Source organism: Haemaphysalis longicornis, unplaced genomic scaffold, assembly GCF_048455015.1.
Source record: "Haemaphysalis longicornis isolate Haplotype H1 unplaced genomic scaffold, Haemaphysalis longicornis Haplotype H1 scaffold_2, whole genome shotgun sequence".
Classification (NCBI taxonomy): Eukaryota; Metazoa; Arthropoda; class Arachnida; order Ixodida; family Ixodidae; genus Haemaphysalis; species Haemaphysalis longicornis.
The window spans coordinates 241,088,108-241,371,139 of NW_027526295.1; the positions used below are offsets into that span (position 1 = coordinate 241,088,108).

Consider the following 283,032-nt stretch of genomic DNA (forward strand, 5'->3'; position numbering starts at 1 on the left):
TCTTTGGGGAGACAGTGAAAAATGGGAAGAGCTTGAGGGGGTTCCAGGCCAGCTTGATACCACCGGCATGCTTGCTGAGAATCGGTGATGATGGTCAGGTAGGGCTGTTTTTGGTGGGTGGTGGTCGCATGAGCGACGGCGAGTGCCTCTGCTGTGGGAACTGGTAGCTGCTTGTAGGTGGCTGCAGTGGCGAGATGGCCGGTAGAGTTCAGGGTGACGAGGGTGGTGTGTGAACCGTTGGGAGTATGGGCGATATCCGTGTAGCGCGGTTGGGCGTCGGTTTCATATCGCCTTGTGAGCGTTCTGACACGAGCTTCTCACCTTCCCCTATTGAACGTTGGATGCATATGTTTTGTGATTGGGGCGACCCTAAGCCGCTGGCAAATGTGAAAAGGGATGCGTTGAAGTTCGTGAGTTGCAGACGGGGTGGACCGGCCAATGGTGCGAAGCACGTTCCCGCCAGTGGGAGTAAGGGCCAACCGTTGTAGCTGTGAGGTGCGTTGGGCTTCCAGAATTTCACTGAGGGTATTATGCAGCCCAAGTTGGAGTAGACAGTCATTAGAGGTAAATGTAGGGAGGACCAAGGCAGCTTTGTAAGTTTTGCGGATTAGGGCGTCCAGCTTGCTGGTTTCTTGGGGTCTGAGATTCACAAACAGGGTTTCGTAGGTGAGACGGCTGACCATGAGGACTTGGACAAGACGGCAAGTGTCTGGCTCTTTTAGACCGTATGCCGATCCCCGGATTCGGCGTATAAGGTGGATGAGCTGGGAGACTGTTCGGTGCAGTTGGGGGAGTAGGGCAGAGCGTGAACCATTCCAGTGGAAAGGAACGCCTAATATCCTGAGCGTAGTAACTTGGGGTTAAAAGAGCCACTTATGGTGACCTGTGGGTCAGGGGTGGGCGCAGCTGGGCGGCCTCTTGTGCGGGCGCGGAGGACCAGTAGGGCGGACTTAGATGGCTCGCAGGTCAATCCCCTGGGCTGAAGGTAAGCAGTAGTGGTGTCGACTGCTTGCTGAAGGATGTCCTGTTGTTCACCGCTAGAGCCTTGGGTGGTCCAGAGAGTCAGATCATCAGCGTAGAATGTATGGCGTAGGCCGGGAATGGCTAGCAGTTTGTCAGGGAGGTAAAGCAGAGCTATATTAAAGAGAAGAGGCGAAATAACCGATCCTCGTGGTGTGCCCTTTGCCGGGGTGTGAAAAGTAGGCAAGAGTAGAGGGCCGAGTCGGAGTGTAGCTGTTCTTTTCTCAAGGAAGGCTTTTACAAAGCGAAAGGTATTTACGCCGCAGATCGTGGTACTGAGGTTTTCCAGTATGGCTTCGTGGGTGACGTTGTCAAATGCACCCTTGACGTCGAGCGTTAAGATTGTTTTGGGAGAGGTGCGGCTCAGGTGGTCGACCACCTGTTCCTTGAGCTGCAGGAGGACGTCTTGAGTAGATAGGTGTTGCCGAAAACCAAACATTGTGAAAGGGTCCCCCTGCAGTCATTGACTTCGGGACCTCCTCCTGTATATACTCATTGTATGTTGTTCCTTTGTGTTAAATAAACCACCATAGAATCGGGTAGAGGTTGTGGTCTTCCAGGTATGCGGTGAGGCGCTGATGCACTAGGTGTCCGAAGAGTTTACCGATGCATGAGGTCAAGGAGATTGGTCGAAGAGTAGTTGGCGTCAGTGGCTTGTTGGGTTTTGGGATCAGTATGATGTCCGAGTGTCGCCACTGCTCAGGTAGAGTTCCCCCCTGCCAGTGATAATTGTAAAGTTCGAGGAGGTCTTGGAGTGTGTCCTCGTCGAGATTGCGGAGAGTGCGGTAGGTAATATGGTCCTTTCTTTGGGTGGTGTTGTGGGTGAGGCCGGCCAGGACAGCTTGAAGTTCAGTGAAGGTAAAGGGGGCGTCTAGTGCTTTGTTAGCTAGGCCCGTATAGCATGTGTCGGGGATGGGTGGGTAGGTAGTAGGGTCACCAAAAGATGGTCACGGATCGAATTGAGGAGTTCTTGAGAGGGGAGAGTGCTGTTCCGGATTAGTTGATGGATTCTATGGTTTGTGTATCTCTTAGTATTGGTGTTGTCGAGAAGGGAACGGAGCTAGGAGATGCCACGTTTTCTTCTTTGTGTGGAGAGTGCCTTGGAGCTGATTGCAGAAAGAGTGCCAATTTTGTCTCTGGAGATCGGCGGCATATGCTTGCACCTGCTGGGTTAGGAGGGCTATGCGCTTTTTAAGTTTACGGTTATGCTTCCGCCGTTTCCAGCATTTAGTAAGACTACGACGCGCGTCCCAAATGTGCATAAGGTGGGGGTCGACTGCCGGAGTGCTGTCAGTGCGATTTCTTGGGTGTGCTTTTTAACCCGGTATTCAAGGGCCTGGGTCCAGTCACTTAAATTTTGGCTGCAGGGAGAGGGGTTGGATCTTCACGGAAGGCGGACCAGTTAGTCAGGCGTGCGGTGCCCGTCCGGGTTGTTTTCTTTTTGGTTGGGAAGCGAAGAGAGAGGAGGTGATGGTCGCTGCCGAGTGTTTTGTCGAGTCGGGACCATTGGATCCTGGAGATGTTTTTAGTGAATGATAAATCAGGTGTGATGTCTCTGGTAACACTGTTGCCGGTGCGGGTTGGAAAGGTGAGGTCGTTTTGGAGGATCAACTGGTGGTTCTGGGTGGCGCGTGGGAGGGCCGTGCCTCTCTTGGAGGCAAAATGGTAGCCCCATGCGGGATGTGGGGCGTTGAAATCTTCGAGGAGAAGTAAAAGGGCGTCCTTGGACAGGGATGCGGCTTCGTAAATAAGTGCCTCAATTTTGTGGAGGTTATCAGATGGGGGACTGTAGATATTCAGGATGAAGTGCTGGAACCAGTCGGCCTTGTGGAGATGAGCTCTACAAAGGTATGAGGTACGGTTTGATTAAGACAATGTACATGTGATTGGGCCGGATGGGAGTTATGTACGAAAGTGGCGGTGCGATGCTGGGGGTCTTGCGTGAAGGCGGTATAGGAAGGAAGGAAGGATAAGACAGTGCTTGAAAGGCAGGGAGGTTAACCAAGTTACAGTCCGGTTGGCTACCCTACACATGGGAAGTGGGGAAGGAGGGATTTAAAGAGAAAGAAAGAGTATTGAAAAGACAGGAATAGAGCTTGAGAAGCAAGAAGAGAAAAATTAAAGATAACTACAAAAACAAAACAATAGGCGCTAATAAAGCCTAAACTGAAACGGTAAACTAACCAAATAACAAATGAACAATGGTGCACAGTGTCTCTACAATCGTTCAGACAGGCCTGTGTCCTTTAAGAACCGAAGTAGTGCTTTTGTGGCCTTTTCGGATTGTGATGGGCTACGTCTGTGACACAGAACAGTTTGCGCAGTTAATGGCTGGTTGTCGAGTTTCCGGAAAGCGGTTGCTTTCACTAAAGCTTACTCATTCACTATCGGCATGACTGACAGCCCTGCATGTGACGTGTGCGCCACGGACGAGACAATAGAACACCTCTTGTGTCACTGTGTCCGGTTTGCAACGCAGAGACTGCACCTGTCAAGGCGGTATAATGCGGTAGGTGGGGGGTAGGAGTGTTGGTCTCTTGCAGGGCAATGACATCCGGAGGATCTTGTTTGGTAAACAAGTCTAGCTAGTTTCGGTTTTTGTTGAGGGAACGGCAGTTCCACTGGAGTACAACGAGGTCGGTAGCCAGGGGATTAGTCAAGGTAAGGGTGATGTTTGAGTTTCGTGGGTTGGTGAGTCGAAGCCAGGGAGTTCTGTATGCCTTGGATGGTCTGCTCTAATTTGTTTTGCCGTTCAGTGCCTGGATGCCACTACATATGGGGGCCAGAGTCTCAGTTTGTGATGCTATCTTTTATGGCTTCCGCTATTTTCGTGTCAATGAGTGCATGACTCTGTTCAGGAGGGGTGCTAGTGGGGGCGGCGGGGCTGGGGGGAAGGGGGGGAGGCTGATAGGGTGTCAATTTTGGCAGTTAGAGAGGCGAGTTGTGCCTGGAAACGTTGTTGCTGCTGTTTAAGTTCAGCAATAGCAGCGGAGCAGGAAGGGTGGATTAGTGGTTTGGGTTTTGGGGGGTGGAGGGGGAGGGAGGGTGAAGAGAAATAAAAAAATGAAAAAAGGACGCGGTGGCGACTTTTTACTTTTTTACTCCATGCGCGGCTTTGAGGTATGAGGCTATGATGCGCGCGGACAACTCGTGTCACGTGACCAACTTCTCCATTCTCGGCTTTTAAGTGCGAATGCACTTCTTAAAGGAGTACTGACACGAAATTTTTATGTTTTTTTCGCTGCTATGCGTGCCTACCAGCCCACTAATCATAGAATGAAAGATTAGGCGGTCGAGCGCAGCGTAAACATTCATTTACGGCGTCGTTTATTCGTGCCAGTTTCGGTTTCGACAAAAAAACGCCGAGCGGCCGCCATGACAGCATGTATCACATGGCGTCACCATTCTTGCCGTATCGCTGCCTCTCTGGAAGCGCGCGCGAGCGAGCGCACGCGCGCGCCCAGACCAGCCGAGGTCTTCGCCGTCCCCACAGGCCCTGGCAGCATGACGTCAGTCCCAAAACCATGACGTGTACACACGCCCGAGCAGCGCGCGCCAACCACAGCCAGCGCGTCGGCTTCGTCACGGGAGCCCCGACGTCGACAGTTTGGGGCACGTAGCAGATGATGTCACGTCGACCCGCTCTGGCCTTTCTCGTGCGGGCGAAGATTAAAATGGATTTTAAATATGTTTCGCTGAACGGTTGCTGTTGAAACTTGCTGGGAGATATCTCCTGATAAAAAGGAAGCGTTTTACATAGTTATCTCAGCTTTGAAATTTCGTGTCAGTACTCCTTTAAGCGAGCCTGAAGCGTCCGCCGCCGTCCGCATTCCGCCGCCGTCCACATAGCAACAGCTGCGGGTGCGCGCGCTCCTCGTCTTCCTTGGCAACGGGGGGAGATGGGCGCGCGCTGCCTGGCCGCTGACATGGCACATACCCACGTGGGGGATTGGCCAGGAAGGCCAGGAATCTCCTCGTCTTCCTTGGCAACGGGGGGAGATGGGCGCGCGCTGCCTGGCCGCTGACATGGCACATACCCACGCGGGGGATTGGCCAGGAATCGGGCGTGAGAAGGGCTAATGCACCCGCTTAAAGGAGTACTGACACGAAATTTCAAAGCTGAGATCCGCTCTAGCAATCAAGTACAACGACAACACAAATAGGTGTCTGTGAATAAATGCATCTTTCTTTCTTTGTAGTTGTGTGTGTGTGTGTGTGTGATCTCTCTTTCGCGAACATTACCGAACCGCGCAAATTCAACTCCTGCATTCGCACTTTCACATTCTTCCCCTCGGGGAAATGCGGGGAATTTTTTTAAGCCAAGGTTTCCAATAGTAAAATACTTCATAATTTCTTTGCATTTATTGCAGTTTATTCCTGCACATTTGACAAGAATAAATGGGACGCTGCGTGATTAATCCCGAAAGTCCCTCATGTCCTATAGCCCCAACCACATGGAGCGATTTTGCGAGCGACTTGGGGCGCGACGCGACTAGCGACGAACTACTTTTCGCCGCGCACCAAGTCGCTCATCGAATCGCTCGGTTCTGGGCCGCCAGAAACAGTCGCTCGCCTCCCGGAAGTGGCCCCAGCGACTAGCCAATAGGAGAGCCCCTACGTAAGCACGCAACCTCCGGTTTTGAAAGAGAACGGGGGGAAGATTGTGCAAATCCACGCAGACGACGTTTGCGGTGCAGCGGCAAAGATAGCTTTGCGTGGCAAATTCTTGTGTACACGCTGAAGCAGAAGCAAGAACTCCCGCTCACACTGGGTGAGACCCGTGTGAGAAAAACGACGTTGAGAAAGCGAATTCTTCACGGCGTTCATGTTGGAGCCGAGAAACGAGGCGCAGAAGGAAAAGCGTGCACTATCGCTAACCCAAACCAGTTTTAGAGATGCAACGAAGTGCAAAAAGCAAGGTAGAAAGGCGTAATACTTTTTAGTCATGCTTTTTATGACAAATGAACAAAAAAAATGTTTGCAAACATCCAGCGTACCAAGCGCGTTATTATGCGCAGTGCGGAAACATTGAAATCGCCATCCTCAGTCGCATGCTCAGTCGCTCGAGCCGTCGCTGTCATGTGGTTGCCTCGGCGAGCGACTTCGGTTCGGCGACTGCGGATCCTAGTCGCGTCGCTCGTCGCGTCGCTGGAAAAATCGCTCCATGTGGTTACCGCTTATCGTTTTCGCGGCTTTCTACTGGCTTACTGTGGCTTGCTGGCTTGCGGCCCGCATTGTCATCAAACGAAACTCTCTATGCGAAACGCACCGCGGGCTCTATGCCGTACGTTCGAATCGTCTCTGTCCGAGTTGGTCGTGCTCTCGCGTCAGGTCTGCTGTAAGCTGCCAGATGCTGAAAAATTAATTGAGCGGTCTACCACAAGCTGGCTTTGTTTCTTGAGGTAATTTTTTAGCATGACATTTCTGTAGTGATATGACATGGAGCTCGTTCTAAACGCGCTAAGACACGTGCTCCCCATTACAGCTCGTTTCGCCTGTGCGCCATCCGCGTTCTTGGACGCTTCGCCAACCGAGTGGAAAGCGGTCTTATCAAGAATACGTACAGGCTTCAAGGGCGAGGCTTTGTAACTTGTGAAGTGCTGCGTGATATGACCTTTTTGTTTGAATTCATTGCGGGGAATTCGCCTGAGACGGCAGTGTTATGACACTAAGCTCATGGTTCCATTACTGCGCGTCTGCGTACTACGTCGTGAATTTACGTTGTTGTGGCTTTTACTGACGGCACTGGGAAATATTTTTGGTGATTAGCGTTTTCCCGAAGGCTTGAAAGAACTTCCCGGTACTGCGGGAAGGCTCAGCTATTGTTTTCATCTCAACGTGTGCGATAAAGCCTCACTCCGCAAGCTAAATTGTACAAAGATTGAAGATCAGATTAATACTGTGAATCTGCAGCAAAAAATGTGGCAACCTCCCTGCTATTTAAACTCTAAAGAGGTCCGCCTTCTTTAACCTTGAGTAGACGACGGTGTCTCGTCGTCAGCAGTCGATTGCTTCGGCGTCTGCGTATTGCGTCGTGCACTTACCTTGTTACTGTAACTAGGTTGCTAGTGATGAGCAAGTGCTTGAAGACCTTGAAGAACTTCCTGATATTGCGGGAAGCCTCGTACTGTAGCGTTTACCGCAGCGCGTTCGCTAAAGCGTCACTTCGCAGTCCGCATTGCACAAATATTGATGAATATTAATGCTGACATTCTTCAGCTAACGCACTCTAACCTACCTGCTGTGCAAATTTTAAAATCAGAAGGTCCGCTCTTCCTTTAACGGGGCCATGAAGACAAAACGCAACCTCGTTCAGTTAAAGAAATAAAAACCGGCCACGTACACTGTGGTGCTCTCAGTGCGAGCTACCAATCCGGTTCTTAAAGGGACATTGAAAGCATGAAAGCAACGAGTTGGTTTCACACGAAAATCGTACCTTCACATTGCCATTTCAGCGTTGATTTAGTGCCGTAATATGCCTTAATTGCTGAGAAATCGCTAATCAAATGTGACACAAACAGCACAAGCAATTGAACGCAACGCTACTGCGTACCAAGTGGTTTTGGTCAAAGCGGTCGTGCTTTCCCGAACTCCCACATCCTTTGCACCTCCGGACCATTAAGCAAAATGTTCCTTCGTGGGACCCGTGATCAGTATTGACGCTTTCTTGAACAAAACAAAAATGTCTTTGTGAGGCCCTGCAAATGTTGGCACCGACCCAACCGCTTGTGCGTAGCTTGCACACTTCCTTGAAAAGCAGAAAGACGTTGCAACTGCCAGACAATTTAACCACTTCCGGTGCAAGTCGCACGGTATAGGAAGTGGCACCGGTCTTCATGTTTTTGCTGTTTTCTACCTTTAAAAAAAGCTACGCGTGAGTGGTATAGTCATGTTCTCAGTGAGCTAATCTCTTGATTTACAGCAACTTGCATTTTGACTTCAGTGTCCCTTTAATGCCGGAAGCATTACTGGTGGATCTTGTCAGTCATAGGTGCGGAGCCAGATCAGGGTTATGATGCTTGCACGAGCATATATGCCACTGTTCCTTGGGAGGAGCTGGATTGAATGCTTGCTACTGCTTGTCACGCGCTGTCATGCTAAGAGGGAGCGGGATGAAACGACGCTGCTTGCCCCTGCACTGGACATCGTTCCTTCTTTACGTAATGAAGTCTCCGTAATGCTTCCAGCGTTGCAGCCCAATAGTGTGCAGAGGGATGTAAGGTCCTGCCATCTACTTTTTGCTGCGCCCGACTAGTTCTACCTTCTGTTTTTCTGTTTTCAAGGTCCGTCATGTCGCATGATTTAGGCGAGGCCACTGACTGGGACCCAAGGGCTGAAGTGTACCGCTCTGCGGCTTTCAACAGCTACACCACCGGCCCTGGAGTCCATCTGCCGCTAGAGTGCTTGCCAGCATTTTCAGAGTACTGTCAACTTTCCTTTTGTTGCTTGAGTGCGTGGCTCTTGAAGTGCATCAATGTTATCACAAGAAATTGTGGACAAAACAACCTAACAGTGCCCAGTATCCTATTTATTTTATTTATCATATATTGCGAGGTACAGCATGTTCAAAGGTAAAACAAAGGAACAACAAAGTTACAACATAATTGTTACTAGAATACATCAAAGGTAAGAAAAACATATCATTCACCATCAAATTTCACGCGTTTTCACAGGGCAGGGTACACACACTGCAACACAACCCAAAATTAAAGCACCGCACTCTTGGGCAAACATGTTGTTAAATGAAAGAAATATTGTGAAACTCAGGAAACAAAGCACATTTCACATTGGAACAGGAAGTATCAGTTTCAGGGCAACAAATTCTAGTCAGTTATTGATTTCGGAAAAAAAGTGTTTGTAAGTATTACTTTTTGCGAAGATTGGCTTGATGCTGCAGCTGTGTTTGTGACAGGAAACCCTGGAAGAATCTTTTACTATGTAATTATCCGGCTTTATTTCCAGTTAAGAAAAATATATTAGATGGAGTAAGTTTACTCTTTCGCGACCATGCCTATTCAAAATCGTTCAATTTGCACGATACCTTGGGAGCCTGTTTTCATAGCGTTCCAGGCATTGATGGAACAAGTAAAGCTATTTAAAGTTAGCTGAGAAAATGCCCTTTCAAAATCAGCTTTGTTTTCATTTTTGAAACAAAAACGTGATTTTTGACATGCGTTTCGCGCATCACTGGTACCTACGAAGAATACATGCAACTCATAATTACGCTGCATCAGCGTTTGGTTTTTGTTATCAGGGCACGAGTGGTTGAATCACCAAACGATTTTCAATCGTCAGGTTTTCACTCTGACAGTAATAATCCCTGAAATCGGCTGAAAATGTCAAGCAGTGCCTGTTTGCAAAGCTACTTTATGATTTTAGGCAGTTTCATTGGCTTTGCGCACGTTGCGATAAGTTGTGCTGTAGTTCCACTTACCACAGGACCATTCGCGAACAGTTTACAACAGTTTCGGTTTCGTTTCTGCATCGCGAAATTTATATTGGGCGCTACTACGCAGTTACTCAACTTCAAGCCTATATGCCATGGCGCCTTGAGTGTCTGCGACTGATCCTCAAAAAAAGCATGCCGCTCCTGATCTCACCCAACCCTAACCTGATTTCTGCGATAAGAACTTCCGATGCAAGTCAGAAGATAACACCTAGTCGCCAGATATCTGTTCCATGAGGAGAGTACTTCACACCGGCCTTACACACCGACAGCTGTTCGCCTGTCAGTTTCGTACACTGTAGTTTCGTTTCCATACGAAAGTATCTCCCGGGGTCGAGTGTTTCTTCTTAGTTGAACTGTCTATTCGGACAGAGTCTTGAATAGGTTTTGTACTGTTTCATTTCAAAAGCGTTAGGCGGCGCTACAATGGAGAAGGCTCGTAGTGCTGATCTTTATTGCGCAACCGCTACTTGGCCAAAGTTTGCAGGGCACGGTTCTAGCGTATCGCACCTCATTCCTGCAAGCAAGGCTACAGTAGTGAGTCAGACGATGATAATAAAGCTTAACTCTATGTTTTGAGAGATAACTGACAGTGAACGTCAGCAAGCATCAACCACGGAGTTCCGTTTTCAACTTCATGCATGTTTTTCCGCATCACGTGCTTGTCCCAAATACTGTGCTGGCCATAAATACCAATTCAGTCATTGACAAGATGTTTTTACGTTACGTGGGGGCAAATTGGTGCCTCTGATAATGTCAAACCGCCTGATTTCTTCCAGGGAACCACCCGAGATTGCACATTTTGAAATGGAGGTTGGGTTTCACTGCATGGCACGAGCACCACACATGCTAACATTTTTTTTTATATCTGGCAAACTGTTCCGTGCAAGTCGACATTTTTTTCTAGGGCGTGTTTCTGAAATGTTTCCCTACAAAATGTGTATTCTAATTTTTTTTCTACTACCACTGGTTTGCTTTACACAGCTCCTTTTAGATGCGACGCATCTCTTGCTCTGGGGCATGTCCCTCCGCCGTCGGTGTCCACACACCACTTGCGCATGCGCAACTCTCCCCCGTTCTTCTCTCCGACAGCTGTGCACAACGCTCTCACTCCGTCGCATTAGCATAACAGCTGCGCTCGCGCTTCGCTTTGCTCGCGTCTGCTCCGGTGCGCAAGTGCACGCATGCGCGCCTCTCCTCCGCTGTCTCCTGTCCTTCAGGCGCTGTGAATATAAAGCGGGTAGCGCGCTGCGGCAGTTCAGTCAGCGCTCGCTCTTCTTCGACTCCGTGTGACTTGCTTGACGACTTCCTGCTTGGCTTGATTCTTCCGATGAAGACGTGATGGAAGCAACGGTCCCCTCAGCGAGTGGACTGACACACTCCAATACCAGCGTCAGCGCAAACGCTCAAGGCAACGTCACGACCACCGAATTACGCCCATCTTCCCGCGTATGAGAACACCCGCATGTGATGGAAATGCATCATATGCGTTCACAACACGTTTCACCCGATTTAGAGAATCAACCCAATGGAAACGCCAATTGAACCCCCCGATGGGAAGATGGGCGTAATTTTTTTTATTATTATTTTCTTCAACAACTTGACAAAAATTTTGATATTGATATTTTTTCCGCAGCTATTATGTATGAAAACATTTTAAAAACTGATGTTATTGGAAAGGCTGTTAAATATTCTGCATTTTGTATTCCTGTAATTAGTGCCTAACCAATTTTTTTAGCAGAAAAAAAAATGTTTTCTTGGACCCCTAAAAATCTGTCAATTTTCCGGTGGTCGCGAAAGAGTAAAGTCTAGCAGCTTGTCGTCTGTCCTATTGTTCACTTGAAACCTTAGCTTTGTGGGCATACAGTGCAGCTTTGACCTGTCTTAACGTGTTGGAAAAGGGCGTTTTGTAGGGTGTGGGCGTACTAGATATTATTTGTAGCTCTTGGTTTTGTATATTACAAATGTTTTGTTTTGGTGTGGTTTCCTTGAATACGCTATACATCTTCCATGCAGACAGTTGGCATTTTTAGAGTGGCACTGGTGCTGGCTTTTATGGGCTCTTTCACGTAACCACATTGTGTACGCATTATGAATGCTGTTGCCCCTTTCTGGCCAGCTTTTGTTTGGTGGTACAGTGGGGATGTATCTTAATTAAACCAGCACAATGTAGACAGAGTCCAGTAGTGCTGTTTCATTTACGGGTGGAAACAGTAGAAAAGCTCTTGTATGCACGAGTGGAAACGTTGAAAGATGGAAACTGCTTTTTAAATGTTTGAGACAAAATTCACGAATAACACTAAGAGCCATGCTGAACCCAAAGATTGCAAATGTTGTGTCGCACTACTGCAGCCTTTCTTAGTGGGCCCCCCTATGCCTTTGTGGTGCTGTCTAACAGAGGGCAGAGGAACTGCTACGTGGTAGGCTAGTGTAACTAATGAGCAGCAAAACAGTTGCATAGTTCGGGGTCACCTAGTCTCGGTCATGGACTTTTTTTTTTTTCTGGCTGTTGTAGAGGATGCCAGTGGAGGTGAGAAGTGACGGTTGCTGGTGCAGCCACCCTTGTAAATCTTTTAAATTGTGCTTTTACGCAATCAAAATGGTGGAGCTAATATTGAATGCACAAATTGGTGATCGTCGGGGCTACTTGAACAGGGTAGCATGTTCGTTAAGGTTTACAAGACAGTCTGTGTCTTTTGTAAACAGGCTGCGTCACCTTTTTCACATTCACAATTCGTCACGGAGTCATAGTGGGGGAGAATGTATTGGGCGGGTAATTGTTTTCATGGCTTCTGCATTTTCGGCTCGTGAAATACTGGCACTGCCAGAGCACTTTGTATTTTCAGCACCAACCCATCAATGAGTGCCAGTTTGTTTTTGCTCTTTAGGGACCCTTTAATGACCAAAGTAGAATTACGATTTTCACAGAGCTTATTAGCCCGCTGCATCAGCCAGTGCCGAGTGCTAAAGGGGCTCAGAATCCCTAAATGTTTACAGACCAGGGAGCAATAAAATTGCTCAACTGGATAACAGGGCTAGGTCTCTCCCTCCCTAAATCTCCCCGCACTTGCAGGGAGTCTCAGATTGCGAGGTCGAGGTCACTGGTTGTCAAGAACCTTCCTGCGGGCCTGTCTGAGGTAAGTGTTGTCTTTTTACTGCCCTTCGCTATTCAACTAGTCAATGTGGAGACGAGTAAAGGTGTTTTAAGTAGAGTTAAAAGTTGTTGTACCGGAGGGGCCTCTTCTTCCTTTCCTTGACAGCTGCAAAATATCCTTCTGCTCACAGTTAGGTATGTTGCAACCCAAAATGAAACTTGCACATTTGGTTCATGAGATTTTATTTTGCCAACGAGTCTCAATCTACCGACTGTGTTTTTTGCCCCGAATTGCCAGTTCCTATGTTTTGGATGTGCCAATGCTGAACTTGAGCCCCTGGCTTTTCATTTTGTTGTTGTTATTGCTGCTGAAACAGGTGGGGTTGTCGGAAAAACTTCGCAGTTCTTTTTTCTTTTTTTCTTTTCTTTTTTTCCCCTGTGATAGTAAAAAAAAATTTAGATCGTGCATGTTAAGAATGCGTGTGTATTGGGTTTTGCTCAATACTTTCCTTCTTATTTTGGTTCATTGTGGTCATTAGTCGTGCCCCAGCCCACATCAGAGAGAGAGAGAGAGAGAGAGAAGCTCTTTATTAGAAAACAGAGTGTTTAGCCGGCGTACAAAATCGCCTTCATGCTACTCTGTTAGGGGAGGGGGAAAAGGAAGAAAGGCCCAAGAGAGAGGAGGGCAGAAAAGACATGCAAGCTGAGAGAGGGACCAACGAAATCAAGTAAAAGGGCAAGAGCGAAAGTCTTAGAGTGAAGAGATTTAAAGTTTTTGAATTAAGCCAGTGTCGCTGAGGTACGAAAACAGAAATTTTAGGGCTAGGCGTTGCTCAGAAGAAGACGGCCAGGGCCCTAAAATAGTTTTTAAGGTCACTGGACCTTGCGTATAACCTATGCGTGCAATGTTCTGTAGCAAAGTTGATCTAGAGTCCTTGTAGGCAGGACAGTGGAGTAAAAGATGCTCAATAGTGTCTTCCGATGCACAGTTGTTGCACCTGGGGGTGGTAGATAGTCCAATGCGGAAACGGTAGCTGTTGGTGTAAGCTGCATTAAGTCGGAGCCGATGAAATAATGTTTCTAGATGACGGGGGAGCTGGTGAGGAAGTCTTGACGACAGCTGAGGGTCAAGGGAGTAGAGAAACTTGCGGTGGTGGGTAGGATCTGACCACATTCTGTTTCTCTCTGAAAGGGCGTAACGTGTGGCCATGGTGGAAGCGTCGTGTTTGGTAAAAAATGTTCTTCGTATATTTCGGCAGGTGTGGCCTGCAGAGGCAGCGTCATCAGCTTTTTGGTTTCCCGTTATCCCACAGTGACCAGGCACCCACTGAAAAACAATATTGTGCCCAGCGCCTACTGCAAGGTGATGTAGGTAGAGAATATCTTGAACGGCAAGTTCATATGTGAAGTGCTTGCCGCTCTTAAGGAGGCACTGAAGGGCAGGTTTAGAGTCAGTGAATATGGTCCATTCGTTGGGCTCTTGACGTAGGATGTAGCGGATTGCCTCTTTGAGGGAGTGTAGTTCAGCTGATGTCGAGGACGTTGGTCTGTCTAAACGGTAGGAAAAGAGTTTACCAGTCGACGGGACGAATAGTCCAGAGGAGGAACTTTGCGGCAGCGAAGACCCATCAGTGAAAAGATGAACCCTGGTGGAATGCAACCTGTGCATGTAGTCCAACGCCAGTTGGAGCAGTTCAGCCTGAGGCGTTATCTTCTTAGATGTCATCCCTGGGATGCCTAAACCTATACGAGTAGACGCTAATGTCCAGGGCGGAAACTGAGATGGCATTGCTCGCGGTGGTTGCGTCGTTTTGGGAAGGCACAAAGCTCTAATAGCATCTCCGAACCCAGAACTCTGGGCCGCAGTGATCCTGCTCAGACAGTGGGGTGTAGGTTGAAGTAGATGCCGGTAGTGGACACGGAGTGACTCCTGTAACATGAGTGTGTCCAGAGGCAAGCAACGAGCTTCAGCGATGGTCCCGGCACCCGAAGAACCTCTGGGTAGTCCAAGACAAATGCGCAGGCTGTTCCGTCGAGCCGCTTCTAGCTTCATTTTGTTAGTAGGCGCTGCATGGTGTAGTAAGGGAAGGCTATAGCGTATGAGGCCATCGACGTAAGCTTTGTGAAGCTGTAGCATCGACCCGCAGTTGCTGCCCCAGCGGGAACCGGCAAGGTATCTCAGAACCTGAGACGTCGCAGAGACGTCCCAGCCCACATCAGAAATGTGCAGTTTCCCTTACTGGCTGTATGGGAGGGTCTAAGTGGTCTGCTGCAGTGTAGTTGGGTCCTTTGTATCACTGCAAAGCATGGCAATGTTTTGGGTGTGCTTTTGTTATGGCCATGATTCTCAAACGCTGAGGGAAGCAGCAAAAGCTATGCCCTATGCAGCCACAAAAAACAAAAGAAAGCAGAATAATCGTGTCTCGAAGTTTAAACAAAATCCAATTTTGCCCAGAGTCAGAAGTGTTAGCAGGCCACCATTCTCTGTCAAAGTAAGTTTCATTGAGGGACTTGCGCAGAAGCACAGTGTTCATATTTGAGCACAAGAGATTCCTGTTGTGGCGTCAATAACTTCAAATGTTTTCATTTCCGTCCTGTCATAATGTGTGTAAAAGGTTTCTAACAACAAAGAGTTACTTAAGTAGCATGTGAGAAGTGCAACAGCTGTGCAAACTTGTGATTTAGAAAAAAAAAGACTTTCTTCTCCCAGTGGTGCTTTGAAAGTGCAGTTGGGGCCACCTTTGTCAGGATGGTAGAATGTCGGTGTTGATTCTTACAATGATCAGTTTGTAATAGATTATTGTGAGGGACCTATTAAAAAATGACAATCTCCAAATAGCACTAAACGATGAAGCAGCCCTGGAGCCTTCGTGGTCACACACGTGCCTTATCGTTGCTGTGCAGGCTGGACTGAAGAGTATGTTCTCTAGGTGCGGATTGGTGCTCAACTGCCAGAAGCTTCAGCCGAAGCCAGAATTCCCGGACAAGACAATCGGGTAACGGCTTGTTCTCTCCGGCTTAAAGGCCAACTGCACTCAAATTTCACCTCGGCCAAATTTATTTTTAATGCGTAGTAAGTACCCCCAAATAAGCTGGGACACAAGTGGTAGCCCCGTGAAACGCCTCATTAATCAGTCAGAAGCGTTTAAAAAAGCTCCGCCGCAGACCACTCTGCACCTGCCGGCGGATCGCGTAAACAGGCATGACGCGCCTCTGACATTCCAGCCGACGGTGGCTTTTTCCTCTGGCCAGCCACGCAGCGGGAGAACCGGTCGAGCTCTGCTGCCCCGTGCGCGCGTAGAGCTTGCGCGCAGACATTCTCCCGGACTGGTGACCGTCATAGTCCGGCCGCTCGCTGGACGGCTGCAACGTCACTGCAATGGCCGCGCTCTCCTCGGTTTCGGTTTCAAAATCGCCGATTTTTGCTGGCCGCTTGCGGCGTCCACATGCGTATTTCAGCTGTTGTATTTTGCATGTTGCTTTCTTTTTAAGCAGACTGTACGGAAATAGGGTTTTCAAAAAGTCAAAATTTTGAGTGTAGTTGGCCTTTAAGGAGGAGCAGTGTGTGTTTTCAAGTGCTAAAAACTAGTAACATTGATGGCTGCAGGTTATGCCAGCTTACATTCTTGCGCATTCGCTCGTTGCTGAGGGAAACGGCGTGGATGAAGTTGCGATGCAACGCATGCGATGTTGCAGGTTCATTGACTACCGTACGACCAAAGAGGCCCTTGCCGCGATTGCTGCGCTCCACAACAAGCCTCCTTTCTATCTGAAAGTGAACCTGAACACCATGTCGCTCTCCGAGAGGTGGAAGTTTGACGCCAGGAAAAAGGTAAGAACGGGGACCCAGCAGGGCTGCTCATCTGGTCCACCAGTTTCAGTATATAAAGGTGTCAGTGACATGTTGAAAAAATTTCCAGAGACTCTCAACTGAAATAGTAGTGTAACAAATGCTTACTAAGCCACTCTCTGTACACACGAGCCTCTTTGGAGTCGGCTTCACTACTGTTCAAAAATGTATTGCTGTGAAGAGGAGGAGGAGGAATAAACTTTATTTCAATATTAGTTTCAGATGCGATGCATCTTATTCACCCGCCTTGTTCATGCATGCATGCATCCCTCCATCCATCTGGCGTCGGCGGCGTCCGCGCCAGCTGCGCATGCGCTCTCCGCCGCTCTCACCGCAGCGTTATCTACGGGTTAGCGCTCGCTCCTCGCAATGCCAGCTGTGCGTCGGCGCGCGCTAGCGCTCAGTTAACGCATGCGCTGCTCTCTCTCATTCCCCTCACCATTATGCGGCGGTATACAACGCGGTACCTGCGCCGCTCCGCTCCGTCGTTCCAGCGCGGGTGCTCCGATGTCCAACGCTGCTTTGAATGGAGACTAACTAGCCTGCTATCGCGATGGTCGGCGCAACCGCAACAAGCACCGGCCAGCCCAATAACAGAACTGCTAGCACCACCGACGATGAGGCTGCAAAGCGACGTGCACGGGATGCGGGAACCCCGTAGTAGACGGAAATGCATCGTACGCGTTCATGGCACGTTTCACGCGATGGGAGAATCAACCCAACGGAAACGCCGAGGGAAACCCACGATGCGTCGCATTTACACAGGGTTCCCGCGAGGGGAGGTGGGCGTAATTTTTGTAGTAGTGGCAATGGGGGGGGGGGGGGGGGGTCTTCTCAGTCCAGAAGTCCCTGGGCGGTCGCTGCCAGGCGGGCCCTTTCAACCAGCCGAAGCTGATCACCGGGGTCCGGGCTGGCTAGCATGCCTTCCCACTGCTCATGGTTGGGGGAAGGAGTAGTGGGGAGGGATGGTGTGTGGGAGCACGCCCAAATCATATGGTAGAGTGTGCAGGGTTGGGGACAGTACTTGCAGGTGGCGGAGTAGGAGGTGGGATGAATGGCGTGGAGGAGGGTGCCGTGTGGGTAGGTGTTGGTTTGAAGGCGGCGGTACGTGGTGGCTTCGTCCTTAGTCAACTTGTCGTGGGGTGGGGGAAAGATGCGGCGTTCGAGGCGGTAATGTTCGAGGATGTCTTTGAATTTTTGAGGCACAGATAGGTGGACTTCCGACGGTGATGCTGGAGTGTTGGAGGGGAACGCCCGGTAGATATGCCGCGCGGGTGGCAGCATGAGCCGCCTCGTTCCCCTCCAGAGACTCATGTCCCGGGGTCCAGAGAATGTAGAGGTAAGGAGGGTTAGGGATGGACTGTAGGATGTGGAGGGCTAAGGGAGCTATGTGACCGGCGGCGTAATGGCGACAGGCAGCTTGCGAATCTGTGACGATGGTGATGTCTTGAGATGTAGTGGCTGCGAGGGCTATTGCGATTTCTTCTGCAGTTGTGGAGTCGTTGCCAATTACTGTTGCGGAAGTCAGTTCAATTCCTCGATTGTCTACTGTTGAAATAGCGAAGGCTGGTTTATCGGCATATTTGGCGGCATCAACGTAGCGGGTGTCTCGTGGCTTGACTTGAAGCATCTTGCGAAGCATTCTAATCCTGGCTTGTCGGCAGCCCTGGTTGTGAAGGGGGTGCATATTCTTGGGTATTGGGGCGACGGAGATGCAATCACGTAGTTCCAGAGGGATGCGTTGGCGGGGGTGATGGGTGGCAGGTAGTTGGTAGCCGAGGCGATGGAGGAGGTGACAGCCAGTGTGTGAAAGCTTGAGCCGTTTTATCTGGTTGACATGATGTGCCTCTCGAAGTTCGTCCCAGGTGCTATGAAGTCCCATCTGTAGTAATTTGACAGTGGAAGTTGTCGGCGGTAGCCCTAGTGCTAATGTATAGGCTTGCCGGATGATTATATCGAGTTTTTGTATTTCACTATTTTTGAGAGCCAAATGTGGAGTTCCGTATGTGATATGCGGCTAATTAGACGGGCTTGAATTAGGCGCATGAGGTCATTTTCTTTCAGTCCTTGTCGACGATTAGCAATGCGTTTGATGAGGTGCGTGATTTGTAATAGCGTTTCTTGTAATTTATGAATAGTAGAAATTCCTGCACCGTCTGATTGGATAGTAAGTCCCAGAACACGAATTGTAGGGATGGTTAGGATGGGAGCGCCATGTAGGCTTAATTTGTGGGTCTGGAAGGGGTTGTCGTTTACGGCCTTGCGTGCGTTTTTGGAGGACGAGAAGGGCAGATTTTTCTGGGGCACAATTGAGGCCGCGGGCTGTAAGGTAGTTGTCGGTGGTGTTAATGGCTTCTTGGAGGGCGTCTTGCTGTTCCCCAATCGAACCCCCTGTGGTCCAAATAGTCAGATCGTCTGCATAAAGTGCGTGTTGTGTGTGTGGAATTTGTTGTAGAAGTGGCGGGAGTTGTAGCAGGGCAAGATTAAAGAGGAGCGGGGAAATGACTGACCCCTGGGGGGTACCACGCGGTCGGGCACGAAAGGAGACGGATCGGGTGGGGCCGAGGTTTAGGTTGGCTGTGCGATCGGTAAGAAAATTTTGTATGTAATTGTATGTACGTGTGCCGCAGTTAGTTAATTGGAGTCCTTTGAGTATAGCCTGAAGTGATACATTGTCAAAGGCTCCTTTAATGTCCAGAGCTAGGATAGCGCGTTTGGTTTGTGAGCTCAGCGGTGTAAGGACTTCGTCTTTTAGCTGTAACAGGATGTCTTGTGAGGATAGGTGTGCGCGGAAGCCAAACATGGTATGAGGAAGTAAGCTGTTTTCTTTGAGGTACGCTGTGAGCCAATTATTAACTATGTGTTCATATAACTTGCCTACACAAGATGTTAAAGATATGGGACGAAGATTTTCTTGGGTGACTGGCTTCCCGGGCTTCGGAATGAGTGTGATTTCGGCATGTTTCCATTGAGGGGGCAGATAGTTGGTTGTCCAGCAATGATTAAAATAGTCAAGAAGTGCGGCTGTGCATTCGGGGTTGAGGTTACGGAGTAGTTTGTTGTGTATTCGGTCTTTGCCTGGTGTGGTGTTACGAGTGAGGTTGCTGATGGCGAAGGTGAGTTCAATGAGAGTGAAGGGGGCGTTAAGGTCGGGATTTTTTTTTCCTTGGTAATTGCGAGGTGGAATGTTCGGTGGTTGTGTTGCGTGGTCTGCGTATTGTGTGAGGAGTTGCGTGTGGAGCTGAGTTTCATTGAGGTGGTGATTGTGGATCAGGCGACGGATCCGGTGTCTGCTTTGCTAGGCTTAGTACCCAGCATGGAGCGGAGGATGTTCCATGTAGACTTAATGCTGAGAGTTCCTTGAAGGCGGTTGCAAAATTGTGTCCAGTTTTGTTTGTGTAAGGTGCGAGCATAGTCGGCTGGCTGTTGTGTGATGTGGGCGATGCGTGTTTTGAGTTTTTTTGTTGTGTTTTTGTTTTTTCCAGCGGCGGATAAGCCCTCGGCGGGCATCCCACAGATGTAGGAGATGCATGTGTACCGAAGGGTGATCTTCTGTTATAGCTAGGGTGCAGGTGTGGGCTTGGACAGTTTTGAGGATATCTTGGGTCCCTGTTTCAATGTCTTCAATTGTAGTGGGGAGAGGGGAGTCACGAAAGGATTTCCAGTCTGTGAGTTTAGCATGGCCGATTTTTTGAGAAATGCGGGTGTGATTTATGGTGAATTCAATGATATAATGATCACTGCCTAAGGTTTCGTCGAGGCGTGTCCAAGTGGCTCGTGGTATGTTGTGAGTGTATGTGAGGTCGGGGGTGGAATCTCGTGCCACGCTGTTGCCTATGCGGGTTGGGTATGAGGGGTCGGTCCAGAGCGTGAGGTGAGCTTGTTGGGCGGCATCGTGCATTTGCGCTTCTTTTTTACTTGTTTTGGGATAACCCCGTGCAGTATGAGGGGCGTTGAAGTCGCCGAGAAGGACTAGGCGATGATGTTTCGTCGTAGCTTTAACTTTCGGAAGGGTGGAATTTATAGAAGCTAGGGAGTGCTGTGGGGGACTGTAGATGTGCTCGAGGTTGGTGAGGCGGGCATCCAGGTGTTCAATGAGGCGGGCAGTGGCTTCGGTAATGGTTGTCACGATGGTGGATTGAATGGTGGCCATAAAGGACGCTTGTGTTTGGGTCAGTTTTTCTTCGAGGTGGCGGTACTTTTTGTCGCAGTCGGTATGGCAAGGAGTTGACGCTGACGGTAAAGGGTCTGGTTCCGGGAGGGCGGTTGGCGGTGTGGAGGGGGTGTAAGGGAGGTGGGAAAGGTTTGGTGGGGACGGTAGCAGATTTGGGCGCGGGGGGTTGGTAGATATCGTGGAGGAGGGGTGAGGCAGTTGAGTAAAGGGCGTGGGAGGGCGTACATTTGTTTTAACAGTTCGTGGACGGTTTTTTAAGGGACAGGATGCTTTCTTTTAAGTCTGCGTTTTCCTTGAGAAGAGCAAGTTCTGCGGGGGGGGGGGGGAGGAGGTAAAAACCCAACGTCTGGCGTTGGCGTTCATCATATGAAACGGCCCTTTCACGAGGCCTTCCACAGTGCGAGCTTAAACTCGGCACAAGTTGCTAGCGAGGAGTGGTCACCCCGCCAGTAAACAGCAGATGAAGGTAGGGGAAGAACAACCACCGAAATTCACCATCGTCGTCAGCTTCATCATTACACGGTGGCATAAACGAGAAGCAGCGCATCGGGTTGCCATTCGAAAGCAAAACGCTCCTCCAGCAGCAAGATGCCAGCGCTGTTCGACAAAATATGCGAGGCGAAACAAGGCGTCACACGCATTCGACTGGGCATTATGATGTCCGATTAACAACCCACAACCTGCACGGTGGGGCTAATGCTCACTTGTAAATTGACAGCACGAGGACATAGTCCTACCAAACCTGAGCAAAAAGTTTCAAAACGGGAGCCTAATAAAGCCATGTGGTTGATAAAAACCATGCAGTCAATTTGACGCGAATCACGTAAACTAACTGCGACTGTTTAAATGAGCGGTTCCGCTCACGAAACGGCTCCAGAGCATGACATGCATCTATGGAAACTGCTTAAAGCAGCACTGACACCAATTTTCGGCGTTAATATTATTGCACAGTTCGCTTCCTTCACTCAACAGAATACCCTGGGTGAAATATATGAGCGGCCTGCGACGTGAAGAACATAGTTTAATTGGATCTCATTTATCACGCCGACGGAGCAGCACGCAGAGCGGCACTCAGCAAATGAACATCAGCGTGACATCATCAAGGGAGAGCTAAAAGAAGTGACGCGGCAGCGCTCGTCAAAAGCTCGTGACGTCACTTCATGCGCGCGGACCCACGAGCAGCGAGCGGGCGCAACACCCTCTCAAGCGGGCGCCAGTGACGTCTGCACAAAGCGGTGAGGTCAGGGAGGGAGTCTGTCATATGCGCCGTTCGGGATGAAAGCGCGGGAATTGGAAACAAACGATTTTCAGGCCGTTCAATGTAATTAACCATCGCGCGCTGAAGTATTTGAAGTGCTGTTTCAGGTTCGCCAGGCCATTAAAAGCATCGATAAAAGCAATAAAAGTGTAGCATAAAATTTTCGTGTCAGTGCTCCTTTAAGACCGGAAATGAGCGACTTCGGTGCGCGTAGTGCATGCATTGTGAGCAGACCCCACCGCTTCCCCTAAAACAATTTGAATGAAGCAAGCGGAACGAAGCAGCTACGCTTTGCCAGGCCGCGCATTTGTAAACAAAAATAAAATAACTGCTCCAATCAACAGGTGCCGTAGAAACAGAGCAACTGTGGCCGCGCTTCCCACCGAGACCTAACCCCCTCGTTTTTCCCTTTTCACCGCGACCCCTTAGCGAGCGACCGCCGAAAAACGCTAACAGCGCCAAACAAGGACAGGCAATGGAGGAAAGTGCAGTTTTCGTTGCCTGATTTTACCATCCTTGAGAGTTAAACAGCACAGCGCCACCGCTAAATGTCTGAAACTCGTACACGTGCGTCCAGACTTGAGTTTGTGATAGAACTTGTTTGCACTGCTGTACTCACGAGTGCATGTACTCACGAGTGCATGTACTCACAAGTGCAAGCACTCGAAAATACAGTATTCATGAGTATTGTAATCATGAGTACCATACCCACTAGTACTCATACTCATGAGTATTGTACTCATGAGCACTCATACTCATGAGTAGTGTACTCATGAGTTCTGTACTCTCGAGTAGTGGACTTACCCCCTGTACTCAATCGTCATCATACTCACTTTTTAATCTGGGTGTGTACTCACTCATCATCGTACTCACTCGTGAGTTTGAGTACAAATGAGTGTACTCACGAGTGAGTGCACCGATCTATGCTCCCGACAAAATGTCGCTTTGCTGGCGTGCTGCTAAAGCCAAGATTTGGTGGCTAGAAGGGCCACCCTTCTAGCCACCATAGCCAAGCGCAGCGCTACATTGTTGTCAACAATCCGCACACTGAGCACGTCTAACTCACCATGAAGAAAAGCGACACGGCCCTGCGTTTCCCCCTGCTTGTCGGGAGAACGGAACTGTCTTTCAAGATCCCAACCCCTATTGTAAACAATAGTTGGCAGACAGGACGGCCAACAGTCCGATGTCGACGGGCGCAGAGTCGAGCCAAGCCCTTAAAAAAAATCCTCAGCCGGGGCCGGAGGGGGCTCTGCCCCCCCGTAAAGCCATCCGGGGGGGGGCACGAGCCCCACTGCCCCCCCGTAGTTGGCGCTTCTGCATTCAGTTGCTGGTCTGATGACTGTCAGGCCAGAAGCACACTACTGGCAAGAAATTTTACCACATAACTTTCTCGTTACATATCCTGCACGTTCGGTAACCGCTTCACCCAGGCAAAAAAAAACCATAATTCGCGCTTTCGACGCCATCAGTGCACGCAACGTTACCTATTACATCGCACATGAATTGCACAATATCACGCACTGCACACCTCTGGCACAGTGGCACATGAGCTACGCTTCCGAGCTTCGACGTGACGGCGGGTGCGCCAGCGGGCGCGCCGGCGAGCACACCAGCGGTGTTTCAGCGCCCCTAGCGGTTGCGGAAAATTTCATCGCACATCGCGCCTCTCCTTTCCACGGCGCGGATACGTCGCCCGTCACACTTCCCCCCTCTAGCCACCATACCATGGCTGTCCGAGTAGCTGTCACTGGTCAACTTCACAGCTTATTTCTCGCATTTCCTGTGACGATTCGCCATCGTCGGCACTGTGTACGTACCTCTTCTACGCCTGAACCTGTACGCACAGTTTTGACGTTTCTTTTGTGTTTTGAGTGCGAGCGGAGTTTGAGTGATGAGCTCAATACTTCCCTTTCAACCAGACCACTCGACAACGAACGTTTATTGCTTCAAAAACGCCCTACCAGCCGGAGCGCGCGCTTGCGAGCAGGCACCCATGACTGCTTCTTTGTGGCACCAGACCGGAAATAGACCCCTCCACGTTGTGGAAAAACGGAGAAAACTGCTCGGCCTGTGACATATCGATGGCCGCGGAAGAGAACGCCGCGAGCCGCCCCCCTCTCCGGGAGAGAGCAAGCAGCTTTCGTCACGTTGTCCGTAGTCGAGTTGAGAGGGAACGATTATGCGCGATTTCTCATCGCGCGTAGTTTCGGTGACAGTGAACAGATTTTCATAATTCTTGCGGGAGGAGATTGCTGGGACAATAGACTTTACCCCACAATACATTCCTAGTAGTCGATGGTACGTGTTGCAGGGTCCCTTTAAGCACAAACCAGTGGGCTATAGGGAGCCAGTTCTGCCCTGTGGCTGCACTGGCACGGGTCTGATAAAAGCAGGAAAATTGTTTCTCCCCTCACTGGGCACAACTGCTCAACTTGGGAATATTCGATGTACAAACTGATCATTTTTGTGCGCTGTTTTTATTTTTTAGGAGTTGCTTTTGCAGGGCTTTAAAGTGAGCTTAGCAGGAGGTATCGGGTTAAAAAAGAGCCGACGTTCAGTTTTATGGCTTGCAACACAATTTTTTATTAATTGGATATAATTTGTAGTGCACCCAGCTACATAGGATCAATTTCATTGTTGTAGAGAGCTTCGTCTCAATTAAAACTTGGGCAGCATGTTTTTGTGCACTGATCACACCAGTGCCTTCATTGTGACCCCACCAACTTCCATTGAAAAACGGATTAGTCCTGGAACTTCAGTCCACATTCAGTTACTTTTCACGTGCCTATTAAAACTGGTACGATTAGCATAGCCTATCGAACAGTTATTAGATGTCTTAGTGTTTCCCCTACAGAAAATGAAGATGCACAGCAGATGTTCTTAGCCCACCTCTCAGGTTATCAAGTGACTTGAAATGTAGAAATATCCCATAGCATGTTGTCTGAAAGTAAAACGAGTCTACAAGTTCTGGTGTGGGACTTTGAGAAAGCCCACTGAGTGGAAGTTCTTGTTCAAGTGAGGCTTGTTCAAGCAAGGTTGCACTGCACTTAGATGGCGAATTTTGGTCTAAATTTTCATTTCAATTGAAGTGAAATTTCTTAGGGAAGCTTTCGTCGCGTTGCAAAAGTAATCACATGCTGAAGTGCGATTTGCAATTTTTACACTGTCCCACAGGAAGAGCTGGAGGAAATACGGCGCAAGATCGAAGAACGGCACGGCCTGCCCGCCTACAATGTTCCTTCCCAGCCAGGGGCTAGCCGAGGTGAGAGGCAGGGATGGTGGTGTGCTTTTGTGGCGTGACTCTGCTTCGGTTTCGTTTCCCCTGGTGAACCGTGTTTCTAGGCCCCTCTTAAACTTCTCTCAGTGCCACACTACTAGTGTTCCATCATTGTGACCGGTTTTGCACCATCCTGCTCTAAGGGTGGAATCGTAGTACCCTGGTTGCTTTCCTGTGTTTTGTGTGGGCTTTTTTCCTGGGCCCCTGGCTGGTGTTTGCCTGCTTATGCTGTGGTATTTGGTTTTTGCAGGAAGGGGCTTGCTCGCTTCCTATACTGCTGAAGACGTAAGTGTCCTTCACTTGTTTGGGCTGAGCTGTCGCTGGGTTACTTTTATGGGCCATGTTTTCGCCATCTTTTATTCGCCCGTAGTCGTCGTTGCTTTGGGTAGTAACAATTGTATAGCTTTTATGGAGGGTGCTTGGTACTTGGTAAAAAATCTAGGAAGGCTGCCTGTGTGGGATAGATGCAAGTTGCATTGTAGCATTCAGCATTTTGGCTTACACGCTGCAATTTACTGCTGCACTTTCGCATCATCGAGGACACATAACTGTTTATTCTAAGTAGTGGTAAGCGATTAATTGCACTTTGAGTGCTCTTGCTTCCATGCTTTGCTTTTTGAGTACCACAAACTTGTGTGGCTTTGGCTGGCGTGCGCATGTGTACACTTCAAAGTAAATTTTAGTAGAAATTCAAGTGTCGACTGATTGCGACCTTGAAGGTCTGGATGACCTAAGCATGGTAGTTGGCGACATGGAGAATTGTAATGTAGATAAAAAAAAAAGGCAAACTCTGCTTGAACTTGTGTTGGCAGTACAGGCATCGGTGACTGTGCCGGAATCACAAGTGGGGTTGCCGATTTATCACTTAGAGATCTGGTAGTTCCTGAGGGAAAAGCCTTGCACTTCTACTGTTGTGTGGTGTGTGCGATCGCTTTGTGTCTCGCCTAGCCTACATCAGCACCGTTCCTTCCGTTTAACCCTTTGCTCCTCTCGTGCTCCCTCCCCAGTTGAAGTCGATCCACGTGGAAGTGGGTCGCAAGCCCGGTGACCAGCGCGTCTTCAGCAGCCCCGACGGCAGCGGCAGCAGCGGCCGGTCTGGCCCACCAGCGTCGCACGGGTCTGGCTCGTCGGACGAAGAGTCTCAAGTGGACGACCGTCTGCGGGTGATGATCTCGGATGATGGGAGCGGAGTGCAGAAGCGCGAGGTCTGGTACACTGACGACCCCATGCCTTTCATACAGGAGTGCCTCGTCTGCTCAAACTTCTGTGAGTGCTGGCTCTACTCGCTCATGGGCTGAGCTCAGCTTTGGAACAGTGCACGACTGGAACACGACTTTGGAACAGTGCAAGACTGCTCTCAACCATTCACAGGAGTGCACAGGAGTTGTTCATTTTACGAAAATTTTAGTATTTCTAACCTGATATGTAATGTGGTTATAGCCTTTGCAGTAACAAGTTTCATTCACGGACAAACTATTTCTGCAGTACTGTTGCACTTCCTGGCCCTTCTAGAACACAAAAGGATATAAAGCGTTCTAGTATTTGGTAGGTGCGTAGATTATAAAAATTTAGGGAGAAAGTAATGGTATTGTGCTGTACAAATTCAAACTTAGGCCAGACACACTGACTGCATATTTGAGCTCCTCAGGGTTTCAAAAACACAGATGCTAAAAAAAACTAACAAAACAGTTCTCAAGAACAGTGGCCCCCCTTCAACCATTAAGAAATACTGCAATGACTCTTCACTGCCTCCCCCCCTTACCCCATTGATATAAACGGGTTCACTGCTGCCTATGCATGTACCATGCTCCAGGTTCCCCTCTCAGGAGTTGGAACCGTTCGAGATAGCTTTGTGCGGCCTCGACTTGATGGATTTTGTGTGTTTAAGATGTGAAGAACTGAGCACCTGTAAAGGTGTTCCAGATCTTCTAGAAGTACACACTTCTTGCCCATGCTTAGCCACCTTGTCCTCGTTTAGTCTTGTCTCTCGTGTTCTGAGAGGCCAAACCGTAGTGTTGCACGTCCCGATGCTTCGATGCTTGCCTTTCTTTCAGCCGAATACGTTTGTAACGTGTGCAAGGCCTACTATTGCTCTGAGGACTGCCAGCTTGAAGACTGGCCAAAGCACAAGTTAGTCTGCCGTCCAGCAAAGACCGGGTAAGTCTGTTTTGTTTTGCTTGTTGTTCGATACCGACATTTACAGGGTTCTGCGCATCTGGGGTCTGGGCACGTCTGTGAACAGATTCAGTGTGCACTTCTGTGAATACTGGAATGTTCGAATACAGATCGAATCGTACCTGTGCGAATACTTCGATTCGGGAATGGGATGTCAGCTATTCGGTTTTTCGATTATTCGAGTAGATTTGCTGAATGGGCTTGACTCTGCAAAAGCGAGAGATGTTAATGCGTTCTTACGAACTGCTGCTGCACTTTCTGCTCATTTTCTGTCTACTCGGCAAGCTTTATCCAAAAAGCACTTTTCACAAGCATGCGTTGTCAAATTTATCTGCAGCACGAAGTAATTTGCGGTTGCATTGATTAGGCCACAGTTGATTCTGGCTGTCATTTTGAATTCTGCAATCGGTTGTTTACATGTTGGTGCAGCTTTTAGTAAAGCAGTCAGCTGTGCCAACATTGCTGCCGCTTTTGTCGTGTTTGTGAGAGCGCCTGTGTTAAGTTAAAAACAAGAGGTTCTGACTTTTTGCATGCATTCGCCCGAGTCCCCTGCCCTCGAGAGCAGATTTCTGACACAAACAAGACCACTTTAAAATCCATCTCGGGGCCACTTTAAATGGCCGGCATTTCATGTTGTGGGCTACTTGTGCAGATCTAAGGATGATTTTTTTACAATCTGTGCACCTTCACTCTAAATCAGGCCTGTACCCATTATTATTTCTGAATGATGCATCTTGCTCCTGTTTTCTTTCCCCCCCCTCCCCCCCCCCCCCCCCGGCCTTTCCTTTCTCCCCCAGTTTGCTTGAAACACCACGAGTGAAGCCAGGGGAGAATGACAAAGCTGCTGTGGCCCCACCAGGACCAGGCGCACATAAGGGCAATGTACCTATGTCCAAGTTTTTGTCAGGATTGTTCTGCGTGTCATTTATGTTGCCTTTTTTTTATATATTTAAGCGTGCAATCTTCTTTTTTTTTTTTTTTTCGTGACTGCTGGCACCAAGTCCTTATTCGGTTCAGCTAGAGAGAAGTCATTTATTTTCTGGTTAATCGCCAGTTGGGCAGATGTTCAAAAAAAATTTTTTTGCTCTACCTGTCAAAGGTAGGCACAAAATTATGATGTACATCCACACCAGCTGTGTTTCGAGGGCAAGCTGAAGGGACAGAACAGGCTTGATATCAATCCGCTAACCCCCAAAATAGCTGTCAATCGCTTCAAAAACGCGGCTGTGCATGACCACACCTTGAAGGAGAACAGCTGGGAATAGAGCACTGCACGGGCCCGGGCCGGCCCAAAAGCCCGGGCCCGACCCGGCCCGTGGGCCGGGCCGCCCGAAGTCGATTATCGGCGGGCCTGGGCCGGGCCCGGGCTCAGTGTCGCGGGCCTGGGCTGGGCTCGGGCTCAGTACCGCTGGCCCGGGCCGGGCTCGGGCTCGACGCCACGGGCGCGGGCCGGGCTCGGGCATAAATTCATAGGCCCGGCCGTTAATAGTTCCGACGTGAAGTGCAGAAAAGAGCATAAAATTGAATATTCTGAGTATACTTTTACGGGCTTTTTGATGTTAGTTGTACACACTGTTTTAAAAACGTGTTTTGCTAGGTCTGATAGTCACTATACTGTAACTTTAATGACATTTCATCTACTGCATCAAGATTTTATATTTTGGTGTATAAGATATCAAAGGTACGCCTGTTACAAGGAATGCCCTAGCGGGGAAGGAATTAATTAAGCCACCCTGGAGCTGTGCACCTATGTCTATGTACGTGTATTTTAGATGTCAAACCAATCTAAATGCGGCTGCCGTGGCTGGAAATCAAACTCGCGTGCTAGAGAAGCGCCACCGCTTAACAACCACTCCAGGGAAAATATTTCAATGCACGCACATATTCATGGATTCAAATGGAGAGCAGAAAATTTCATTAATACAAACTTGGGACCGAAACAACCACATGAAGTTGCCAAGAGTCTGGTCATCAAAGGTGATGGTGTCTCTCGCGTAAGAATACGAGCTATTATTACGCCCATGTGGCGTGAACTGCAGGCGGTGTGAGCTAAGCTACGTGTACTTTTAAACCCTTATTTTTTGCGTTGCAATTCAGGGCGTGCTTGTACAGACTAGATGCTCCGTCTGATTTCCCGCTACGAAGACACTCGACCAAATATAATAAACAAATTTTCTTCGACGTTAAGACCAGGCCTGGTCACACACTAGCGGGCCCTCCCTAGACTCAAAAAAAAAAAAAAAAAAAAAAAAGACCGTGCCCGGGCTGGGCGTGGGCTTGAGACGACGGGCTTGGGCCGGGCCTGGGATTGAGACGACGGGCCCGGGCCGGGCCTGGGCTTGAGACGACGGGCCCGGGCCGGGCCCGGGCTAGGCTCACTTAAGAATGCCCGGGCCCGGGCCGGGCCCGGGCTCGGTGTTACGGGCCCGGGTCGGGCTCGGGCTTCACAAAGCGGGCTCGGGCCGGGCTCGGGCCTTAAAATCAGGCCCGTGCAGTGCTCTAGCTGGGAATGTGCAAATAATCGAGTCAAATTTAAATAAAAGGAGGTTCTCATGTGGCCTACTCTGAAGCCATAGAAAAGTGGGAGTGTCTGCAGTAGCTTCCTTCTCTCTCCTGCCCCGCGCCAGAAAATATCCTCCTCTCTCAGTTTAGGATCTTATCGGTGTGAAGGTACTGCATAAAATAAAGGAAGGGGGTGAAGTCGGCCAGGCGAAGAGGGTGGATAAGCGTGCTCACAACATCACATCTTTTACATTCGCAATGATTGGTGTATGGTGCCAGGGTCCATTTCTTACTTATTGGTGTAAATCGACAACCCATCTGAGCATATTCAAATATTGGGGAAGGTCGTGAGTGAGTGAAACTATTAAACGAGAGGCCATGAGGCCCTGGGGGGAGCAAGGATGAGGGGAAAAGGGGAAGGCCACAGCTCGTACAATGAACACAGTTGCAGTCTTGGGGTCCCAGTCACAAAATGTGAACACATTAGAGTCATCAGTGGCACCAAAATGGGTTCACACTGGAGATGGTGCACGCTGCAGACAGTTCACATTGTAGACAGAACGGGGAAGTTGACCAGGCCGTTACACCAATTTGTAGAGACCGTTTTCAAGAGTGTACTCAGTGATTGCATCTAGTGTGGTGAGAAGGTAGTGTGGTTCTTTTAACATTTGTTTGTAGATGTTGCAATGCGTGTTTGCTCATTAAGGCTGCACACTAGCTTACTGGATGTTTGGTGTGAGCCAGACAAGTGAAAATTATCTATAGTTCATCTCGCAGGCTGCGTGCAGCACTGTGTATGTTGCACGGCTCTCAATCAATCCACCCAATTAGAGCATCTAACTCATCAGGACATCCGGCTGGGATAAGTTTGTAAGGCGGCGGTGAGAGGGACCGTGGAATGCAATTGTAAAGGCACAGGGCCATTAGTGGCCTGAACAACGGGCACAGTGTGAAAGCGTTCTTGCCTGCGTTTATTTCTTTTTGTGTGTGTGTTCCTGCTGTTGAGTATAATGGGGCAGCATTGAGTACACCTTTGTTCTTTTCCTCTCTCTGGAGGCGGTGTCTCCCCAAAAACCAAAGGACAAGGCCGCCGGGGACAGAACTGGACCACAGGCTGGGCTGCCTAAAAAGCCACAGGGGCCTGCCGGTTCTCCCATCAAGCCCAACAAACCAAGCTCGCAGCCGCGCACCCCACCTGCGCAGGTGGGCATTTTGGGTCACTCTAGGCTTGCTGCATTATATTCTCCTTCGGGGTCAGCTTTCTGTGGTGTAGTACAAGCAGTGGGGAATTTGCATTAGTTTAAAATTTACGACTACGTATCGCACCTTTGAAGTGGCTAACCTGCTGCAAAGGGACGCTCAGGCGCTTTTGAATCTGCTAGCCTGTTATAAGGGGACACTGAAGTTAGTTATAAACATTTGCCAGCTACTTGATTTATTAGTATAGACTGTGTGGGCCCTGTCCTGTCTTTTTGGGCCAATTTTCATAGCTTTCTTTATGCAAGAAACATTCTTTTTGTATCATGCACCTCTCCGGTTTGACTACATGGGCTCTTGAACAACATCTGACTGTGCCTCACTGTCACAACTGGGGGCATGCGTGGCGTTTTTTGTAACCCACGGCCAGCTTTTATTCCACTATTCTTTTTTTTTTAATCAGTTCTATCAAGAAAGGGGCGTGGCTTTAAGTTGATATGAGCATATGACTGTGCCAAATGTTCAGCTGACATTCAGTCAAGAACAGCTTGTGCAGCCTACTGGGAGCTTTGTTGAGTTGATTATTCGCGTTTTCTGCAGCCTGAACCACGGCCCCCGGCAAGTAAACCACTGCTGTCTTCAGACAAGCTGGAGCCAGCCACACTGCCTCAGGGAGGACCTGCAGAAGTGAGTCTTTTTGCGTTGGGCTATTTGCATTTCTTGGAGTCATTAGAGTTTTAGCTGACCATTTTTGATGATCTGCTCTACTCCGATAACATTGTGCATGCATGGCGCGCTCCGGCGCAAGCGGTGTTACTGGAGCGGCGCCCCGCTCCGGTCGGCGGCTTTGCTGAGTGGTCTGTCACAGCAGTTTTCCGTGCGAAATTTCAATATGGCGCCCCTAGCGAGGCGAGCGCGCTACTGTGAATTTTGTTTCTGCAGTTAAAACATGAGCGATGAAATTGTAAATACTGCTTCCCGGTAGGCAAAGATATCGCACAACTCAACGAGGTTTAGAAAGGAAGCGAAAAACGTCCACTGAAGTGCGAGCCTATGTCTATGCAGATCCCAGAAGACCGCCTTTTCTTGGCAGAAAGTTGAATGGCTTCTTTTAAATTATTTGGGACCATGTCAGTGACTAAATTGTATAAAAAAGGTCGAATAAGGCAATGAACATGGTACTCTGTTTTATTAGGGTGACCAAAGTATGCGTTGGGCTATTTGCATTTCTTGGAGTCATTAGAGTTTTAGCTGACCATTTTTGATGATCTGCTCTACTCCGATAACATTGTGCATGCATGGCGCGCTCCGGCGCAAGCGGTGTTACTGGAGCGGCGCCCCGCTCCGGTCGGCGGCTTTGCTGAGTGGTCTGTCACAGCAGTTTTCCGTGCGAAATTTCAATATGGCGCCCCTAGCGAGGCGAGCGCGCTACTGTGAATTTTGTTTCTGCAGTTAAAACATGAGCGATGAAATTGTAAATACTGCTTCCCGGTAGGCAAAGATATCGCACAACTCAACGAGGTTTAGAAAGGAAGCGAAAAACGTCCACTGAAGTGCGAGCCTATGTCTATGCAGATCCCAGAAGACCGCCTTTTCTTGGCAGAAAGTTGAATGGCTTCTTTTAAATTATTTGGGACCATGTCAGTGACTAAATTGTATAAAAAAGGTCGAATAAGGCAATGAACATGGTACTCTGTTTTATTAGGGTGACCAAAGTATCATTTCTTATATTTCCTTTTGGATAAAGTGTTGTTTTACACATGCTTAGGGCACGAACGGTGACACGAGTGATAACCCGTCAAGGGAGATACGGCCTGCACTGAGCAGGCCGTTGGGAGCAGAGCAGACCGTCAAAAACGGTCAGCTAAAACTCTCTATTGATAGGGGTCACTTTAAACAGGTCTTCATGGCCCTTGTCGGTTACAGATAGCCTTGGTTTGGCTAATGTGCGCCTCCAGCTCAGTTCTGCAAGCCCTTTCGAGATTTTTTTCAGTTTTGGTTGGACGTTTGACTCTGGAATCCATCGTGCGTGCTGTGGTTTGTCATTGCCCCAGGCAGCGTTGGAATTCATCGTGCAAGCTGTGGTTTGTCATTGCGCTTTCACTAATGGGGCATTTAGAATTGGAGACTGCTTGGAGTGAAAATTCAAGGTTTCTGTGTTAACTCCGAAATTGTTCTTCACTGTCCATTTTAAATATCCAGGTTTTCTTCCTTCCGTACTCATTTAAGGGAGGATGCAGCTTTCAACTTCGGAAAAATGACCAAAACATTGGTTTTCTTTTTTTTTTTTTAAGCCACATAATTGACTTCTGTGTTTTCTATTATGTGCGTTTGCTAAATTTTCCGCCGAAAACCGTTGCAAAGTGGCGTAAGAAAATACCTTTCCCAGCTGCAGTGACAGAATATCAGCGCAAAAGGGTGAAAAAAAACTGCAATTTTCGGAGCGCAGTATCTTCACAACGGTGCCACCGGGTGCGGCCATTTTGGTACCATTAGATCGGCCAAGCGATCCTCTTCCTGGTTCCAGTCGTCTCGTTTATCTTTGTTCATTTACAAAAGCACTGACGGCAGAAAAAGAAAGACACACAAACGAAGCCAGAAATAGATGCAGAAGTGCGATTGGCCCTCTGGTCGGCGCGCGTTGGAACGGCCCTCCTGATTGGGCGTCGCTGTGGCAACGCAAGATAGGGGCTGCCTGAACTACGCAGTGCGCGTTTCTGGGTTCATTTTTGCTGCTTCACCCGGCCAAGTTTCTGTTCAGTCATTTTTTCTGCTGTGGTATTGAACAAAGACGTTATCGGGATGGGAATGCCGGAGATCACGAGCCAGATTAGGGGAAGTTGCGTGCTCGAAAGGCGGAGGTCGTCAAACGCTTCGTGGTGCTCTTGACTCTACCCTGGAGGGTCAAACACGGTGTGCATGCTTGTGATAGCGGTTGTAGTGAACTTTTAGTCTGATCTGCGATGTTTACACGCTTAGTTATTGCGGTGTTTGACAGTAGGCTAGGCTCACTTGCCTTGGCACAAGCACTATTGAGGTGTCAGAAGCTGCAACACCCTTGGTGCGTTAACCGTCAATCGTAACCGGTTCTGCAGTCAGGTGATGCTCATCACCTGACTGCAGAACCGGTTACGATTGAATGCCAGTAGTACGTTTGATTTAATCTTAAAAGCGACCTGACGAGCCGTGTCAGGGATAATCAAAGTACCGTATGTTGCTGTAAATGTGCACCATGATGCGCGTGAGCCATATCACCTTTCTTGTGCAACGTTCCTTGTGCACTTCTAGTAATCGTGCTAACATGTCTGATTCAGGAATAAAAACGTGTTCATGGCGTTAAAGGAGTACTGACACCAAATTTTGACACCTAAAAAATGATATAATTGGCTTCATTAATTTCTACAGATGCCTCACAGAAATTTTTGCAGTGATCCGAGGCCGGAATCACATCTAAAATCGATTTTGATTGTCCCGGCCGCGAGCTTCCACAAATCGGCAGCACTAGCGAAATCGCTTTAGGCATGACGAAACATCGGCCGGCGTGTCTGGCCGGTTCATGGTGACGTCATATAGCCATTTTCGGAACCGGAAACAATATCCTGCGCTGCTGTTGTCGGTGGTATTCGTTTGGGCAGGAGACGTACGGGTTTAGCTGTGTGAGCAATGCTTGTAAACTTTGCGCACTTTGCGTGTTCGACGTCTTTGCTCTTCAGTTCGTGGCCGGCGGGCCGGCGCATGGTGTTCCCTTGCACTGGTGCCGAAAACTGCGCGGTGCCGGCACCGTGCTGTGCACGATGTCGACGCGCACCACGGCGACGCGGCGGTGCGCGTCGCCGAGCTCGCCCAAGTTGTGCTATGGCAAGCTCGCGGAATGCGAAGTACTGCTTGTAGAAGCCTGTCCGAGCAAATCGACGACGACGCCAAGATGCATTATTTTCCACGCGACGACATGCAGCGCTAAACGTGGACTGAGTTGGTGCGCGGCGGTGGCCGCAAGAACTGTCGCCCAAGCCAGCGGGCTCAGCGTTGCTCGGGTCAGCTTGGGTGTTGGGAACTTCAGGCTTAGTATCGTGGCGAATATTTGATCACCGGTATCTGTACAACTGCGAATGACCATCCCTTACACAACTTTTCACCACACTATCATCCCCTTTTTCGCACATCGAGCTTTATTATTTTGGCGATAATTTCCGTTTCAGCGATCGGTGACCAAGACATCTGCCGTGGCCTGTTTTGATTCTAGCGCCCAGGTGGCGCCATCTTTCGGCCGCTCGCCGCACCACGGTGCCGGCAGTGCTGGGTCGGAGCGCCGAACCTCCGCTGCCGGTCAGCGTAGGCTTACCATCGCGGCAAATATCTAAACACCGCTTTTAAATTCAGCGCTGATAACAACCCCTAGCTCAATTTGCCACCACACTAACACCTACTTTCTCGCATGTGGAACTTCTTTTTCGCGATCAGATTGATTATAATTAGAGTGGCGACAAGCTGTTGCTATCACGGTCTGCGCCGGTTCGAGCCGCAGTGATATTAAAAAACGGACGACGGCGAAGCCATCGCCGGCCTAATCGCCTGGCCAAATAAAGTTGCTCTGTCTGTCGGGTGGCAGCGACTCATCCGAGTCTGACGATTCAGACGACGTGTCGACTGCTCGGGCGAGTGCAGACCATGTGCAATCGTAGCAGACGATGTGGCGGACGTCCCTGACGTCACGGGTGACACCGGGACGTAAGGCTGGCCCGCTTGCAGACTGGCCTTCGAACGGCCATTTTCCCGCGCTGCGACCAAATTTGAAACTGGTTGCAATAAACGTGCTATAATTAATTCTGTTTTGGCGGCTGACGGCTTTCGGTTCGATTTTCGTAATTACTTGGCCAATAGGTATTCTTTTCAGCATAAAAACTGAAAGCGAGAAATTTAGTGTCAGTACTCCTTTAAAAGCCATGCAGACAAAATACAAGTTTTATTCGAAAGATTTAGTCTTTTATAGCGCCCTCAGCATTTGTCCGGCAGCTAATGATGCTTAATTCGCTGAGAAATTAAACCTTTTAAGACAAAATCTCAATTCTCCCGCTAAATCATGGGTTTTCGTGGCATCAACAATGACGTTATCATAGCAGGGCCTTAAAGCTATCGCCTGCTGACCAGGCCTGCTACCATCTCACAGACAGCGGTTAGGTTATGTTGTTTATCACCTTTCTTTACAGGTGGTGCTGCAATACCTCTGAAGTGCCGGTGTTCGCACTGTGTTTCTGACCGGACTTCTATACCTGCCATATTTTTATTAGGGTTCATACTAATTGTTTCCTAAAACATAAGCTATGACTCGATAAACATGGTCATGTAAGTGACCGTGCCGCTTATGTCAGTTGGTGAGAGTTGCGTCAGGCAAGTCCAGCGCGTCCGACGGGTGTGTTAGGCAGTGGCTGCCGGCCAAGTGCCGCACTGACTGCTTTGGTGTTGACCTCACAGTTATTACTGCTGTAAAAAGAATGTGCTCTAAATTTAAGCGCATATAGCGCATTCGGCAATTTGCGTTTGCTGGCCTCAGCCGATCGCACAGCTGGGCATATGACATCATAGGTTCTGTTGTGGGACATGAGCTAGTGGGTTGCATGGCCATTCCCTTTTTTCCTAATTATGTAGCTTATTTTGAGCGAAGTTTACGTTAAAAGTGGTGTCAGTATGATTTCAATAGGGCAATCTTTCGAATGAACCAAACTTGTGTTCTGTCTGCATGGCCCGTTTAAAAATGTCCCTTACTGTCGTAGCATTTAACAAACTGGATTTCTCCGGGAAAAAAATTGATACCAATGCATACATCTATAGTTTAGTGCATATTGGCTGTGCTGCAAGAAATATTAGATGCCCTAAATGTACTAAAAAATGTACATGCATTTGAAGCTGGAGTTATGCAGAATATTACGCCAAGCTTCAAGGTAGCTCATTTGTATCCCTGTTGTGGCAATGAACACCTTGTGGCAATGAACACCTGCACATACAAGTACTAAGTTGCTGTTCCAGGCAAGGTTATAAAGCATAAAAAAAAACGATAAGTCAGTTTCAAGTTTAAGTAACAAAAAAGAGGGCTTCACTTGTTTCCATGGTGGCAACACAACATAGGGAAGTAGTCCAGTCCAATAACCCTAGCAACACCCTAGCGACTTTTGGTGAATGAAATCCACGTTGCAACTTCGGAAGCCGTTTTTCTCTTCTTCTTCTCGTCGTCGTAGTCCTCCTCCTCCTTCTCCTCCTCCTCCTCCTTCTGTTACCTGTGTTGCTTGTTCCAGTGATTTCTTCGTGACCACTAAGTCCATTTTTTTTTCTGTTTTTTGCATTACATTCTTGATGAACAGTTTAGTTTGTGATAATCCTGGTTTTGCAGGTTTACTTTTTGTGAATTTTTTATTCAAGTAGTTGCTCACAATCTACACGCCTGTTGCACAGTCACCTCTCTGTCACGACCTTGTCCATTCATTTGGAAATGCAAAGCAGTTAGAACCAGTTTTCTATCATTTTTGGAGAGAGAGAGAGAGAGAAATCGACTTTATTGGATCCAAAATCCTACGGAGGCTAGCCGCTCAAGCTTGATGAAAGGTGTGCAGGAAGAAAATTTTGTGCCAATTTTTTTCAAATCCACAAGGAAATAAAATTAAATGAGCCAGGCTCATCATTGACTGGTGACGAATGGATGGTGGAAGACATGCTTGTTTCTGCTGCTACCTTTGGCAGCCTGTACATGTTATCACCATCTTGAAGCATGGTTTCAGTGTCTGGGAATCGACTTATTGTCATAGAAGCTGCAGCTGTGTACTGCTTAGGCTGTACTTTAAATGCAATTATTTTGAGTTGCCAAGCCAGCATTCCCACACCCATCGAGGTCACTCGAGCAGTGTTGTTGTGTGGGTAACATTGTTCACGCGTCTGTCACCCTTTCAGCCAATGCAGTGCAATGTGTTTGTGCTGTGGTGCTGCTTCCAGCTGTAGTGGCGGGACGAGCATGTGCCATGCTGCTGGTTGGTGATGCGTGCATGCTCGAGCGCCATGTCTCAGCGCTCGATTGTCTGGCCGCAGGCTGCACAAGCGGTGGCAGGAGGCGGCTCCAAGCAGCAGCCCCTGGTGACGGTGGAGGAGTGTCCGCTGGACACCTCTGCGGGGGGCTCGTTCTCCGGGGTCGTGTCGGCCGTGGAGGGCAACCTGGTGTTTGTGCAGCCCATGGACCGCTGCAGCAAACTGCTGGGCATCACCCAGGCCCTGGGGGACCCGGCTGTGCGGGCCGCCCAGGGCACGCTGAGCGGCCTGCCCCCCGTTGGCCAGGGCGTGCTGGCCCTGTACTCGGAGGGCAACATGTGGTACCGCGCCAGGGTGGTCTCGGTGGATGGGGCCCGCTCCAAGGTGTGTTCTTTCACAACCTGCTCTCTGGCCAGGCAACCGAGCGAGAGTGACCAAAAAAATTACAAAAAAAAAAAGGTTTTCTGTAAATGGCATTGTTGAAATCTGCAGTTTTCACAGAACGTTTGAAATTATCGGAACTCCGTCTCCGATGGCCTATGGCGTAAGGAAAGAGTTAATCTGGAAAAATATGTTCGCTGTACCTGAAGTATACAGTATCCGAATGGAAAGGGGGGTGTATGAGCATAAAGTAGGAAATTCGACCAATATTGAATATAAATGCTACAGACAATTTATTCTTTCGACACGCCCGCATCGTCTCTGCAGAGCATTTTAGAGCCTAACACTGTTTTTGAAGCTCAGCACTGGCACTTGGTAAAGGCCTAACATACATGCAGTCGTCTGCGTAGAGACGCATGCTAAGCTGAGCAAATAAAGCAAGAATAATTAAGAGCAATTACTTACGAGCTATAAAAATTTCAAAACCAGCAGAATTAGCCAGGCTATTTCCAAGCCCTTTGTGACGAGGCAGGTTAACCTAAAACCGTTTGTCAAACAATTTGGATCGCTGCCTGACATTCCCCCAAGGCAGCCTCCGCATTTTTAATTATCTGAGTCTGGTCAGTAAAACAGCTGATACTAAATAATCTGATTGACTGCTGTGAAATGGCCAGTTGGTCTGTGCACGGCCAGAGGCAGATTGCGCACAATGCATTTAAACCATCCCCCTGCTTTAGGCTTTTTTTACCTTTTTCATCGAATGGAACGGGAACGATGCATGCATGGAAACAATAAATGGTGAATGAACTTCACTGAACCTGCGTTCTTTATTACATAAAAAACTGTGACGAAGGCAGACTCGACCTCCGGTTGCGTCACTTTGCGTATTCGAAAACGCTGTTCTTCAGTCTCACCCAAGTCTTTTTTTAGCAGCAGCGTTGTTCTTGACGATTGAGCAAATCCTCTGCTTAGACAGGCCGTTCTTCTGGCGATGTCGGCGTGTTTCTCATCATATTCGACAGCGTTAATTATGCTTAGTTTATCCGACAGTGAAATCAGTTACCCTGCCACTGGTTGCGCACACACACAAAAAACAGATTGGCCACCGACACTGGCATGGCTTGGCTGCGCCAACGGCCGTTCTTTGCCAACTTTGTTGCCAGACATAGTAGTTTCCTTGCCAAAATAAAGAAAAAGCATATCGGGTGCCGGCACCGCATAATCGCTATAAACATTTAGTCAAAATAATGTTCGCCTAAAATTTAGTTTGCTGTAGTCGATAGTCTGCAATGGGACCAGGCGGCCGTTGTATGGCACTCTTGTCGCTTCAGCAAACAGTGCCGCCCGTGGCGAACCACTCATCAGTGGAATGCTGGTGGCGGTCGGTGCAGCATTGTTGCGCATGGCTTTCCGCCATTCTGCTGCAGTGCGGCTTGCAAAGCGTAGATATCCACAAGGACTTTGTTAGATAAGTAAATCTTGAGCGTGGAGGTGACCTTGAGGAGGTGTGCCATGTGTGCAAGAATTCTACCCATACTCAGTAATTTCAAATAGCAGACGACGATGAATACACCAAGCTGGAAGACAAGCTGGAAGTGCAGGGCCGTTCCTTCATGCAAATTTTAATGCATAGCATTCTTTGCCATTTCCACAAAAATGCAGATATCGCGGAAGTTTCATCAGTAATCGCCATAACAGCATAAATGTAGATAAGTGGTCGCACAAAATTTTGAAAAACTAAAATGTAAGAAAAATACATCAAATTTCTGAAAACGGCATATGGTGTAACGCCCTTCATTTCCACAATAATGCAGATTTCGCCAATGTTCCACATCTAATCGTTATAATAGCGGAAATGGTCGTAAATAATAGATGTTCCGTAACTGAACTCAAATTACCTCAATTTCCCAACATGTCTTGTTATTTTTCGTACGAGCAGTTTTAACTTGGAACATTGGCATGGAAAGTGAGCCTGCTGTTTGGTTCAAAATATGAAATGCTGCTGCGTGGAAGATGTAGTAGAATTTTTTTTTTTTACGCTGAAACTCTGTTTCTGTGAACGACGCCTGTGCCTGGAAGGTTACATAAAGCAGACGCAGGGGGCACTGGCTAACACCCAAAACCAAACAGGAAACCATGTGAAGACCTATCAGCTGCCTAAAGAAAACGCAGGGAACTTTGCAGGAAATTCTAGACCAACCCACGGGGCAAAAGTGCTAAGAATAGGGAATTTCTGAACCTACAAATGGGAAATTTTTTTCTCAGTGCGGAACGTCGCTGTTCTTTCGGCCTTGGCCTGGTGCTAGTCCATCTCTGCACCTCCTGCCTGTCTGGTGCGGTTGATGCCGAAAAGAAAGTTGTACGGTAAAGGACGTCCCGTTGGGCTGTTGTGCAGGGCCTGGAGAGGGCACTGTCGCCCTCATCCATAGCTGAAGCAGGGGCAGTGAGCATCCTCGGCTGGCACTTGGCGGGCCTTATTTGTGCGAGCCCGGTGTGCCCTCTAACCCTGGGTGCAGGCGCGGGTGGCGTTTGTGGACTATGGCAACGAGGAGGACGTGGCTGCCAAGGACCTGCTGCCCATGACGGCCGAGCTGGCCCAGGAGGCGTCCTGCTGCCTGCCTGTGGTGCTGGACGGGGTGCCGCTGCTGGCGCCCCGCGCGGTGGACCTCCTGCCCAAGGAGGTGCTTACGGTGGAGCTCGTCGATAGCGGCAAGCCTCCCCTCGCCCGGCTGCTCGTCGACGGCAAGTGCATCAACGCTCTTGCCGCCCGGAAGGACGCCTCGGCGGTGAGTGGCCTGCGTCTCGCTCTCGGCTCTTTGCCGCTTGTGCTCCCCACTGTGTGGCAAGGAGGAGAAGTTTAGCGGACAGCACGACGTCGCCCATCCGGCCTATGCTAGCCAATCTTCATTGGAGCAGCTTCTCTTTACTCTTTCCCTTTCGGGGGTCCTAGGTTGGCCCAACTTGTGGCTTGCAATACTTTTTTCTTTCATGTACAGTGGAACCTCGATCATATACGTCTCGGGTTTTACGGCAACCCGCTTCTTGCGACGGATCACCGCAGTCCCACAAGATCCCCATAGCAGCAACCCATTAAAAACCCTGGTTATACAACGCTGAGGTGCACGCGATCTGCTTCACACGACGGACACTGGCGGGGATAAGCCAGCGTTTTTCCCTGTCGGCCCTCCCAGTTTATCTTGCGCATGCAAGGTGCAGGGCTGGCGGGCTAGCACAGGCACCATGGGAGGGGGAGGGCACAAAGTATTCATATATATATATATATATATATATATATATATATATATATATATATATATATATATATATATATATATATATATATATATATATATACAGTAGAATCTCGATGATACGATTCTGGGTGATACGAATTTTGGGATGATACGAATTTCTGAAAAGTCCCGGCAAAATTGCATTGTTTGCAATGGGAAAAATTTCGGCTGTTACGAACGGACCTGCGCGGCTCGGCGGATGATACGAACGAGCCGGCGAGGCGCCCAAGTGCCGAACAAGCAAGTGACGGCTCTCTCTCCCCATTTGTCACTCTTCTTTCTCCAGAAACGGCCGGGCTGTTGTTTTCTGCTCGCGAAAACGCGCCCCGCACGCCCCATGCGCGCCGCGAAACCTCTCGCACGCCCCATGCGCGCCGCGAAACCTCTCGCACGCTGCACGCGCCGCGGCCGGCGGCGGCAACAAGGCGGCGGCTTCAGCCGCGAAGTGGCACGGCCGCTTGAGCAACTGCTTCTAGCCGCTCTTTAAAATGCCGCTCAAGGCAGACACGAAGTTTCTTGTGCGGTAAAGGAGCTGATAACGTTGGCGAAAACGGTACTATACGCCTCGAGCGCGGCCTGTAGGGGCGCCACTGAAATCCCCTAGCGGCCCGTTTCGAAAGCAGGCGCGGGAGTCCCCGGCCCGCTCCCCCCTGTCGCCGTTGCTTTTGGGGCTCGTTCAAGACAGTGATTTACCGTTTGACCGCGTTCGAAATACCTAATAACGTGGAGCAGGCACTCTGTTTGCAAGCGTGGTATGTTCACGAGAGTATAAACGTTTATGACGCGATCTTAATGAGATCTATATGAGCGTCGGGCGTGTGTCACAGGCCGGAGTCCCGAAGCCAGCATTTGCATGCAGCTGATTGCAATTCCGCTGCCCTGAAATTTAGTGGCAGCGTCTCTGTAAGCAGTGTTTCCTCCGATGGTCATGTTGCGGTCATACACACTATAGTGTAAATCGACTTTGTGCACTTACAAAATCCAGCGGAGCACTCATACCTGACAGCACGCAAGTTACGCCTGACAATATCACATATCAGATATTGATCAGTACCATGAACAAGCCAATGCGGCATAAATTTCACAAACATTCTACCAAAGAAGTATGATGGATAATGCAAAATTACACTCCGGAGTCAGCACACGACGACAAATTTAATGCTGGGTCGTCTTGTCCCGAGGTGAGCGCTCGCAAAGATTTATCTGTTACATTTATCCTCCACGAGAAGCGCGAAGATGGGCTTATAGAGTAATCCGCGTCCGTGACCAAACTCTTCTTCGAAACATCGTCATATGACACAGGGAGACTGCAGAATCTAGCATAAACCGAAATCAGAGACCCTTATCAGATACAACACTCTTCCAACGAGCCCGTGTGTACGAGATTTCAGCGCACGTTAAGGATCTCCAGGTGGTCAAAATTAATCCGGAGCCCTCCACTACGGCGTGCCTCATCGTCTCCGTTGCGTCGGCGCGTTAAACCCTGCAATCAATCAATCGACTCTTCCAACGACACCTCGTATATCGCTTATGAACTGCCTACCCTGTATTCCTCAAAAAATGCGTCCGCCGAGTGATCAGCCGTTCGTTGAAGGCGAAAAACAAACGAAAAGTGAACACGCAGTGTGTGTGTGCGATTAATAAAACGTTCATTCGTTTCATTCGTTGATTTTGCTCCGCATTTGTAAACAACGATAGTTGAGCGTCCTTCTTCTCCTCCCCCCCCCCCCTTCCCATGTCTAGCGAAATATCAGTGCATTTCGCATATAGTTGGTCTGGTGAATACTACCTTGCCCAAACAAACGTCTTTAGCATTTCAGAAGCTTCACTCGTTTTTTTTTTTTTTTTTTTTTTTTTTCATGCATTCCCGTACGACTGCAGACCATTCATTTTCCCGTGGTTTCATTAACATATACCTTGGTTCTTACTATAAGGCATGAGTGGGCACATATCTGACAATGCACAGCCTTTTTGAGTGTACTTAACATTTTCGCGTGGCTTCTATTCCCATAAAAGGCAGACGTTTTTGTAAGCTATTGGGTTATCACATCCCCGAAACATTTTTCTACGACGTACATATTCGAAGCATAGCCGCATTTGTTGTCTGCGCTGCAAAACGAACCAACCTCTTACAGTGCCAATATCAGGTCTAAATGAGGCAACAATAAATAGAATTCCCTTGTGCTGACGTGTTCAAAGGTGACGGCGGTGATATGCTGCTGCCGCCGCCGACGCCCGCAAGAGCGGCCAAAAAGCGCGCAGAACCGCCTCCCCGGGTAGCTCTCTACCAAGACGCAACTGTTTTTTTAAGTGCCCTAAACGTGCAGTTATCTTACAGACGTCACCATAACAAGTTGTTTAGTGCGCGGAAAGGCAAAGAGAAGCAAAAGAGAACCTGCACCTATCAGCCACGCAGCGCTAATCCCGCAAACGCCGCGGAGAAGCGGTGGCAGGCGGTGCCGCGATCGCGAATCTCGAGGCGTATAAAACACCATCCGCGCCGCTAGTGAAAGCGCTCATAAAATATCTGCCGGAGTGCTAAGCCTAAACATCTCGGGCGGGGCCAGCGGGCTGTCTCGATCGTTTCACAAGTCGTCAGCGTCTTTGTCTGACCGAGGTAGGAGATACCGCGGGCGCGAAATTGTCAATGCGGCCGTGAAAATACAGCGCGCGCAGAGCCGAGGCGTGCGAATCGTGTGCAAAAACGCACCATGCGGTTCACGCTTGACTGTTGCGGCGTGTAGCGAGCTTGGACACCGGGAGTGAGGAGACAAGCGCGAAGCTAGGCGAAGCATTACGCGCTCCTGAAAGGACTGCTTTGTGACGTGGGGGTTTAAAAAAAGCAGAAAAAATCACGGATTTGTTCACGCGAAAGTAAGAAAAGAAATAAACGAAAACTTTTTTCAGCGCTCAATTTTTTGGTCTGTGTTGGTTCATACGAATTTCGGATGATACGACCCGCGAGATTCGTATCATCGAGATTCTACTGTATATATATATATATATATGTCAAACCGAAAAAAGTACCGGTTCGGTTATGGTTCTGGTTCAGGCGAAATAATTTCATTGTGGTTCAGTTTTGGTTCGACAAAATCTCGTACGGAACCAGTTCCGGAGCTTGAACCGGTTCGATGAGTTGAAGTATTACTGAAATAAAAAAAACATTTAGTAGTTTAAAACGACAGTCAAATCAAAATACAAACAAAAATTCAAAATGCTACTGTTCCCCAAGGGCAGTGGCGCAATTGCAAAGAAAACTTTAAACAATTACGAGATACCCGCCGCGGTGGCTCAGTGGCTAAGGCGTTGCGCTGCTGAGCACGAGGTCGCGGGTTCGATTCCCGGCCGCGGCGGCCGCTTTTCTGATGGAGGCGAAAAGCAAAAACGCCCGTGTGTACGAGATTTCGGCGCACGATAAAGATCCCCAGGTGGTCAAAATTAATCCGGAGCCCTCCACTATGGCGCGCCTCATCGCCTGCGTTGCGTTGGCGCGTTAAACCCCACAATCAATCAAAATCAAACAATTACGAGATATTAGAAAAACAGATGTCGTCGCGAAAATTTACCACCTACTTTATCGCCCAGACCTTATGTTGTCCTAGCGACTATTCATAAAGCCACCGCCAAGAGATATGACGGTGGGATATATTTTCTGCCCTTTCCTTTCTTGTTGAAGTCGCAGTCATCGCTATGGAATCTCCCATCGCGCTAACCTCGAAGCCTTAAATCTAGGCCTGCGTACTGGCGCGTTCAAATACCAGCGCTCAATACCAATGGCACACACTTTTTATATTTGTAACAAAACAGAAAAATCCTACAACAGGCACATAAATACTACCAATGAATTAGATTATTTGGTCACCCTGAATAATTTGTTAGCTGTCACCTTATTGAATGTGTTAGCCACACTTTTGTTAAAAGTAAGCTTTAGTTTACACTCAGTCACTGCACTATTGCTCTGGCCACTGCAATTTTTTTTGCTGTAGCTATACCGAATGTGGGCATTACAATCAGTATTTCATCGTACCGCCTGACCCCTGGCCATCGTTTTGTGTGCTACATTGTGGAATTTTATAACAGATTAAGGCTGTAACAAAATGAAAGGGAAATTTGACGCGTGGAGTATGAGATGGGACTTTTTTGTGTAGACTCTTTTAAATTCGTCCAAAGCAGTATTCCCCTCCGGAAAGAGTAGCAGTAGAAGTAATGTAACAAGTTGGGCAGTCAGTACAAGTGCACCTTCGAAAAAAAAAGCAGATCTGAAAGAGACAAAACTGCATCAGCAGCAAACGGCTTAGCCAATGAGCAGCTCCTGCGGTCGCACTTATCAAGTATTAACAATTTGCAGGTGTCAGACCTTTTAAACAAATTATGAAATGCAAAAAGTTCGCACACATCAGGTGTGGGCTTTCACTGTTGCGCAGTGGAGCACTCCTGCAGCCCGATTGCTCCAATAAAGTCGCAGCTAGGGAAGGGCAAAGCCGTTTTATATCCCCTGCAAGCTGCCGAGAATGACATTTCGTATGGTCAGCTTGCACTACGCTCGTGCTTCCACAGCAACAGACCATTGCTACATTGGTGCTTGTTCATTTACCCTGTCGTTACATAGAGCGTGATAGTGTTCAATTGGCTGGAGGGGAAAGTGCGCTTTATGCATGCTTTAAAGGATTTTTTAGAGCCACTTGATCACTGCTAGATTAGTTTTGGCATTCAGTGGGATGCGGGTCGAGCGAGAACTGCAAATTTCAGGTCGGACGTATGTTGTGCCAGAGTGCCCCCCGCGCAAGCGCCAACCGCTCGAGGCAGTTGCGCAGATTCAGAAACTATCACAACAAAAAACCGCACTTAAATGAACAATGAATAAACGTAGGAAAGTACAAAAATAAAGAAATTATGCACCTTTAAAATAAAGTTTAACGTTAAATTGTCAGATTGACTAATTACTGTGTTTTTTGGATGGTGTGTGCAGTGGCTGCGGTGGCGCCACCGTACGCACGATCCAAAGCAGGGGGGGTCCAGGTGGGGGCCGTTTTTTGAGGCGGAGTTTCGCAACTGCCTACATCGAAGAGCTCTGGTAGTAGTTACAGCAGTCACATGGAAATCTAAATGTAAAGGCCTGAAGGTATTTGACTTCAGTTGGCACAATTTTCAGCGTAATGCAATCGGAGTTTAGATTAACAACGTTGAGTTTACAAGAGGGGCAAGGTTTCCTTTAAATCTGGGTAAGCTCTCTCTTCAAAAACTCGCCTGCACTTTCCAAACATCAAGAAAGAAAAGGTATTCGCGGAGGCATTGTGATGTGGCCGGCCATCAAAAGCTTGAGTGTGTGCAAGCCCACATTGGGGGGTGTCTCTCGCTGCAGGCCCCCAAGCAGACGTTTGTGGAGCGCCCCCTGCCCAGTGGCCGCTGCAAGGTGACCATCTCGCACATTGACTCCGAAGGCTGCTGCTACGTGCAGCAGCTGAGCCTGGCGGCCACCCTGCGGAGCATGATGGCTGAGCTGAACAGCGGCGTGCTCACGGAGCCCCTGCCGTCGCCCGCACCGGGTCATGCCGCAGGTGCCCGCTATGCCGCCGATGGGCTCTGGTACCGGGTGCGTGTGCTGGCGGCCCCAGAGGCTGGCCAGTGCCGGGTGGTCTTTGTGGACTTTGGCAACGACGAGGTGGTGCCCCTGTCCGACATGCGGGTCTTGCCGGAGAAGATGAAGGCGGTGCACCTGTTTACCAACCGGGTGGCCCTGCACGGGGTCAAGTCGGTCGGCTCGGAGTACGCAGCCCACTTGCTTAAAGTCGAGCTCGAGCTGGAGGTGGCCGACGCCACGAGCCAGCCATGCAAGGTCAAGCTGTACGTGGATGACCAGTGCCTCAACAACCTCATCGAGTGAGGCTGTAGTCGACTGCAGGCTCGTTTGACAAGAGCGATTCATGTGTTCCTTCCACCAGCAGGGTTTTGGTGGCGTGACGTTGTTTCAAAGTACAAATAATTTTTTTTTTTTTTTTTGTCGACGATCCAATTTATTCTTGTTTCGGAATAAAAATAAATATTGAGCGGTGTTTCAGCAGGTTTGTTCACTGCTCCTGCCAATGTGATTGCCTTTTCTGATGAATTTGTGTTGCACAAATGCTTTGTGTGCATGTGCATGTGACACCAAGTTATACCGCTACTCTTGGTGTGCAGTACAGTGTTAGGGTGCGCAAACTCTGGCTGTAGTAAGGGGCTGAGCCTTTATTCACAGCTGCATCCCTGCAGAAAAAGGTTCTCGCTCCACCCCTGATTTGCTAGAGGTATATACAGTTGAACCCCGTTGATTTGATACGTTCCCAGTTCACACGATTAACCGGTTGCTACGCTCTCAATTGTGAACACTAAAAATGCCCCATAGCGTTAGTGTTTTTTTCCTGGTTACTACTTTCCTGGATAGCACTATTTCCCGGTAAGTACATTCAAAATTTTAAAAATTTCTATCCAACTACGGCTGGATGATACGTATGGTGAACAGAAAGCATGCCGACGTGCCTGCGGACAGAGCCTCGGCGCACGCTGTGCAATAAGCAGGCGCGTGAGCGGCGGTTGGGCCGCCTGCGTCACCGTGGCAGCTTTCCTGCAGTGCTGGGCTTGCCGGAGTCTCTTGGTAGCGCGGCTGCCATTAGCCAATGTCGCATGTATAACAATGTCCCAACGTGCGAAACGCTAACCTTTGGAGAAATCGAGGCGGAATTGCGCGATGAAGCAGTGCCGGCGCTGGACGAGACCCCCCCCCAAGAAAGATGGCGGCGACGACGGGGAGGAAGAGGTGGTATCTCCGGCGGCCACGTATGCTCAGGCTGTAGTTGGATTGGCCTTTGCGGGAAAGTAACTGTGCATTATTACTGTGCAATTTAATATTTCCTCGACCTCGTTCGAGCACTGTTGACAGCTCTATGAAGCCTGTAGACCAGGGGTCCCTAACGCGTGGTCCCAAATACGGCCAGGGGTCTCGCACAATGGTCGCAAGCAAGTGCGACTTGTGAATCGAACATTCTAGAGTGCGCTTAGGGCTGGACGAGCGCGAGGCCGCCGAGAGACTCCCCGCGGCTTTTTATGACCCTGCGAACGGGGCTGCACGTCGCTAATGAGAAAGAGACGCCCTGACCGGAGTTTTCCAGGCTTCCGCGAAAGTGCAGAGGTTTCAGTGCGTTGAGCGGCGTTTGTGGGTGTTTGTTTTCCTGTTTGCCTTTGTATTCCGGTTCGCCTTTGTTTTCCTGTTCACTGCACTCCAGATGCGGCGAAAATGGTGCAGCCGCGCATCGGACTATAGGTTCTGGCGCGTCAACATGCATCCACGTGCGCTTAGGCGCGTATCGCAGCCAGTCGCAGCTAGCGTATGGGTGAGAGCGATGTCGCGCTGCTGAGGAAAATACTGCAGCTTAGAAACTTCGAGCCATTAGTGGACCGCGTGGAACACCACGCACACATGCACGCCTAAACATCTTTTTCTCCCATGCAAAGGGAGTGAGCTGGCATAGATGAAGTACACTAAGGTTCTGTGGAGGAAAGGCCGAAAAAGTGAAACGCGCAAGCTGTGCAACGGTCGTTAATGAGTGTTGCTGTTGGATAATCTTTTTTATAGAAATGAAGTAACTGTAACAATATTTATCGTTACAGTTACTCCACAAAAAAGTAACAGTGCTACGTACAGTTAAGTTCCTCTAACCTTAAAGTAACTAGTTACAGTTACAACTTAATGAAAAAAGTAACTAGTTACCGGTAACGCGTTACTAGTAACTAGTTACTGCCCAAGACTGCAAATAACACTATTGAGGGATGAAATACGGAAATTCAGGGGTAAACTGTGGACTGTAGAAGCGCAGGACAGGAGCGGTTGGAGGTCAATGGGAGAGGCCTTCGTCCTGCAGTGGGCATGAGTAGGTTGATGGTGGTGATTTTTTGTTGTGTTCCCTACTCTCAGCAGGGGCCGTAAGATAGATCTAATAGTTTTAGTTAGCAGAGATTTTTTGATTAGCATTTCAAGTACTTCCCTTGGCCTGTCTTCCTTGACTGAGAGAAGAAAGCTCGCCATGCCAAATATTTTCAGCTTTCGCAGTTCAAGGAAATGGCACTGAATTCTCCCGCTTCAGGAAGCATGGCCCACATGAAGCACAAATGAACATTATCAATGGAAGAATGTGCAAACATGATTGTCCTTCCATTATCAGTCGTGTTTGGTGGTGCTCTCGTTGTGGGACTCTTCAAATACAAGTTTTAGACCATGTTTTAGACCCACTGTTGATGGCGCGACTCTAGCTGCGCGTTCACCTCGTTATCTTTGCATGGAAAGAGTGACGAGTAACTTTCCTATCAAAATTTTCGCGATGAACAGAAAGCGTTCCATGCATGGTGTCATGAAGCGTCTGAACAGTCTGAATTGCGGAGTTCCGAGGTTTCGGACCAGGTGCTAGTCACCTCCCGAGGCCTCCAGGTCGCTGCGGCCCTATGGGCAGCCGCCTACGCCCCATAAGGGGGAGCTCTTTCAATAAATGTTATTTCCCTCTATTTGATGTTGAACCGCGGTGGCGACTGCGACTTTTCGCGTTGCTCGTGTTAAGCCACCTTACCGGCGCCGCTGTTGCTCCGGCAGCTGCAGCGACCCTTACCCTGCTGTCGCGCATGCGCACCTAAACTCGCGCCGGGAAGAGGTAGAGTGGAAAAAACAGTGAGAGAAGGAGTGTTTTGCTTGCCCCGCGCCGCTGCGACTTGGAGCGCGTAAATCAAAGAGGAACTAGCAAAAAGACCTTACTCGTGTCCATGCTCGTGTCAGCTCGTATCACGTGACCAACTTCTCAATTCTCGGCTTTTTAAGCCAAGGTTTCCAATAATAAAATATTCTATAAAATTCTTTGCATTTATTGCTGCATATTTGACATGGATAAATGGGACGCTGCGTAATTAATCTCGACAGTCCCTCATGTCCTATCGTTTTCGCGGCTTTCTACTGGCTTGCTCTGGCTTGCTGGCTTGCGCGCATTGTCATTAAACGAAACGCACCGCACTGAATGTACGCTCGTTCGAATCGTCTCTGTTCGAGCTTGTGCGCTCGCTTCAGGTCTGCTGTAAGCTTCCAGGTGCTGGAAAGTTGATTGAGCGCTCTACTGCAAGCTGGCTGTGTTTCTTGAGGTAATTTTTCAGCATGGCATTTCTGTTATGATATGACATGGAGCTCGTTCTAAACGCGCTAAGACACGTGCTTCCCATGACAGCTCGTTTCGCCTGTGCGCCATCCGTGTTCTTGGACGCTTCGGCAACCGAGTGGGAAGCGGTCTTTTCAAGAATACGTACAGGCTTCAAGGGCGAGGCTTTGTAACTTGCGAAGTGCTGCGTGATACGCCCTTTTTGTTTGAATTCATTGCGGGAATTCACCTGAGACGGCAGTGTTATGACTAAGCTCATGGTTCATTGCTTGCTCGTCCATTACTGCGCGTCTGCATACTGCACCTTAAATGTACGTTGTTGCTTTTAGTGACGGCACTCTGGAATATTTTTAGTGATTAGCGTGTGCCCGAAGGCTTGAAAGAACTTTCCGATATTGCTGGAAGCCTTGGCCATTGTTTTCATCATAACGTGTGCGATAAAGCCTTTGTACAAAGATTGAAGACCAAATTAATACTGTAAATCCGCAGAAAAAAATATGGCAACCTCCTTGCTGCGTAAACTTCAAGGAGGTCCGCTTTCTTTAACCTGGAGTAGACGCCGGTGTCTCGTCGTCGGCAGTCGATTGCTTCGGCGTCTGCGTATTGCGTCGTGCACTTGTATTGCGTCGTGCACTTACCTTGTTACTTTCGGTAACTACACTCAAAAAGGTTGCTAGTGATGTGCAAGTGCTTGAAGACCTTGAAGAACTTCCTGGTATTCCGGGAAGCCTCGTACTGTAGCGTCCAACGCAGCGCGTTCGATAGAGAGACTCCGTAAGCCGCATTGCACAAATATTGATGACCAAATTAATTCTGAAATTCTTCAGCTAACGCACTGCAAGCTGCCTGCTGTGCAAATTTTAAAACCAGAAGGTCCGCTCTTCCTTTAACGGGGCCACGAAGACAACACAACTTCGTTCAGTTAAAAAAAAAATAAAAACTGGCCACGAACACCGTCGTACTGTCTTTGCATGCTACTAATAAGGATTCATAAAGGGAAAACCAACGAGCAAGTTGCTTTCACACAAAAGTCGGACCTCCTCATATCCATTTGAGCATTGATTTGGCACCGAAATATGCCTTAATTGTTAAAAAATCGCTAATCAAACGTGACACAAACAGCACAAGTGGGACAGTGGTGATGTATAGAAGCATCCGAGCACAACGCTACTACGTACCAAGTGGTTTCGGTCAAAGCAGTCGTGCTTTCCCGAACTCCCACGTAAGCAAATTGTTCCTTCACGGGACCTGTCATCAGTATTAATGCTTTTTTGAAAAAAAGCTAAAATGCTTTGCGAGGCCCCGCGAATGTTGGCACCGACCCAACCGCTTGTGCGTAGCTCACACGCTTCCTTGAAAAGTGGAAAGACGTTGCAAATGCCAGACAATTTAAACACTTCCATTGCAAGTTGTGCAGTATAGGCAGTAGCACCGGCCTTCATGTTTTTGCGATTTTCTCCCTTTAAAAAAAGGTACGCATGAGTGATATAGTCGTGTTCTCAGTGAGCTAATCTATTGAGTTACAGCACCTTGTATTTTGACTTCAGTGTCTCTTTAATGCTGGAAGCATTACTGGTGGATCTTCTCAGTCCTAGGTGCGGAGCCAGATCAGGGTTATGATGCTTGCCCGAGAATATATGCCACTGTTCCTTGGGAGGAGCTGGATTGAATGCTTGCTACTGCTTGTCACGCGCAGTCATGCTAACAGGGAGCGGGATGAAACGACGCTACTTGTCCCTGCACTGGACATCATTCCTTCTTTACGTAATGAAGTCTCCGTAATGCTTCCAGCGTTGCAGCCCAATAGTGCGCAGAGGGATGTAAGGTCCTGCCATCTACTTTTTTTGTGCGGCCGACAAGTTCTGCCTTCTGTTTTTCTGTTTTCAAGGTCCGTTATGTCCCATGATTTAGGCGAGGCCAGTGACTGGGACCCATTGGCTGAAGAGTACCGCTCTCCGGCTTTCAACAGCTACACCACTGGCCCTGGAGTCCATCTGCCGCTAGAGTGCTTGCCAGCATTTTCAGAGTACTGTCAACTTTCCTTTTGTTGCTTGAGTGCGTGGCTCTTGAAGTGCATCATTGTTATCACAAGAAATTGTGGACAAAACAACCTAACGGTGCCCAGTATCCTATTTATTTTATTTATCATATACTGCGATGTTCAGCATGTTCAAAGGTAAAGCAATGGTACAACAAAGTTGAACTGAGATTTAATTAGGCTCCAACCAATACAATGCAAAAAGGCAAAAAACCCGACGTTTCGAAGCCGGCTCGGCTTCTTCTTCAGGGGTGACAGTGGCCACGCTGCAGCTCCATCTTATAGTCTCACATTTGCTGGCCTCGCACAAAGCCCCTCGCTGCGGCACGTAATGCGTGTGTGTACACCGAGGGGAGAGTGCCAAGCGAGCGATTAACATTCCCAGGTGTGCGTTGAATGTGCCACGATTCGAGGAAAAGCCGCTTCCTCCAGTTCGTTTCCCTTTCGAGGATGGCCGTTCCGGAGAAGTCAATTTTGTGGTCGGCCATTTCACAGTGTTCGGCGACTGCGCTGCGAACTCCATTCTGCTTCCGGACGTCGTTCTTGTGTTGCCTAATCCTCTCCGGCAGGTTTTTGGTTTCACCGATGAACGAGGCGTTGCACCCCGCGCACGGAATGCGGTAGACGACCCCGGGTGCCTTCTCTATTGTCGTCCGGTCTTTGGGGCGGGGGATTAAGCGGCCTATAGTTGTCGAAGGCTTGTGCGCTATGTGTACTCCTACCCCTTTGAAAATGCGGGCCAAGGCCTCGCTTGTTCCGGGGATATACGGCACCGGCACGCGTTTCAGGGGTCCGGCGGTTGAAGTTCTTGAAGAGTTCGTCACCCTCTTCTGCTCTTTGCGGCGGGTTACGGAGTGAATGAACTTTTTCGGGTAGCCGTTTTTTTTGAGGTCCGCAAATACATGGCTTACTTCTTTCTTACGTTCTGATTCCGACGAGCAAATTGCATCAGCTTTGTTAATTAAAGACGACACAACTGAGGCTTTGTGGTTAGCGGGGTGGGCCGAATTAAAATGAAGGTAGTGGCCGGTGTGCGTCGGCTTCCTGTGAACGGAGAACACCAGGCCCCTGCCTCCTCTTGTCACTTGGGCGTCAAGAAAGGGAATGGAGCCGTCTCGTTCACATTCAACCGTGAACTGGATGGCGGGGTGAACGGAATTTAGGCGTTTTTTCAGGCTGTCAACTGCGGAGGTCTTCACTATGCAGAAGCAGTCGTCTACATACCGAACCCCTGATGATATTCAGACCCCCGAAGGCCTGAATATCATCACTAAAGCCGAACAGCGACTCGTCAATTCCCGCCTCCACGAATGCAACGCCGCCATCAGGAAGAAAGAACTGGACCTGTTCTTTGCCAAGCGCCAACTGGAGCACCGCATCCCCGCACTGATGGCCTCCGTCGACGAGTTTGCTGACAGCGTGGCGGCATCGACTGCGGACAAGCACCGGATCACGCAAGATAAGAAACTTTCTTGTTTGTTGATAAGGCCCTCGTCCCAAATTGCCCAAGATCAAGGTTTTGTGACCAACCTGTCATCCCGCACTCTCACTCAAGGGCAAACTTCGGTTCTGGCCAAAGGACACAGCTACAATGTGGCTACGAGCCCCCCCCCCCTTGCAAAGGTCGTTGCCGCGGTGGAGGAAGCCGTTCAACAAGTACAGCCGCACGCCCGAGATGAAATAAGACTTAAATCGATTGGCCTCCTATCGAAATTGCCGCTTAAAATGGGAAAAAATTTGACCGCAGAGGAAAACCGAGCATTCCAGGAACTTCGAAAAGACGAAAGTATTGTCATACTACCTGCCGACAAGGGCAACTCGACGGTGGTGTTAGACCGCCAGGACTACGACCGGAAGGTTTCGGCTCTCTTGGATGGAAACGCGTATACGAAGTTAAAGAGGGATCCTACAGACCAAACGCAGACGCAGGTGAACAAGTTACTCGCGGCGATTTTCAAGAACCACCCGGAACAAAAAAATTCTATACCTTCGCTTGATCTGTCGAAACGGCTCCACACCAAGTTTCTACGGATTACCGAAGATCCACAAACCTGGCATCCCCCTTCGCCCGATCGTAGACTTCACATCATCCCCGTGCCGAGCGCTTTCAAATTTCCTGCACCGCATCCTCGCCCCCCTCGCCGGGAAGACGGCGACTCATGTACGCAACTCCAGCCACTTCGTGCAACTTACGTCACAGGTGTGCATTGACGAAGACGAGAGCCTGGTCTCGTTCGACGTCGTGTCATTGTTCACTAGTGTTCCTGTACCGCTGGCTGTATCCGCGGCCCGAACTGCCCTCGAAAATGACGCAACCCTAGAAGAAAAGACGCCGCTCACTGCTGATGAGATATGCCGCCTACTGGAGTTCTGCTTGGCCAGCACATATTTTTCGCATAATGGACAAATTTTCAAACAACAAACTGGAACCGCAATGGGGGCCGCCATCTCTGTAACAATGGCTAACTTGACGATGGAACACGTGGAAGGGAAGGCTCTGAGCTCCTTCCGGCCGCAACCTAAACTTTTTCTTTGGTATGTAGACGACTGCTTCTGCATAGTGAAGACCTCCGCAGTTGACAGCCTGAAAAAACGCCTAAATTCCGTTCACCCCGCCATCCAGTTCACGGTTGAATGTGAACGAGACGGCTCCATTCCCTTTCTTGACGCCCAAGTGACAAGAGGAGGCAGGGGCCTGGTGTTCTCCGTTCACAGGAAGCCGACGCACACGGGCCGCTACCTTCATTTTAATTCGGCCCACCCCGCTAACCACAAAGCCTCAGTTGTGTCGTCTTTAATTAACAGAGCTGATGCAATTTGCTCGTCGGAATCAGAACGTAAAAAAGAAGTAAGCCGTGTATTTGCGGACCTCAAGAAAAACGGCTACCCGAAAAAGTTCATTCACTCCGTAACCCGCCGCAAAGAGCAGAAGAGGGTGACAAACTCTTCAAGAACTTCAACCGCCGTACCCCTGAAACGCGTGCCGGTGCCGTATATCCCCGGAACAAGCGAGGCCTTGGCCCGCATTTTCAAAGGGGTAGGAGTACACATAGCGCACAAGCCTTCGACAACTATAGGCCGCTTAATCCCTCGCCCCAAAGACCGGACGACAATAGAGAAGGCACCCGGGGTCGTCTACCGCATTCCGTGCGTGGGGTGCAACGCCTCGTTCATCGGTGAAACCAAAAACCTGCCGGAGAGGATTAGGCAACACAAGAACGACGTCCGGAAGCAGAATGGAGTTCGCAGCGCAGTCGCCGAACACTGTGAAATGGCCGACCACAAAATTGACTTCTCCGGAACGGCCATCCTCGAAAGGGAAACGAACTGGAGGAAGCAGCTTTTCCTCGAATCGTGGCATATTCAACGCACACCTGGGAATGTTAATCGCTCGCTTGGCACTCTCCCCTCGGTGTACACACACGGATTACGTGCCGCAGCGAGGGGCTTTGTGCGAGGCCAGCAAATGTGAGACTATAAGATGGAGCTGCAGCGTGGCCACTGTCACCCCTGAAGAAGAAGCCGAGCCGGCTTCGAAACGTCGGGTTTTTTGCCTTTTTGCATTGTATTGGTTGGAGCCTAATTAAATCTCAGTTCAGTAACTTCCCAACCAGACAGAAGTCTGTCGAAATGTTCACTTTCAAGTACAACAAAGTTACAACAAAATTGTTACTAGAATACATCAAAGGTAAGAAAAACATATCAATCACCATCAAATTTTACGCGTTTTCAGAGGGCAGGGTACACACACTGCAACACAACCCAAAATTAAAGCACCGCACTCTCGGGCAAACATGTTTTTAAATGAAAGAAGTATTGTGAAACTCGGGAAACAAAGCACATTTCACATTGGAACAGGAAGTATCAATTTCAGGGCAACAAATTCTAGTCAGTTATTGATTTCGGAAAAAAAAAGTGTTTGTAAATATTAGTTCTTGCGAAGATTGGCTTGATGCTGCAGCTGTGTTTGTGACGGGAAAGCCTGGTAGAATCTTTTACTATGTAATTATCAGGCTTTGTTTCCAGTTAAGAAAAATATATTGACAGAGTAAGTTTACTCTTTGGCAACCGCGCCTATTCAAAATCGTTCAATTTGAACGATACCTTGGGAGCCCGTTTTCATAGCGTTCCAGGCATTCCTGGAACAAGTAAAGCTAATTAAAGTTAGCTGAGAAAATGCCCTTTCAACATCAGCTTTGTTTTTATTTTTGAAACAAAAACGTGAATTTTGACATGCATTTGCATCACCTGGGTGTGGAAAAGGGCATGGTCATCGCGCATCATTGCTACCTACGAAGAATACCTGCCACTCATAATTACTCTGCATCAGCGTTTGGTTTTTGTTATCAGGGCACAAGTGGTGAATCAGCAAACGATTTTCAATCAGGTTTTCACTTTGACAGTAATAATCCCAGAAATCGGCTGAAAATGTCAAGCAGTGCCTGTTTGCAAAGCTACTTTATGATTTTAGGCAGTTTCATTGGCTTTGCGCACGTTGCGATAAGTTGTGCTGTAGTTCCACTTACCACAGGACCATTCGCGAACAGTTTACAATTCATATTGGGCGCTACTATGCAGTTACTCAACTTTAAGCCTATCTGCCATAGCGCCTTGAGCGTCCGCGACTGATCCTCAAAAAAAGCATGCCGCTCCTGATCTCACCCAACCCTAACCCGATTTCTGCGATAAGAACTTCCGATGCAAGTCAAAAAATAACACCCAGTCGCCAGGTATCTGTTCGACGAGGAGAACGCTTCACACCAGCCTTACACACCGCCAGCTGTTCGCCTGTTTGTTTTGTACACTGTAGTTTCGTTTCCATACGAGGGTATCAACGTGGGTCAAGTGTTTCTTGTTCGTTGAACTGTCTATTCGGGCAGAGTCTCGAATAGGTTTTGTGCTGTTTCATTTCAAAAGCGTTAAGTGGCGCTGCAATGGAGGAGGCTCGTAGTGCTGATCTTCATCGCGCAACCGCTACTTGGCCAAAGTTTGCAGGGCACGATTCTAGCGTATCACACCTCATTCCTGCAAGCAAGGCTACAGTAGTGAGTCAGACGATTATAATGAAGCTCAACTTTATGTTTTGAGAGATAACTGACAATGGACGTCAATAAGCATCAACCATGGAGTTCCGCTTTCAACTTCATGCATGTTTTTCTGCATCGCGTGCTTGTCCCAAATACTGTGCTGGCCATAAATACCAAGTCAGTCATTGGTGAGATGTTTTTACGTTACGTGGGGGCAAATTGGTGCCTCTGATAATGTCAAACCACCAGATTTCTTCCGGGGAACCACCCGAAATTGCACAGTTTGAAATGGAGGTTGGGCTTCACTGCATGGCACGAGCACCACACATGCTAACATTTTTTTTTATAGCTGACAAACTGTTCCGCTCAAGTCATGTTTTCTAGGGCGTGTTTTTGAAATGTTGCCCTACAAAATGTATATTCTGATTTTTTCCTACTACCAGTGGTTTGCTATACACAACTCCTTTTTTTATTATTATTATTTTCTTCGACAACTTGAAAAAAATTTTGATTTTGATGTTTTTTTTTTCGCAGCTATGATGTATGAAAACATTTTAAAAACTGGTGTTATTGGAAAGGCTGTTAAATATTCTGCATTTTGTATTCCTGTAATTAGTGCCTAACCAATTTTTTGAGAAGAAAAAAAAAATGTTTTCTTGGACCCCTAAAAATCGGTCAATTTTCCGGCGGTCGTGAAAGAGTAAAGTCTAGCAGCTTATCGTCTGGCCTATTGTTCACTTGAAACCTTAGTTTTGCGGGCAAACAATGCAGCTTTGACCTGTCTTAACGTGTTGAAAAGGGCGTTTTGTAGGGTGCGGACATACTGGTTTTAAATTATTTGTAGCTCTTGGTTTTGTATATTATAAATGTTTTGTTTTGGTGTGGTTTCCTTGAATACGCTATACATCTTCCATGCAGACAGTTGGCATGTTTAGAGTGGCACTGGTGCTAGCTTTTATGGGCTCTTTCACGTAACCACTTTGTGTACTTTTATTAAACCACCACAATGTAGACAGTCCAGTAGTGCTGTTTCATTTACGGGTGGAAATTAGAAAAGCTTTTGTGTGCAGGAGTGGAATCGTTAAAAGATGGAAACTGGTTTTTAAATGTTTGAGACAATTCACGAATAACACTAAGAGCCATGCTGAACCCAAAGATTGCGAATGTTGTGTGGCACTACTGCAGCCTTCGTTAGTGGGCCCCCCTATGCCTTTGTGGTGCTGTCTAACAGAGGGCAGAGGAACTGCTACGTGGTAGGGTAGTGTAATTAATGAGCAGCAAAACAGCTGCATAGTTTGGGGTCAACTAGTTTCGGTCGTGGCCTTTTTTTTTTTTTTTTTTTTTCCCTTGGTATTTGTAGAGGATGCCAGTGGAGGTGAGAAGCGACGGTTGCTGGTGCAGCCACCCTTGTAAATCTTTTAAATTGTGCTTTTACGCAATCAAAATGGCAGAGCTAATATTGAATGCACAAATTGGTGATCGTCGGGGCTACTTGAACAGGGTAGCATGTTCGTTAAGGTTTACAAGACTCGCAGTCTGTGTCTTTTGTAAACAGGCTGTGTCACCTCTTTTTCACATTCACAATTCATCACGGAGTCATAGTGAGGGAGAATGTATTGGGCGGGTAATTGTTTTCATAGCTTCTGCATTTTCGGCTCGTGAAATGACTGGCACTGCCAGAGCACTTTGTATTTTCAGCACCAACCCATCAATGAGTGCCAGTTTTTTTTTTTTTTTTTGCTCTTTAGGGAACGAAGTACGATTACAATATTCACAGAGCTTATTAGCCCGCTGCATAAGCCAGTGCCGAGTGCTAAAGGGGCACAGAATCGCTAGATGTTTACAGACCAGGGAGCAATAAAATTGCCCAACTAGATAGCAGGGCTAGGTCTCTCCCTCCCTAAATCTCCCCTCACTTGCAGGGAGTCTCAGATTGCGAGGTCGAGGTCACTGGTTGTCAAGAATCTTCCTGTGGGCCTGTCTGAGGTAAGTGTTATCTTTTTACTGCCCTTTGCTATTCAACTAGTCAATGTGGAGCCGAGTAAAGGTGTTTTAAGTAGAGTTAAAAGTTGTCGTACCGGAGGGGCCTTGTCTTCTTTTCCTTGACAGCTGCAAAATATCCTTCTGCTCACAGTTATGTATGTTGCAACCCAAAATGAAATTTGCACATTTGGTTCATGAGATTTTATTTTGCCCGTGAGTCTCATCTACCGAGTTTTTTTGCCTTGAATTGCCAGTTCCTATGTTTTTGATGTGCCAAATGCTGAACTTGCTGAACTTTTCTTCTTCTTTTGATTCGTTGTGGTCATTAGTCGTGCCCCTGCCCACATCAGAAATGTGCACTTTCCCTTATTGGCTGTATGGGAGGGCTTAAGTGGCCTGCTGCAGTGTATTTATCTGGGTCCTGTGTATCATTGCAAAGCATGGCAATGTTTTGGGTGTGCTTTTGTTATGGCCATGATTCTCAAACGCTGAGGGAAGCAGCAAAAGCTGTGCCCTATGAAGCCACTAAAAACAAACGAAAGCAGAATAATCATGTTTCGAAGTTTAAACAAAATCCAATTTTGCCCAGAGGCAGCAGTGTTAGCGGGCTACCATTCTCTGTCAAAGTAAGTTTCATTGAGGGACTCGTACAGAAGCACAGTGTTCATATTTGAACACAAGAGATTCCTGTTACGGCGTCTATAACTTCAAATGTTTTCATTTCCGTCCTGTCATAATGCGTGTAAAAGGTTTCTAGCAACAAAGAGTTACTGAGCTAGCATGTGAGAAGTGCAACAGCTGTGCAAACTTGTGATTTAGTAAAAAAGTGACTTTCTCCTCCCAGTGGTGCTTTGAAAGGACAGTTGGGGCCACCTTTGTCAGGATGGTAGAATGTCGGCGTTGATTCTTACAATGATCAGTTTGTAGTAGATTATTGTGAGGGACCTATTAATAAATGACAATCTCCAAATAGCACGACACAATGAAGCCAAATAGCACTAAAAGATGAAGCAGCCTTGGAGCCTTTGTGGTCACACGTGCCTTATCATTGCTATGCAGGCTGGACTGAAGAGTTTGTTCTCTAGGTGCGGATTGGTGCTCAACTGCCAGAAGCTTCAGCCGAAGCCAGAATTCCCGGACAAGACAATCGGGTAACGGCTTGTTCTCTCCGGCTTAAGGAGGGTCAGTGTGTGTTTTGAAGTGCTAAAAATGAGTAGCATTGATGTCTGCAGGTTATGCCAGCTTACATTCTTGCGCATTCGCTCAATGCTGAAGGAAACGGCGTGGATGAAGTTGCGATGCAACGCATGCGATGTTGCAGGTTCATTGACTACCGTACGACCCAAGAGGCCCTTGCCGCCATTGCTGGGCTCCACAACAAGCCTCCTTTCTATCTGAAAGTGAACCTGAGCACCATGTCGCTCTCCGAGAGGTGGAAGTTTGACGCCAGGAAAAAGGTGAGAACGGGGACCCAGCAGGGCTGCTCATCTAGTATATAAAGGTGTCAGCAACATGTTGAAAAAATTTGCAGAGACTCTCAACTGAAACAGTAGTGTAACAAAGTTTTTAAGAGGCAGTATTAGAAGCCTTACGGCAAAGTAAGCAGGCCGTAGGAATATAAATACATATAGCCATAAAACTGCTTTCATCCCAAGGAGCACCCCTTTTAAGGTGTGAGGCCGAGTCAAAATCGCAAAATTTTTTTTCAAAATGTCAATTTTTTGTTTTCCCCCTCGTTAGATGTGGAATTTATCGGGCATCGTTTTGCTGAAAAAAGTTTCTTTGTACAGAGTTTCTTTCAAAATATACATGAAAATGTAAGTAGGCGTCTACGAAACCGAAACTGAAACTGCCGGTTTTGTGTGCAGCACAAAAAAGCCCTGGTTCGGGGTTCTTAGCTTGTTCTTTAACAATCGTATTACGTACAAATATGTGACAAAGCCTTAATAGTGTTTTCAACACCTTATTTATCAATTAAAATCAAAGTTCTCACCAGTGTTGCGACCGAGTGGGGGCACCCGATCCGAGCTCCGTGGCCTCTGACATACGAGTGGTAGCGTGTATGATGCGAGCGGCCAGCCGCTGTTGCAGCCGTGAAGAAGTCCAGAAGCCGTAGGCTAACGTAACTGTTTACTTCATAGCGAGAGGTGAGCCGAAGCCAAATAACAATGCGCCGACGGGCAAGGTTACAATACAGGACTTGAGCAGAGCGACAGCATCGATTCGCTGCTCTAACAGGAATGGTTTACAACGCTTGCGGGGGTCTATTTATACCCAAAAGCAGTAACGGTCAAAACTCCAACAAGCTGGAACATGCCACGAATGTCACAGACACACACAAAGCTTTTTCCAGTGTTCGTTAGTCGTCGGTAGCCTCCGCGCACGTTGAGTCCGAGAGATGGGAGAGAGGAGGACTCCGTTGCGATCGACGGGGCCTCTGTGTCCTTGAAGAGCGTGGAGACGAGCCTCGCCGCCAGCCGCCGAAGTTTTGAAATGCGCCGAGAGCAAAGCGTCTTGACGCGGCTTGTCGCAACTTGTCACTGACATGGTGGCGCCTGACGGCAGAGAGGCGCACGAGTGGCTTCGCCGCACAGCCGAGGAGTGATGCGGGGAAGTACTGCGGCGCTGGCCGATTCGTAACAGCTTCTCCGCCGGGGGTCCGAGATCCCGATGGATAAGGGTCTTCAACCGTTGTCCGGAGGGATGCTGTCGAAGTGAAGTGCTCGGCAGATGCTCGACTCCAGGCCTGGGCTGTACGACACTGTGCTGGAGCTTCACCGGGCCGCTCACGGGACGAGTAGTGGCTCCCCAAGAACATCTCTGGCTTGGTCAGGCAAGCAACAGAACAACACAGAAAGACACAACCGCATCGCCGGGAAGTGCGAAGACAAATCCACACTGAAGCTGTACCAGGCTTTTAGTTGCGATAAAATACGCTAATAACTAACTACTCTAGTTATATTTTTGCCCAGCAGTACTTTAGACAAGTGAACAAACTAGAAAGGTGACATTTCCTGTGATTGGAAATGTCCCACACAAAAAGAAATGTAATCGTAAAGGGCGAAACCTGCGTCAGGAAAAACAATGAACTTGAGAAAGTCAGGCATCTACAGGCCATTTCTTGCCTTAAGGACTCCGACTTAAGCCATCAGCATTGCCATTCAGTTTCCCCTTTTTGTACCGCACTTTAGGTGCACCCGTTCTCTGAAAGCGACTGCTGCGACCGCGGGAAAGGACACCGGTCGTCTTGTTCGACATAGGTCGAGCGCGCGGATGAGCGAGCGACATTTTCCAACGTTCAAACGAGAGGCGCGCACTCCTTTTTGGAGGCGGCATTCCCCTGGCGCGATGCGAGCTGACGGCTTTGCCCCTTCGCGTGCCCGCACTGAAATGCGCGCCACAAGAACATCGCGGAAGTTTTTGCTATCTCCTCGTTGCTCGCCTTTTTACGAACGCGTTCGGCAAGCAAACGCCGGAACGCGTTTGCGTTCTCTCCTCTAGGCTGGTCGGTTTCCGACTTCGGCTCAGCCACAGGTGACACCGGAACCTCAACCAGCTCAGCCGATGTTGGCCTAACATCGGGAGCATCAGCTGGGAGTGAAAAGGGCACGACGTGCTCATTAGACACCTGGTAACTTCGAACAGTCACTACCTCGATGCCCCTCGCGCTTTCGGCGACAGCCTCAGCAAGCGAACACCAAAGGGTGTTTTCGTTATCCTTCGCGTTTTCAGCAACAGCCTCGGCACGCGAAGGCCGAAATGTGTTGCCGTTCTCCTTTCTCACAGCCAGAACTACACTACAACCAGGCTGCTCTGTCTTAAAAGACGGCTCAGCCACCCCAGACACCTGAATCTCTACGAGCTCGGCTGGCCGTCGCTCGAGGTCAGCTACCTGAGCTGGTGTCATAACGGAATCGGCTTGCTCAGTGGCGAGATTGTCATGACTCCCAACTGAGCTTTGCAAACTGCTCGCTGCTTCGACTGCAGGCTTTGCCACCACCTCGCTCGTTTCCGCACTACCGTCTGAAGGAACAACCTCCGTTTCAGCGGACTCGTGCGGCCTTTCGGTAACCTCATCGTTTACGCAATCCTGCGAAACGTCACTATCTCGCGAAATGTTCACGTTCAAGACGGTAGCCGTTCCCAAGGCCACCCGCGAATTTGAACCGTCCGAACACTCCGCCGAGATCTGTGAAACAAACGCCGACACATTATCGCACTCAGTGGACACGCACTGCCCTCTGCCGCCTCTGCCGACAGTCTGAGCTAATGCGCCGTCGTTATCTCTCTCAGCAACCTTGCCGCGCTGCTGGGCCGCAACCGTCGCCTCCGACTCGCGCTCCCGAGCGTCTGCTACTGGCACCGCTGGCACAGTGCTTTCCTCGACAACGAGGTCTTTTTCGAGCAACAAGTCTAACTCAGGCTTCGCTTCTTCCTGCTCGAGTTGAATTTTGTGCTCTAGGTTCTTGTTCTCCCGTTGGAGTCTCTCTCCCTCGAGCTCCCTTCTTTCCTGTTCAAGGCGCTCGAGCTCGAGGTCGTACCATCGCAACTTTTCCTTGTGTTTGAGTTCCAGATCGCATATTCTTTCCTTGCGTTCCTGTTCTTGTTTCTGCCTTTCGAGCTCCCGTACTCGCTTTCTTTCCTCGCGTTCCTGCTCTCGTTTCTGCCTCTCGAACTCCTCACGCTGGCGCTCAGCCTCTGCCTCCGCACCCTGACGTTTAGCCTCTGCCTCGGTGGCCTGACGTTTCGCGGTCTCCCTGCCATTGATCAGCTCAATGCATTCCGACAGCTCCTCATCGTCAGCCCCAACAGCGAGTATAGCCTGTATCAGCTCTGGCTTTCTCAGCGCATCCGTAACATCCAAGCACAACTCTTTTGCAAGCTCCAACAACTGCGGTTTTTTCAACGCTTTCAAATTCATGGCCGGTCTAGAGTACTGCTTTCCCACTGCTCCAAAAATGTTTTGCGCGAATAACCCACGCGACAAAAACACACGCCCTACCAGCTATCCTTAGAAGCCTGGTAAAACTCAGTGAAGAAAAGTCCCGCACTCACCCTTGACCGCCGTGAATTCTGCGAAGTCCGAAGCCGCCTTGACGTCCGTGGTGTTGGGTCTCGCACCGCTGGCTTCAGGTGTTACGAAGTTGCCATCCCACCGCTGCCAACCAGTTGTTGCGACCGTGAAGGCCGACTGCAGCCGGGAAGACGTCCAGAAGCCGTAGGCTAATGTAACTGTTTACTTCATAGCGAGAGGTGAGCCGAAGCCAAAGAACAATGCCCCGACGGGCGAGGTTACAATACAGGACTCGAGCAGAGCGACAACATCGATTCGCTGCTCTAACAGGAATGGTTTACAACGCTTGCGGGGGTCTATTTATACCCAAAAGCGGTAACGATCAAAACGCCAACAAGCTGGAACACGCCACGAACGTCACAGACACACACAACGCTCTTTCCAGTGTTCGTTAGTCGTCGGTAGCCTCCGCGCACGTTGAGTCCGAGAGAGGGGAGAGAGGAGGACTCCGTTGCGATCGACGGGGCCTCTGTGTCCTTGAAGAGCGTGGAGACGAGCCTCGCCGCCAGCCGCCGAAGTTTTGAAATGCGCCGAGAGCAAAGCGTCTTGACGCGGCTTGTCGCAACTTGTCACTGACATGGTGGCGCCTGACGGCAGAGAGGCGCACGAGTGGCTTTGCCGCACAGCCGAGGGGTGATGCGGGGAAGTACTGCGGCGCTGGCTGATTCGTAACACCAGGCAGATGCACAATGTTTTACACGTGTTGTTTACATTCTGGAGACTTCGTGCATGCGTCAAAGGAGCTTTGAATTGCTTGGTGGATCTGCTTAATCTCTGTCGCTTACTTTTTTTTACTGGCAGCCAAAGTATAGGGAAGTTTAGAGTGAAAAGGCTCGCAAAACGAAAAACCAAATACCGAAATTGAATGATCAGCCGCGCAACGCAAAGGCATCACGTCAGAGCACTGATACTGCAAAGCAAGCTACAAAAAAAGGCAGAATGCCACAGGAGCAAGATCCAAGAAGGAAATAGCTACAAACATGGGAAACTTTAGCTCTCTTTGGGGATTCATGCGATCTCATTACTTTTGATTCATTGCACAGGCCAAAGCCTCCCCTCTACCACTACCAAGAATCGTGTGTTTTCATGGAGTTAAATTGAAGTTAAAAGTGTCGGGGTGACACCCACATTTATTACAATTTTCAAATAAAAATAAACAAACAAAGGACATACTTTATAAGGTTCCCATGGGCCTAAAAAAGTGTGCTTTATGATGTCCACCAAAAATTGCATTGTTGATCTTTTTTTAAAAAAAAATTTCCCTGCGCTTGGCCTAATACCTTAAACTAGGCTTAACTACTATACTCAATGGATTGCTGAAATTTTATAGGGCAGTATGGAGAGTCCTGTATCAAAGTATGATTCTTTTTTTTCTTAAGCAGCAAAAGTGGCACACAGCAAGGGTTTCTTCGTTGAGTTCACATGGGAATGTGTAATAGGCATGTAAAAAGGTCATGAAGCAAGGCATACCCATCCATCAAAATCAAACAAGTTGCAAAAGTAATAAGGTGCACAAGCGGTGACCCTTATGCTCATGAAAAAATGAAAGTTGGGATCCCTGGCATGGATGTCGGCAGGATTTTGTCTTGGGAGGGGCAAACCCTTTGTATTGAGGGGGAATAGGGAGAGGGGGCTGGGGTGGCTTAAGGGGGGGGGGGTGGCCTTTTGCACCCTCCTGCCGATGCCCATGACCCCTGGGCAAGGGGAGTGTTGGGCGAGGGTAGGATGAGTGCAGGTTCCCCTCACTCCCAGGAGAAAACGTGCGGGCTTTAAGGGGGCCCTGCAACACTCTTTGAGGAGTGCAACTAAGCCTCGGCGACGTTTAGATCACACTGCCAGGAATACCTGAGCCAAATATCACACAGGCACGTGAAGCGGTGAGCGCGCAAATCGCTGTGAAAGATGCGGAAAAACGAACCGCGCTCTCTTCAGTTCTCCTCATTATGCACCCCTGGCATGGCCTAACGACGTCATTGAGGCCATGGCTGTCCAATCAGCTGTCACTGGTCAACATCGCGTCTAATTTCTCGCATTTCCTGTGATGATTCGCCATCGTCGGCACTGTGTACGTACCTCTTCTACGCCTGAACCTGTACGCACAGTTTTGACGTTTCTTTTGTGTTTTGAGTGCGAGCCGAGTTTGAGTGATGAGCTCAATACTTCCCTTTTAACCAGACCACTCGACAACGAACGTTTATTGCTTCAAAAACACCCTACCAGCCGGAGCGTGCGCTTGCGAGCAGGCACCCATGACTGCTTCTTTGTGGCACCAGACCGGAAATAGATCCCTCCACGTTGTGGAGAAACGGGGAAAACTCCCCAGCCTGTGACATATCGATGGCCGCGGAAGAGAACGCCGCGAGCCGCCCCCTTCTCCGGGAGAAAGCAAGCAGCTTTCGTCGCGTTGTCCGTAGTCGAGTTGAAAGGGAACGATTATGCGCGATTTCTCATCGCGCGTAGTTTCGGTGACAGTGAACAGATTTTCATAATTCTTGCGGGAGGAGATTGCTGGGACAATAGACTTTACCCCACAATACATTCCTAGTAGTCGATGGTACGTGTTGCAGGGTCCCTTTAAGCACAAACCAGTGGGCTATAGGGAGCCAGTTCTGCCCTGTGGCTGCACTGGCACGGGTCTGATAAAAGCAGGAAAATTGTTGTTTCTCCCCTCACTGGGCACAACTGCTCAACTTGGGAATATTTGATGCACAAACTGATAATTTTTGTGCGCTGTTTTTATTTTTTAGGAGTTGCTTTTGCAGGGCTTTAAAGTGAGCTTAGCAGGAGGTATCGGGTTAAAAAAGAGCCGACGTTCAGTTTTATGGCTTGCAACACAATTTTTTATTAATTGGACATAATTTGTAGTGCACCCAGCTACATAGGATCAATTTCATTGTTGTAGAGAGCTTCGTCTCAAAACTTGGGCAGCATGTTTTTGTGCACTGATCACACCCGTGCCTTCATTGTGCCCCCACTAACTCCCATTGAAAAACGGATTAGTCCTGGAACTTCAGTCCACATTCAGTTACTTTTCACGTGCCTATTAAAACTGGTACGATTAGCATAGCCTATCGAACAGTTATTAGATGTCTTAGTGTTTCCCCTACAGAAAATGAAGATGCACAGCAGATGTTCTTAGCCCACCTCTCAGGTTATCAAGTGACTTGAAATGTAGAAATATCCCATAGCATGTTGTCTGAAAGTAAAACGAGTCTACAAGTTCTGGCGTGGGACTTTGAGAAAGCCCACTGAGTGGAAGTTCTTGTTCAAGTGAGGCTTGTTCAAGTGAGGCTTGTTCAAGCAAGGTTGCACTGCACTTAGATGGCGAATTTTGGTCTAAATTTTCATTTTAATTCAAGTGAAATTGCTCATGGAAGCTTTCGTACTGTTGCGAAAGTAATCACATGCTGAAGTGCGATTTGCAATTTCGTTACTGTCCCACAGGAAGAGCTGGAGGAAATACGGCGCAAGATCGAAGAACGGCACGGCCTGCCCGCCTACAATGTTCCTTCCCAGCCAGGGGCTGGCCGAGGTGAGAGGTGGAGATGGTGGTGTGCTTTTGTGATGTGACTCTTCCTCGGTTTCGTTTCCCTTGGTGAACGGTGTTTGTGGGCCCCTCTTAAACTTCTCTCAGTGCCACACTACTAGTGTTCCATCATTGTGACCGGTTTTGCACCATCCTGCTCTAAGGGTGGAATTGTGGTAGCCTGGTTGCTTTCCTGTGTTTTGTCTAGGCTTTTTTCCTGGGCCCCTGGCTGGTGTTTGCCTGCTTATGCTGTGGTGTTTGGTTTTTGCAGGAAGGGGCTTGCTCGCTTCCTATACTGCTGAAGACGTAAGTGTCCTTCACTTGTTTGGGCTGAGCTGTCGCTGGGTTACTTTTATGGGTGATGTTTTCGCCATCTTTTATTCGCCCGTAGTCGTCGTTGCTTTGGGTAGTAACAATTGTATAGCTTTTATGGAGGGTGCTTGGTACTTGGTAAAAAATCTAGGAAGGCTGCCTGTGTGGGATAGATGCAAGTTGCATTGTAGCATTCAGCATTTTGGCTTGCATGCTGCAATTTACTGCTGCACTTTCACATCATCGAGGACACTTAACTGTTTATTCTAAGTAATGGTAAGGGATTAATTGCACTTTGAGTGCTCTTGCTTCCATACTTTGCTTTTTGAGTACCACAAACTTGTGTGGCTTTGGCTGGCATGCGCGTGTGTACACATCAAAGTAAATTTTAGTAGAAATTGAAGTGTCGACTGATGGCATCCTTGAAAGTCGGCATCCTTGAAGGTCTGGATGACCTAAGCATGGTAGTTGGCGACATGGAGAATTGTAATGTAGATTAAAAAAAAAAGGCAAACTCTGCTTGAACTTGTGTTGGCAGTACAGGCATCGGTGACTGTGCCGGAATCACAAGTGGGGTTGCCGATTTATCACTTAGAGATCTGGTAGTTCCTGAGGGAAAAGCCTTGCACTTCTACTGTTGTGTGGTGTGTGCGATCGCTTTGTGTCTCGCCTAGCCTACATCAGCACCGTTCCTTCCGTTTAACCCTTTGCTCCTCTCGTGCTCCCTCCCCAGTTGAAGTCGATCCAGGTGGAAGTGGGTCACAAGCCCGGTGACCGGCGCGTCTTCAGCAGCCCCGACGGCAGCGGCGGCCGGACAGGCCCACCAGCATCGCACGGGTCCAGCTCGTCGGCCGAAGAGTCTCAAGTGGACGAGCGTCTGCGGGTGATGATCTCGGATGACGGGAGCGGAGTGCAGAAACGCGAGGTCTGGTACACCGACGACCCCATGCCTTTCATACAGGAGTGCCTCGTCTGCTCAAGCTTCTGTGAGTGCTGGCTCTACTCGCTCGTGGGCTGGGCTCAGCTTTGGAACAGTGCACAAGACTGCTCTCAACCGTTCACAGGAGTGCACAGGAGTTGTTCATTTTACGAAAATTTTAGTATTTCTAACCTGATATGTAATGTGGTAATAGCCTTTGCAGTAACAAGTTTCATTCACGGACAAACTATTTCTGCAGTACTGTTGCACTTCCTGGCCCTTCTAGAACACAAAAGGATATATAGCGTTCTAGTATTTGGTAGGTGCGTAGATTATAAAAATTTAGGGAGAAAGTAATGGTATTGTGTTGTACAAATCCAAACTTAGGCCAGACACACTGACTGCATATTTGAGCTCCTCAGGGTTTCAAAAACACACAATAAAAAAAACTAACAAAACAGTTCTCAAGAACAGTGGCCCCCCTTCAACCATTAAGAAATACTGCGATGACTCTTCACTGCCTCCTCCCCTTACCCCACTGATATATACGGGTTCACTGCTGCCTATTCATGTACCATGCTCCAGGTTCCCCCCTCAGGAGTTGGAACCGTTCGAGATAGCTTTGTGCGGCCTTGACTTGATGGATTTTGTGCGTTTAAGATGTGAAAAACTGAGCACCTGTAAAGGTGTTCCAGATCTTCTAGTATACCGTATTTACTCGCGTAATCCTCGCACTCGCGTAATCCTCGCACCCCTAATGTGAGCCACCAAAACTTGAATTTTTTGGTTCCTCGCATAATCCTCGCACCCCCAACTTTGCAGCGGCGAAAGTTGCCTGCTCGCGAAACCCGCATGGTGCACGCACTCTCCAACGCGCGCCCTCCCCCGCCGCCTCTCCGGCGGAGAGCGGCGGAGAGCGCTGTGTATCCAAGGCCATCCAGGCGCCCTAACAACCTGCGTGGCTACTCCCTAACAGGCGCCCTAACACGCTACTCACACTGTCCTTTAGCCGGTTTCGCGCATGTTTCGCGTGCGCGCAACTAGTCGGTGTTCGCGCAGCCCGCTGTCGTGTCGTCGTGTCGCCGTCGTGGTCCCGCCGTTGTGGTCCCGCCGTTGAGCGGCAGCAATCAGTGAGTCACTCGCGTCAGTGGTGGATAGCTCGCTGCCGTTTTGAGAACTTTTTGATCTAATTGTTTTGTGCTTGGTGCCGCTTCGCCATGGGGAGGAACGCCAGCTACACTGCCGCTTTCGAACTGAAAGCGAAAGAGTACGCGATCGAACACGGCAAACGTGCCGCAGGCAGGCACTTCGGCGTCACCGATTTCAACGTGCGTTACTGGAGTAGGGCACGCACATACGACGACGAGATAAGGCGCGCGCCAGAAAGCAAAGGCGGCAATTTCATGATCGCTGATCGAGGGGAGAATGTTTGCGTTGTAAATAATAAAATAAAAAGAAATAGCTGCTGTTGGCAACACTGAGCTTACCTATACAAAAAACGACCGCTACATTTAGCGGGATTGGCATAAGGCAAATTGGCAACACTGTGTACCATTTTTTTTTTTTTTTTTTTCCCCGCATAATTCTCGCACCCCTAACTTTGCATTGACTTTTCCGGAAAAAAAGTGCGGGGATTATGCGAGTAAATACGGTACACTTCTTGCCCATGCTTAGCCATATTGTCCTCGTTTAGGCTTGTCTCTCATGTTCCGAGAGGCCAAAGCGTACTGTTGCACGTCCCGATGCTTCGATGCTTGCCTTTCTTTCAGCCGAATACGTTTGTAACGTGTGCAAGGCCTACTATTGCTCTGAGGCCTGCCAGCTTGAAGACTGGCCAAAGCACAAGTTAGTCTGCCGTCCAGCAAAGACCGGGTAAGTCTGTTTTGGTTTGCTTGTCATTCGATACCGACATTTACAGGGTTCTGCGCATCTGGAGTCTGGGCACGTCTGTGAACAGATTCAGTGTGCACTTCTGTGAATACTGGATTGTACCTGTGCGAATACTTCGATTCGGGAATTGGATGTCAGCTATTCGATTTTTGGATTATTCAAGTAGATTTGCTGAATGGGCTTGACTCTGCAAAAGCGAGAGATGTTAATGCGCTCTTACGAACTGCTGCTGCACTTTCTGCTCATTTTCTGGCTACACGGCAAGCTTTATCCAAATAGCACTTTTCACAAGCATGCCTTGTCAAATTTATCTGCAGCACGAAGTAATTTGCGGTTGCATTGATTAAGTCACAGTCGATTCTGGCTGTCATTTTGAATTCTGCAATCAGTTGTTTACATGTTGGTGCAGCTTTTAGTAAAGCAGTCAGCTGTGCCAACATTGCTGCCGCTTTTGTCGTGTTTGTGAGAGTGCCTGTGTTAAGTTAAAAACAAGAGGTTCTGACTTTTTGCATGCATTCACCCGAGTCCCCTGCCCTCGAGAGCAGATTTCTGACACAAACAAGACCACTTTAAAATCCATCTCGGGGCCACTTTAAATGGCCGGCGTTTCTTGTTGGGCTACTTGTGCGGATCTAAAGATGACTTTTTTATAGTCTGTGCAACTTAACTCTAAATCAGGCCTGTACCCATTATTATTTCTGAATGATGCATCTTGCTCCTGTTTTCTTCCCCCCCCCCCCCCCTCCCCCCGGCCTTTCCTTTCACCCCCAGTTTGCTTGAAACACCACGAGTGAAGCCAGTGGAGAATGACAAAGCTGCTGTGGCCCCACCAGGACCAGGCGCACACAAGGGCAATGTACCTATGTCCAAGTTTTTGTCAGGATTGTTCTCCGTGTCATTTATGTTGCCTTTTTTTTTATACATATTTTAAGCGTGCAAGCTTCTTTTTTTTCGTGACTGCTGCCACTAAATTCTTATTCGGTTCAGCTAGAGGGAAGTAATTTATTTTCTGGTTAATCGCCAGTTGGGCAGATGTTCAAAAAAAATTTTTTTGCTCTACCTGTCAAAGGTAGGCACAAAATTATGATGCACATCCACACCAGCTGTGTTTCAAGGGCAAGCTGAAATGACAGAACAGGCTTACTGGGCTTTACCTTTCGATGTCAATCCTCTACCCCCCAAAATAGCTGTGAATCGCTTCAAAAACGTGGCTGTGCGTGACCACACCTTGAAGGAGAAGAGCCAGGAATGTGCAAATAATCGAGTCAAATTTAAATAAAAGGAGGTTCTCATGTGGCCTACTCTGAAGCCATGGAAAAGTGGGAGTGTTTGCGGTAGCTTTCTTCTCTCTCCTGCCCCACGCCAGAAAAATATCCTCCTCTCTGTTTAGGATCTTATCGGTGTGAAGGTATTGCATAAAGGAAGGGGGTGAATAAGTGTGCTCGCAACATCACGTCTTTTACATTCCCAACAATTGGTGTATGGTGCCAGGGTCCATTTCTCACTTATTGGTGTAAATCGACAACCCATCTGAGCATATTAAAATATTGTAGAAGGTAGTGAGTGCGTGAAACTATTAAACAAGAGGCCATGAGGCCCTGGGGGGAGCAAGGATGAGGGGAAAAGGGGAAGGCCACAGCTCGTACAATGAACACAGTGTCAGTCTTGGGGTCCTAATCACAAAATATGAGCACGTTAGAGTCAGTCACTGGCACCAAAATGGGTTCACACTGGAGACGGTGCACGCTGCAGACAGTTCACATTGCAGACAGAACGGGGAAGTTGACCAGGCCGTTACACCAATTTGTAGAGACCGTTTTCAAGGGTGTACTCGGTGATTGCATCTAGTTGTGGTGGGAAGGTAGTGTGGTTCTTTTAACATTTGTTCGTAGATGTTGCTATGCGTGTTTGCTCATTAAGGCTGCACACTGGCTTACATGATGTTTGGTGTGAGCCAGACGAGTGAAAATGATCTATAGTTCATCTCGCAGGCAGCGTGCAGCACTGTATATGTTGCACGGCTCTCAGAGCATCTAACCCATCAGGACATCCGGCTGGGATAAGCTTGTAAGGCGGCGGTGAGAAGGAGCGTGGAATGCAATTGTAAAGGCACAGGGCCATTAGTGGCCTGAGCAACGAGCACAGTGCAGAAGCGTTCTTGGGGTGTCTAGCGACTGGGAAAACCGGGAAAAGTCAGGGAATTGTCAGGGAATTTTTTAATCTAGTAGTACCAGTCAGGGAAAACCACTTCGGGGCCTGCCCACACTGTTTTAGAATAGGGGAAACCAGTATTGGAGGCCCCCCAAGTAGTTACCGAACACAACAAGTTCGCGCGCACGATGAAAGTGTGAACCACAAGAAACGTTTTCTGGTTCTTCTGCAAGCGAAAATGCGCCGCGCACGACTGAGGCACGCTGACACCGCTATGGAAACCACCCGCACGGTGCATGCCGAGTGGCAGGCGCGGCATCCTGCTGGCAGCACCGGCCGCAGAGTAGTGCGGTAGCTTCAACGGCCGCTTTTACCGCTCTTTAAAATGCTACTCAAGGCACAACCCCGCTTGCGTGTGCAGGAAAGGAGCCACAGAGGCATGAAATCGTCGTCGTGGCCGTGAAAATACCGTGCTATAATTGCGTGCAGAAACTCGCCGTGTAGTTCACGCAGTTGTCAGCTGGCTTAGGTTGCTGGGTGCACTTGCGCAGAGGGACGATGTAGGTGGTGCCCAAATCACACGCACAACGCGCTTTTTTTCCCAGCGAATTTCAAAAGACAGCACTTTTCGGGAGCTAATCTTGAAAGAACTTCTTTCTTATGACTTCAGGAGAATCGAAAAGGAACATGACATGGTTTAGCATGAACCGCATGCGGCATTTTCTGCTCGCGCAAACGCGCCGCGCACGTTATAGACGCGCAGACGCTGCTGCGGAACCACCCGCATGCTGCACGCAGTGCTGCCGGCAGCGGCAACATGGCAGCAACTTCGACCGCGAAGTTCAAGCGACCGCTTCTAAGCGCTCTCTCTCTCTGAAATGCCGCACGAGGCACGCACGAAGTTGCTTGTGCGGTAAAAGAGCTTATAATGTGGGTGAAAACGGTATTATAAAACATCATCCGCGCCGCTAGTGAAAGTGCCCATGCAATACCTGCCGGTGTGGTAAGCCAAAGCATCTGTGGCGGAGCCAGCCGGCTGTCTCGAACGCTTCGAAACTGCCGCCATGAGGCGCGCGGCTCCCCATTGGCGCAACTCGTCAGGCTCCTCCCACTTCCGCGCACGGCGCACGTCATTTTCTGAGCGAGGCAGAAGCTGCCGCGCGCGCGAATCATCGACGCAGACGTCAAAAAAAAGCACGCGCAACGCCGACGTGCCCGAATCGCGTGCGGAAATGCACCATGCGGTTCACGTTGCATGTAGAGCCAGGATAATCAAGAAAAAAAGCAAAAGGTGCTCGCTTAAGCACAACTTGAAGCTTCTACCCCTCAAGATGAAATAAACTCTCTGAAGCCATACCTGGAGGCAAGCAAACGTCAAGCTGAATGAACAAACTGAAGTTAATCGAAGTGCATTTTGAGAATTAGGGCACTTGCATAAATGTGTTTTTCCCTATGATAGAATGTGTTTTCTCTACGCTTTTTATGTACTCCACGGACCATTTCCACAGAATGGCGCCTGTTGTATAGGTCAGGGAATTTCGACTAAAATGGTCATGGAAAACATGTAAAAGTCAGGGAAATTGAATTAGGCAATTTGCTAGACACCCTGGTTCTTGCCTGTGTTGATTTCTTTTTGTGTGTGTGTTCCCACTGTTGTGTATAATGGGGCAGCGCTGAGTACACCTTTGTTCTTTTCCCCTCTCTGGAGGCGGTGTCTCCCCAAAAACCAAAGGACAAGGCCGCCGGGGACAGAACTGGACCACAGGCTGGGCTGCCTAAAAAGCCACAGGGGCCTGCCCGTTCTCCCATCAAGCCCAACAAACCAAGCTCGCAGCCGCGCACCCCACCTGCGCAGGTGGGCCTTTTAGGTCACTCTAGGCTTGCTGCGTTATTGTCTCCTTCGGGGTCAGCTTTCTGTGGTGTAGTACAAGCAATGGGGCATTTGCATTAGTTTAAAATTTACGACTACGTATCGCGCCTTTGAAGCGGCTAACCCGCTGCAAAGGGACGCTCAGGCACTTTAGAATCTGCTAGCCTGTTATAAGGGGACACTGAAGTTAGTTATAAACATTTGCCAGCTACTTGATTTATTAGTATAGACTGTGTGGGCCATGTCCTGTCTTTTTGGGCCAATTTTCATAGATTTTTTTATTCAAGAAACGTTCTTTTTGTATCATGCACCTCTCTGATTTGGCTACATGGGCTCTTGAACAACATCTGACTGTGCCTCACTGTCACAACTGGGGGCATGCGTGGCGTTTTTTGTAACCCACGGCCAGCTTTTATTCTACTATTCTTTTTTTTTTTTTTTAATCAGTTCTATCAAGAAAGGGGCGAGGCTTTAAGTTGATGTGAGCATATGACTGTGCCAACTGTTCAGCTGACATTCAGTCAAGAACAGCTTGTGCAGCCTACTGGGAGCTTTGTTGGGTTGATTATTCGCGTTTTCTGCAGCCTGAACCACGGCCCCCGGCAAGTAAACCACTGCTGTCTTCAGACAAGCTGGAGCCAGCCACACTGCCTCAGGGAGGACCTACAGAAGTGAGTCTTTTTGCGTTGGGCTATTTGCATTTCTTGGAGTCATTAGAGTTTTAGCTGACCATTTTTGATGATCTGCTCTACTCCGATAGCATTGTGCATGCATGGCGCGCTCCGGCGCAAGCGGTGTTACTGGAGCGGCGCCCCGCTACAGTCGGCGGCTTTGCTGAATGGTCTGTCACGGCAGTTTTCCGTGCGAAATTTCAATATGGTGCCCCTGGCGAGGCGAGCGCGCTACTGTGAATTTCGTTTCTGCAGTTGAAACATGAGCGATGAAATTGTAAATACTGCTTCCCGGTAGGCAAAGATATCGCACAACTCAACGAGGTTTAGAAAGGAAGCGAAAAATGTCCACTGAAGTGCGAGCCTATGTCTATGCAGATCCCAGAAGACCGCCTTTTCTTGGCAGAAAGTTGAATGGCTTCTTTTAAATTATTTAAGACCATGTCAGTGACTAAATTGTATAAAAAAGGTCGAATAAGGCAATGAACATGGTATTCTGTTTTATTAGAGTGACCAAAATATCATTTCTTATATTTCCTTTTGGATAAAGTCTCTATCTCTTGGAGTGTGCATCAGGTTGTTCTCTTCTTGATGTTCAGGTGACCCTGTGCTTCGGCAACGACCTGTCCGAGTTCTACCTGCAGTGCTCTTCCAAAGCGGCAGAGCTGACGCAGCTACAGGCAGATCTGCAGGCCTTGTGTGCCAGCAACCGTGGGTTCCAGCCCGCAGTGGGGGAAGCCTGCGCAGCACTGTTTGCCGACGACAAGCAGTGGTACCGAGCCACGGTCACCTCGGCTGTGAGTCGCTTTGCTGGCCGTTGCCCCTAGTCGTAGAATGAGAGGGGCAGTGTGGTGTAATGAAATGTGGTTGGATTGGATCTGTCTAGGCCTGAGGTGGACGGGCATTTGGCCAGCTTTAACGAAATGCCCTCTCCGCGTAGTCCATGTGCAGTGAGTGTTCTTGCGGCCCGGAGGAATGTGTCCTCTTGTGCAGTTTTCTCACTGAGGTGGTGTGATCTCCCCCTCTGATCCCACAGGGTCCGAACTGTGTGGTGTACTTTGTGGACTACGGCAACACGGCCCCCGTGGCTGCGGAGAACATGTGCCGGATTCCGGACAAGTGCATGCGCCTGCCGGCTCAGGCCATCCGCTGCCGCCTGCACGGTGTGCGGCCCCTGGCCACGACGGGAGCCTGGACGGAGGAGGCCTTCTCTGAGCTGGCCGGTGTGCTGCAGGAGGGACCCCTGGTGGCCAAGCTGTTGCGCAGGGCCGAGGGCTTCCACGAGGTGGAGCTGGCCGCCAAAGCAGGTGCGTCCAAGCTACTCATTAGGACCTTAGAAGTGGCTCGTGTTGATTGCAGTGCCTAGACAACAAAGTCTGCTTGCCCCTTGACCTCTGTGGAGATGTTCATGACCTTTGTCAACCACGACATGTTTTTAACTCTTTCGTTCTGGCGGGAAAATGGCCAATTTTGAGTGCTTCCACAAAACTTTTTTGTGCTCTTTATCCACTGGGCACATTTAGCATTGCTATGCATAAAATTGTAGCCTGTAGATTGCTCTTTCAAACACAAAACAGCAGTTTTGTGGAAGGTACAATTATCTACAGTTTATTGGTCAAATAAACCGAAAAGAAATGCACAAAAAGTGTACACGCAATACATATAGGTGATTGTACTCAGCATAGGCGATTGTACTCAGCGGGAAATAAAAAACGAACCTTACCCCCAGCGCTTGTCAAAGTCTGAGGCCGTTGAATGGGAGCGTCTTCATCAGAAGCAAAATCTGATGAACCCACATCGTTGCTGGAGTCATCACTGCTGCTGGGGTAAGAAAAATTAGCAGCTGCAGCTGCCAAAGTGCCTGCCAGAGCTGTCAGCTTTTGTGCAGTGCGCCATGAAGTGGACACCATTTTCACACAACTCGCCACTATCGTGGGTTCAAATTTCACTCTCGGCGCTGTCTGCACCCACCAAATGTGAACAAAAGGTAATAAAATGGAAAAAGAAGTTGTCAATAAATATGCCAGATGGCGTTAGTTGTCCACAAGGCGCCATTTTTTAGCTTTCGCAGAGCGTTTGAAATCATCGGAACTCCGTGTCCAATGGCCTATGGTGCTGTAAGGAAAGAGTGAATAATATTTCAGTGGGTTCTTAGTTTTGTTAGCTGAGCTAATCGAGCAACTTTTGAGAAAGGGGCCAGCTGCCGAGTCTCCTCCTGATGAAGCTATTGATGGACCATAACTAGCAAATGTGATGCAGGGCTCAACGTAAATGTGCCCTTGTTTTTAACTTTCTTTCCCTCACGGAAAGGACCAGGGCTGATTTGTTTGTGTCCTTGGTAGAATCTGACAACCTGTAACAATTCTAAATGCCCTAGCTGTAGCTTTCTTGTCCAGCTGATGTTTGTGGTGCTTGTTCTATAGCCCAAAGAAGAGCTGTTGCACATTCTCCTTCAAATGACATTCACAGGAATGTTGCGCTGTTTTAAGCAATAATCATTTGCTACTGTCGTGCTAAAAATGTACAAATCTTCGATTTCACACCCGCCCTGGCTTGACCCATCGCTTGGACTGTGGAGGAGATGAGAGGAGAACGGGGTTTGTCCAAGTCTCATGCGAGCCCTGTCATCGCACTGCCCCAGGTGGGGAGAGCCTGAACCAGCGGCTGGTGTCCAAGGGCCTCGGAGAGTCTGTGGCCCCTGTTGCTGCTCCCACTGCTGCCCCCAGCGTGGTCCCCCCAAGGGGACCCCCTGCCGCCCAGAGGATGCGCAGTGTGCTGAGCCTGGCCCAGGTGGGGGAGACGCTGCCCCTGCAGGTGACCGTGTCGGCCCATGAGCAGGTCTGGACGCTGGCCGTGCTGCCCGAGGTGGCCATGGCCCTGGTCAAGGTGGAGGAGGCCCTGCAGGCTGAGGGTGCCCAGGCCACCAGCACTGGGGGCCATCCACCCCAAGGGTGAGCCCCGCTCTGGTTGGGACTTTGGGAAGAGAAGTGTAGCTGCAAACTACGTTCGAAGGCTAAAGCACAGTAATACCAGTAATGCCATTTTCAGGTGTGATTTGGTGGGAGTGTTCGCAGTTCAAAGAGAAACCGATTGAGCAACTAGTACAATTGAATTTTAAGCGGATGGCAGAGGCGACCCCACGTATAGGTCGACTCTGCATGTAGGTTGACCCCCCTAATTTTAGAAAGTCATTTTCTAAAGAAAAGGTCTACTTATACGCGGCAATATATAGTATAAAAAACAAATAGTTGCACATGATTACCATTTGTGTGCTTCTGCTGGTGGCCAAAGGCAGTGCTTATGCTCTACTAGTGCGTTAACAAACTTAGCTCCTCTTGTTTACTGGTGCATTACTAAACAAAGCTTTCAATGAATTCTTCTGTACTTACGAAAAGGCAAAAAGTAGCCCGGAAAGGTGCATTTGTCCTCTTTTGGCTGAAACGGAACTTGTCTCCGCCTAAAGTCTGCATGTAGCCACAATTTGAAATAAACTGATTTCCTATTTCCAGTGCATTACAAGTTGGCTGTGCCTAAAGGAGGTACTTGCCTTCAGTTTAGTACAAAGTTCATGGAGTTTCTTGAGAGAGTCAATTATTGACTGTCACTGGGTTGCTCCTGGTGGTCTTGCAGCATTTCCTGCGGCAGTTACGTTGCATCCCAGTCGTCGGAAGATGGGCGTTGGTATCGTGCCTATGTGACCCGCATGGCTGGCCAGGAGGTCTCCGTGCGATACGTGGACTACGGCAATGACGAGTCCAAGACTAAAGTGATAGCGCTGTCGCCGGAGCACGTGTCTGCTGCGCCTGCAGCAGCAGTACGCCTGCTCACCTCAGACCCCAGGTCCTACTTTGCCGGGCAGCTGCTGAGCTTTGCCGTCGAGTCCATTGAAGGGACCACAGTCCGGGGAACCGTCACTTCCGACGCCGACGGCAAGGGCCTGGGCACTCTGGCACTGGCTGCCTGGGACTACGGACTGCCATCTGAGGAGCCAGCTGCTGCAGCGGCCTCCCCACGAGCAAAGTCTGTGGCTGCCCCTCCTGCTACTTCTCCGGTAAGCTCCTTTCTCGGGCTTCATTCTGCATTAGCAGCCTTGTGTTTTTGTTGCACTGTTTCCATACTTGCAGACAAAGCTGCACAAAGTAGGTGCAAGCTAATGTGAAAGCTCATATTGATGCCTTTCTATTTGGCATACAGCCTCTAAGTGGAAGTGCCACTGCTAGCACCCAAAATGTTGTTCCTCCCGTTTTCTCCTGCACTTTTTGGAAAAGCTGTACTCAGAAATTGAACTTCCCTCACCAGGTTGTCACGTGTGCCTTCTAAAAAAAGTTCAGATGGAGGAAGAAGTGGTTCTGTAAGTGGAGACTTTGTGAGCAGTCCCTTAAGGGACACTGAAGTGACTTTGTCAAGGTTCTGTTTTTGCTTGCACTCTGTAGACTGGCTCAAATAAACACACTTTACGTAGTTTATGTGGTCGATAAGGTGGTGTTTATTTTGTAATACCCGAAAAAAGAAAAACTACCATGCGGGGTCTGCAGTGGCCGCACCATCTAAAGCAGTGACATCCATACGAGGTGCTACATGATTGGACCATGTCCAGGATTAGAGTTCGAACCAGTTTCAGTTTCGGTTCTGTGAAACAACATGCTTGGCATCCGTCTTTTTCTTTATTGTTGAATGGGCATCCTCGATGGTATCAGGTGTAAAATGCGTCACGTAAGCCTGCTAGCACGGCTTGGAATCGTAACGATCACAAGCTAGGGCGTACACAGTGGATGAACGCTCTCCGCGCCTCTGGAGACGCTCAGGTGCGATGCGCTTTTCCCACCAGGCCGAGGGTCGGCTGATTCGGGAGTGTGCCCACAAGCAGTTGGTGCTTATGTCAAGACCACGCCAACGAGAGCTCGCCAGCGTGTCAGTGCGAGTCTGCACGCGTTCTGCGAACTTGCTCATGGAGCAGTGAACATTACAGCGCTAAAAAGGTGAACTCAGTACAGAAAACGTTGCCTAAAAACAACTAAATCAACTTTAAAAAAAAAAAACATGCGCTACCAAGGATCTGAACTTGCGAATTGCAAAACATGCCTAGTGCTCCAGGCCACCTGGCCAAAGCCAGCACTGCCAGGGGTGGAAATATAAAGTGTATAATGTATAACCAGTTATATTTTTATTTAGGTTTAGCATTCCAAGTAGCTTAGATGACTATTTCTTAAATAGTGCTCATGCAGTAAGTATCCCCCAAATTTCCACAAATATCTCATCTCTAGCGACTGCATTCCTTAGGTGGAAAGCGTTCGCAGATGTGTGGTCGTGCTGCTGACTGCTGGGCTAGTTCACCCAGCGCAAAAACTGCTTCCTGCACCTTGGTTTTACGCTGTAGATGCAAGTTTTGGTTAATATTAATTCCTTAGTACCTATGTTGACTTTGCTGACTCTTCTCCCGTCTTCAATTGGCCTTTTTTAAGGGGGCAGTTGGGTCTTTGGGGCCAAAAAACGGTCAAAAAAAGCGTTTTCTCAAAAATGGAATTTTTGGCCTCCACGGCCATTTTTCTAACAGTCTCTAAATTTCCTCATCAAAGGGCATCATATTTTGTTGTTATTATATTATAATAGCATTTTAAAGTGCACTCTACAGCTCAGTTAGCGCAGAATTCGATGGTGAAACGGCACTTTTCTTGCAATGCAAAGCTAGCATTTCATCCTCAGATATCTTGGCACCCAGAGCAGGTACAACTTTAATTCTTTTTGCTTCTGATACCAAAATGTGTGGAGAATACAATATAGGAAACAAATTTTTTAAATGGAGGCTTTGGAAAATTATTATTGTGTTCAAATTCATCTACAGCCTGAGTGTGTACTTATGTGTTGTAAAATCAGGCGAGTCAGCCATGTAATGCTTGTTCCATTGAGGTTATTTTCATTTCTCATGCTCTTTTTTCGCTATGGTACACATCTTCTGAGTGTGTTCTGAGTGTCTTCTTTTGCGTTGTAGAATCGTGTGAGTCAGCCTCATAATGTTTGATCCATTGATGTTATTTTTACTATACTCTTTTTTCCCCATTGTACACATCTCCCTTTTCTATCCTTTCCCTTGTTTCTTCTGTGCACCACGCTGATGGCGTCATGCTGTTTGTGGGCACTTATCTAAATAAATAAATAAATAAATAAATAAATAAATTGGCACCACCTGCGAGCCATTTCTGGCAGAGCGCGGGAGAAGCGAAGTTCCCTGTGTTGTAAAACGACCAAAAATAGCTAAATCAAAAAAGTTCTTCCTATGTTGTATTCTTTAGTCATTTGTCTGCCTAGCCACGTGGTAATTGCCATTCTGAATGGAGTGGTTATTTTGTAACTGTGTCCCAAAATAATGGCAATTAATCATTAATTAACTCAAAATATAATCAGCTTACAAAAAATCTAATAGGAGATTTAAAATCAGCACAAAAAACTCTATAACGCAGTGCAGTTTCATTAAAATTGGTTGGTAAATAAAAAATATAGCTCTAAGACCAGTCTGCCCCCTTAACTACTGTACCAGTCAGCGAAGCGTCGCATGCGAACTTGTGTGGAGCGGCTTAGACTTAGAGCTTGATACAGGCTACAAACTAACAAACTAAAGGCACATTATTCTAGGTACAAATGTGTCATGGCGTAGTTTGTAACAGGCGAATGAATTGTGACGCCCCGTTGGTGGCCGTCCAACTGGGCCAACCGATTTTGTTAGAGGTCCGGCGAGCTTTGAAGTAGTGCAGGCAAGCCAAGCCATCTCATTTTGACGTCTTACAAAACATCATAGGACACTGGCAAGGAGGGTGCAGAGAGGAGGACGGCACTCTCGAATTGATTTTTCTGCTGAATAAAGTCGCATAAAGTCAGTGAGAGTGGTCGAAACATGGCCTAGAGACTCCAGACTACGATTTGCACTAGTATTCTTGCAATGTTTGTAAATTGCTTCAGTGTTTCTTTAACTGTCTCTCCCCCCGGCAGCCTCAGAAGGCCTCCAGCCCTGCGGCCCCCCCGCCAACCAGCAGGGCGGCGGAGGCCAAAGTGCTGCACGTGCCGCAGCGCAAGCTCCCAGCCACCAAGTGCCCCATGGTGCCCGTGTGGAAGACCCCCGATGTGCTCTACCTGCAGCAGCAGGGCCTTGCCCCCGAGCTGGAGGCCATGATGGCTGCTCTCAACGCCTGGGTCAAGGCCGAGCAGCCCCGGCCCAGCGAGGTCAACTACTCCAAGGGCGACTATGTGTGCGCCCTCTTCAGCGAGGACTCCAAGTGGTACCGGGGAAAGGTGCGCTGCCCGCCTGCCTGTTCTTGTACGCGCAACTGGTGCTCTTTTACCTGAATCTCGCCAGTGCATTTGTGTGCCGTCGGCAACAAAACACCCTGTGTAAAAAAGAATGACACCTGTATGGCGACTTGCACGGAAAAAATGAATGCATTGTCCATGGGTGCCAGGCAGATATAATTTTGTCTCAGTGTGATATGTGGCACAAGTTCTTCCTCCTGCAACTTTACCCTGCTCGATATAGTTTTGTGTTTACGCTTATTGCTCTCATTAATCTTTTGTAATGAGAGGGGCAACTTTCTTGCTGCCTGTAGGAAAAAAAATTGGTCATGAGTATCATGCAATGGTAAGAAAGCAGGGTCTGTTGGCTTTGTCATTTTCTTTGGCTGTGGTGGTGGGGATGGAAAGCCTTTTTCTACCTGGCTTGCAGTGTATCAAAACCACATAGTTATAGATCTGTGGATCACATTCAGCCGTCCAGTGGCTGCAGAGTTTCCCATTAGGTAAATCATTATACACTGGAACCTCGATAATGCGACTTTCGACGGACTGCGCGAAAGTGTTGTATGACCAGGGTGCGGGTAAACGCCGGCCTAGTAGATGGTGCCACCCAACAGGTGAGCTAAAAACTGTTCTTGCATAATTTGCGAACCTTTAGCTAAAATCCCAAGTTTATATATGAAAAAAAAAAAAAAAAAAAAAAGCGCCTATTTCATGCCCCCCTCTCCTCCTCAGCGTCCGAGCTAGCCCGCCAGTCCTGCCCCTCGCGCGGCCAGTGTGGTCAAGCAAATCGAAAGGGGAAAAGGCGAGAGTGTGCAACTGCAAAGGCCAAGCGAAACAAACAATAGTAACAGGCGGCGATTGCAAAAAAAGCAGCGAGGGAAGGAGCGGAGTGGCAATGCGGCTTTGAAAGACACTGAGAAGCGGAAAGCGTTGGGAAAGGAAGAAACTTGAGTCGAGCGGGCGAGGAAAACCCATGTTTGGTCATCACCGTAGGGTTGCGTCGTATGTGTTTTGCGTTCGTGGGCTCAGTGGGAGCTTCAGATTCACGGTCTGCCAGCCACCTGGACTTCGACTTTTCGTGGTTGGCTCATTGGCCTTATGCTGCTGCATGGGGCCGCCGAAGGTTAACTCGCGCTCACGAATACCCGTCGACTTGCTTGCGTCTCTTCAGCAAGTCGTGTGGCCCGCCTGCGGATCTTTACTCGTCAAGTAGCGTCGAGCGGTGGGTTAGTAACAAAGAAAGGTCAAGACGAGGTGGTGAAGCAGTGTAAAAAATGGAAAAAACGCCGGTTTATGCCCGCCAGGGTCCATCTTATGAAGTGGACTGCGTGCACCCAAGCGTGGTATCGATTTATGTACTCATGTGTTCTGTGAAAGATACGTAGTTGCAGAAATGGGGCCGCTGTGACGCCACCTTGGTCAGCTTTGGTGATACAATCATGATGTGGCCCTTAATTGCAAAAGAAGATTAAGAAAAAAAAAACAAAGCCCCTTGTTTTAGAGAACGATGGTTAAAACGCGAAGCTTTCTCCCATGCAGCCTTAGTCGAAGTCCAAAATCCAAACTGCTTCACTCGGATCAGAATGGCACAATTGGATAGCCATCTGCTTCATAATGCAAGGGACCCTGCACTTTGTGCCGTTGGGGAAACCTGTTGTATTAGTTGGCTTTTCAGCAGTGCTATCTGGGCATGACGATTTGGATTTTGGACATTAAAGGCATTGGTTTTTGATCAGGGAAAGATTTGCATTTCAACCATCTTTCACTTCTCCCATTATCATCATCATCAGAGAAAGTTGGCAAACCTGCAGTGCAGTTTGGGGCAACGTTGCCTGTTGCTTTAAACTTGTTCGAGTAAGTGTGCTATCCTGCGGCTAAGGTGTGTTGGCCAAGGCCAAAAAGTGTTCAAGTCTGTCGGTGACTGAGGCTGCTGCACAAGTTTCCTGACAATCTCGCTTATGGCACTTGCTGGAACATGGTGCGTGCCTGGCTCTAAGCAAGTTTTTCTGCATGTCCGTACGTGCTGACAGTCAGCGTGTCCTTTGCATTGCCAACTTGAAGGGGGCCCAACGCTCGCTAAAGTAAATGTGGGGAGGGGGGAGCTGGATCAGGTTCGCAGTGGTGAGCGGGGCAGTCGTCCTGCTTGTCACTAAGGTCGGCAAGGAATGAGGAGTGAAAGCGCGATACCAATCTCCATGAGTGATGATCCGGTAAGGGTAATGGAATGGCACGGCATCGGTCCCCTTTGAATGATGGGCTGTGACCCGCCGCGGTGGCTCAGTGGCTAAGGCGTTGCGCTGCTGAGCACGAGGTCGCGGGTTCGATTCCCGGCCGCGGCGGCCGCTTTTCTGATGGAGGCGAAAAGCAAAAACGCCCGTGTGTACGAGATTTCGGCGCACGATAAAGATCCCCAGGTGGTCAAAATCAATCCGGAGCCCTCCACTACGGCGCGCCTCATCGCCTGCGTTGCGTCGGCGCGTTAAACCCCACAATCAATCAAATCAATCAGTGATCTTCCTCCCTCACCAACGTGAAGAATGCTTGAGGGAGAGGGAAGAGGCATGTACCCTCCGCTCTTGTGCTCTTGCCATTTCAGGTGATGGGCGTCCGTTCCCCAGCAGGCCGATACCTGGTGATGTTCATCGACTTTGGCAACAGCGAGGAGCTGCCATCGACGTACCTGCGGCCCCTGCCGCCGCGCTTTGCAGAGACCCCGCTGTTTGCCTTCTGCGTGATTCCCCAGGGCGTGTGCCCGGCCGACCCCCGGCTGGTGGCCCTGCTCGAGCAGGAGCCCTTCTCGGCCGTCCAAGTGGACGTGGCCCACGGGGGGCTGCCCGTGGTGCGCCTCGAGCGCCGCGACGGCACCTGCCTCAACACCCTCGCGGCCGGTGGGCAGCCCAAGGTGGGGCTCCTTTGGTTAGCTTTCACTCGGCACGGAAAGGATTGGCTTGGATTGGCTGTGCTACTGGCACTTTGGCAGAGAGCATTCGTTCTTCCTCTGAAAGAGGGCTCTCAGTGGCATGCACAATCATCAGTCATAGCAGGTGAATGGGAAAGCTGGAGAGCAGCTGTTTATTTGCAGAAACTGTAAGGGACCAAAGATTGGGGTGTGTTTGTTATGCGATAGAAAAAAAAAAAAAGGATGAATTTGGGCGAGCGAAATTAGAGGCGTGTTTATTATTCGAGTAAATATGGTACTATGAGTTTTATTTGATGGCCTGTCTGCTTAGTTGTTTTTTGTAGCTTTCACTAATGGGGCATTTAGAATTGGAGACTGCTTGGAGTGAAAATTCAAGGTTTCTGTGTTAACTCCGAAATTGTTCTTCACTGTCCATTTTAAATATCCAGGTTTTCTTCCTTCCGTACTCATTTAAGGGAGGATGCAGCTTTCAACTTCGGAAAAATGACCAAAACATCTTTTTTTTTTTTTTTTAAGCCACATATTTGACTTCTATGTTTTCTATTATGTACGTTTGCTAAATTTTTCCGCCGAAAACCGTCGCAAAGTGGCGTAAGAAAATACCTTTGCTAGCTGCAGTGACAGAATATCAGCGCAAAAGGGCGAAAAAAAACGGCAATTTTCGGAGCGCAGTACCTCCGCAACGGTGCCACCGGGTGCGGCCATTTTGGTACCATTAGATCGCCCAAGCAATCCTCTTCCTGGTTCCAGTCATCTCGTTTATCTTTGTTCATTCACAAAAGCACTGATGGCAGAAAAAGAAAGACGCACAAACGAAGCCAGAAATAGATGCTGAAGTGCGATTGGCCCTCTGGTCGGCGCGCGCTGGAACGGCCCTTCTGATTAGGCGTCGCTGTGGCAACGCAAGATAGGGGCTGCCTGAACTGCGCAGTGCGCGTTTCTGGGTTCATTTTTGCTGCTTCACCCGGCCAAGTTTCTGTTCAGTCATTTTATCTGCTGTGGTATTGAACAAAGACGTTATAGGGATGGGAATGCCAGAGATCACGAGCCAGATTATGGGAAGTTGTGTGCTCGAAAGGCGGAGGTCATCAAACGCTTCGTGGTGCTCTTGACTCTACCCTGGAGGGTCAAACACGGTGTGCACGCTTGTGATAGTGGTTGAAGTGAACTTTTAGTCTGATCTGCGATGTTTACACGCTTAGTTATTGCTATGTTTGACACTGGGCTAGGCTCACTTGCCTTGGGACAGGCACTGTCGACGCGTCAGAAGCTGCAACACCCTTGGCACGTTAGAGCATCACCTGGCTGCAGAATCGGTTACGATTGAATGCCAGTAGTACGTTTGATTTAATCTTAAAAGTGACCTGACAAGCCGTGTCCGGGATAATCGAAGTACCGTATCTTGCTGTAAACGTGCACCATGATGCGCGTGAGCCATATCACCTTTCTTGTGCAACGTTCCTTGTGCACTTCTAGTAATCGTGCAAACATGTCTGATTCAGGAATAAAAGCATGTTCATGGCGTTAAAAGGGCCATGCAGACAAAATACAAGTTTGATACGAGAGGTTTAGTCTTTTATAGCGCCCTCAGCATTTGTCCGGCAGCAAATGATGCTGATCCGGCAGCACTGGGAAATTAAACCTTTTAAGACGAAATCTCAATTCTCCTGCTAAATCACGTGTTTTCATGACATCAACAATGACGTTATCAGAGCAGGGCCTTAAAACTCGCCTGCTGACCAGGCCTGCTACCATCTCACAGACAGCGGTTAGGCTATGTTGTTTATCACCCTTCTTTATAGGTGGCGCTGCAATACCTCTGAAGTGCCGGTGTCCGCACTGTGCTTCTGGCCGGACTTCTATACCTGCCATATTTTTATTAGGGTTCATACTAATTGTTTCCTAAAACAGAAGCTATGACTCGATAAACATGGTCATGTAAGTGACCGTGCCGCTTATGTCAGTTGGTCAGAGTTGCGTCAGGCAAGTCCAGCGCGTCCGACGGGTGTGTTGGGCAGTGTCTGCCGGCCAAGTGCCGCACTGACTGCTTCGGTGTTTACGTGTTCGTTTGTAACTTTGATTGTTGACCTCACAGTTATTACTGCTGTAAAAAGAATGTGCTCTAAATTTAAGCGCATATAGCTCGTTCGGCAATTTGCGTTTGCTGGCCTCAGCCGATCGCACAGCTGGGCATATGACATCATTGGTTCTGTTGTGAGACATGAGCTAGTGGGTTGCATGGCCATTCCCTTTTTTCCTAATTATGTAGCTTGTTTTGAGCGAAGTTTACGTTAAAAGTGGTGTCAGTATGATTTCAATAGCGCAATCTTTCGAATGAACCAAACTTGTGTTCTGTCTGCATGGCCCGTATAAAAATGTCCCTTACTGTCGTAGCATTTAACAAACTGGATTTCTCCGGGAAATTATTGATACCAATGCATACATCTATAGTTTAGTGCATATTGGCTGTGCTGCAAGAAATATTAGATGCCCTAAATGTACTAAAAAAATGTACATGCATTTGAAGCCGTAGTTATGCAGAATATTACACCAAGCTTCAAGGTAGCTCATTTGTATCCTTGTGGTGGCAATGAACACCTTGTGGCAATGAACACCTGCACGCACAAGTACTAAGTTGCCGTTCCAGGCAAGGTTATAGAGCATAAAAAAAACGATAAGTCAGTTTTCAAGTTTAAGTAACAAAAAAGAGGACGTCACTTGTTGCCATGGTGACAACACAGCATAGGGAAGTAGTCCAGTCGAATAAAGGCAGCCAGCTAACCTACTTTGCATTTGAAAGCCATCTCCCTTCGAGTTGGTCTGAAACTGGGCTGTGTGCTCTTCACAGAGGCGCTGCAAATGATGTTTTGTTGGAAAAAAAAAAAGGCTGCAAAAGACACTCCAGTTTCAAGGCAATGCATTCCAGAAGCCCCATGTTCGAAAGGACATGAAAGGACACCCTAGCGACTTTTGGTGAATGAAATCCACGTTGCAACTTCGGAAGTCGTTTTTCTCTCCTCCTCCTCCTCCTCCTCCTCCGTCTTCTTCTTCTTCTTCTTCTTCTGTTACCTGTGTTGCTTGTTCCAGTGATTTCTTCGTGACCACTAAGTCCATTTTTATTCTGTTTTTTGCATTACATTTCTTGATGAACAGTTCAGTTTGTGACACTCCTGGTTTTGCAGGTTTACTTTTTGTGAATTTTTTATTCAAGTAGTTGTTCACAGTCTACATGCCTGTTGCACAGTCACCTCTCTGTCACAACCTTGTCCATTCATTTGGGAATGCAAAGCACTTTGAACAAGTTTTCTATCGTGTTTTATAAGCCGCTCAAGCTTGATGAAAGGTGTGCAGGAACAAAATTTTATGCCAATTTTTATCAAATCCACAAGGAAATAAAAATTACGCCCACCTCCCCTCGCGGGAACCCTGGTGTGATGCGACGCCGAGGGGGGTTCAAGCGCAAGCGGAGAGCAACCGTCGACCGAAAAGCCGACGGAGAGCGGCACACCGGTTATATGCGCAGTGTGCCCGAAGGAGAGGAGACCGCGGAAGAGAGAGTACTGCACATGCGCCTGCGCCGTTGTGTCTTCCGCGGCTATGACGCGACACAATCCAACACAATCCACTTTAATCCAATCCAAATCCAAGCCAAGCCAATTCATTCGAATCCAATCCAATGCCCCTCGCGAGAGAGGGGCATCGGAGAGGAGAGGGGGTGAGCGACTGAGAGCGCAGCTCGCGCGGCGAGGAGAATGGGGGAGGGGCGGACGACAACATCGCTGACGGCGTTGCATGGACAAGGCGAGTGAATGAGATGCAGTCGCATCTAAAAAGTTGATTTTGAAAGCCACGCCAACCCTTAAATGAGCCAGGCTCATCATTGACTGTTGACGAATGGATGGTGAAAGACATGTTTGTTTCTGCTGCTACCTTTGGCAGCCTGTACATGTTATCACCATCTTGAAGCATGGTTTCAGTGTCTGGGAATCGACTTAATGTCATAGAAGCTTCAGCTGTGTACTGCTTAGGCTGTACTTTAAATGCAATTATTTTGAGTTGCCAAGCCAGCATTCCCACACCCGTCGAGGTCACTCGAGCAGTGCTGTTGTGTGGGTAACACTGTTCACGCGTCTGTCACCCTTTCAGCCGAGGCAGTGCAATGGGTTTGTGCTGTGGTGCTGCTTCCAGCTGCAATGGCGGGACGAGCATGTGCCATGCTGCTGGTTGGTGATGCGTACATGCTCGAGCGCCATGTCTCAGAGCTCGATTGTCTGGCCGCAGGCTGCGCAAGCGGTGGCAGCAGGCGGTTCCAAGCAGTCGCCGCAGCCCAAGCAGCAGCCCCCGTGCCCCGCAGCGGCTGCGCCTCCTCCCCCAGCACAGCAGCCCTTGGTCACGGTGGATAAGTGTCCGCTGGACACCTCGGCGGGGGGCTCGTTCTCCGGAGTCGTGTCGGCCGTGGAGGGCAACCTGGTGTTTGTGCAGCCCATGGACCGCTGCAGCACCCTGCTGGGCATCACCCAGGCCCTGGGGGACCCGGCTGTGCGGGCCGCCCAGGGCACGCTGAGCGGCCTGCCCCCCGTTGGCCAGGGCGTGCTGGCCCTGTACTCGGAGGACAACATGTGGTACCGCGCCAGGGTGGTCTCAGTGGACGGGGCCCGCTCCAAGGTTTGTTCTTTCAAAACCTGCTCTCTGGCCAGGCAACCGAGCGAGAGGGAGATTGCTATTTTATATGCAATGTGCTTATCTGTTATGCTTGGGGTATTGCTGTCTATGCCGATGACAACGGACCCTCTCTTATAAGGGGGACACGGGTCTCTAGGACCACAAAAAAACAGTTTTCTGTAAATGGCATTGTTGGAATCTGCAGCTTTCACAGAACGTTTGAAATTATCGGAACTCCAATCGGAACTCCAACAGACAATTCGTTTTTTCTACACGCCCGTATCATCTCTGCGCAGCATTTTTGCGGGGAAAAAAGAATCGCCTAACGCTGTTTTTGAAGCTCAGCACTGGCACTTGGTAAAGGCCTAACATACATGCAGTCGTGTGCATAGAGACGCATGCTAAGCTGAGCAAATAAAGCAAGAATAATTAGGAGCGATTACTTACGAGCTATAAAAATTTCAAAACCAGCAGAATTAGCCAGGCTATTTCCAAGCCCTTTGTGACGAGGCAGGTTAACCTAAAACCGTTTTGTCAAACAATTCAAATCGCTGCCTGACATTCCCCCAAGGCAGCCTCCGCATATTTAATTATCTGTGTCTGGTCAGTAAAACAGCTGATGCTAATTAATCTGATTGACTGCAGTGAAATTACCAGTTGGACTGTGCACGGCCAGAGGCAGATTGCACACAATGGATCAGGGTTCGCACAGGTCCTTGAAAACCTTGAAAACCCTTGAATTTAGAAGTGTCAATTTCAAGGCCTGGAAAGTCCTGGAATTTTTAAATGGTCCTTGAAAACCCTTGATTTTTCCGGAGAGAATCAATGGCCCTGTCTTTTCACAAGAATTCAAAGTGTTTGTCTTGGATTTTAGGTGCTAACAAATGTAAAGAAACATCGCAACAATCAAGTTTCAGTGTATTGCGCGAAATTAAAGTTTGGTGGGAGCAGACACTTGTCAATCCAATCCATGTCACGATACAATCCAGTGAAAGTCAGCTTCTGTTCTCTATCTTGCATCTTCCATATAGTCTGTGGACGCATGCTCCTTGCATGTTTCCTGTGCCTCATACGCTCCATCTGCATTTGCTTTTTCGTGCAAATGGTGGACGTGTACATTGTTCATCCTGCCTTGCAGCAACACTTGCGGATTTAATTTTAGCTGATACTCTTGCTGACAAAGGAGGAGATGCAGGCAACATTAACGAAGTTTTAAAATCAAACAGCCTCAGCAAACACAAAGGAAAAAGAAAAACTTCTAAATACCAGCCATGAAATAAAAAATAAAGCTGGGGAAGCATTTACGAACCCGTTAGCAACTATCTAAATGTGCACTAATGTGCTTAGGTATTGTGCAATAAAAAACTTTTGCATTGTGTTGGAAAAGTTATAAATAATCCCATATAAAACGTTAGATGGGGACATTGAAAATGTGTTTTCTGGTCCTTGAAAGTCCTTGAAAACCCTTGAATTTTTGCTTTTCAAGCCTGTACGAACCCTGTGGATGGAAACCATCCCCCTGCTTTAGGCTTTTTTTACCTTTTTCATCGAACGGAACGAGAATGATGCATGCATGGAAACAATAAATGCTGAATGAACTTCACTGAACCTGAGTTCTTTATTACAAACAAAACTGTGACGAAGGCAGACTCGACCTCCGGTTGCGTCACTTTGCGTATTCGAAAACGCTGTTCTTCAGTCTCACCCAAGTCTTTTTTAAGCAGCAGCCTTTTTCTTGACGGTTGAGCAAATCCTCTGCTTAGACAGGCCGTTCTTCTGGCGATGTCGGCCTGTTTCTCGTCATATTCGACAGCGTTAGTTATGCTTAGTTTATCCGACAGTGAAATCAGTTACCCTGCCACTGGTTGCAAACACAAAAAGAAAGATTGGCCACCGACACTGGCATAGCTTCGCTGCGCCAATGGTTGTTCTACACCAACATTGTTGCCAGACATAATAGTTTCCTCGCCAAAATAAAGAAAAAGCATATCGGGTGCCGGCACCGCATAAGTTCGCTATAAACATTTAGTCAAAATAATGTTCGCCTAAAATTTAGTTTGCTGTAGTCGATAGTCTGCTATGGGGACCAGGCGGCCGTTGTATGGCACTCTTGTCGCTTCAGCAAACAGTGCCGCCCGTGGCGAACCACTCATCAGTGGAATGCTGGTGGCGGTCGGTGCAGCATTGTTGTGCATGGCTTTCCGCCATTCTGCTGCAGTGCAGCTTGCAAAGCATAGATAACCACAAGGACTATTTTAGATAAGTAATTCTTGAGCGTGGAGGTGACCTTGAGGAGGCGTGCCTTGTGTGTGATTTGCGCCCATACGCAGTAATTTCAAATGGCAGACGACACTGAATTGTCCAAGCTAGAAGACAAGCTGAAAGTGCAGGGTCGTTCCTTCATGCAAATTTTAATGCATAGCATTCTTTGCCATTTCCACAAAAATGCAGATATCGCGGAAGTTTCATCAGTAATCGCCATAACAGCATAAATGTAGATAAGTGGTCGCACAAAATTTTGAAAAACTAAAATGTAAGAAAAATACATCAAATTTCTGAAAACGGCATATGGTGTAACGCCCTGCATTTCCACAATAATGCAGATTTCGCCAATGTTCCACATCTAATCGTTATAATAGCGGAAATGGTCGTAAATAATAGATGTCCCGTAACTGAACTCAAATTACCTCAATTTCCCAACATGTCTTGTTATTTTTCGTACGAGCAGTTTTAACTTGGAACATTGGCATGGAAAGTGAGCCTGCTGTTTGGTTCAAAATGTGAAATGCTGCTGCGTGGAAGATGTAGTAGAATTTTTTTTTTTTACGCTGAAACTCTGTTTCTGTGAACGACGCCTGTGCCTAGAAGGTTACATAAAGCAGACGCAGGGGGCGCTGGCTAACACCCAAAACCAAACAGGAAACCATGTGAAGACCTATCAGCTGCCTAAAGAAAACGCAGGGAATTTTGCAGGAAATTCTTGACCAACCCACGGGGCAAAAGTGCTAAGAATAGGGAATTTCTGAACCTACAAATGGGAAATTTTTTTCTCAGTACGGAACGTCGCTGTTCTTTCGGCCTTGGCCTGGTGCTAGTCCATCTCTGCACCTCCTGCCTGTCTGGTGCGGTTGATGCCAAAAAGAAAGTCGTACGGTAAAGGACGTCCCGTTGGCCTGTTGTGCAGGGCCTGGAGAGGGCACTGTCGCCCTCATCCATAGCTGAAGCGGGGGCAGTGAGCATCCTCGGCTGGCACTTGGCGGGCCTTATTTGTGCGAGCCCGGTGGGCCCTCCCACCCTGGGTGCAGGCGCGGGTGGCGTTTGTGGACTATGGCAACGAGGAGGACGTGGCTGCCAAGGACCTGCTGCCCATGACGGCCGAGCTGGCCCAGGAGGCGTCCTGCTGCCTGCCTGTGGTGCTGGACGGGGTGCCGCTGCTGGCGCCCCGCGCGGTGGACCTCCTGCCCAAGGAGGTGCTCACGGTGGAGCTCGTCGACAGCGGCAAGCCTCCCCTCGCCCGGCTGCTCGTCGACGGCAAGTGCATCAACGCTCTTGCCGCCCGGAAGGACGCCTCGGCGGTGAGTGGCCTGCGTCTCGCTCTCGGCTCTTTGACGCTTGTGCTCCCCACTGTGTGGCAAGGAGGAGAAGTTTAGCGGACAGCACGACATCGCCCATCCGGCCTGTTGAGCCACGAGTGCCGAAAAGCGAAACTCAAGGCGTAAGCAAACTGTTTATTGGCTATGCTGCCAGTTTCCGAACCGTTCCCTGCCAGATTCGATGCACGCGCTCTCGTCCCTTTTACTACTGCCTCGTCGTCTTCGTGGTCGGAGGAGGCAGCGGGTCGAGGGATTGAACATACTCCGGGCCCCGGCAAATGTGTTAAGTAGCGGCAAGTTCAAATGGGCAGAGTCTCTGGATAGCTCTGGTGGTGACAAGACCATCCTGCACCTTAATTTTGCACGAGCGGATACGGCCGTCCACGCTTCTGCAGACTTCTAGTATCCGAGCCAGCTTCCACATTTGACGAGGCGTTTTCTCAGCATAGACGAGCACGATGTCCCCCACGTTAAATTCTGTTGCCGTCCTTCGGGGTGTAAAATGGGCTGATCGCAACTGAAGGAGGTACTCCTTCTGCCATCTTGTCCAGAAGTTTTCCGTGAGTCGCTTTCTATACTGTTGCCTTCGGAGAGCGTCTGTGCGCGTTGAAGTGGTGGCGACATTCGATGCCCCATGCGGTAGAGCTGTAAACCTTCGTCCGATCAGGAGGTCGGCTGGCGTTGACGCACACGGTTCACCTATGTCCGACTCGATGAATGTTAATGGTCTAGAATTGATCACAGCTTCGACTTCGGCAAGAACTGTTGCTAGTTCTTCGAAGGTGAGAAGAGCTTTACCAAGAATTTTTCGCAGCGTCGTCTTAACAGTTCTCACGAGACGCTCCCACCACCCGCCCCACCAAGGGGCGTCAGGCGCGATGAACCTCCAAGCAACTTCGGCGCTGCTGATGTGCCCAGCAGACGCCGTCTTGTAGGAACATCCTGTGCAGTCGCTTGACGTCAGATGATGTTTTCCTGAATGTCTTGGCATTATCTGAATAAATGACTCGAGGTAGGCCCCTCCGTGACACGAAACGCCGGAAACACATCAGGAATGCTTCTGAAGTCATCGAACTGACCAGTTCCAGATGCACTGCTCGTGATGTAGCACATGTAAAAAGAGCTATGTAGCTCTTGGGGTTGTTAGAGGACCGTATGTAGAGTGGCCCTGCGAAGTCTATCCCCACAGCTTCGAAAGGATTAGTCGATGACAAGCTGTGACCAGGAAGAGGGGCAGCGGGAGCACTGCCTGGACGTGTTCGGAACTGCTTGCACAGGTAGCAGCCATGGATGACTCGCTTGACTAGGGATCGAGCTCTGTGAATGCAATAACGTTCTCTCAGTTGAGTTAACGTGTCCCTCGCACCACCGTGCATAACTTGAAGGTGGGATCTTGCTACAATCAGTTCCGACAAACGGTGGTATGGTGGTAGAATGATTGGGTGTTTCACTTCTTCTGGAACAGGTAGTCGCGACAGACGACCTCCAACTCGAAGTAGACCATCAGAATCCAGAAAAGGATTGAGTTCAGTGATTGGTGATGAGCCCTCTAAAGCGGTGTCATTTGAAAGGCACTCGATCTCGGTTTTATATGCTTGACCAAGTACTTTTCGGCCCGTATCATTTCTTCAGCTGTCACTGGGCCGGAGGTTATTTCAAGGCGTCGGCAGTGGTTTATGAAGCGGAAAACCCTCGCCGTGACTTTAAGCAGCAAAGGAAGCTTGCTGTATCGAGCAATATCAAGAAGTGGTTCCAGTGCTTCAGATTCAGCAACGGGTGCGATTAGGACGGTTACCGCTTCTGCCTCCAAGGATTCCCATTCAGTGGTACAGTCGACAGCTTGCGATGGCCAACTATCTTTATCCGTCAACCATGCAGGGCCATGCCACCAAGCTTGGGTTGATATTATTTTTTCAATGGATGCACCACGAGTTAACAGGTCTGCCGGATTGTATTTTCCAGGACAATACCTCCACTTGGTTGAATCTGTCTTTTCGTTGATTTCTCTAACCCTGTTCGCGACGAATGGCTTCCACTTGACCGACGCAGTCTTTATCCAAGTCAATGTGATCGTAGAGTCTGTCCAGAACCTATAGTCCATTTTGAATGTCGCAAGAGCCTTGGCCACGTATGTAAGAAGTCTTGCCCCAACCAATGCTGCTAAAAGCTCTAGTCTAGGGAGGGTTACTTTCTTGATCGGAGCTACGCGTGATTTTGAAATTAGCAAATGTCCTTGTCTTGGGCGATTTGTGACGATGTAGACAACAGCTCCGTATGCTAACGGGCTTGCGTCGCAAAAAACATGTGTCTCTAATTCTTCTGGTAGGGCGAAGGTTCCACCAACACACCTAGGAATGGTGACAATGTTGATTTTCAGTAATTGTCGCACCCATTCGTCTCATTCACATTGCAGATCTTGCGGTAACTCTTCGTCCCAAGCGATGCCGCGTGACCAAAGCTTCTGAAAGAGTATCCTTGCCGCTATGGTGAAAGGGCCAACAAATCCGAGTGGGTCAAAAACACGCGAAGCCGTCTGCAAGACAAAACGTTTTGTGTTTGCTCTTGATTTCAAAAAGTCCATCAGGTTAGTCAGAACAAAACTGAACGTATCCTTCGCGGGATCCGAAGTGATTCCTAGGACCTTTACCGTGGATTCTTGAATGACAACCATTTCCTTGCTCGCCGCCCTTTGCTCTTGCTGCAGAAACTCCCTGACTTGGTCCGAGTTTGTCGTCCACTTCCTCAGTGTCATTCCTGCCGCCTCCATAATTTCTTGCGCTTCACTGCATACCTTGATGACCTCCTGTACTGTGGCGGCACCAGTGACCAGGTCATCGACGTAGAATGACTCGCTGAGCAATTTGGCTGTTTCAGCTTTTTCTCTAACTGCAGTCTTTAAGTGGTGAAGGATTGTTGCGGTAAGCAGGAATGGGCTACATGTTGCTCCGAACGGAACTCTCGTCATTCGCCATTCCTGGAGCTCATCCTCAACGTACTGTAAGCTACTTCCTTCTTTAAACCAGAGGAATTGAAATGCATCCCTGTCATCTTCTTTGATAGATATCTGAAGGAAGGCTTTTTCTATGTCACCCATGATGGCGATGGGGTGAGTCTGGAACCAGAGGAGAATTTTTCCCATTTCTTGGTACAAGTTATCACCTTTCTCAAGGCATTCATTGAGGGACTTACACCCTCTGGCGTGTGACGACGCGTCGAACACGATCCTCACTTTTGTGGTAAGGGCCTGCTCTCTAATCACTTCTCTGTGAGGCATGTAGTAGAGTTTCTCTGGGTTTGACGGAGGGGTTTCTACTACTTCAGCGTGTCCTGATTCGAGGTACTCTCTGATTGTCTTGTCATAAATTTTCAACAGTCCCTTATTCTTGGACAGCCTGCATAAGAGTCGTTGCAGTCTCGTGGTGGCAACCTGCTTGTTGTTAGACAGCTGGAAGCCGTCCTTCCAGGGTAGAGCAACCTCGTACCGCCCATCTAGGAAACGAATAGTCTTTTCGAAGCGCTGAATGGTTGTGTTTTGCTGGGAACATTCGTCGATTGATTCCGATATACCCATGCTCTCCAGCTCCCAAAATGAACGGGCAATCTCGTCTGACTCGACTGCATGTGTTCTTAGGACGTAAACCATCATGCGCGAGGTTTTGCTGGCTGTTGCTAAAGCGGTTGTGGTACCCTGGAAGGTCCATCCGAACTTGGAATTCATTCCGATTAGGCTTTCGTTTTCTTCAAATCTCGAGACTTCTCCGGTTAGCACTGTCCACATCTGGTCTGAACCTATTAGCACGCTTATGCCACCTGTAGTTGCGACGGTCGGCTGCATCAGTTGATCGGCAATGTTTTTCCCGAACTTTTTAAAGGTCGCCACAAAGGATGACTCCATGCAAGTCGCCTCAATGTCGTGGCAGATGTGGGGTATCACAATTGCCCGCAACAGAACTTCACTGTTCGTGAACTGGCTACGTAGCCGGATTTCTACGACGCGACGTTTTGTAGGTGGTTGGGTCCTCACGTTAGCGAACGTATCCAGCGCAATTGTGGTGAAACCAACGCTCCTCGGCCGAAGATGCGCACATAGTTCCTCCGTCACAAAGGTGCGCTGGCTGCCGCCGTCGAAAACTCCTCTGACATATCTGCAGGAATCGTCACTAACTGCCCAGGCTCGAAAGGTTTGAAGAAGGACAGAGCTCCGCTGTTCATTGACCACTTGTTTGCCCCCTTGAAAGGACGCGCACACCGTCGCACTTGCATCGGTTCCCCCGGTATCTCGTCGTGCTTGTGAACGGCTTCTGTCGGGATCACACATACTCGAAGCATGACGGCCGGCGCACTTGCCACATGACACTTTCCGACGGCAATCGCGGGCTCGGTGCCCTTTCCATGTGCAGCGGAAACATCTCATGCCCTTTGCCAGAAGTTGCTTCTTTTGCTGCAAAGAAATATCTGCCCTGCAGATTTCGGTCAGGTGTTGCGTCGACTTACAAAAGGCACAGTTCTCGGCCGTCTTGATGGAGTGGTTGTGCAATACGGACGATGTCGCTTTCTGGTCACGGAAATGGCAGCCCTTGCCTTCGATGTGACCTGGTATATGCTGCTGGCCCTTGGTGCTCTTAAAATTGCTCTTCTCTAGGCTTTCTAGCTCCATGCCAAGAAACGTCAACAGGCGATCCAGGTCAGTCTCTTCTTGAGAGGCGTCTGTACTTTGGGTAGATGCTTGAGCGGCAGACGTGCGGTGGTACTGGACGACAATGTCATGGGGTAGAGCCCGCAAAAGAATGTCGCATAGCATCGACGAAAACGATGACTTCTTTACACCCAGAGTCTCGATGCCTCTTACATTGACGAGCACATAATCGTAGAGCTTGCGAAGCCCCACTGTGTCGCTGGATGTCTTGACGGGGTTCAGCATGCGCAGTCTGGCGAAGTACTCTTGCTCAAGACGCGTCTTGTCACCAAAGCGTTTTGTTAGTACTCCGATAGCATCCTTGTAGCAAGCTTCTGTCGTTGGTAAACCGCTGACAGCTGAGGCAGCCTCTCCCTTCAAAAAGAGTCGAAGATAATTGAATTTCTCGGAGACAGTAAGACCGCTGTCTTGGTTGATCATCTGATCAAACTGCTCCCAGAATTCATTCCACTTGCACAAATCCCCGTAGAAGGGAGCGATGGTGAGCTTCGGAAGGCTTGCTCCTTTTCTCTGTGTAGCGACGACTTGAGGATTCGCATTCTCGGCGGCCGTTGTAATGACTGTCGCAGACTGTGACAAACGAGCGCTCCTGCTTTTCAGTTCGGTAAGGATACGTGTCGCGTGGTCTTGATACTCAATCACGCTGTTGTACTCAGCCTGGAACGCACCGTCCTCGATATAGCTTTCGAGCTCAGTGTTGATCTTGTTAAGTTCGTCGTTGTTCGTTTTGAGCCTTTCGTATAACGACGTCAGTTGGTCTACCGAAGCGCAACTGTCCATCAGAATGGCACTTGCCTCGTTGATGAGCTTGGTATTCTGCGCCCGCCTCTATGCTCGCTTGCACTTGAGTTTCTCCATGTTGCTCGGTCTCCTCGAAGCACTCAGCAGGTCCCGGCCATAGTCCCGGGTCGTCGGCACCAAAAAATGTTGAGCCACGAGTGCCGAAAAGCGAAACTCAAGGCGTAAGCAAACTGTTTATTGGCTATGCTGCCAGTTTCCGAACCGTTCCCTGCCAGATTCGATGCACGAGCTCTCGTCCCTTTTACTGCTGCCTCGTCGTCTTCGTGGTCGGAGGAGGCAGCGGGTCGAGGGATTGAACAGGCCTATGCTAGCCAGTCTTCATTGAAGCAGCTTCTCTTTACTCTTTCCCTTTCGGGGGTCCTAGGTTGGCCCAACATGTGGCTTGCAATAGTTTTTCCTTTCTTGTACAGTGGAACCTCGATCGTATACGTCTCCGGTTTTACGGCAACCCGCTTCTTGCGACGGATCACCGCGGTCCCACAAGTTCCCCATAGCAGCAACGCATTAAAAACCCTGGTTATACAACGCTCAGGTGCACGCAATCTGCTTCACACGATGGACGCTGGTGGGGATAAGCCAGCGTTTTTCCCTGTCGGCCCTCCCCGTTTATCTTGCGCATGCGAGGTGCAGGGCTGGCGGGCTAGCACAGGCGCCACGGGAGGGGGAGGGCACAAAGTAGTCATATATATATGTAAACTTTGGGATATCAGTTAGGTATTCACAAATTACATGAGAACACGCTAAATATAGTAGTTTAAACAAGTTCTTAGTCTACCTGTCGCACGAGACTGCCTACTAGGGTGGTATTTACCGGTACCCTGATCGTACGACACCCCAGTCATACGATGCTTTTGTGCGATCCCTTGAAAGCCATATTATCTGGGTTCCATTGTACTTTCATGCCTACACCGTCATGCCTACACTTTAGAGGTAGCGTTTAGCTGTTTCGTATGTACTCGTAAGCCCACTTGTATACATACACATTCACCTGCAACTTGTGATATATGTTCTGTGGCTATGTACTACCTTTGCGCTCTTGACAGCACAGGGTTTTCTTCTTTTTTCCCCCTTTAAAAAAACTTGATACAATGGTTTTGTTCCAAGAAATTTGCGCATAAATTCGTTTAGTACCCTTCTTTTTCGTGTTGCTCTGTTTCGGGCTACAGCAGTAATTTGTGACAAAGCACCAATTTGTGAGCAATTTGTACAACAGTGAATGTACTAATGCAGAGTCTGACAATTTTTTTTCCTGGCATTGTTGCCTGAAGTTAAAGCAAGGCCAAATTCTACTGTCTGGGCGTTGAAAACTTAACGTGTATGCACGCTTTTCGCACGTTGCGATAAGTTGTGCTGTAGTTCCACTTACCACAGGACCATTCGCAAACAGTTTACAACAGTTTCGGTTTCGTTTCTGCACCGCGAGATTCATATTTAGCGCTACTACGCAGTTACCCAACTTCAAGGCTACGTGCCATGGCGCCTGAAGCGTCCGCGACTGATCCTCGAACAAAGCACGGCGCTCCTGATTTCCCCCCACCCTAACCCGATTTCTGCGATAAGAACTTTGATGCAAGTCAAAAGGTCACACCCAGTCGCCAGATATCTGTTCCGCCGAGGACAGCGCTTCAAACCGGCCTTACACTGCCAGCTGTTCGCCTTCCAGTTTCGTTTTCATGCGAGGGTATATCCGGGTGTCTAATGTTGCTGCTTAGTTGAACTGTCTATTCGGACGGAGTCTCTGATAAGTTTTTGTACTGTTTCATTTGAAAAATGTTAGGTGGCGCTGCAATAGAGGAGGCTCGTTGTGCTGATCTTTTTTAGCGCGCGACTGCTACTCGGCCAAAGATCGCAGGGGACGATTCTAGCTCATCGTACCTCATTTTTGCGAGCAAGGCTACAATTGCGAGTAAGAAGATGATAATAAAGCTCAGCTTTATGTTTTGAGAGATAACTGACCGTGAACGACAACAAACATCAGCCACGGCGTTCCGTTTTCAACTTCATGCATGTTTTTTTCTGCATCGCGTGCTTGTCCCAAATATTGTGCTCGCTGTAAATGCAAAGTCAGCCATTGACAAGATGTTTTTACGTTATGTGGGGGCAAATTGGTGCCTCTGATAACGTCAAACCGCCAGATTTATTCCAAGGAACCACCCAAAATTGCAGTTTGAATTGGAGGTTGGGCTTCACCGCATGACACGAGCACCGTGCGTGCTAACATTTTTTTTTTATATCTGAAAAACTGTTCCGCGCAAGTCGACATTTTTTTTAGGGTGTGTTTTTGAAATGTTTCCCTGCAAAATGTATATTCTAATTTTTTTCTACTACCGGTGGTTTGATATACACAACTCCTTTTTTATCATTTTTTTCGACAACTTGACAAAACTTTTGATTTTGATATTTTTTTTTCACAACTATGATATATGAAAACCTTTAAAAAACTGGTGTTATTGGAAAGGCCGTTAAATAATCTGCATTTTGTGCTCCTGCAATTAGTGCCTAAATAATTTTTTAGCAGAAAAAAAAATGTTTTCTTGGACCCCCCAAAATTGGTCAATTTTCTGCGGTAGCGAAAGAGTTCACTGATTTCAGCAAGATTAGTATTCTCGTGTTGAGTGAGAAGCGAGCTAATTCTAAATTGTTTCTTTTTTTAATATGCTTAATAGATAAAACTGTCACTTGTAGTAAAACTTCAACTGCGATTTTCTCAGCTTCCCTTTTTTTGCATATGTGCCTAGCCTTACAGACGTTTTCCTTTTATTTTTTTTTCCCAAGGGATTTTTATAAACGTTACACCGTTGAATTCGGGATGAAATGAACTGCATGCTGATGCTATTTTAATTGACTCAATGTGCCTCAAATAAATGTTATGAGTAATAATTAGAGCTCATTAAGTTTTCAGAAAACTGTACTTGGCATAATTACGCTAATTATATCCAATCAGCTATCTTTACAGGAATATAAATAGCTTCAGCATGCATGGCAGGTACTAAGCTACACATCCATACCATTGATTTTTAAAAATTTTGAATAAGAAGTCCCTTAACGGCCCGTAAGAAATTACTTAATTAGGCTCCAGTATTTTCTTTGTAACTCAAAAAGCACTTATGCCACATGAAAACTAATCACAAATTTGAAATGAGCAAAACAAAACACATATGCACAGTGATTTTCATTATCATAGACCATTTAATAAAAAAGTTCATTTCAAGACCCATGTCCCCCTCAAAGCTCCGACAGAAACGGAAACAGTGTGCCAGCCATGTATGCGTGCCACGTTTTCGTTTGCAGGAACTGCTTCACGCGGTTAACCCTTCATTTTAACCGCGAATTTCAATGTAACGAAGCAAATTATGAATTTTACCAATTTTGTTACATGGAGGTGTGACCTGTAGTAGTAGTAGTAGTCAGAGTTGCTTGATATAGAAGTTGCAAAACTCCCCTAGGCCCCATGCATCAAAAAGTGTCCCTACAATTGGTCCTTTGTTTTGGATTTTTCCCGTACAGTGGCACCATCTATTGGTGATAAATTAAAGTATACCACGCGATTCGCCGCTCAACGACATAGGCGAAAAATGGTATTTGGATGAGGTAGCGAATCGGGTGAGTTAGAGTGCATTCATGATGGTCAGCGCATACGAAAAGCTGGACAAGAAGAGTAAGGACGACACAAGCGCAAGCGCAGGCCGAGCGCTTGTGTCGTCGAGCGTTTGTGTCGTCCTTACTCTTCTTGTCCAGTTTTTCGTCTGCGCTGACTATCATGAAGGTATTTGGATGCTTACGTAAATTTGTTGTGCCGAAAAAGTCCAACGTGTACAACCACACAAGCGTTTTATATGCATTTTAACCAAATGTAGTAAAAAAAGTGCGACCGTGTGTTCACCAAGATGCGTTGTCGTCTGCTGCGCGTCATCGGAGGTCTTTCGGCGGCAAAGAAAATTGTTAAAAGTTCACTTCGACGGTTTTATGCATGCTTTAAAGGATTATTTAGAGCCACTTGATCAGCTGCTAGATTAGTTTTGGCATTCAGTGTGATGCGGGTCGAGCGAGAGCTGCAAATTTCAGGTCGGACGTATGTTGTGCCGGAGTGCCCCTCGCACTAGCGCCAACCGCTCGAGGCGGTTGCGCAGATGCAGAAACTATCACAACAAATAAGAACAATGAATAACTTAGGAAAGTACAAAAATAAAGAAATTATGCACCTTTAAAATAAAGTTTAACGTTAAATTATCAGATTGAATAATTACTGTGTTTTTTGGATGGTGCGTGCAGTGGCCGCGGTGACGCCACCGTACGCACAATCCAAAGCAGAGGGGGTCCAGGTGGGGGCCGTTTTTTGAGGCGGAGTTTCGCAACTGCCTACATCGAAGAGCTCTGGCAGTAGTTACAGCAGTCACGTGGAAATTTAAAGGTAAAGGCCTGAAGGTATTTGACTTCAGTTGGCTCAATTTTCAGCGTAATGCAACCGGAGTTTAGATTAACAACGTTGAGTTTACAAGAGGGGCAAGGTTTCCTTTAAATCTGGGTAAGCTCTCTCTTCAAAAACTTGCCTGCACTTTCCAAACATCAAAAAAGAATAGGTATTCGCGGAGGCATTGCGATGTGGCCGGCCATCAAAAGCTTGAGTGTGTGCAAGCCCACATTGGGGGGTGTCTCTCGCTGCAGGCCCCGAAGCAGACGTTTGTGGAGCGCCCCCTGCCCAGTGGCCGCTGCAAGGCGACCATCTCGCACATTGACTCCGAGGGCTGCTGCTATGTGCAGCAGCTGAGCCTGGCGGCCACCCTGCAGAGCATGATGGCTGAGCTGAACAGCGGCGTGCTCACGGAGCCCCTGCCGTCGCCTGCACCGGGCCATGCCGCAGGTGCCCGCTACGCCGCCGACGGGCTCTGGTACCGGGTGCGTGTGCTGGCGGCCCCAGAGGCTGGCCAGTGCAGGGTGACCTTTGTGGACTTTGGCAACGATGAGGTGGTGCCCCTGTCCGACATGCGGGTCTTGCCGGAGAAGATGAAGGCGGTGCACCTGTTTGCCAACCGGGTGGCCCTGCACGGGGTCAAGTCGGTCGGCACGGAGTACGCGGCCCACTTGCTGAACGTCGAGCTCGAGCTGGAGGTAGCCGACGCTGCGAGCCAGCCATGCAAGGTCAAGCTGTACGTGGATGACCAGTGCCTCAACGACCTCATCGAGTGAGGCTGTCGTCGACTGCAGGCTCGCTTGACGAGCGATTCATGTGTTCCTTCCACCAGCAGGGTTTTGGTGGCCTGACGTTGTTTCAAAGTACAAATAATTTTTTTTTTTTTTTGGTCAATGATCCAATTTATTCTTGTTTCGGAATAAAAACAAATATGGAGCAGTGTTTCAGCAGGTTTGTTCACTGCTCACTGCAAATGTGATTGTCTCTTCTGATGCATTTCTGTCGCACAAATTTTTGTTAAGTACAGTGTTAGGGTGTGCAAACTCAGGCTGTAATAAGGGGCTGAGCCTTTATTGAAAGCTGCGTTTCTGCAGGAAAAGGTTCTCCCCACCCCTGGTTTGCTAGATGTATATGCAGTAGAACCCCGCTGATATGTTCCCGGTTGACGCAATTTACCGGTTACTATGCTCTCAATTGTGAACACTAAAAATGCCCCATAGCTTGACGGTGTTTTTTTTGCAGTTACTACATTCCTGGTTAACATGATTTCCCGGTAAGTACGTATAAAATTTTACAAATTTGATCCAACTACAACAGGGTACGTTTTACAGTGAACAAAAAAACGTGCTGACGTGTGTGCAGACCGAGCCTCGGTGCGCGCTGTGCAATAAGCAGGCGCTGAGCGGCAGTTGGGCCGCCTGGGTCACCGTGGCAGCTTTCCCACAGTGCTGGGCTTGCTGGAGTCGCTTGGTAACGCGGCTGCCTTTAGCCATTGTCGCATTATAACGACGTCGGAACGTGCGAAACGCTAACCTTAGGCGAAGTCGTGGCGGAATTGTGCGATGAAGCAGTGCCGGCGCTGGACGAAGCCTCCAAGAAAGATGGCAGCGACGGCGGGGAGGAAAAGGTGGCGTCTCCGGCGGTCACATATGCTCAAGCCCTAGTCGGCTTTGAAGCAGTGTGCAGTTACTTTCGTGCGAAGGACAATCCCAGTGCGGACCAAAGTCGGCAATGCTTAGAAAAGGAGCTGTTGCTCTAAAAGGGCTGCGACATGTGCCAGCGGACTTTGACAGATGTACAAGTGAAAAAGCCATTAAATGCTCGTGTTCATCTCTAGATAACTTTTTTATACTGCAGCGGATCATGCGTTTTCCTGGATGGTACATTTCTCCTGCACATTTTTTTTTTAAGCATATTAACGAGGCTCTACTGTGTGTGTGTGTGTGTGTATATAGTTTTTTTGTGTGTGTGATGGGCTATTAATACAATTTCATTTACTTGCATACAAGTTTTGTTGGTCAGTTGGGGGATGACTTTCCCTTCTAGACCTAGATATGAGCCTAGAAGTGGAGGGCCAATAACCCAATGGAGAAATGAGGAATGAAATAAGGAAATTTGGGGGAAAACTGGACTCTAGCACTGCAGGGCAGGAGTAGTTGGAGGTCAATGAGAGAGGCCTTCGTCCTGCAGTGGACCTGAGTAGGTTGATGGTGATGTTTTGTTGTGTTCACTACTGTCAGCAGGGGCTGTAATATAGAATAGTAGTTTTAATTAGCGGAGATTTTTTTGATTAGATTTTCAAGTACTTCCCTTGGCCTGTCTTCCTTGACTGAGAGAAGAAAGCTCGCCATGCCAGATATTTTCAGCTTTTGCAGTTCCAAGGAAATGGTGCTAAATTCTCCCACTTCGGGAAGCATGGCCTACATGAAGCACAAGCAAACATTATCAATGAATGAATGTGCAAACATGATTGTCCTTCCATTTTCAATAGTGTTTGGTGGTGCTCTCTTACTGGGACCCTTCAAATGAGAGTTGCGGACCCTCTGTTGATGGCGCGACTCTAGCTGCGGTACTCGTCTTACAAGTCTTCTATGGCAAGGAATGCCCCTGGACACCCCGCGTACTGTTGCTGAGTGCTGCTGGTGCTTTTTGTGCACTTAATTAAACGCACACTAAACATAGTTTTGACTAAAGGTCACACCTTTCATTGCTCTTCCATTTCTAACTGAAGGCATTGTTGGCTGCTAAACAAAATCAGACTGTCTGGCATTTGTTAGTCTTGTTTCACGTCCATTTTTTTTTTTTCAGTTTGTTAAAATAACGTCGAGAAGTGCCCACCTGAGCAAGGTGGGCACATTCTCTACTTTGAGAAACATATTGCCATACCAATGTGGCACCAAAAAACCCCTCCTTTATTATCTTTCAGTCTTCATGATGCCACTTGAGGCCAATAACGTGGGCTTTCGGGGTGATGGTGACGCCCAGGTAAAGTCTAGACTGTAGCTTCGGTCTAGACCCTAGCTCGAGCCCCACCCTAGCCGAGCGCTTCAGTGCGGTGCTGCCACCTGTGGTGAAAGCACACTGTTTGCCATGAGTCAGTTGACAAGCTATCCCAGCAGCGTCGCCGACTGCTCCAATATAATCGGGCATTTTGCTGGTGCTAAGCAAGGTATAGTAGGCTCTAGCGTTTACCTGAATACACATTGTGATTGCGTTTGTGCAGAGGATGAAATATTTTAGGAAAATTAAAATGAACAAAGCCTCTGCCTGTGGCGAGGCGGCATTATTTTTAAGCCGAAGCTTTCTATGCCTCACTGATGGTGCCTTTCGTTGCACAAAACGCTCTGCAGGAAAGCCAACTTTACACGATGGGCAGGGTGGTAAGAAACAGCTTGTTTTTTTCATTGAGGAAGAGGGAAGGAACGTTTAATAGAGCAAACAATGGTGGTTGAGCCGTCACTCGGTGGGGTGGTTTCGCGTGGGTTCGCCTGCAGCCCTGGCACGGGTGACACGGGTGACTAGAAAGATTGGTCAGCGTGACGGGAGCTGGTCAGCACTGCTCTTCACAGGGGTAAGGTTGGGGGTAAGCAATGGGGTGTTTTGACAGGCCCACACCATGTGGTAGGTAGTATTAAGAGAGGGGCAGAAGTGACAGGTGAGGGTGTATTGGGTAGGGGAGATAGCGTGGAGGGTGGGTGTGTTGTAACGTGTTTGTAATCGACGCCAGATGATTGCTTCTTCCTTGGTTAGTTGAGGGTGAGGTAAGGAGAAGGTTGCAATAATGGTGCAGGATGTAGCGTGATGGAACAGCAGGAGGTAGAGGAGGCTGGACCGTGGGTTCTGTCCCTGAGGGAAGTGCCCAGTGTGGAAGGGCGCGGGCAGCGGCGTGAGCCGCCTCATTTCTCTCAAGGGACGAGATGATGTACAGCTCGGGGAGGGAATTGATTGATGCGAGTATGCACAAGGCAGGACGTGAGATGCGTCTACGTTGAATGTTACAGCAGGCTTGGTGGGAACCTGTTATTATTGTAAGGTATTCAGAACCAATTATAGCGGCAATGCCTATGACAATTTCTTTGGCAGTGGTGGTTGATGTAGAGAGAGTTGTGAACCTCGACATCACCTTTTCGCATTATATTGCCACGATGACATGGCATTGGGTGGCTCACACTTTTAGCAAGCTGCTGCTCCCGGCGCCAAGCGGTTGCTCAGCTTGATGAGTGAGAGACTCAGCCTGGCTGCTGTGTTATTCTTCTCTCCTGGCTTCGGCTGCTAGCTATTCTGATCGCCGCTCTTCACTCATTAAAGCCGCCTTTCAACCCTTCCCATGGTTATGGTGGCCACCATACCGCGGTCCAAATTGAAGGAATCGAATCTGGGTCCCTTGCGTTATGAAGCTGACAGCTATGCGATTGTGCCACTTTTTTTAATTTATTTCACCATTTCGACGCGGTCGAAGCTGTTTGGATGTAAAACGTACTAAGCGAAAGTTGGCCGATATATTTTTTTCACCTCTCAATGCCCCTACCTTGTTTTTTTTTTTTTCTTTTCAGCAAACTCTACCATTCCCGTCTGCCACGCTTCCTGAAGTTTATGGCATGTTCCAGCAATCATACCCAGGCATGATTGATTGATGGATTGATTGATTAAAACGTTTATTGAAATACAGGGGATGGGGAAGGAGGGAGAAAAGAGAATGAGCTGTTGGGTGGCCACCCTAGTCAGGCAGGCCGCGTGGCTTTGCAGCCGTCCTGGCCCGAGAGATCGGGAACTCCTCGTTAGGGTGGCTAGCCACCCTAGCCACCCTATCCTCGTCTTCAAGCCGTATGCGGCGCAGCAAGCTTTCCCACTGCTCGAGAGACGGGGGAAAGGGGTGTGGGGAGTTGGCGGGACAGAGCATCGAGGTGGGTCGTTGTGTTAGGGGTATCGGGGCAGTGAAGGCAGTCGTAGGGGTAGCTAGTTGGTGAGATTCTATGGAGGTGAGGGTGGTAGTAGGTGTGGGTTTGCAGTCAGCGCCAGATGCGAGCGTCCGCTGTGGAAAGGGAGGCGTGAGGCCTTGCAGTGGTGGAGGATGTCCGTGTATGTTTGAGGGAGGGGATGCAGGACCGGAGGGTCGCAGAGCGGTGCATCGTCTTCCCCTTCTCGGAAATTCCCGGTGGATAAGGTCACAGGCTGTGGCATGTGCCGCCTCATTCCCAGGAAGGGATGTATGGGCAGGAATCCATACGATGCGAGTCTGGGGTAGTTGCTTCCTGATGCAATTGCAAAGCGCCGACAAACCGCTTGCGAGTACGGTTATGTAGCAGGAAGGTCTCTTTTGGGTGCGCCCGGCCCGAGGAGGCGATGCATGCCCACTCCTGGGGGGGGGGGGGAAAGAGAGTCAGTCTTGATGTTCCGCGGAAAAGCCCCCCCTAGTAATCCCCCCAGGCGGGGGGATTACTCATCTCTACCCCATAGCATTCAAAATAAAACGCTATGTCATAGCTTCTAAACTAGACTAAAATTGTGCTTATATTGCAAAATCTGGTATTTGAAACTATTTTCAAGTCGCCTAGCAACAACCAATAGTATCAGCGTCCCATCGCCATCGCCACAGTTGAACCAACTTGTTCTAATCATACTCCGCGTAAAAAAAGAAACCTTTGACATAGCTGTAGTTGGCATAAGTTTAATTTTTGCAACAAGAGAAAAAACGTAATAATATGCAAAATTACTTTGCCGTTTGCGTTTTACTGGCGTTATGGCAGTATAGACAGTATAGATTGGCTTCCTGAGTTTATTGTTGTATTCATCCGCGCTCCCGCGCTGGCTGTCTTTCTCGTGCCGGCCGTGGTTTGGTATGGCCAGTATGGCGTCTTGCACGTGGTGGAAAACAACGTTTATTGTTTGTTGTGGTTGAAAGAAAGCTATTCAAGATGTTAGTTCTCTTCGAGTCACCGGCGGGATACGCCATTTTCAAGGTCCTCGATGAAAAGAAACTTCAAAAGACTGACAACCTTTTCAACGACTTCGAAACACCGGACAAGGCATCACGTGTGGTTAAACTGAAGCACTTCGCAAAGTTTGGAGACATGACAGAAGCCCTGGCGGCTGCGACAGCGGCTGTCGAAGGAAAGATGAGTAAAAGTCTCAAGAAAGTGTTAAAGCACATTGTGGCCGAGGAAGCGCATGAGTCTCTCGCTGTCGCGGACGCAAAGCTGGGAAACGTTATCAAGGATAAGTTCAACATCAGCTGCGTCGCGAACAGCTCCATCCAAGAGCTAATGCGCTGCATTAGATCACAGGTTGACAGCCTGATCACCGGGCTTCCGAAGAAAGAGATGACCGCCATGGCTTTGGGCTTAGCGCACAGTCTTTCGCGGTACAAGCTCAAGTTCAGTCCCGACAAAGTCGACACCATGATCATCCAGGCCGTGTCACTCCTCGATGACCTCGACAAGGAACTCAACAACTACATCATGCGCTGCAAGGAGTGGTACGGCTGGCACTTTCCGGAGCTCTCCAAGGTGGTGACCGACAACCTGCAGTACGTGCGCACCGTGCAGGCCATCGGGCAGCGCACCAACGCCATCGAGAGGGACCTGTCGGACGTTTTGCAGGACGACCAGGAAGCCAAGGTCAAGGAGCTCGCCGAGATGTCCATGGGCACGGAGGTCTCGGACGAGGACATCCGTAACATTCTGCACCTGTGCCACGAGATCGTCGAGATGAGCAACTACCGCTCGCAGCTGTTCGAGTACCTCAAGAACCGCATGATCGCCATCGCGCCAAACTTGACCGTGCTGGTGGGCGAGCTGGTCGGGGCGCGGCTCATCTCGCACGCGGGGTCGCTGCTCAACCTGGCCAAGCACCCGGCCTCCACGGTGCAGATTCTGGGCGCCGAGAAGGCGCTCTTCCGCGCGCTCAAGACCAAGCACGACACGCCCAAGTATGGCCTCATCTACCACGCGCAGCTGGTGGGACAGAGCTCCCAGAAGCTCAAGGGCAAGATATCGCGCATGCTCGCCGCCAAGGCTTCCCTGGCCACCCGAGTGGACGCCCTGGGCGATGACGGCACAGGCACAGAGTTGGGCATTGAGCACAGGGCCAAGTTGGAGACGCGCATGCGCATTCTCGAAGAAGGCGGCGGCATGCGGAGGATAAGCGGCACCGCTCGGGGGAAGGCCAGGCAGGACAAGTACGAGCACAAGTCCTCGGTGGTCAAGTACGAACCCGGTGCAGACTCCACCCTGCCGACCACTCCAGCAGCAGGCAAGAAGAGAAAGTTCAAGCAGGAGGCAGAGGTGAAAGAAGAAGCGCCCGAGGAGGGCACTTCTGAGCCCACGCCCAAGAAGAAGAAGAAGGTGAAGGTAAAGCAAGAAGAAGCAGCAGAAGCAGCTGAGGAGGAGGCCCCTGAAGAAGAAGCCAAACCCAAAAAGAAAAAGAAGAAGGCGGCCGAACAGGAAGAACCTGTCAAAGTCAAGGCTGAGCCAGTCACACCCAAGAAGAAGAAGAAGAAGAAGCAACAACCCTCTCCCGACAGTGATGACGAATAAATGATGTCACTGCCACTGTTTTTAAATGTAGTCTTCTTTCGTTATTGTAGTTTACTAACACTACACTAAAACGCATCACAGCAGTGTGCCAACTTGATGCTGTTTTCTTTTTTACACATTCAATTAAAATGACGGCGTGGAGCACGTTGTCGCTCATGCTTTTAATTGTCACTTAATCAAGAAATGACATTTGACCATAGTGTTCAGTGTGCCAAAATAATTGCCAGGGAACTTGAACGAGCTCTGCAGTGGAGCTGACATAATCATTAATGCCATCTACCTTCTCTTCCTGCCTGGGTGTGCGGTATTAGACCTTTCGAACTTACGTGCTGCTCATTAAGACCAATTGGTGTGGTAACTTGGAAGCTTCTACAAAGGAAAAGAGAATAATATTTTGAGTGGGCTATGCGAGGTGTCTGGGGTGTGTAGAGTTGTGAAGTTGGCTTTGTGGCGACCTTGTATAAACAGTACTCACGTTTATTGTGTTCTTGAGGCTTTTCGGGTGTTCCAAGAGTGTTTTAGAGGCCCCTTAAATTAAGGGGACATTGAAATGAACTTGTCGTATTCTTATTTGTGGCATCATTGTGCACCTCAACCCGCATCATACATAATTTTGCTACTTGGTGGAAATTTCGAGCCTTGCTTTACCTGGAACAGGCAGTAGTAGAGAGAACACCGTGCCTTGTGGCTGCCACACCTGCTACCACAATGACGTCCCGCTGGTTTGCAGTGCATTGTCATGCTGTATGAGCCTTAAACATTTCGATTTTCACCTATTTCATTGTGCATCCCGATTCTTTTCTTTGCTCCAAACGAGGTTGTGTAAGAGAGGGCAGCAACGTTCTAAATTTAAGCCCATAGACTTGCCAATGTGTTGCCACAGCCAGCGTTGGCCAATTAGTAGCGATGAAGTCTGCATTTTCGAACACATTTTTCTTGTTCGAAAAATCCTGTAAATAGGCCAAAAAAAGCTCGGGAGCATGGCCTCTGTGTTTTTCACTTTAATCTGGTGAAGCGATTATGCAATGTCTAAAATTCGCTTTAATTTTAGTGCATTGTGCAGTACAAAGCCATACTTTCGAGAAGTTTTACTTTGGTATAAAACTAAATGTGAATGTAAAGTACTCTGTTAAGGACACTCTGTTAAGTATACTCTGTTACTCGGTAAGCCCAAGACATAGTTCTTGTTTTTTTTTGAGACCGTAACATCATTCCTACTGTAGGAAGAGTTTCACATTTATGTTGCCCAATGTTTTATGTTAAAACCACTTTGAGGCAAGAATGTTCGTTTTGTGGTCAAATGACAGCCCGGCAACAATAGAAAACTTTTGGGGAAAAACTAGGGCAAACACATCTGGCACAGAATAAGCTGGTAAAATCTGAGTATCCATAAATTAGTGTTTGGTTTGTTAAACCTCTGGCAAAGTAAATGAAAATTTTCTTTGAAATCTTCGCTGCTCCTAGCTGTGGTCATGCCAACGCAACCAAAGCTTAACTCAAGGTGGATAAACCAACCAATACTATTAATGTAGCATATTTTTTTTAGTGCAAGTGTTGCGAAAGCAAATCTTTACTCCAATTGATAATTTCAGCTCAAATCTTAATGGGCCCCATTTCAAAACAATACATTAGAACTAGGCATCAAATTCAGTTTAACATTCCTCGTTCATTGAAAAATTGGAGAATGACAGGAAACTGTTGAAAGCTCACTGAAAGATTATTGCGTGTGTTACAACAGGTGAGTTTGCAGTATGTGCACACAACGGCTGGGAAAATGACTGTGCCAGTGTTGAGCATCTCCAGGGTCAACCAGAAGATACCTCAACCACTCTACGCATATGACAGCAGCCAGGTTGCACACTTATTGTATTCCCTAGACGCTCCTTCATCAATTCATTGCAAAATGCCAAGCCTGGGTCAGCTGTTCTACAGAACCCTTCAGCAACACCACACTACCTGTATGGCAAAAAACAGCACAAAGAAACTGAACGGAAGACGAGAAAGAGAACAAACAAAGAGACAAGCAGACACGGTGTTCTCCCGTGTTTGTCTCTTTCTCGTCTTCCGTTCAGTTTCTTTGCGCTGTTTTTTGCCATCAGTATGAACCAACTAGCCCGTCTTCACACACTAGTACTACTTGTATTTATAGATGCTTCATTGGCTGTGGAACAGAGTGCAAGAACTCTGAAGCAGCAAATGCTGGGATCAATTTTATTTCATGCTTGATGGTGGTGATGATGAATAACTCTATCGATCAAGTTAAGGTGAGATGTCAGGGTACCTGCCTGAAAAGGGGCTTTTCTAGTCTGGGATACTCTGAGCTCGGCTGGCAGTTCAGGGTGGATCACAAGGTACCCAAGGGATCCGCCAAGGGCGGATCCCAAGGCGGATCTCATTACGCAGTCCACCACCAGCTGCTCGTGGGAAGGTGCGGGTATTGTGGCAAGGTTAAGCATCTGTTGCCACTTCTAAATGTGGCGTTGCAGCGTGCCGTGCATAGGACAGAAAATGCGGATAGAGGAGTATTTTGTGGGGTACATCACATGGAGTAGGGTGCTATGAGGGTATGCATTTTAAAGTGAAGCTTTCTACCTCTACCACCCAAGGGTTCTGTCGCGACCGTTGGTGTCAACAGAAAACTCCCGCAAACAAATAAAGGAAGTAACTGGCACCGCCAGGAATCGAACCTGGAACGGATAGAGAAACGGAGCGAGGCCTGTTGTCTACGAGCCTAGGTGGAAATGGGGGAAACAGACGGTACACTCACCAGGCACATCTGCGGGTTTACCTCCTGCGTTCTCGCTAAATGCCACGTGATAGCGTCACGCGACCTCTCGCACCGCTGTGCGCTGCCCATGGCATGTGCAGCTGCCGTGTGTGCGCCTTGCGGATGTGCTAGGAGTTATAAAAATTAAAGGAAGCTCACACCAACTCATGGCATTGCACTTCTCCTCAGTCTCTGCTGCCAATCTCGTCGTCTCTGTCGGTGGCGGCAGAGACGGAGAAGTGAGATCGCACTGGGTTTGAGCCACGGAGCAAGAATAAAATATATTCTTGCTCTGTGGTTTGAGCTTCCTTTCATTCTATAAAAAAAGAGTTTCCACTCATGTGCTTTACCAATACAACTCAACCAAACACCATTCATGAATCATGCATTGATTTAACCTTAGCAAAGAATATCTCTTTGAAGTAAGAAAGGGTGTGGCTAAGTGCATTTCACTCGTCGCTGGTTTCACTCTTTGTGGAGCCACGTGCGTGAACTCAAGTGACGTCGCATTGGTAATCATTGTGGGTGTCAAGTACAGCTTCACTTTCCAACCACCTTCACGGGATGGATTCACGCGCATTTTTTTTTTATGCAGTCTTTAAGTGTCGCGGCCTCTGCTCTTGTTAGCTGGCAATATGGAGTCCAGAATTTCCTTCTGCCTTGACGGTAGTAGCTGAGAGTGCCAGCATGCCTGACAAGCAGTTCTGTCTTATGAGCCACAGGCAGTGTCCGTCGGTCTCAGGTAGTGGGCAGGCAGTAGCATGAGCTGCCTCATCCCCATCGAGGGATTCAAGACCAGACGAGCTGCGTCTTGGGTGTCTGAAGAATTTTCTCGGGGATGTTCAGTGCTGTCTTGTGGATGCCATTGTTGGTAATTGCAGCATGCTGCCCAGGAGTCTGTGAGAATTGTGATGGCATCTTTTCCTGTCATCATGGCCAGGGCAGTGGCGGCTTCTTGTCCTGCTGCATTAGTGACACATACCACATCGGCTGGCAGGTCGCATTACGAAGACACATCTGCATATCTTGCTGTTAGGTTATTGCTGTTTTGATGTTCATGACTCGTACTCTTGTGTGCATGGCTCATATGAGCCTTGTGTATTGGGTGCATGTTTTTTGGAATGGGGCTGAACAGAGAAAATGTGTGTTCTTTGTTGTATTGCCTCTCACGGTGCTGTCAAAATTTTTTGTAGTGCTACCTGGCGACCAACATATCTCATGGTGCAAGTTTGACGCTTCATATTGTCCCGTGACATCACTGGAACGTAACACACTATTGTGATGCCTATGGTGCTGATATTAATTCCAGTAGCAAGACCTCTGCAATGAAAGCCTTTGTTCCCAACAGTAACGACCATGAGGGATGTTTACGAACCAAGAGACTGGCAATAGGAACTTCACTGTTCTGCACAGCCTGGAAGCTGTTTTGTACTTGCACGCACAAGTGATTCTTGAGCTGCTCGATTATCTCACACATATACGTAAACATGCATAAGCTGCCACGCGGACAAGATGAGGAGAAATTCCTGTGTATTGCCTTTTATGTGGCCCGTAACCTTTCACCGATGACTTTGTCTAAAGCAGAGTGGAGAGAGGGGGAGAATGTTGAGTCAGTTGTGCACAGCTAGCATGGATGCTGCGATCCTTCTACCACTTTTGGAAGCAAAATTGTGCTACTATGCAGCTTTGCTTATAACAGAATGCCAAAAATAAATTTTTTATTGGTGCTCCTTCCTCCCGGCAGTGGCACTGCACAGCACAATGCACAGGTTATAGTTTTTAAGCCCTCCCAAACAGTTCTCAAGTCAGTCTTCAGTGGGCCGTTCCGAAATAGATATCCAAGCCAACCATAAAACATTTCCTCAGTACAATCCTGCCATGCCCCTTTTGTGTAGCAAACAAACTTGGAGAGGCCAAACTTTTTTTAACAGGAGGGTATGTACGGAAAGGCATGACCTCAGAGATATGCTGCACAAGTGTAATCCTCACTGCCACATTAGAGGCCATGATGACCCGTACTCTTACTCTCTGTAAAAAAATAGAGAGGAAAAAAAAAAAAAAACTTGTACAAGTTCATTTCAACCTGCTCCTGTGAGACAAGAGGCATGGCACAGGATTCTCAACGCAAGGTGCTTCACTCATTGACCAGAATGAGACAGGACGAACTACTTGCAGGAATGAAAATAGGAATGAGCATAAAACAATGCATTACGCTTACATCCCACACATCAACAAAGTGCTTCCACAGGGAGCACCAACTGGGAAAAGCATTACATTAGTATAGAGCATGGCTGTGACCTATGCAGGGCACATAGTGTGCTGCCATTGCATTTGTCACAAGCGCAGAAAAGGGCACAATTTTCACTCGCCACATGGCTACAGAACGCACCAGCAGCCATGGCCGTCGGCAGGGGGGTGCAGAAGGGGAAATTGCTTCCCCCAAGCCACCCAGGAACACACTGCCCTCTCCCTCTTTCCCCTCAATACAATGGGTTTGCCCCTTCAAGACAAAATCCTGCCGCTGCTCATGCCAGCAGCCGCGCAGATTTGTACTACCCAGAAGTGCTGCTCGGAAGCCGCTTGCGCAGCACCCCCTGGGCAGCGCAGGAAGCCTATACAAAAACTTTACCAGCCCTCCCTAAAAAAAACAATTCAGAGAAGCGCGAAAGCTTTCTCACATCGAAACTGCGTCAAAACCTTCACTAGAGCTTGTGCACCCAACCTTTGCTCAAGGTTGATCAGAGCTTTTCAGTCGACCAACTGTTGGTCAACTAATAATATGCTTCTTCCGTGAGGAAAAAAATATTTGCACGATGTCAGGTGCGTGTGCATTAACTTTAAAAACTTGTACGTCGCCCATTCACAATGCAAATTAATATCGGGTAGGTATGACGTCACTGGTCTATGCAATGCAGACACAAACAGAAATCCACCTAAGTTGGTTTTAAATTGCAGTGGTTTGCTCCAGTACTAAAGCATAGGTTTTTTTGAAACGAAAGCTTTCTTAATGGGACTGGTGGCACCCGGTCATAAAACTAACGCATTGCTAACGCATTGACCAACTAACGCAATGCGTTAGTTTTATGACCGGGTGCCACCAGTCCCATTAAGAAAGCTTTCGTTTCAAAAAAACCTATGCTTTAGTACTGGAGCACACCGCTGCAATTTACAACCAACAATATCCTGCTACGATATTGCAGGGGCTTCCCACCCCACACTTACCACACGGACGAGAACTTCTGTTTGTGTCTGCATTGCGTAGACCAGTGACATCATACCTACCCGATATTAATTTGCATTGTGAATGGGCGACGTACAAGTTTTTAAAGTTAATGCACACGCACCTGACACCGTGCAAATATTTTTTTCCTTATGGAAGAAGTATATTATTTGCAACACTCCTACACATTGGAATGCAATTTGCTTCCAAGAGACTTGCCTGCACCAGTTTCAGTTGTGTGCTTCATTCCCGATGTTCTCTGGTTGTGCATTTTGTCTTACCGTGCATCAGCCATGCCATCGGCTGCAGAAATGGGGTGCATACACCTGCTACATCACTTGTAGCAACAGCACCCTACCACTGCGCGAACTCCCTTCCGGACATCCTGCTACGATATTGCAGGGGCTTCCCACCCCACACTTACCACAATTTATGCGTCCTCTTGAGAGCGCTCTGTTCCTGCAGGCATAGGTGGCCTAGTTCGCCACATTCTTGTATGGCCGTGATGATTGACAGCGTACTAAGCAAATGGTGTCGCATGGGTACTGCCTACGCATACACCGCCATGCTATGAAGTAACCACAGTACACAACAACAGTAACAGGGATGGGTCAATAACTTTATTGCTCACAACTGCTTAATTAAATGCATTTACGTGACACTGCAACCAATTCTTTACTTTTTCCCGTCCCCATAGTGATTCGAACAAGAAGCATAAATACAATAAAAACACCCCAAGATTCAAACCTCAACCAGTTTAAAACAGTGCATAACCTGTTGGCTCAACAGATTAAGAACACATAAGCCCTCGTCACTGACGAGAACACGTCTAAAAACGAACCCGCCACCATGTTTTCTATTTACAGTAGCGCGTGTCTTTTTCACAGCGGGAGTGGGGGCCTTCAATGGCAACTTCTGCGCCAGTAAAAAAATGACTAGATGGACCTTGAAAATGCGAGAACTGGCAGACTGAGTGTGCTTGCATAACAAGTTGCATTCCGTGTGCAATCAGAATTCCCATTAGGTGAGCCACAGGTTTTTGGGTGTGGTTGTGATGATGATGGTGGCAGTCTGATAATGCAGTGCTGCGTACAGCTGCAGGTGAACGGAGAATGCAGGTTGCAGAAGCACCGTCACGAATCCCCTTCATCCTCGTCGCTCTTTTGGGCCTCAAACAAACGAATGAGTTCGTGAAAACGACTGGACACCTGGAACACAACACCACAAGGTCGATGCGTTAGCAACTAATGAAACAGTGGCCGTACAAAAAATACACGTTTTTCAAATCAAAAAGGAAAAATAAACACTTTCTGAGAGTGACCAAGCACTAAAATTGAAGCAACATCATTTTCTTTCTTACTCTTTGGCAACAATTAGTTGATCTGCCAAGATTCGCAAAAGGCAGGGAAAGAGAACTGCCCACTTATAACAGAACTCAAAAACAAAATTACAGAGCTTCCTGTTAATGCTATCATACACAAAATATCTATTGCTTATAATAATAGTAACGACTGCAAATGTGTACACAAGAAAAACAGGTGCAGTTCCAATGGAAAAGGGGACATGCAGTTTACCTAGCATACACAATCTGTAGTACTCTGCGCAATTCTGACAAATTGTGCCCTATTAAAGTTGTGGCCTCCAAGATCAGCGCCTGGTGATACATAGTTGCATCAGCTTTCCAACTGCCTTGTAACAGAACACTGCCTTGTAACAGTGCTCGTGTAAAATAGAACATTCTCTACATAGTGGTGTTGGTCACTGACAGAAAACTGAAACAGCGGACCCATCAGTTTTAACATGACAGTTACTTGTTAAAAACCAATGGTGCTTACTTCTGCACGGAGTCTAAAAATGCCCGTGATTTCAATGCACAAATAAATTTCATTTGTTGCTAAGTTAAAAGCAGCTACTTCAGGCAGAACCAGTAAGTGCATACCAAACTGGAAGGAAGAAATACTTTCTGTAATTCTTACTGTAAAAAATATTAATTTTTTTTTCAGCAAGAAGAAATTATTTTTTTTTACTAGGTCCTTCTCCTAGAGAAGATTAGAGTCCCAGTAAATTTGAGACAACAACACAAATTTCTTTTCTTGCATTATCTTTTTTTTTTGTATCTTTTTTTTTTTCTTTTTTGTCAGAGGGACAGGACACAGCAACATTTCCTCTCCAATGATAACATTGCCTTTGGGTGTGCCTTTGCCTTTGCCATGGTAACATTGCCTTTGCCAGGCTTACATGAGCAGTGGCATATCGATACAGCAACAACACAATGCACACCTGTTCAGGTGGTCTGCCCAGCAGCTGTGATGCTTGCTGCAGCCCTTGCTCCGTGCCAGAGCGCTGACATTCCTGCAGCAACACCTTGTCGTCCTCCCTGAAAATGCCAGACAGTGCGCCCTTTCAAGCCTCTTGGAGAATCCAGCATTTATTTTCATCTCCATAACTCGCCGCTGAAGGCAAGGCTGCTATACCCTTGGCATTTTCATCTTCATAACTCGTCGCCGAAGGTAAGGCTATTATACCCTTGGCATTTTCATTTACTGCGCGCAAGGTGATCCACTTTGATTTAGGCTGGAGAACATACACTCTACAAATTTTAGTCATAATTTCAGTTGTCAGTTTCTCTAAAAGAGACTAGATGCTCTGCATGTATATATGTATATATATATATATATATAAAAGAAAAACAGAACATGCACTAAATTCAAGTCAGTGGCTCACAACGTTGGCACATTCACACTGCCATTTGCGGCTATAGCAGAGCGCACCTGATCCAAAATATGATCACTAGACTATGCAAAAAGGAAGTTGCCGTGCTCAAAGCATCAAGCACTCCATTATGGTGCAATGAAGTAGAGTAAGAAAAACAAAAGGTTCATAACCTTGCATTTCAGACAAAACATAAGCACGTTCTTGCCTCTTGCTGGCACATACTGGATGCTGTCAGTTCAACTCCGACAGCGGGTGCTCTTTCTTAGCACTGTACACTTACAATCACTGTACTGTACAATCATAGGAGGAGACCTTAAAGGCTGGCTCAACTTACCGTGTCCAGGCAATAATTTGGCCATCCTGGCTGCCTTTCCGCCCTCCTCCGTCCTTCGCACCCACTGACTTGCCGGGCTGCATCGGACAAACCTCAATGAGTGGCGTGGCACACGCTACTTTCTGGCAACACTGTCATCTTTGCGTCATCACAGTGCCAGAAACCGTCCTAGCTGCACACTGTCATGCATCAACATGCAAAACACTGCATCAAATCCTTACCACAAACACACCTCACCACGCATGACACGCGGAAACATGCAAAGATCCTGTTTACAGCTACAGGCTGGAGTCTGTCTCACTTTTTAACCCCTTCTGTTTGACACCCGCCGACACACGCTGCTTACGGTGCTGGTGCAGTGAAACAATACCTCTGAGAAAGCAGCAGGATAAACCCATATTTGGGGAACAGCCCCTTGCTCCTCCACTGCGCGTCACCACTCTCGTGCTATGATTGCCACTGAGGTCCGTGCCTGCTGATTTGAGTGGTGCCAAGGGAGTAACAGGTAGTGTCCCTTCCCCTGTCACTTTGTTCTATCCTTGACCATCCCAATGATGCCACAGGGTAGCTGGGAGTTGAGAAACTGCGCTGCTTTCAAAAAGTACGACTGCGGTTGGCCCAGGTGGGCCCGTGAGGGGTGGGTCGAGACAGACGGTGCGCAGCATGCCCTGGCTCACGAGTCCTCACCTCGGCGCAGCCCTCTGTGGTGCGACCCTCCCCCAGCTCGCCTTCCACACCAGGGGACTGAGGCCTGCCTATAGTGACCCGTGCCGGCCGCAGCACTTTGCCAGTCTGCAGAAACACACGGCCACCCAGGAACTGCAAGGGGAGCATTTCGGCCCAGAGTCTTCCACGGCCCAGTGGAGCACACCACGTGGCAGTAACCGGGGGCACTCTCCTTTAGAGCAATGAACAGCCGGACCACCCACTCTGGACCCCCACCGAGGGGCCACTAAAAATCTATACACTGTTTAGCCTGGTTTCTTAAAACAGCGCAAAGCAAAGCAAGGAGACCAATAACATGCAGTGGAATTATGGTTGGAAGGAACTTGTTGGCAGTATGAGCGGCACTGTTTCAGGCGGTGAGGCATGCGTGGCTTTAAATTTACCAGCCCAAGATGTCCAACGACCACAGGGAGCTTCAGCGCAATGTCTTTAAAGCATTTGTCTCCCCAGTGGGTGAGAACTATACTACTGACACATGCAATTTGTCAACACAACATTTTCTATTCCAATTTACTATATGACACTTTTTTGCACCAAAAATGTATGCTAAGTCACATCCTGCAATAAATAAAAAACCTCACCAACTTCGCACTGCATGCCTCACTCTAGGCCAGCACATATGGCAGGTGCAGTGTAGCCGACTGGCAGTGAAGACAAAGGGGGCCAAGTTCCGAGTTGCACGTGGCCTGGCTTGTGCAAATGTCCATGCACTTTATCATTAACCTCTGCCACTTTTACCCCCCTACACACCCTTATACACACTGCATTGTTAGAGGATGTGCTCCAAGCAGGACTTCCTTTCGTCTTCAACCAAATCACTGCTCTCCCTAGCAGTGCTGACAGGGGATAGAGGGAAAGGATAGTTGCGCACCGACTACACTAGCTCAGCTGTGCCGTGCAATTGAACGAGAACTGGAAGCACAGTGTTCACACAAATGAGTCAGCGATAGCTAAGCAGCTTTAACAAGAAAATAGAAGCACAACAGGAATGAGGTCACTGCAGCTGTGGTGAAGAAACAAGACAGCACAGCAGCCAATGGCAGACAGCACGGCTGCAGGTGCACCACATAGGGGGCCACATACATTTAGTGGCCAGCATGCCTTGAAAAGGTTTTTTCACAAAATATAGAGTACTACGCTTCTCGAAGCTCCTTGGCCGCACTGTTTGAAGTGATACTTGCAGTGCACCGATAAATGTGTGCATATCTCACCACACAATGGGAGATCACATCGCATAATTCTACCAAGCAGAATGTGACTGCACCAGCTAACAGTTTAATTTCTTCTCACAGTATGTGGCCGGGCACGTGAGCAAATGGTTTCAAGCAGCTGTCGCGAGCGTGCATCCTACAACAGGCGCAATGGTGCCCCGTCACCCAAAGCCAAGCCTCAGAAAAATCAGCAACAAACACCCGCTTTTCTCAGGAAGACACCTCACTGCCTCGACTGGGCACGCGGACGATCAATGTGATGGGAACTTTTGGTGGGAAAAGTTTACACCTGCTGACTGTTCCAGGAACCAGCACAAAGGAGGACTGCCTTTAAGGGGACGTGCTCCTCCAAACAACTTTTTTTTTAATAATGAAGTTAGGAGGCTGAAATTTTCACAGCTTATAGAGATTGAGCTCCTCTGGTCATATATGTAATCAGATTTTGAATAGCTGCTCCGGATAAAATGTTACGCAGCATGACTTTCAGAAAAATGGCTTTTTTGTGCACACTTTTTTTTATAGTAAAAATTTTTTCTGAAACTTTTAAATTAGCCTAGGTGGTTCCTTATGAACTGCAGAGTGCACAAATCTACCTGAAAAAGCCTCATCATCATTTTCCTCACCACGAAAAAAAAAGTACTGGTAGTGTGCCTTTTTTTGTTCTGTATATTTTTGTTTTATGACCGTCAGAAATATCTAAGGACACAAATTGCATAATGAACAAGATTTGTGCACTCTACGTGTTATAATTAACATCTGTGCAAAATTTCATCCTGATACGACAACTTTAAGTGGGAAAATAAGTGTGCACAAACTCAGAAAACGGACAAAAACAACAAGCTGAGAAAAACGCAATTGAAAGTTTATTTCTTTGGCAGACTCAGAAATTCTTGCTCGAACAACATGAAATTTGGTGGGGATACAGTCTGAAATGTCCACATTGAGGTACTAAAACTAGAATGCTCCTGCTGCATAAGTTGCACCCTCACGGTTTTTGCTGGGGTAGTCCTTGGTATGGGTTTGTTTCACCAGGCTGCGGCAATGGGGCTAGCCTTAGCAGTCAGATTTGCACACATTTGCCTGATCCTCCGCTGGTCACTTGCATTGCTTAGTCTGACCAGTTCTTCTGAAGGGAAGATCTGACCAGTTCTTCTGAAGGGAAGATTCCCAGTTCTTGGAGAACTTGCTCAAAACTAGTGTGGCCTCTGTTGAACCACAACCCTGCGAGGGCAGTGGCAGTCTCCACTACAGTGAACTGCAGGTTGTACGATAGCGTCCTGTGCCAGATGCGCAGTGCTGCTTCCGTCTCCATGGCATGGGATGAGCAGTCAACATTTTTTTCACACACAAGAGGCACGAAAGGCTTGCCACACTTCCTCCTCTTGCTCATCAAGCTTTTGGTGGCGGCTACAAGTACAAGTAGTTTGACAGCACCTCAAAATCCAGGCAGAGACCAGTGTCAAGAGAAATGGCAGTGCCAACACTGTTGTGGCTCGTGTCTTTGCTTCTGCCAAGTACCATCAAAAATCACACTGAGGTCAGTCTGACCAGCTTGCAACGCAGTTACTTGCCTTGCTTCAGCAAGGTTGTCTGAGACGCCTTTTGTGGCCGCAACATGAACTTTCTTGGCAGTGTTGTAGAACGTCTTTTGATGCTGTGGTTTTGGTAGACCAAGAATGGCACAAAACCTGCACAGCTGATCGTGTCCGATGCCAACCGCGCGTGCAGCGAGTACCGCTTTCACATTGACGGCGAAACTGCAGAGTTCCGGTTTGCGGCCTCCGCGACCGACGGCGGCAGCGCGCTGCGACGAGTAAACAGAAGAAATCACTCCCGCAGCCACTCCCGCAGGGCACTTCTCGTTTTTGCACTTCAGTTCCAGTACCGATGCGAAGCCCTTCCGCTTGTTCGCAACCTCAACTACGACGAGTTCGCACTTCCCGCACGTCGCGCACACGGCGGCACTCAAGGTCAGTCAGAGCGCCGACTCCACAGATAACTGCACCGCTCCCGTGGCTGGCTGTCTCCTCACCTTGGAAGGCTGCCGACTTCTTCTCCGATGCGCTTATAAAGCCGATATCTTCGCTGATAAAATCAGCCCCGCCTGGTAGAGCCGCGCTTGCAACGCTTGAAGGCCCGGCGCCGTTAGGCCTCACGGTGCCGGTCGTGCCGGCATTGGCCGTGGTCGTCACAACGCTGCGCCGCTTGCGCTTTCCTTTGTACCGGCATGAAGTACGCTGCTTCCGGCGACAAAAGTCACGCTTCTCCTCACCGTTCACGATTAAAAACACACGATAAGGAAATAGAAAAGATAGCGCGAAGTAGCGAACGGAACGATGCGGGCGATGGCGGCTCACAAGCGGCAAGAGCCAATGGCGGTCCCGCTTTCGCGTCACGTGATTTAAATGCCCAGTGGGAGCTCGCAAAACAAGCGGGAAGAAACATTTTTTTTATTTTTTTTACGCGGAGATACGAAGCTGGCGAGCGGCTCAATCGAGAGAAGAAGGCTTGATCTACCTCTCTCAAGTGACCAAAATGGCGGCGAGCCACACTGCCGTGCGGAATAAATTCTCAAACCTGGCCGAAATTTGGCTTGTTTGCGCGATTTCTTGGGTCACCGCGAGTCATTCAGACACATTTTTCACTAAGTTCTCGTTCGTATTTCGCTTTCATTTTTTTACCCATGAAAGAAGGATAGTCAAAGATGCTAATGCAAGGGAAAACAAAAAATCGGTATATTTCGAAAAAATCGCGTTTTTTCGACCCGCGTGTCCCCTTAACGATGAAGACTCCGTGCCACTTTCCCAAACGTGCGGGACGAAGACAAAACCCGAGAGAAACAACGGCTGAGGGGCACTGCTGGCAGACAAAACCAATGCCCATTGTCAGACGACTTCCTGGGCGCTTGCTGGCGATTATTCGCATTGCAAATAGACGTACAGTTCCCGCCATAGATGAGTCAGCACTTGGAGATACGGAGTCAGATTCTACTATAGCTTGGAGGAAAAGGTCCAGGTAATGAACAAAAGTTTAATTCTATGTCCATGAGACTTTCAAAGTGCAGACTCCACAGCTAAGCAACGCCACCAGCCCCTTGACAGTGAGCAGATGTGTACGCCAACGCAGTGTGCTCTGAGTACCCGCAAGACCACTGGAGATTGCCGTCGGCCTTGCACAAGTACTTGTACAGCAACCACGAATGCTCCATCTAAATTCCGTCATGCTGTCTTTTGTTTTTGCTGCATTTTCCGCAGTGCAGGTGACATCAGGGCAGGAATGTTACCCTTGTGCTGTTTACATAGTTCGCTTCAGTCTCCTCTCTGGAAACCAAAGGTTCGCCATGCCCACCTTGATGCCGCAGCGAGTGCAGTGCCTGGCCCGACTCAGGTAGCGTGGGTCGGGGCTGCGCTGGTGGCAGCTGCAGGGGCACTGCAGGGTGCCCGGGGCGTCCCGTGGCGGGGACAGGGTCAGCTCCTCGCAGCTGCTGCTGCCGCCACCCCCGGGGCTGCCCACTGCGGCCGCTGCTGCCCCTTCCCCTTCCTCCTCCTCCTCGTCGTCCTCCTCGTCGGGCAACGTCACCTCCTCGAAGTCCTCCATCAGGCTGCAGCGTCCACCAGGGGTCAGGCACATCATGCGGTCACAAAGCGCTGCCACAGGAAAACACTCACAGGCAGTTGGATAATGGACCTGTCATTGGATGGGTGCCAACATCGTGTTTGTCAAACAAGCATCTGTACTTGAGCCACGTCTGTTTTTCGTACATGCTCGGCGAAACGCAACACAGGCAAGTCAGCGAAGAGTTAAGATTTGCAATCTGTGCAGTGGGCAGCAATAAAGTGACTCAATGACTGTGCTGCAGAAGCCACAAAGGCAAGATGCACAGTACAGAAATTGAAGACATTTCAACAACCAAAAGTGCACCCAGCATCAGCATGATAAATGGGTTCATGATAAATTCCAGCTGTCTGAATGCAGCCCACAATCTTAGTTCCTGTTTCGCAAGTACATCACAAATTCAGAAGTGTCTCGTATGTGGCACATCTACATAAAGGCTGCTTCACGCTTTATGCAGCATACTGCACTGTGATAGCATTGGCATGAATGAGGCCGGCCGGGCAAATTTTACTCGGCTCAAGTGTTCTGCACAAACCTACCAGGCATGCCAGGCATTACACGGTATTCGACAGAAATGAATAGTGTTGCTTTGCCAGGTCTAGCGAGTTCTAATCAACAACAGTGCTTTATTAATAGAATAACTGTCCACCTGGGAAAAGACATCTTACCTATTCAAATATTGTTTTTTATCCACAGATACTTCTGGTAAAACTACATAAATGAAGGTGACCACGAGGTGTTTTTTTTTTTTTTTGAGACAAAACTAGGCCACCAGACCGACTCTTGGTGGTTTCAGCGACAGTTAGGTAGTGTTCCCTTGTCGCTTGCCTGTCTGGGACCCCCTGGCTGGGTATCAGCTGCTGCAGCTCGTCCATGAGGTGGCTCTGGCCGCGCAGCAGCGGCTGCAGCACCGAGAAGATGGCTTCGGCAGTGACGTTTGGCTGCCGCTGCAGCTGGTGCAGCGAGCGCAGCAGCCGCTGAAGCTGCTGCGGCTGCTGGCCCAAGTGCACCTGCGTGCAGCAACCCCGCCAATATTAGTGCAACACCTCTCCCTCCCATGCTCACTACAGCACTAGTCTCTGGCCACGCAGATTGTGCCCATGCAAGCAGCAACGTCTTTGCTCCAGCCACAGTATTTGTCAAATTACAACTCTTGTAACCTGGCCGAACAGTTAACCATGGTTTTTACATTGAGTATGTGAAGCCGGCCAGACCCCTTTTCTAGGGCCTTGCATTTTAGATGGGGAGGACTTTCAGGCATCCTGGGCCAAAACCAACCCCGGCCATTCTCTGGCAAGTCATCGCAGACCGTTCATGTTGTGTCTGCCTTAAGTTCCAAATTGAAAACTGGGCTAAACTGTGAATCAAACGGACATCAATCAGACATTTTGTGTGAAATGATCACTAACGGCAAATCGTGGTGCTACAGGTACTAGCCAGAGACCAAGCAGCAATTAAGTCGCTACGGAAATGCATTTCTTCAAACAACAATGCTGACTTCTTTCCTTGGCATGAAAGGGGTGTTTCTTATGAATTTCTAAAGCAAAGTCAGACAGTTGAGCAGCATTTTCACTAGGACTTACTGAATCAATAATGACGTGCAGTTCAAAACAAGTACCCCAGGTATTAAAAAAGCACCAGGGGTGCTCACGTACCTCTAGTTTCCGGAGAAAAAGGCGTATTTTTGTGAAGTTCAGGTACTGTAACAGCTTTCCACACTCCAGGGCTTGCTCTGGCAGCAAGAAGCCAACAAAGTCGTCGACCAAGTCCTGATGGTCGTGAAGAAGCTCGGCAACCTTCTTGTACAACTGCACACACAAAAGGGGGGGGGGGAGGGGGTAGTAAAAACATGCGCACAAGAAAAATTCAACTGCCACATTCCATGCATGAACAAAAATACATCTAACACTGTGCCTTCCCTCTTCACCAGCTGCATATTTCTAGTACTGAGTGGTAATGTTTAAACTCGCGGCCCAAACTAAACGAAGTCAACACGCTAAAATTTTCACCTACTGAGCCACTCACGCTTTGTATCTGAATGTGTTTAATGACAAGCAGCACCACATCATAAAAATCGTCATAGTTTGAGCTAGGGTGCATTTAGCCACTTGTACAAGCTCAAACAGGATTCGTTTATTGCACTGGCTCGTTCCTACAGCAGAATGCAGGCTTTTATTTGGCACCTCGTGAATGTACAAATGTAGCAGAGAAAAGTGTGCGACTCAATAATCGGCAGTACTAGTTGAATTTCCCACGTGCCGAAAACAGTGTGCCAGTCGCCTGCTGCCTCACCTGAACGGGGCTGGTACTGTTGCACTGAGCACTGTTCAGCAGACAGAGAAACTTGGCGTGGCGAATGTGGTCATCCTTGAGGGCTTCTTGCACCCGGGTCAGGTACTGCTGTGTAAACTGGCTCTCGCGGTCCTCCTTCTAAAAAATGGTTAAAAAAAGAAAAAGTGAGAAACAGGCGGGAAAGAGCACACAAATGGCAGCAAATACGGTGGGATATCGCACTCGTTTCCTTTCACAGAATCAAGTACAGTCGAGTCCACTTATAACGATACCGTGTAGAACAATATATCGAATACAGTAAAACCTCGTTATAACGAAATGGGATATAACGAACTAATGAATATAAGAAAGCAATCGTCATTCCCCTTGAAATTCCCATAGACGCCCATGTATTCAAGACCTCGTTTTAACGAATCTGAAATTTCCTGGCAATGGGTATAACGAACCTGTTTTTTTTTTCCACAACGAGCATTACCATTTTGGTATTCGCCAAGTCAATGCGACGGTTTCCGTCGCATCATGGTATGCGGCAATTCAAAACTTGCGCTAGCTAGGGGCAGCCAACTCCAGCGTGCTGAAATGACTGCAAGCGCCTGGCAACACATGTGAGGATGCGCGTCTCCCGGGTTACCGGAAGAGTGCATGGATGCTCCTCCAGGCACTGTATCAGGATGCGGCAGACCTGCTGCGCCGCTTCTTCGGCACTTACGATGATGGCAACAGCGGACTCGAAATCGCGGCTTCAGCTGAAAAAGCCATCATTCGCTTGAAGAAGACGCGGCAAATATCTATCAAGGGCTGTCTATCTGCGAAGTGAGCCGCCGGCTCGTGTGCGGTCGAATGATCATTAATGAGCTGTCTGCTGTGAATAAAGTAACGATTCCTTTATGTTTTATTTCACTTGTTTTAGGTAGGGCACAACCCTTTGGCGCCTGTTCATGGGCCGAGCGGCGTCGCTGTCGTTGTGGCCAAGCGAACGATGGCTGGACCGACGAGTGAAAGAAAAAGCGAACGATGAAAGAAAGCAAAGGAGGAGAGTCCCGCGAAATTGAGAGGGGGGGCAGTTCACCGTGGCGGTGTGAGCCAGCACTCTCCGAAAGTGTCCGGTGGGGGAGGGGAGAAGGCAGTATCTGTGCCCACACGAGGCGCTCGACGGCGCAACACTTGGCGAAAACGTGAGGGGGGCGTGCGCGTGACTAGGATGTGCGTTCCCTTAAGACGCAGTTCGTGGTCCCTTCCTGAGACGTACTTCGCGCTGCTGACGCAGAGGCTCGTCATCGCTACCGTCGAGAACCCACGAGCCAGGGCTGCCTCAGCACACTGCTGCTGCGCCCAAATATCGCATTTGGGAGTATCGTAATCGCCAGCCAATTTTTGTTTCTGCTGTGAATTTCGGCAGCGAGTAAATCCTCTCTTGCGTATAAATTGCCCGTAAAAATGGGCATTGGCTATGACGAAGTAATTACGACCCCACCTTCAACTTCGTTATAACATGGTTTTACTGTATGACAATGAACAACTATGGCACCGTCCGCTTTCGTATGTGCTGTATGGTAAAATGAACTGCTTATTACAATGCTCCAGTGCTGCGATATTAACTATTGAATCCGGTTACAGTGCGCACTGAAAATTTGAGCTGCCGCCAGCACACCGCGCCATCGGCATGCTCTGCGAGCCGCAATGCGCCTCAGATCCCTTCCACCCCTCGGAAAACGAGTCGACTACGCCGCTTTATGAAGCGAGGGGATAGGGAGAGCAGTTTTCCATCTGAACCCCACTCCCAGCGCCGCCGCTTTGGCATCATCTCTGCACCCGCAGTTCGCTCGTGCGTTCACCTATGCTTGGCTGGTGTGTCACGTGCGCACCACTTTGAATTTGTGATTGTCTGAAGTGACTGGGTGCCTCTTCAGCTGCCTCCATTTTTTGCGGAAAGTACGTCAGGGCCAATGTTTTGGAAACATCCGAGTGCCTCATTGAAGAGGCGAGTTGCACAGCCTACTCAGGCAGGGTCTTCGCAGGGTCTTCGTTTCCGCCAAAAACCTTCCACTCAGCTATGTGAAGCACTTATAGATGCTTTTGAAAAAGATGTGCACCATCTTCATGTGAAGCAAACAAAGCCCACTGACTATGGTATCTTTTCTGCAAATAAGTCATGGTACGACCTTGCTTGCATGCGAATAAAATGTTGTAATCTCTGTTTCGTCTTTTTTCCCCCCACAAACCACTCATAACAAACATCGGTTATAACAATGCGATTTTCCTGGCACTTGGATATTGTTATAAGTGGACTAGACTGTAACGAAAGAAGTTACAGAGGATCCCTCAGCATATTCTTAGGAGGCGAAAATGCAAAAGTTGGCAAGCGACTGAACTTCGGAGAGTGGTGCCATTCATATCACACAAATGCATTGCCACACAACAGGTTAAAACCAGGCGCCTTAGGCCAGTTGGCTCTTGCAGAAGCCACCCAAGTAGTGCTTTCACGCTCCAACATTCCCGAGGCTCTGCGTGGTCTGCTACAAACTACATCACCCAGAAATGGCACGCCCCTGTTTTCTTTGTGCAGTGCAGATACCTTGGGAGACATCTCAGTGCCCCGCAGCGTCCTTGGCACAATGAGGCCGTGTTTACTTCCCCTCACTTCTGCCTTTCAGTTTCACCGCAGTTGCTTACCTTCTTCAGAATGTGTTGGATACATTTATCATTTCTGGTTTTGTTAGCAGTGCATCCAAGTACACTCCCCGTAACGGCCTGGTTTGATTGCTACAACTGAATTCATTCCTTATGTAGACTACACAGCATTTCCAAAATGTGTTAAGGACAATTGCTATGTGTGACACTGTAACCGATGTGTTAAAGGACAATTGCTATGTGTGACACTGTAACCGAGTCAGTGGAAGACCTGTCAGCCATGCACGAGGTTCGAGTTCCATAGCCACCCGACTGTTTTATCTGCTCTTCCGACAAATTCATCCAAGTTTTAGGCAATCACCGGCAATGTGTTTTGCGAAGAAGCAGGTCTTGGCCGCACACCTACCAGAGGATCGGAATCCAGAAGCCCAGGAGCCAGTAGCGGCAGAGATGCCTCGGCGTCCTTCTGCTGCCGTGACCGCTTCCGACTGAGCGCCTGCTTGCGACGCAGGATGGTGCTGCTGGCGGCCATCAGTGCGGCCAGGTCCCCCTCGTTGTCCTCCGCCTCTTCCGGCCCACTCGCTGGCACCCCGTCGTCGCAGGAAGCCTGCTCGGACACATCGACGGACTCGGATGTGGCCTCGTCCGACGATGTGGGCTCGGGCGCGCTTCGTCGACCCTGCGCTCACCAGAGCCCAACACAGATGGCACATGAAGGTCCATTTTTATGCCAGAGCAAAAGCCAGGCTGCTATTTCACGTGAGGCCTAAAGCTGAAAAGCAAGGCACACGACCCAACACAGATATTCTGTTTTGCCCCGCCAGTGCCCATCACAAAGTCGGTTAGCCTGAAATGCAGCGAACCTCGTCCAACTTGCACGATGCTCAAACCACACCCAGACACTGCTACAACTGAGCCCCCCTGCACTAGTTTCAAAGCAGTTTGGTTTGCTGTTTTGCTCGCAAGCTGAGTGAGCACTGCATGGCAAGAATGCAAGTCAGTAGGCATGAAAGCCACCACCTCTCATTTCTGTTCAAGCAGAGAGACGGTTGTGATACCCGCGTTCCGGCCACAGCCGGCTGCTACGTATTGTGCGAGGGCCTCACCCTAGGCTTAGCAATGGGCGCAGAGGGCTCCTTGTCAAACGTGAGCCTCTTCTTGACGGGCGACTTTTGGAGGATCTTGCGGGTGTAGTGGCTGTACTTTTTGAGGATGGGCGAGATCTGCTTCAGCGGGGACGGGAGAATCTGCCGAGGTGACGTGCTGGTGGTGGTCACGGTGAGGGTCACGGGCGCGCTGGCGGCCTGTGGAGCCATCACGATGGTGCCCGCAATGCCCCCAATGGACACCAGGCTGCCGGCAGGGCAGACCACGGTGGAGGGCGTGGCCGCGGGCAAGATGGGGGGCGGTGTCGTGGGCGCTCCCACCATTGGGGGTATTGACCGGCGAGTCGAACGGGCAGCAAGGTACAACCGCTGCAACAACACGGGGGGCACCAGTTGCACTTTACGTGAGGAAGGATCAAACAGACACCAAACTGCACGACTGAACTTGGCTGAGTACTCTACTACCAACAAGGATGGCATTTGTCCATAGCTCCGCAAACACTGGGCGCACGCAATTCAGGAAACTGATCTCAAAGCAGTGATGCATACTCTCGTGTAAGAGCTGGCCACGACACATAAGAGCTTCCCTGCCCCTAAATTCGGAGGTGACAATTTATAAAAGAAACAGTGTCAAAAGGCACAAAGCAACAATTTTCCTGCAAATAACAAGAGCAGCTGCTGCACACTGCTACCTTAGCTGGTGTACCACCACATCATCCTCTGGTGCTCCTATTATCTGCAAGTATAGCGCATTTTACTGGTGCAAAGATCAGAAATCACTGAGCCACTGCATGTCAGCAACCTCAGCCAGATACCAAGCGCACCTGTACTCTTTCAAAGCAGGAAGAAATGGGGAGCAGCTAAGGCATTACAGCAGAATACCTGGCCTCCCTCTGCTGGAAACACGATTGCCTCCCTTCCTTTTTCTTTTTTCCGAGTTCTTGTCACTCAAAATAAGGGGCACCAGCAATGTAGAAATGCAGAATAAAAGGCATCATAAACAGTTGAGATTTCCTACATTTGACGATAACAAAGAGTGGCCATTTTCAGCCATGCATGACAAAGAACCACCCCATCCATACACCGCTTGATACGTAGCAGGCAATGCTGCCACAGTTGAAGGGCATAAGAGGGTGCTTCGTGCGATGAGAAAAGTAGGGCGTAAGGCTGCCCAAAGAAATAAAATTGCAACTACCGTGAACCAGGGTTCGTGCAGGATTCAAATACAAGAATTCAAGGATATTCAAGGACTTTCAAGGCCATGTCAAGGCATTTTCAAGGGTGGCGGGGAGAACGTGTACCAAACTGTTCTACAACTGCTCTGCTCACACACAAAACATTTGCTTCTTTGTGTTTCGAAAAATGACCTTGAGAAAAACCTCTGTGGAACAACTGCACCTTTTGGAAGTGGTCAAGTTTAGTGCCACCCGCAACAATGAGAGCTTTACAAGATACATCCCATTTCGAACTTTTTTGAGCTCTCCAAATGTTTTTAACACAGTAATTCTCAGTACCAGAAAACACAAAGAAAATTAGCAAACAAGTTATGCACTTCAATCTAGAGCACAAATAGAGATACAAAAACCATAAAAACGTTCAGAAATTTTTTTTTATTAGCAACAACAGCTTGTTGCACATATGCAACACTGAGCATAAGTGTCATAGAATACAGAAGGGAAAGTAAACTGTCGCTGCGTTTATAATGCTTGGTTTTTCTTTGAAACACAATTCTTCAAACTGGCTTGTCAGGGGGATGTTAAGCCTGGTGGAAGTCGGTGAAAGAGTTTCTGTCTTTATTCAGGCACAGGTACTGAGCAAACAATGAAGGTGTAGCCCCCTGGGCATACCTTGCACCTGTTTCTGCGCTCGTTCCACAGTAGCCAGTGCTCTGCTCCATCTTTTCTCACGTCTCGTAGAATTTCAGTGAGGACCTTCCTGACAAGTGGAAGATTTTCCTGCGATGGCCGTCCAGGTGGGCGTTTTCTGTAGAGTACCAATCCAGTCGCAAGCTCCGACAGAAAACTACGAAGAGGCATGGTACCATTGCCTTGCTGTTGTGCATGACGTTTGTGCAGAAACCATGAATTGATCGCTGCCATTTTGACAGTGTGCCAGAATATGTACATGTACCATCGCTTTGCCCGCATCGGAAAGCGATAACTGTAGCACATCTTGTCCAGGAGGTCAACACCACCCATCGACATGTTGTACTCGGGCACTACAGTGGGGCACTCAACGGGAATATGGGGTCTTCTGCCTTTTGACCCATCTTTTTGCGGTGGTCGTTGGTTCGACACCAACACAATTAAAGATGAGTGTCGCTGGCCTGTTGTCAAACCATTTTACGACCACCATGTCTTGCTCACCGCAAGATGCCACACAGGAGTCCAATGTGCCACGGCCTTCTTTTTTCATTTATTTCTCACACATCAACTTGCATGATTGCAGTCTGTTCTCTCTCACGGTTCCAATGTAGGAAATTTTCCTACGTGTTAGCTCAGTGACCAAATGAGGACTTGAAAAAAAGTTAACAGCAACAACGAGGTTGTGGTCGTGGCCAGGGAGACTTGAGCACAACTGGATCACAACTCCTGACCCAAGACCGAGTTCATATCCACTTTAATCACTATAAAAACCCTTGCTAGAAGCTGGGTACACGTCAAAGTCATAGCAGAGCCCAGACTCTCCTGCTCGGGCCCAAACCTTGAGACCCCACATGCACTTTGGCTTGTTTGGCAGGTACTGCCGTATAGGGGACCTTCCACGGAATGGAATCAAAATCTCATCAATGCACGTCTTGTTTTCCTGTGGAATTTTCAACATGTTTTCCCGCAGTTCTGAAAGCCAAGGGCGCACTTTCGAGCATTTTTCTTGCACAGTTTGTTCAGTCGCAGTATCATTGTCGACAAAGTGCAAATGACTCGTTATTTTCTCGAATCGGTTCCGAGACATAACTTGTGCCACAAGCTCGTACCTGCTTCCCTGTTCCCAGTACGCACGCACCCTGTGCATATCCACCAGGCCCATACGGAAAAACATTCCAAGCACAGATGTGAGTTCTTCAAGTGTCAAGCGGAGAGTTGTTCATTTTTCTGCACGTAGTAGTTGTTTATTTCTTCAACGACGTGTGACAACATCGTTCTGGACACAAACAAATCGAAAAGCTGCTTTGCTGTGAGAGGCTCACAAGGAGGCAAAGGGAAGTCATTTTCGAATCAGCTTTTTGATTTTTCAAATGTTTTCCTCCATGTGTAACGCTTCTTCGCATATGTCGCTTTCAAGCCTGTTGTGGGGGTCTGGGCGGGGACTTCATCCTCGGGCTCCGTGGAAGGACTTTCTTCATCACTGCTTCCGTCAGCAAGCGCCTCATCCTCTTCGTCGGCACTGCTGTACTCGGATATGTCACTCTGGTTGCAGTCGATGTGGCGAAGCAAGCTGTCATCTCCAAGAAAACGCTTTTTTCGTGTTCTCGGCAACCCGTAAAATGTAGAAGACGTAATTGCAGGCTGCAATAACAGAATTAAATCAATTGTACAAAAGTGAAAAGTCGCAATTCTTGCGTTTTCCTACGGAAAATGGCACATACACACTACTATTCTCAAGAAAACTGTCACGTTGCATATATGCAACAGTGGTTCACAGAGGCACTACCATGGAGGAAGAAAAATGTTAGGAGGGAGCATGACGTCACGCGGCCCAGCTTCGGCAAGCCAACCTCCTCTGAAGCCGCTTTCTCCTCTCCTCGGACTCCTCCCGCGCAATGCATTATGGAAAATCCACCACGCTCAGGCCCGCGGTAGCATTTAGTGGCTCCGGCTGGCTGCCGGTGGAGATGGAGGCGAGCGTCGTCGCCGAAGGTGCCGTAAAGATTGTTCGATAGCGTTGCGCTCCAAGCTTCGTATCGTGGAAGTACTGCCGCTGTCGCTGTTCAAAGCAAGGCGAAACTTCGATCGCATTCTTAAGAAGCACCCACACGAGCTGCAAGCCGAATTTCACTTCTGACGTTGGATCGCTCGAACGCGCCGCCGTAAACATTCACAAGCATGGAGCGGCCTACAGCTGCGCGGTGTTTGCCAGGCGTGCTGTGACGTTTGCGTTTGGCATTCTGCTGAGTTATTGCACGTAATGAGTGTCGTGTCGGCGGTGAGACTAGCTTTGGTTTCGCTCGCGCGCGCTTTTGCATACGTTCGCCTTTTCGGTGCTCCGGCGTGGTGGTACGTTTTTATCTACTTCAGTGCACTGGAAAACAAAGGGTTCAGAACCCTTATGTTGGGTGTGACCACCTCGCGTCGCAAGCAGTACGCCGGCTGTTTGTTCGCTGAGGACCACTCGATCGGTGCGATACGTATATGAAAAAAAAGAAAAAGAAAAACGAATGTGTTGCGTCCGCACAGCCGTGGATGGCTGCCGACGATTTATTACAACTCAAGAGGTTGGGAACATAGGCAGTAGTTCGGGCGTTGGAGACAGCACTGGCCAGCGTTCGACGCGTGAGGCGCGCTCGTGCCACAGAACCCAGCGCCTCTCTCGCGCACACATCATCGTTGTCGTCTTCTGGCGACATATCAGAATGCTAGATTACGCCTGGGAGGGACCTTGCTGAATTGTGGACTGACTGCGCCTTGGAAATAAATGGTTAAAGAAAGGGTTGAAATGGTTGATCTTTTCAACTTTGCCTGAGCGGCTAAGTTGAAAAGGTCATCTCCACTTCTGCACGCGGCGGCGGCACACAACTCTCCGACTGCGGCGTGAACTTCGACGGGTCCGAAAGCGCAGTAAACAAAGATGTTTTCTGCCTCTCCCGTCGACCACTTTGCCCGCACGATCAGGCAGCTGCGCGTTTCGGGTGGCAGGCAGAGCTGCGCGCAACGACTCGTCGCCGAAACTCGAATACGCGGACGGCCCGGCAACCAAACGGATAGACGCACGCACGCAGCGTCGGCGAAGGGCCACATGAGGCGCAAAGAACTACCCATGGAGGAAAGAAAAGCTTAGGAGAGGCCCTGACGTCACACCCAGCACAGCCGGAAACGCCATTTCTGTAAGTCGAATGGCGGACCATTGGCCCTCCATGCCATTGGCGGACTCTTTTGCCTCTCTCTCTCGGTGCACCTTCTCCGCCTCCTCCGTCCTGTATCGCCTCTCTTGTCGTCTGCATCTGCCAGCGCCGAGCCGGCGGAAATCAGCTGATAGGCAGGTAGAAGGCCGTTTTGCAGCGCGTGACCGTGAACCTAAACGCGCGGTTACACTGTTACACGTCTTCAGTGTGGCCGCAGCAGGTTTGCGAAGCGGCTCGCTCTAACAATGCCGCAATGCTCGGTGCCAGGCTGCAAGTCGCGATCGGTACCCAAGGAATTGGGCGTCACTTTCCACCGGTTAGTGCATCATTCCGCTGACAAGTATTGCTGTACATTGGTGTGCATTCATCCTTTGTTTGCAATCGCCGCCGTTTATAGGTTCCCAAGCGATGGAGAACGCCGCAAACAGTGGGCGAACGCCGTGCGGCTACCGGACTGGAAAGTGCCCAAGTTTGCGTTGCAGTTTCACTGGCAATCCCAGAGATGACTAGTCAATTAAACGGCCGTTCTATATATATATAGGTAAGCAGTACTTCATGCAGATTTCACGCTAAAAAATTGTGGAATGTTTTTACCGTTGTTCGCGTGCCTTCGATAGAATTTTTTGCGAAGGAGGAGGAGGAGGCAAAACGTTTTATTGAGTAAAAAAAATGAGAGGGTGGGTGGCGTCAATAAACTTTTTTTCACCAAGTTTCAACTTGTCTCAGTGTCAATAAATTCAAGGTGATATCAGTTGAAAACGTTCATACACTAACCTCGCAGTATGAAGCGTTGAAAAGCGAAATCCAGAGCGAGACCACAAAAAGATCCAAATTCCAGATCCTCTTCTAGTCAACAGACGGACACCTACTAAGGTAATAGGACGATGGAATTATATCAACTGGGAATCTACCTTGTAACAGTTGCAAAGGCGCTGCCGCGCATTGCCGGCCTAGCAAGCTATATATAGCGGCGATAACCAAAAAATTGAGTTGCGAATCGTTCGGTTGCCTACGTACTGCACACCGTGTATCACTTACCGAAAATCTACCTGACGGGTGTCCGCGCGTACGACGGGACGACGCGTTCACGATATCTGCACTTCAATAGGCGCGTCGTGATCGCGACCGGAGCAAAAGCTTGACGCGGTACAAGGTGCACTTGCAAGTAGAAATTAAATGACATATTCACATCGGCGCAGCTGTCGCAACTCGCAGCATCCTTTTCGAGTTCCGCAAGACCACAGCGCAGCAAAGCGAAGCAGCAATCTTCGCAATCGGACGACAAGGCAGGCGCTGCCTTTCCTCCATGACTGGCGAACGGCGGGCAGGCTGTTGCTAGGACGCCGATGCTAACGCGACTTCCAATGGCCGCCGAAAACACGTGACTTCCTCCACACTTTTGCCACTAGCGGGGATAGCTGGGGGCCTCTCCTAAGCTTTTTTTTCCTCCATGGAACTCATGGAGGAAATGATGGAACTACCGCTTGCCTGTCACGTGAATATAACATCTCCCATCAGTCTTTCCTTTTTATTTTTTTATGACTAGGCTTCACGATTGTCACGTGACGCTCCCTTCTAAACTTTTTTTTTTTCCTCCATGGGCACTACTGCCCGCCGTTGCATACATGCAACGTGCTAAAAACAGAAAATATTGCCCTTCGAGTAACGTCCGAGAGGCAAAACCATGCATACCGGAAAGATAACGAACATATCTGCTCTACACTTTGGCATCATGGAATCCCTGTCTGAAAGATTTTATTAGTTATTTCAAAAGTAAACATACCTGATCAGCGGAGCCTCCCGCCGGCAAGGGGGACGCCATTTTGTAGACAGTGCTCTGCGCACAACGCTGCCCCCAGTGGTGAAATTTTGAACTTCCGAGATCAAGAAATACCTAATTCAGAGAGTAGCGTCAACTTTCGCTAGTATCTTGAGAAGCACGCCATTTGTAGGTAGATGAACTTCGCATTGCATATATGCAACACGGGACATTAACAGCCTCGGATAAGGAGGAACATAAATACGAGGAACGAGGAACCTCCTGCCACTGTCCTACCCTAACGTCTTTTCATGAACAAAGTCTACTGACTTTGCCCACCATCACACCTGTCAATATTCCAACAAAGCTTAGGAGCTAGATGCATTGTGTTCACACATTCACATTCCAAATCTTGCTTATCGGTGCACATTTTTATGTCATTCTGGGATGTCAGCACCATTCGTTTTCGTAACATAGAGGGTATAGGCGCCGTGCAGTGAACAGAGGGCGACACTGAGCCGCGACACCCAGCGCCGCCATCGGGGCATAAGAAAAATACTGGGTCGGCCACCGCTCGCCAGGGTGCTCGGGTTTCGCTTGCGCTCCTGCTTGGCGGCACCGGATGAAATGTAGTATACGCAATTTTTAAGTTTTAGATTAATTAAAACATACTACAGCAATTTTACAGCACCGGGCTAGGAATAGACTGAAGGATTGAACTGTTGATTACGCGTACGGCGGAGGGGGGCAAGCGATATTGACTTCCCAGTGCCACGCATAGCCAGAACGCAGGTGGAGCCTTTCGTGCGAGCGTTCTCACGTTTCCACATAGTTTTTTTCAGTGAATTTGTGTTTCCGCTAGAAAGCACAAATTAATTAGCTGTTCACAGCACTGGAAGCGGTTTTGTTCGCATACTTGAAATCGGACCGCTGTGGTTTCGCGAGTACGGTGCTCCGTCTCGCTGGATCGACTGTTTGGGTGTAGTGCGGTCTGTACGCTGCATTATGTGCTAGCAGCATTGACTTCAAAGCAAGTATAATTACCTTATATACGCGGGCTCCAATGTGGATCAGGCGAGTGGGAAGCATCGAGAACTGAACACCAGCTGACGGCGATTTTCGAATGATTGATTGTGCGGTTCAACGCGCCGACGCCAGACAGGCGATGAGGCGCGCCATAGTGGGGAGATCGGGATTAATTTTGACCACCTGGAGATCTTTCACGTGCACCGAAATCTCGAACACGCCGTCGTTTTCGCCTCTATCGGAAAAGCGGCCGCCACGGCCGGGAAACGAAACTGACAACGATTTTCAATTTCACGGCTTTAATTATCGCCAAACATTCCCAGAATGTGTCCTGCTCCTCGCCCCTGACAGTTCGTTTCCGCTGGTGCCAGTTCGTCCCACCCCCGAGATCACGGAGCGAGCACGTTTTCTTGCTCCGTGCACGCGTCTGTGCCTTCTGTCTTCTTATACGGGAATACAGTCACAACGTACACGGGTTTCACTGCAAGCCCTCCAGGAAATGCCCGTGAACGATTTAAGACTATCCCTTCCTTTTTAAGGGGTAAGCAGGTCCTCCAAATATTAGAATCATCATAAACTCCGTTTATTTTTTTTTATTGTTTTCGTTGCTGCTGTGAGCCCCGTTAAAACGACTTCATTTTATTGAGCAGCATTTATTTCCAGCGCAAAAATCCCACATGCGTTGCTTTTATACCTTGTGCTGACGTAGGTATTTCGACTTTTTGACGGCTTTTTTTTTTAAACAAATGACCCTACTTTGTTTAAAAACAGTCATATTTTTCCAAAAGAGGGTGAGATGTTGCAGCCATCAATTAGTTCTCTTACAATTAAAATACGGCTGAATGTTACGTGCCGCATAAATTTTCATTATAAACGCCGCGGAAGACGCATTCATGATGCAAGAGAAACCAACCTTCGTGCAAATACTGCCAATGCGCGCGGTATTTGCTAAGAGGGAAAATTTATTGTAAGCTCACAAGTATTAACAGCTGGCAAACCGATATACTTTACTTTGACAGCAGCATGTAATCTGCTTGGTAGTCATCGCCGTTGTATTTTCTGAAACTTTCACGGAATTGTGCCGCCTGTGAGGCTGTGACCAGCCTTCCCAACTCGGACGATTCACGGCAGCGAAGGCAGTAGCTTTCTTTCTGCGCTTTGTTTCTTTTAAAGCCTCTCGGTCGATAACACTCCAGCCTGTCACCGTTGCAGCGTATCCCGCAAACTTAAGCCACTTAAGCGCACCTAACCACTTGATAGACGCCTTTGCAAGGGCGCATGCACAGTGCCTAAAGCAGGCGGCAGGCCAGGCTGGTGCGGCTCGGCCTACCCAGTGTTGCACAGAGGCGCGGTAGATGGCACTGCGCTCGCTCGGCAAACTTGACTGCACGGAGCCTATAGCTATGGTGGGGCACAAGAGATGTGCAAAATGAGTAGCAGGACCAGGCAATGAAGAAAACAGCATAAGCAGCAGAAAGCAAGGGGAGGGGGACCTATGTTAATTTCCCTGAGTCTGTTGCGGGGCTTTCATTCCGTACGAGCCCTTGCCTAAAGCAGCCCACCTGTACTCCCGAGCCAGCTTGAAATTGAAAAATCATGTTTTTGATGGGCAGTGTGCAGGCCCACAATGACGAGCCATAAAAAGGAGGTCACATATCCGGGCCTCTTCTTTACTGCCCAAAGAATTCAAGGGTTTTCAAGGAGAAGGAAAAAAAAAACTCTAGGCTTTCAAGGCCCTCGAAAACTGAATTCTCAATTTCAAGGGTTTTCAAGGTTTTCAAGGACCTGTACAAACCCTGTGTGAACCGAATTATTGTGATTAGGATTTTGCTAGTGTTATGTGAACAGACTAAGATCATTGCACATTTGTTGCTGCAATATTCGATAATATCTTGCTTTCAGCCTTTGATACAAAAGAAACTCGGAGATGGTGCGATGATGCATCCAAGAAGCAGAGTGCAGATACAAGCGGGCCTGAATTTTGAGATGATGCAAACACTTTTGTTACATCAGTTTTTAACACTAAAGTGTTTTATGCCGGGGTACACAAACCTCACCGGCGTCATATCCGTCACGGAAATGACATCACCAGAAAAAGTTCCATTGACGCGGCGGCGCTGGGATTTTACCCCATGATCACTCTGGCCGGAACGGGAGATGTGAAACGCTCTGTAAACTGGGCCCGCATGGCTGTACGAATGCACCTTATGTCCTTCCCTCTCACTTTTCCATTCAGATGGTGCTGCCGTCTAGGAGGTGACGCGAAGTTGTGCGTCATGACGCTTATGAGCGCTGATAGTTGGCGCCTCAATAGGGCAGCGTATAGCAGCGTAAGCTGCTGTGTTTATCCGTCCGCCGGATAAACCGAGCTACGAACTCTGCCTCTCACGTTCCACAAGCTGAGTGCATCATAACGCAAGCACCTGGCGTACACGCCACAGAGCAAGACCAATGTGGTCGCACCTTTGCCGAAGTGAAGGTCGTCGCTCGCCAAAAACACCCACAAGACTGCCGCCGACCTGCAAATCATGCTCCGTTCACTCTATGGGACCCTGACTTCACCAAGCGATCCGTTGACAACCCGTTCAGTGTCGTTCGCACGCTTTGCAAATGCCTGGGGTTTCAATCAAATTTACACAATGCTACAGCGCATGTAATCCAGTGAATAATGTTGATGTGTCTAACGGTGCCATATAGACGAAATATAAATAGCAATGTGCAAGTTCATATCGATGCACAAAAAACATTCAACTGCTCCTGTAAAAGCACAGTTCACTTTCGTGTTTTACCGATTCCTATAAAAGAAGGATCAACCACATTTTTTTTTCCTTCAAGGGGTCCTGAAATACCTTCCACCGATGCATGGATGTACATGTAACCAAATAAAGCAATGTATTAGCAATCTCCTCCCGCAAGAATTTTGTTGAAGCGCTGAGTATTAGCTGAGAAATCGTAAATCAAAAACCGCGCATTATCGTCGCGCCGCGTTTCCTCCTCCTTTCAACTTACTCTCCGCTGTTGACGGCGAGCGAGCCTTGACTCCCATGATGCTGCGCTCCTCCGCGGTGACGTACTTCCGCTATTGCGCTGCTCACACAGCCGTCTGCTACGGGCAAGCTTTGTTGACACCATGAATCCCGCACTCCGCTCAAGGCTGGAAAAGCGAACGAAAAATCTGGTCCCATGTGTGTGGCGGCCTGGCCTTGCCCTTTCGCGGTGTACGATGCTGCAGAACTTTGCTATCGGCGGCACGCGACTTTTTATCGGCGGCGAACTCGCAGCCGCACGGGGAGGATCCTGCGCTCGCTCCCTTGGATGCACCGCGCACTGTTTATCCAAAAAGTGCCATATCAGATGTGGCCCCGCTGGTGCCGGGTCTTATTTTGTGGCGGTGGTAATTCCTGCCGGCGGCATGTAAAAAAGACATTGTAAACCGATACAGAACCCGTGCACAAAACGCCAGTTCAGCTTGGGGCGACACATGGTGGAGATCGGCAACGTTGGAAAAACATGCTCCGCCGCGTCTCTGAGCTTTCTAGCGCTGGAGCGAGCACCATTTCTTTGACAATATCAAACATCGGTTCCCCTGGCAACAAGGCACAAACCACTCTGGAAGTCAGTTACGGCTGCGTGATCCCGGTTCAGCTTGGGGCCCCACCTCGCGGCATATGGGCACTGCAGGCATACTACTCATTCCCATTTGGAAGTGCGAGATGCGTTTGGCATTACAGGAGGCGATGGTGTGTGTGTTGTGGACGCCTTTGTTTCGCGATGAAATGCGACGTTGTGCTTCTGCGGGTGGATAGTGCTTCCCATGGTCTGGATTATCTTTCTCAATCGGCGTACGACTCAACCTCGCATGGGGTATGAGCAGTGTGCGTGGCTAAAGCCATCTCGGCTTGTGCGCCAGAGTTAAGTGACTTGCTGTTCGTCCCCGCAAACCGCGCGCGAGGTGAGTGCCGAATTTACGAGGGGGTAGGAGGAGTCTGTCAATCGCGGTTTGGACTTGCAACGCATGTTGTGACGTTGTGTTCATTCGAAACGCATCTCTGGATTGTTTGGAAGTTGAATAAAATGTATGTGTCAAACCCGGGCATTCGGCTCAGGGCGTTCTCTGCGATTGCAAGAAAGAAGTGCCACGGGGCTTCAACACTTTCTTTATGGAACGTACTCAAGTAAGAGAATATCCATGTCGTGTTATGGCCCTGTTGCATTCAATACAAACGGTTAAGCGTTTGTTTACACTTGTTTCGTTTGTCGTAAAATGTCCAAGGACTCTGGCACTCCGCTGGCAGATCAGCCGGTGAGCCGACGCTGAGCAGACGACTCATCTCTTTGCCGGAAATGCGTGAAAAAGCCACCCAATAGCAGGATGTCTAGCTCATGACGAACATCTGGGAATTGATGACGTAGACATGTGAAGGTGGCGGCGTCCAAAAACACGAAGGGAAGGGTGAGAAAAAAGCGACAAACTTTGCAACAAAAGTGTGAGCTTTCCGCTGCGCGTAAAAGAGTAATACTTGGCACAGATGATGTTGACGACCCAATCTAACGATTGCGCTAGTCAATTTAGTGTGCTCAAAACGCCTTTCAGGGCCCCTTTCAGTCATGTAGCAGCATTATTTGTCTGCGTTTATTTATTTTCTTACCTGTCACATTGTTCTGAGCCCCGCCCCCCCCCCCCCCCCCCCCCCCCAAAAAAAAGCCTCCCAGGCAGCGTTTCAAACCTTGGTACTTGACCGTGTTCTACCCCTCGGCGTGTGACACAAGGCAGAGCGATGCTATTTTTCTATTTCTTGCTGCGGACTACTCCCGTAGCATCCACTCCGTTGCATGCCATGTACAAAACAGGGTACAAACCACACACAACAAAAAGTGTGGCCCTTGGATAAGCATGCATGATACAATCCAGGTGTTCATACATTATGCAAAGCTCGTGCAAGCAGGCCTTCCTTTTCTCTGAACAGCGCTTGACTGCTTTTCGAAGAACAACCTTCTGCATGCACGCACTCGGGACGGTGCCATGTTCATAAAATTCCACAATGAACAATGTGGCACCCTCACTTTACCCTTCCAGGTACACCCCCACAAGTGAGCTGTCGCAAGCACAAGAGCCACATTCTGCTGACCAGCCCAAAAACCACCCTAGTTAGGCTTATGAGCTCCAATAGGAAAGGCAAGGCAGCGTTCGTACAAGAAGTGAGCCACCCACCATCCACATGGGCAGGTACTCTGGCGGCTGCTTGCTGGGAGGCAGCAGGTTGTTCAGGTCCACGGGCCGCTCCTCCCACACCTGTGGTGGGGCCGTCTTGTGCTTGTACCAGTACTGCATCCACAGAACAAGCAGCCCAGAAGGTGTGGCGGTTGTGAACATTGGCACAACAACAAAACAACAATGCACTGCTGCTTCATAAGAGAACACAGTAATAACTAATCTTCGAATGTAACAAAGACAAGCTCCCACATTACAAGGAAGTATTGTCACCAAATTTCGCGTTGTACAGCTACTTCTGCAATTAACTTTCCAAAACATGCCTCAAAGCTTTCATAAATGCGGAGGGGTAGTAAGATTAGATTATCGTATTTGCACAATTCTAATGCGCACCTTTGTTTGCTTGCACCTTTGCTCACCCCACATTACAAGGATGGTACGTGGTGTCATGTCTTACGTCATTGCGGCAGAATTGGTGTCAAAGTATTTTTTTTTTTAATTTTACTAAGTAAACTTGCCTGTGCGTTACAACTGAAAGTACTTAAGAATCGTGCAAATACGGTATGGGGTTTAACACGCCGAAGCTGAGGCATGCCCTGGTGAAGGATGCCGGATTAATTTTGACCACCTGGGGATCTCTAACGAGCGCCGAACTCTCGACACATTGGCGTTTCGCTTTTCACCTCCATCTGAAAAGCAGCCACTTTGGCCGGGAATCGAACCTGTGTCCTTGGGCTCAGCAGCATGCTGAGGCAGTGGTGGGATGCCTCACCATCATGCACTGCTCGGGATTTGCCTCGGGGCAACACTACAGTCTTTGCCTTGTGTGCACAACATGCCAGTACTAGCCAGACTGGCAACAATGTACCCCAATCAGGCCCATCAAAAACATTGTCTTGTCCACCCACAACCTCAACGTCCCAACAACTGACCCAAGAGGCAGTGCGGGGAAAAAAAAAAAAAAAAAAAGCCCCAGGGTGGTACCTTGATAGGATTCTCCTCGCCTATTTTCTTGTAAATGATGTTCTTGACACGGACCCTGATCTGGACTTCGGTTTTCACAGGAACAAGGAACGTTCGGATGAGGCGTAGGTAGGAAAAGAAGAAGGCATTGGTCCAGGGAGGCATGAACTGTTCCAAGCCCAAGGCCACCAAGCTGCATGCATACAACAACAGAAAGAAAAAGGCGGGAGGTTCAAAATAACAGAAAAAGAAGAGATGTTTAACTTTGTCCAACCCGGCTACCCCGGGTCCCCCATTAAGGTGAGCAGCCTGAGTAGAATTGAAACAAACAGCTGAAACTATGCACGATACCTGATACCTAGTCTACATAAACCTTTCAACACTGAGAGGACCTACTTCCAGGGGCAAATTTTGCCAGCATTAGTCTGTGTAGCAGTTGTGATGACAACACTGCTATACTGCCTTCTTTATTGCCGAATTTCAGGAGGTGGCAATGCTGTGTGTGCCAACCTTGACTAGTCATTCAAAGCAATGGACAGTTACTTAGGACAACCATGCAGCAAACTACTGCGGCTGCTTTTGCTCACTCCTCTAGAAACAGCAAAACTTGTTAGACCTTCTCCAGAGAAGCCCTGGGAGAACCAAGTGCAACAGTTAAAAAAAAAAAAAAAAAAGATGAGGAGAAGAGCGATGTCAACTGTGCAACATCATCACTCAAGTGCCTCAGCGTTGGCACTTTCTTTAATGAGCATTCGTCAACACTTGTTCACCCCGCTATGAGCCTGCTTTCACAGGCCACGAGGGTGTGAGGTTGCCCTCTTGAAAGGGAGAAGGGTGCAATGCAGGCATCCAAAAAAGAAGGGGAAGCGGGACGTTACGTAACTGGTCCTCGGATGGGTAAAAGATGACTTTCTTGTAGGGGTCACTGAGTGGGCTGTACATGCGGCTGAGAGGCAGCAACTCTGGGTAGATGAACACCGGGCTGTCGGCCAGAATGTCCCGCGCGTGAAAGGGCACTGCACAGGAACAGGGTGAGGACACCTTGCTGACCACGCTCTTCACGAAAACACTGGCTCCTCACGTCACGTACACAAAGGCTCACACGCAAGTACACGGGCTTGCATCCAACACGCAGCGGTACTGAGCAACAAAAAGGCCCACCAGCATGCTGAAGCAAGCATCGATGCATTATCAAGTAAGCATTCTCGTGTGTGCTTTGGAGCAGCTAGAAATCACACCTAATATCCCATGCCCAGCAGCACGATACCTTAGACACTTAGCCAGCACGGTAAAAGTAAGACAAAAACTGACAACACTTAGTTTTCACAGAAGCAACAAAGGTCTGGAAAGTGCAATATTTATATCTAAAGATATTTTGTCTATATTTTGTTTTATAGTGGCACAGAACTGTGCAGCACTAGCCAAGGATTTCGAATATGTGGATTTTCGATGATTTTTGAATCGCTAGAAACAGAGCCCTGAAGCTGCATCACAGACGGGTGCAATGTCCCCGGTGGTGTTGAGGCCAGCCAGTTTGAGGACAGCACTAATTTGACAGCTCCATAAACTTTGGTGGTTGAAATGGGTATTAAAAATAGTTCCTTGCCACTGGTGCCACCAAAGTTTAATGAGCTGTAAAATTAGTTCCAAGCGGCACATCAAAAAACCGGTTTTCTTGTTGCATTCATCAGGGTATAAAGTCTTGGAAAATATAAATATTACAGTTTTATGACTAATCCTGTTTTGTCTACTGTTCCACCATTAATGGCTAATTATCCTGGAAACTAATTGACCAACTCAAAAAAATGATTGCATATTTGAAATCATCGGGGTAAAAACAGCAAGACTGACAAGTTTCACAGAGTTTACTTGAAAATTGAAAGTTGTTTTAAGACTCATGTCCACCCTTAAGCCCAATGAATTTGCTGGCATGCAAATAATTTACAACTACTATTACAGGGTGTCACCACGCTTAATATGAAGGAAACAGATATAACGCTTAGTTCATTTTCTGAAAAAGCAATACCACAAGAGCACATTTCGAGTCTCCCAAGATTTGTCTCCACAGCTTTGGTTATCTTCCCTGGTGCTGAGCATTGCCCTGCTGCAAAGGTTTTATGAACATTTAAACCATAACACTGTGATCAATGGTAGAAAATTTTAGCGAAGTACCTAACAAGGTCATGAATGTCAGGGACAATAAAATGTGCACAAACATTCCTTAACGAGAGTTAGCTCTGCCAAGAGAACGAGGAAAAGCATAATCTCGACATGGGCAAGGGCCAAAAACTCGCAGAAAATTGCAGCAAATTAATTTTTCCCATGCATGTACACATCTCAGCGCCTGCCTCAGCTTAGTGAAATGCCGCCTGTCATAACCACAATGGAAGCAAAAAAAATTAAACTTCCACAGCAGCAAGGTATTTTAATTATCACTGCCCGTGAGGAGTGCTTCCAACACTTCTGTTGCGCAAATACCATATTTACACGATTGTAGGTCGACCCTTTTTTTCAAATTTGACAATCCCATGTTGGGGGGTCGACTTAGAATCGAAATCGAACCGTCTACCTCTAGTAATGGCAAGAGGAGAAATTGGGGGTGCTACAAAGTGGGGACAGCTTTGCACCCTTGTTCCCATGCTTATGGTCTAAAGTGCGAACCGCACGAGGCGTTTTCTGCTGGTGAAAATGCGCCGTGCTGACGCTGCCGCGAATACCACCCGCATGCTGCGCGCTACACAATCAGCAGTGGTAACATATGGCGGTGTCACCAGCCGGGAAGAGGTGCGCGTGGCTCCAGCGACCGCTTCTAACCGCTCTTTAAGATATCCCTGAAGGCACAAACGAAGACGTTTGTGCAGGAAAGGAGCTGATAATGTGGTCGAAAACGACACTATAAAGCATCATCCACGCCGCTAGAGAAAGTGCCAATCAAATATCCACCACTGTGGTAAGCCTGAACATCTCCGGCGGCTCCAATCGGCTGTCCTGGGCGCTTTCAAACAGCCACCATGAAGAGCGCGCCTCCCCATTGGGGCAAGTCATCAGGGTCCTTCCACTGCCGCACTCATTATGCGTCATACCGAGGTAGAACTTAAAACGCTTAAAAGCAGTAGAAGCAAATTTCGCCCGCACAACGTCGATGCGCACGAATCGCGTGCAAAAACGTGTCAAGAAGCGTTTTATTCGTCCATAATAAACAAAATGAGTATTAGCGAATCCCTTCATTAAATGCACGGTGCGAACGTAGACCAAATTATATCACATTGTTCAGTACACTTCCGAACACGATGGTGGAAGGTTGGTCGCTCAAAAGTAAATCACGTACGGCCGCTTCCGTCAGCCGCCATGTTGTTTGTTTTGGTATCGTGCGGCAGCGGCTGCTGCCAGTTGGTTCGATGGTTGCCATCTCGCAGCGAATGTGTTCTTCCCACTCAACCCACAGCGCATGGTGCTTATACAAAAGCTTTTCTTTTTAAACATCTACCACGCATACCGCGAGTGCACGGCTCTTGTGGGAGCATCGATCATTGATGATAGAGCCGCTGTGTGGGTTGATGGAAGCGCTTCACTTTGTGATAGAATTTCCTAGGCGGCGCTCACTTTTTTTTTTTTTGAGAGATGCAATTTTTTGGGGTTAACCTACATTCGAGTCGCCTTACAATTGTGTAAATATGGTAGCTGGGACTGTTGTTTAAGGTGATTCGTCCCCTCTTTCCCAGAAAAAGAAGGGGGCAGGGTAGGGCAATTTGGTGCATCTTGTTGAATAAACACGGACTTTGAACGAAAAAAAAAAAAAAAAAAAGAAAGAACACACAGAAAGGACTGGACAAGCGCATTGTACCCTTACCCCCTTGTTTATTCAGCAAGGAGGTAGGGGTACATTAACTCCTTCAGGGTCACGGACGTACATATACGTCCTCTTTAAAAACCTTCAAAATGGTCAATAACGTATATGTATGTCATCGCGTGTATGTTAAATCACAGAGCTGGCTGGTATGACATCATTAGGTTCTGTTGTGGGAAATGAGCTGGTGGGTCGCTTGGCCATTCCCTTTTTTCCTAATCATGTAGCTTATTTGAGCGAAGTTTACGTTAAAAGCGGTGTCAGTATGATTCCAACGAGGCAATCTTTTGAATGAACCAAACTTGTGTTTTCTCTTCATGGCTCCTTTAAAACAGAAAGGGACCATTAGAATGTTGGCAGTACTTCTACACAGCGAAACTGGCCCCCAATCTTTGCAGCCGTTTCAGTGCTGACCTTGTCCCCTCTTGTCGTTTTGCTGGGCGGCGCCGCGAGCCCAGGGCTTCACGGGCGTTCCCAGCTTGTTGCCACAGGGCATCCGGTCCAGCAGCTGCACAGCCTGCCGCAGGTTGCACGCCATGAACAGGGACCGCCTCTCGGGGGGGTGCAATGGCCGCAATGCAAAGCGCTCGAGTTCCCGCTGCAAGCACGCACCATGGCCAATGGGTCAATGCTTGTGACAGGCACGCTGCTCACAGCTAGCATGACCAGCCAGTATAATGATACAATCAGTATTGGTAATACGGAGAGTGACGCCATCCAGACTCACCAAAAGCAACTCTCCCGTCCTGAAATGGCTTGCCAACTGGTCGTTGTTGCTGCACAGCAGGCACGTCTGGGTCAAGAGCTGAACATGCTGCAGATGGAAAACAAAACAGGTGCGTCTCGTTACGCCGAGCTAATGTTACGGGAACCAGATCCCTATAAGCCAAAGGGCCTTTCGGAAGTGCCACAACACTACATAGTGGGTAAGCCATGTCAAAATCATTAAAAAGAAAGACAAGGGACGCAATCTTCACAGAACAGAAAAAAATCCTGGAGATGATGCATACAGAACAATGAAACTGCCAAGTGATGTCTAATAATACCTGGTATAGAGCGAAAATTAAAACAATTTACCAGAATTAAATAATAGAGGTACTTGTGGAAAAAAAAAAAAAAAAAAAACCTTTTGGGCTAATTATGTTGCTTATGATAGTGACGTCCCAGAACAGCATCCCTCCAAGCTGTGACATCCCTTCCGGTGGTGCAGTGATGCATCCCAAAATGCGTCTTAACTTTCACGGCTGCAAAATCCACCTAAAAGCAATACAAATTCAAGAGACTTTTTTTGCTTGACAGACAGGAAAGTGCACTGCAACCAGAATGACGGTGCATAGTCCGCTGAGGTAACTATCCCTATTAATTATAATTTACTTTATTTAAAAAATTACTTTGTGGGGATCCTGGCACCCGAGCCATTGCGTGATCGCTAGGTTTGTGCCATTATGCGGCGCTTTTCCCCTCTCTCCTCGAAATGCCGGCTCATCTTGGCGCCACTGTGTAGAGCCGAGCCGTCTTCTCAAACTCCTGCCTGAGATGAAGGCTGCAGCGACCGTTGCGGCAATAAAACACAGTCGCGCAGCAGGTGCTCCGCCCTGGTGGTAATGGAGCTAACCTCACCCCATTGGCCAGTTTGAACGATTCCCGAACTCCCCCTCTCACTGGGACGTGATCGCGCCCCGCGCGGGGGTCTGTTCGGGGAGACGCTTCCAGGACGCCAAAGGTATGTGACGCTTTCTTTACCAGCCGGCTGCAACTCTGTTGCGCCGGCGAAAGCCCACCAGCCCTCCCAGCTGCCAGCCCGTGCCTTAGGCTGCTCCTGTTGTTCCTACACTCACATATAGTAAGGCCGTACCTACCACTCGACGATCACACCGTGCGGTACGCACCTGTGAACAAACGGGCCGTGTCTCCCACGCCGCTGCGAGCCGATCTGGCCAGCACGGCGATTCGTGCGCACAACGGTCGCACCGCGCCCCGGATTTTTCCCTGACCGAAGAGCCCACTGGCTCTGCGCCGACGATGCGCACACTTGCACGTGGCGCCCCATTGCTCCTTTCAACTAAAGGGAAGTACGTACCTGTACCTTGGATCATGTAACTGGGACGTTGATGTAAAATAAACGTCTTCCCTCCGCATCCTGGGCATTTTCTTTTGTCGCCCCTACTCCTCCTGCCCAACAGAGGCGGTGTTGAGTTGGCGCGACGGCGTTTTAGTATCGTGAGCGTGCTCAGCTAGCTCGAACCCACAATGGTTCCTCGCAGTGTCCATGAGTGCATGCCTTGTGCAATGCTAGGGTTGTGCATATTGTGAGGTAGAGACCACAACTTGCATCAGCAGAGACATTCAAGCACATGTGCTATTTATTGTGTGTGTCCCCGTTTTTGAAGTCCTGCAAAGGCTGGTGCTCAAACTCCTTTCTCGCCTTTACTCCCGATCTGTTCATCACAAAGGCATCTCCTAGTGAGATAGACATCGTCAAAAGTAGAACACAACAGACACCAGAGTTACTTGATATAGGAGTTGCAAAACTTCCCATAGGCCCCATGCATCCAAAAGCAGCCCAACAATTGGTCCACTGTTTTGGATCTTCTGTACAGTGGCGCCATCTTTTGGTGATAAAAAAAAAAACTATACAAAGTGCTTAGCCCCTTGACGACCTAGGCGAAAAATGGTATTTGGGTGCTTACATAAATTTATTGCGCTGAAGGAGCCCAAACTTCAACCATGCAAGCATTTTATACGCATTTGAAGCAAGAGTAGCAAAAAAAAGCGACCATGTGGTCAGCGAGATGTGTCGGCGCTTGCACATTGTTGTCTGCAGCACGTCATCTGCGGTCTTCCGGCAGCAAAAATAGCAGTTAAAAATTTGCTTCGACAGCTCTACACAAGCTTGAAACGATTATTTAGAGCCACTTTATCAGCTACTGGATTAGTTTTGGCATACAGTGTGCTGTAGGCCGAGCGACAACTGCAAATTTAGTACTTCAAATCAGACCTATGGTGTACCCGAGTGCCCGCTTAAGTGCCGATTGGCCGAGGCAGTTGAGCAGACGCAGAAACATAAAACCTAGAGCAACATAAAACCCTAGAGTCAAAAAAGAAATGAATAACTCATGAAAGTACAAAAATAAAGAATTCTGCACCTTTAAAATAAAGTTTAACTTCAATTGTCAGTTTGAACAGACAGTTTTAGATTCACGTACGTAGAAGCTCCACGTACCTGTGGAACTTTCATGCGTGACCAGTGCACATGCTCAGAATGCAAAGGGCTTTAAGTGAGTCTTACGAATGTTTGAGAGATTCAAATTTTTACGTTGCGGTGTTCACGTTGCTTACATACGTAGAGTTGACCAACATGGTGGCGCCTTGCCCTACCGCTTTGCAGTGAAAACAGCTTCGTTGCTAATCTTTCGGTGCGGTATCGTGTTCTAAGCTGCTGATTTCACCTTCAATTTGCTCATTCTTACCCTAACCTAAAGTTTAAATAAACAAACAGCTTTTGTTTTTCAGATAGAAGAGCGGTTTTTCAGCTGTTAAGCCTGACGAAGTAGCGTTTGTCGTTGTCATAGCAACAGGTTCGCAAGATCACGAGTGGCTACAGCAGTGTCTGTGTCTGTTAGTAGATGGCACTAGGAGTAACGCGCAGCTATGGGTGGACAGTGTGCACATCCAAACGTCGTGTACGTGTAACTAAAAGGGTTTCGAACTATATGCACATGGGCTACATATACTTTTCACGTTTGCGTACGTGAACTCTGTACACAAGTGAAATTGAAACTGTTTCATAATTAGTGTGTTTTTGGGTAGTGCGTGCAGTGGCCACGATGGCACCACTGTACGCACTATCCAAAGTTGGGGAATCCAGATGCAGGCCATTTATTGAGGTGGAGTTTCGCAACTGCCTACATCGAAGAGCTCTGAAGAGGCACGGGTAGGAGGAAGTGGGATCACCATTCTCATCTGTTCCTCCAGCTGCTGAATCTGGCAAGGCGTGGGCTGGTCCAGGCTCTCGTTGGTGACACACTCTGTTGCCCTGAAGATGATGTCTGTTTCCAACTGCTGCTCCACACAGGCACTGGCACTGGGGCTCTCCTTGATGGGCGATGACCTTTGTATGTGTAAGCAACAACCAAGGGCAACATCACCTCTGGTGTACGACTGACGGCAGGGAAAATGCAGACTCCTGCCATGCAATAAGGAATAACAGTTAACCATTACGTAATAGCACTAGAAGCAAAACAACAAACTTGATGTCTGCTGCCATAGTCATGAGAGAAAGAGAGAGTAAAAAGTTGCATACCTAAAAATTTTTGCTAATTGTCCTGGGTGTAATGCTCCATCAACTTTCCCTACATTGAAACTGTGCTCAAAGGCTATAATTTGCTAAAAAAAAGGGTGGGGGGGAACGGCAGCATGCAGGCTAAAGAGATGCAGAAAAGAGTTACAAAGATCCCTTGATTGCCCATTAAGTTGTATTGCAATAAATTAAACACAAAAAGTGCTTTCAAAAGTATCGTTTCTCTCACCACAACCTCCTCATCAATAAACAAAGAATACAAAGAGGATATGGTGAGTTACACATTACTAAACTCAGACAGAAAGATGCTAGCACCCCATTCCCATTTATTTTACTTTCAACTTATTAGACACAAGGCAAGTGTGTAAGACTAGAGCTTACTTTCCCAGGGTCACCACAACTTCGTCTTCTTCCTCAGTTTCGAGCAGCTCTCGCGTGGCCACTTGCATCAGCTCAGTCATCAGCTCACTCACCTCTTTCTCTGCATGATACAACAGCCACGTGCTAAGCCAAGCCACAATAAGCAAAAGTGGTGCACACTGATCGCTGATCAATGGTCAGATGAGGCTGACCATTGTTTCATTACACGGCCCACCCAGTCTATGGGCGTACACACTGATCGCTGATCAATGGTCAGATGAGGCTGACCATTGTTTCATTACACGGCCCACCCAGTCTATGGGCGTACCATAAGAACCGAGAAGGATGTTCATCCTCAAAAACACCCTTCCCCCTCCCCTGTGACTGACATGAGAAACGGGCTGGGGTGGAGTGAATTTATTTCTTTCCTGCGGCCGGTGGGGGAGGTTTTCAGTCTGAACAGACAGCAACAACGGACATAAAGGATTTCAGTTGAGACTCTGTTAACAGCTTCACTGTACTTTTTCTACGACAGAGTCATGAAAGAGTTCAGCCAAGGTGCTACTAAACTCTGCAGAGAAATGCACTTGCGAATACTAACAGCTAGCGAATAAGACAGCTAGCGTGGGCCTGTAAGCGTTTGACTGCAGCCAAGTAAAATAGAAGCAAGCAAAACTGCTGAAGAACAGCGGCTGCAAGGCATGTTCGGCCGGCAAGGAAACAATATTCCGCATCGCACCCTCCTTTTTCTCCACGCCAAGCTTATACATCATGAGCAAACACTCCTTTGACAGGCACAAACATATGCACTACACACACCCACTCAACTCAGCTTATTTCATCACACACCAGTCACCCTTGCCCCTTCTACCCAGGACCATATTCTTGGGGGGACAGCACCCCAACCCTGCGCACTTACAATTACACCATTGCACCCCAGAGCAGGGTGTCGAAGCAAAATGTTTCTTGTTTTGGTTTCAGTTTCGTTCCATAAATAAACGTTCCGTCCCGCTTCAGCTTCGGAACGGAAAAAAAAAAAAAAAATGCTTTGTAACGGTTTGAGTTTGCACGCAACAAAAATTGAGATTCATGAAATTACGTTAAGACATTTAGTGATGCTTACAGATGTTTTCTAAAAATGTCCACTGAAGAGCTCAACTGCCGATGTGAAAAAATCCGAGGACACCTGAGCACTTCTTGTCGTATACCTCTTGATGGCACAGTTGTAAATGATGCTCCAAGTTTCCACCCTGGTCCCCAGGAACTAGATGGCAGCAGTCCTCAACCTGGCACCCAGGTTTTATTGAGATGATGATGCAACTACAAAATCCTCAGGGGCAAGTTTGGTGGGATCGCCCCGAGACTCCAGTAAACCAGCATGCTATGCACATACGCTCAATTCTTGAGTATGCCACCTTGGTCTGGGATCCAACACTAAACCGCTTATGAATAAATTCTAGGCAATTCGAAATCTGGCTCTGTGCTTTGTTACTAACTCATACAGTTGTGATATTATCTTTACAAGTTTAAAACACTCTGTCTCATGGGACTCTGTAGAACAACTCCGGCGCACCTTTTCTCTGTGTGTAATTTTCAAAGAGATTCTACGAGAGGAGGTAGCAACAGATCAACATCAGTACCTTCAGCTCCCCATCACGTGTACATCCAGACAAATGAATAACAGCAAGAAAATGAGTGAATATTCATGGTGCACTTCTGCATTCCCAGCATCTTTTACTAAAAATGATTAAAGATAGGAATTCCCTGCCCAACACTGCTCTTTTTGCCCCTTATGGAATGTTTTCCGCTGCGCTCGTACGCAATCACTGCCATCAAGTGTGCTCTGGCAGCACTTGCGTACGAGCGCAACATGACTTGTAGCTGTTCCCACCGTCTGTGTGGCTGTAATTGCTGTTTTCGCTGCTAATTGTGTATTCGTTGATTACGCCAAACGTTGTATTTTTCCTTCTTTCTTGTTATGTCGTGTTTCAGAATATTCACGTTTATTCATGTATGACATCCCCCTACAACAATGCCTTAGGGCGAATGTAGGTATTTTAAAATAGGCAAATAAATAAATAAGGCTGGGACGTCTGCATGGAAGCCAGACGGGCGTAGCACTGACCACTGAGACAGACGGACACAGTATGAAAGCAGGCAGCAAGCCTGTCAAAAAAGAGAGGGTGCCGGCAAGACGAAATACTAAATAACATTCTGTTTTCATTCCAGCCAAAGATATCATTTTTTTTATTTTTTGACTCCAGCTTTCATTCCGCTCTGACACCCTGCCCCAGAGCGGAAGGCTGGTGCGACAAGCCCCCAGGATCTACAGGAACTGGCGGCCCCCATCATCAGTGCCCTCAGGGCCACCAGAGCATGGACCAGGACGGCTGACTCATTCCCACCACCCTGTGTTGAATCAAGTTTTCATCTATCTATCTATCTGGCCTAGGAGGCCTGCCACAGTGGAGGGCTGCACATAGTTTAGACCAGCCAAGACCTTTTCATGTTCACTCAACTCTTTTTGTGCCCATGCATGTTTTTGTTTTTACTTCTTTACATTGTCTGTCTAAATGCTTCTGTAGCACACAAGCTAGGGAACTGTCACTTGGTTACGCGCTTCGAACACTCCTGCCTACAGTGCCAACACTGACTATCCTGACTGTTGTCTACTAATAACACGTTCTCTTGTTTATGCGGCGTTATTTCCATGACCTCGATTAAGAAGCTTCATACTCCAACAGAACGACATTGCCTAGAAATGGCGCAAGCTGGTGGAAAATGAATATGCCGCTATTTCTAGCAAGCGTCGTAAAACCGCGCCATACACCCATGACGCGAATCTTCAAAGTTAGGGCACGAACGCTTACACGTAAAAAAATCAACAAAACCCACAAACATTGAAGTTGGTGCTTACGCGTTATCATGACTGCAGGGTCATTACGGAGATCCCACGAGTCCAGATCGTTTTCCTCCTCCTCCTCTTGAAAGTTGTACTCGGGGTCTTCTACGTCGTCCTCATGGGTGTCCTCTCGTTCTGAAAGGCACAGCCACAGATTTATTACGTCACAGCTGCTTTGTTGCATGCTCCAATCACAGGGTGGGCAGCTCCGCAGTAAGCAAAGCAAAACTGTCTTATCTTGCCCAGGGGTGAGACAGCTGAATCAGATTTGGGAGCAGTTTTTGGAGCAGCGAAATCTCGATTTTGGAGCAGCGAAATCTCGATTTGGAGCAGAAAAACGACATTTATTACATCCCCTTAGGAGCCTAAAAAATCAGATTTATGGCAACTCACGGGCGAAAAGTGCACTTTTTAGTCGGTTTTGAATTTACATAACACTGAAACAGCCATTCAATGAAGTTTTTTTTCTACCAGAGTCTCACAAGGTGCGAACTGCACTACCTTTTTAATATACTATTATATTCATTTTTTTTTAATTCTTAGGCTCTATGCATAGATAGCGTCGAGTTCCGTTGAAAATATCGAATTGACAAACTCAGCAATCGTAAGGCATTTTTATTATCATGTGAATGCTGAAATTGTTATTTTTGTAATCCTAGACTCATCTTTACGCACAACTGTAGAGCCACGGGAAAAGTTGTGCAAAGTGAGGTGACAGTCGTCGCACCCCACCAGCCCTCCCATTTCAATCCCCAAGGTGCACGTTCACTAAGATCATAATCTGAGTAACGTTGGTATGTTTAGCCAGCTCCCTCTTCGCATTAAATTTCACTTCAGATAGATGAACCATTATTACTAGCGTGCAATAACATCCCATCCCGCTATCGGGCCGCCCCTCCTGCAGCGTCGACCGTCCCATTCCCGTCGCTCGCAAGTTCGCTGTGAAAGGCAGCAATACCTCAGCGTTTTATAACACCGTAAATGAGTGCGAAAGTTCACTTTAAGCACGCACTGGCCTCACACTCAAGGCCGAAACACGGCGAATTCGCGGGCGCCATGTTGCTTTTGATGAACTCCCGTATTTCGAGTCCCGCAACGTACCCGCAACAGATCAAACGACGAAATGTAAACCCAGCCGCCCCTATAACTAAAACCAAGGTAGAAATCAACGAAGAGCGCTCTGCCTAAACCACAAGGAACTGCTTCGCCCGGCGGCCATGTTTTCACATCTTCACACAAAGATGGCGGCGCCCAGTAATGTCGTTCCGGAGATACGGCGCTCCAAAAATTCCCGTTTTTTTTTTTTTTTTCATCAACTTGCACAAGCGGTTTGACGCCTCAGTACTCAAAAGTTTTTTTCTTCAGGACTTTGCAGTGGCTTTCGATGAGAAAATTTTAAAACCGCACGGACTATAACATGTGGAACCCGACATTGTGACTTTCGAAAAAACTATCTCGGGGACAATTTTATGCGGGTTTTTTATGGAATAATTAATCAATTAAACCTTTACAAACAGCATCACCTTGGCGGTGTTGGAAAATTATGCTGTCAGTAAGCATTTTTCGCCACTGAAACTGACGGGAGTGTTAAAATACTTGCCTCTCAGACTGTTTGGGAGCAGTTTGGCGCAATTTTTGCAATTTTTAAGCTTTTGGAGCAGCCTGGCGCAGGAAAACAAATTTGTATCAAATCTGCGCAATATGCGCAGCTGTCTCACCCCTGCTTGCCGTACATGCTTGCAGACAGCGTGCAAGCAACACTGCAAGGCGTGGGAGGCTAAAGCCAGCAGCAGGTGAAAGTGGATAGGAACCTGGTGGCCACAGCCAACGAGTTCGACGTGCCAAGAAATTTCTAGCACACGTACACGTTATGTCAAAACAGAATTATGCGACCAGCAATTCCAGTGCAGCTGTACTGCTATGAACCACAAGTTCCCTTGCGGGCACTCTAAAGCTAAAATGGCAGAGTAATGGGGGTGCTCACCAAAGGGCTTGACCAGAGAGCAGAGAAACTCTTTCCACTCCTCGTCATCACACTCGGTGTCGTACATGTCAGTGGTGATGTCGGGTGCGATGAACTGAGCCTCGATGCACTCCAGCGGGGTGTCGTGAAGAGGCAGCTTGGATCGGGTTCGCTCAGCGATGACCCCCTCCTGCAAGGATAAGGGGTCACGGCACAGACACTTGTGCACTCACTACCGGGGTCTGCGTATTCCCCCACTAGTCTCCCTACACAAACAAACACATACGTGGGGGTGCCCAAAAACTTTTACAAAGAAATGTGCTATTCAGAATGACTGAACAACCTACACTTGCGTGTGAGACAAACTACTTACTGCTACTACTTTTGTGATTGCAGTTTGTTACATATGCTACAATAATGATGGTGCTATGAGCAAGTTATTCTGCTATCTAAGGTGTTGCTACACATATCATTCTTGCCTTAGCATTGCTGTTACATGTACCCTTTCAATATGAAATATGTAGTACTTGTGAGTCGAGTTTCATCTTCACTGCCTGCGTCTGTGGTCTCATATTAATTTGTGCATTTAATTAATTTTACAACTGTCAAGTGCTAGCTTGACACAGTTGCTTGGCATAAATTCACTTTTGCCACATTATCTAGGCCTGCCTGTTTTTAGCACAGCATTCATGGTGGTGTCTTGGGGACAAGAGATACAGGCAATTCTAAGGCTTCTGCACACAGAACGCATATAGCGGATCTCAAAGGCATGCCTGCAAACACTCGCATGGAACCATGGTATGTGCTAGGTTGTGCCCCTATGAGATGATGTTGTAGTGCAACACTTCTTAAACAATGGAACTTCCCTGGTTTCATTATTTGCACATTCATTTGCATTGTGTATTTCCATTTTATTTTTTTTTCTGCATTTTCCATTTGCCACAATATGCAGTTTGGTGCACAAAGAAAACAAGTAATGCAAGCAGTTATGCAAACATCGAACATATTGTGTTGAGTGCCAAACATTATAGCAAAATGCTCCTTTTTTTTCACAAAATTTTATATACCGGTTGCTTTATCACTGTCATGGTTTCTAGTATAGTAATAAAGAAAAAGAAAGTATCAACATTCAGCTGAAAGTTTCCACATTATTACACAAAATTATTTACAGAATATCACGGCAAAAATCAGCTCAGCCCGACGCATCAGCCCCTTTTTTCATTCACTTATGCCACCTTGACGTTGTTACTCATTGATATGCACAACACGGTAACCATTTGCTCCGAGTACAGCTCCCAGCTTTTTTTCAGTTCAAAGAAAAAAAAAATTATAAATAAATGAATAAAAGGCAACCAACCCCAATTACAGTTGAACCTCATTATAACAAACACTGATATAGCGAATTATCGGCTATAGTGAACTAAATATGAAGTTTGATAGGTCATGCCTCATTTCAATGACACACTCTTTTATAACGAAAGTGAAACTGTGACAGCCGCGCGCACTATCGGATATAACGAATAAATATTTAGCAAGGAGGCTGAGACTTGGAAGAATTCCTGGCGTCCGAAAATGCAAAAGCAGAAAAGTTCCATTTTGTTTATGAACACTGTGAAAAACTTCATCCTGCTCAGTGCTGTGAATACCCACCAGACAAAGATCCCAATCTTCCCCTAAAAAATAGGAACGCAGGCATGTTTGGTCAAATGAACTTTGTTCTGTTGTAATTTCTCGTTTCATGTTCTGGTTCATTGAGCATGAAATGCCACAATAGAAACATAAGAGTTACCTTGTTTATAGTATGTTCGAAAATTAAAATAATGCGTTTTTGTATCAAGGATTTTTGCGGGAGCCACATCACCGACTGGTTTGAACCGATTTTTAGTTCTACCGTTACAATGAATATCGGATATAACGAACGAAATTACTGTCCTCATACTACTTCGTTAAATGAGGCTCGACTGTACTGGCAACGTGCTTTCCTGCTCCCACGTGCACAACCATGTGAATGTGGCTGAAAAAAAGAGCCGCATGCCTGGCTTCCTCACGCTGCTTGCCTTTTCCGCAGCAGCAGGAGAGCCTGGCGCTGCTGCTGCATCAGCTGGTACCTGCTTTTCGGGACTCTCCCACACGCCGTCCGGGTAAGGAGGCGAGAACGGTGGGGCGCTTGTTGCCACCGAAGAAGGGGGCTCCGTGTCGTCTTCGCTCTGTACGAGGGCGTTTCATTCAAGAGACGGGAAAGAGAGGAAAAATGCTGCTGCGCACTATTACACGGGAAAGCACCAAGCAAAGTCTCGTTATTTTTTTCAGGTGTACAGCCAAAGCAACTCCTGAACAAGGCCGGACAATACAAGTCCCCAGTTTCAGTTAGCCCTTTGAGACATGCACCACAACTTACGAGAAAGCGTGAAAATTTCTGCGTTTTTTTGCTCACTTTTCCAGTCCAGTTTTTGTACTCCTTGATCCAATCGATCTGGCTAAGAGTTGAACCAACATCATTTTCTGAGTAATAGCACTTGTCATTCAGCCATAACACTTTTTAGTAATAACGCCTGGCGATTTGAACCTCTGGGCAGCTGCAGCTTACACTAGAAGAAAATTCCGAACAGAAGAAACCTGAAGAAAATCTGAGCAGAAGAAAAGTCTAAATGATTCAGACACCCTAACTATTTAAACAAAAGCTTTCAACAAAAATTACAGATGGCAAAACAAACAGCAGATTGATAAGCAAGCTTAAGTGCTGAAAAAAAAAAAAAAAGAAAGAAAACACTGACAAAATATTTCTGTTAAATATAAGGGCAGCATGTCATTCCCTGTCATTCTCCTGGCTTGCCTGGCCCTTATTTAGCTGAGTTCAGGGCCAGAGCACTGGTCCATTGCCCACTGCAGGCCCTCCTCCCACCCCACGTACCTCTTCCGACGCTGGCTGGTACTCGTCATCGGAGCTGCTGTCATCTGGGAACTCCTGCTGCAGCAACTGCTGTGAGGTGCTCGGTGGGGTCACCTTCATCGGAGACACAGGCCACAGGAGCTGCGCAGGGAAAAGCATCGGGTAACACACGCCCTGCACTACACACTATCAACACGTGCAAGTACATACTGCACCACCAAGGCCCACCATGTCCGGAAAACCTTTCCCAATGCTTGCGTCTGAAAGTGTTTTTATTAGTACCCCCATAACCTTGTGAATGAGCAAAAATGCAATAATAAGAGCACCGGGGGCTTTTATTCCCCAGTAATTTAAATGTATAAATAACATGCTACACTTTACATGCATATCATGCTAGACTTTACATGCTTTTGTAATCAGATACAGACCGGGCCAGCCACAAAACAAAATGAACAACCAGGTTTTGTCTTGTCGCCTGCTCCGCACAATGCAGTGCATTCGAAAATTCACGGCTGACTTACGTGAGGCTGCTTCTCCATGATCTCCCTTGCTTTGGCCCTGGTGAACTTTGGCTCAAAGGGCTGCGACTCGAGGTCTACACCGGCCGCTTCGGCTGCCACTTGAGACAGGGAGCTCTTCTGTAGCATGGCTAGGACACGGGTGTTTGTGACCACTTTCTGCAAGAAGGAGAGGCAGCAACCATTATTACTGTGCAAGAGCAATGAACACAACGTTTTTTTTTTTTTTTTTTCGCTCTAGGACAATTCATTCTTCGGTGCTGTGTCGCAAGCTACCAGCCACGTTATATTGGCTTCGCGACGTGTTTCAGCTGGCAGTTGGTCTTGAAAGCAAAAACAACGGCGTTACAATGTGCAACAGCCACACTGTAACTGTCAACATCTGTCCTGGCTGCTACTTTGGCCAATGGGAGGTTCCCGTTTAAGCCCATTCCCATTTCGACCTTCTCGTTTGTTCCCTCCCGCTTCAACCTGGTACAAAACGAACTTCCCGTTTCTTATTTTCCCATTTAGCCCCTTCCCGGAATAACGTATCCAGTTTGACTCAGGTGACTCGGACCGAGGCATGCAATTTTTGAAATTAAAGTTACGTCCAACGTAACCGTAAGTAAAAAATTACTTGCATCCGCTGTAACCTGAAAATTTAATTGAAGTTACTTAAACATATCCCACCGTAAAAAAACATACCACTGTTTATGAAACCTTTTTTTAAATGTGTGTAAACAGCGGAGCAGGAGGCGGGGGAATGGGGGGAGCGCAGCAAGAAAAAGAAAGAACTGCTGTACGGAAACCATGATCTCCCAAGATGAGATAGCTGCTAGGTAGTTTTAGAAGCTCTCCCATCATTCATTCCTGGGCAGTGCCTTTAATCTCATCCTGTTCCATGTGGCACGGTGCGGCGGCATCTGACCTTTGGAGGGGCAAGCATACTCGCAATAAGATAGACTGAACAGTAATACTATTTTGCTTTTAACAATAATTACAAAAGATTACAAAGAGGGCTGGTGATGACTCTTACGCCACGGCGCAGCATGCAGTGGGGCAAAGTTTCATTTCGGGGCGAAATTCGCGTATTACCCACCACCAATTTTCCTCCTAAGCTTCGTGGGGAGACAGAGAGGAGGAGATTATGTGGAATGACATAGCAGGCCTTAGCTCACCTGAGCTTGCCATATTGCAAATGACAGCTCAACGAATGCGTCTGTGCTGCTCCCTGTGCAAAACGACTGGCATTGAATTGGCTTTTATTCGGGGGCACATCGAGGCAGCGCTTCGGAGCAGTTTTGGCGCAATAATGCATTTTGGAGAAGGATGGCACAGGAAAAGCAGAATGGCGCAGTGTGGAGCAAATGAGCAGCACTTCCACCCCTGCCTATGCATTCTAGACTTCAAACTGGTAAAGCAATTAGTAAACATTCCCAGGTTCGATTCCCGACCGCGGCGGCCGCTTTTCTGATGGAGGCGAAAAGCAAAAACGCCCATGTGTACGAGATTTCGGCGCACGTTAAAGATCCCCTGGTGGTCAAAATTAATCCGGAGCCCTCCACTATGGCGCGCCTCATCGCTTGCGTTGCGTCCGCGCGTTAAACCCTACAATCAATCAATTAGTAAACATTCCCAACTCCATAGAGAGTATCTTTAAGATTTCTAGATAAACAACTCACACGATTTGTTCTAAGGGCAGCAAAAGAATAGAGAATGCATGTCAGCTGCGACCAGGGCACGTCACAACGTGGCGACTCCTGTTGTTGTTCATCCCTTGAGTGCAATATAACGCTTTCACTGGGGCTCTCCCCCGGCTCCGAGATGCAATCAGGCATTTGAAGCAATCAGGCATTTGTTTTTCACATATATTTCTACGGCGAGGAGAGTACTCAGACTACCCGCAAACTATCCATAACGAGTCCACGACTGAAAATTGAACAGCTCCACTATTACTTCGAAATGGATATGTTTACAAAGTTACACCACGATGGCACTTTAATCTTACTTGTACTACTGAAATGACTGACCCGTATTATGTTCTTGACATTCTGCACAGTCAGGTTGTTCTTCTCAGCCGTGTCTTCCAAGAAGCGGTCTAGGTCTGTTTCCTCGGGCACCGGCGTCGGCGGGGGCCGCGGCCTCTTGTGTTTCTTCTTGCCTTTGCGCTCTTCCCTGGGCCGCTTGCGCCGATGGCCTGTCGAAGGTGGCGGCGGCGGTTCACAGCTGGAGTCTGCGGCGGTACGAACCACCGGTTTGGCGGAATCGCCTTCGCCATCCGGCTGCTGATTCGCGGTGTCTCGCACGCGCTGCCCGCCTTCAGACGACGAGGTAGAAGGCGTGATATTGCAGCATTCCGAGCCGCTCTCTGCAGTCTCCGGTGCCTCGTCCTGTTCGCAGATGACAAGCGGCGGGCCGCCGTCCACCCCAGGACTCCTTCGGCCGGTATTCAGCACATCCGTCCCATCCGGCGCGATTGAAGTCGAGCCACCGGTCTCGGGTTGCCCTGTATATAAGCGTTCATTTTGAAAGCCCTCGAGTACACAGAGTAAAACAACGCTTACAACCCTGCCCAAGATGCTGCTCGTACCCTAAGGAACATAAAAGCGACGCAAGATAATGTCTTTAGTTTAAAACATGCAGTGCGATCTTCAAAGTCGCGTTTGTCGCCTCGAGAAGACGACTTCCTTTTCTGAAGCTCCAAGCTTGACACTAAACTAAGATAATAAGTCTTCATGCAAGCAGAATTTGCGCGCAGTGCTACCGAAAAAACGACGCGGAGCAAAAAGCTCACCGGTTGTCGAAGTGACGGGCGGCATTCCTTCAGTTTCTTGCACTCTGCCGTCGGAATCGCTGGACATTTCGATCCGAGGTGCTGAGATGCTAGCCGCTTGCCGCTACTACACCGTGAGTTAACGTCAAGATTTGATCGTCGGTAGGACGCATGCACGCCTGGGTGGAATTCGGAACCGATTCCAAAACTCATTAGCAGATTGAGCATGGACAATCATGTTTCGCGCGACCTAACATCATTCTCGTGCCGTGGTGAGCTTTCACCACAGAACAGGGAGGGTTTCACGAGCCTTCGGCAGTCAGCGTCACTTTTGGCATACAACAACCACAACAACACAAAAAGCGAAAACTGCGAAAACCTTGTAGCTGCCGACTACAGCACCGTAAATAAAAATGACAAAATATATTTACCTAAGCGCAAAAAAATAACACACTAAAAAGCTCTTCTAGCGTTAAATTGAAGGGTATATTTGTTTCACAGTAATGCATTTATTTTTCGATCATTGAAGCCACTGTGTCGCTAGGATCGCAAGTACCATAGTTGGCGTTGGCACGGGATGACCGTCATGATTAGCGGACCTGTTATTTGGAAGTAAATTGCATTGCCCTGTTGATCTGAAATTCATCTTACTCTCAAGTTAAAAGGAAAACAGACCACCCCAACAAAGTAAGGTCACAACTACTGAGCAATATTTCCTTTCAGAGGCTTATTGCTCGTGTGCTTTACCCGTCGACCCAGGCTGTCTGCAAATGAACTCTGTCGTATTTTCGATTCGGTTAGTGAATTTTGCGTGTGAACTTATCCGAGCAGTAAGGATATCTGCGGTTAGTTCTCGTAATGCGGGTATTGCCCCGATGTATTGCCTCATTAACCGTGGGCGTTCTTGTTTATTCATTCACAGGGAAGCCTACAATGCCAAAAAAGTTCGGCACCAACACAAAGTCGGCCGAAGCCCGAGCTAAAAAGGAAGCTGTCAAGACAGCTGAAAAAGAAAAGAAAGAAAGGGCTGAGCAAGAAGCCCTCTGGGCAGATGATGACAAGCACATTGCCAGAAAACAACAGAGAAAGGTGAGCACAATACCAGCTGTTCAGCCAAGCAGCCGCCGTATACAGTCCCTTTTCCCGACGCCGTCGTTTAAGCTGACCATACGTGTGAATAGTCGCTATAAAGTTGTAATTCACCTATCCACCTAGCCCCTTACATCAGCTCTTTACAGCTAATTTAGTCCGATTTCACAATAAAGAGCTGTTCGCACCGTATGACGTGCCTTCACTGCTTGTCTGCAAATCATCGTGAACGTGCAATGTAAATGTGTCATAGATGTGATGTTAAAATCTTTTGCAGTCCCACTGACATACCACTGCGGCAGCTCCGCCGAGGCTCTAAACGTTGCCAAACCTTTTCTCAGTCTTTCTCTCTCCCTCATCCCCGCGTAGAACCTATTTCTAGCGAAATGTGCATTAAACCATAGCGAACAAAACCAAATCCATGTGCTATTGTTTTTTTATTTATTCAGAATACCCCCCCTAAAGGCCCTCTCGCAGGAGGGTATTACACAGGAGGGACAAAATTATTAGTTCAGACGAAATTCATTACCTACTGTGGTGTTAATGCTCTCTGTTTAAGTACTGATTTAAATTTGAGGTTCTAGTTAAGGCTGTGTCGTCAAAATCTGTCCAGACAGAAGGATAAGAAATGCTAAAGTACCGCCCAGACAGAACCCCGAGGAAGTAGCTACGAGTTTCATCCAGATGGAATGGCAGCTGTCACTAAATTTTCGTCCAGGCGGAACGCCATCTTTATGCTCGCTTAAAAACTCGCAGTGCGAGCAGTTTGTCTTTCGTTTTAGCCCAACTGGCCAAACCGCTTCCACTCACTGACTAGTCAGAGTCACTGTTGCTTATTAATTCGTATTGATACTTACTGACAATCGCACGTAACTCTAGCTCTGTTCAGACGTAATTCCAAGCCACATTTCACACCCACTTGGGCAGTCTGTCTTGACTTTAACCCAAATGGCCAAATCGCTTCCACTCACTGACTAGCCAGAGTCACTGCTAATAATTACACATGATGGGATGTAACCCTAGCGATGGCCATGTCGGCTGTGGATTCAGTAAGTGGTAGTGGTTCAGCAGGCTGGGTAAAAATTGAGACCAACTGCTGTCACTGCGTAAATTGTAAAGCACATGTGTAGTGTAGCTATCACAAAATGCTAGCCACAGCCACCGGTCAAAAAATAAAGAAACAATTTGGGGGAGTTGAACCCGGGACCATGACATGCACAGGTGGAGACGTATCCTCTATAGACTGCACCAATGACCACAATGGCCCTGGCGTCTGATTAGCAGTATTTGGAAGTTTTCATTTCGTCTGGACGGAACTTTAGTGACAACTACCATCCCGTCTGGACGGAATGCTAGATACTGCCTTTAGTTAAAGGTAAATCGTTGCAGTGAACAGCACGCTGAAGCTTGGATACATTAAAAGTGAAAGTGTGAGATGAAAATGAGGCTATGTTTGATTTGAATATCCCCATTTTCATGGAACACGGTGCCAGATAAGTAGGCCAGAGTGACACACCCTCGTGAGGGGAGTAATGCCAGTCCCGCTCTTCAAGGGGAGGGACAGTTCTCTGTTGCCCTACCTTCACTAACATGAAGGGCAGAATGAGGAGGGGAGTATTCAATAAACTCTTTTCATCTACAGTTCGAATGAATTTTTTTCATCTCCAGTTCGCCATGGGAAGCTCATAACTGTGCTGTAATGCGTGTAATAACTGCAAGCAATGCGTGTGCCTTGCAGGAGGAGAAGGACAAGAAGAAAACGGAGCAGCTTGAAAAGAAGGCGGCGCTCAAGCAGATGTACGATGAAGAGATGAACAGCATCAAGGCGGCCAAGGCACGAGCCGAGAAGGTGACCAGGGCAGACATTGCAGCACTCGCTGAGAGGCAGCAGCAGAGTGAGTACAGGACAGTGGAGCATCTTGCTGCTTTACTGCTTTCGCAGTAAATGTCCTTTGCTGTTACTTTTTTTCTCTAATTGCGTCACGGAAACTTGCTCCTACTGTACAATACGTAGCTCGTGCTCCCTTTGGGTGATGACTTTTTCATCTACTACACCTTCTTCAAGTGTTTGACATGTTTGAGTGTTTCTACTGCAGTGCCATTGTTCAAACTATGAAACAAACAAGCAAAGAATCAACATTGCTTCAACATGGGTCTGCCTTGTTACCAAGTTTGTATTTACTGTGGTTGGTGTGGTTGCATCACGAGTTTTACATCTACGAATTCCCTGTGTTACCCTGCCAACTTTAAAATGTGGCCTTTGTTGCAGCAAAGTTTGGTTTGTACAGCACCTTAAAAATCATTTTGAGTGACTAAGGCGGCATGCTTTATACAAGCCCCGGCCTCACCTGTGTGTTTCTGAGTGCTCATATATATTAGTCACTGCAAGAATTACGGTGGAATTTCATCAGAGACTTGCAGGAGTCAAGTAGTTCCCCTTCTGCAGTTCGTATTTGAACCAGCAGAGTGGTGCAAAGCGGGAGGAGGAATTTTGTCCTGCATGTCAGCATTTTTCATTTGTCATGTGAATTCTCTTCCAGCGCTGAGCAGTCACCATTCACAGCTTTAGACTACCTCAACAGCTTCAAAGCAATTTGGCCAACGTTATATGCATTGGCACAACTCATGCAGATATTAAACTGCAATACGTGAAGTTCATCTTGGGGAAATGCACCAACGTAAATTCTGCTTCTACGAAATTGCGATTTTTTAGATGGGTCTTGCCTTTAAATGAAATTTCCAATTTCTACTTTGGGGAAATGGCAGCCTGCCCCGTAGGTGTGCGTTCTTAAAAATAGGATTCGGCTGGTAAATGTTTCTGCTATTATTGTCCACAGAGGCGCAGAAGAACCCGGAAGACCTGTTGCTGCATGAGAAGCCCCTGGAGGAAAACATCAACCGTGTAATAGTGGAAGGAGATGAAGCCCGGACTGTGGAAGATGCTATCGCTGTACTGAGGCAAGGTTCTGCTTTATCATAAGCCCCTTAATAACCAGTTCCGCCAATTTGCTTTTACACTGGTGCAGCCCCAGTGCTGTCATCCCTGGCGCAAGTCCTATCAGTGTAGCAGGCAATGATGCGCATCGGGGCATGCTACTAAGATGCTGATGCCTGCTTTCAGTACTTATTGTAGTTTCCAGTTTAAGTGTGGAGAAGACAAGGAGTATAATACCCCTGTCACAAGGCAGCTCTTATGATATGTAGAGCAAATGTCATTTGCTCTAAATTTCATTAGTTCAGCGCTACACGAGAATACCGAATGACATTCGAGGCGAATGGCATTTAGCGGCTAAATTAGGTTGGGGAGCTCATTCAGCAGCCAAATGAGTAGCCTTGACAGCAGTGGCGCGTCACTAGGCAAGACAGTTCAGTAATAAACCAAATTATACTGTTCCTAAAAACTGTCAGTAAACTTATATTTTCCCCTTCATATTGTTTTCCAAATAAAGAGACAAACGAGCACTTACAAAAAAAAAAATTACACCATCTTCCCGTAGGGGAACCCTGAGTAGTATGCGAAGCAGCCACGGGGTCGACTGAAGTTTCCATTAGTATTCAGTTCGTCGTTTCCGTTGACGTTCAGCTTTGCGTGCCTTCATTGTATCAGTAGCTTCTTGATGTAGTTTGAATGAGTGAAGGACATAAGGCGCATTCGTAGCACATGCTACTGTCTCGCTTTGTAGCGCAGTGGGAAGAGCGCCATGTACCTCCCGTTGCGGCCAGAGAGTCGTGGGATCGAAACCGGGCGCTGCCTAACTATTTCTTTTTATAGTGGACTGGGCTGACGTCAGCCGAAACGCTGACGGGGCTGAAGAGACGCGCATGCACAGTAGAGTGCGGACGACAAGGGAGGGAGGGACACAGCCCTGAGCATGAGATGCTCCGCATCTAAAAAAAGTCTTGTCGCCAATGTGCGCACTACCGTGATACAGATTATTTGCGGGCTTCTCTCGGCTTGTGATGTCTACGTATGTCAACCAAGTGATTTTCTTCATTTTAACTAAAAAAAGAAGTATCTGTTTTGTTTTCAAGAACTATTGTGTGAAAACATTCTAGACGCACTTGAACCATAATTTTGTGAGCTTGCTAATCGTCATTGCTATCACTACCAAATGACATTTGTTTCGCCATGTAGACCCGCACTGCCAAACCAAATGTCTGTAGCAGCTAATGTCATTCACTTTGAATGAGGTTAGATTTGCCGTGTGACAGGAGTGTAACAAAATCTTGGGCTAGCTAGGTTTGTTCCTCTGCCAGCACTCGGGATGCCATTGCATATTGTTTGCTATGCCCCTCTGTTTCTTTGGCCTTGGAAGCCATCGCAATAGGCTTGTGTGCTGGCATGCAGTGTGCAGGACGCCCCGGTGGACAGGCACCCCGAGAGGAGGGCCAAGGCAGCCTACGATGCGTTTGAGAAGGCCAACCTGCCCCTGCTCAAGGCGGAGAACCCGAACCTGCGGCTCTCCCAGCTGAAGCAGATGATCCGCAAGGACTGGATGAAGTCGCCCGAGAACCCACTCAACCAGATACACGCCGCCCGCAAGTGCTGAGGGCACAGACGCACATCCCTTAGTTACTGCCTGTCACTTGTCAGGCATCACAGGCTTGCTGAAACTGACTGCGGTGATAAGTTGTGGGGCTGCTGTGTCGAGGGAGAACATTGGGCCACCCCCCACCATTGGCGGCCCGTGGTGTTTTAACGTGTGCGCACAATTTCAAGGTTTCTTGTCACGGACTTCACCTGCTGCAGTGGCCACTGGTAACGAGTGTTCAGTGGTGCGAGAAGGTCCTTGGTATTGAATACTTTTAGATGCAAGCAGAGAAGATATTTAATGAGCAGATTTGTTTATTTCATTTTTAACCCTTCACAGAACGAGTGCGAAGCTTATAAATAAAGCGTAACAAGCGCTGTGGGTTGCTCTCAAGATGCAAAACCAGTGGAGTTTCACACTTTGCATTGTTACAAAAATTTCAGCTTTTTTCCTTCGTTAGTGAGAATTGTGGGATGTGCCAGATTGCTAAATACTAGATCTCTTAGTGGGCACTAACTTGCTGCTGTTGTGAACGGAAATGAACTGAGTGAAAACGAGAAAATTGTTTCCTTTTATTCACCCCATAGTTTAGCTCTCTTAAACTTGTGTTTCGAGTAGAGAGCTAGCGTGCATTGATGTCACTGTGTATTAGTGCTTACAGCATTGTGTGTCAACCAAAAGATAAAAAAAAAACAGTGAAGGAAGACACGTCAGCTTCTTTGGGAAATTCATTTTTATTTAACTTTTCAGTGACAGTGCCCCCATTGCACTAAGGGCAGCCTGGAACTGTAAAGGTGTTCCTTTTTTTTTTTAAAAAAAAGAAAGAATGTTACGTATTGAGCAAATAAATTGATCAGTATAAATATTTCTTTAAAAAAACAGTTCCTAAAGGGTAAGATGATGTAAAAACATGCATCAAAAACATAAAACATGAGAAAAACACCCGTTAGTACACTCATAGAGAGACATAGCAAGTTAATCCTATTCTAACAATTCGCAGAGTACAGAGAACAGCAATCACATCGTAAGGGTCACTGAGCGGCAAAGGTGCAAATATGGAAAATCCTTGTATTGCACGAAAACTCGCATAGAAAATGCAGGGTGAATGCTCACGTCTCAAGTTGGATATGTGATATGAGTTTCTAAGGCCTCCTTCATCGTGCACGTTCACTTGGGATAGCTACAAACTCCATTATGGGTGATACCTATTCGCAAAATATTTCTCTTAAATTGCTGCCTATGCTTGCCCAGTTAATGAGCACCCATAAAAGATTCCTGCCCCTACTCATAATCAAATTGGGATAAAGACGACCACTAAAAGTCGTTGATATGTTGTGTTTCCAGTAATGTTTCCAGCATTAAAGGCATTTCGCATTCGAAAGGCGCATTCCCTTGGACACCAACCAATGTCTCAATATGTTGCTGTTTTCCAGCAACCTGTGAACACTCGGTCACCCTGCTGATAAGCACACACAGTCACTGGTTCAAAGCTAGGCCACAGTTACCTTATTGCTGAATCAGTAAAAAAAAAAAAAAAGCCTGTGGTAATCTTATCAACTCTCCACTACACTAAAACCTCATTACAAGAGACACTTGGTTACGAGACATTTGAATGAGAACGGCTTGGTTGGTTCTCCTGCTTGCCATGTTAGCAACACCGCAATACAAAAGACATAATTCCTGGGTCCCTTGAGTGTCTCTTGTAACGAAGGTTTACTGTAATACACTCTTCATAGCCAAAAACCACTCCACCGCGTAAAGACAGTTTTCTAAATACTATTCATAAAGCAGGCAAGTACTGTTATGAAATACAGTGTTAACTAAATACTGTATTTGCACGTTTCTAACGTGCCCCCGATTGCAACGCTTAGGAAAGTTTACTCAAAAATTTCGAAAGGAAGTTTGTTTTGGTTGGACTGAATTGTATTTTTGAAAGTGTTTGTGTACATGGAAATGCTGCTGGGTGCTTTGAAGCTGATTTCGGCATTGAGCCTGATTGTAATGCGAACACAAATTTTAAGGTTACTTTTAGAAAAAAAAAAAGTGCGCATAAGAATTGTGCAAATTCGGTATGCTGCAGTGCAGTTTTTGTGTGAGCAACATCTATGCGGCCCTTGATTTGATTGATTGATTGCGGGGTTTAACACGCCGACGCAACGCAGGCGATGAGGCGCGCCGTAGTGGAGGGCTCCGGATTAATTTTGACCACCTGGGGATCTTTATCGTGCGCCGAAATCTCGTACACACGGGCGTTTTTGCTTTTCGCCTCCATCAGAAAAGCGGCCGCCGCGGCCGGGAATCGAACCCGCGACCTCGTGCTCAGCAGCGCAACGCCTTAGCCACTGAGCCACCGCGGCGGGTTATGCGGCCCTTTTCAAGGCTCTGAATTATTTGCACAACGCATAGGGTTCCTTGCTGGCATGTTTTATCATGCACTGATGACATTCCTCTATAGAAGCTAGTTTAAATACGTTAATAGTATACATGTTCAATGCTACAAATGTTTTGTAGACTAACTGGAACTATTGTAGTACATTTTGAGCCCTGATAAGGAATGCAGCAGTCTAACCACATCACTAGGTGCAGCAAAGATTCAACACCAAGTGCTTGAATTACACGCTCCATCATAATCGTACGAAATTGTAAAATACTGCCAGGCTCCAGATCTTGGCTGAGGTTCAAAGTTTCTGCAAATTATGCTGGACAATTGCCACAGCTTTACGGAGTGTTTCTTCAATGTTAGAAATTGCACTATTTCTGGATGATGGTACATCATTGAGGCTTCTGCCACTTCCCTGGTAGGTGGCTGCTGTGAGAAGCACGCCTCTGGACTCCAAGAGCTTTTGCAGGGGGTCCTGTTTCTGCCCGTCCTGCAAGGAGCAAACAGGACCACTTTGTTTTTTGTCCTCCGTATCTACACATGCCTTGTCCTTTGCGTGTAGCTTTTAAATGTTGCATGACACAAGCAGGCATCCCCAATCAGATGCGTGACACTGAGTCACGGTTGAAAACGGCAACACTGGAGATGGAACTTAAAAAGCTCTAGTCAAACTAAATAGCATGCTGCAATTAAAAGCAGTCCCCTGTGGTAAAGGTTGGAGGTCCCTTCATCATCGTTCACACTTTATCGATTAGAACAAATGACCAAAAGTATTCTAGTAGTAATAACACAGCTTTCCTTGCCTATAGTACCTTCGAATATAGTTCACCAGTGGTGCTTTTCCTCCATGTTCAATACTCTGCGCACAGTGGCTGCCCCTTGTCAAAGCAAATGATGACCAGTTACAGCCTGGGTTTCAGTTGAAAAAGCTTGCAAAGGGTTGTGAAGGATGACATAGGCAGCTAAGGCTCTTTCAGGATCGCTTTCAAACTTTCACAGCGCAACATTTTCCATTTACAAGCCTACCAATTAGCCAAAACAAACAGTTCACTTGCAGCCAAAGGTTAGGCAGCTACACCAGAGTGGCCGAACCAAAAATCCCATTCGTTCAAGAAGGGCTCGTGTTCGGGCTAGTTGGTATTCCATAACATTAATCTTAGGCGCACAAAAAACACACGGACACAGAAGATAAGGACAAACCCATTAGTTTGTAGCAGATAATTTTTCTCAAACAAGCAGGTGGAACCTTTGATTCGGCAAGTTTTTCTCTTTTTGTTAATGATTGAAAATTCAATAATTCAGTGACCTTTTTGCTGCAATATACTTTGACACCTCTTGTTTACTAATATTTTGGCATGATTTGTGGCATTCTTTTTCTGTGCAAGGCAGCGGCATTTTCTTAAAAACTTGCCGCAGTTTATGCTTATGCTTTCTTGTAGGACTCGTAGCTGCTGATGCATGCAAAATACCTGTAAAGACCACATCTACTGCTCATATGCTGTCAGGGACAGTAACTGCCAGATCAGTGATGAATTTGCACGGTGTTACACTGGTCACATCACAAGTCACAGTAGGAACTTCCTGCATTGATAATCACGCTGACATCAGCGTAATGCACTACAAAAAATATACAAGACTAATCCCCCTTTTATCCCTGCCTTGCAAAAGGCATAAATTTCACAAGGAAAGCTCATTGACAAATGTTTTCATTCGGCTTTGTTCAGCTTTGCTGCAGTCAATGAAAACAGGCAGTAGGTATCACTGAATGTTCTCTTTAGCTTTTACTGCAGTCAGGGAACACACCTGCACCTGTACAAGTAGGGCTAAAAATGCAGCAGAATCTTGTTAAGCATAACTTGACAAAGAGTACGCGCAAAACTGTGGCACACCATAACCGTTTTAATTAAACAAGGCTTTAGCAGCATAGGTAGGATTTGATGCAAACGCTTTTTAAGCCAGACTACTCTCCGAGTGACTTTTCACTAATCATTAAGCCAAGCCACTAGAGCGTTGTAACCCTGCTGAAGGCCATATACCACTTTTAACTTACGCTTCTTGTTAACAGCCTCACCACCACTCCCCAGGGTGGCAGGTAGAGGGCACCAGAAAGTGACGTGGCATCTTCACCGGCTACTAGCAGTACATCAAGCTGCTGTGTCTGCAGCACCTGCAAAACAGTTTAGCAAACGAGGAACCTGTTAGAGCGGGACATCCACCACACGGTGACAACATTCAGTGGCTATATGTTTGCAGGGCCCAACCACTGCAACAATACTGCAAAAGATGCCTTGGGACATGGAGGAAGAGAAAGCCTGGGAGAGGTGGCTTCGAGCTGTTCCTGTGCAGCAAGAGAAGTGTGGTAGAAAGTTGGTGGGTTTCTATCGGCCAGCGAACGACCAGAACCACGGTGTTGTAGCCGAAGCCATGTAGCTGTAGATGTAGCCATAGTGCCGACAGGCCGACCCACTGCACTTTACACCCAGCCAACACCCAACAGTTGAAGGGAGCAGGTGATTAAAGGCAGTTTACATGTGAGGGTGTGCAAAATAGAACCGGAAGGAGGCCCTCCGAAGGCTGTGCTTCTAACCTCTTCTAAGTTTTGCTTTCCTCCATTCCTTACCTGCTTTTCTTACATTCCACCCTAGTTCAATGACCATACGATGTTTTTTTTTATAATAGAATAAGAAGCGTTTCAAGCTTCCACGTGCAGTTGATGACAAAGTAGTCAGAACGTCTCCGGGGAACTGATTAGCTTCAGTTTACCACTACATTTTGCAAATCAGTACAGTGTATGAAATAGTATAAAGAACAGGAAGTAGTGTTCCTTCGAAATGTTTAATTATTCTGACCAAAATAACAGGGCCCTCTGCGGCGAAGCCAGAATTTTTCTGGCACGGACAAATTCTCATATCGTCAATGGGCTGGATGCACTAAAACGTTGGGGTTAACTGCATGCAGCACCAGTCCCACGAGACCGCGCGAGAAATCAACCCCGCCGGAAAACTTCTGGCACTCCACAGAATTTGGCCTTGGAAGTGTCTAAGAATTTAACAGCATACCTGCTCTTTTAGTGACAAGGTGCTGTAGTCAATATTTACAGCCTTGGCAAAGCTTGAGATTTTCTTGGATATCATACTCTTGTCATCCGGTGTCAAAGCATTTGTTGTCCTGTAGAGAAAAAGAAGTGTATGAGGCACATGAGAATGCCATTTTGTTGCTGCAGTGATTGCACGTGCTCGCAACCGCCTGCAGGTGTTGTGCTACTTACACATGCGAGACTGGAAGGGCCAAGCCAATTCTAAGTTGTTCCTTCAGATTTGGTTTCGCATTGTGAATGGCTAGTGTTTCTTTGACCCTCTCAATAAATGAAGGGACTGCGTTGACAGCTTCCTTGTTGTTCAGCTGCGGAACCTGCATAATGTGGTTTAAAAGCATTGACGATCACTTAGCTCAAAAAAGAAGAGTGTGTGCAAACTCACCCCAAAGTATGCCTTTCTAAAACACAGGGTCTTGTTGACAGCCGAGAGCCGTTTGTCGAGGGGCAAGACACTGCATCCCCTTGCGATCGCCTGATTTGTCAAAAAAAAGAACGAGGGAGATGAGAACACAGCCCAGCCTTATCAGCACCAAAAAAAAAAAGTATGTAACAGGTCTCCCAACATTTTTCCTCATCCAAGTGGGCTCAGTTCCTGTTTTGCGAGAATCTGAAAGGAACAGCTCACCTGTATCAGCTGATTTTTCAAAAGGAAAGGTTCAAGAAAAAAGTCTGTGTCCCAGTCGATCACCTGGAACAAAAAGAGAGAGCTTTCACTTTACACCGGCCAAGCTTCACACTTGAGTGGCACTTTAATTGTAGTAACAAGATCCCCTAATTGATTTGGCCCCCTTGAATCTGTACCCAGCAGTCAACTGGCAGTTGTTCCCTCACACAAGGTGCCCTGCATTTAGCAGTTGCTTGGCCACTAGCCCTCTCCCACAAAGGAAGCGTGGAAGTCTAGTTCGTCCACGTGTGTACGACTGGCACTAAGCAGTTGTAGACAGGTTCAAACATCGCAGCACTCGCCCCGTCTTACAATGTAGCTCTGGCATCTGCACTTTACCACAGGGAGCGTACTTGTGTTGATGGTTACCCCCTTAGGGGAGGAGGCGCAAAAAGTCGGCGATGCTAGTCTGATTCCCCCCTTCCAATTTCATTCTGAGTCGGACAGTGCCGAACGATTCCGCAATCGTTGCTACTGTGTTGTAACTCTCCGGGAACTTGCAGACATTGCTGTAAAAACGCGATCCTTTGAAATACCCACTTCGTTATCTGCTTGCTCGATGGTTGCAGACATTGCTGTAAAAACGCGATCCTTTGAAATACCCACTTCGTTATCTGCTTGCTCGATGGCAGGCAACAAGACTCCTTGATCGTCCTTGTTACTTGGTAACGTCTCATCGTGAAGCGCGCTGAACAGCGGGATAGCCACGTCCCGAAGAAATGCCCCGGGCCGCTGCCGCTCGCCGAACTTGAAGTAGTACCCTTCCTCAAAGACCTGATCGCATAACAGAGAGTCCAGATCCACCTTACGGTCATCTTCCACCAAACCCCAAGAAGGCCCAATCTTCTTGCACGGTTCTGTACTCTCAGCGCTGCCGTGCACTTTGAGGCGGTGGCTGCCGACACTAAATTCAAGATCGGTAACCTCGCAAACGCCCCTTTCCGCCAACGTGCTACTCGGCCGAGCCCGCGAGTCACCGGGATGAGCTCCGCTGCTGATCGTTAGCACCGATAGCAATATGCAAGTCCACGTAGGTGCTAAAACGTCCCGCATATTGCGTTTAGGCCCCTTCATTCTTGCTGTTTCCTCAACCAAATGGACAGAGAAGCTCCCGGTACTTTTCCAGGTCTCCTTTTCTTGCTTTGTCCAACTCCAAGCAAAACGACCTTGTAGAGCATGCTTTTCTACTTTCACGTGTCCAGCAACTGACTGAAGAAGCTCTCCACTCCAGCTGAACTCATTGCGGCACGTTCACGAAGTCGCGATCACTCTAACAATTACTTTGATATGAGTGTCACCCAAGAAACGGGACACAAATACAAACGAGTGACAGAAACCGCGGTTAAGTTCGGGGACGCTTATCCAGATGGCGCGGCAGTCGTTTGCTGTCGATGGCGCTTCGCGCCAAAAAATATGATTCTGAAACTAAAAACGTCATATTACTTTCTAGAAAAAACTAAGTTTTGAGTATAGTGTGCTAGATAGTACACTATATTTTGAGTGTACCATTTATTTCTCAGGAAGCTTGGCCCAATGTTTGTGTTCAGGGAGACCGAATCAACAAAATCGCAAAATTTATGACAACTCTGGGCCGGGGGAAATGCAGCTTAGCGCAAAGTTTCCTGAACTTTAGCTTGTTGCTCGTTACAGGCTAATGAACTAGCAATACTAGATCTCTGCTCGCGAACTGGACCAAGCACGAAAGTGTACGGGCGCACGTGCACTCGTTTACTACGTATTCTCTCTCTCTTTTTAGTGGCCGTCTACTTTATGACCGTCTACATTTTTTCCCTTAAATTCCTTCCTTAAAATAATTCCTTAAATTCCCGAGCATAGTTTCCCGAGCGCCCCTTCCACCCCTTCTCTGGCCGATCCCCCTGAGCGGTGGGCATTCTGCATGGCATTCTGGCACCACGACCACGTGTGTGGCCGTGCTACAAGTGCTACGTGCACTTCGGTACAATTAACTAGAGTTGCGTTTATACTTCTCTACGCTTATGCTGTCATCTCTAGTACTTTAGAACTCCAATGGACGAGTAAAGTGAATTTATTCGCAACGGATCTGCTATTGTCTCACGAAACCTAGAAACGGCGGCTTTGGTTGGTTTGTTTTGTTTTTTTCTTACGTGACTACGTGCATACATTAGCTGGAAACACGCAACAACGCCTACTTTTCCCTGTTCTGTGCTTTTGCTCCGAAGGCTCTCACGCTAGAACGCTATTCCGACCGATTTAGACCACGCACACGCAGCCTCTCTGACCACTCTATCCTTTTCGCTTTTCGTTGCTTTCATTTAAGAGTCTATGGTAATGAGTCGATGTAGGCATTCAGCTGGAAGCTACGCATTTTTATTTTAAACATTAAACTCCGCACACGTAAACATGCAGCAGAAAACTGCGGCAGCAGCAGCTCGAGCTGCAAACATCCAGCAGCGGTGTGGCCAGTGTGGCTGATGGTCGCGCGCGCACACTTCGATCAGCCAATCGGAGCGTTCCACGGAACTCCGCTTCTGCTAACGCCCTGTCGCGGTTGGCTCGCTCGGTGGGAGACCCGACGGCCCGGCTTTCGGTCGGTGGGTTGTTGCATGAGCGACTCGATCGCCGTCTTCATCCCGCGTCAAGACATTCGCAGGTCTCGGAAGGAAGCCCTGCTTGCGCGATTAGCTTCTAAGAATATTTCCAAGTGCGTAATAATGAACATTATTATCGGAACACTGGGCCTTCTGGCTCTCGTCACGGTAGTGTGGTCGGCGGAGGAGAAAAAAGCGGTTAAAGGTCCCAAAGTTACAGACAAGGTAGGTCATGTGCGCTGCCGACGTGTAAACGTGTCGAGTGGCCCCTGCACGACACGCTTTGTGTGCCGTTGCCTAGATCGGGCGCAACGCATCGTCTGCTTTATGAATTTCTCGCTCAAACTGGGCTTTGTTTACCTCAGTGCTGAATACATCCCACTTTCAGGTCTACTTCGACATTACAATAGGAGGCGAACCCGCGGGCCGGATTGAAATCGGCCTATTCGGCAAGACTGTGCCAAAAACTGTTAAAAACTTTATGGAGCTATGCCAGAAGCATTTAACTGAGGTAAGGTTTGACTTTTTGTTTTTACTCGTAGTCTGTACTAGTGTTTAACGTGTTTTACTATTTTTCACTGTGCCCCCAACGATTATCATGAAGTGCCTTTAGCTGTACGTACCCCGCCTGTCATCAAATTTGTGTGAGTGCGTAGACACTCTTAGAAGCTCGCTGGAAATATAACATGCGCTTCTCAGTATTGGGGGACCCCACGGATTACGAAGCTGGATTCCAGTGGGCCACTGCCGCAAAGTAAGCCTGTGGGATGTTTTACACAAGTTGTGTAAATTATAGGCTGTGAAGCACTAACAGTTTGACGAGTGAAGAGACAGCACTTATTTGAACTGCAGGCTTGCACACACCGGCTCTGTCCCCTAGTTTCAGTGTTCTAGTTTCACAGGTTCTTTAGTTACAAAAATAAGAACTACAGCTCTGTACATGAGCAGTAATAGTACCACTACAAGTGTGCCAAGTGCACATTGCCCTCTCCTACGGCGTTCACCTAACACCATGGGGAATGGGCCAAGAATGCAAAGAACACTTTGTTGCTAGACAGACCTGAAGGGGCATATGGTGCCAAGAACACCGAACAAAACGCAGCAGCATTGAACCAACACAACACAAGGCGCACATATTGTTGTCTGATACCGAAAATGGTTGCCGCTGTGAAGGTAAATGAGAGAGAGAGAGAACCTTTATTCGAAAAGGATCACCACTGGTCACGATGGACGAAAGGAATGGGGAGGGAGGGTAAGGGAAAATAAACAACTGCTGGTTGTTCTCAGTAGAGTGAATAACTGGGCCAGCTCTTGGCAGCTGCAGTAATGGGCCAGTTCGTGGTAAGCGCAATAGCCAGGGGTTCGTACAGGTTTGCCAGTTCGTTTGGGGGGAGGACCCACTCAAACGACTTGTGCTAGACCGCTTTTAATTGAATAAACTGCAATTTCATATAATACTTGTGCATTGGGGGGATTTAAATATACGGTGACTGCCAAAGGCTGGACACCACCAAACGAGGTGTAAAAAAAGAACACATTCGAGTTCTCGTGGTTCTATCCCGGGTTTCCACAGTAGGAGTTCAGTGCTCCGCGTGTGGCTAGTGGTGGAAGAAAAGTTAAACCAGTGCGTGCCGCGTGACAAGTGAATGGGACAGCAGGCGAGCGAGCAGCCGTTTTCATTAAGCAAACTATTTTTTGTTGTTGTTGTTCTGGCAGAAATCTTCTGATGGCAGCCTGGTTGGCTACAAGGGCAGCAAGTTCCATCGAGTGATTTCAGACTTTATGATCCAAGGGGGCGACTTCACAAAGGGAGACGGCACTGGAGGTAAGCGACATTCACTAGCTCAGTTTCACAGATGCATTCGAAGCACTGAGAAACTTGCATGCCGATTCCTCCTCCCCTCCTCACACATAGCACGTCCCAAAACTTTGCACTTGAATATTTCATGTCCCCACTCCAGAAAGTGCTGCAAAATGTTTTTTTTTTTTTTTTTCACTTTAATAGAGCATCTAATTTGTTGCTTATGATTTCCCCATTGCATACCATTGATTTTCCATTTGCAAATCAGCAAAGTTGTGGAAAACAATTGGCACTGTACTATTTAAACTGTGTGGCTAATGAAGTTGCAGCGCTAAATTCACTGCAAAATAGCCGCTGTTGGTTTAAATACACGACAGCCAGCACACTGTGTCCATAGCTGCAACCATGAGGGGCAGAGAACGCATCAGTTGTCTTTACTTTCCCATTGAAAGATCGTGCACCCTAACATTACTGTGACACTAAAAACAGTGCTCAGTTGAAACGTTGCACTGCTGGGCATGCGCCGGCCACCCAAATCCCCTCCCTTCCCCCACACCGGAGCAGTGGGAGTGTGGGATCACCAGCTCTCAACTCGAGAATCAGGAACACCTGATCTCCCGGTCTAGAGCAGAAGCAGTTGCTCGCGGCTTTCTGAACTGAAAAGAGGCCACCCACCTTTCTTTTATTTATTCTTGTCAGCTCGAACAAAACAGTTTTTCCACCACCACCACCCTATACATTACTGCGACACTAAAAACAGTGCTCAGGGGAAACATTGCACTAAGTCTACCGTTCAGTTGGGACATGTAACATTCCTATTGCAGAGCGATTGCCGTTTTGAGAGCATTCTGCCTGAGCAATGCTCTTTCTGGCTACAGCCTATGATCTGTCTGCAGAAACCGCGACACTAAAGTGGTTAGTGCTTGTGTTAAATCCTCAAGCTTACATATGATGAATTCTTTTTGCAGCAAGCAAGCTTCATCAATTCCACACAATAATGGGTACCTCTTTTAACAATAATTCCACCCAATAACTTGCACAGGAAGACAGGGCTGGAAGTAGAAGACTTGTAACTTGGTGAATGAATTCAAGTAGCACAGAATAAGAGCAATCGGAAGCCCATGGGAAAGGCATTTGTCTTGCTGTGGACGAAAATTCTATGATAATATGATTAATGAACAATGAAAATAGTCACCTCAGCTTGTTGGGAAAACGTAGAGATTTTTCGTAGCTGCAACTACTATTTGAAGGGCACAAGATGTTGAGTGTGCACTGCCCTGCTAGTTTCACTATTGTCTACGTACCTTCATCAAAATTTGTGTGAAATGCTAGTGCATTTAGTAGGTATGTGGGTCATTTGTAAATTAGGTACAATTTTGAACAGTGGCAAGACCAACCCTTGCAGCGTAGCGTGTTGGCTTGCTTTCACAATGGGACCGTGGTGAAAGCACTCAGGCTGCACCACCAACCACACACAACATAGTGCTGTCTTGGTTGCTGTGCAGGTCGCAGCATCTACGGAGAGCGCTTTGCTGACGAGAACTTCAAGCTGAAGCACTATGGCGCTGGCTGGCTGTCGATGGCTAACGCTGGAAAGGACACAAACGGGTCGCAGTTCTTCATCACCTGCAAGAAGACTACCTGGCTGGATGGGAAGCACGTCGTGTTTGGCAAGGTCCTCTCAGGAATGGTGGGTGTATTTTTCTCTGCTTTTGTGTGTCCTGCATTGGGCTGGCTTGGTGTTGAAGTTTGTGGCGCAATGCCTCTAAATTCTGCACATTGTATCTTGTATTGTTTATTGCCGTGTTTATTATCAGTAAACAGTGTAATAAAAATTTTGGGCACTGTCTTATTAAGAGGGTTAATGCTTTATGCCCAGTTGGAGTGTTTTATGGGGCTACAAGCTTTTATTTTGGTTGAAGGTTATAACTGAAATAAGGTTACTATGTTTTTGTAGAGATGTGGTGCAAATATTCACTTTCAATTGCCTCGTGCACACAATGCATGTTTGCAGTTTTTAAGCGTCCAAATTTCTCGGAACAGAAAGAAATGTTGGCATTGTTAATTGCGCCAGCCTTTGTGTGGGCTTTGCTGCACCACATGAAAGCTGTGAGGAAAAGCCAAATATTTGTGATATGCTTGTGAAACAATTGACTCAGGAGTAAATTGTTAACAGTAATATGTGCGTGTGCGCAACTAAGCCGGCACTATAGATGTTGTCTAAAGTAAACGAGTGGTTCAGAATTTTTCTTTTCCTCACATCGTGAATGAAGCCCTGCCTCTGTGCTCTTTCTCGATCCACAGGATGTGGTGCGCAGGGTGGAGAAGCTGTCCACGGACAGCCGGGATAGGCCCACCCAGGAGGTGGTGATCTCGGACTCCGGAGTGCTGACTGTGGAAACACCGTTCCCCACAGCCCGTGCCGACGCAACTGAATGAGGTCATAGCGTGGCCAGACTATCACCACTCACTCTCTTTCATACCTCTCAATCGGGTGCTTCATGCTCCTAGCCCAACGTTCGTACATTCCAGGCTCATCTGTGTTTGAAGGTCTCAGAATACGGTGTAAATAAAACAGTTATCTTGTTTCTAATGTCTTGCTTTTACTTGGTGTTGTGTTGCCGGGATGTTACTCGCACCCATGTGAGTGGCTCCCTGGTAATGAGACGTTGCATACATTGCAAACAATGACTCAAGGTGTGCAAGATTAAAACGCATGTCTATTGGCTTGGGTTTAACAAAGCGAGTCTACTCAACTGGGTTTTTAAAACGTAGCAGCCACTTGCTTTGCACCCTTCAGCTTCTTGTAGGGGCTACAAGCTTTAATTCAACTAGGTCAACCACTTATGAAACTAGTTGCATCTTTTAGGCATTAAACCTTTACAGTCACTAATGTACTGATACATCGCCATGTCCCTTTGTGGCAGCGTTGCTGATGTATCTAAGTTATGTATTTTCCATGAAAAAATGCGCATCGAAACAAAGCAGCAGTGCTGATGAATCTTCTTAAAAGCTTTTATTCATAGCTCTCTGTTTTGTCCATTACGCTTCCAGTTTCAACATTGCTCTTTGCAGAGTAGCCAGCTACATAGGTCCCTGGGGCAGTGTGCATTTTTTATGTTACAGCCCTATTTCACACTTTCCAATCTCTCGTCTCTCTCACCTGTTGCTGCAACTGCTCTGGGCTGCAAGAAACCAACAAACTTGCCACCTTTGTGCATGTGCTTGTTTTGAGAATTCAATACATTTAACAGAAGACAAATAGTGGCTCTTACGATTCTGAATACAATACAACTTTTGTTCCAAAAAACAGCTAGTCATTTGAGAAGGAGGAGCCAACATCCAGCTCTTTAGAATCGACCTCCACGGGGCAGTGCTACCGCATGTGTTGAAGCACAAGTGGCTGGGTGTAAGTGCTCTAAAGGGGAAACTAAAATATGCATTCACAGTTGTTACATTTTCCACAATTACAATAAAAAATAAACCAGTGTTTTCATATCTCCATTTCTTTAAGAAAAAATGGGGTTGCAAGCAGGTTTTCCTGCCTCTGAAAAGAAGTACCCAACCCACCATTGCTTTCGTATTCGCATGTACATGCCTGCGCAGATGCACGCAGCACATCCACAAATAAAGTGCTTTTGCCAGTTAGACATGTCCTGGAGAGTGGTCAAGCCAGTGTCTTATGCTGCTTCTAACGCAATAATCACTATTACTAGGCATGATTCTTTGCTGATAATGTGCAATTGAATTTTCTACACAAGTTTTACAGTCTATTATAATGTCCAGGAGGATGAAAAAAAGACTGTCCCTAGCTTGTAACTTGAATGGACCATGCCACTGCTGCCTCTGATCCTCAAAATCATGCCTGTACCTCACGCGCCATGCACCCCTACCCGAAATTGGCAAAAAAATAAATAAAACTAATCTGGGAACGGATTGTCTGCTTCAGGCCCAAATCTATGGGGCATCGTGCTGCCATGCTGGTGCAAGCCTGGGCACTTCCTGTATACACCTTGTGCCATCTACTGGTTTCCATTGAATACTTCTGCTATTCTGTTGAGCAAACTGCTCAAAGCAGCCCTCAGTTCAGCATTTGTGGCTTTTAAGTAGAACCACTGGCTTTAACACTAAAGGCATCGGCTTGAGCCTCCAGTAATTCGAATCATTTTAGTACAAGAGCACTAGGTGCACCACTCCTAAAAAAGCTGCGACTCTGAAGCTCTTGAGAGAAAGAATGCCCGAAAGAAAGAATTTGAAGCCTGCACGGAGGTGGGCTTGTCTCTCCTGCTAGGCGATGGCCAGGCACAGCAAGCGTGTGCCGAGCGGCTCACTTGGCGCCACCGGAGACACGCTCGCCTCTTTCTTTTACTGCCTCCAACCAGCCAAGGAAATTTGTGTGTCCGCGTCAGCAGAAAACTACTACTGGCTACACCCTGACTACACAAATAAACTGCTGGCACCGCCACGGATCAAACCTGGGCCCACGTAGAGAAGAAGAGCGAGACCCTGTCATCTTGTCAACTAAGGTACGCCCAGACGTGTAGGAGACCAACGGTTGTTTGGATTCAGCGCCCGGGGAGGGGAGGGTGACGCATGAATCAAGAGTGAGGGGGAAGCAGTGAGAGAGATGATGCCAAAGATGCGGTGTCGCCCTCTTCACCCTTCAGAAGACGCTAAAGGTGGCCGCCAGAAATGGTGCGTTGCAAACAGCGCAGTACGGTGCCGGCACGTGCGACATGAAAGCAAGCAAAAAAAAAAACAGAACTCCCACTCACGCTCTTCAGGCAGGGGGTGCGCGAGCACTGCGACGGCAAGAAATTTGAATTCATTGGACGAACCTCCGTTCAGTTCATCAAGAGAGAAGGGAGACAGGGAGGCGAAAAGCGTGATGGGTGGTAGCAGTGAGCGGATGCCGTATGTGTAAATTCGAGCGACACCATATGGGTAATCGTTGTGGGTGTCGTTTACACATTCGCAGTCCAACCCACCTTCACAGCGTAAATTGGAGCCAATTTTTTGTTTTGCTCTTTTACAGCGAAACTTGTGCCTACATGGGAATGGAGTGTTGCCATCCCTCCACATGTGTGTACACATGGCACATGCTCAAGAATGGACTGATTGGTCAAGAACAGGCAGAATCTACTAAAGAACACTGATAACCTGAATGAGCATCTGTATTGTGTCATTACAACATTACCACAATGGTGCGGCTGGTAAAATCTTTACTCGGTTGAATAGGGGGAAAGGCAACTTTTCAGGTGCTATTAGCAGTGCGGGTGGGGGATGTAAGTGCAAGAAAGCTAACAGGAAATAACTTCACCACCACAAGTTCATTCAATACTTGACAAGAAGCGGTAGGGTTCAATTTTATTTTTATCCACACACTAACAAATTTGCAGCAACATCATTAACAAATTGTCCTCATTTCAACAAGTCACACATGCTGTACACAAAAGAAAGAAAAAAACTGCAATCCTACTGAAATGCATGGCTCTCAATGGATTTGGCAAATCATGGCACAGACACACAAATAGCCAAATACATCTTAGCAAACATTTTTTGTAATTCTCTACACACGGAAAAGTCGGCAGGAGGTAGTGCTTCAACAACAACAAGAAATAATGTGATGAACACGCTGCACCTGCTGGCGGTAGCTGGTGCTCAGTTGAAAGACATCATCTGGAGCAGCTAAACTGGTCCGTCCCCACTCAGAGGTAGGTGTCAGAACTTTCACAGCATTGGCTGTTAGAGAGAAGGTGCTGACTGTTCACTGTGTTTGTGCTACATTCACAAAGCTTTCCTTTAGAGGCCACTGCAGAGCAAGTGCACTGGTATTGCATTGAAAGTAGCAAATAGAGTTACCATCAAGGGAAGCTATTACAGTGTAGGAAGTTATTGATTGAAAGCTATTACAGTGTAGGGAGTTATTGATTGACAATTTGATTGATTGCAGGCAGCATCCCCTTTGCAACAGGGTGATGATGTGTATCATCTCACCAAAAAAAACTGATGTACCCATGTTGTACCTCTTTTAATCTTACCGCTGCTATTAGTTGCACGGCAGGCTTAAAATTTGTCCATTACAGGTGGTAGCTGTCCTAACTTATATTTAGGAAGGTGAACATTTACCTCGTATAAATTTGGGTAGACAAAATCACATTCCAACGCAACGTGCTGAATTATCTGTTTACTTTCCACACACCATGCGTACCCCATCAATTTGGGTATAACTTCACAACAAAGCTCTTTGTTCTCAAGAAACCCGCTCCAGCTTCAAAAAGCACTTGGAATGATCATGGGGAGATTTCTTTCCAATAACAAATTTCTCTTCCCTGTAGATCTCTATCTCTGACGACGTCTTCGATTTCACATTTTCCCTATATTTATTCATTTGTCTCTGCTTTACCTTTTTAAATTACTTTCCCTGCCTTTTCCTCTTCACTCTTCTTTACACAAATCATCATTAGCCGTTTAGCTTCTTTTTCACCACTGTGCGTCCGCGCTTTTCATGCAAAAGTAGCTGCTCACTTACGTGGATTCATTGCTCTTAACCTCTCCTCAAAACATATTTTGCTCTCAACTTATATAACCAGAGGTGGCAGAAACTGCAAGGCAATGTCACTGCTGAATAATCACATTATGTTTGAGTAACTGTCTTTAAATCTTTATGCCCCTTATCACTATTGCATTGATTAGTCAATTCTCAACCAGAGTTTTCTGCCCGCCCCCCATTCACCCGCTTCATCTCAATGTTGCGGCACCATCACATACTATAAAAAGCTTCCACAGCAAAAAAATTGCACAACTTGAGTGAAGCTGCTTTAAGTAATTATAACAAATCAGGTGACTCCCATATGTGCCGATACAATCTGGCCATACATAAGAAGTCTTCGCAGCTTCTAAATTTTTTTCCCAACTTTCTACCTTTTTTTTTCTATCTGGCCGCAACTGTTCGTGTTGTCTTTTTCTAAGCAACACATAAGTCTTTGTGGAGGCGTGTCACGCAAATTTTTCATTTGAAGAGTCTGACTTATCCAAAAGCATATGCGGCTTCACGCGAATGGTTTGGACAAGTCGAAGCCGTTCTAATTTGCACACAATTGTTAAGTCAGCCCTGTAGTCGGCATAATGTTCCACATAAATACAATCTTTGCAGTAGACGCGTGGGCGGAAAGTCATTAATAGTGCTTGGAACCTGGCGGTCCGTACATAGCAGTGGTGGTCGGGGAAGCGGAGGTGCATGTGTCACACAAAAAAACAAAACAATGCGCCTTCTTCAAACAAATTTTTTTTGTCTGATTTTTTTTTTGCGTACGGAGAATGCTATCTTAAAAAAAAAAGGGTATTTGCATTGAAACAAAGACTAACAGCACTAAAAAATTTTAATCTGTTGTTTTCTATCAAACAAGGTAATCATGGCACTCACATTGTGAATTAGAAAGGTTGGTATAAACTGTTCTTATAATTTTTAGTCCCCACCCCTCTTTTTTAATTAAGAAAAATAAATGACTGACTGAACGAAGAAAAAAAGAAAACAAGACAGAAAGGGGGAGGGTGTCCAGTTGTATTCCTTGAAAAATTCGGCGCAGCAAGGCTCCAACAGTTATTTCTGAGGTACGTTACAAGGCACTTGCCTAAGCTGTGTTTCTGTCAAGCTTGCATTTGCCATGCACATGGTGGGCGAAAAAACAGGGGTGCTATGCAAACAGGGAGAATCTGTCGCACCAGAGTGCCTTCTTCTCCCTTTTCTGCATTCAGAGAAAAGGCGCTTTAATTCCTTCTTTCCACTGACGTAACAGCCGACTGCATAATCTTCAGATTAAAAAGGCAACAAGAATGTATGACTTGCATCACTTTGGGTGCACTAAAGTGGATCATGTAAAGACTGGATGAATCAATTTAGTTTTTACATGAAGCACAACAGTGCACTCCGCTTTCCCTCAGGCAAAAATATTACCCCGGCACAACTTCTATTATAGCTATGCAGCTCTAGAGCTTTTCGAAGTTAATACACAGTGCATTACATCCTGTAGACAGCGAATCATACGCGAGTTGTGCACACGTATCGAATAATTACGTGTGTGCACTTGTCGGCCACACCAAGCTCCACTTCTTTGCCCCACAAGTCCTTACTACTGCCTGGCTCATCCACCTGTAGAAACAACATCACAGCCTGCCTTGAATTCAGCAGCTACAAGCACCGCTCCCATGTCACTGGGGCTCTTCTATTACCAGTCTCGGACTCACCCTCGACTCCCCCAGAAGCCACCTGGCATTTGTTTCTCATCTGTGGCACAGGGTAAACTCGGGCTCCCCGCAGAATGTTCGCAGCGAGTCCGAGACAGTAAATAAAAGTTCCCCACTATTTCAACTGCTGTAATTCAGAGCCCTTTCATACCTCAAAACCTGATACCAACCACACTAGATTTTATGATCAGCCGATGCGATGACGAGTGCAATGCTATGGAACTATAGGGCACCAAGAGGTGTGCACCTGCTGTTGGGAGGCTAATCGTCGATGTCGCCCAGGCCTTGCCGATGCCTAACAGGGTAACGGACGCCCGATGCTCCCCTCATGGGTACTCGGTGTCCCGATGTGTATGTGCCTCCCACTCCAGACCCTGCAACCAGAGAGAGGGGGCATAGACAAAAAATACGTACAGGATCGCTTCAGTGATCGCAGGCCGCCGAGAAGCATTGGCAGCCTCAAGCCGTCAAGGTATACAGACGAGTGAGCACCTGCAGGTGCAAGGACCTGCTGCTAACAATGAGCCCCACACAACTGAGTAGCATTATACAGTAGATAGAGGCATTTTTTTTTACCTGAACTGGCTGCACTGGTGCAAGCAGAGCAAGATACTGATATCCCCAGTAGCCCTTTGCACTGGTCTGCACGACACTGCACTAATCAGCACCAGTTCAGGTAAAAAAAATGCCCCTAGTGATGGCTCACCACTGCCAAAGCAGACACTCCTTGACCCCTGGCCCTGCACTCACCCGCAGTGCGGTCTACGTCGCGGTCCCTGGGCACCGGCCGCGTGAGCTGTGGCTGGCACAGGAGCTCGTCCAGAGACACGGGCGCCAGGTGGTTGTTCTCACGCAGGGCACGCTTCATCTGCTCAAAGATGTGCGTCTTCTCCTTGTCGCCCAGCCGGGCCAGGCACTCGTCCACTTTGGCCACCTGGGGGGGCAGGGGGAGGGGGGAGGAAGGGAGAGTGCCATCAGCGTTTCTTTTTTTAATGCTCTTTGCAGGTGCTGTCAGGGCACAATGCCCACCAGCCAATGAGGTCATTTGTGATAGGCACGATCCCCAGTGGGCTAAGTGCACTGAGTGACAGCATACTAGTTCAGTGCATGTGTGCCCTACAGTGCTCGAAGAAAAGCACCACGTATCATGTGGTTAGCCTCGAGGCTGCACCATGTATTTGTTTTTTTCTTAGCTTACAGGTGCCACATTCTTTCAGCCTGTCTTTTTCAATGTCTGCACAGGAGAGCCTGTGCATCTAAGACCGTTCAAGGAATGTTGCGCAGAGTGACGCACCGTCTCCTGGCAAACTTGCTGCTCCACGCGTGACTGCATGGGGACGTCTTGGTGGATGATGGAACGCAACGTCAGGAACACGTCGTCCACACGGTCCAGGTCTGCCAAGGCTATCATCTGCACACCATGGAGCAGGCATTAATTGTGATGTCGATGCGCCAACTCAGCGTCACAGAGCTTCAGTGGTGCATAACCCAGTCAAAACACTCAGCAAACATGAACACTAGCTTTAACATGATCAGGGTTCATACGTGCTTCAAAAGCAAAAATTCAAGGGTTTTCAAGGACTTTCAAGGACCAGAAAACACATTTTCAAGGTCCCCGTCTGATGTTTTATCTGCGATTATTTATAACTTTTTCAACACAATGCAAAATTTTGATATTGCCTAATACCTAAGAACATTAATGCACATTTAGATAGGCGCTATGGGTTCATGAATGCTCCCCCAGCTTTATTTTTTATTTCATAGTTTGTATTTAGAGGTTTTTCTTTTTTCTTGGTGTTTTGCTGAGACTGTTTGATTTCAAAACTTAGTTAATGTTGCCTGCATCTCCTGCTTTGTCAGCAAGAGTATCAGCTGAAATTAACTCAGCAAGTGTTGCTGCAAGGCAGGATGAACTACGTATGTACACGTCCACCATTTGCACATACAAGAAAATGCAGATGGAGTGTATGAGGCACAGCAAACATGCAATGAAAGGCCGTCCACAGATTAGATGGAACATGCAAGATCTTTCATGGGATTGCATCGTGACATGAATTCTATTGAGGAGTGCTGCTCGCAATGTTTGTTGCCTCGTAATAATGAGAATCCACAACTCGCAATTTCACGCAATACACTGAAACTTGATTGTTACAATGTTTCTTTACATTTTTAACACCTAAAATTCACGACAAACACTTTAAATTCTTGTGAAAAGATAGGGCCATTGGTTATCTCTAGAAAAATCAAGGGTTTTCAAGGACCCTTTAAAAATTCCAGGACTTTCCAGGCCTTGAAATTTACACTTCTAAATTCAAAGGTTTTCAGGTTTTCAAGGACCTGTGCGAATCTTGGTGATAGTGTCTGAGCCATTCATAGTTAATGTGCATGTTCCTGTATATGAACGCAATGCACCTTATTCCTGTCACATTACGACCATTATTCCCCTTTTGTAATGCTTTGCACAAGACCTAGCAGACTGAAACACCATAGGTCAGACAACTTTTGTTCTGGTCTGATGAGTCATTATATTTTTTTCATTTCAATGCTTGAAACGTTTGCACTTTGCATTACTTTCATATTTAAAGAGAAGTTGGAAAGAAGGGCAGAAGTTCTTTTCCCAAGCTACTGTTTAGAAATGGCAGATATTCTGCACATGCCTGCTGGAGCTGCTGAATGATACATTCCATTACACAATTACACACACTGCTTCCGCCTGAATACAGTCGGCTGCAGGTTATTCGACTTGCCATCAGCCCATCAGCCGCAAACCTCAAAAGAGCAGAGGCACACTCACACGAATATTGCGCACTGTGATGTAGTTCAGCTGCGCTGCCAAGGCCAGCAGTTCCATGGCAACCTTGGGTTCATTCTGCAAGGATGGAAATTTATTAGCCACAGTTCCAAAGTTCGTTTTTATTTTTGCTTGTTTATCGTCCTTGGTTTTTTGAAGATCAATATTAAGAAAAAAGACAAGAATTTGGTTTGTGTTCAACAAAGAAATAGTGCAGCAATACCCAGAAGACATTCCATAGGGATCATAGCCTGCTGCTAAGTCAAACCAGGGACAAACCTACCTCTCTTCACATAAGGATTTTACAGCAGTGCTAAGCATTGCTGTCATTATGTAAATTTTCCAACCACCCAAATCACTCAAATGCATCAAATGCAACTTCGATTAACTTTTTATGTGGAGCAGTGAGTGTTTTTTTTTTTACTACACCAAGCAGTTCACTATGTATTGCAGCAACTAGTGGGCGGGAGGGAGGTGGGCTTGTTATTATCTGTTCCCAACAGCAGCTGAAATGTAGGGCAGCTCGTAAATATGAGACAACACACGTTTACTGATTGTTAGCACAACTGGTTGCCTCAGCTTTTGCTATGTGTCAAGTCATTTGCTTCACATGCGATTGGAAGTCCGGCTGACTAACCGGCACTTCAATCTGATGAGTGCTATGACTGATTGGAAAGAGGAATTATGCACTTTGGCAGCCATTGCTCACGTACTGAAAAGAGTGACCAACGACATCACAGGACACGCATGCCAACAGAGACTGCAGCAGAGACTAGCAATCAGCTAAACAACGAAAGCAGCATTGCTTTGGGGCTTCAGCAGATATGGCCCATGTAATGTTTGAACTTGGCCTAACTTATTCATTGCCAGGCCACATGAAAACAGCCTTATCTATGACACAGACAGACAGCACACAAAAAACAGTGGTTTGTCGCCGTTGGCTGCTGTTGCACTGTTTTTGCTGTTTCAAGCTGCGGTGCTAGGCAGGTGAATAACGTCTGGCAAATGGAGACAGTAATGCCGTCCTGCTGCAAAGATGATCAAGGCAAGAGAATGAGCACTAATATCCTTCCAAGCACTGGGCAGTCCATTTCAATGCTTCTATTCCAGGGAATAGCTTGCATTTCAGCAGTTATGAAGCCAAAGCTTGCAATTTATTGACAGAGAATTGTACTCGAAGACAAATTTAAAAAAATTCTTGTCAATCGGCATGAACAAGGAAGCCATGCAATAAATATAGCTTTCTTGCAATCATAATAGTTCGTGAAAAACTCTTCGAAGTAAACAAATTCAGAAAGTCGGTGTGTTCACTTCACAAATGATTAAATAATTTTCAACTTCAAAAGCTAAAGGTTCCCACACAATACAATTCACACAAGTGTGAACATGAAAGCAGAAGTCACACAATGCATGTGCCTGTGTGCTTTTTAACTAGCACAATTATGGCCATGTATCCTGTTTTATACATTGCCTTCAGCGAGTGCTGCCAACTAATTTGGGAATTCTCTTTCATTTCATGCACACAATAACCTTAGCCATGACTCAGTTTCCTGGTTTACACCAACAGGGGTGGAAGCAGGCTTGATTGAGCCTTTTGGAGCAGCTCACACAGCAGGATGAGTGCTTTTTTGGAGCAGCTTTGGAGCAGTAGAAGGGTAGTTTTGGAGCAGTGCAAGTCTATTCAAATTGTTCTTACTCAACATTCGATCAATACTAAGCTGACCACTTTTCCAGTGAGTTAAAAATATGTTTCTATAATTAAAACATAACAGTTAGAAGAGCAGTAACTAAGAGAAAACTAGAGATGATGATGCTTTGAATAGCTACATTTAACTAGACTTTAGAGAAATGAAAAATAAACATTCGTGATAATACAACACCATCACAGTTATGAGAAACAGCCCAGCGAACACCAGAGATGGGCAAAATGGTCTTTCTTCACCTAAGCTGCTAACTTCATGCTACACCAAATAATAATCTAGACAAATGGAAAAAAAAAAAAAAACTAAGAGAAGCTACCAGACAATAAAATTGAAAGAAAAGAAACCAAGAGTAAACAGCAGATAATTATCTGGCTAGACTCAAGGGAAATTAAAAATAAATGTTGATGTTTGCAAAACAAGAGAAAAAAATACCTCAGCATATTACTTGTTCTGTTGATCAAGTAAGGACTGCTTTTATCTACGTAAAACATACCGTGCAACTGCATCATACATTTTCAAATAACTAACATACTAGTGTTTATCAATTTTTTTCGAGCGTAAACAGAGGGCTTACCGGAGGAAGGATCAGCACCCTCCCCCCCTAAAAAGAAAAGGCTTTGCTGTATGGCAAGAAGCACCTATCGAGCTGATTACTTGCAGATTAACAGAATCACCCCTCTTGGTTCTGCCTGTTGTCCTATCCTGTTCAACACTGCACGGCAGCAACTAACCTTTGAAATGGCAAGCGCACCCGCAATAAGACAAAATGGCAAGGGTCCGACTGAAAAGTAGAACTATTTTATTCTTTGCTCTTGACACTAAGCGGGAGATTGCATCATGACGAAACCTACTTCACGGGGCAGTGCGCCGAGAGGTGAAGCTGCATTTAGGGACAAACTTTGCACATTACCTGCACCCCAAGTCCACTGAAACCACACTGCCACTTGGAGACCAGGAAAATGTGAAGAGTGACTCATAGGTCCTTCAGGGAGTACGCCAGAGCACACTATGTCATGAATGACAGCTGAACAAATGAGTCCCTACCACTCCCTGCACGATGTGGCTGGCACTGAACATCACCTCACAGTTGCGGATTGGCACAGTGTGGTGCAGCACTTCCACCCCTGCACCTAGCTTACAGGGAGAGCTGCCAACTAATTTGGGCATTTTTTTCATTTCACGCAGTGTAACCTCAGCCATACAGAAATGCTACAAGGCATGGGATGGTAACTCACGTGGTTGACTGCCAGCATGGCAGCAAAAGCCAGGCCCTTTCGTAAGATCAAGGCTCCTACCGACCGTGCCTCCTGAATCAGCTTGAGCGCGTAGCTGTATGATTCACGGGTGTTCTACAAGGAGTAGAAAAAAGCAAGAAAGGTGAATGGGACATTGTTACGCAAGCAGGAGGGTTTCCGTAGTGAAGAACACCACAGTGTGACCATTGATGTGTAAACACCGACCCCGTGTTCACTTGCAACGAGGTTATCTACAACGTCAGATAACCTTTGTGTGGCTTATGAGCCACACAAAGTGCAGTCAACTGCAGTGCAAACTTTCTGCCACTCTTTGAAACCCCCACTGAGTGAAAACATTTTACTGCAGAATATGGCAGGTCCCATGTATGCATTCATATGTTATCATAGTTGTGTACCTGAAGGGACCAAAAGAAATGTTTGCCTGTGCAGTGCGCAAACGCCATCTTGACGACAGAGAGGGGGAACCAAGCGGAGTTCCTCCAGACAGCTTCTTCAAGGATCCCCTGGCTCTGGCGCAATACAAAGTTTAATGTGAACACTGCACCACCATAGCTGGCAAAAAAAAAAAAAGGTTCTTTACGGCTGATTGACCGGCCTGAGAGTCTCGTTACTACACTTGCCACAATGTCTGGAAAGAGAGCTTACAGCTGCGAGCGGCATTTGAAACTGGTGCAGTGGCAAGTAAGTTGGGCGAAGAATGGCTGATAGATACTGAAGCCTGTGGGCATTGCTCTAAGGGCCTTGTCGAAATTCTCCATTCCCCTATTATAAGCCAGCGTCATCAGAAAGTAAATTCGGGTTTTGTCCAGTCAACTCCCACTGATTATGCTCGTGAGTATTTGGATTCATTTCAATGTGCGTGATGAGTGTTGTCAACATCATTTTCATGTAATGAAGTGTCTGATAAACTTGCCCCCTACATATTCTGGGTTGGGATAGCATTCAGGACAGTGGCATATGTATATCAGGGCATCTCCATCATCACGTTCAACTCTTCTTAAATAGAGTACATGTGCATGAATACATCTCGCACCTGTCATCATAGTCTACATTTTCCCAATTCCTTGGAAAGAGGAATTAACCATGAATTTCTGCAATCATGTCCCACGATCTGCCGCCAGAGTAGTACCAAATGAGCAAATGCGTAACGCTGTGTCGTGTCTTCTAATCATCTTATCTTGTAAATTCATCAAAAATTACACCCTTACTTTACCTTCACGAAATAAAACGTACAGACTAGTGCATTTAGGTCTGCATCTTTCTGTTCACCTTTCATTCCATTTCATTCCCTTCCACCCCCTACATAGTAGCTTCTCCTCCCACGGAAAGAATCCTGTCACGGTTCCACTCCTGCAATGGTAAAGTAAAATTCTGCTCAGAGAGCCTGCTTTGGAGTGCACGCTTTCAAACGGTGGAGAAGGTCGGAATGCCCACCAGCTTGTAGCAGGATGCGAGGGCCAGGACGACGCACTCCCGGGGGAACTTGGTCCCGTACAGCTGCTTCTGCTGCATGCTCTTGAAGATGTCCAGGACATCCTGGTAGCGCTTCTCCTTGAAGAGCAGGTCCATGGCGATCTGGTACGACGAGAACTGGTCGAAGAACCCATCCAACTCCTGCACAACAACACAGGTACCGAGAATGGAGAGAGACTCGTCTCTTGTCGAAAAATAATGACTTACACTGCGACGGCATAGCCACAATACTCATTTGAAGCCCAGGACAAGACAGTCACACTTCCCTTGAGCTTTTATTTTTCTCAAAATAAAGCAATCTGTGCAGCTGAAATTCCAGTGAGTTGGTTCAATTACCCTACATTCATTCTCATACACTTCCAAATGGGCTTATGGTAAGTGAAACTGACTGGCAATCATATGAAACTAGGTTGATTGAACAGGTGCTAAAGGAATGGACTGTTGTTCTGACCTCGTCCTTTAACAACTGCAGAACTACATCTGGCTTCTTCAAGTGGTAAAACAGTCGCAAGGCCACAGGTCCAAAGACAAAGGTACCAAAGCGAAGCTCCTTGTTCTGCTGGTTGAACCTGGAAAATAATAAAATCCGTTTGAGAACAAATTATACAGTTATTAAGTAATGGTTGCTATTGGTCTTCATTGACTATTATGCTTTTTTTGTGCTCTGAATGTGGTTGGAAAAAAGCTTCATTTTGCAATTGTGTATCAGGGTCACATGCACTCCGCTTACTAAAACCATTTACACAGTTGCTCTTGCTTTAAGTTACTAAAAAATTGATGTTGCTTGCCTCTTCATCATTTTAACCACTAGTTCAATGTCCGAGTCCTTGTCTTCACACAGGTAGGCAACATGCTTGAGGTCCTCCGTAAACACCATGGCGGGATTGTCGCTGTTGAAGTATTGGCTTATCCGCTGGAAGAATTTGTCTAAAATAAAGAGCACACTGTTTTGGCAAGTTGCTGTGTTGCCAAAAAACAAGCGCATCAGACACATGCACTGTGTTGTTCAACTTGATCCTGAAATTTTCGTCTTCATTAGAGTCACCATCATATTCTCACCATAGTTGACACCAAGCATTACTTACGTCACCTTTTACTGCCTTTAATTAAGTCATTAACATTCTGCGAGAAAATAGGAATTCAAAAGAAAGAAAAAACAAATCTTATCTGTGCCTTGCTTGTTAAGGGGGGACGCGGGGATCAGATTTCGGAAAGTGACCAAAAAATCGTTTTTTCGGAACTCACATTTTCGGATTGCACGTTTTATATTCTATGCGTTCACAAAGTTTCCCCGCCGCAAACGATCGCGAAGTGCCAAAGAAAAATATTTATATCGGCTGAGGTGGCAAAATATTTCCTCAAAATGACGAAAACACGGCAAGTTTCGCAGCGCTGTATCTCCGGAACGACGCTACCGGGCGCCGCCATCTTGGTCGCGTTAGATCGGCCGACTCTTTAACTTTCGTTTTCCGGTCGCTCCTTTTGTCATCGCTCGCTCACAAACGCACAAACGGCAGAAAGAGAAAGATAGTGAAACGAAGCAACCGATAGATGGTAATACGCGATTGGCTGTCCGGCCGCGTTTTTAGATACGGCTCTCCTGATTGGGCGCCGCCATGCCAGCAATAACATGGCCGCCGGGCTGCTGCGCATTTTACGCGCACTGCGCTCCCGATGTTTTCAAGGTTTCCCGGTCGACTCGGTAGCAGTTTACTCGTTTTATCTGTTGCGGTACTGAACAGTGACATTACTGTTATCGCGGCGATAATGTTGAGATCGTGCGCCAGATAGGGAGGTGCGCGGCTCGAAAGACGCATCGAAAACGTGCCCGCGACGTCGCCGTGGTCTGTCCTTGAGTGGGAAGCGCGGTGCGTGCGCCTACAATTGCGGTTCGTGAAGCGAACTTTTGCACGCATTGTGAGCATTGCGATGTTATAAAACGCTGAGTTATTGCTGTGTTGCACAGCGTGCTCGCGAGCTTCGGGAATGGAATGACCGACTCGCCAGAAGTTGCGGCGCGCGCTGCATTGGCGCGACGTGTTCGGGCAGCGGCCGATTGCGGGATCGGTTGCTATTGCACGCGAGTAATAATAATTGATGTACGGGAAGTGAAATTTAATGGGAAAAGCGAAGTTATCAACCATATCAAGGTTACCTAAATTACGATCGTGGGGAACGCGCGCGTAGGGGATTGTAGGGCGGGGGGGGGGGGGGGGTGCAATGAACCGTCACCTAGCTTATTTGAGAAACTTTTGCCATGGCTCTAAACTAGTTCGTACAACGAAGTCTGGGATTACAAAATAATATTTTCAGTGTTAAATAAATTAGAAAAGACTCCGTAAGGGTGCAGCATTCACAATTCGATATTTTTATTGGGTTTTCTATTTTCGCAATGTTTGCAATTCTGTTGTCTATCTTGCAATGATTGATTCTCCTGAAGGTGAAGAGCATGGTATGCTAATAATAATCAATGTTGTAATTGTGTAAAAAATCTATACTCTGCTTTCAAATAGCTCATCTTATGCTTGTGATGCCCAGATATAACTTTTTGACACCGAACAGCCTCATGTACTAAGCTGTAGCTTTGGCAATCTTATGAAACCCAGAAATCTGCTGAAAGTCTGCTGGAATATTACTAATATAAAACGAAACCATGCCTTACTCTTCATTTTGGAGACAGTTATGCATTAGGCATACATCAAGTAAAGTTTAGGTACCCTAGTAGCCCATAACAAACTTTGTGGTACACTAGGTGTAAAACTGGTGCTTCTGCCATCTGAAGGCCTGCACATGAAAACCTTCAATTAGCCAAGAAGGCCTCCCAGATGCACCAAATCGAAGGGCAAAGGTCTTTGAGGTTGTCCCCAAGCAAGGACAGCAAGGACTATGCTGCTGGTGCAGTTCGAAAAATCGTGAAGTCTTCGTAAACTTCAAGAGCCGTTTTCTCAAAAGTGCCTTTTACGAGTTCTTCGTTGCTCGTGGAAAGGATAGCATGGCAACCACTGGGCGGATTTCGACACTGTTTGTTTTATTTCAATCCTTGAAGAGTTCTGCAGGGTATGACATTCTCGGATTTTCATTTTAGGGCCTAGATATTTTTTTAAGTGACATTTACGGCCAAGTCAGCTGTATACTACTGGTTACAGGTGAAAATAATGTTTTCTGTAAAAAAAATGAAGGGTGTAAAAAAAATTCGAAGAATGTCATACCCTGTAGTGTTCTTTTGACTACAATTTAAAAGTATTCTGAACTTCCTACCATATGTCAATACCTTGCTAGGCTTTCCACGAGCGGACAGCATGTACACCTCTGTAACACAAAAACTACTGAAGGTATCATTCTTAAATTTCAAAATTCACCATTTGGAGTGTTTTCCAATGTGCCTACCAAATTTCATTACTCTATGTCAAAAAATAAAAAAGTTTGCTCCGATCCCCACCTCCCCCCTTAAGTCAAATTTAATTAAATGAAACAATTATGGTTAAACAAGAAAAAGCCTCTCTGAACAATGTCAACAATACCTTTGGCATCAGCAAATTGGTGCTGCATTTTCTCCCTTTGTTCGAGGTACTTGTCAATCCCAAGGAATGATGCACCATACAATGTGCGTGCATCTGTAAAGAGAACAGTACAGTGGTGTTAAGGGCTGATATTTGAATGGCCTCTTACACAAACTCAACATACAGCCCGTTTTTCACGTGTTGTCATAGGCTAGTTCTTAAATGGGAGAAAATTGAGGGTATGATGATTCGACACATGGGGTGTTCTTCGAAAAGCAGGCTGAAGTTTTTTTTTTTGGAGCTGTGTAATCAATAAAGTTTTACAATACAATACAAGAGAATAATACAATAATAATACAATAATACAAGAGAACGAGGCCAGGCAGGAGAGATGGGAGAAGAAATTGCTGATGTCACAATGAAATTTAAATCTCTTTGAAAGGGTGGTAACGATTAACTTCACTGCCCCCCAATGCTGTTATAGGCCACTTGTACGTTCTTCAGTTGCACACAGGGAAGATAAAAAAGATAAGGTGCGACACCCGCATACACATTATGTACATTGTTACGTTGCAAACAATGAATATATATATTTGAGAAAACGGTTGACTCACGATTAAGAACAAAAACTGTTTTACTGACTTTTCGACTGGAGGACCACTTTTATATTTTCTCAAATATTCCCTCTGGCTCCTCGAGAAGTTTCTTCTAGTTTCACTGCATGCATATATATATATATATATATATATATATATATATATATATATATATATATATATATATATATATATATATATATACAATGCGGAGATATTTGGGCAAGAGGAGAGAGTAACAAACCAAGAAGACCGAAAGAGAAAGAGGGGGGGGGGGTGCATGGAAGGGCATAGAATCACGGAAGTCGAAGTGCTGTGCAGGAAAGCCAAGATTGATTGATTGATTGATTGTGGGGTTTAACGCGCCGACGCAACGCAGGCGATGAGGCGCGCCGTAGTGGAGGGCTCCGGATTAATTTTGACCACCTGGGGATCTTTATCGTGCGCCGAAATCTCGAACACACGGGCGTTTTTGCTTTTCGCCTCCATCAGAAAAGCGGCCGCCGCGGCCGGGAATCGAACCCGCGACCTCGTGCTCAGCAGCGCAACGCCTTAGCCACTGAGCCACCGCGGCGGGTAAAGCCAAGATAAGTAAGGTCGAAACCTTTTCCGCTTTCAAGTAGAAACAGAAGACAAGTTGAGGATTGAGGAGACCTGAACCATTCGGAGGGCACGTAAAAGACCCCGACGCTCTTCACTCTACAATTGTAAAGACCCAAACGAAGATATGCTCCGTGGTTTCTGGCACCAAGCGTTTAGCGCGAAGGGGATCAGCAGACGAGGAAGACGGTGAAGGCGGGTTGCCGTACGCGCACGACCGGTGCGGAGACGCAAGCGCAGCCGAGGCTTATAGTGCTGCGCAATATTTAATATTGCTTTCAATTAGCGGTACGACTTGATCGGACGGCCTCCCGGCTCACTTTCTTCTTGCCGGCCGCGGAACAAAAACTAAAGTAGTAAAAATTTATGAAGCAGAGTACCGGGATAAAGTCACGCTAGTGGGTGCAAAAAGTCAGGCTAATATTTATGATCTACTTACTTTGAGTTTTCTGGGAAGGAATGTATGATTTTAGAAGTGAATTTAACAGGCCGCGAGCAGACACATGTCTCGCAAAAGCAGCCGCCATCTTTCACGGTAAAGCCGGCGACTTTCAACACATTTGAGACAATCACGTATAAAAATAAAAAATATATGTAAAATTTTAAATTTAGACATTAAAAAAGTTTTAGTTACTAAAATAAAACAAAGTATGTGTAAATAGGCGTTACTAAACATACAATATGTTTTACAAACACTGCGGCGGCAATCAGCTTGATGAATCGACTTTCGCCCTTCCCATCGTTCTTTTCGGCTGCCGCCATTAAGGGAAGCAGGCAAGTGTGTTATTGCTTTAGCGAAAAATCTGTGTTAATCCTGTCGAATTGGAAAATTAATGACTGAAAACTATAAGATACTGTCCGTCTTGGGTGTAGATGTTTGTGATCAAATGTTATTATATCAGTGAGAACAGTTCCACCGCGGGCATATCGGCATCAAACCATCCTGTAGCACTTCTGTTTACGGTCCGTGGTGCTACTTGGCACTGATCTTTTTCGTGCGTGTCTATTTTACAGCAATGGGATTACACTACAAATTGGCTGTTGGCCTCGAGAAAGGCCACAGGGTCACGAAAAATGAATCCAAGCCTAGGCCGTCGCGGCGGAAGGGCGTAAGTAATATTTTTTGATGCCTCTTGCCGGTGATTCGTTGCGTGCACTAATGCCATCTCGTATTCCACAGGCCTTGTCAAAGCACACGAAGTTCGTCCGCGACCTCATTCGGGAAGTCTGCGGCTTCGCACCCTTCGAGCGGAGAGCGATGGAGCTGCTGAAGGTGTCGAAGGATAAGCGTGCCCTCAAGTTCATCAAGAAAAGGGTGAGTTTTGACGCGATACCAGCAGACCCTGAACACTGAATGGAGTATGTGACCTGTATTAGTGTGGTAGCTGCATGTGATTGTTGCACGCACTGGCACTTCCAAACTAAACTGTGCCTTTAAACGGTTGCCTGCTACGAAATGGCCTACGCGTTACTTTTCTAACGCATATGCCTTGCATACTGCAGAGCTCAGGCTACAAGTACACTTTACAATGCACTGAAGAAATATCATTCGCGGTTCTTTAGCCCTTCACGTAGTCTAGGTCAAAGAAACACGCATGGACATGTCAGTCGTTTATTTTATGGTGCCCTGCTTTGTCCTGTTATTTTCCTGATTGGAACAGGCAAACATCTCGGCACAGCGCACTACGAAGTGATTTCATCAGAATGACTTTCTCTTGTGTGGTTCGTTCATCGGGAACAATTTCTCAGTGTGAAAAAGCTTGGGTACTGAGAGCGCTTATTTAAATATTCTTATTTTTAGATTGAGACAGTGGTTTTAAGTGGTCTCAGGCTACATTTATGCGAGATGAACAGTGCGAAGTCGGTAAAGCGGGACAAGTGAAAGGGAACGGGGCAGTCAGGATTAGGTACGGAAGATGAAATGGCACTGGGCAGTCCACAGCGTGATGGCACTATGGGGCCGTGGTGCAACCCTCCCGTATTTGCTGTGTTGGGAGCAAACAGTAATGCTGTTTTGCTAGACTTGGTGCTTTTGTTGGCTGTTTACTATAGTATGACTAAATTTCTTTGACCCTTTCAGCTAGAACATGGTTGAAATTTTCTTGCTGCCTGAAGTGCAAAATTAGGGTGCAGGTCGTGTGGGGCCTTAGTCTTGCAGAATGGTAGTGTGAGAAACTTCCATTATGTTAATTTTGTGAGGTTTCGATCTTCAACAAAAGTACAGTGCACGTCAGGCTTGTCTGGGGCAAGCTAGCGCGCGGCTTGGGAGCGTGCTGGCGACATCTGCTGATAGCGGCTGGGTTGGAGACTGCTTGCCATTGCGCATGCGCCGACCTCGGACAGGGTAAGGCCGGTCGTCGTTTTGCATGTGCTGCTCAAATTTGCAGACGCCGCCACCCTCGAGGGGCACTTGTCTTTCACAGTGGCAGCTGTGAGCGTTGACAGGACAGATACACACGTCGTTCGACACGGTGCGCTAACCCAGCAGGCGGTTATGCAATACAGTTGAACCCCTTTATAAGAGACACGTACCGGGGAGCAGTTTCTGTCTCTTATACGAGATGTCTCTTATAAGCAGGGAACCATGTTTTCGCTAACTGATCAGACCCTGGTTCAATGTGGGCACCGTATGACTAAATTAAGCTCAAAAGAAAACAAAAAGATTCATTCTAATTTATGTTTGGCCCCCAGAATTTATGAAACAGTTCTGAACCTTTGTTTGCTTCATGACTGTATTTACACTGTTTTTTACAACCAATTCTACTAGCTTTTTTTTCTTTCCATGTTTGTGGAAGGTGAATCGTAGATGTTGAGTTCACAAGCCTGATAAATAGCCAGAGCGTACAGCTTCTTCCGCTGTGTGCTCAGGCTATTCATTACGCTTGCAGGATTCAACATCTGCGATGCTTCTTGATTGGGAGCTACGCGAGTGGGAGAGCCCGCATGTGCGATCGTGTTCCATCCAATGGATGGCAGTAAGGTTCAACCGTTTCTGTAAGTTGCATTTCCATTGGCAGGGCTTCTCATCGTCATTTCATAGCTGACTGAACCACTTTGTGTTTGCTGAAGTTATAATAAATAATAAATAGCGACTGCAGGCGTCTGTCGTCCACCTGTGTTTCCAGGATGGAAGCAACTGCAATTAGTGACTGGTGGCACTGCATGTGAAGTTAAAACGTCGGTTACAAGCGAGATTATTGATTAAAGTTCAAGGATGACTTGTCCCTTATAACCAATCATCTACATCCAATGTCTGTTATAAAAGAGGTCGATTTAATGGGAAAGATAGGGCAGCCAACCATGTGGGTGAATAATGTCTCTTATAACCATTTGTCTCTTACATCAGTGTCTCTTATAACGAGGTTCAACTGTACTACAAAACGACCTGCGCTAACCTTCTGAATCTCACGTTTAGTAAACAAAAAGCACGCAACAAGAACGCACTGCAGCGCTTCCGTTCAACCTTATGCATCGCATCAAATTACGCCTTTACCCCGTGCCCCTGCCTACGATTGGCACTGCAGAATAAAAGCGCCCCTTGCGGGGCGTGGCATCTCAGTTTGAGGGGCCCATGCTATAAGACGACCGACCTGAGTGTGTCCGAGATCCACACACGCGCAATAGCAAGCTATCTCCAACCCAGCCACTATCAGCAGATGCCACCTGCATGCTCGGAAGCCGCACGCTCGCTTGCCCTAGACTAGCCTGAAGCGCACTGTACCGTATTTTCCGGTCAATAAGTCGCACCCCCCACAAAACGAGTTTTTCCGAAAAAATAAACGTATATAAGTCGCACCGGTATATATAAGACGCACTTGTTAATCATGAAAACTCAGAGGATCAGTTTGTTAGAAAGTGTGGCAAAAGAACATGGTTGCGGCGGCCGCCGCCTCTGAACGCATCCCCCGGTAAGCAGTGCTAGACACGTGCATCTACCGTCCAAAGTCTAGACAGAACTAACTTCTCAAAAATGGTTTATTGATACACACAGATAGCATGTACTTACTGACGGCATTTAGGCAAAACCATCGAAGCCTTTCTTCCTCAGACTCTCTAACAAATAATTCATTCATATACACCATAGAGCTGTCTCTTCAAGGAGCCATGAAGAGAAAAATACTTCGTTTAATTTGAAAGAACTAGGATTCAGTATCTCACTCAGCTCGATTACAGCCACAAAAGATGTTTTTTCAATGAAAAAAAAAGCAAAAAGTATTTAAAAACTTTCAAATTTTGTGCCACAGTGACGTGTTATGAGCAAGAATGACGTCATACGGGCCAACAATGAAACACAATTTTCAGTGCGTTAACTGCACGTTAGCATGCAAGTGGAACTGAGGCCCCATGAGGTCCAGTCATGTGTCGTCGCGACAGGTCAGGCGGCCGCCAATCGCAGAAACAAGGTTCCGTGACATCATAGAAAAGTTGCAGAAAATTGGCTAGGGTGTCGCGACTGCTTCACACGTTTTCTTTAATATCTCTGTTATTCATTCGAAGATTGCGATGATAGTGGTGTCATTGTTATCGGGACTAAGCACTCTTTCTAATAAACCAAACTTGTATTTTGTCTTCATGGCTCCTTTAACGTGCGCTGACATCACGCGGCCACCATGTACCAAATTTATTCCATACATAAGTCGCACCCGTGGATAAGATGCGCAAATGAAAATTTCAGGAAAAAAACGAGATTTGTACACCGGAAAATACGGTACTTGCTGTGGAGGTTGTTTCTACTTATTAAAAGCAGCTCGTGAAAATCCAGGCTTCTGTGGCACAAACGGGAAAATGTTTGTTTACTCAACATCAGTAGCGGCACAGAGTTTTACTGTTCTGCAAGTTCGTGTTAGCCCAGTAGCAAGGTTCACTGTCTCACACGTCAAAAAATTCAATTCTACTGTTGTTCGACTTTTTCTGTCGCTGGACGTGACGCTACTGTACTCGGTGACAACTTAAGAACGGCACCGGAAGTTGCCGCTGTGCCTTATCACCGTAGCCGGATGTTTCTCCGCGCAGCGCAAGTAGGGCGTTACTGGGAATATTTTGAACATGGCATGAGCCGTTCCCGTGATTTTTTGACCTAATATGCTTATAAACGACTCCAGTGATGACAAACAAACTGCGCGAGACAAGGCAGACGATATCACGCATTCATAGCAAACTCCTTTCAAAATGTGCGCGCACTGGTGTCACGGGTCTGGCGCTTTGGCAGAGTGATACACTACATGAGGTGGTGCCGTTCTTGAGTTGTAACCGAGTATATTAACCTGTGGACTAGGCCTGGTCTTGATTACAAGAGCCACTCCATGCCAGACATCAGCATTATAGGATGCACGCTGTACCATGGCTGCATATAAAAGCGGATGTGCTGTTAATCGGGCACCCTCACTTTGTCAGGCTTTGTCAAAATCTCTAGCAAATGTGGAGTTGGGTAGTGAAGCTGGGATAAATTACTGGTTTTGAATGTGGCGGTGTCATATTTGTGATTCTACAGGACAAGCACGTGGCTCGAACCACTGTGGGACCATGTGTATGTAGCCCAAATGAACATCTTCAATGGCAAGCGTCAAGCACGAAAACCGCTGATATCAAGCTGTCATGTCTTTACCACCAGAAGCATGGAGTACCACTTCCTGCAGCTCCGTATTGCTGCAAAGTGGTGGTGCATATGGTGTATTGAGGACCCCAGAAAATTTCTTCCAGAATAACCATGTCCGATGATGGGCTCCCTCTTTATTTCCCTATATATTTGCAATGAGATGTCTGGTAAAAATAATTTGTCAACGTGAAATTCCCATCTTGTGGACTCCTACTCAATGGTAGCACATGAAGCCACAAAGATTGCTTTTTTTTTCTTTTTTACTTTTTTATTTTGCGGTACACTCGTGACATGAGTTAAATCTGGACACTGTTTCTGCCAAGCATAAATATAAATATCCTCCAGCTTAGTTCCTACAGCCTGGTAGTGGCATGTGCTGCCCGTCACTACTGCACGGGATAATGAAGTCGTCACGACTAATCGTAAAAGAACCAGATGAACTAATAGTTTCTGCGGTCTCATATTGCCTCAAGTTAAATAGCATGGGTTTCTTGGTACTGCAGCTGTAGTCTTGCCCCACATTACCTTTTCCGTTTTGTTCTTGACATGCTGACAAGTAGTGCAGACTTTTGTGTGTGTGTGTGTGTGGCTTGGACAAAGTAGTTTTTACGATGCCCGCCAGAGGTAATCTTGGGTGACCTGTTCTTCCTCCACCCAGCTGGGCACCCACCTGCGTGGCAAGAGGAAGCGTGACGAGCTGAGCAACGTTCTGCTTGCCCAGAGGAAGGCACAGGCCCACAAGGAGAAGACTGAGCACAAGTAGACCCATCCCGACCAATAAACCGTCACACAGAAAAGCAGGCGTGTGTGTCTTCTTGGGGGGCATGACAGTTGAATCTCCACTCCCTTGCAGTGGTGGTGAAGCTGTTCAGGCAGAAATGTTGCATGGTCCAGGGGTGGAAGTGCTGCGCCTATCTGTGTCATCCTGCTCCAAAAGGCACTATTGCGCCGAAACTGCTTGAGCGCGCGGTTTTGCAAAATGTGGGAAAACATGTTTAGTGCCAGTTGCATAGAGCAGGGAGTAGTAGACTAATTGGTTGAACTGTCACTCTGGTAACGTGCTCCGGCGTACCCCCTAAAAGACCAAGGCTCTGAATCACTTGCCATAATTTCCTTCTCTCCACGTGGCGGGACGGTGCGTGTCCACAGGGCTTCGCAGGACTTCGTGTGGGGGCAATGTGCAAACTTTGCTCCTATGTGGAGCTTCAGAATCACTTGCCATAATTTCCTTCTCTCCACGTGGCGGGACGGTGCGTGTCCACAGGGCTTCGCAGGACTTCGTGTGGGGGCAATGTGCCAACTTTGCTCCTATGTGGAGCTTCAGTGCGCTGCATGCATGCATCGTAACCAGCAGTCGTGGCAATGTTCCTACTTATTGTCAAAGGCAAAAAAAATAAATTAGCTTTACTGTTTAGTGGGTCCCTTGCCTTTTTGTCTTGTCAGGAGCGAGTGCACGTGCCATTCAGAAGATCCAGAGGTTAGATGCTGCTATGCTGTGTTGAGCAGGATATGAGAATCGTAACCAAGAGTGCAGGTACAGCAGCTGTCCGCTAGTAATCAGTGTGGTAATTGTGTCTTGCCCTACTGCTGTGCTTTTTCTGAGTGGAGAAAATTGGGGGGGGGGCAGGGCATTTCCGCTTTCCTGCCTCCTGTAAGCCCGCTGTTTACTCCCCGAAAAACGTTTATAAACTTTTCATGCTCTCAAAATAGGTTGATAAACACTGATCTGTTCCTTATTTGAGTAAACCTGACAGTTGCCCGGTATTTTATATGTATAGAAAGAAGCATGCTGACAATTCAATGGGTAATACATGGGCATTTTTTTCTGGTGGTTTGCGAATAAGAACATTTTAAATTTCGCTGAAGTCTTGCCTGGCCTAGCTATGCAGTGCATCAAATTATACTTAGTTTGCTCTTATATTTTTTTTTTGTATCTCTTAGTTTTCTCTTAGTTTTTTGTTTCAAAAAAAGTCCCTTAGTGTAGAACGAAGGTGAACTTTTAGCAGCTTAGGTGCAAGACGCCATTTGTTGTCTGTTGTAATATCGGGAACGTATGCTTTTGCATTTCTATGAGGTGTAGTTAAATGTACCTAGCTTTTTGAGGCATCACTTTTCCCTAGTTTTCACTGTTATTGCTCTGTCAGCTGTTATGTTCAAATTATATATTTTATAACTCATTGTAAAAGTGGTCAACTCCGTATTAATCGATGTTGAGGGAATTTTATTTTTTAAAGCGAAGCTTTTTACCTCTACACCCTCTGCTGCGTCACAGGTCTGACCGCCGCCGTGGTCAGTTGCTTCGCAGCCACTGGATACTGAGGGCCGTGGGTAATTGGCGTATTCATAAGAGGTTGTCAGGCGGATGCTCTACCTCTACGCCACCGCGGCTCCATTTTTACCTCAACCCTCCAAGGGTTATATCGCGACCGTTGGTGTCAACAGAAAACTCGCGAACAAATAAAAAGAAGTTGCCCCCATTGTTAGGAATCGAACCAGGAACGAATGGAGAAACTGAGCGAGAGCCCGGTGCCTTGGTGATTGAGCTACGAGCCCACATGGACACGGGGGAGACCGACGGTGCACTAACCGATCCCATCTGCGGGATTACACCCTGCGTTCTAGCTGAATGCCACGTGATTGCATCAAGCAACCTCGTGCGCTGTGCGCTTCGCCCACGGCACGTGTAGCGGCCTTGCGCCTTGCGGCCTCTCGCTACTCCTCTGTCTGCCGTCCGGTCTCGTCGCCTCCGACGGCGGTGGCAGTAACGGAGAAGTGAGATCGTCTAACACCGTGTTTGAGCTTCCTTTAATTTTACAAGTTTCCAGTCGTGATTCACCAATACAAACCAACCAACCGCTATGCATGGATCATGGAATGATTTAACCTTAGCAAAGAATGTCTCTTTGATGCAATAAAGTGTGTGGTTAAGTGCATTTCACTTGTCTCTGGTTTCACTCGAAGAGCCATGTGTGTGAATTCAAATGACGTCGCATGGGTAAACCTTGTGGCTGTGGTCTGCAGCTTTGCCTTCAAGCAACCTTCACAGGGTGGATTGGCGCCATTTCTTTGTTTACAAGAAATTAAAAAAAAATGTAAGTAAAGGATGTTTGACTCTAGAATTCTGCTCCTTAACTCTTCTCTTGATCCTCCTAAACTGCTACAAAAGTCCCCTTTTATTGCTCCAAAGCAGCTCCAAAACTGCATTATTCCTGCTCCCTGAGCTGCTCCGAAAGGCTCAAGCTCACTTCCACCTTTGATGGTCGCTAAGAAGCGCCAGCTGTTTCCAAGTTCGCGGTGAAGTGTTGGTGTAATAAGACTCGCTATTTTTTACACTGTTTCATTGATGTGCAACACGGACGACAGTTTGTTGTTTCATAGGTGTCCTCTCTGCCCAGTATGAAACTCTAAAGTGCACCAAAAGTTGTGTTCGCTTGCAGTATGCATGCAGATCAACTGTGTGGTTCAAAGTCCTGTCTTCAGAATTCAGAGGACAGAATACCAGTCAAGAGAGCAGCTGGGATGGTGCTGCTCTGCAGCAGGACCTTTTGGCCCTGGGCGTAGTTTCCACCTTGACCCTGAAAACGTGTTTAGATGCGACGCTGAGAGGAGCATCTCTTGCCGGCGGCCCTGTTTCCGATAGCGAACACTCTCTCCAAGCATCTGCGGGCGCGCTGCGCGCGGCTGCGCACTGTGCGCATGTGCAGTACTCTCTCTCTCCGTGATCTCCTCTCCTTCGGGCGCGCTGCGCATAGAAGCGGAGTGCCGCGCTCCGGCCGGTCTCTCAGCCGACGGTCGTCCGCGCTTGCGCTTGCTCTCTTGCCGTACCCGACGATTGCTTGATGCAACGCCAATGAACCCCCTTCAGCGTCGCATCACACCAGGGTTCCCGCGAGGGGAGGTGGTCGTAATTTTTTTAATATTGGCATTGCCGGTGAATGCGTAGCCTTTCTCGGCAAGAAATTCAAATCAATGTAGTGCAATTATAGAACATTGCTCGAAGTAGAGTCGGGGGGGGGGGGGGGTACAAGGTTTGGAAAAAATGGCGATTGATTTATTATGCATGTAATTTATATTTGTAATCTGTATTTTTAAAGGGCTGGAGTTGAGCTTTTGCTGTATGAGGATGTATCATTGAAGTTAGTGCACTTTATTTTGATATCAAATGTATAATGTTGATCAGCCCAAGGAGATGAAATTTTTTACGCAAGTGTTTGCTTTTCATTGGCTGTGTACGAAGTATTTAGTTTCAAAAAGTATGCTCCAGTACACCCTAAAAAGCCTTGAGTAACAGCATGTTTTGTTTTGGGCCTTTCAATAGCAAACACTTGCCAGGTGCTGTTCTCACCAGAAAGGAAAAGCCTTCTGTCTAAGGGATCGGCGCTGCGTTCATGTTGTGATTCTCAACAGGGTTCTGTGGGTGAAAGCGCCAGGTGGTTGACTGGCTTGTGGGCACCTTTGGCCAGCACAGTGCAACCTTTCTGAACAACAAACTTGGAAGTAGTGTACGACGGGTGCTTGTTCCGCGAAGTACGAATTGTGTTCGCCGTGAAGTACCATGACCCCTTCGAAAAACACTGCAGATGTCCGATAGGCATCCCTGGCACATCCAAGATAGGATAGTCCGATCTCATTTCTTTATAAAGCTACCCGCGACTCAATGTGCATCGAGCGTCCAGTGCCTTTTCGGGGTACGCTGCCCACTGGCCAGAAGTTTACCATGCGACATAAATAGAACTACATATACCGGTGCACTCTGTATTCCTTTGCATCCATGCTGTGAAATATAACTGATGGAAGGTGCGCGAGATTTTGGAGGCCTAGGTGTTGCAGGTAAGCCCCATCCAAAGTTTTAGAAGCCTCCTCTTTAGAAGCATCACGAGAGGAAGACTGCTGGGAGTCGTAACAACCTTGCACTAAAGGCACTGCTTTGGGACTAGAAGGGAATTTGGGCAGAATACCCTGCCTAACACGCATAGGCGTGCGCACAGGGGGGGGGGGGGGGGGGGGGGGGGGGCGGCCGCTTTCCCTAATTATCTGAAGGGGGGCGCCAGATTTGCCCCATACCTTGCCGATGTAACACATGAAATTAAAAATTTCTGCTCAGAAATGGGGGGGGGGGGCGCAGCGCTAAGACTTTGCCCCCCCCCCCCCCCCCCCCTAATCGAGAACTCTGCGCACGCTTATGCTAACACGTTACGCTTTTCATGAGCTCCGAAACTTCAGAACATTTGAAGCTGGTCAAGGGAAAGCCAAGGCACAAACAGACCACCCTGCCAACGCAAAATGCAATCAGTCAGCTGGGAAAGCACGCTGGTGTGACGCTTGGGGCGTGATGAGGTCTGCGTCGACACTTGAGAGTGCTTTGCAGTGAAGACCACAGTTTTTTTATGAAGAAACTATATGGTGAAGACGACGTACGGGACGTCGAAACTGCGCCCAGACTGCTGAAATACGACGAATATGAGGTCAAAAGTACGATGAATACGAGGTAAAAAGTACGGCGTCCAGGTAATCGACACATGCCAAATTGTCCAAGCTCCGCTTCTCAGCAGTCTTGCGCATGATACATTACCCTGAAACCTCAAGATCAACACAATTAAGCGTGGTTGGCTAATAGTATACGCCATGCCTGAAATCCCGCTCTCGGAATACAAGCCTACACTTGCACCAAAAATTACTTCAAGTGGGCCTTCATGAATAGTCTCGCAACTAGAGCAGGGTCTAACATCACATCTGCAGGCGGAAGAGTACTTCGAATAATCGGTGACCAGCCCCAAGCCATGGCGACACCACGTAGCTTCTCCCACCGGGCATCTGAGTCACACCAACCCCTAGACATATGCACTAAGGTCACCGTAAGGCCCCGGGTCTGCTGCCTCATGAGGAAATACCCTGAGGATCCTCGTAACAGCTCGTAAAAACTCGTAACAACTCACTGCCGCCAACCATACCTTACCATAACCTCGGATTCCCAATGCGCTCGGCGACCTTATCAAGCTGTACAAGCGCCGTGCAGGGCTCTCCAACTCCTCCAAACTCTACAGGAAGATATACAAGATCACCATAGTCTGGACCCCAGAGCACTCAGGCCTTGAGGTGAACGAGGCAGCTCTCACTGCCGCCGCTTCACTCCATAGATCCGCACGGGACCTTTAGGATGCCTGACGGACTTTCCAAGCATGACGAAGCAGTTCTTCACCGCGTGCGGCTAAATGTCGCTTACACAAGTTATTTTCAATTCAAGATGAAACAGGTGCACTCTTTGTGACGTGCGCGAGGACTTGAACCACGTATTATGTGAGTGTACGCGGTATAGAGCAGCTAGAACGTCCCTTTTAGTGTCCTTGGGTCGTCCGCTTTCTAGAGGACTAACTCCAAGTGACGTGCTAGGCCCTTGGTCGAACTCCAAACGAGCATCTCGAGCGACAAAAGCTCTATTGTCTTTCCTGCGAAGCACAGGACTTGATCAGACTCTTTAAACAGGACTCTATTAATGAGCGCATCATCTTCATTACAGTCATTTCATCATCTCTTCATCGATTTCATTTTTTAATACATCTGGTGTAGCAAGCTAGGTGCCTTTTAACCTCAACAGTACCATTAAAGACTTCTCTCTCTCTCTCTCTCTCTCTCTCTCTCTCTCTCTCTCTCTCTCTCTCTCTCTCTCTCTCTCTCTCTCTCTCTCTCTCTCACACACACACACACGCACGCACGCACTCACAACACACACACACACACACACACACACAGCCGCTCGAGAACTACACTTCCGGGCGTTCCTTTTTTGTCAAGACAGGCTGTTCTGAATGACTCGGGTTCCCCCACCTCCCTTTTCACCCATCTTGACCCGGCTTACAACGCTACCTCCGCGTATCATTTTCACTCAAGACGAACCTTTCCTTTTCCCCCATTCTTCTCGCACCAACTACCAAGTTCACACCTGGCGCGCCGGCTTCGGACAGTGCGCGTACACGACATTTGCAGAATTTTTCATTTCTGCTGCTATGTTTTACAATAATCCTTGCGAAATTAAAACAAAATTCAATGGAATTTGAAGGGACGCACCGCCTTCGTAGTGTGTGCCCCGTGCGTGGTGGTGACTGCAGTGAGCGCACCATGAACACAGGCAGGGACGTCAGCCCCCTACGTGTCATTTGCCCCGTGCGCGCTTGTGTAATGCACAGTGAGCGCGCAACGGACACGTGTGTGGTGGGCATCAATCCCTGGACATGCGCTCAGCTAGAGTTTGGCATCAAAATTATTCCCCCGAGTGAAGCGGGGGGAGTGCGACAGTAAAGTCCGACGGCCGTGGGCAGCCACAATGGGAGCAGCAAGTTGGAAGCCACCGGCGGTGAGCGTGTACGGCCTACGAAATCGATTACTGTCGTGAGTGTTTCTGTTTGGAGTGTTTCGTGAGTGTTTATGTTTCTTCCGTGTCGGCGTTGTTTCGTCTAGCGGGGTCAGGCTCGCGAACAGGTCACACTCGACGGAGGTTCCTTCAAATTAAAATGCCTTTCGAGCAAACAATATTCTGAAAACGTACTCTTCTTCATACTGGTAAACGCCACAGTTTTATTTCGTAAAAATCAGAGATAGTTGGGCACCAATCCTCAGAGGATTGACATGAAGTGATCCTTTACTCACGCGGCAACTTTTCAGGTCTATGCAGTCTTTCAAGCATTAGAGGACTCTGGCAGTACCCAGACCACGGAGCAAGATAAACAGGAACGCCGACTTCGCTCTCTCCGGCGGCTCCTTAATGTCCATCCTTCGCGGAGCACAATGTAGGTTAAACAGCAGCGAATGGGCCGCGGGCTAAGCGGCCGGTGTTCCCCGTGCGCCGGCGGGCGCGTTGGCGGAACGCATTCCGTCGGCTTTTGTCGTCTGCTTCGGCGACGGTAGTTTTGGGAATGGAGTGCTTTGGGCCTGCGTTGGCGCCGCTTCGCGTTCATTGCGCTCCTCCTTCGCACGGCTTGATTAACTTGTTCGACAGCACCTTCTGGGTAACCCGGACCCGAAGTAATTGAGTGGTCGTACGGCAATGATACGTTAATGATTGGTTTAGATGGCGGGAAAACAAAATGTAGAGACCACATATAGACATATGGCTGCTATACAAACACTACCTTTTGCGCAGTGCTTGCCGAAAATGCGACTCCGTTTTGTAAATTTGTGAATACCAATTCTGCTGTGTTTTAACAGGTTTTACAAAAAGCGAAAGGAGCAACTGGTTCTGATCAACAGCGATTATAAAAGTTCCCGCAGCTTTCTCGCAGTTCTCCAACTTACGTCCAAAACAGAGTGTGCCTAGAACACGGACCGGCACTCACACGCTCATCAGAAAATAACAAACGCGATAACATCACCCGCGACTGCCCGCGATGTAGCAATCTGCTCAAGATCAATGCCCTGACAGTGCGGTCTTTTCACAAGCCTTCATTTCTCGATATTTGAATTCGTCCGGACCCTATATCTCTGTGGTGATGACTCGCCAAAAGGAAAGGTTAAACGAGCGGGTTGTTTTGCTGGTCAGCCGCTTAAAGAAAAAAAAAAAAAAAAAAACGCCGAGAACCCTGGTAGGCCCAAAAATGCAGCCATACAAATCGCAGCCTTTTATTTGGAGTCTGCGGCGTTATCGGCGAGATAACACGACCGTAGAGCGACAGTGAACATCGGGCGGTAAGTTGCGGCATGAGTTACAATGAAGACTGCGTTTGATATTCTTGGGTGCGTTATCAAGCTGACAGTGTTTTTGTATACCTAATACAACAGGGCAGCCGTCAAAGTCAGTCATTGGCACAGAAATGTGTGTATCATTGTCGTGTGCCTATGGAGACTCCGGGCGACCCTTGTAAGCGTTGTTCGTGCGCAGAAGCAGCATAAATAATTAGGCACGCGGCCGGAGAGCGGGACAACAAAAGAGGGTAATTTTTGCGCTGCATCGATTTGTCGTAAGCAGAATCACGCTAGACTGTATGTTGTGGCGTTCCATATTACTCTTGCTCATTCTTTGGTGCTTCTGAAGTCGTCGTCGTTCAGTTGCGTCTTACATCTGCTGGGTTAGTACAATATGTTTAGTGGGTCTTCATAATGTCAGAATAAACGCTCCCTGATAGGGAATAAGCGATCGCCATGTATGCGGTGGCGTGCGATTATCTGCGCCGTCTATTGCGGCTGCGCACGGTTGTTTAAACTCCACGCGTGCACACATGCCTCCTGCATAGTAGGACAGGCAGAAGACAGACGTCGCTGTGACAGAAAAGACGCCTCTGGGGAGAGCGAAGAAGGGAAGAGCCATGTAAAGAGGCACAGCGACGAGAGGGCGAACGAAGGAGGAAGAGAGCAAATGGAAAGCTGGGCTGCCGGCGGCGCGCGGACATTATCGGCCCGAGCAAATGATTTTTTTCTGGGCCACAGTCGGCGCTCCTCTTTATATCTTGCTTTGTGACCCAGACCAGAGGTGAAGCAAGCATATTGACATTGACTTCATGACAACGTACCGCGGAGGAAACTCGTCTGTAAAGCGTGCTTCACTGCATTAACACTAATACGGAGGTGAAGCCGTTTTACGACAGCTGTCAGCAGTATTGCAGGAAGTAGAACGTTTTATCAGCGAGTGTCTGCCGCAATGTGTACACTGACGCTACCACTGCGCATGTACTGCACAGCACAGATTTGAAAATGATTTAGCCACATCGTAAGCTTGGGGAATAGAACTCACACATGTTTTCTAAAGCAAGTATCATAACCACTAAGCCCAATATATATATATATATATATATATATATATATATATATATATATATATATATATATATATATATATATAGTTCTCTTACATGCAGCTAGGGCTTCATATGTCGGACAACTACTATACTCCCGCCCGAGGTTCCACTTGCGTTGGAAATGAAGTTCCCGTTGTGCGTGTGCGGATAGCCCGCGTTCACGCCCAAAGTCGCGCGCCGTTCGAAAACATGATTTAAACCTCAAGTTTATACACCTCACCCCTTGGGTATGTATTTTGAGCAGATTATTTAATAATAAACATCATTTTAAGATCGAAACATGATTTAGACCTCAAGCTTGTACGTCTCATCACGTGGACATGCATCTCGAGTAGATTATTTATCAATACGAACCATTTTTCAAGACCAGTAGAGTCAAAATAAAAGTGTGTGCGTGAATGTGTCCTTCTTAGGGATTATTGTCGTCAATGCTGAAGAGAAACAAAATTTGCTGTCTATGTAGTGTGCTATAAAGCTTCGCCAGTCGTTCACTTTCACTCAGCGGAATGGCTTGTGATTTTTTATGTGTACCTGCCTACTCCCTTAACCCGATAGAAATTAAATCCTGCGTACAACATTGTTCCAATGCATATACTAAGGGATCAGGGACAATTTAGTGCCTGTACCTAAATACATATTGAACAAATATTTTTCAGTGCATGGGAGATCACACATGAACATCGCAAACAACATCACGAAGACACTGCATGGTTCAGCAGATGAAAGAAGGAAAGTTATATATCCATTAAATGGTAATTCAGGCAGACACAAACAAATTCAAGAGGGGGAACCAGTCGAGGCGCCGGACCAAGAAACAATACGCAACATGTAAAAAGACATATTCGATCGAGGGGGCTGGGCATGCTTAACAGTGTCAACATCGCCATAGGCTTTAAAGAACAATTAAAACCAACATGTCATAAGGCGCTACACCGGAGCACCTGAACGGGCACGAAATTGCATTTATAACGGCGTGATTTATATGTCGTCACTAAGTATTCTCTGCAATATGTAAGATAAAACGATAGCATTCCTGCGGTCTGCGAAACAGCGATGGGGCTCTGGGACTGAACAGAGGCGGCAGTTCACCAGCCATACATTCATACAATGGACTTGACAGGTTTTAACAGGTAGTGCTCAGGTAAGTAATTCAAAGAGGGATGCTTTACCTCGAAGGGGGAACACATATCTTCCTCTATTGAGGATGTCCTTGTATCAGTACTGGACGGCATGGCACACAATATAAAGGAGTGGGCAAGAGCCCAAAAAATTAGCAGTGGCTTAGCTCGGCTATGCCAGGATTTACGTAGCGTGAGCTAAGGTTCAGCTGGTTATTCTTAGGTTTCCTGTTTGTCTAGGATGAGCTGATTTTTATGCTTACTGCTGCTAAAACGATTTCTAATCCAATACAGTCCAGTCCAGTCACTGCTCCTCGCGCATACGCAGCACGGCTCTCCAGGAGCCACGCGAAACAGCTATCAAGCGGCTCCGGCGCAGCGTCAGACTTGGATACTGCGCAGCGGAGGCGCACAGCTTGGCACGCGCCGGCGCCATTGCGTCTACCACGGCTATGACGTCTCTCCTTGGAATGCGCAGACCGGCGAATGTGCAGACCCAATTCTCAACACACCCGTCCTCAAATTGTATTGGATTTCCAGTACAATTCAATTTATTCCAATCCAATCGAATCCAATGCTCCTCGCGCTTGCGCAGCACTACCCTTCAAGGTCCACGCGAAACTGCTCAACCTCGGCCAGTGTAGCTTACGCTACAAAAACATGCGCACCGGAAATAGACTTGCGCGAAGCATTGAAGACGTACCCACGAATCAAACTAGCCTGTACGAATCGGAAAGTGTCGACCACATCATTGCAGAAGCTTCAAGAGCTTCTGGACACTTCAGCAGACATTCCTCCGATAATGTCAAGGAAAATTTGTTTCACACTAATTCACGTGGACATGAGTCCACGCTGATAAGTTATAATTGCAGGTTTTGTATTCAAGTTTTGTAAGCTATTGTAAAGCCTAGAAAAGATCTGGAATTTCTCATGGCTCGTATGATTCAGTGCGCCGCTAATCTTTTCGCTCGTGCTGCAAGCTTCGTGCAGTGCTTTTGTGCTTTGCGGCAGAGCCTACCACTAGGTGTGCCTGGCGGCGTATTCCCAAACCATATCCCGTAGGGGCCCAAGCCGACCACACCCCCTAAACAGGGGCGCAGCCAATGAGGAAAAAAATTTACTATTTTTTAACCTCCTTGGACGCACCACCATGACGTCTCTCCCTATATGTGCGCGACTTCATGCGATGTGGATTTTTTTATTTTTCCCCCTCCCCTCGTTTCGGCTGCTTTGCGAGCGGCCGATAGTTCAGTAGCTGTACAATCAGTAGCTGTACAATCCAACTATTACTTAGCACTTGGTTGGTATATTTTTTCGATATTGTTTCTCTAAATTGTTATGACCAGCAGTGCAAATTATGCAGAATTTATGACCGATTGTAAAACGTGTACGTTTGAGCTGGTGTCTTTCTTATCAACGTATCACCCTTGCAAGAACGATTCACACCTTCCATTCCTGTTGACAAAATGTCAATGTTTCCTTAGTGGCACTGTTCCTGATAAAGAATAAGGCAATGAAGTTAATGTTAACAAAATTCAATGTAATAGTGCTTATGAAAGTGCCAAAATGTAGCAGCTCATGCAGCTGTAATATTTCGCAAGAGCAGGACAGTTTGTAAATGTAGTCATGGGAAATTGGCTGCCTTTCCTGTAATCCTTAGCTGCAGCTCCGAATCGTGTTTTGAGGTGTGTATATAGTGAAAGAGCACCCAACTCAATTGTATACCCTTCTGTGTGCTGTAGGATGAGCTTTCAATGAGGGTGTTTGCTTTCCGGAACGTGTATAATTGCCACATGAGCGTGAAAGCGTCCATCCGCGCGCGCGCACTTCGAGCACCGAGTCGAGCGCTTATCTAGGAACACGATCGGAGGTCAGCGTCAACTTGCAGGTGCGCAAGAAGAGCCCGGAGAGATCAGGGGCTCAAGTACAAAAGGTTAGCTTCTGCCACATGTGCGTCAGCTTCCCCAGCGCCGCAGGCCAGCCCCGCCCACGGAGTGAAACCGTCGGCCGCCTGCCAAGCAGCCAAAACGAGGGGAAGGGGAAAAAAGAAAAAAAATCCACCTCGCATGAAGTCGCGCACATATAGGTAGAGACGTCACGGTGCTGCGTCCAAGGAGGTTAAAAAATTGCAATTTTTTTAACCGTATTGGCTGCGCCCCTGCTTAGGGGGCGTGGTCGGCCTGGGCCCCCACGGGATATGGTTTGGTAATACGCTGCCTGGCGCGTGGGCACCTCGCTGTAGGGGACTCAAACCGTTGCAGCGACAGTTAACGGATCTACAAGTTGAAACTTTCCCCGGCGGGGTGGACACCGCAGCTGAGATCTCCTTTCCTCACTCTCTCAGACTCAACGAAAGCCGCTACTGCCGGCCCCTCACGAACTCTGGAAAGAGTGTTGCGTGTGTCTGTACTATGTTCGGGTAGTTTGCAGAAGCACTAGAACTGTTTGACCGTTAGCGCTTCGGGCGCAAATACGAGGTGCCTCCGAGCGCAGAATTCATTCCTTTTGCAGCAGCGAATCCATGCTGTAACTCTGCTCGAGTCCTGTACTGTCACCTCGCCCGGCAGGGTTATTGTTCCTGTATTGCTTCGGCTCATCTATTGCCATGCAGTAAACCAGTTAGGTTTGCGGTTTCTTGTCGTCATCACCAAGGAAGCAACTTTTGCTGGCCGCTCTTCACTACGCTACCTCACATGACGGAGGCGAGGAAGCCCGGTTCGGGGACGCTCTCCCGACAGTGAAAGGGCGCAGAAATACATGGCACATGCACACAGGGGGGATTGACCAAAATGGCAATGTTAGTACCTTACTAGCATAAGTGGAGGGTTATCTGCCCCAATACAATACCTACATATGAACACAAGGCACATGCCCGCGCTCGAAATGTTTTCCTTCGTTTTAAAGCTAAAGCTACCAAACTTACAGCATAACACATTTTTCTTGAATAATCATCGTAATCACGTAGGTGTGCCTTTAGCCTCTGGGACTTTTTTTCACGGAGCTACATTAACGCAGATCCTTAAAACCAGTCGATTCTTATCTCGAATATTTCTTTCCTCAATGCGCAAACAAATGTCAGCATTAAAATATCCGAGACACTTAAGCACCTGTGAGTTGTAAATACTAAAACATTATTGTACAATCGAACGCCGATGAGTGCTCCTTGGAGTTTTGCTGCGCGAGTAACGTTTTCCAGTTATTCTGCTGTCTGTATTTTCAGTTTTGCGACTTAACTGGTATAGGTTATATTTTAGTCTCTTCGTTTGCATGTTGACTGCAGGCCCGAATCGTTTGGGCGATATTCGCGAGTGTACTACGGCCACGCAAAGTGACCTGCCGTCACTGCCGCGCCGCTGGATTAGGCCAGCGGTGACTTGTAACTGCGTTGAACAGTGGCAGCAGGCGCACTGCCAGCTTTCCACGGGGCTCTATGTACACCCAGGCGTGTCTACCAGCGCGGTCTTTTTATTGCGTCTTGATGCGAACTAGCACTCGCGTGGAACAATTCGCAGTCACGTGGGTTAAAGAGCTGTTCGCTGCCACAAGAGCTGGCTTGTTCCCTCAATGGGCCGTTTAATACTTACTCATTAGAATTTACCCACCTCGGTTCTGATAAATCTACAATTATAGCATCCTTAACAAAAGAACTGCATTGACTTCTTGACCATGTGCGACATGTAGGCAATTTTTTTTTTTCTGTAAAGGATACCTCACCACACGCAGACTACGCCCGAGGCGAAGCAAGCTTTAAGGCAGGTCTTCGTTTTCACGACGGCTGAAGGCCAAAGTGACAAGGAAGAATACGCAGTTCTTCGGAAAATGGTACTCCAGTGCAGTCTTTATCCTACATTTTTCTTATGTCATTTTCAAGTAGGTTTGATCGAAGTTTGTGCGTTTCCAAAAATGATGCTGTTCAGCTTGTGAAGGCGGCAACGGCGTAAAAGGCATGGTGCGAGGCAAGCTTCTTGCGAGGGTGAAGCTGGCCATGCGCCTCGTTCAGGATCCAATCAGCCAAGCGAAAGAGAGCCTCGAAGCAACGCCAGAAATTTCTGCTGATGCAAACGGCAATGCAACTTTCATGCCCCTGCATCTACGCCCATAACCAACACAGCCTTGGTTTTCTGCGTGGTGCCACGCAGTAGATCAGACAGCGAAGCCGCGTATTTGTTTTATCAAGGTCATAAGACTCGGAGAGTGTTTAGCGCAAGTAAACACTGCGATAGAGTGTGAATTACGCCATAAAAACCTAATATATTCAACACCACCACGACTTTTAAAATTAGCCCCCAAAAGTGACGTTAACTATATGAGTGCCTGATGATGACTATGAAGGTTTTTTAGTATGACAAATGCAGAGACCTGGAAGAGGAACGGATCGGGGTTCACAGCCGCCCTTAAAGGTCCGTGTTCCTGGCGAAATCCAGGAATGACTCCAGGATGGACCTGTTTCGGTGATTTTGTCATAGATCGGAACCAGGTTTCGCAAGACTAGGTCTGAAGCTTCGGAGGGGCCATTTCATTGGCTGAGAATGGGCTCAATGATCCCAGAAGTTGGTATGCCAGTCGGACGTTGACAAAACGTTTTGAACAAGTGCAAAGAAAAAAATGACAGACGGTGTGATCTGTGCTTGCAGTGCAATTCTGACTGCGCGACATATTTGCGTTCAATTGAATTCACTCGACCGACCCTTTGCTAACACTAATGCTGGTCTCGGACAAGTGCTCCTATACCTTTACTGTTACGCTGCGGCTTTAATGTTAATTTCGCGCCGGCGAAGTAAACAAATTCGGGGAAGGTTAAGACTGGTATCATGTGTCAGTGCGAAGTAACTACATTTCATTTCAAACTATAAGACCCTAGCTATATGTATAAAAGTGGGGCCGTCGTTATTTTCATCTTCTGTTGCGACGTCTACATCCGTAACGGTTGCGCTGTTATTAGATGGTAGTGATTTTAGCTGCTGCGAGCGCCCGCCTCTTTGCCCGTAGTACTGCATTTTGACGTTTTTTTTCTTTGGAGGCGTACTTCGATGGGCGATCACGTTTCACAGCTGCCGCTAAGGTGGTAGGCGCTTCGGAATATACCGCAACAGAGGTAGCACAAACATTTAAACGTGCCCAGTGTCCCCTCATTACCGCCACCATGATCGTTTCCCCTTTGACTGAGAGGCTTTAGCGTAAGCATGCTTTGATACTTCTGTTATGCCGAAAGCCGCAATGCATTGTCTACGTTCGTCTTTTGTTAGCTAGGGTCAAGTATCGGCCGTGCTGTCGCTCGGATTTGTGTTTGACTCGCATTCCGCAACCTTTGGGTTCGAATACCATACTCGAATGCACCCGGTATTGTTTCTTTGCCCCATCGACAATTTTCGAAGCCATCACTCTGTTTTTGCTTAACGGGCCATTTAATTCTTTCGCATGAACTATGATAGGTGCTATCTCACACTGCATAGCCGGAACACGTCAAGCTACCACGACAAGTTAGGCTCTGCCCCGAGCTTCTGCACTGAGCACAGTTCACAAAAAAAATGCCTTTACATAAAGCAATCTGTGATCTACGACCGAACGGTTCGACCATGCGCTTCGTTCCTCTGCGGAAACATTACCGCCGCCATGATTTGCCGACATCAGCCGCCTGTCTCCACAGCCGGCGCTACCCAATAAAATGGAGACGACGCCTGTGCTCGACGCCGCTAATGTACAACGCAAGTAAGCACGTTTTATTTCGTTAAAAAAAGAAAGCAACGCAAAAAATTAGCAGTACGCGTTAGAAGTAGACCATCGCGCGCAGGTGCACTTGGGGCAGCATGTGTCGTCGTCGGCCAGCGCGCGGTGACGGCGGTCCAGCCTCCACAAGCCCGGGGGGTCACTTGAAAAGGCGCCGCAGAGAACGAAGGGAGAAGGTGGGCTTCGCCGCGAAGGTGCCTCGCGGGATGGTGTCAGAGGACGGCAGTGGAACACTGTACCGGGACTGCGAGAGAACGGAATGGAAGCTGTACTGTATGCGATGCGGTGGTTTTACGTAGTATCGGCGAAAAATTCGAAGTTAAATGAAAGTTAATTGTTCTTCCGAAAAAAGTTTGTAAGAACATAGAACGCGACGGCAGCTGACAGGTTCATTCGTACACAGGCCAATAACAACGCACGCATACACGCACAATGGCTCTTGCAGGGGCTTGAAGTGGCCACTTGAAGTGGCTACTCCCGTAATGAAAGAGGCGCCTTCTTGAAGAGAGAAATGATCATGACCCGCCTCCTGATGCGACTGGACGACACCGAATCATTGTCGTTCAGGAAGAGGGGGATCCCGCTGCATTCCTTCCGCTCACGAGGAAAAGGAGGAGGAGAGGTAGAGCGCTTGTATGAAGAGTGAGATATGATTCGCCACATTTTAAGGGGGCCAGGATACCGGCTGTCATTGTGCAGAAGTGGGAGATTTAACACATGATGCGTGGAAACAATTTGCGTGCAGTGACGACACGGAGCTAGGCCTCTGCGACTACCACGTAGACTGCACCACCGTGGATCTGACTGTCACAGCGGTGAACAGCTGTGTAGTATATGCGAAATATACTCAAGTTAGCTCAATCTGTTCGAATAGCTTCAGTGGCGACCGACTATGGGCACAGATTATCCATTTGTGGCGCTTGCTTGTGAACAGTACCACCTAATACATAATAGCATAATGTAATAACACCTAATAACATAATCTTTCACTAGAACCATTGCATATCCGACGGCAAATCGCGCTTCTATGCATGTTCCACAAATAAATTAATCGTGCCAGACCCTCCCCATTATCCACTGTAACCCCTCTTTCCACATCACGCAGATTATTTAATCAACGCAGTTTCACCAGAATCTACGGCACCACAAACTCTTTCAATTCATCTGCTCTCCCACGTGCTATCCGGTTGTGGAACGATCTGCCTGATAATATCGTATCGCTGACTAACCCAGAAACATTCCGCCATCAGCTGCACAAGCATTTTTACATGTGAAACCACCAAACAGGAATGCTGGCATTCCTTTCTGTTAGCACCATGATGTTTTCCTTTTTCTTTCTATTTTTTTGCGGTTGCGGCTACCACACTAGATGTTATTATTGCTTGTTCTTATTGTCTTGCCACTCTTGCTAGCTGTTATCATGTTCTTTTTTTCTTGTTTCACTGACATGTTGCTGTATTATATATCTAGTTTTTGTATAACTTCTCTTGTTATTTTTTGTTTATCTGCTGTTTTTGCCCCCTTTACCCAATGCCCCCGGGCCTGTAAGGTATTTTGAATAAATAAATAATAAAGGTGCCATGAACGCTACACATACTGATTTTGTTCACAGAATCAAACTTTGACAACTCGCGACTTCATTCCGACCTCGTAGGACGCTGTTTTCATCAGGGTTGAAAAAAACTTTAATTTTAAAAATATATCTAATTTCCCGCTGCAAAACTTCAACAGGAGATAAGAACGACGTAATGAATATGTTAACTCCATGCTAGCATTCAAGCGGTAATATCATGTAACGGAACCAAAGTCACCGCTGCAATTGTACAATTCTGTATTTTTTGCCAGTTGCTTTCGGGCGGCTGCGCATCGCACAAACTAATCGATGTGACGTCATCAGGGCCGTGCGAGGAAGTGGTTGGTGGGTCGCGACTCTATCTGTATTCTTATTATGTAAGGCATTTGTTTGAAGTTTGGGTCTTAACGTCATTTCACTTCTTATGAAAGCGAAGCTTTCAGCCTCTCACTCATGTCGTCTTAGTCCACCCAGAATGCACTGCAGGAAAGCCAAGCTTCTCTGACGACGATGATGATCGGGGGTGACGTGAATAAAAACTAAAATGCTTCACGGGATCGGAATCGAACCTGGATCCCTCGCGTTATGAAGCCGACGTCTATCCGACTGCGCCATTTCGGCCCGGTCGAAACAGTTGGGATTTGGAGGGGTTGCATGGACGCAAAAAAGTAGACGGAAAATGCACCCTTCCGTATAACGACGGCGATGGTTGAACTTCAGGGAAAGCCATGAAATGCCCGTGTCAGTAGCGAGCGGACCTACATCACACAACCTTACCATACACATAAGGCAGAACTCGCGTCATATTAATAATCATAGATAAATAGGGTACGTCCACTTGTTTCTGGGTTGGTTCGTTTGGTGTTGGACTTGAGTTCGGAAAACATCGCGTTCTGCCATTGTTGTCGTTTCGGCAGAGGGTTAGTTGGTTTTCTAAATCGAAGCTTTACTGCTCTCACTGACGCCTTACGCCAATACGCCCTGCAGGAAAGCCATCTGTCTCTGATGGGTGATTGGAGGTGAAATTAAAGAAGAAGAAAAAAAAAAACGCTTCCCGTGGCCGGAATCGAACCTGGGCTCCTCTCGCTATGAAGCCGGCGTGTATGAAGCCGGCGTGTACCCGATAGCTCCATTTCGACATGACCGAAGCGGTTTGGAAAACTCAGATAACAACCAAACAATACGTCACGAGAAGAACGGCGTTGCTCTGCGTGCAGTGAGCCGCAAGACGTTAGGCCTAATTTCTTATTGAGGTTTAGGACTTTAGACCTAACGTCACATCTTGGGGTTTAACACCTCAAACCGGCACCTACCCAAAAAATTGCTCACTGAACGTCAAGTAGAAGGTAGCGATTCGCGCCGTACACCCCAAACCTAAAAGATAAGTCTACGGAATGCACACCGAGAGTTGCTGTGGGTATTGTAGAAAAGTGGTGCATAGCTCCAAAGTAGCACATACACGCAGTGTGGGGGACTGGCCAACCAAAGAATCCAACACGAGAAAGCTTCGCGTTCAACCATCGTCGTCGTTAGACGGAGGGGTGCATGATTTTCTTCTGTGGCTTTGATTCAGAGAAGCTTCACGCTTCAACGAAACGACATTTCCTAGCAAAGCTATGTTTAGGGCGCCATGCTGTCTTTCGCTATAGGACCTTGGTTGGCACGCTTCAGAAACTACAGACGCGATTTTGCGTGCTGGGGCCCCTAACGCTCTCGCGCTAAAATATTGTCTTTTTTTGGCGCCGTGGTGGTATGTTGGCACCCAGGCAAAGTCAAGACAGGAACCCAGCTCACTCTGCGCACCTTGTGACGTGCTCTTTAACGTCACAAAAATTTTAAGGAAAACGGGAGAGAAATGCCATCTTTAATGATTTATTCATAAGAAACAAGCCGCCGTTTAGTGTTGAACAGAAACCAAAAAAAGCTACGATATGCAACGATATTTCCGCTAAAAAACGTTGTTCAGCCTCTTGGGCCCATTTAGCCAAGACGCAGTGATCATAATTTGCTTTCGTCATTAACCAGTTCAATGTTAATGTTTGCTCATAATACTTATCATGGCTTGTCCTGCCATTTCAAGGTAACAGTATTAAGTGGCGCGAGGCTCCTTTGGTTTCCCGCGCTCTGTTTGTTCCTTCGTCCGTCTCTTCTCTGAAGCAGTTGAAGTGCCCAGTGGATGTGAGGGGCACGCCACACACCCGTGCACGACGCCCACCCACCCGCACATGCACACGCACGCACGAACGCACATAGATATAGAAAAGGTAACTTGGTCTGATTACCAATTCGAAGTTGTCCGGCGTCCTTTGGAAAAGGTTCCGGAGGTCGTTGCCTCGATCCTTGATCACACCGGTCCTTTTGAGGAATCCCCGGATGAATAACCTGAGGCCTGCGTAGATATACGTCGTAAAGCAAAATCGAGTTTCCAGAGGCAAAACAGCCCGTGCAGTGCAATCTGTTTTTAAGGAAACACGGGACCGCATTGCGCACGCTCGCAAAATAAATGCACATGTGCCGGCGAAATGAGTGCCTCCAGTCGTGTTAAAGACCAAATTTTGGAGGCATGCTTTACGGCTTTCTGAAGGCCTGTGGGTTAGCTTTATTCTGATGAGCGCACGTCACACACTCCTCCGTTCCTTCAAAACCTACCCAGAGCCTTCCCTGAACTCGGTCAAAAAAAAAAACACCAAGAGTTTTGTAGTTTACTGACTTTTAGCCAGTGAATAAAAAAGGTCTAGGTATGTTTCTACGTATAAAACTCTAGCGCACCCTTCAATGACAAGTGTGGTTTTATCCCGCAAGTTCGATGTATTAGGTAGTGAAATGTCCGTCGTTTGGGCACGGTTTTTGTATATCTGAAGCTGTATTCAAGTAGGTGTAGAAGCTCCCGTCATCATTTGCCTCGAGAGTCGGGCTTTCCCTTTACTCACGACTGCCACAGCTAGGAACGCTGCTTGTTTATAGGTCACACGCCATAAAGCTTTCTGTATTGGTGGGAAAATTGGTTGCCCATAACTCCATCTTGAAGTCTGCCTCACCGTTTTTTTGAAAACCACAAGGGAATAATGTTTTTTTATGCCACCTCTTCATATCATTTGGCCCTCTTAAGCCTCTGGTAATCCTTAACTCGCTCCATCTGATCAGTTCACACATCCCCGAAGTGGAATGACTAACCTGTACCACCACCGTTTGCTCGAGTAAACGATTATCTCTCTCTCTCTCTCTCTCTCTCTCTCTCTCTCTCTCTCTCTCTCTCTCTCTCTCTCTCTCTCTCTCTCTCTCTCTCTCTCTCTCTCTCTCTCTCTCTCTCTGCCCTGTATACTTGCATGAATTTTTTTGTGTATATAAATGTATGGTTTTTGTTGTTGCAGCATGAATTATTATGTATGTATGTATTCATTGTACTACAGAAAGAAAGGAAGGTCCACTAGCAGGCGTAAATTGTCTTGCCAATTATTGAACCTAAACTGTTCATTTTCGAGCGTTTTTGTGGGCGCCAGCATCAAAGCTGTTGCTGCGCATTTAATTGATAGAATTGAACCTAAAAAATGTATTTATTTTTTATAAAAGCGTTTGCGGCATGCATGCCTCTCACCCAGCATGAGAATCCAGTAGCGAGCCGGAACAATGTAGGCCAAGCAGCCGGAGCCGATTAGCATGAAGAGGAACATTTTCGACACGAAAGGGTCCGTGAACACCAGCACGCTGCGCCGAAAGGACGGGGAAATATTGGAAGACGAAAACAAAATGCATTTACACTGTGCTGAGATCGGGAGAAAACTCTTCCCGGTTAGAAAAATACTGCGCAGACGACTAAGAACTCCTCAGGATGTATTAGTGTCCAATTACCGACCGTGTCCTTTCGTTATCATGAATTAGTGCTTAATTGCCGAACATATCTATCAAGCTTTTCGTTTTTTTTTCTTCGCCTTGTAACTATGATTCGGTACATACCCGTGTTCGCATCGCCAAGAAAGGGGACATTGAGCGGAAGTGTGCTTTGCTACTCCCCGAATGGCTACTTCTGTAGAATGTTCAGATGACTCATGCAGGCCTAAGTGTGCATGTCTCTATTACACGTTTCTTAGTAGAAGGCCGCGGTACATTCACTCGCTCCACCTTTAGTCAACTCACGTCAGCGAGATGCGGTGGTGCCAAAGATGCCTGCTCGTCCCCTATTCCGACTGCGCCGGGTTGCATCCCAAAGACAATTTGCGCAGTTTTCTTCTCAACTCTACTTTCTTTGCAGAAGCTTAATTCCTTGAGAAATTTGGTACAATTCCAGCATTATTTCGCTCGTATTTTTTAATTCTTTGAGCCATCGGTCATTTCGTGAGCTGTCTGTCAGTCACGACGAAGCCGGATTTACGACCGGTACAGTTAAATAATGTTTCCGCTTTAAAATGTATAACAATCTGACAGAAAGTTGGGAGCGTTGCCAAAGTGAAAAGCGAACAAGCCTCTCTGCTGTGGCGTGTCTTCCCTCTTCCATCATCGTGGGCTGGACTTTGGGGTTTCACGTCCTGTACACCGAGGCCGACGTCGCTGTCTGGTAAAGCTTTGATATTACATCTTTGCTGGGTTCCATAACATTCATTCTTATTTTGACCAATCACAGGTGAGCTCCAGAGTCGACTTTGGCACCGTAGCGTGACGGTATTGTCTAGTATGTGGTTTGGCTGACCAATGACAGTAACGGATTGGACACATGACGTCCCTTTTGGTTTCCCGCAAATCCTCCATTCCTCTCCTCCGAGTTGAGGTGTGGATTGTCAGGGTGTGGCATACGCTGGTGCTTTGGAGGAGGGGGAAAGAGTGAGGCTTTGATCGCCGCCCCCCGCCCCGAAATGCCCGATTACTAGCCTGAAAACGCTCTACGTAAAGAAAAAGGAACAGCTCAAAAATACGAAGGCAAAGATAAAGGGGGACACAGTGCTTGTCTTGTGTCCATCTTTGCCTAAGCCTTTGTTGTTTCTCATTGTTTTTTCGAATCATGACGCTCGACCAATTCGCCCAGACGGCCATTCTACTACAAGAAAACTGTGCCACGCGGAAATACTGGCTGTTATGGAGGAGAACGCGTGTTCTCCGCGCAGTTAGAAGCGTTACACCCGGAAGCAGCCGGAGCGCAGGAAGCAGCCTGCGCACCTTGGAGAACTTTGATACGCGCCAATTAGAACTGTAGCCAGCACTAAAAACACTGCTAAAACTGTAGCAATTCGGGCGCGAATTTCAAGGGGCCGCAGTTGATGACCATTGCAGATGCTTATTCCCACATAATGGTCACTGTGCATGTAAACTCACTCAGCCAGTAATAAAATAGGGAAATGTGGGGTCTCACGTCGTTTTTAAATGGTACCGTTAAACCCGAAAAGTAACGATCGTACGGGTCGCTATAGACACCGTTCGGAAAAGCTGTGTAATCGACGTTCTCCGCGTCTGAAGCACGATCGGTATCCCGCGAAAAGCTACCGTATAGCCGTGTTTAGCTGCGGCTGCAGCAGTAAAGGGTACAACTATGTGGAAACATATATAGGGAATGCCCTAAAGTGTAATGTGACCTAATTTATGTTAATGCGCCATTAACAAGCTGACAGGCATATGGCTGCGTGGCGCCGGCTGCACAGCTTCTCTAGCTCAATTCTTTGAGTTACTTGACACAACAACCTATTACGGCCTAATTTTCATATATATTAACTGATACAACAAACTATTACGGCCTAATTGTCATGTTATCTGCGCAAAATATGCCCCGATAACTCGAAGCTTCTACCTAGCGTGCTGGACCCCAAATAAACGAAATAATATGAACGGAGGTCTGGGTTGTATGTTGCTGATAGCCATGTTCAAACAGAGCTGTTTTATGCCTGGTACTTGTCTTAGACGTTAGCTAAAATTGTGCCTCATAGAACATGCACCGACACTCTGCGCCGAAGCGGTTCCATCGAATTTTCGAGCTCAGTAAAGTTGATTCTCTCTCTCTCTCTAATCATATATTAGACGCCATCTGTTCACGTCGATAAGAAAGCACAATTAGAGCTTTTTCTCGGTTTAAGCACTTTCTCCCAATTTAGCAAGCAATGAAAAAAAAAAAAAAGGGAATGCTTAAAATTTTTATTTTCACACGGATATGCTCCGAATACTAATCGCAAATTTGGGTTGCCTATATAGCGTCGAGAAGCATTTCTCCCTTGGCCCAAACCGTGGCATTGCCGGACGACACATTGAAAAGCAGAAGTGGCATGCACGTACTTGTGGGCTCGTTCGGCGTACGATGCAACCGCGCCCATGGCGTTCTGCATGGTCGCCGCCATTGACTGCAGCCGCCGCAGCTTCGACTTCAGCGACTCCTTCGACTGCGACCAAGACGAAACGAACGCCCTGACCGGCATTCGGCCACTGGGAAAGTTCGCCGCCAACGTATATGTATAACACAATACTCTCAGAGTTCCGAAGTTATTCACTGCGTGGATACAGCTGTGCTGGCGAAAGCTGGTGCAAAGTGTCTATTTTTTCCCCGCTTCTTCGTGTGCTCTCACGACTGCACCCATGTTCGTGTCGAGTTCATCTGCTTGCCTTAATATCTCCTATCGGGGGCAGTCTGAACAAACAATGTATGTGTAAGTGGACGCTATTAGGTGCGGAGTATCTTAGGGCCGCACAATGTCCGTCCGCGACCGTGCGCATAGCATTTACAATTGCAAAAAAATCACACAGGCACCGGCAGGATTCGAGCCTGTGTCTGGTAGACCAGACAGAGGTAGTGTCAGTGGTCTCACCCATTGGGCTACGACCATGAGATAATACCCGAGAGTCAAATGGCTTGCTCCCTCGCCTGTAACGGTGCGGAGTGCCTTAGGACCGCACAATGTCCGTCCGCGTCCATCCGTGCGCACACCACCATCAAGCGAAATTCGATTTGAGCCGCGAGTTGCCGTTTCATTTAGGGAATAATCAACGTGCAACTCACGGCTCAAATCGAACGACGGTCAGGGCGCAAATCGGATGTCACTCGGGGCGCAACTTGGATGTCATTTCGAGTCCCCGTACTCCGCACCCTCGCCATCATCCACCGAGTGGAGATGCTGCCATTTTTTCGTGTCACGTTCGCGAATGTAACACCACATTCGCCATCGTTCGTGTAAACATTGGGAGCGTTCTATACCGCGACATTCACCACAGGGAATGTATAATTAACGTCGTTTCCAGAACAGGCATCGTTTCAAGTGCTTCTGAGCGTGTAGCTTACGAACAGAGACGAGAGATATCAGCAGTGCCCGCATTCTATAGAGCCCAGACATACCCGCCGGTAACGTTCCACAGCTGAAGTAGCCTCATATTTCGAAAATAAAAAAAAAGAAAGAAAACGCCGGAAAAAAGTCGACTCACGCCACTGTCGTCGTCATCTGCCGTTTCTTCGAGGGTCTGCAAAAAGCGAATGTACAATGCATGAATGTGGTGCCCCGACATCATGAGTTTACAAGATTTTTTTTTCTAAGAAGCCTCCACCTCGCAGGTGATGCAATTTTGGCACGGAAAGCGTATTTTGCTAGCCCAAGTCAGAGTCCTTCAATGTAAAGCATTGAAGGACTCTGCCTAAGTGTACGAACGTTCTGACAGAAAGGGGAAGCTAGGATGTAACCGAACGTGCTTATTTAATCCCGTGCACCAGGAGCGCAGGCCCCTGTTAACCGAGACTTGAATCCCGCGGAATGATGTATAGGGTCATTCCTTTTTCGTCCTACTTGACCCCGGTGATTGCCTCGCTCCACCGCAACCGAGGCCATCATCAATCACGCGCCACGAGTCGCAACGGTCATTAGATACATTGCTCTATACGATTCGTACTTTACAAGAGTGGACAGTTTTTCCTTTTTTGTTTACTTAACGCCAAAATGTGGCGCTACAACAACGTGTGGGGATCCGCTAAGCTTTGCTTTATTTGTATACGGCACCATGCTTGATGATACATGGCGCTTTGTACGTGAAACGAGAAAAAAAAAAACGACCTTTGTTTTCTTTATTTTGGGGAGCTTGGAGTATTTTTCACCACACGCGCGGGAAAATGTGCATGGTACAGTGAATTTTAACAAAGTTCAGCCTCAGGGAGCACCTCAAAGGCACCATACACGATACAGTGCCATGAGCGAACGACGCGCGATAAATCCAGCCCCCTGCGCGTACCTCGTCGTCATCGCCGACGCCGCAGTAGAAGAACGGCTCGGCCAAAAAGAACAGCGCGCCGATCCAGGGCACCATGTAGGGCTCGCCATGCAGGGTCAGGCACACGAACACCTGAATCGCGCAAGTCGAAAAAAAAAAAAAAACAGTGCGGAATAGATTCGGGGACCCTCCCTTAGTGCCCACCATAGAGTTTCATGGTGCCGACCACTTGAATAATTTAAATTATACTAGTCCCCTGGTTCTGCATCGTAATGACTAGCTTTCTGGCCTTCACGATGCCATGCGCCGTTTTTACATTTCATTTTGTTTTTTTTTGGTATGGCTTTAGCTAACGACCGCAACGAGTAAAGAAGGCGGGTGGTTTGGGATATCCGTAGAACAGCAGTGGCCCCAAACCTTCCCGCCCAACCCTTCCCCCCCCCCCCCCCCCCCATACCGAAATTTCCGCGTCCGGGCTAGCGTGTGATCATCTGAATGAGAGCAGGCGTTGAAGCCGCCTAAGCTTAACGCAATGCAAGCGATGCGTGAGCTTACGGGGCTTTGGCGTCTGCTCCCAGTATGACGATCATGGAGCTATTTTTCAATGCCCCTGCAGAAAGAAAAAAATTAGAAAAGAACTGCGAGATCGTGTAGACAGCGCCCACTGGATTCAATGGTTTTTCTTTAACTTTCTTGACTTTTTTGTATTTTAAGAGTTAAATACGTCGTTCAATTCGTCTTTTTTATTGTGGGGGAACCTCCTCCGCCTCACCGGATTCCCCGATCGAAGTTAAATCCTGATTGTGCCATTGTTACGGTACATATATTAAGAGATCAGGGACGACGTAGGGCCTGTGCCTAAATAAATACTAAGCAAACTTCTTTAAAAAATGTGCCTGGCTAAGTTGAAGCCTTTCTCACAATACTTTTCTGAACAGACTCTCTCTGCTCGCCTTAATTTGAGGGATGAAAGTGCAATCTTGAACGGGACAATGGGTTGTCATTTCTTCCGAAATGAGCTATCGCGACAGCGTACAACCATTTGACTAAAGCGGGGAAGGGGGGGCGGGGGGGGGGGGGGGGGGGTCAAACTGTGTTACTCGGTGCAATCACCAAATCGGATCCACTCAGCTGCATTGCTTTGCGTAATTTTGGGTTTTATCGCCGACATATTTCGCTCCCGTTCTATTCAGCCAAATTGAGCACGTTCAGACGCCTCAAAATTCTTCGCAACTTCCAACCTGGGCGATATTGATCTGGTCGGCATTACACTCACGTAAACTAGGTAAATCCAAGTTTTGCTGACCATGAGGTGTACGAACGTATGTTTTTTTACAAATCGATGCGTTCAGCTCCTTTGTCTGATATGCGAAATCGTAAATTTCAATGGTAAACGCCTAACCCTGAGCGGTTGCCGCTACGAGTAGTGTCGTTATAAACACAATTTGAAGCTCGTGTTTCAGGAGCGAAAGCTCCTGGAGGAATTAGCGAAAGCATAGCCCCAGTCACCCTCCCGCTATAATACACTTCGCCGATTATCAGACGATGCATGCAATATGAGCCGACTCCTTTGCTCACAGTCCATTAAGTCATAGAGCGAAATCTTCCGTTACAAAGATTTGAAAGCAACACATCTTCTGGTTGCTCTTCAATAAGTGTAGTGTTCTCTTTGTTGCGGATCTTCTCACTTCCCCTGTCAGGTTACACACGGCTGAATGTACCCATCGGTACACCTTAGCACAGCGTCCGTTGGAATGACAGATAGCTTGAACACATCAGGGTTGTCCACCAAACCCAGCGGTGCTGCTTCAAGCTCATACCGCATTCTTGGGAGAAGTGTGGTGCGCGGACCACGACTCCAAGTGGACAGGTAGCATATGAGGCTCCAACACACACTGCTTCAAAAAAAAAAAAAACTGTGGTTGATTCATCTGCCATAGGAATCAGTAAAACACGAAAGTGAAGTGGGCATCGAAATCTGCAGCTGAGCATAATTTTCGGGTCGGTGGCTGTCTTGTGGATGTGCTTGGCGAGCGACGTCCTGCTGGCGGGTCGCTTCGGCAAAGGTGTACTGGCGTCATTTTCGTGACGGATATGACGTCAGTGAAATCTTGGGGTGTCGCGGCATAAAACACTTTCGTGTTGAAATGTAAAACCCCAAAAAGGAAGAACCCTGAGTATAAGGTACCATTTAGTACTAAAGGTTGCTTCCCCACAAGAAGACCCTGTGTGCAGGGGTGCACCCTTTACAGGCCGCTTGCTTCGTTGTACTGGCGTCACTTCCGCGATGGATATGACGTCAGCGAAATCTTCGTGTATCCGGGAATAAAACACTTTGGTGTTAATAAAAAGGCATTCCACTAAGACTAGGCTTGCAACAACAGCACGTGGATTGAACTGAAAGATACCGTAAATTAAAACACCAGAAGCTGTTTCGGCGCAAGTTATATGGAGCACGTACATTCGCAACAGACCGGCTGAGGAATAGTTTGTAAGGTACGGCTACAATTGCCATGATTAAAACTGAAATCTATTTTTTTTATACTTAAGTATTCTGAAGTGACTCCCCCCAAAATCTGTCTGTACGTCTGTCTGTCCGTCGTAACTCGTGACACGATGAGCTTCGTAGGTAGACATGAGCCATGGGATATTTAATAAAATTACCCCAGGGATCTTTCACTAATCAAATGCTTTTTATAAAAGGCCCCAATGAAAGACCTTAGCGCCTTGAAGGCAAGCTTACGTCGAAGTGTATGTTCGGTCGCTGGAAATGTTGCCTAGGCTCTAGCCGATAGTTCCTACTCAGGAGTCTCTACATAATGGTTAGTTTTTGCACGAATAGATTGCTATTTTGAAATGCGATCCCACAAAAAAGAAAAACACTGCAAGCAGGAAAATGTTGCGAAGGTAATGTCTCTCCTGGAACCTACTTTATGTAGCCTCGATATAGATGATCCGTTAGTGACTAGGATGATCATGTGATTTGTAAAGCTTTCACCCCACTCTGTTGGCGTATTGGTCAGAACGCAAACTACCATTTTTTCTGTGCGAGGGTTAATGACATCCTATGTACCTGAGAGTGGGAGAAACACACAAAGAGAGCAATGTCTTTTGCAGATGCGAATACAGACTGACCGTACGGCGCAACTGATATGGTGCCAGATCATCTCCGGCGACCGACCGAGCGTAGACCAACAATTTCAGCGCATAGAAAAAGTTCATAAAAAACTGGCCGCGTATCTGCTCCTCCCTTCGCCTCCCTTCGCTTTTTCGCTCACCGCTCATGCTGTTGTTCTTCCGTAGCCCTCCTCTTAAGGTAAACACGCTAAAGGTTTGCTCAAGTCAATTTAAATTTACCGCGTTGGTCTGCAACAAGCCGGGTGCCTCGATGCCAGCGCAGCCGTATGGCGGACACGCGCGTGAATCGTGGTGCCCTATTTCATCGTTTATACAACCACGTTGCTCTACTCCACGTGCGTTCCAAGCAGACCATGGAACCTATATGGTGGAACCTTTCGTAACTGTTACCGCTTGATTTCAAAAAATGCTGCAAGAAGCTATAGTGGCGCGGATGACAGCAGGCGACGGCGGAGTGATTTTTGTTCTACAGGGGATGTAGTATTTCATTTTGCAAAATTCAAGCATCTATGAATTTTTTTATAAAGGAACACCGCAAATATTACTTATGCATTGACTATCTGCTTTATATTTGTGTAATGTCTTGTTTTTGTTCGACTATGTTGACAAGTGCCAACATTAAAACCGGACTAAGACGTTTACATTTGGCCGTCAGTATATAAGACTATTGCGCGGATTTTGTTCCACTTTGGCCATCAAAGACAGACAGATCATGGGCGTCCGGAAGGGGGGGCAACTGCCCCCCCTTGGAAATTCGGATATTTTTATGCACTACAAAAAAGCTGCACAGCTTGGTTGGCCCATAATAAAATAACTTTGCCCTGAAGGACAGAAGAAAGGAGAGAACGACACCGACGTTCTCTGCTTTGTCCCGTCCTTTAGCGCAGTGTTTTTTTTTAAAATTATGTACGTGAACCAACTAGCACAACAATCCACGCTACACAAATGATTAGCACACTCAGGTCCTGCGTATCCGTATGGAACGCCCTTCAGGACTGCTGTCAACATTGCACTTTAGACACTGACTAACATTGCCGGTCATGTGACGGCAGTGAAACAGGCTACCTGGGCTATTGAAGGTAGCGAACAATTCTGAAAGGTTTGACGTTTTTTCTTTTTTTTTCTTCAAAACTCTAGATTTATGCAGCCTTACCGCAAGAACTTCAGTTTTCGGACAAAGTTGCAGCTATATCTAGCAAAAAATCTTCATCGCTACACCTAGTAGGGAGAGCAGCGTAACATTCTCCCATGCCATCCCATCACCTTGTACACCCTTTCCTTCGAAATTGCGAAATGTCCGCACAACCCAAGCCCAGAAACAAAACCTATAAATCAGCCCCTCAAAACGCTTGTGCATGTACTGCATTGAAAGTCAGGGAGGCCAGTAGTATCTTTATTGTGAGAGTCATTTCAACAGACTTCATCACACATGTCATCTCGCAATTTGGCCAGAAAAACCCGAGGCGCCTGCAGCTGCTATTCAAGGAAGATTGACGGAGTGCAGTTCTATGTATGTGAATGTATTGTGCTGTGTGCTGGTGATCATTTGGCGTGAGTCGAGAACCCTCACGCAGCGAGACTGGCCACTCTTTACAAAGTGACAGTAACTCTTCGCATTTTCTTTATTAACTTTATTTCTTTGTTCGGTAATAAAATCCAATGTATATCCTCCAAGTCTGGTTCTAATTCGCTGTTTTTGCTTTGTGTAACTACAAATAGCGCCTTTTTGGTGCTATCCAACCGTACCCCCCCCCCTCCTTCCCGCTAATGGATGCCCCCCCTTGCAAAAAGTTCTGCGGACGCCCTTGAGACAGATAGATAGACAGACATACAGACAGACCAAAATTTCTAGTTTGAAGTAGCCCAAGAAAGACTATGGGCTTTAAATAAAAATAAAAATAAAGTTGTCCTAAGGCCTCCATGTTTTGATACAAGATGGCTTATATTGCCCTTAAATAAAGCCTTCCGAGCAATGCAGTTGTGTTTACAGGTGAAGCCGACCTAAAAAAATCGGCGTAAGCTTGGTTTTTGAAAGCTGGCTTTCCCGCAGTGTGTGCTTCGCACTGAAGCATGGCTATGTATTGAGGGAGTATGATTACAGCCCCACTTTATTCGCTCCACCGCCGCCGTCTCTCCCGAATTGCGTATATTCCTCGCTGCACGCTACGCCACTCTCCCCTCTGACACTGCACACTGCTGTGCGCTCTTCGGCGTCCACCTGTGCGGCGGACTAGAGCATGCGCCCTGATTAGCGTAGCCGCGAAATAATAAAACGTCATTGTTTCATAACACCATCGTGTGTGTCCTTAGTGACGTAGAGATCGCGCCACTGTCCTTATAATTCAGCACAGCACATCCCCAATACAGCTGAATCCCACCAGAGCGACAGCTTCGCTGGGCTTCCCTCTTCACAGAGTGGAAGAGGTCTGATTTTAAATTACACCATCTTCCCGCGAGGGGAACCGTGGGGTAGATGCGACGCATCGGGGGTTGCCGTTGCGTTATTCAAATCATCGGACGATGTCATCGGAGCGCCCGCGGCGGAATGACTTAGCGGAGCGGCGCACTTACTGCGTTTATATGCAGCGGAATGAGAGAGAGCAGCGCATAGCAGCGAATGCGCATGTGTTAATCGAGCGCAAGCTGCGCGCTAACGCACAGCTGGCACGGCGACGGGAGCGAGCTGACCGCGCTGACGCACAGATGGCGCTGCGGTGAGAGCGGCGGAGCGCACAGCTGTCGCGCCGAGGATGCGGACTACGCCGCGACAACAACGCGGGACAAGGCGAGTTAAAGAGATGCGTCGCATCTAAAAAGGCACCGTCTTGCTGTTGTTTGTGCGTATTTAGTACGAAGGGGGCCACTCACCACGAGCGCGATGACGGAGCGCGGGATGGAGTCCCAGCGAATGCAGCCAATGAAGTACTTCTCGAGCCGCTTGAAGCGTCGGTAGGCCGCCTTCACTCGCGCCATATTGCGTGTCAGGGCCTGCGACGTCAAGCACAAGGTCTTCCGCACACTCTGGGCCGTGCCTAATATACACGCCTGCTAGTAGGGTATCCCAAGTGCCGGGCGAGCTACTTAAAGGCGCAAGGAATTTCTCCTGGTAGCAGCGTACACATGGCCTCGATGAGCTACCCAGTGCCGGTAAAACCACTGACACGGCGAACTGCATTCCGTGCCCCGATGTTCAATAGCCTCGTAGTTATGGCCCGGCTGAAAGAGCTGAATGGACGGGAGGCGCGTTTTGAGGGGGGTACTCTATAGCGATTACGCGGGAATAGGGCTGAAACATGCTAACATTTCCTGCAGGGGTCCTTCCCGCGAGCGTCTTAGCACGTAACGTCTGCTTTCAGAGAAAGTCCGCTTATTATTATACGTATGTCGCGAAAAGCAGTACGGGATCAAGAAGATGAGGATCACAGTGGGTTCGTGGAGATCCAAAGGGGGTGGGCGTGCGAGTTAAGGTGAACACTCCTCGAGATGGTAAGAGTGGGAAGGTCGCGGTTTGCTCCTCCGTTCCTTCGGAAAAACATCCTGATCAGTGCAGTACGTATGTTTTTTTTTTTCTGCACGGTAGATTTTCGCATGGTACGGATGGCTCCTGGTTTTGTACATTTATTGTCGGTGCCGAAGCCTGACTGAAGTAGCGTGTGGCGACGGCCGACGTGCGACCAGGCGCGCAGCCATGACAGTTGTGTGTGGCGTGGCTGCGCACTGAACCACGAGCGACGGATGATGAAGCAGCGCACTAAGTGATGGTGATGCCGTTAACATATGAAACGTTACGAACAAGGCGCGTCAGCATACAGACACCAAGGTTGGTTCGAGAGAAGACAAAGTATAACTGCCTTTGTCCGCCCTGCTTAAAGGGCCAGCAGACAAAACACAAGTTTGGTTCATTCGAAAGATGGCCTCGTTAGAATCAATGACACCACTTTTGAGGCACGCTTCGCTCAAATAAGCTATATAATAGCCGGGCGACTCACTAGCTTATTTCCCGCAACACAACCTATGGTTTTATATGTGCTCTGGGATTGGCTAAGGCCGGCAAAAGCAAACGCAAATTAGCCAGGGCTTATAGGCTTGCCGAACGAGCTACATGCGCTTACATTTACGGCACATTCTTTTTATAGCAGTAAGAGTGGAGGGTGAACAGTGGACGTTACGAAAGTACACGTAAACATAGCAGTACCGATGCATACTGCGGCAGGTACTGCGCGCACTATGCTTTACACCACTGCGGCACTTTGGGGTTGTCTCAGACGACACTTGCCGATTGGCGTAAGCGACGGTGTCTTACGTGACCATATTTGTCGAGCGAATCGTTTTAGGAAACGATTATTTTCTACTTTAACAAAAACAAGCCAGGTACAAATACGGTCAAAAACAAAACAAAGGCAGAAAACGGCCCGCCGCGGTATGGTGGCGCCATCTAGGTTGACCAATGGTAAACAAGGCTCCGACACAGCTTGAAGACCTGTTCGTGTGATGTCCTAGCAGACGTCATGAAAACACGATTGACGGGAGAATCAAAATTTTAACTTAAATAGCATCGTTTGCTTCCGGACAAGCGCTGGTGGCACTATAAAACACGAAATATTTTGGATAAAACAAACCTGCATTCTGTCTGCTTGGCCCCTTAAAGTCCCAGGTACTGCAGCGGTGGTCCCAGTTCATAGACGTGTTCTTGCAAACATTAGAATGCTGTTCAAAGGGAGCTAGACCACGAACACTTCTTCTTATTTGCTCTAAAACGATGCTACAAAGGAGAATATTGTAAACCTTTGTGTGGCGCGCTCCACCAAACACTCGCTGCCGGTTTCCTGTTTTCCTGTACTACTATGAGCTGTGTTTGGATACAGTGATGCAAAACGATGGGCTTTTACCAAAACCTAACCTAAAGCATACCTACCTACCCACCCACCCACCCACCCGATTAGCCTAATTAGGCATCACTAACGGGCCCAAAGCGCACTCTTCCGTCTGCGTATACTTACGGCCCTCGTAAGTTCCCTATCGTTCAAAGCCTGTGGGCCGGGATCCTTTTTCTTCAAGCACTTTACGGCAGCCTTCAGCTGAAAGAGACAGGCAACACGTGACTTGACTGCTCTTAAGTCTAAATGTTAAAACCGAAGCAGCGTTCACAACAACTACGGTGGCACTGCCTACATTCCACATTCTTCTCTCATGAATAAAAGAGACATTTCCCGGCCAAACGTATCGTGGAACGCGATATGGGCATGGCTTTATTTAAAATCTTTATGCTTTGGAGCAGCTGGGTTGTTTTATGGCACAAGTAAGTACGTGCTTAACAAAGTCACTCCACCGCAGCTCAATACCGCTCCTGCTGTCGTTCTCACTGCGTTTACAAGGCTCGGCTGACACGTACACACACAGAAAAAAGAAAAGGAACTCCGGTGACACCCAAGTACTCGGAGTTGAGAATGTAAAAGAATTTATGTCCAGTTGGCGCACAGGTATGCCGGTATTGTGGGCACCACTGTGCGCTACGCACAGCCCCTGGCCCATGGTGACTGCGGCGCTGCTGGGTGCGTGCGGCGCCGCACGGTGCGCCAAAGGACACCGTGCGAGGCTCGGCTTGGCGCGTACTCACGCCGCTGAGGGCTGTTACAATTCAGCGCACCGCTACCCTGTGCGTAGACAATACAAGTTTAGTGCAGTGCGGTGAAGTATTTCTACTGTGCAGCAAAGCCCGCCCTCCTCAAACAAGTTACGACAAGCCGGAGCGTGTCTGCCGCGCGGGCCGTCGTTGGCGGCAGTTCACGCCCGCGGCAGTTGCAAAATTCAGAACAAAGTGGTTCTAGCGGCGTCGTGTTGAGACCTTACTTTGCGAACAGACTGCACTCGCTGAGATCTCACTCGCTGATACTCAATTCGCGCCAACTATCACGAGAGCGGGAAAGGGTGTTCTTGTATGTGTCTACATTGTTCGGGCCATGTGCTAAGCACTGGAAGAGCTGTTTGTCCGTTGGCACTTTTGTGTGTAAATTCCACCCTTTCGGTGGCTCGTATCAATCAGCCGGCAATGGGGGATGAGTTGAGAGCGTAGCTCTGCCCTTGACTGCTATGCTGCTCCTCTATCGTCACTGTTCACCTCTCGCCATGCAGTACAGCAGTTAGCCCTGGGCTCCTTGTCGTCAACGCCAAGGCAGCTCTCCTGTTCGCCTCTCGTTCACCACGCTACCACTACTTGACGGAGGCGACGGAGGTCGGTAGGGAGCGCCTTCGCCAATGTGACAGGGTCCAAGTGAACGCCACGCTCCTTTTCATTGTGCAGCGTTCGCACGTTAGACACGTTAGGCTGTTCGCAGCCGATGCATACCCACGTTCACAGGCACTTAACGCTTCGCAGCCAATGGGGTCTTCAGACCGGTGCATACAGCAACCAGTGGGAGGTTCATAAGACGCGTATTATTTAGACTGGGACATGTAGAAGCCGCGTGTTAGCGTGCTCGATGAAACCATACCCCACAGCACACTTTCGCCGTCGCCAAACAATATCAAATATATGTTTTGAATTTTCAAACGCACAAAAATTAAGCGATTCTTTCGAATACTAAATCATTATTCTTAGTGGGTATGCACCATACTTAAAACGACTTTATGCGATGCTACAATATGTGCGTTAATCCGCACAAGATGAGAAATAAAGCGGGCCACGTACGGTATTATATATGAGGTACAATTCAAGCAGGATAAATCCCCCAGTGTCCTTCTCGAGGTTCTGATCCTTCAGAGCGAACCACAGCTTCTTCCCCGTCTCCACCTACAAGGAAAGCGAGGAAGAGGGATTGAGTGAGGAAAGGAGGGCAGGCATGCAGGGCTCGCACCGCCCCAGTTTCGCAGTAGCCACTTGTCTATACTAGAACAGCTGGGGTTGGGTTTCGATGTTCTGTAAATCGTTTCGGCGCGGGAGGATCAATTTTCCGACAGAAGTTTATGCCTGCCGCTCAAGTGCTTCGTTGCACTGTCAAACGACGAAGTCCGCGCTCTGGCTTCGCAACCTTGCGAGTTAGTCTCTGGTGGGGAGCCAAGTTGCTTCCCCGGTTACTTCTGATGTCAGAGGCCCTAAAAGATCACGGATTTCCGCAATAGCGCCGCGGCCCAATGGCACAACTTGTGTACGGACCAATCGGTTACCCACTTTTTTTATCTTCGTTAGTTCTTGCTTTGCACATTAAAGTTACCTGATTATTCAATTAATTACCTCTCTACGTCTTAGCGTCGGGAAACACCACCACGCTGCGAAGTGGCTAACCTAACGTAACTTTAACGACGTACCCCACAATACCGGGGACATTTGTTTTACAAATGGTTCCGATTTTGAATTGCCGTCTACGTAAACTTGCAAGGAGTTAATCCCGGAAGCGATTCTTGGGGAAGTAAGTATTCATAATTTTGTGTTGATCTGTAAAGCCTTTTCTGCTAACCCATTGGGGTAGAATTCCCCGAAGATGCCAGTTTCGCAACGCGGTTTGGACATTTGAAGGTACTGACTGGAAGCTGCACAGGACTTCTAGTCAGATTTCTCAGATTTCTCACCGATATCAGCGGGAAGGCCACGGCTCCGATGATATCCTTGTTTTTCATGTCGGAGACCACGGTCACTTGCAGCACAGCGTGGATATCCTTCACCCTCCTAAGTTGCGGAGAGATAGGGAAGGAAGACCGGGGTGAGGCATGCACAAGCCACCGTTCATCAACGGATACTGCTGCCTGTGCAACGTTGGTATAGCGTGCATTCCTTTCACCACACTAGAGCACCCACTTGAAGGTGAAGCTGAACAGCCGCTGCCCCGCCACATCGTCAACAAGTATAACACGCGAAGTACGTAGCCCGTGGTCGGAGCGATGTATTGGTGCAATGTCCGCGCCGGCACAACGTTCTGCAAAACGCAACACTCGACTACAAAGTTCTTTAAAATTGGGAGAATGAGGCAGACCGCTCCTACTACGGTTAAAAGTGTATACGGTTAAAGGCATTTTTAAAAGTACGGTAAAAGTGTTGGGTTAAAAGTATATTTGTTTAAAAGAATAACAGAACAAAATGTGCTAAATTCCAGGTACAGCGACCACCTCGCCGCAATCCATTCGTCGTAACAGATCAGGCGTGGAGTGGGGAGCTGTTCCGTCAGCTAGGCTTGGAACCTTGGGTTGAAAAAGAGATGAGGGGTCATGCATAGGCAAAGCCATGCACAATGCAGGAAAATGAAAGCGTCTTCGCAGAAGGGGCAATCGTCGAGGTAAGGGGCCGAGGTGGAGGAAGGGCACAGTTTGTGGAGCTGGAAAAAAAATTCGTTTGCAGTTGTCGCCCCAGCGTGGCCTGGTGTCGCGTGAAAGACAGGGGGACTCGCCAACAGCATTTTCGGGCGTCCGGAAGATCTGCTTTCGGGCCAACGCATGAGCGCGTTCATTTCCCCCGGTATGTCAGGTTCAGGGGTCCAGACTATCGAGACATTGCTAACCGAACTGGTCACGCTTTAAAACGTGGATCCCAGTTGTGGGGCTAGATTCTTCCCCTCCCGTGACTCCGGAAAGATGGTTGCGAATGCGTGATGGCAGTGACTGTTCGTGCTGAGAACAAAATTTCTCCAAGATCATCTTGGCCTTGCTCTCCCGCGACCGACTTGTGACGGGGTGAATGCAAGCTTTCGGAGGAATTGCTGGCATGTTGACGTTAGCGTGAGTCACACCTACGGACTGATGTGATGTCCTTCTACGTGTTTGGTCACGGTGTTATCGATGCCGGGGGAGAAAAGCTCAAGGTCGGACATGCAAGGTGCATGTAAAGAGATTGCACGCACGCCATCTGTCCAGGTTCAAGCACCAAACTTCGCTCTCAAGGATTCGCGAAATCTAGGGCCCGTGATTATGTGCTGTATGCTTAGTGGCGAATGTCTAGGCCCGCGAAATTAAGTACAAAGCTGTGGAACCCCAGTGACTGCTTTCAGCTGCAGACTGGGCCAGCGCTGCAGACAATAGCGGCTCACATGCGGAACATGGTGTTCCAGATGGGACTGACGGTCTTGGGGTTTCCCCGGTTCCACAGCATTTTGGGCCCCAGCTCGACCGCGCAGAAAGCGTCCAGCTTGTCCTCGTCGTATGGCGGGGCGATGGTGCTGGCCCGGTGCACTGGCGAGAAACGAAGAGAAAAGCTTGAGCAAAGAGATATGAGAGCGGCAAGCGCGAGTCCCGACTTTATAGGTCATTTTATTGACCCGTGCAACACACAGATTTTATGTGGGACAAAACAACAAAAACTTTACCGCCCTTTCGTAAAAAACCTGAAAGGAGCGCGAAAGCATTCTTAAATCAAAACTGCTTCAAAAGTGTGTCACAACATTGGGTAAAATTGCGCCCAACCTTTGCTGAAAGTGTGCCCCATCAATCGTCAAATCTTCAATCAAACCGCAAAGGAAGAACGAGCACATACGACGATTTTTCGCGGTCTAAGTAAACGCGTGGTTTTTGAGGTAAAGGCGTACTACTGTGCCCCTTCATGATAGATGCGTGTATCGTCTTATCTGGGACTGTTCGCTTTTCAACGATTTTCAAGTAACCTTTTTGAGAGACTGAAAGCCCGGTTTCGCGCATGCGCCGTGTGTCCAGAGGTCTTATCAGAGCTTTTTGGTCGACCAACCGGTCTATGGGGAAATGCATTAGTTTTACGACAGGACGCCATCGGTCCCACTAAGAAAGCTTTCGCTTTAAAAGGCCCAGGAATGGCCAACCTAGTGCTCTCGCACACCCACTGAAGAAAATTGGTAGCCGTTTTGTAGCTGTTCAGCTGCTCAGATGCAAAACAATTCGCACAACTTTGTAGCTGCCTGTTACTGGTTGTTGGTCATTTCGCTTCAGGAATGCGAAGCTTATAGCCACGGGAAGGGCGCAGCCTGAAACACGAAAGAAGCGATTTGAGGACACGCACAACAGCGACGCCGCGCGGGAAGGCGACCTTAACTGGGCGAACAGCGTGTGTTGTATCGCAATTTGATTTCTTGCCACGTTTGCTTTCATTCATCGAAATATCTTAATCAAGGAAGCTCCAATGAGGAGTTGATTTCATTATGAGGTTTAACGCGCCGACGCTACTCTGACGGTAAGGCGCGCCGTAGTGGAGGGCTCCGGATTAATTTTGAGCACCTGCGAGCATCTTTAACGAGCATCTTTATTTGAGCATCTTTGACGAGCGCCGAAATGTCAAACACACGGGCGTTTTCGCTTTTTGCCTCCATCAGAAAGGCCCGGAATCGAACCCACGTGCTTGGGCTCAGCAGCACAGCATTTTAGCCACTGATCCTCCGCGGCGGGTTCCAATGAGGAGTTCTGGGACGGTACGTGAGCATTCAAGAACATCCATCGCACTTAGGCAGAATCATCCTACGCTCTCCTGCGTGATTCATTTACAGTCGTGAGAGGTTACGTGCGACTTTCGCCTTTATCTTCTGTTTTTGTTGTGCTTTTATCTGTCCTTTTTCGGACGCCGTTGTTAACCGAGACAATGTGTTTGTTTTTTAATGAGTAGTCTTATCATCAATGGACAAAAGCAACGCGGGAAAGCGCACAGTACGAGGACCAAGTCACTGTACAAGGGGATTTACTGCTATACACCGCGCTTTTAGAAAGTCTGCTTCACTACTATACGAGCATGACTTTCTGAGAATAATTTTTTCCAGGAGTAATGTAGAGTCTTGTGCTAAAAAAAATGAAGAGCTTAGGGCCTTGTATTAGGGGCATTGTACGGTAAGTTACGGACGGACACGCGATTTTCTGACGGAAGTAGCTCTTGAATGCCTACGCATGAATACAGAATTTTCAGTGCGGGTGCGCAGGCCTTGTGAACTCCACCGAAGTTGAATTTTATTTATAACTGCACGAGACTCCTTTTTCCATTCTAGTTACAGGCGCTGACATGCCCTGCTTCAAACGTGGGGCGAACGAAAATATTGTCGCGCTTGTCATCATATAGCCTGAGCCCAATTGAAGAGTGACACCTCAACTTTGTGATGTCACTAAAAAGATATGGCGTGATCTCAATTATAATAAACTTACGATCCTTATTATACAGATACATAAATTGGAAATGCGGGCTTGTTTACTGAACACAGAAAAGAGCGCCAGCAGTCAAGAAGGCCAAGGCGGGCAAGGGAAGCAGTTCATTTCTTCGTGCGGAAATACATATTTCGAAATGTTCGAAAGAAAGGTGGGGAGAAAAACATACACCGGCCCTACAAGAACCTTTTGAATACGTGATCGAGGCCATGATACTAACTAGGTGGCTGGGCGGCTGTATCTTCCGCCACTAGAGGAATGGTAGCCAGCGGCGCACCCACAGCCGTGACCTGAGCGTCTGCGACTTGTCAGGAGCTTATGCTACCCGTCTCACGAGGAGTGTCAAAACCGAGCCCCTCGCTACTCACGCAGCTGATCATAATCGAGAGTCGAACGCAGCAAGGAAAACCAGCAGTCATGAACGCCAAGTAGGGCACAGGGAAAGTATATTGTCAGTTTTAAAGCGAACGCTTTTTTAGTGGGTCCGGATTGCGTCCTGTCTAAAAGCTAATGGATTTCCCCATGGACCGGAAGGTTGAGGAAAAAGCTGTGATAAGATCTCCGGACACACTGCGCGTGCGTGAAACGTGGCTTCCATTGTGTCAAAACGGTTACTTGAAAATCGCGAAAAAGGAACGGTTCTAGATAAGACAATACACGAGCATCGAACACGAAGAAGGAGTGCAAGGGTATACCTTAATCTCATAGGCCACGTATCGGTATACATTTGGATCGTTCGTGGATGCGTTTACTTAGTGCGCGAAAAATCGTCGCAGGGTTCATTCTTCGTTCGCGGTTTGGGTATTTGAAGGTTTGAAGATCGTTTAACCGCCCTTTCAGCGAAGGTTGGACGCAATTTTAGCTTTCACGCTTTTATTAATTTCCTTTAGGAAAGGATGGCAAATTTGTTTCTTGTGCGGAAATAGAAACTTCCAAATGTTTGAAACAAAGAAAGCGGAGAGAAACATGCGCCCTGGGTGAGACCAAAACCCGCAATCTTCGGTGATGGGTTTACTGGCGGGGCGTCCTCAAGATGGTGGCAAGGTCTGGCTGTCGCGAAGTCTAATCGAGCTTTGGAGAATTTGCGCCATCTTGCGAAGAAACACAGACCGCCTCTGCGCCGGACACATACTAACTTGGGGAATGATGCTGATGGTAATGCCAGGCGCTTCGATACTGCTGAGAAATTTTGAAAGACCAGCACTTTTACGTGCGATCAGGATCTTCATTTCATATATAAGCTTATGTCAAATACACTGCTTACCTAAAACGAGAACTTCGCCGAGGTCTGGACGATGGTGCGCCATGTTCCACCCTTTCTGCGAGTAGTGAGACCGAGGCAAAATGGGAGGAAAATTCGGATTCCAAGGTCGTACATATGCTAAAACGTGTCCCCAGGCCCTCTTTTCTTATCACGTCAACAAGTTAACGCTAAAAAGTTTGCGGCGCGATAACTTAGCTAATTACTCACGTGCTCATATTGTTTGTATTCGCTACAAAAAGCGCGCAACTCCAGGTAAGAGTTTCGAAACGCAGAAACATCCGTGCCTGTGAATCTCAATAGAGGCAAGCGTGACTGCACGCAATAATAAGCAATGTAGAAGACTATACTGTCGTGTCCACCAGGAACTGGACTATCATTGTTTTATTAAAATCATCTTACTATTACCCCGTACTCTCCAATGCTCTTTCGCAGTTTACCTTCCATAGTCTCTTCCTCAATCTTTACATAACTTTGCAATAAGCTACTCGGCAACTTAAAAGAGAGAGAGAGAGAGAGAGAGAGAGAGAGAGAGAGAGAGAGAGAGAGAGAGAGAGAGAGAGAGAGAGAGAGAGAGAGAGAGAGAGAGAGAGAGAGAGAGAGAGAGAGAGAGAGAGAGAGAGAGAGAGAGATTGAAGGAGGCGGGAGAAAGTGGAGAAAGAGAGAGGAAATCCAGAGCACCAATGAGACGAAGATGGTTCGAAGCAGTCGCGTACGCTTGAAGAGAGAGAGAGGAGGGGGGGGGGGGGAGTGAGGGGTTAGCGGCAACTTTTTAAATTTTTGATAGAGACCAGGGGGGGGGCGGGAGAGGAAACGGACGAGGCAACTAACTTTGCCTATCATCAAATAATGACGACCGATAATTATTTTTGTGCCGCAAGCCATGCACTAACTATACGGAGCTTCGATGAAGGACCAAACCTTTTTGCAAATAGAAAACAAAAGACACTCGGGATGTTTTATAGAATACGGTATCATTCCATGTTTTTATTTTTAATTTGAATGTATTGTTCTCTCTGGTATTCTTTTTCTGTTTTTTTTTTAAAGTGCCGTCATTTAAAGGGACTCTTCCAAAGCTTCCGATAAACGCATTTACTCTTTTCTTTGCGTGTGGAAGCACTACGCAAGCTATAGTTATATCGCCAGAACGGAGCGGCACTGCATGATTTGCTCTTATCAGGAGACACGTTTCCCGTTTGTGTTTCGCTTTTGTAGCTTTATTTTTAAGCAGTCTATCGAACTCGCTCATTGCTGCAGCTGAAGGAAAGCCGGCCAATAGCCGCTACATCGCTGTAATGACGTAATTCGAGCGGTGGAACAACGCCAAGACCGGGAAAGAGAAAAACCTTTCGAGCAAGTTTCCAAGTTATCTGATGTGCTCAGAGTTGTAATTGTTGCCTGAGGTACTTTGCAGCGCCCCTAATATAAGTACTGGACGTGTTGGTTGACTACGTTCTGCAAGAATCTAGGATTTTAAGAAAGCTGAAAAAAAGTGTTGCAGGGTCCCTTCAATGTCCTCTAACTTAAGGAAGTAAATGTTCCCTACTGATGCCCTGCCCGCATTTTTCCATCGCATACAGTTGTGCTTACTATCGCCAGTACCTCCTTGAAGCCTTCTCGGTATTGGAAAGTACACCACAGGGGGAGCGGGAGGGGGGGGGGGGGGGGGGGGCAGCAGAGAATGTAAAATACGCCCGTGGGCACACCAGAGCACATGCATATAAGCTGTCACCAAAGTGAATGCCTTAGCAGCGTCAAACCACGTGAGTAACGTTTTCTTTTGTATACATAACGCATGAACGGAACGACCACGCGCGGAGGCGATTATGCGCGAAGTTCGGGCAAACGGCTTGTTTCAGCGAGACAAGACGGCGTTGTTGCGGAAGGGGTGCACTCACGTAGATGGAGGCGATGTGCCGGCGCATGAGCTCGAGCGTGCGTCGCGAGGGGATGTCGCAGACCTCGGAGCACTCGTCGGAATTCACCTTCTCCAGTGCCATGCGGAACGAGATCTCGCCCGCGTCGTCGTCCAGCTCCTGCTTCACCTCGTACATCTCCCCGTACTCGTACTCGGTGAGGTTCATGTTGAACCTGCGCGCGAGCCATGTTCGGGATCGGCATACTGTCTTCTCAGGTCTCTGTGGCGCCGTGCTCCTCCCATCTCCCACTCTACCCTTTAACGAGAGATGGAGGATCTTGCTGACCAGCCCCGCCCCGGAGGATCAGCTGCTACTGGTCACCAGGGGCCAGGCAGCGAGAGCAGCATATGGATTCCCGTGAACAGGGAATTAACCACCTCCGTCCAGTGTGGAGGTCGCAACGAACTCTCTCCTCCCATCTGACCATAACGATGTCGGAAGAGACCCTAGAGAGTTGCACTACATTTTTGAAAGCGATGATCTTCCTTAGGCTAGGTAAACGCTGAAATTTCTGTCTGTCTGTCCGTCCACCCGTACTATCGTATTTCCACGTGATTTGCACCGAAACAAGTAGTACCGATGTGCTCACTACGAACGGCACGTGGAGGTAGCAATGAAACTCTGCGCTACCGTTGCCCTAGTCAAGCCTTACCCGGTAAAAGTACATATAAATCGTGGACGAACAACTAGATTCGCAAGTAATGCTTCACGCCGATTTTTAAACTACGCTAATCACCGCTCGAGCAATCACTATACTGTTGAATGCGACAAGCATTAGCATTTCTGTGCGTGAAAACCACGTCATAGTGCAGCATGCATCATGGGCTTATGTAGACAGGGATCGATCGCTGCTTCTTCCCAAGTTTCAGGACTTTTCACAGACTCAACATTGAAGATGTTTTGGGCTAAATGCATCTTTCATGCCATTAATCGATCGAAGGAGCAGAGTTATTACGAATTCCGCTCGGCTGGAAAATTGAGAATTACGAACCACTCGAAATTTCTAGGAGAAAGAGATGACGGGAGATAGTTGTCTTCTATGAAACTCGCTGTGTAAGGAGCAAAGTCGCTTAGCTTTCCATGCCAGGTAAATCTATACAGGAGCATGCCGCCAATTCCAAGTAAATGGTTAAGCCATAGTTTCGCTTAACTATGACCGACAAAGTTTAACTCGCACAGTAGAGTAGAAGAAACTTTATAGTTCTAATGTATGGAGGAAGTGACATATGTGTGCGTGCGTGCGCGCGCACGCGTGCGCACGCGTGTGTGTTGATCTCACCTGCCGATGAAGTCTGACGTTGCAGTGGGGTCCTTGTCCATGACCATGACCTGCAGCAGGAAGCTCTTCCCTTTCCCCACAAAAATGTCGAATGGCTCGTTCCACACGGGGTCGTTGGAGTCCTCGATGACCTGCGCGCGAAAGAGAAATGAAGAGACGTCGAGTGCCGCAATTCGGTTCGAGAGCATAGTATACACAGCGCGAGGACAGGTGTAATACGCTATATACCTTCAGTGCGCACACGGCCTTAGCAGATGCCCCGGTACGCTAGCGTACAAGGCGTGGCGGCTAAGCCTAGAAGCGTGCATGACACACGGAAAGCACAGACATACTACTACGGCAGCGAGCGCGGAACCTCTACCGCATCGGATAGAGCAGCAGTCTCACCCTGCTGGTGTACTTCTCATTTCCCAGCTTGAAGACGACGTAGGGGTCGCAGGAGTCCCTGTCGTCCACGGGGTCCAAGTCACGTCCATTCAGCAAGAGGAACCGGACCATGGAGTCCTCTTTGCAGGCGAATAGCTGGGATGGCGCGGCGCTCTTAACCAACGACGTGCTCGCACCATGCTCCGGGTGCTGGGCTTCTTTGGGCGCGTCGGCCGCCAGCTTCCGCTGTGCTTGCTCCTTCTTCAGCACAGGCCGCAGAGGAAATTTCGACGCCATTGGGGGTTGCAATCGACCAGGCGGCGGTTCCTGTAGCGAAAGCGCAGCCGGCTTCCCCGGCGACGTCTTCGGGAGCAGCGGTATCTCGGACAGAGGAAATGGATCCACGTCTCGCTTCACCGGAGATTCCACGCCTCGCAACCAGGCCTGGATGTCGCCAGACTTGTCGACCGCCATGGGGACGTTTCTTTTCCTTTCAAGCAGGGAAAGAAGCTCGACGAGCGTACAGGGTCCGCGAGGCGAATGGGACGGGCAGGTTGAGCTCACGCGCAACTGCCACGCTGTGCTGCTGATGGTGATGATAATGTCTTTACCACTGGCATTCGTCTTTTTTCTTCTTCGGTCCGTTTTCAAGTACGAGATATGACGGCGATGCTAGCAACTAAAACAAATTAAGCATGCTTGTATGGTCGCAACAATTACCTGTGCGACCATATATGGCTTTTTTGGTTTTCGTTTCAGACGCAATGTTTTGTCTCAGCAGAAAGGTGCTCCTGCTCAGAATTTTGCCAGGTGTTCTCCCCATTCTGCATTGAGAAAATAATGGCCATTATTTTTTTAAATATTATGAAGTACAACTGCAAGCCATAGCTCCCTGTTCCTTTAGCCCTGTCATACACGTAGTTTTATAAATGAGTGGTGAAAGACATTTTCGTAATGTGACTCTCAACCATTGCAAATCACACGCTTTACACTCCACGCTAAGCGCTTTCCCAATGCCAAAAATATTAGGGGAGATTTGCTTAGAATCGCGTGAATATAATGCATTGAGCACTATAAAGCTGCATCGGCCGCAGCAGCTGAATTCGCACGGTGACAGTTTCGCAACGTCTCATATCGCTGTTTCCCTGTTGCGGCATGAGTCCCCTAGAGTTCACGCCTTCGCAGGGCCCCTTTGCACTCTGTGGCTTACCGCGGTTTCTCGGTAGGGTTCTCGACGTCCAGCGCAAGTTGGTGGAGAGGGCAGAAGACGCGGCCCGTGCCAATGGACTCCTTGAATGAGGAGGCCATTTTAAAGACTCTTTACTATAAGAAACAATAAATATGTTTAGTCTCTCTCTCTCTCTCTCTCTCTCTCTCTCTCTCTCTCTCTCTCTCTCTCTCTCTCTCTCTCTCTCTCTCTCTCTCTCTCTCTCTCTCTCTCTCTCTCTCTCTCTCTCTCTCTCTCTCTCTCTCTCCAATCTTGAGCACAGGCATGGGTTCTCCCATGTGTTTTCCCATGTGGGTTCTCGGTAGGGTTCTCCCACCATAGACACCGTAGAATGCAGCCTTTACCGCACTTGCAAACGCAAGACTCCGCTCGCGCTGTGATATCAGCTGCCGTAGTACGCGCAGGCAGTGGTATTCGTGGGACTAATGGCGCGTTAGCACTAAACTCAATTTCTCGGTCGGAGTGCGCGTTGAAGAAGGAAATTGACCATGAAACTAGCTCTCAACCGCCATAATTGCCGCCGTCTTTATCGAAACGCGGACAGTCATCATCATTGCCGTCGCCGTCTTTACCGATGCGGGACATATTCCAAGAAACCAAACGTAAGTCACTAGTTACCACCGCAACTCTAGTGGGCAGCATTTGGCGCGGGGGGTTGCAACACGGCTGGTTAACTCGCACTGCTCAGCGACGTTTCGCGGCCAGTTGCGACGTAAATAAAACCCGCTTTTCAAACATTTTACCTCATGGTTTTTTGGGTGATTGAAAAGGGTTAAAGAACCAAGCACATGTAATTCACGAATCAATACGTTTATTTCACTCCATGTCACTTCGAGCTAGCGTAGGCATGACTCCTGGGGAATAATACCATTTAAAAATTTTAACGCCATAACGCGTGTGACTTGCTGGAACACAGCACATCAGGAACAACTTATCGATGAAGACATTATCAACAAAACAAATCTGTTATACACGAGCACTAGAACTAATGCGGTGCGGAAGAAGAACGACATGTGAAGCAGTATATAAAGTAAATCAATCGTTACATGCACCTTAGCAGTGTTAGTTATTGCCTCCTTTTGGGCAGCTTTGCTAGCTTGCGTGTCACTGTTTCAGCTGTCTTTGCAATCGAGACAGCTTCGCGTGCGTAAACGGCGCATTCTGGTTAGATGCCGGGCAGTACACAGAAGATTTCTGCGTTACCAATCCGCCCACATCACACAGTGGCCAAAACTTGCGTTAGCGCAATTGTTGGATAAGCAAGCTTTTGTGCAGAATGATTCGCCTGCTGTACAGGACATCTCGCAAGTTGCACGATGCCACCTGATCACAGTGCATAACGCATTATTTATCAAGTTATTATCTTCTGACAAAGCTTTTCACGAAACGAGACAAGCGCGGGCGCATTCTCGATAGCTGGGGAACGCGTTGCGGCCCAGCAGGCATCGACTGTCCTCTGGGTCCACTGTGAGACACTCGAGTCTCCCGTACTGGTTCACGGACGAGTACACCGGGTAACGGACCTGCACGGGACGGGAAGAAAAAGTAATGAACGTCACGGCCCTATGGCACTCATGGATACAGTTCTCCAACACCGCCGCAGTAGGGCATAATCGTCGACAATTTTCTCCGTAACACATTACGAAATCTTGGGCTGCCCTTGTGCGATCATAACGCAAGACTGCATAACTGCGCTAAGATTTCAACTGGTCGTCATCACTGACAAAGGTGATTCGTGACCCCCTTCTGTTTCTGTATCCAAAAACGTGACACTCAGGCATGCACAGCGGCCAGAAGACCAGGATGCATTCGTCATCCCGCTCCAGGCTAGAATACACGTGGCTAAAAGAGCACGGGTGCACCAAGGTCACGTCCTTGCCAGGAAACGTCTAAATGCGAATTCGTCTAATTGCGAAACCATCTCCACTCATGCATAGTTACGATACGATCTCATGTCACTTCGCAGGTGCACCCACCGGTTCTAGCACCGCTCAATAAGTCCCGCCCGCAGGTGGGGTTACCTGCATGCTAAGAGAGGGGGCGAACAGGAGCACGAAACCGGCTTCTCCAAGAGTTATCGACGGCCCAATCAGCCAGCGCAAAGTGAGCATGCACCAGTCCGCAACTATCATGTGAAGAGTTTTCAGCTGTTCCTGTTCACACACAGTACGGTGACATTAATGTGCAACCACAGTTCCTCAGCGACCTCTTGTATTCCTGACATGCTTCCCTCTTCGCCTTTGCAACAACTGCGAATCATGGTCGGCTATCTTTCCTCAGCATGCGACCACGCTTTTAACACACTTGACGGGAGGATAGAAAAATGCCACTTCAAGCGTTCAGACTAAACAACCGGCGATCTCTGCTTGGTATCGATACTTCTTCATTTGTACTACGCAATACTGCTTGTCCTAGTATAGTTCATTGCACCAAAGGCTGTGAATTGGTGCTGTCCCGTGCCTGGTAGTCTCCGCATCGCTGGGCCACGGGGGCCTCCCCGCAGGCGGACGCGGCGACGTCGTGCTCGAGGCAGTCGTGGACGCACTGGCCCATGCGCTGGAAGAGGCCCACGGCCTCGCTCACGCAGTTGCCCTCCGGGAAGGCCCACTCGACGCAGCTGCCGTTGACCGGGTAGAACCAGCGCCGCTTGACGTGCTCGCGCGAGCATGCCACCAGCTGCGCCGGCTCGCCGCACTCGGCGCGCGCGTCCGGGCCCTGCACACGACCCGCAGGAAGACGCCTTTCTGGGGAGCGGTTACTTGAGATACCACGCCCTAATCATGACTGACTTATCGCCACCTCCTCCTCCTCTTCCCCTACCTCAACTGCGGCAACGTGGCCTGTCCCATCTCAATAAAAGTTTATGAATTCAATTCAATTTCGTTGAAGTGGGCTTGCTGGCAACAAAGAGCCCCACTCAGTTTCTACGTAGCTTGTCTGAGCATCCATTGCCTACGTGGCAGAAGAATTTTGTGCTGACTTCTAGTCCGCTAATAAATCCTGTGATGCATGCAAGGTGAGTCTCAAGAACAGCGATCGACATACGTAGTTCGAAGCAGACCACCCATCAACGCCGCCAGAGAAATGGGGCCAGAAATTTATAAACCGCACTCGCCGAGGAAACTACCTGGCACGCGCTGCGGCAGTGTCCCAGCGAGCGGAACCGGTTGCGGCCATCGAGGCAGCCGGGTGGCGGCACGCTGCTGGGAGGCACGCAGCGGTGGCCGTCGAAGAGGAAGGCCGGTCTGCGACTTTCGGGCCCCGAACACGGCGTCATGCGAGGCGCCTGCAGGCACCGGGCGTCTCGGTCCTGCGTCGCCAATGGCGGAGGCAGTGACGCACACTCCCCGGACTCGCACGCAGAAGGAATCGCTGGTGTGCTGTGCGCATTGCGCCAGCTCTCGCACATCAGTGGTGATGCGCTTACAGGCACGCGAAAACAGTTGAGCGGAACAGGACACGTGTGCGCATGCGTCTCCCGCTTCTAGAACCGGTTTGGCTGTCCTAGAAGACCCCCTGGATCGGTCGCTCAAGCGCGCGTCCAACCTGCTGTCGGATACCTTCCACATGGTGTGGGTGTGTCAGAGCAACCCTGCGTTATCCCCCAACCCTTCCCCTACCGGAGAGGCATGGGAGGCAGCCCTGCTCGATTGCTCAAGGCTGGAGTCTCAAAGGGCTCTAGCTCAACGGCTGAGAGAGGCGGCCTCGACCAATGGGTCCCGAATAGGGACCGCACCTGTTTCACTCCTTATCCTCCAACCTGCTGGATACTTATACGCGCAGCGTCGGAAACCAGATTTCTCAGATGCACATGACTCTGTCTCTTTGGTTTGTGCGCTCAAACAACCATTGCTGACGCAGGGGTTGCAAATGGACTGAGACGATCAGTTTGGCACCCTGACTACGCCCACCTCCTCTCGATAAGCTGCACAAGAACTTGAGAATCGAGCTAATTTCCTCGCAGAAACACCGGCAACTTTATCCTGGCATTGTGTAGGCATATTATTCAGGGGCAGAATTCTGAGTTGTGTTCATTAAGGAAATGTCCATTTTGCGTCCGTTTCAATCATGGCGTAGTTTCTGTTGGGGTGCCTCTGACAAGCACTGAAACCAACGCCCCGGGGCGCCTTGCTTCTTCTGCGTCAAATCCGGGCTTTCAGCTAATCAGGGCTTGCTCAAAACTGGCACTTAGAAACGCCATGAGGTGGGAAAAATTGCAATTCCGCCCCACACTGAGCGGGGCTGCTGTTCGCAAGGCATCACGGTTCGGCCGCCTCGCGCGGGGAAGAAGGCTGACCGTTAAGTTGTCGCTGAAGCCACCTGCTGACGCCAGCGACTCGGCGGTGGCTGTCGTTTGGTCCAGCTCCCCCTCCATGACAGCTGCCATCTCAGCCTGCGACGGCACCGCGGGAAGCCGTGGTTGGGGCGCGAGCTCCGGTAGCGGCTCGTCGTCCTCGTCAGCAGTAGTAGTCTCCGCCAGGGTTGTGTCGGGAACGAACAACGGAGTCCCGCGCATGTGGAGCACGTTCGCCGCGATCGTGCAGGTCAGCACTCCCAGGATTAAGAGGAGCAGGCCGATCACCTGTGAATATCAAGTGCGCGTCAGAAAACTGCGCCAAGAGATGTCTGCATGCACCGCATACTCCGTCTGCCCATTTGAAATTGCTTTTAACCCGAAACTGTATTATTCATAAACCCAGTGTTTATTTTCATCGGCAGTGGTCCTTCCAAACAGAAATGCTGCAGGTTCATAAGAAACTGGGTCGAATTTCTGCAGCAATTTGCCCAATTTTAAAAGGATTGTCAAAATTCTGGTTTACTTTAGAAGACCGCTTAAACCCTTCCTCAGCGAAGTCGGTCACGGTGGCACGGAATATTGTCAGTTTTTTATTTGTTTGTTCGCCAGTGCAGGCCTAACTAGCTGTGGGCTCTCTGCGAAGATGCCCAGCAACGGGCAAGAAGAGCTAACAACATCATCTCTTAGCCTCCGAAGACAGACATCGGGTACCGAGCACCTGCAGCACCTGCTATTCTATGGCTACATTCTCGCAATAACGAAGAACTTATTGACACATGTGGCAGGTTGTGGCTACCACACTATGTAGTTGTGAACCATTCATGACAACAATCGCTTTGAATGTACCAAAAGATGCCGACGATCCACGCGTCTAACGGTTCGCGTTCAGTTTGGTATCAGTGGTATAAGCTATCAAAGCTATGATATCCACGAGCTAGCATACCAGTCCAATTTCCATAGTTAAGGTCTAAGAGCCGCGCCTAGCTGTGCGTGTTAGCAATTACAGCGATTCGTTGCTAGCTAGGAAGGGTACGAGGTGGTTAGGTAGGCAGCAGGAACCTAGTTAGCAAATTGCGCTTGCCGACCTGCCGTGTTCTGCCACGTCACCGTGAGAGCGAAGCGCGGCGGCCAGAAATCGGCCGGATCACCTTCTTGTCGGTCGAACGGAAACCAGTGACTGACTGCGGCACGGGCGGGGTTCTGGCAGGACCCGTCTCCTCCTCCTCCTTAATGAACTCCATGGCAAGGCTGATGCGGCAGCGTCGATTCCCGATGCGTCAGCTCCCCAGAACGGCCACAGAATCAAATCAATCCCAGATTCCTCGTGCTACGCAAGCTCGGGTGATGACGGTGATAATGAAGTTAAAGTTGGAGTTTTAGCATCACCGCCACCTTTGCCAGTGTCAACTGTTGAGCGAGAAACTGAGTTTTTCTGTCAATATCCCTTTCCTTCGGCTGAAAAACTTCTCCCACGTTCTCTATTAACCGCTATTTTAAATGAGTATCTATGCAGGTATCCTACTTCTTCTATGATTTATACAGATGCATCTCAAAATGGCGAGAAAGCTGGAATTAGTATTTGTTCACAGTCTCTAGATTGGAGTTATTCGTTACGAATCCTGGACTACACACCCATTTTTATGGCAGAAGGTTCAGCAATAGCTCTCGCTCTATGTTAACTACCGCAACATGTATCACAAATCACCATATTATCCGATTCGATGTCAGTTATATCAGCAATAACTTCCTCTTCCGGCTCTCCCTTGTACAACACACTATTGTTTTTTGTTCCAAGGCACGTGAGGGACGTACGTTTGGCTTGGGTCGCTGGCAGAGTGACAACGAGCAAGCCGACCATTTAGCTAATCTCGCTGTCGCAGCTCCCGTTCAATTCGGCATACCTAATCTGACTCTTTTTGCATCTTCAAGATTAAGACGATATTGCCACGAAACTGCGTCGTCTTGAAGGAGAAACAAGTTTATTGGAGCGAACTTGTGCTCCCCTAACAACTCAAAAGAATACAGAGGCGGCGAAGCAGCGGTCAACAAAGTGACTTGCACAGGCGAGTGTCTTCGAATCGAATGCCGCGGCGTCTGCTCTGCAGGCTTTTATCTTTCGGCGCAAGTGTTTCTGGAACCGTCGATTCACATCCAGAACATTGTAGATCGCAGAAGATTATTCTGGGCTAGTGACGTTAGGGCGAAACAGTCTGCTTATCTGAATGCGATAGCCCGTGCGGCATAAAAGTAAAGAATGTAAGACGCGCTTCGTTTGGAACGCAGATAACACAGCCGGGCGTGGGCCGGCAGTAAAAACAAACAATAAATAAACAAACCCATACATGGTTGGCGGCAATATTGGCATTTAGACGTTACACGTTCCGATGCACTCCTATCCTTTGAAGAGTATCAACATTTAAATTTCGGTTGAAATGTTCAATTTCGTGGTTCTCGGTAATGCGAAGTGACCTTCACCGAGCTGCGTTGCAGAATTACAAGGCTAAATTTCTATCTGTATAGAACATTGATTGATTGATTGTAGGGTTTAACGCGCCGACGCAACGCAGGCGATGAGGCGCGCCGTAGTGGAGGGCTCCGGATTAATTTTGACCACCTGGGGATCTTTAACGTGCGCCGAAATCTCGTACACACGGGCGTTTTTGCTTTCCGCCTCCATCAGAAAAGCGGCCGCCGCGGCCGGGAATCGAACCCGCGACCTCGTGCTCAGCAGCGCAACGCCTTAGCCACTGAGCCACCGCGGCCGGTATGTGTATAGAACAGGGCTTTCACCTACGGAAATAAGTGTGCGGTGCCAGGTCCGTAAAACAATCGAATATTTTTTTCTCGCCTGTCACCGATTCAAAACGCTCAACCCTATTGAGCGTTTGAGGTTGACCCTATCTGTTCCACTTATTTATATATATATATATATATATATATATATATATATATATATATATATATATATATATATATATATATGGTTTGGAAATGAGGGGCAATATATACATCTTGCGATGAATAAGTTCCGGGATATGGTTTCAAAAATACACGAGAGGGTGTGTTCGCACGTATGAAAACGATGGTGGAACTAACGTTTCGATCGGGGTCCTGTCTTTTACTCTGACGAAGACCGGACCCCGGTCGAAACGTTAGTTCGCCATCGTTTTCATACGTGCGTACACCCTCTCGTATATATATACAGTAATCCCTCGTTATAACGAAGTCAGCGGAACCATGAAAATTTTCGTTATAAGTGGTATTTCGATATAAGCTACCAGTCGAGAATAGCTAAAGTAGTTGAGATTCAACTGCGCCACAACTGCGAAGAATAAAAACCCAATGTATTCATTGAAGCAAAACTTGACTCAGGTGCAAAAAAGGCAGTGAGCTTTGGCTGTTTCGTGTTTTTGCCGGGTGCGTGCAACCCCTGCCCCGATTGGCCCAAGCAGTGACTGGCATCCGAACGCCTCTCAGACTGCTAAGCGCATGAGGAGGGGAAGGCAGTGGCCACTTTTATAGGGGACAGATGCGGGCGTCACGGAACGCTACGAGAGTTTCGCGCTGGAAAGTGCCGCAAATGCCGCGGCTGGAGCCAGATGTTGTGTTTGTTGAGCTCAAAAAACAATTGCGTTGTGGGTACACAACGCAATCATGAAAACGTACCGGTTTTGCGCTAGGGCCTTGCATGATCACTGGGCCATTTTTTCCCGAGGTGTGTCGCAGTGATGTCTGCAAAACAATAGTTTTTCCTCGCCCTGCTGTCGACGACACTGCTAATTCTGCGGTTCGAGTGTCCGTGGTCGCGCACCGTCGCGTCCACGCTATTGACCAATGTCTAGAAACAAAATTCAATCACCCTACCACGCTTTTGGACCATTTCTCTGAAGTTGGATGGCGAATAGAGAGTGAGCGGCTCGAGAAAATCGCCCGGGAAACACCAGCTTTTTAACCGACCGTGTTGACCATCCGATTCGCCGCTGGGTCGCCGCCGCTCGGCGACGGCTCCGCTCCCCGCACTTCGCTCTAAGCGGGTCCAGCTCTTCATGCGCTTCTAGTAACGCGGTCTAAAATGAATGCATTTTGGTTGGGACCAGAATAAATTTCGAATAAAGTGGTATTTCGAGTAAAGCGAGTTCGTTATAACGAGGGATTATTGTAAATATATATATATATATATATATATATATATATATATATATATATATATATATATATATATATATATATATATACTCGCATAATGATCACACTCCTTAACTTTGTCGTCAGAATTCGTTTTTTTTTAATTTCCCGCGCAATGAACGCACCCTGAACTTGCCGCAGCAGTATATCGTATGTGTGCCAATTAAGTCTAGCTCATGATGATCGTGCTTACCTCTGTTTCCTTCCCTTTCAAAGCGGACATGTTTGCGTTATTGCCGAATACTTGCCGATATTAGCGATACGGGCAAGCATGCGTTCAAAATTTATGAGGAAGAAACTCTAACTAAATGCATAATGTACTCACAAGACAAAGAAAAAAGTGCGCTCAGCTTGCTGCGTCGGCTCCCATGTCTGTTTTGATGTCCCGCATGGTGACAGGGGCCACTTATCGGTCGCCCAGTTGTCACCTCGCCGCAAACTCGTTCCGGCGCGTTCCCTAATTCATGAAAACACTGCATTTTTCATCACTTTGCAAAGCGGCTGGCGGCAGTGTGCCGAGTTTTTATTATGTTTTTATTTAATATTTTGATTGCAATGCAATGCAATGCAATCAATTGCAATACATTGCAATGCGAAATTACGCCCATGTTCCCGCGAGGGAACCCTGATGTGATGCGACGCATCGGGGAGTTCAATTGGCGTTTCCATTGGGTTGATTCTCTAAATCGGGTGAAACGTGTTGTCAATGCGTATGATGCATTTCCATCACATGCAGGTGTTCTCATACGCGGGAAGATGGGCGTAATTTTACTTTTCATGCACATGCATACGCGAAATGAGAGTTCAACGTCAGCCGCTCGCTTTAACCGTTTGCGTTCGGCATCACGTGCCCGTCCCTTCGCAGCCTTGTATTCGGTGGTCGTAACGTTGCCTTGAGCATTTGCGCTGACGCTGGTATTGGATTGTGTCAGCCCACTCGCTGAAGGGACCATCGCTTCCATCATGTCTTCATCGGAAGAATCAAGCCAAGCAGGAAGTCGTCAAGCAAGTCACGCGGAGTAGAAAGAGAGCGAGCGCTGACTGAACCGCCGCAGCGCGCTACCCGCTTTATATTTACAGCGCCTGAAGGAGAGGAGACAGCGGAGGAGAGGCGCGCATGCGCGCACTTGCGCACCGGAGCAGACGCGAGCGGAGCGAAGCGCGCGCGCAGCTGTTGTTGTTTTGCTAATGCGACGGAGTGAGACGGTTGCGCACAGCTGTCGGAGAGAAGAACGGGGGAGAGTTGCGCATGCGCAGGTGGTGTGCGGACGCCGACGCCGACGGCGGAGGGAAATGCCCCAGAGCAAGAGATGCGTCGCATCTAATATAATCTTTCTTAACTAGACTTCTGACGGTTTCTGACGAAACGAAATTACCTGGGCGGAAAAATAACACGACCGCACAACCAGTCAAATCACTATTCCAAGGTTGAGCAGAAGGATCGAAATTTGGGCGAGTTACCCGTCGCGGTGGCTCAGTGGCTAAGGCGTTGCGCTGCTGAGCACGAGGTCGCGGGTGCGATTCCCGGCCGCGGCGGCTGCTTTTCTGATGGAGGCGAAAAGCAAAAACGCCCGTGTGTACGAGATTTCGGCGCACGTTAAAGATCCCCAGGTGGTCAAAATTAATCCGGAGCCCTCCACTACGGCGCGCCTCATCGCCTGCGTTGCGTCGGCGCGTTAAACCCTACAATCAAATTTGGGCGAGTTAATATTGGTTGATAATGATCGTGATCATGACCGGCCTAACTCTGCGCAGCGCATGTGGCCTGTCGCTCGGAGCCCACCTTTGTGAAACCTCTAGCTTGCACCACAAATGCTTTACGCGATCAGCAGTGACTGTTTTGTAATTGTAGTACTTTAGATTCCGTGACAACGCAAAAGGATTAGAAGCTTTTCCTTTGACCGCGTTGTGAACAGGTTGGGCTATTTTCCAAATGAAGCGTTCACGTATCTCGAGCTGCGTTTCCACATTGGACTGCCTGCTTATCCCGCTATCGACCAGCAGTGTGCGATTGAGAAAGTTATCGTTTCATATCGTTTTGGAGTGCAGTGCGTTCGCCTGAAAAAAAAAAGAGTAAACAAAACGCCGTGGTTTCAAAGGGTAGATTAGATGAAAAGGGGATTGGTTAATGCTAATCGGCTATAATGACCAAATAATATATGGTATTTAAACGTTAGTGTAATGTTGCATTGTATCGGCACTCGTGAAAGATCCCAAGGTGGTCAAAATTAATCCGGAGCCCTCCACTACGGCGCGCCTCATCACCTATGAAGCGTCGGTGCGTTAAACCCCATAATCAATCAATTCATAAATAAATAAACCAATCAATTCTGTATTGTAAGGGATAAAGTCACTTCTAACATTTCAGGGGGTTCCGTTCCCTGTCGCAGCTTGTCGCAGGGGGTTCCGTTCCCTGTGATAAATGGATTTTGCTCCGTCTGCTTGCCGTCCAAGTGCACCCAACAAAACCTAGAGCTGGTCGTTGGTACAAAGTCGTTGCGTTTTATCAACGGCATCCACCCATATCTCAACTCGGTGTCCGTTGGGAAGCGATGCAGCCAAAACACGTCGGAACCGCACTGCATTTTTTCCAGGCAGTGTCGTGCAGATGCGTGCTGTTGGCGACTTTTTCTTGGTTTCTCTGATTTTTCCATAACCCACCACCGCACAGTGCTGACCAAGCGATGTTTGCGCCTTGAACGGCATCGCAGCATTGGCTAAAACAGTTGAAAGTTCCGCAAAAACTAAGCACGCGGTGCGAAACACTCCTGAACTACGCAGCGGAGCACACCGCGCCGAGCGATGTTACCAGCCATAGAGTTAATACTTACCAGCCCAGCGCGCACAAGCAACGCTGGTCCGCCGGAAGCGGAAGGCGCGCGGGCCGCCGAGAGAACTGGTTTGCGAGTATTTTCCTCGTTTTCCGGCTCCTTATGGAAACTGGTGTATGAAGAAGGTCCCGTAGTTAAAATCATGCACCCGTTCGTCTAGTGACGACGATGGTTGAACTCGAAGCTTTCTCGTGATGGAATCTTTGGTTCGACAATCCCACACAGCGAGTAAGTGGTTCTCCCGAGGTACGCACTACTATTCTCGAATACCCACAGCAACTCTCGGGTGTGGTTAACGATCCACAGGTCGTGGCCTCCGCGATTTGCTGTCGGCGGTGCGCCGCCGGTAGCCGATCTCGGAGGCCACGCCCAGGTGGTCAAACCTAATCCGGAGCCCTACATACGGCGCACCTCATCGCCTGTGTAGCGTCGGCGCGTTAAACCCCACAATTAAATCAATTCTCTCAGGTGTGCACTCCGTAGGCCTAAAGCGTGAACCGCATGGCGCGTTTCTGCCCCCTATTCGTGCGCGGCGTTGCGCATGCGATTTTTTGACGTCCGCTTCGACGCTTCCGCGCGCGTGGCAGCTTCTGCCTCGTCCAGAAAATGACACGCGTCGCGCGCGTCAGTGGGAGGAGCCTGATGACTTGCGCCAATGGGGAGGCGTGCGCCTCATGGCGGCAGTTTCTGAGCGCTCGAGACATCCGGCTGGCTCCCCCGGAGGTGTTTAGGCTTACCACCCCGGCATATATTGCATGGGCGCTTTTGCTAGTGGCGCGAATGATTTTTTAAGTGCGAATGCACTTCTTAAGCGAGCCTGAATCGTCCGCCGCCGTCGTCCGCATAGCAACAGCTGCGGGTGCGCGCGCTCCTCGTCTTCCCTAGCAACGGGGGGAGATGGGCGCGCGCTACTCTCCTCCTCCTCTCTCCGCTCAGTGACTGCGGGTGTTGGGCGCCTCCTCTCCACTTCGGGTGGGAGAGCTCTCGCTCGCGTAGCGGGCGCTCCGCATTCCGACGCGTGAGGGCGCTCGTGTAGCGGCCGCGTGGCGCGGGAGGGTATTAGTCGAGCGCGCACCGTCGTCGAGAGCGGTCGCTGGTCCTGCATCTCGATAACGATGATGGCGGACCGGGCAACGGTACCAGCAATAACGAGTGAAATATCTTTCTTTGTAGTTGTGTGCGTGTGTGTGATCTCTCGACTACTCATTAAGATCACGATATCCACCGTAATCGCGCAATCAACAACCGTGCATTCGCACTTACACACTCTCCCCCTCGGGGAAGTGCGAGGGAATTTTTTATAGCTCCGTCTTCACCCACATTATTTGCTCATTTACCGCACAAGCAACTCCTTGCGTGCCTTCGGCATTTTAAAGAGCGCTTAGAAGCGGTCGCTCGAGCTCCCGACACCACTTCGCGACAAAAGCCGCCGCCATGTTGCCGCCGCTGGCCGCGCCGCGCGCAGCGTGCGGGTGGTTCCGCGACAGCGTCGGCGCGCCTGTGGCGTGTGCGGCGCGTTTTCGCGAGCAGAAAACGCTCCATGCGGTTCGTGCTTAGCGTTTGGGTTTGCGGTGTACGGCGCGAATCGGTACTTGCTGCTTGGCGTTCGCTTCGACCGTGTCGAAACGGAGCAATCAGATAGACACCGGATTCGCGAGGAACCCAGGTTGGATTCCGGCCTCGGGAAGCGTTTTTTCTTCCACTTCACTCACGATCATTCATCATCAACTTCAGAGAACGTTGACTTTTCTGCAGGGCGTATTGGAGTACAGCGGCATCAGTGAGGACAGTAAAGCTTCGCTTTAAAAGCTGTCGGGGGCACATCCTGACATTGTATGCCGTCATCACGACATCAATTCCATCATCATATCCCACATGATGATGATGGTGTTGCTAATGAGGATGATGCTTCTGATGATCCTTGGTGAATGGGCATAGCCTAACAAGGTGATTGCCCAGACATCAGTGTTTGAGAAAATTTGGGAAAACGCTTTCAACTGGCTACAGGTCAGTGCAAAGTTCGAAGTGAGTTCGCCGGCCTCTGCTGCGACGACGCTGATCGTCGTAAATGGATGCCGCACAGTCATACGGTCGTCCACAGCTCTTAGCTCGAGCATCATATTCTACTTTAGCGTGTCACATGACGTCAAATAGTTCAAACCAGTGTGGAGGACTTGAGTGCCACCTTAAACTGCAGAGCAGTGCAAAAGTTATGACTAAAATACCTTACTATAAGGAAGGAGACGACGGTAAGTGCGGAAAGCGTTTCTCTATCTAACACGGAGGACGACTGTACTTGACGCGGGCGAGGTCAGCTTTCCGACAGCTGAGGAACAGCTCGAGCGTATTCCTTGGAGCCCGTCGTGACTTCGGCTATTAAGGCATCTTCTTCGAGCGTCATACTGGCGCCGTCGTCGGCAGATCGCACCATTCTTTTTCAACAGCACGTGATAAAAACCGAAACCTTCATCCAGCTAACCGGCGCGTCCGGGTAACGGATGAGAGCCAGTGTTTATAGTCAGTTTCGTATGTAGGTATACATCACAGTTACAGCGTTACGGTAACTTTATGGCTACGACCGTAAAAAATGCCACAAGCAAAACATTTTTCCTAACACTACTATTGTGTAGTACCAGACGCTGCCTTGTAAACATCACGTGACTTCCTCTTCGTCATACCGAAAGTAAGGGCAGATTTTTTTTTTTTTTTTTTTTGATCCGACTCGAGAAAACGAAGAGCGGATCTCACCGAGGACGACCACCTGACCTTTGCCACTGGACACACTGCCCCCAATACCGGCTCCTCATGAACTTCATTCCGTAGACGGGACTGCTTGAGTTCGTTTAGTTTATGCCGAAGGGCGTATACTTGAGCAATACAAAAACTCAGCCTGGCGCGCCTGGGGCGCGCCTTCCATTTGCGCAGTCGGCGTGTTCGCGGCGATTCGTTGGTGTTCAACTCGCTGTTGCGTGTGCAAGACTCCTCTTTGGCTTCTAACAATGGCGCTATGAATGCACAACAGGCCCGAGCTGAGGATTAAGCTGCCAGAGCGACTTCCGCGCCGACTAGAAACTTTGTATCACCGATTACGACTCAATGCAGCGCTTACAAAAACTTACCTGTTTCGACTTGGCGCCACCTCGAATCCTTACTGCGATAACTGCGGATCGCCAGACACCGTGGAACACGTACTGTTAGAGTGCCCCGCTTACATGCTCGCAAGGTGCCGTTTGGAGCAGAAGATCGAACACCTACGCCCAGGACCAATCAGCCTACAAGTGCTCCTTGGCCCCTGGCACACTCCTTCAGCACAACGCAAAGCACTAAAGGCGTTGTTTGAATACCTGGACGAGATCGGCGTCACTGAACTGATTTAAACTACTGAGAACATGACGTTCGTCGAACTGTTCACACAAACTACATGATGCCCGTTTTTTTTTTTTTTACTTCCTCTCTTCTCTTTCTTCTGCCCTGTATCTATAGGGCCTTTTCTACCCTCCCCTACCCATTCCCCCGCCGAGTAGCATGTCGGTGGTACGATTCCGGCAAAACTCTCGGCTTTCTCCTCTAATAAAGAGCTTTCTCTCTCTCTCACAGGCTGAAGGCAAGTACAGAGCTGCTGTGTGCTGTGTTCCGCAACTGAGCTTTGTTTTGAGCTTCGGTGTAAGTTAGTGAAAACCTGCATTCATTGTAGATGTTGCTGGAATGCAAAACCTTACAAAAAGGACTGTGCGCTCTTAATTGAAGGAGTAATTCCAGGATTTGTAGCTCAAACCAGGGCAGAGACAGCCAATTCCTGAGATTAGAAATTAGCTCCGTCTTGTATTGAAAGGACGGTGAGCGATGGGGGCTCATTGGTGTTGAAGGCGATTCTGCCACCTCGACAGATTTCACTTCGAAAATCACGAACTTCACTTAAGTTCATGCGAGAAGCTTGGCTTGTTGAAGTGTGATATCAGAAAATATTCTCACTTCCTGCTTACGCACGAGTACTCATTTGATGCATCTAGTCAGGATAGAAAGCATTGTGGGGTCTATATTTTTCGGCGGTGCTTGCCCTGATCGCCTTGTGCATGCTTCTGAGCCTTTTGGAAAATGCACGCAATGGTGCGAGTGTTCGCTAGAAGTTGATTACAAGTAGCAGAAAATCGGGTGCTCCAGTGTTCTTTAATTTCATTGTTGGCGCCTAACGTATTATTTTATAATTACTCGTGTGATTACTGTTGAGTGTCTAAGCAAAGAAACGTCGCAGTAATGGATTTAAAGTACATCACGTATGTGGTACTCAAATATTTAGTGGTGTTATATTTGACGAGCTCTTTAACAGGTGATCATGGATTGGTTTCGGTTTTTGCAGAGGTGATTACACTTTCGGAAATTATGTGGCTTACATGAGGGCGGGATATGCTCATTCCAGAAGGTTGTGCCTTAATTAAAGCGAAGCTTTCTATGCCTTACTGTTGGCGACGCTGCACCGAAACGCACTGCAGGTGAGCCAGCTTTCTCAGACGATGATGATGGTTATGGGCAAGTGAAGGATGGTTGAAATGCGAAGCTTTTTCTGGTCGATAGCCTGTGTCTTTAAAGCCAATGACTTCAAAGTTCGTGCGCTTGGCTAAAGTACTGCTGGGTAAAAATGTGACTAGTTTGTTAGTTAATTGCGTATTTTTGTCGCTACTAAAGGCCTATTAGAGCTTCACTGTGGAATTGTCTTCGTACTTGCCGGCGATGCGCTTGTGTTTTTTTGTGTTCTGTCGCTTGCCTGACCAAGCCGGATACTTTTCTGAGGAGCTGCTGCTATTCGTCCAGTGACCGGCCCGGTGAAGCTCCAGCACGGTGTCGTACAGCCCAGGCCTGGAGTCGAGCGTCTGCCGCGGACTTCTCTTCGAGAGCATCCCTCCGGACAATGGTTGAAGACCCTTATCCATCGGTATCTCAGACCCCCGTCGGAGGAGCTGTTGCGATTCTGCGCGCCGCAACCATGTCCGCGCGTCCTGCAAAGTTTTGCGAGTGCAAGCCTGCCTCGGACATATCACAACATGCCTCAAAACGGCCTCGCTGTCGGCGTGATTCAAACTTCGGCGGCAAACGCGACGTACAGCGACTTGCCCGAAGGACGCGGACATCGCAGCCGAGATATCCTCTCCCCCCTCACTCAGACTCAGCGTGCGCCGCCCGCTACTACCGACCCCTCACAAACTCTGCAAAGAGTGTTGTGTCTGTATTATATTTGCGCCGTGTGCAAAAACAATGGGAAGGTTGTTTTGACCGTTAGCGCTTTGGGCAAGATCAAGCGTTAGCAAAATCAAGCGCTGATCACGGCTTGATCTTGTCCTTTTTAACACTCTATGACGGCTGATAGTCCCAGTAGCCTTCCGATAACGGTAGCAAGAGCTTGGAGAGTGCGAGCCCTTCCTTGGGTCGTATAATAAATTTGTAATCCGCGTGCGGCAGCCTCGGAAGGTTCGACGCGATCGATTTTTCTTTCAGCTGCTTGCCGGTTAGCTTCACGTTATGTTCTTGTTTTCCCACCGCGTTTGTGAAAAGCACTTTTACGTTTCGCTCCATTCCTACCGCAGCTGTTTCGGCCGCACCCGAACCACCAGCTTGACTTTCTCGCTGCCCCTGTTGTTGGAGCTCCTTGACTTTCTTGGTCACTTTGTCACCCCATTCGACTTTTTGAGCTCCGCCGGATCGATATTCGCACCATTTACTGTCACTTCCATCACCACGACGGCGACCACGAGCTGCCGCCGGGCTGCTATAGGCCTAACCTAGGCTTAGTGGGGCGTGCGGCGTGGTCGACCACGGACGGTGGAATAAAGTCTTAATAAGTCCACTCACGGGCTTGATTTGGTATCCACGGGCTCCTCGTCACTTCCGGAGAGAACTCAATACTTTCAGGCAGAGATTTATTCCGTTCCGCTAGAGAAATTGATCATTTTACGGGGTCGACGTGACACAGGCCGCTCCCGCTGGGCCCCTAGCGGCCATCCCTTCGCACCTAAAAATATCTTCGGGCTGGCCATGTAGTTAGGCGAAATGACAACCGGTGGACCACCAGGGTGACAGAGTAGAAGAAGGGGGAGGCCAATAACTCGACGGAGGGACGAAATGAGGAAATTTGGAGGCAAAGAATGGACTCGGGCAGCGCAGGACAGGGGCGGCTGGAAGTCGATGGGAGAGGCCTTCGTCCTTGCCGTGGGCCTAATTAGGGCCGTTCATGATGATGATGACTGACCTCCTTCAATTAGAACAGACACGATCAGCAGCTAGCCACGGGCTATGTAACGATCTGATCGGCTCATTTGAACTCCTGGATCTAATCCGCCTTTAATATGAAACTCTATGTACACAACTGTGGTCTATATTCACGCCGGAGCACATTCACTGAGTCTCGTACTTACACGAATGCCGGCTCAGCTGTCCAAATTTCGCACGGACTTGGCGTCACAGTCTCAAGTGGGCTCATGCAGTATCACTTGGACTCACTCACTTGTGCTCAGGCGTACTCAAACTCAGTCGGGATCACTTGGGCTCAGGCGCACTCAGGCTCAGTCTGGCTCAAACTCTCTCGGGTCAAACTCACTCATACCCAAGATCATGGTTTTTTCCCCTCCAGTCTCTCACTCCTTTTTCGGTGATGAAAATCCGTTCGTCCAGTGCACTGCTCTTTACCATGCTGTAAAAAGTCACCACTGTAAAAGAGTTCACAACTGGCAATTCCAATGCAAAACGTTTATTTCAACATGTGGAATGTCAAGTTATCATGTGAACGCGCGGCTCTCGCCTGAAGAACATTGGCCGTATTCTATAACGGCACCGAGAAGTTTGGTGAACCGCGTGCGCTTGATCATGCGCCTGATCGACACAAAGCTTCGCGAACGGCTCACTGATGGCGAAAGTGTCGTCAAATAACAAAAATAAGCGCTATGCAGATAATCTCTTCAAACCTATGCCACTGCGGTGGCCATAACACACAAGTAGAATGATATGTAAAACAGCAAGACGTTTATGTACAGGCATACGCATCGAAATAACAACACACATCATTGCTTTGAGTGTGAGCAAAAAACAATCGTATGCACAAAGTTGCATCCCGTCGCCAGAGCTTGCCATGCACGTATGCAGGGACGCTCATATGATTTCCCGGAACTGCTGAGAACAGGCGTGTCACACGTGATTATCTACACGATGTAGCAGCAGCTCGTGCATTCTGTGTCGACAGGACAATTTCGTTAGCATGTCAGCAGGCCGGGTGGTTATTTGAGATGAAGGGCTTTGGTGGAACAGACTTCCGAGCATGCGGGAATACAAATTTCAGACATATATCACGTGCCGTACGCACTTTTCCATTAAGTACAGAACAAATGGCAGGTGCACTCAAGCTAACTGAAAAATGCGGCTTTCGCCACGAATAAAAGCATTCGGGAGGTCTTTGTAATAACTTTGCGAAGTGCTCCTACGTCATATAGATCCGCCGCTTTGCGTCCTTAGACTCATTTTTAACAAAATGCGGACACGGACGCGTCAATTTCGCTGCGGCATTTCTCGGTGACTATTTTGGCTAGAGTTGGCACGACCGTATCTCGGGTGCACAGTTGCAAGCCCGAAAGATATTTGGCAGGCTTTGAAATAAGCAGAACACCACCATGCCCAGGACAGGGATGAAGTAGTAGTACTTACAAAACTATCACGGCTTAACCAGTTCCTGCTGATACGGAATTTGGGTACTACCCTGTTTTTAAATTAAAAACTATGGCTTAATGAGCGTACAAGGTTTTGCACGGAAAGGAAGGAAAGAAGTGACTCTTCTGAACGGGGCAAGGCCGCAGAGATCCAATATACATACAGGCCGCCATCTATTGTGCATCTTCAATTCCTGCAGATCGTTTCTAGGCTTTGCTGAATAAGTTTAATGGCGGCAGCATATCAGGATTCCTTGTTAATGCCCCGCGACGTGTCCCATCATTGCCATTCGCCGTAATAAGAAAAGTTTCGACTGGACAGCTTTCAGATCAGCAGAACGTTTGGGCATTTTTTCGGCATGTAGGAAAGGTTCGGCACCTATTACGTCACTCCGCAGTGCAGCCAAGCGACGAAGTGCTGGTCCTATTGGGACAAGTTCTGCCTACTCATGGTCGGTGATCAAAGCGCGAAAAGCAGGCTGCAAAGCCCCTTTAGTAGGTGAAAACTTACACTTACGCGACCTCTAATGCGAACGGTCGCGCTAAAAGACTCCAGCATGTAGTAATTGCCGAATCTGGGTAATTTTCGCCAACAGAAACGTCTATGTACGTAGCCTGAATTCAAGGCGAGGTCTGTACTATTTGGGAATGTGCCTGACCGTTTTGAGACAACAGCTGCTCTGGCAAATTCGGTTGGCACCGCTTCACAAGTATGCAGTTCAGGCATTCCCGTTCCATCGCATGCCTGTCGACACGCATTCGCAAGCTGGCATAAGATGTATGTACGCATAGTAAAAAAAGGCACGAACGTTCGATCGAATTCAGCAGCACGAACGTCTGCTGAACAGGTAAACATTGAAGGGGCGAACGATTGAACAGGCTCGTCTCGGGAAAATGGAGAGAGAGACATGGAAGCGATGGTTCCGAGCTGTCTTAAGTACAAAATGAGCCCCATGTGCGGAGTCAAACATGGCACCACATTGTATTCACACATATGCACAGTATTCACAGGCACCTCCCATAGATTGACATCACTTGCGTACAGCGAGCAGCCGCGAACGCGTGAAGCATGCTGGAGGTCCCAGAAAGAACGCTTGGCTTGAAGTGATTGGGAAGAGTTCTCCTCCAAATGATACCTCTGCAGAATTTTGAGTCATGATTTGCTGCTTCATCAGTTATATATAGCGCTGAGATTACGTCCTCACAAACAGGCGCCACGCATCCCCGAAGCTCACTTGACAGCAGGCTTTTATAAAGACTGTACTACACACGAGAGTGAATCTCGCTGAGGTATGGTGGCAAGTGAAGGCTGGTAGTGAGACCTTGCCATAGTTCTTGACTAGATGCTTCTTATGACGTTTATCCACGTACAAACTAATGGCGTCCGTGGCACGGAGTTTGCCGGCGAGACGAATCAGTCCCAACTGTCATTACAGATGATTGCTGACTAGATTTCTGCAGATACGCACCACTTTCCTGCGAGGGAAAGTCACGGCGATGCTGTTCTAGCCGTAAAAACAACGAAAGCAGCCGCCAGCTACTTTTAACAAGGCGTTAAATGATAGTAGGGTGGCTGCAGAAAGGAAATGTCATGGGCTTGCTAAACAACAACAAAAAGTCAAGGCAGACAATAAGAAAACAAACTGCGGAAACAGCCATCGCCACGTTCAACCTATGCATGTGTCCATGGAAAGATACTTCTTTTCCTGTCGTGCATGATGAAGAAAACGTCATGTTAAGGATGAGGTGTTCCTTTGGTGGTTGGTGGCAAAAAAGTATTGCAGTAGAATGTAGTTGTCACATATGTGCATATACAGCTCAAGCATGGTTCACTCACGAGAACAGTCGTGTGAAAGCGTTAAAGAACCTCTATGTTTCTGCAGAGCAAACATATTTTTGCCCGTTTAAAAGAGACCACATATATGTTACGTTACCCAACAATGTGCTGATTTCATTCAGCAAATCAAAGCGAAATCCGACCCACGTAAAAAAATCGAAATTAGTGCAGAAAATGAACACACTAATGCAATGCCCGTCGGCTGCTCGAAACATGACCTTTTGACATGATCTGACGCGAACCTACCCGGTTCCCTAACAGAAGCGACGTTGTACTCAAGCGCTGAGATGTACAAGGACCCCGAAATGGAATTGCGAAGTAACTGGGCATCTCATTCCACTAAAGTGTTACATCATCATTCCTGCCCATCGTTGTTTTATATGAAGTACTAGCGACAATAGGATTTAAAAGGGCAGCACCCTGGGCTCTCTTGTTTTTCCCACCACAGAGTGGCGGTGAGGTATAACCCCCCACAAAACATTATACTAGATGAATATGTCGAAAAAGCCCATCGTGGCGGTGACAGCGAAGCACAACATTGAAACAGTTCATACGAAATTTGTTTTCATCTTGGGCGCACAAGTTCAAGATGAAAAGATCGTGGCACTCAGTCCGAACACGGCAAGTGCATTTTCGTGGAGATTTTTGTCGGACCACAGTTAGTCTTCAGTTCTGACACTTGCTGCATTGATTACCTCCATTCTTTGCGCAAAAAGTATGTGCCTATGCGTAAACGCACACAGATAAGGTTGAACGTGGCGGTACAGTGTCCGTACTATGATAACGTGCGTTTCAAATATGGAAAGAAAAAAAAAAACGTATATCAGCCCCTGAGCTTATCACGATGACGCTGCCAGTGACAAAACAGAAAAGGAAAGCAACCAACGTGATAAAGAAGCACACGCAGATATTTTTCGTATCACCTACACCCTTGTGAGTTCTTGATTTCTTCCCTCTGCAAATGTGGTGAAGAAAAAAACCACTTTTGACACACTTCGCTGAAGATGCAGCCACCACCACACAGTGAGGATTCACAACAGCTTAAAATGAAGCAAGTAAAAGAAGTTTTCACGGCAGACAGGCGGCATAGTGATACGGTATAAACAAGTGCAGAAACGTATTTGGCACCGTGAATGCGTGGCAGGTATAATTACTATGTACAGACGTTTGCCAGTGCTCACAAGTGAAAGTTCTTTCCACACATGGTTTGGCTAGCGTTATTGCGTACGTAGCGTTTACACAAACAGAGAACACCGGCACGAGCTTATGGAATGATTATTTGCACACGTGTGTGTTCCCATCGAACAAGGTGTGATCTCGCGCACAACCATACATCGATCGTGACTCGTTGCAGCCTGTCTTTGAAGCAACAGGTGCCTCATGTGGCAATGCATGATGAGGCAAAAGTACACAAGCCATTCAAATCTTGACTATGTACACATCTCCACACAAGTAAAACTTCAATTACACCTGTTTGCGAAGCTGTTCCTACAGTCAGCAGTCTTTTGACACAGAGATACACGCTGTCACTACACTCGAAAAATGTACCCATGAAAAAGCCAAGTATGTTTGGAGTTCTTGAAGCGGTCTTTGCCCATCAAGGACAGTACATACCTGACCAAAGGTTATAAAGGCTTACTCATTGTCGCAGGTGGCCAACAAGCACTACGATTGTATCGAGCTGACAACTGAACATCTAAACAGCACCATGGTATCTCACCAATAGATTCGTAAAACGGCACAATCCATCGTGCGCAAGACATTTCTTGCACCGCATATCCATCACAGAAGAAGCATCCGGCTCTGCAATTTGCCAGCAGTGTTAGAGTAAAAAAGAACATAACAGAGCTGAAAGTTGACGCAGACTTGCAAAAATGCATAGGATGCTCTTGCCCTGTGTGTTTGGGCAAGCCTATTTCAACTTTTCCTGCTGTTTTATCTTCTTTAGCAAACTACCAACTTTCCCAAAAAAGTCAACAACATATTCTTTCGCAGCGCCACGAGATTAACAATGCCTGTTTGACGAACGACCCAAGGGATAAATTTGTTCATTATAAGAATCACAACATGGCGTGTGCGTATCATCATTCGGCGCCATATTTGGATCTCGCAACGTGATAGAAAGCCTGCTTTTTACACATATATGACGATCTGGTACTCCGGTTTGACCACAATTCTCATGCTGCTATTGCAGTAACAGCGAGCATAAGTTTGTTTCACACGAGCACTTGTAACGTTGTAAGCAGAAGGCAAGCGATCAGCTTACAGCAGCATATTTAAGAAAAGTTGCGAGGCAAGTCAAGTTTACGATGCTCCTCTCACGTTTCCTTCTTAGGATTCGTTGGCAGTTCGAGGGTACAGAGCACCCACCGTCATCAATGAGCCGGAGATCTGCCCAAAAGACCGGATTTTCCGAGACGCCTAGCATTCCAGTTCAAACTGCTTTCTGGGCTATACCGGCTGCGCAAGAAGGGTGGGTTACACATCACCGTGGCCGTGAAACAATTATGATTATCCTCCGGGAGAGCGAATTTAAAGACCAGCAGCCTCCGGAAGGAACATTACGACTAGACAAGAAAAACTGGATACTACAGTGATTTCTCCTATCCCCCTTTCAACAAGCTTATTCCTAGGAAAGTCACGTTCACGTCTAAAACTAAGCACAACCAGTCCTCCAGTGAGGAGCAATCCCTTCGTCTTGCGCCGTTCGCATGACGGACAGATCCGTCCGCTCGTCGAGAGCTTTTCCGGCGCAAGCAGAGTGGCAGGAACAGCGACCATCACGACACAGATGACGGAGAAAGAAAAAAACAATGACAAATAGAGGGGCGACGGGTATACACGCCACGGGCAGTCAGTCAGGGACGCGCGGGAGAGGCACCGTGGAGTCGTCGTCGTGGCTCGTTGCCCGCGGCAGTTCTTGCATCCCGGCGAGCAGGGACGACGGGAGGGTGGAGGAGGTCACCTGGAAGGCAGGCCGAAGGGCCAGCGCACCACCGGCAGGAAGCGGCGGCGGAAGAAGGGAGATTCGTTGTCCTTCAGGCGGAACACGTTGAGCGAGCAGCCCTGGCGGCGGGCCGCCCACGATCAGCTGATCTTCTTGCGCTTCTTGCGCTCCGCCTCCACGGCCGCGCTGGGCGCCGGCCGCAGCTCGCGGTACATCACCTGCGCGGTCCCCTCATCGTTATCAGGGGAACGGTTCCCCTCCCGTAGCGACTAACCACAAGAAAAAGAAAATAAAATGGTGGGCCCTAGCACCCTTCTGTGTGAAATGAGTGCGCAGTGCTTGAGCAATTACAAACAGGACTTCTCTAACCGCCGCGGTGGCTAAAGCGCTGTGCTGTGCTAAACACGATATGGCGGGTCCGATTCCCGTCTCAGGGAGGCGGAAAACAAGAAATGCCCGGGCGTACCAGATTGTGTATCAAGGGCGCTACGCAGGATTTCCAACTACGTATTCCCTGCAAGTATAAAAGCTGCTTTAAGCCAACTAGATTAGAGGCGTACGACGAGAATCCTCGTCAAGGATCCCAGCGATGACTAAACGCTCAAAAAAGCGTACAAAGAGACAAAAAAATACAGTTGATAATCAAGGAATGATGTGACTTACTCGGGGAACTTAACGTGCGGCGAAAGCTCGCACAATACACCGGCGTTTTATTTTGCGCCTTCATTTGAAAACAATACATTAAGAACAGCCGGTACGGCTGAGAACCGAACCCGTTTCGTCATGCTCAAATGCACAATGCTTTATCCGTCACGACTGATGCGGGAAAATAACGTAAAATTTAAATACACACAAAAATACAACCGCTGCGGCCGAGAATCAAACCCGCATCGTCGCGCTCAAATGCACAATGCTTTAGTCGTCACGACGGTGCGGGAAGTTAACGTAAACTGAAGCTCGGGAAGTTCAGTGACCATTAACGGCAGAAAATAGTGCACCAAAGCAAAAACCCAGTAAACAAACAGAGCGAAATCGAAGTGGGAAAACAATGAGCTGTTTACATGACGGAGTGGGTCGGAAAATAATTACGAGTGACAGCTGGGGAAGTGCGGTTCCCCACCGCGGAATCAAGCTTTCCCCTTGCGTACCTTTTCTTCGTTGTCGGGCACTCGGCTGAGGAAGTCCATCACTTCGTTGTTCGGAATCACGTCGGGGCTGCGAAGCTTCTTGGTGAATTTGTTCACACCTGCGCCGAGGAAGAGGCACGACCGCGACATTTATGAATCTGAACTCGAACAGCTGAGCGGGAATTGAGCTTGACCGAAGTACGTTTTTGTAGCGTAAGAAAAGATACGCGACACCTCATTTCCTCTCGTGTGTGATGAAATAGGCGCATACTTTGGCACTTGGACAGCTGTCGCTGTTCTCCCACGTGGCGCTTGAAAAAAAAGGCCATTGCATTAGGCACTGTTTGAGCGGGGAGCGCCAAAAATTTGTAGTCGTACAAGACGTTGGGGTTAAACCCAAAACGTAGCTCGGTACCTGCACCTGTGAAGGCGATAACTTTAGGCCTCTGGGGTCACAAAACCTCTCGGCCTGATATGATAAAAATCAAAACGCAAACTTCGCTACTTCTTTTTTAACCCGAAAAAGTTTTATTCCGGGATTCACGACGGTTTCACTTACGTCATATCCGTCACGGAAGTGACGCCAGTACAACGAAGCAAGCGTCCTGTAAAGGGTGCACCCCTGCACATGGGGTCATCTTGCGGGGAAGCAACCTTTAGTACAAAAGAGTACGTTATACTTGGGGCTGTTCGTTTCTGAGTTTTTAGTTTTAACACGAGGGTGTTTTATGCCGGTATACCCCAAGATTTCACTGACGTCATATCCGTCACGAGAATGACTCCAGTACACCTTTGCCGAAGCGACCCCGCCAGCAGTACCTCGCTGACCAAGCACACCCACAAGACAGCTGCCAACCCGGAAATCATGCTCAGCTGCAGATTTCGCTGCACATTTCACTTTCGTGTTTTACCGTTTCCTATGACAGAGGAATACACTACAGTTTTTTTTAGAACTTGCTGTGGAATTTTTATTCTCTCTTTCTTTTTTGCAGAGTATGGGATCGACTAAACTTGCAATACCTAAGTTTTCTTTTCATTTTGGCTCTTATCGGCTAATCAGAAGGCCAGAGCCGGGTGACTGAAAATCCCTCCCACAATGGCTGTTTGTGACAACGGCGTTCTGGGCCTGAGGTAGTGGCTCGTGTTCCAGGCCATGCAGATGCATTTAGAATTGAAGTAAAGTACAAAAGTGGCTGTTTGTACGTTGAGTGTGAGCTAACAAGGCACATGTTACCTAATTTAATGTGGAGTCCTGCACTAAACCATAACCTCGATTTATTCAATGAAGAACGAACGGCCCGAGAACCTGCTGCGCTTTAGGCCGTTGTTATGAATCAACTGTGAGCGTGCGCGCGTGCGCGTGCGCGTGTGCGTGTGTGTGTGTGTTTGTGTGTGTGGGGGGGGGGGGTTGAAACGGCGCTCGTGTTGAAACGGCGCTCATGTTTCAACAACGCCGAACGAGACTCGCCATTGGACTTTCTCGCGGAGGCTCAGTGATCTGCGGCAAAGCATCCGAACCCAAAGAACCATGAAGGTCCGTACATGCCCCTCCACGCAGGCGACCTCGAGATTGCAACGCAGCCTTGCGCATGCGCGGGCTCGATGCGGCGGCTGTTGGCGTACATAACTCGTCGCCACTCTAACTCAGTGAGAGCGTTTTGCTTGTTGGTGCTTGACTTTGTTCTTTGAACTTCTCGAGGCCTGCCTGACTTAATAAAATGCTTTGTTGGGCGAGTTGGTTCATGGCTTCAAAAAACTAAAAAGAGCGCAATGACGAGGACAAAGAAGCACCGTGGACAGAACGAGCGCTCGTCCAGTCTACTGTGTTTCGTCCATTGCACTCTTTTAAAATTTTTTCGAGCCTGCCTGACCTTTGGAGGGAAGAATATAAAAGCTTGACCCCGGTGAGCAGAGCTACCGCGTCGGGCTATAAACAGCCAGATTGGGCTACTTGCTTTTTGGCTTGGCGGGAAAAATTGTTGCTTGGCTACCTATTTGGCTATTTTGTGGGCATTGGGAGAGTCGGATTAGGAGAGCGATTTAATGCATGTTCGCGCCTGCCAACTGGGAAGGTGTTTCCCGTGACGCCATAAAAAAAGTCTTTCCCTAGCGAGTAGAAGACTATCATTCTTGAACAGTGCCGTTCATTTATGGTCGCATGGTGAAAAGCACCTTGAAGAGCATTACATCTCATCTGAAATTGTTAGGCGAACTCCACCTCTTGCATTGCAACAATTAAGTAAAGTAATTTTCGATGCTCTGTTCAAGGCTTTCGGGAAGTTCATCCCGCCATCAAATATTTTTCTGCAATGAAGTCATTCATTTAATTGATTATGAGGATTAACGCGCCGACGCCACACAGGCTATGAGGCGCGCCGTAGTGGAGGGCACCGGATTAATTTTGACCATCTGGGGATCTTTAACGTGCGCCGAAATCTCGTACACACGGGCGTTTTTGCTTTTCGCCTCCATCAGAAAAGCGGCCGCCACGGCCGGGTATCGAACCCGCGTCCTCGTGCTCATCAGCGCAACGCCTTAGCCACTGAGCCACTGCGGCGGGTGCAAAGGAGTCAGAATATTGCTTGCTGCAATGTAGGCTTGATGACCTCCATTACAACTCCGTCACCAGTTATTGGAAGAATGTCCTGTGTGCCAAAAACGTTGCTGTCATCATTACCCATTTCACGCAGCCAGTTCGAAATGCTGCGGTTGAACGAGCTTTAGGCAATTAACTCTAAAGAAAACTGACTTGCGGAACACGATGTCCCTAGATACGTTGGAGAACATTGTGCATGTAAAGTCTGAAGTAACGAGAAACGGCAAGTGTTGTAAAGACTTCACACCGGCCGTGATCTTTTTGTAGCGGTTCATTCCCACCGCAAGGCACTCAAGCGCAGCTGTTTGGGCTCCAAACTAGTGATGTTTTGTTATATAATTTGAACTCATTCTGTAAATATATCTAAATGACTCCGCAGCAGACATCCGAATAAACATTTGAAATCAATTGTGATAACTTTTCTGAGTTGTTATTTGGGCTACTTCTGTTGGTCGACATTGAGCTACTTTTGGGCTATCTGGCTCACAAATTTGGAGGGTTGCTCTGCGAGAACCTGGCATCCTTGTCGGTAAACCGAGCCAGTGCGTTTGGGACAGAGCTAGACAGCTCTACTCTGCCCGTTAGAGAAGGTTAGAATGTTGGTGGGAAATGAG

At 48.0% G+C, this 283,032-nt stretch overlaps 12 protein-coding genes across 26 annotated transcripts in view; 6 read left to right on the plus strand and 6 right to left on the minus strand.

Moving 5' to 3' along the window:
• Positions 1-6,214: 6,214 nt before the first annotated feature.
• Positions 6,215-47,754, plus strand: LOC144170257 (uncharacterized). 6 transcript variants are annotated; one of them, XM_077699934.1, is made up of 15 exons: positions 6,215-6,304; positions 8,304-8,441; positions 12,540-12,603; positions 15,465-15,556; positions 16,257-16,392; positions 25,020-25,107; positions 25,373-25,407; positions 26,130-26,388; positions 27,177-27,279; positions 28,095-28,179; positions 30,856-31,002; positions 31,597-31,683; positions 38,071-38,391; positions 40,905-41,174; positions 47,044-47,754. In XM_077699934.1, the coding sequence occupies exons 1-15, from the start codon at positions 6,300-6,302 to the stop codon at positions 47,563-47,565; spliced, it is 2,352 nt and encodes a 783-aa protein (XP_077556060.1). In that variant the 5' UTR covers positions 6,215-6,299; the 3' UTR covers positions 47,566-47,754. The 6 variants fall into 6 exon arrangements, with proteins under 6 accessions (XP_077556060.1, XP_077556058.1, XP_077556061.1 ...); XM_077699932.1 differs by having other exon boundaries at positions 6,225-6,422; positions 30,880-31,002; XM_077699931.1 differs by having other exon boundaries at positions 6,226-6,422; positions 47,044-47,753.
• A 2,913-nt stretch (positions 47,755-50,667) lies between these two features.
• Positions 50,668-105,655, plus strand: LOC144170259 (uncharacterized). The gene is made up of 21 exons (XM_077699937.1): positions 50,668-50,834; positions 52,737-52,874; positions 59,836-59,899; positions 60,956-61,047; positions 61,218-61,353; positions 68,415-68,502; positions 68,768-68,802; positions 69,542-69,794; positions 71,497-71,599; positions 72,389-72,473; positions 75,477-75,623; positions 76,223-76,309; positions 76,909-77,106; positions 77,346-77,616; positions 78,951-79,260; positions 79,940-80,360; positions 83,294-83,593; positions 86,190-86,495; positions 90,795-91,178; positions 94,481-94,750; positions 104,931-105,655. The coding sequence occupies exons 2-21, from the start codon at positions 52,744-52,746 to the stop codon at positions 105,450-105,452; spliced, it is 4,203 nt and encodes a 1,400-aa protein (XP_077556063.1). The 5' UTR covers positions 50,668-50,834; positions 52,737-52,743; the 3' UTR covers positions 105,453-105,655.
• Positions 105,656-110,475: 4,820 nt separating this feature from the next.
• Nop5 (nop5 ribonucleoprotein) lies at positions 110,476-112,237 on the plus strand. Its single transcript, XM_077699938.1, has one exon. It carries the CDS (start codon positions 110,592-110,594, stop codon positions 112,209-112,211), a length of 1,620 nt encoding a protein of 539 aa, XP_077556064.1. The 5' UTR covers positions 110,476-110,591; the 3' UTR covers positions 112,212-112,237.
• A 6,559-nt stretch (positions 112,238-118,796) lies between these two features.
• Positions 118,797-166,738, minus strand: Mute (gon-4 like protein muscle wasted). Of its 8 annotated transcripts, none has more exons than XM_077699942.1 (24): positions 166,404-166,736; positions 165,640-166,115; positions 163,631-163,786; positions 163,131-163,250; positions 162,328-162,426; positions 160,241-160,409; positions 158,272-158,391; positions 155,376-155,475; positions 154,649-154,805; positions 151,422-151,508; positions 151,109-151,292; positions 147,731-147,863; positions 146,869-147,040; positions 145,885-145,998; positions 132,829-133,197; positions 132,129-132,401; positions 129,092-129,229; positions 128,455-128,607; positions 127,628-127,809; positions 126,533-126,785; positions 121,935-122,066; positions 121,248-121,324; positions 120,479-120,575; positions 118,797-119,406 (listed from the first exon to the last, which is right to left on the minus strand). In XM_077699942.1, the coding sequence occupies exons 1-24, from the start codon at positions 166,468-166,470 to the stop codon at positions 119,332-119,334; spliced, it is 3,903 nt and encodes a 1,300-aa protein (XP_077556068.1). In that variant the 5' UTR covers positions 166,471-166,736; the 3' UTR covers positions 118,797-119,331. The 8 variants fall into 8 exon arrangements, with proteins under 8 accessions (XP_077556068.1, XP_077556066.1, XP_077556067.1 ...); XM_077699940.1 differs by having other exon boundaries at positions 162,277-162,426; XM_077699941.1 differs by having other exon boundaries at positions 121,935-122,039; positions 162,268-162,426.
• A 172-nt stretch (positions 166,739-166,910) lies between these two features.
• LOC144170266 (coiled-coil domain-containing protein 124) lies at positions 166,911-172,557 on the plus strand. 2 transcript variants are annotated; one of them, XM_077699951.1, is made up of 5 exons: positions 166,911-167,069; positions 167,305-167,471; positions 169,210-169,366; positions 170,309-170,429; positions 171,820-172,557. In XM_077699951.1, the coding sequence occupies exons 2-5, from the start codon at positions 167,316-167,318 to the stop codon at positions 172,019-172,021; spliced, it is 636 nt and encodes a 211-aa protein (XP_077556077.1). In that variant the 5' UTR covers positions 166,911-167,069; positions 167,305-167,315; the 3' UTR covers positions 172,022-172,557. The 2 variants fall into 2 exon arrangements, with proteins under 2 accessions (XP_077556077.1, XP_077556078.1); XM_077699952.1 differs by having other exon boundaries at positions 166,940-167,178.
• A 315-nt stretch (positions 172,558-172,872) lies between these two features.
• Positions 172,873-179,905, minus strand: LOC144170264 (uncharacterized). Its single transcript, XM_077699949.1, has 7 exons — positions 178,751-179,905; positions 178,106-178,168; positions 177,863-177,952; positions 177,652-177,794; positions 177,443-177,551; positions 176,434-176,550; positions 172,873-174,873 (listed from the first exon to the last, which is right to left on the minus strand). Exons 1-7 carry the CDS (start codon positions 179,216-179,218, stop codon positions 174,682-174,684), a joined length of 1,182 nt encoding a protein of 393 aa, XP_077556075.1. The 5' UTR covers positions 179,219-179,905; the 3' UTR covers positions 172,873-174,681.
• Positions 179,906-180,366: 461 nt separating this feature from the next.
• LOC144170265 (peptidyl-prolyl cis-trans isomerase 5) lies at positions 180,367-185,108 on the plus strand. Its single transcript, XM_077699950.1, has 5 exons — positions 180,367-180,939; positions 181,103-181,225; positions 182,431-182,539; positions 184,021-184,205; positions 184,820-185,108. The coding sequence occupies exons 1-5, from the start codon at positions 180,598-180,600 to the stop codon at positions 184,952-184,954; spliced, it is 894 nt and encodes a 297-aa protein (XP_077556076.1). The 5' UTR covers positions 180,367-180,597; the 3' UTR covers positions 184,955-185,108.
• A 2,740-nt stretch (positions 185,109-187,848) lies between these two features.
• Positions 187,849-203,248, minus strand: LOC144170263 (pentatricopeptide repeat-containing protein 2, mitochondrial-like). Its single transcript, XM_077699948.1, has 10 exons — positions 203,121-203,248; positions 201,507-201,599; positions 198,774-198,912; positions 198,437-198,554; positions 197,947-198,126; positions 196,492-196,605; positions 193,557-193,631; positions 192,057-192,173; positions 191,513-191,696; positions 187,849-191,136 (listed from the first exon to the last, which is right to left on the minus strand). Exons 1-10 carry the CDS (start codon positions 203,206-203,208, stop codon positions 191,024-191,026), a joined length of 1,221 nt encoding a protein of 406 aa, XP_077556074.1. The 5' UTR covers positions 203,209-203,248; the 3' UTR covers positions 187,849-191,023.
• A 143-nt stretch (positions 203,249-203,391) lies between these two features.
• On the plus strand, positions 203,392-209,074 carry LOC144170267 (large ribosomal subunit protein eL36). Its single transcript, XM_077699953.1, has 4 exons — positions 203,392-203,455; positions 203,696-203,790; positions 203,862-203,996; positions 208,936-209,074. Exons 2-4 carry the CDS (start codon positions 203,698-203,700, stop codon positions 209,038-209,040), a joined length of 333 nt encoding a protein of 110 aa, XP_077556079.1. The 5' UTR covers positions 203,392-203,455; positions 203,696-203,697; the 3' UTR covers positions 209,041-209,074.
• A 15,879-nt stretch (positions 209,075-224,953) lies between these two features.
• On the minus strand, positions 224,954-254,156 carry LOC144168577 (multiple C2 and transmembrane domain-containing protein 1-like). The gene is made up of 14 exons (XM_077697531.1): positions 253,704-254,156; positions 253,317-253,447; positions 252,013-252,209; positions 250,122-250,172; positions 246,796-246,937; positions 245,348-245,444; positions 244,470-244,571; positions 242,782-242,859; positions 240,650-240,769; positions 234,605-234,775; positions 232,733-232,836; positions 230,076-230,185; positions 228,763-228,869; positions 224,954-225,151 (listed from the first exon to the last, which is right to left on the minus strand). The coding sequence occupies exons 1-14, from the start codon at positions 254,154-254,156 to the stop codon at positions 225,047-225,049; spliced, it is 1,968 nt and encodes a 655-aa protein (XP_077553657.1). The 3' UTR covers positions 224,954-225,046.
• Positions 254,157-257,269: 3,113 nt separating this feature from the next.
• LOC144170268 (uncharacterized) lies at positions 257,270-272,292 on the minus strand. The gene is made up of 4 exons (XM_077699954.1): positions 272,068-272,292; positions 259,208-259,492; positions 258,038-258,220; positions 257,270-257,625 (listed from the first exon to the last, which is right to left on the minus strand). Exons 2-4 carry the CDS (start codon positions 259,424-259,426, stop codon positions 257,332-257,334), a joined length of 696 nt encoding a protein of 231 aa, XP_077556080.1. The 5' UTR covers positions 259,427-259,492; positions 272,068-272,292; the 3' UTR covers positions 257,270-257,331.
• A 654-nt stretch (positions 272,293-272,946) lies between these two features.
• LOC144170270 (multiple C2 and transmembrane domain-containing protein 1-like) overlaps positions 272,947-283,032 on the minus strand; it is a 251,515-nt gene continuing 241,429 nt past the window's right edge. For both annotated transcript variants that reach the window (XM_077699955.1, XM_077699956.1), the window contains exons 20-21: positions 279,844-279,941; positions 272,947-278,913 (exon numbers count right to left, since the gene is read on the minus strand). In XM_077699955.1, the coding sequence (XP_077556081.1) occupies positions 278,836-278,913; positions 279,844-279,941 (176 nt within the window). In that variant the 3' untranslated portion in view covers positions 272,947-278,835. The remainder of the gene's footprint in view (positions 278,914-279,843; positions 279,942-283,032) is intronic.

Coding starts and splice junctions, on each gene's coding strand:
- LOC144170257 (XM_077699931.1), top strand. CDS start 6,277: ATGCGAAACGCACCGCGGGCTCTATGCCGTACGTTCGAATCGTCTCTG. Junction 31,684..38,070: donor CTCAGGGAGGACCTGCAGAA/GTGAGTCTTTTT, acceptor GTCTGGCCGCAG/GCTGCACAAGCGGTGGCAGG. Junction 38,392..40,904: donor TGGATGGGGCCCGCTCCAAG/GTGTGTTCTTTC, acceptor CCCTGGGTGCAG/GCGCGGGTGGCGTTTGTGGA.
- LOC144170259 (XM_077699937.1), top strand. CDS start 52,744: ATGTCCCATGATTTAGGCGAGGCCAGTGACTGGGACCCATTGGCTGAA. Junction 52,875..59,835: donor TGCTTGCCAGCATTTTCAGA/GTACTGTCAACT, acceptor CCTCACTTGCAG/GGAGTCTCAGATTGCGAGGT. Junction 86,496..90,794: donor CGGCCGGTGGGCAGCCCAAG/GTGGGGCTCCTT, acceptor GTCTGGCCGCAG/GCTGCGCAAGCGGTGGCAGC.
- Nop5 (XM_077699938.1), top strand. CDS start 110,592: ATGTTAGTTCTCTTCGAGTCACCGGCGGGATACGCCATTTTCAAGGTC.
- Mute (XM_077699939.1), bottom strand. CDS start 166,470: ATGTCCAGCGATTCCGACGGCAGAGTGCAAGAAACTGAAGGAATGCCG. Junction 158,392..160,240: donor CTCTCTGGTCAAGCCCTTTG/GTGAGCACCCCC, acceptor TGTGCCTTTCAG/AACGAGAGGACACCCATGAG. Junction 154,806..155,375: donor GTTGTGGTGACCCTGGGAAA/GTAAGCTCTAGT, acceptor ACACATACAAAG/GTCATCGCCCATCAAGGAGA.
- LOC144170266 (XM_077699951.1), top strand. CDS start 167,316: ATGCCAAAAAAGTTCGGCACCAACACAAAGTCGGCCGAAGCCCGAGCT. Junction 167,472..169,209: donor CCAGAAAACAACAGAGAAAG/GTGAGCACAATA, acceptor TGTGCCTTGCAG/GAGGAGAAGGACAAGAAGAA. Junction 169,367..170,308: donor CGCTGAGAGGCAGCAGCAGA/GTGAGTACAGGA, acceptor TATTGTCCACAG/AGGCGCAGAAGAACCCGGAA.
- LOC144170264 (XM_077699949.1), bottom strand. CDS start 179,218: ATGAAGGGGCCTAAACGCAATATGCGGGACGTTTTAGCACCTACGTGG. Junction 177,795..177,862: donor TTAGAAAGGCATACTTTGGG/GTGAGTTTGCAC, acceptor CACATTATGCAG/GTTCCGCAGCTGAACAACAA. Junction 174,874..176,433: donor TGAGGCTGTTAACAAGAAGC/GTAAGTTAAAAG, acceptor TGCTCCTTGCAG/GACGGGCAGAAACAGGACCC.
- LOC144170265 (XM_077699950.1), top strand. CDS start 180,598: ATGGTCGCGCGCGCACACTTCGATCAGCCAATCGGAGCGTTCCACGGA. Junction 182,540..184,020: donor AAAGGGAGACGGCACTGGAG/GTAAGCGACATT, acceptor GTTGCTGTGCAG/GTCGCAGCATCTACGGAGAG. Junction 184,206..184,819: donor GCAAGGTCCTCTCAGGAATG/GTGGGTGTATTT, acceptor CTCGATCCACAG/GATGTGGTGCGCAGGGTGGA.
- LOC144170263 (XM_077699948.1), bottom strand. CDS start 203,208: ATGGCGGCTGCTTTTGCGAGACATGTGTCTGCTCGCGGCCTGTTAAAT. Junction 201,600..203,120: donor TCCTTCCCAGAAAACTCAAA/GTAAGTAGATCA, acceptor TTCTCTTTACAG/ATGCACGCACATTGTATGGT. Junction 191,697..192,056: donor AGCAAGTTTGCCAGGAGACG/GTGCGTCACTCT, acceptor CTGCCCCCCCAG/GTGGCCAAAGTGGACGAGTG.
- LOC144170267 (XM_077699953.1), top strand. CDS start 203,698: ATGGGATTACACTACAAATTGGCTGTTGGCCTCGAGAAAGGCCACAGG. Junction 203,791..203,861: donor GGCCGTCGCGGCGGAAGGGC/GTAAGTAATATT, acceptor CGTATTCCACAG/GCCTTGTCAAAGCACACGAA. Junction 203,997..208,935: donor TCAAGTTCATCAAGAAAAGG/GTGAGTTTTGAC, acceptor TCCTCCACCCAG/CTGGGCACCCACCTGCGTGG.
- LOC144168577 (XM_077697531.1), bottom strand. CDS start 254,156: ATGGCGGTCGACAAGTCTGGCGACATCCAGGCCTGGTTGCGAGGCGTG. Junction 253,448..253,703: donor ATGAGAAGTACACCAGCAGG/GTGAGACTGCTG, acceptor TTTCGCGCGCAG/GTCATCGAGGACTCCAACGA. Junction 230,186..232,732: donor TACGCCGAACGAGCCCACAA/GTACGTGCATGC, acceptor CTTTCGGCGCAG/CGTGCTGGTGTTCACGGACC.
- LOC144170268 (XM_077699954.1), bottom strand. CDS start 259,426: ATGCGCGGGACTCCGTTGTTCGTTCCCGACACAACCCTGGCGGAGACT. Junction 258,221..259,207: donor GCTTCAGCGACAACTTAACG/GTCAGCCTTCTT, acceptor TTGGCGACGCAG/GACCGAGACGCCCGGTGCCT. Junction 257,626..258,037: donor ACTGCCGCAGCGCGTGCCAG/GTAGTTTCCTCG, acceptor GGTCGTGTGCAG/GGCCCGGACGCGCGCGCCGA.